Source organism: Dipodomys spectabilis, unplaced genomic scaffold (assembly GCF_019054845.1).
Source record: "Dipodomys spectabilis isolate Male_0828 unplaced genomic scaffold, ASM1905484v1 ptg000370l, whole genome shotgun sequence".
Lineage (NCBI taxonomy): Eukaryota > Metazoa > Chordata > Mammalia > Rodentia > Heteromyidae > Dipodomys > Dipodomys spectabilis.
Window position 1 is genome coordinate 1,036,197 of NW_024871047.1, and position 288,358 is coordinate 1,324,554.

Consider the following 288,358-nt stretch of genomic DNA (forward strand, 5'->3'; position numbering starts at 1 on the left):
CTAAGATATGGAACCAACCCAGATGCCCCTCAGTAGATGAATGGATCAAGAAAATGTGGTATATATACACAATGGAATTCTATGCCTCCATCAAAAAGAATGACATTGCCCCATTTATTAGGAAATGGAAAGACTTGGAAAAATTATATTAAGTGAAGTAAGCCAGGCCCAAAGAAACATAGGCCCCATGGTTTCCTTTATTTGCAATAACTAGTATATGTTTGGGACAAGCAGAAAAGTTCAGATAAGATGATGTTATGTGAAATGAACCCCAAGATAGAGACAGAAGTGGTTTTTTCTTCCTTGCTATTGGTTCTAACTTATTTATAAGGTACCATGCGATTTTTTTTTTTTGCTTTGTATATCCGCCCCCCCCCCATGGTATAACCTCTGTTTTCACTGTATTTGATGTTGGTATACTTTGTGGAGGGGAAGGGAAAATACAAATTGTTTAAATAGGGATACAGATTGACCCATTGCAACAATGAGATGTACAAGACTTTATGTCAAAAAACAAACTTTTACAATTTAGGTAGGGGGGTGGGGGGGGGCGGGGGGCCCAGAGTGTACTTGAGGTGGTGGGAGAGAAGAGATGGTAGGGGAAACACAAAGGAGGAGGCTACAATGCTTGATAAGAAATGTACTCATTACCTTGCTCATGTAACTGTAACCCCTCTGTACAGTATGTTCACAATAGAAAACAATTTAAAAAAAGAAAATTTCCATTAAAGAAGTAAATAGATTAAGATCTATTTCCTAACATGAAAATGTTTTATGACTTCAACTTAAGTATATACCTGACAAGCTTAAAGGTTTTCTTATTTTTCAAAAGTGTTAATATAAATCTCAACACATTATGTCCACATTTTTTTGTGCCAGTATTAGAGCTTTAACTCAGAGCTTGGGCACTATACTTTAGCCTTTTCACTCAAGGCTGGTACTATACCACTTGAACCACAGTTCCACTTCTGGCTTTTTGCTGGTTATTTGGAGATAAGAGTCTCAGGGGGACTTTTCTGCCTGGGCTGGCTTCAAACATCAATCCTCAGATTTCAGTCTCCTGAGTGGCTAGAATTACAAGCATGAGCCACTAGCACCAAGCTCAGAGCCTCAGAGCCTCATTTTTTAAAAAATATTGTCCTTTTCTTCATTGTATCAAGTTCCAAATTCCATTGGAATATCCTTATTATTCAGTATCTTTTTGCTCTCCTCCACAATGTGAGAGTCATTCATTTTCCTCTTCTTTCCTGGGTTTACTTCAAGCCCAGAAGAGGCTTTGCAGACAGGACCAGTGAGTGCTCCCTCCATTCAGTCTCAGGAGATGGAAATAAGTGTTTGAATTACTAGCTTGCTGTTTCTGGAAGAAGCTGAGTTAGAAAATCTTGCTCTTAGATAGGAGAGTTTTGACTAAAGTTCTTTCAACATGGACAGAAATGTTGAGAAATATGTGAGGAAAACAGAGAGAAGCAATCTTCCCCCAAAGACTTCGATAGTTTCATACCAGGTAGACTGCCTCAGAACTGTAGCACATTACAATAACACAGTCACCTTCTATAGCCCTGTGCGTGTGTGTATGTGCATACACATGTGCGTGTGCGTGTGTGTGCACCTGCGAGCCACTAATGGGGCTCAGCATCCAGCCTTCACTCTGCTTTTTCCACTTATGGTTGATGCTGTATCACTTGAGCCTTGCCTCCAGTTCTGGCATTTTGCTGGTTAATTGGAGATAAGATTCTCACAAACTTACATGCCTGGCTGGCTTCAAACTACAATCCTCATATTTCAGCCTCCTGATTAGCTAGGATTACAGGTGTGAGCTATCATTGCCTGATTTGGGTAGTTGTCTTTGTATCTAAAAATATCATGGGGAGATCCAAGTTTTCATTCAGACAGTGTCAGCAATAGTTAATGTCAATAGTTAACGTGGTTTAGGAACAACATTTTTGCACTGAACTATTGTTTGACTTCTAATGGCGGGTGACTAAATTTGTATTGTACAAATTTATACTGTTCTCACCTTGTTTAATACTGGACTTTTCATATGGGGACTTTTGCAAGGAGCTTGCGACCACATATTTTACACTATTTGAATCAGACTTTTGCAAGAGCTTGGATAGAAATAAACTTGTTTGCTATCTGGCTCTTCTTTGTGAGTGTAGTTAAAGAAATAGTCTACATTTAAGGCTGTTCCCATCAGTCTGCTCATTTTTTTTTCTCTCTGATACATTCTCTAGGTGGGAAACATGAGCAGCTAGGGCATGTCTACAATGCAGACAAGATTCCATTAGACTGACGCTTATTTGCTGCCTAACTGCTCTGGGGGAGTGAGAAAGGGATTGGGCTTTTTTCAGCCATTACATTTTCAGGACTCATCCACAAGGTGGAGTACACTCCAAGTTTCTCCAAGTTCTTGGCCCTTGGCACCAAGCACAGTTGAGAACAAGCAGCCTCAACCACCAGGATGGCTTGACCACAGACACTTGATTCCCCAGACTGAGCCCTGTGAAGGTGGGGGACCAGGCGGAAATGTGCACCTGGGAACAGTGCTGTGTCCCAGGCCACTGCTCCACTGCAGCCCAGCAGGGCCCCATAAGCCTATGACACTCTCCACTGCTGCTCCCGGGTCCTTGCCTTCCCTTGCACCCTGCTTGCTCCACCCTCCTGTCTCTTGCCAGTTCCAAGCCAGCGCCTGCTAATGCCATGACCCCGGATGCAGAGGGACTAGTTGTTTTTGCTGCCTCTTCTTCCCAGGGCTCAGATTCAAACTTTTGCCTTTAAAATGGCCCTTGGGGCAACAGATTTGGGCTATGGACAGCCAGACCGATCTCAGCGTGGGTGAGAGTAGAGAGGAGGGAGGGGTCGAGGGATTGCGTCCAGAGCCTGCTGGCTGCTTCCCTTCTGTCCCAGCCCCATAGCTAACATAATTTTTAATCTTCAAGTTTTGTGGGAGTCAAACGAAATAATGCAGCTGAATGACCTGTATAAGTAAGTTTTTAAGGAAATATTAGACTGGGCCTGTGCTATTCTACATCTGGTGATACGGGTTATTTCTCTCAGAGTCACAAATTTGGTGTATTGCCTCCGTATGTGGTAGTGTAGATGATCTAACTTTTTTGTGCTATTTGAGGGCTTGAACTCAGGGCCTGATACACTTGCTTGGCTTTTTCTTCTCAAGGTCGCTTCTCTACCACTTGAGCCTCACCTGCATTTCTGGCCTTTTGGTAGTTAGAGATAAAAGTCTAAAGCACTTTCCCACCCCTCTACCCCCCACTCTCTGGTTTTGAACTGCCAGCCTCAGAGCTCAGCGTGCTGAGTAGCCATTGCCCAGGAGGTTCACTATTTGAGGAGCTTCTCAGTTTATAAATAATGCCTCTCTTTAAAATCAATGCTCCCACAAGCCCCATGTGGATTTCCCTATTCTTGCTAACAAAAGAAGGAAGCTCAGACTGAGGAAGTGACTTGCCTGCTGATTTAAATACAGTGGTCATGGCCAATCTTGAATTCAGTTCTTCTGACATAAGCCTCTGATAGTTACAATGTGAGCCCTATTCAGAGTAAATGTGTGGGTCAGTGGTGGTATGAAGAGGCAGAGATACTGAATTCCTAACTGTGTTTGCTTTCTCACAGCCAGGCTCTTAAGGAGTGAGGGGAAGTGGCCTATTTGGGACAGGGGAATGAGACTAATGGAGGATAGGAGGAGAGAACACCAGGAAAAGGAGCAAGCTGAATCCTCTATGTAGAAATCCTGGTAGAGTGGGACCAGCCATGATGTTTTACTTTCGGGTGGTATGCAAGCCCTCTACAAAGTCATCTTGCTCTACAGCCCCTCCTGTAGGCCACCTCACAGGCAAAGTTTGAAAGTACTTCATTCAGGCTAACGAGATTCAGGGGAACTATGAGACATGATGCGAGTATACTAAGAAGAGTTTGAGAGAGCCAGAAAGTAAGAGGCAGAATATCCCCTCTCCTTACTCCTGCCTAAACACCAATTCATATCTTTCCTCAAAATCTCTTATTTCACTTGAGAATCACAATTATCAGCTAGTTGGGGTTGTTATCCATATTTTTATGGTCTTCTGAGAAAACTTGCTCTTCTGGCATTAATAGATAGCAAAATTGGTTTTTTTTGTAAAGTTACGTCATATCTCCAGGAAGAGGTCCACCCACTGGTTGAGGGTGGTCCTGTTGCAATCCATTACTGTGTTCAGAAAGGAAAGCCGTTAAAGTAGCTGTTCTCCATCCATTCTTTAGATATCATTTGCCTCCTTTTTTCTTTTCCACAATCTGAAGGAGGCATTACTACGAGTGAACCATGCTTTTAGCCCAGTTTTGTGCTGGTTATTTTTGAGATAGGATCTTGCTTCTATGCCTGGGCATGTACCAAGACTGCAATCCGCATATCTTGGGCTTTCCATTGTAGCTGGGATGACAGGTGCTTGACACTATGTTCAGTTTCACTCCATTAAGAAGGAGTCTCACGGACTCATCTGCCAAGATTAGTTTAGAACTGTGATCCTGTCAATCTCAGCCTCAATTATAGATTAGAATGACAGGCATATGCCACTGAACCCAGTTATGTGATGAAAATGGTTCTTGTGAACTTTTCTGGCTTGGCTGGTCTTGAGCCCTTATCTTCCCACTTTGTCTCCCAGGTAACTAGGATTACAGGTTTAAGCCATTGTTGGCTGACCCTTCCCTTCCTTTTTAATGATTTTTAGTGTACAGTAGCTGTGCAAGGAAGGTTTTATTGTGACATGCATCCAATTTATCCTGATCAAACTCCCTTCCTCATCATGCTCCCTTATATATCTCCCTTCTTCTTAAAACAATTTCAGTAAGTTTTCTTGATAAAATACATAAACTATTTTGAGCATATTTATCTTCGTTCACCCCGTTAGTGGGGAGGCCACGACTCCCACTGGTGCCTACACCAATATAGCCTATTTTACTTTTTTTTTTTTTTGTCGGTCATGGGGCTTGAACTCTGGGCCTGGGCACTGTCCCTCAGCTCTTCAGCTCAAGGCGAGCGCTCTACCACTTGAGCTACAGCGCCACTTCCGGTTTTCTGGTGGTTTATTGGCGATAGGAGTGTCACGGTCTCTCCTGCCCGGGCTGGCTTTGAACCGCGATCCTCAGATCTCAGCCTCCTGAGTAGCTAGGATTACAGGCGTGAACCACCAGCGCCCGGCTCTATTTTACTTTTTTATGTGTATTAATTATACTAAAGAATTTCACTATGATATTTCAGACGTACATATATTACATTTAATCAGAATAGACTCTATTGTTTTCTCTTTCCCTGCTCACTTTGACTACCTAGTTGTCAACACCTATCATTGAGATTCCGTATGCCATATGCATACATATTTGCAATCCATTTCAAAATTATCCTCCCTCTCCTTCCCTTCATTCTTTTACATTATCTCATAGTTAAAATCTTATATTTATTTTTTCTTATATATATTTAATATATGCCAATTATATATTACATATTTATGTATACATTATATTATATAATATTTATTTATTATACTCATATATGAATATATACATGCACATGAATCTGTTAAGTCTAGCTTAGATATATGAGTGAAAACATGGTACTTGGCTTTTAGAGCTTGGCATATTGTACTCAATATTCTCCAATATTGTACTCAAATTCTCCAATTTCTTCCCTTTTCCTGAAAATAATGTGTTTTTGTTTTTCTTCATGGCTGTGTAGCATATGTATTCTTATCTTACTTGTCCATTCATCTGTTGATGCAGCACTCTCCTCCTTTTAAGAACATTTAGATGGATGCCAGTGGCTCACATCTATTTTCCTAGCTACTCAGGAGGCTGAGATCTAAGGATTGTGGTTGGAAGCCAGCACAGGTAGAAAAGTCCATGTGACTCATCTGGAAGTGCCATCCTTGAGCAAAACAGTTAAGGAACCATGCTGACTCCATGAGTTTGTGCCTCAATACACACACACACACACACACACACACACACACACACACACACACACGCACATAGTGTATTTTAATCATGTCCATCCCTCAGCACTTTTCAATTTCCCCCTTCCCACTCCCACTAGTCTGCCTGTCAGAAATCTCTTTTTGTACGAAAAGTTGGTGATTCCCTCCCCCAAATAGTAATGAAATCACGTCTGTTGAGTAAACTTTTTATGTCATCTTATAATAAAAGCTGAAAAAAACTTTTGTTTCTATTTATTAAAAAATGCTTTTCTATATGTACCCTTGATAACAGATTTTGAAGAAATCATGTAACATGATAAAGCATTTGAATGGTCCAGTAGATGTAAAAGAAATTCAGTTTAAAGAACATTTGTTTTTACATTAAATATTTATTTGAAATCAAATGATTTTGTACATAAAGCTCAATAATATAAAAAAAGAAATCTATTTTTGTATAGTTTTTCATTTAATTGTTCTCACAATTACATTGTGTCTGTTTTCCTATACCATTATGGTGTTATAAACATTTTAGTGAGTGTATACTGCTCTATCAATATAAGTTCCAATTATTGACTCACCTTATATTTCATTGTTTAGACACAGAAGCTTTTCATTATTTTTTATGCTTGTCCCGGGGCTTGAACTCAGGGCCTGGGTGCTGTCCTTGAGCTTGTTCACTCAAGGCTAACACCCTACCACTTGAGTACCAACTTTACTTCTGGCTTTTTGGTAATTAGGTATAACAGTATCACAGACTTTTCTGTCTGGTCTGGCTTTGAACAATCCAAAGTTCTCAGCCTTCTGAGTAGCTATGCCTGCCTGCCTTATTTTCACATATTGCAAATTGGTTCCAATCATGAATACTTATATCTTCTTTTATTTTAAAGTATTACCTCAGGAAAGTACCCAGAAGTGGGATCATTGGGTGATTATTTTCTTGTTTTCTCTGAGATTATTAAAATATCTTAATTCTGTGTGAAAAGTGTAAAAACACTGAAAATATAAAGGACAAATCTCTAAAATAGAGCTTCTGCAAGGCTTCTGGACTACTCGTTTTATTAAGTTAGTACACGTAACTGAGGAGAGAAGAATGAGAGTTTGGGGCCAGCTTAGGCTACATAATGAGACTGTCTCAAAAAAAAAGAGATATCTTGGAGTTCACTGAAAACTTCCAATATGGGCCAGACAATAGATGATTTTAGGGAAATTTTTAGGTATAATAATGGTATTGTGGTTACATGGGAGATACTTGGTGATTTATTTGGGAGTAAACTATTACAATGTTTGTGTTTTACTTCTAAACAATCCAAACAAAAATTCTCTCTGTGTGTGTGCATACATAGATGCAGTTATTTTTTCCTTGTGCTTGAGAATGAACCCAGAGTTTCACATATATGAATGCTTTATAACTGCACTACACCCCCTAGATAAAGTAAAGATGGTGAATATTAACAATAGATTCTAAGTAGCATGATCATTGAACCACTTCAAATTTATTTTTTATTACACAAATGATAGGTTTCACTATAACGTTTTTTATGTTTAAGATGGATTTTAATCATATTCACACACACCTTGATTACTGTCCCCTCTCCCCTTTCCACTCATATGAAATGTTCTGCTTTTGCACATGGTGGGCAGAATCCACACAGTGTTGTATGTCAGTATAAGTTATGTCTGCCAGTGTTGCAGCTTTTTTAGCCTTCTCTGTTTTTGTCTCTGGAATTCAGGGAATGAAGTCCAGAACAATGGTGAGTGTGAAAAACTTTTTTCAGAAGGGAAGTATCTTGCTCAAAGGCCATTGATATTCCATCTGCCTGTCTTGTATTCCCTGTGAGTCTGTTTTTGTACCTCTGTCTGTCTAGGTAACTCTGAGTCTAGGAATGCTTATATGGTGTTCTCACCAGTTTGTCCCTATTACAATTAGATGTTTTAGAAGGTGACATTTTATTGATCACAACATTCTGACGTTGTTAATTGCTGATCAGGTCTCTTTCAAAAATCCTCTCCCTAAGGTCATGGGAAGGTTATAAAAACTAGAAAGAATTAGAGAGAGGCAGAGTTAAGGTGTTTTGAAACAATGTCTCTTGTATTTGCTTTGGGCTTTGCTAGTCTAAAAGGGCTGTCCAAGGCACCTAGGTCCTAACTAATTTACTCCTTTTTCTGAAATTGTCCACCTTCTACTTTCATGTCTATTTAAATGTTTAAAGTTTTCTTTGTGTTTGGAAATTTAAACAATTAGGAACCACAAATGAGTAAGACAAGGTAAATTAAAAACATGCACATACATACCCCTTTGTTATTAGCCCTACCTCAGAAGCATTTGTGTGTATGTCTGTGTGTGTTTGTGTTTTTTGTGGGTTTTTTTTTTTTTTACAGGGAAAGGAGTTTATTTGCCAGCTGAGGCTGACAGGGTCACCTCCCCCACAGGAGCAGGAAAAATGGCCTTGTATTTGTTTTTCTGTTGACTTCTATGACTGTTTCTCCAGGATATATTTTAAGATGTGGAATTGGTATGTCAGAGATAAACACATTGAAATTTCTGTCACATCCAAATTGCTCTCTACAGAGATTGGAAGCTCTATCAGTTTGGAGTTTTCTTGACAGGACCTGAGAAAAGGGCCTCTTTCCCCATACATTCACTAATACTGGTTCAGTCTTTTCAGTGTGTGTGTGTGTGTGTGTGTGTGTGTGTGTGTGTGTGTGTGTGCATGCGCATGGGTATTGGGGCTTGAACTGGGGCTTCTTTCTCTTGCTTGGCTTATTTTGATTAAGGTTGGCATTCTACCAATTGAGCAACACTTCTGCTTCTGACTTTTTGTTGGTTAATGGGGGATAAGAGTATCAGGGATTTTTCTGCTTAGAATGATGTCCAATCATGTTCCTTAGACTGTTTATCTTTGGGAAGTCTTTTAATGTCTGTCAAAATGACAGTGTTTTTAAATTTATTTACTTTTTTGATGTTATTATAAAGGTGATATACAGAAGGATTACTGTTTCATAAATCAGGTTAATGGTTAATGTCACCCACCCCTTCCTTCACTCTCAATTTTTCCTTCCTGCCCTATCACAAGTTATATAGTTCATTTTCAACATTGTGTTCACTGCTGCATTTGTTCACCCTTTGTCCCTACATTTCTGTGCTCCTTATACCCCCCAAAAAAGTCAGAAAAATGAACAAACAAGACAAAAGGAAAAAAAGAAAACCAACTTTGTTTCCATTTCCTGTAATTCATTTTGATAAATATTATTTTATATGATCAGAGGCACAGAAATGAAGGGTTCCTCAGCTACAAGTATCTTCCTTTGGTCTCACTGTGTGTGAATGCCTAGAGTCCTGTATAATTTATCATGTCCTGGTGTATATTACATCTAGGTTCTTTATATGAGAAAAAAAAAAACACAAAAAAACATGTGCTGTTTGTCTTTCAGAGCTCGGCTTACCTCACTTAATAAGATTTGTTCTAGGTCCACTGCTTCTCTGCAAATGACATATGTTATTCTTTATAATGGCTGTTTAAGTACCTCTTTTTTATCTACTCATCTATTGTAGGGCATCTGGGCTGTTTCCTATTGTGAATAGTGCAGCAGTGAACATGGATGTGCAAGTGTCTTTACAGTATCCTAGCTTGTGATGTTCTAGGTAGATAAGAGTACTATATCTGGATTGTAGGGAAGATGTATGGGTTTTTAAAATTTCTGTCCAGAGTGGTTGTAGTAGTTTACATTCTCACCAACAGTGCAGTAGGGTTACCTTTTCCCCACATCCCTGTCAGCACAAAATGACACTATTGTAAGCAGCAACACCTATAAAACCTACTGTTTTCATGTAAATTCATTTAATTAGTTTATGTTAATGTTGCATATCTTTTATTTTTATTTTTTGACATGAACCTTTTCAGAACTTATGATACATTTTGCCAACATTATTTTTGGGAAGATTTTTCTCATATATTCTTAACTTTGTCATAGGTGAGTGAGTAGGGTAGGTGCTAGGTGAACCATGTCTCAACAATAGTGATAGCACTGATTGCAATTTAAATACTACTGTGTACTTTATTTTATTTATTTATTTTTTGGTCTGGTCGTGGGGCCTGAACTCTGGGCCTGGGCACTGTCCCTCAGCTCTTCAGCTCAAGGCTAGCACTCTATCACTTGAGCCACAGTGCCACTTCAGGCTTTTTTCTTTTTGCTTATGTGGTGCTGAGGAATCGAACTGAGGGCCTCAGGCATGCAGGGCAAGCGCCCTACCACTGAACCACCTTCCCAGCCCCTACTTGTGTACTTTAATATGTACTTTGATTACTAATGGGTTGAAAATATTTTAAAAATCTGTGTATTGATTGACCGTATAATGCTTTCATTTAAGCAATTATAGCTGTAATGTTTTCCATATATGCACATATATGTATCCATAACATGTACATACCTACTTCTTATATACATATTAAGAAGGAAAGTATTTAATAATCACAGTTGAGCCGGGCGCTGGTGGCTCACGCCTGTAATCCTAGCTACTCAGGAGGCTGAGATCTGAGGATCGCGGTTCAAAGCCAGCCCGGGCAGGAGAGACCATGACACTCCTATCTCCAATAAACCACCAGAAAACCGGAAGTGGCGCTGTAGCTCAAGTGGTAGAGCGCTCTCCTTGAGCTGAAGAGCTGAGGGACAGTGCCCAGGCCCAGAGTTCAAGCCCCACGACAGACCAAAAAAAAAAATAATAATCACAGTTGTTCTCAAAGTGAAATGGGCCAGGAGAGTTAGTAAGTTCTTCCATCATTGGAAAGTTTTAAGTAGAGGTAGGGACATAGGAACAGATGAATGTATGTTTTCAAGTGTGTGGTTTTCCAAAGAGTCTGTCTTTAAGTCCCTTTTAATCCTAAGGACTGATGGTATAAGCAAACTGAACCCTAAGCAATTTTAAACTCTTCCATGTCAAATAGTAAGTAATGGTACAAGTAAGAACCAAACTCTAGTCTCTTAATTCCTAGCCCAGGGTGGTTTTCAATATGCATTATCCCATGTTGATGCTACTGCTTCTACTCCTGATCCTCATCCTCTCTTTGGCTCTGATGATCCTCACTCTAGCCAGTGTGAATAATGAGTCTCATGCTTTTCCTTGCAGGCTTATCTTGCGTGGTGGCCAAGCTTCTGAGAGAGTAACAAACAGACAGTTCTCCCTCATGCTGGTCCCATGGCTCAGGATCCTGTCTCAGTTGTGTAACCCATAAGAGATAGGAATTCTGGCCTGGTGGGCCTCCTGCAGATGTGTATGGAGTGCCTTGGGTGCAGATAGCAAGCAGGTGTTGTAGAGGTGTCTAGCTGGGGAGGGGATGCAGCTGGGTTGCTAAAGTTAACATGAATCTAGATTCTAGAGGCAAGGGAATAGAAATAAAAACCAAGCAAGACATTTTGTCAGAAATTACTAGTTGGAGACTTCTTACTCTCTTTCATGTCATTTTCAAATTCAGAAACATCTTTCTTAGCCCAAGATCCTTCCTATTCTTATTCTCCTGCTGCCATCTCCCTCACCACACTCCTTCCTTTCCCTTTGTTCTCCTGCTTTGCCACTTTAGTGACCATTAAAAATTGCCCCTAATCCCTAAATCTACTTTACTATTTGTTTCTTTCTTTACAAATGTAAACAGAGTAGGTTTATTTAGAAGCCTAAGGAAAGAAAGATGAGTTATAAGTGCAGACTCTCTGGAGAGCTGTTTCTCTTCATTTCTAACTGTAACCATGATCCAGTTACTAAATTTTTGCCTTACTTTCTCATGTGTAAAAATAAAGGGTTAATAAAGAAAGAAGGTACCTTGGGTTTCTGTGAGATTAATGAGAATAATCTGTATAAAATGCTTAGCACCACATCTGGCAAATAGTAAGCACTAGGTAACTGCTAGTTGTGATAACAGTAGCTATTATTATTTTTTCTAATTATATTTGAATTTCTCCCCTGAGCCACCCCTGGATTTCCCAGTCATCTTTTCCTAGTCCCCTCCCAGTGCCTGCAGGTTTTTCTCTTGCCACATTCTGTTCATCTTTCCCATTCCCTTTCTGACATTCCTCTCCTTATTCTTGTTCTTTCACTCTGACTTCCTTTTTCCATCTGCAATTTGAAGCTCCTTGGGGAAAACCTGCCCAGCAACAGCTGCAGCTCTGGCAGGAGGTGTAGGCTTGGCTCTGAGTCTGGAAAAGGAAATAAGGAAGGATCCAGCATCTGGATCTGCAACTACACAGTGCACCACTGCTGAACCCACTGTCATTCCTCTCTGATTTCTTCCAAGGGGCCTGCAGAAAGGGGTGGATACAGAATTCGTTCTTCCTGGATGCAGATGTCTCACTACTGTAATCCTAGCTTCTCAAGAGGCTGTAATCTAGGGACTATGGTTCAAAGCCAGGCTAGTGCCCAGTGCCCGTGGATCTTGCCTGTATTCCTAGCTACTCAGGAGGCTGAACTCTGAGGATCACAGTTCAAACCAGCCCTGGCAAGAAAGTTTGTGAAACTCTTATCTCCAATAACCACCTGAAAACTGGAAGTGGCACCGTGGCTCAAGTTGTAGAGTGCTCGCCTTGAGCTGAAGAGCTCAGAGACAGCACCCAGGCCCAGAGTTCAAGCCCCACAACTGACCAAAAAGAAAAAAAATAGCCAGGGGGAGGGAAGGGATAATAGGAGAAAAACAAAGGAGAGGGTAACAATGCTCGACAAGAAATGTACTCATTACCTTACTCATGTAATTGTAACCCCTCTGTACAGTATCTTTACAATAAAATAAAATTTTAAAAAAAGAAGAGAAAAAAAAGCCAGCCTGAGAAAGAAAGTCTATGAGACTTTTATCTTCAGTAGATCAACCAAAGGTCAGAAGTAGAGCTATGGCTCTAGTGATAGATCTCCAGCCTTGAGCAAAAAACCTAAGAAAGCGTATAAGACCCTGAGTTCAAGACCCAATACTGGCATTTTTCTTTTTCACTTCACTGTGCTGGATGAGAACATGAGTTGGTACAACATTATCAATCAAGAAGCTGCTATATTGGATTCCTCATTGCTCTCATTGAATGTCAAAAACTTCCAGGACGCCAATTGGATGCATAGTATGGAGACTACTTTTGCCCTGGGTATAACTAAATGGCCACAAGGAAACTAACCCTAATGAAAGCATAAATGATCCCTGAAACATCCATGCCATTGATCATCTTTGTCCAAGAGACAGGCTAGATGAGGGATTCAAACTAAGAAAATAGATATTCTTAGACTTTGTGCCTTCTTGTGCCGTGCCCTGTGTTCCATAGGATAGAGAGCACTAGAAGAAATTACTGTGAAATGAGGAATGTGTGCAAAGATTCTTCTAGACAGTGTTGAGAGTAAGCTGGGCTAATGCCCTGCAAGTATTTCTTTTGTGTTGTTGTTGCTGGCATAGAACCAAATGCCTTGCACCTGCTAGCCATGTACTCTACCACTAAGCCATACTCCCAGCCCCCCTTTTAGATTGTTTTCCCTCTCCTCTTGCTCCCATATCCCATACTTCAGACAAATATGGGATACTTTTTGTTCCCAAATGCATACTTTGTACTAAACATACTTTGGTAGAGCTGTGCCCTCTACTTGAAAAGTCTCTTGTTACAGATTTGGGTTTACACTGTGCAAATTTTGCCCATGCTCTAAGGTTGCACTCAAAAATTACCTTATCTATGTTATCATTTCTTTTCAGTCAAGTCCTGAGTGAAGTCACCCTTTTCTGGATCCCATGGCACTTTAAGCAGGTCATTTTAATAACAAGTTCCATATATTCCTCTGTATTGTAGTCATGTGTGGCATGGCTTTTGATTTCTGCTAGAGTATATTATTCAAAAATGAGTGCTATGAGCTGGGCGCTGGTGGCTCACGCCTGTAATCCTAGCTACTCAGGACGCTGAGATCTGAGGATCGTGGTTCAAAGCTAGCCCAGGCAGGAAAGTCCGTGAAACTCTTATCTCCAATAAACCACCAGAAAACCAGAAGTGGTGCTGTAGTCAAGTGGTAGAGGGCTCGCCTTGAGCTAAAGAGCTGAGGGACAGCGCCCAGGCCCAGAGTTCAAGCCCCATGACCGACAAAAAAAATAATGAGTACTATGTATTGCCTATCTGTATATCCTCTACATTGTCTAATACATCATAGATATTCCTTGAAGTACTAAACTACCAAATGAGTGGGTGGGTAGGTGAGAGAATAAATGGGAGGGCATTCATTCTTGGATGGGTGAACTTCAGTGGGAGCACCAGCACTTTGCAGTGAGATACAAGTAATAACACCCATGGAACAAATGGAGAACAATCGAAGACAGGCTACAATTAAGCACTAAATTGTGTAGAACAACTTTTAAGTTCAGAGGAGGAGAACATTAATTAGGAACAATCAAAGGACTTGTAGAAGAAGGGAGCACTTGAGCTGGCACTCAAGGACTGAACAGGTTTGCTACTAGGGCATTCTAGGCAGAGGAAGCATAATTGAGTTTAGTGAAATTATCATCAGCATCCTCAGGGATTATTAAACAGGAGGACTCACTGAGGCTGACTCCCATGGCCTGGAAACCTTGAAAAGCATGTGCTTCAAGCAGTTGTCCCTGTATTTTGTTGGGGGTTATATTTACAAGGTGGGAGAAGTACATGTGCTCTATATTCTGGCTGAATCTCTTAGTTCATACCCCACATAATTCCGTTATTGGATAAATAAGACAGTCTCCTGAGCCAAGTTAATTCCTATTTATTGACCACTGAATTGGTACTAAGCACAATTCCAACTACTCAGGAAGTCACAGACACAGGAGAAATTATCTTCTTCCTGCTAAGCTAATATAGTTCAGGGGTAAGCAATATTGCCGAAATGTGTGGGTTATTTAACCTGCAAATGAAAAGCTCAAATGTTTCATGGTAATGTGTGTGTGTGTGTGTGTGTGTGTGTGAGAGAGAGAGAGAGAGAGAGAGAGAGACAGACAGACAGACAGACAGACAGACAGACAGAGACAGAGAGACAGAAACAGAGACAGAGACACAGAAACAGAGACAGAGACACAGAAACAGAGACAGAGACAGAGACAGACAGACAGACAGAGAAATTGTGCATCACAGACATGGTGAGAAAATGATGCTATAGAGACCAGAAGTGGAGTTTATTCCAGCAGAAGAAACAGAATCTGGAAAGTGAACAGGTGTTTTTTAATCAACTTGTTTGTTTAACACCTTGTGAATGTAAAGGCAAATAGAGATGATAGGATAAAGATGTATTTGAGAGAAAGAGAGAGTGGGAGGACAGACAGACTTCAGGCTTTTACAGGAGTTGAGACCAGAGAGAATGAGGGCCAGAACCTTGGCAGTTGCAGTGATGGTAAGGAGAAGACAGATTGATATCTGAAGATGGAAAATAAAGCATGAGAATTTAAAAAGAGGGATAAATCATGTGCTGCTCACACCTGCAATCTTACTTAATCAGGAGGCTGATAACTGAGGACTGCAGTTGGAAACTAGCCTAAGTAGGAAAGTTTGTGAGACTTTTATCTCCAATTAATGAGCCAAAAGACAGAAGTGGAGGTGTAGCTCTAGTGGCAGAGCACCAGCCTTGAGTGAAAAAGCTAAAGGTCAACACCCAGTCCCAGAGAGAAAGAAAGAAAGAAAGAAAGAAGGAAGGAAAGAAAGAAAGAAAGGGGGGAAGCTGGGAAGGGATGGGAAGGGGAAACAAAGGAGGAGGCTACAATGCTTGATAAGAAATGTACTCATTATCTTGCCCATGTAATTGTAACCCCTCTGTACAGTATTTTCACAATAAAAAATAAATAAAAAATTAAAAAAGAAAGAAAGAAAGATGGATAGACTATCAGAGCTTGTAGGAAAATCAGAACCTATAATGCCACAGAAATCAAGGGAAAAGTTGCAAGAAATGGGACCAGGAAAAGGTGTGGTGGGGTATTATTGTTCATTTTTGAGAGAGTATGGTGGAGGGAGGGAGTGGCCGAGACCAGAAAATCCCGTTGGGCCCTCATCCACAAGAAATACTCATGAGTAGAAGTGGCTTGTAGATGGCAGATGAGTTGAAGATCTGGCCATTTCAAGTTGTGGGAAATGTAGTGTAGAGCTAATGTTGTCCAGATAGCCAGTAGTCTGATCTCATCTCTCCATCTTGTCTTTTGTGATTATTTACCAGACATTAATGGGCACCTGTTCTCTAATCTGCCCAAGGTGGACATGTTCAGGGGTGACATGGTTACCTGTCACCTACTTGGTCTGGGCATAGAGACTGACGTACACAGGCTCATGTTCCAAGGCAACACTGCAACTTTGGGGCATGAGGAAAGGGGCAGCCATGGTCTTTCTTCACACATTTTTCATTGCCATCATGTAGCCTGGCATTCCTGGCTGGCAGCTCCCCAGGTTCAGAGGCTTTGTGGAGTAGAGACTGGAGGGTAAAGAGGCCAGAGTGGGAGGCTGCTGAAAAGAAGCAGCATTTTGTGGGTGCTGGGGTGGTTCCCAAAATACTTGTCTTGCTGGGTGCTGATGGCTCATGCCTGTAATCCTAGCTATTAGCTGAGATCTGAGAATCATGGTTTGAAGCCAATACAGGCAAGAAAGTCCTGTGAAACCCCTTATCTCCAACTAATCAACAAAAAGAAAGAAGTGGAGCTGTGGCTTAAGTGGTAGAACACCAGCTTCGAGGAAAAAAAGCTAAGGGACAGTGCTCAGGCCTTGCATTGAAGCTCCAAACCAAAAACACTTGTCTTCTCCTTCTTCAGCTCTGTGTTCTGGTTTTGTGGACTCCCCTCAGAGAGAACAGAGCAAGTAGAAGGTCGAGGAAGTGCTTTTCTGGAAGAAAAGGAGAGAAGTTGAGGTGCTGCCTGTCAGATCACTGGAGGAAGTAGGCATCTGGGGAAAAATGTCAGGCTGCGAGGGAAAAAACCAGGCTGCTGCCTAGAAAGACCACTCCATTCATGGAGTGCACTGGCCTAAGACAGCTCAAACTGGCAAAACAAGCTACATGCTCCAAGTTCCCGCTCACTACAAGTGCTGCTTTTACCCTGCCTATAAAAACTCTGCTGCAACTAAACTCAGTGCAACCTCTCTGATCCTGACCAGGGAGTTCTCCGGGGAGCGTACCCCAATAAACTTCCCTGTCAATCTTTTTATCCCTCTCTGCATGGTTCTTTTCTTACCTAAAACTTTACACTGCCCAGCTTCAGTGCAATTCTTACAAGGAAGAGCATAGACATGGTCACACAGCTTTAATAGGGAGGAAGCTCTGTGTGTGTGTGTATGTGTGTGCGTGTGTGTGCGTGTGTGTGCGCGTGCGTGCACGCATACATGCGTGTGCAGGAACAGTTTCTGATGAGAAATCAAAACCTAGGAGCTCCAGACCAGGAACTTTCATGTTCTTGCTATGTAAGTTTGATGTAACCTTTCCCCCTAATTCTGTAGGTAGATTCCTTGCATTCCATGCCTTCCTCCTCTCTCCCTTAACCCTTCCCTCATCCCCTCCTGGAACTTCCATCCATTCTTTCTTTTTTTTCCCCTTTCACTTTCCAATATTTTTATCCTTTTTCTCTCTTCCTCCCTCCACCCTTTATTTTCTGAAGAAATCTAACTATAATGTTTCTTCAGATTCCCTTCCCAGCATTTAATAATACAGCAGTATTTTTTTCTTTCAATCTTCAGGGTGTATTATTTTTTCAGCCACTAGGTGGCAATAGTCTTTGTAAGAACAATGTCAACTCTGAAGAGTTCCTGCTGAGTTTTAAGTCATGTAAATTCCATTCATATTTGGAATAATCTTAACTTTTTTTCTGTCGGTCATGGGGCTTGAACTCTGGGCCTGGAGCCTCAGCTTTTCAGCTCAAGGCTAGCGCTCTACCACTGGAGCCACAGCACCACTTCTGGCTTTTTCTGGTTATGTGGTGCTGAAGGATCGAACCCAGGGCCTCATTCATGCAAGGCAAGCACTCTACCACTGAGCCCTCTTCCCAGCCTGATAATCTTAACTTTAAAAGCTTAATAGTTTCCTCATGGACCTAAAATACATCATAAAGGTGATCTTCCTAGATACCTCTAGTCTTATTCCTATTTTCTTGGTCAGTAAGAATTGTTAGAAACAAGAAACAAGAGGAATGAGTGTTTTCAGTATTTTCTTGGTCAGTAAGAGTTGTTAGAAACAAGAAACAAGAGGAATGAGTGTTTTCAGTGAGTTAGAAGTGAAGAACCTCTGAGTAAGAGATCATGCTCTCCAGCCTTAGCAGTAAAGTCCAATCCTAAATTTAATTGCTTTTCTTTAAAGCCAGCCAGGCTCCCCAGTTAGCTAGCTTTCACAATGCCCATACTTTAAATGAATGAAATTATTTGAGGGCCATTCTATAGACCAAGGAAGGTAGCTGCAGATGACTTCTAATTCTGCTTCAGCACAGTGATACATGTCTATTGTCCTAGATACTTGAGAGGCTGAGGCAGGAGGATCATGGGAGCCCAGGAGTTTGACCCCAGCCTGCCTAACAGCAAGACCCTGTCTCCAAAATAAGTAATTAAAATCATTCTAGTGGTAGTGTGGAGAGAAAGGGAGGATGAGTTTATAAATAATAAAGAATTGAAAGATTATTCTTGATTAAGTTTCCTGAGTTTTATTAGTAGTAAAAATCTAAACCTTCCCCCTACTACATGCCATTTGTTTTTCTTCTGGTACTAAGGCTTGAAGTCAGAGCTAGTCTTATACAACTTGAGCCACACCTCCACTTCTGGCTTTTCGTTGGTTAATTGGAGATAAGAGTCTCTGGAGCTTTTCTGCTTGAGCTGGCTTCAAACCTTGATCCTCAAATCAAAGCCTCCAGAGTAGCTAGGATTACAGTCATGATCCACTGGAGCCCAGCCTTGTTCCCTTTGCATTTCAGACCTTTAAAATCTTACCTTTTTTTCTTTTCAAAGAAATACCAAGATGTAGAGCATTAGAACTGGTCATATCCTTCTACATGATTTCAATTCACTTCTTTTACTAATGTGTTTAAGGGACAGAGACTTGGAGGGAGAAATGTTGACTCTGTATTTTCTCCTTCTCTTGCCCATCCTCCATCAAATCCTGAGACTCACTCCTAGATCACATTTTTTTTTTTATGTGTGCCAGTACTAGGGCTTGAACTCGGGGCCTGGGCACTGCCCCTGAGCTTTTTCACTTATGGCTAGTGCTTTACCACTTGAGCCACAGATCCCTTTCCTGCTTTTTGGTGGTTAATTGGAGATAAGATTCCCATGGATATTTCTGCCCATGCTAGCTTTGAACCAAAATCCTGGGATCTCAGCCTCTGAAGTAGCTAAGATTACATACACGAGCTGCTGGCACCCAGCTCTAGATGACCTTTTGAATCTGAACTCTCCATTCTGCTTCTGAAACTGTATCTGTGATTAAAGGAGAGAAAGAGAAAGAGAGAGAGAGAAAGAGAGAGAGAGAGAGATCCTGGGGAGTCAGGAATTACTAGGAAATGGTAAATACAGGTATGTTTGTTAGTAACTTGACAGGTAGTTTATAAACATCATTGTGATCAGGTCATGTCTGTAGAGCCAGCTATACAATAGGCTTACATTGGATGATTGCTTGAGCCTGTGAGTTTGATGTCAGCCTGCTCAACATAGAAGACCTATCTAAAAATAGTTAATATGCCTATAGGTCATATGAAGTTCTCATAATGTGTCTATTTCTCTTTCCACTAGTGATCATTGATCTTTCTTTCCCAACTCACAGTGACCCATAACTTTTGAACTGCACATTTAATCAAAATTTTGCTGACATGTTAATTCACTGAAAATATATTTATTAAAAACATAATCTTTGTATTGTTTTTTTGCTTGTTTGACACAGGATCTTACTGTGTGTGCCACTGAGACTGACCTCAAACTTACTATGTAGCCCAGACTGGTTTTGTGAACCTACTGCCTCTCCCTCCTAGATGCTAAGATTACAGCCATACACCACCACACATAGCCTAAGCATAACCTTTGCTTTAGGGAGATAGTGTCAATAAATGCATAAATAAAATATATCACATGATAATATCACATAGTGATACATGTCATTAAGGAAATAAAAGTGTAATGATGAATGGTGGAAGCATTATTTTGAAGAAAGGTGTTAAAATATTCCTCTATGACTGTGACATTTAAGCTAAGAGGAAGCTGTAGGTGCAAATACCCTAAGGTGGTAAGCATGGACTGATCAAGGGTTAGGAAGAAAACCAGTATGATTTGAGTTAAGATATTTAGGCAGAGACCAATTTCATAGATATAGGTCAGAAGTTGGTAAGAGTCATGTATATAAAAGACTTATTGATCATATAGTCAGTAGCTTTCATTTTGTCCTGAGGATGAGTGGAACATTTAAAACAAAGATCCAGTGTGTTTCAGACTCTATTCATTAAAGATCATCCTGAATACTATATGGATGATGATTGAGAAGAAACAGAGAGGAGAGTTGAGAAGCTCCTGCAAGTTTCCAGGTAAGAGCTAATGGTGGCTTACACTAGGGAAGTGGTACTGGAAATGGAAGAATAGGCTTCCTACTATGTTGGCCAGGATAGACATGAATTCCTGAGCTCAAGCAACCTTCCTGCCTCAGACTTTTAAGAAACTGGGACTATAAGCATATACTACCACAACCATCTCTGAAAGGGTAATTGTGAATAAATGTAGGGGGTAATGGAAACAGATGACTTCAGAAGAGATGTGAAAAAGAAAAGAAGAGGGCTGGGAAGGTAGCTCAGTGGTAGAGCGCTTGCCTTCCATGCCTGAGGCCCTGGGTTCGATTCCTCAGCACCACATAAGCAGGGGGGGAAAAAAGCCGGAAGGGGCACTGTGGCTCACAAGTGGTAGAGAGCTAGCCTTGAGCTGAAGAGCTGAGAGACAGCACCCAGGCCAGAGTTCAGGCCCCACGACCGGACCCCCCCCCCAACCAAAAAAAAAAAAAAAGAAAAGTAGAAACTCCTTATGAAGTGTCGATAAAATATTGCAATAGACTAACTTTCAGGACATTTAGATGTAAAGTGCATTAGGAATGGAGAGGCCAAAGACATAGAGTCAGTTCAGGCCAGAATAGTATGGGAGAGCTCTTGGAATGATTGAAATTAAAAATAGAATTACTATATGATCCTGCTATACCACTCATGAGTGCATATCCAAATGAATATAGCTCAGCATACAACTGAGATAATTGCATACCTATATTTAATATCAGCAGTGTTTACCAGGCTACAGAATAAGCCTAGGTACCCAATAACCAATGGTTGTATTTTTTTTAAAGTTTGTATGTGTGTGTATATATACACATATATGTACGTATATACACATGTATATGTGTATATATAAATGTATGTAGGTATATATATGTATATACACTCATGGGAATATATTCATCAATAAAAATGTCCGTTTTTAAGAAAATATATGAAATTAGAGATCATCATGCACATGTTAAGTAAGATAAGCCCAGCTCAATTAGAAAAATACTGCATGCTTTTACTCATAGGTAGAATGTAGACCAAAAAAAATAGTATGGCATGATTTGTAAAAGGGGAATTGTTTGGGTGAGAATGAGGAAGAGAGTGATTGAAAAAGAGAGTAGCAGTTGGTGAACAGAATAAAATTATGTATGTGTGTCTGTCTGTCTATGTGTGTGAAAATAGCATAAAGAGACCCACTAAAGATGTTTCAAAGGAGGAGCTGGTGGAAGGATTTAAGAAAAGCAATATAGACTGCTAACTGATCAAAGTATACATATAAGTAAATGTAAAATGATTTGTGCTAATTAAAAAATACAATCCAGGCACCAGTGGCTCACACCAATAATCCTAGCTACTCAGTAGGCTGAGATCTGAGGATCCCAGTTCAAAGCCAGCCTAGGTAGGAAAGACTATGAGACTCTTATCTCCAATAAACGAGTCAGAAAAAGCCAGAAATGGCACTATGGCTCAAGTGGTAGAGTGCTACCCTTGAGCACAAAAGCTCAGGGACAGGGTCCAGGCCTTGAGTTCAAGCCCTAGGGCCAATACATGCGTGCGTGCATGTGCACGCGAGCGCGCGCGCACACACACACACAAGAGAACATACTGTGTGTTCTCAATAAACCATTGGAGTATTTCAGTCAGAAAGGCCTAAACTAGAATATAATGAATGAATGTATATCTATCCACAAGACACCTTAGAAAAAGCACTTTACAAATATAATTGAAACCTTTCATTATGATGCCATAAGTTTTTACCACAAATGTTGTAATGTATATGAAATGTCTTCCTCACAGGAAACAATTGCTGGGTGAGTATTAATACCTTATATTTTACTAATTAGTTGTGGAGTGCTGCTCTCCTCAATGCTTGTCCTGATATATTTCTCTCATCTACTGTATGTGACTGTTCATGATCCTCATTACTACACGTAATTGTACAACTTTAAATTTTTTAATTCTTCCTTTATAAATCTCTGTAATTGACAACTTTGAAATCTTCTAAGACAGGGGCTTCATATGGTTTATCTGTTTATCCCAAAGCTAAGCAGTGTTTGGAATCAAGTATGTACAACTATTCATTTCTACCACGTTTTGTCTATACTTCTCAATATAGTGCTTGCACAAAGAAAAAGCTCACTCAGCATTTCTCTCCCAATGCTGGAACCCAAATATTTAAGGATCAAGTTTTAGAAAGTTGGTAACTCTTCAAGGTTGAAGTTGTTTGTCTGATGGTTCCATAGAAGGCACTTGTATGTGATTATAAAATACCAGGTTGTCTCATTCATTTTGTTTATGCTACTGAACTTCCACTGTCTTGTGGCAATCAAAATTTGCTCTCTGCAGTATTTCTCAAAACCTATGCTTAACATATTTGCTATTATGATGTTCCTAATTTTCATTACTTACCAGTTGGGACTTTTCCCATGTTCTTCCTCTTGACATTGAGTCTTGTTACTTATTTCTTATTTGGATTTTCTGAGAAACTTCTGCATTTGGTTGTACATAAAAACATAGCCTAGTGAGGCACCAGGCATTTATACCTGTAACCTTAGCTACTCAAGAGGCTGATATCTGAATATCAGAGTTAAAAGCCAACCTGGACAGAAAACTTGAAGAGATTCTTACTTCCAATTAACCAGTTACCATTAACCACTATCTAGTTATCATTAACCAGTAAGGTACAACTGGTAGAGTGACAGCCTTAAGCAAAAAGGTAAAAGAGAATACAAGGTCCTGAGTTCAAGCCACAGTACCAGCACACACAAAAAATAGTCCCTAAATTGACCACCACAATAAAGATACCCTGGTGCAAGAGAAACTTTGGCAAAGTATTAACCTAGGTTGCCAGGTACACCATGGCAGACTTTTTTCAGGAGATCATTTTCAATTGGCTCAATGCACTAAGAGTGTTACAGATCTAAGGCAGACTGAAGGTCAATCAGGTTACTCCTTTGGCCTCACACTTAAGAAAAATATGGACCTGTGGTCTTCTTCAAAGTTTGCAATTTTATATACCATGGTCATAAAATGATCTCATATGAAAAAAGGTTGCCAGGATGCAATAGCAGTTTAAACTTTCAAAAACATATTTTGGCTGGGTGCTGGTGGCTCAGGCCTGTAATCCTAGCTACCCAGGAAGCTGAGATCTGGGGATAGCAGTCCATAGCCATCCTAGGAAAGTCTGAGAAACTCTTATCTCCACTTAACCACTAGAAAACAGGAAGTGGCACTGTGGCTCAAGGTGGTAGAGTGCTACCCTTGAGTGAAAGAACACAGGGACAGCACTCAGGCCCTGGATTCAAGACCCATGACTGAATTTTTTAAAACCATATTGTATACCAAATGCATGTAGAGAGAAAATGCCTCTGGATGAAATACATACAGACATTTTTATTAAAATACAAGACATTAATTTGATTGCATAATCAGATACAATTTAAAGGGGAAGTGGGGGGAGTTTTTTGGTGCATATTTTCAATCTAGGCAAAGAACTATATAAGGTGAAGCTCTGTAGTGTTGGGGATATATTTGAGTTTGTGCTTTATTTGCAAATCTTACGTTTGAGGTTTTTGCTGGAATGGTTTTAGACCAGTAAGATCATAGTCCACAAAGGAAGTGAAATATGAGAGATAGAGAGTAGACTCTTATATGGTGGGATTATTTTGCTGCACTGGGAATTTGAAGGATACTTGTTTTCTTTCCCCTAACCTTCATCTATTGATCAGCCAGGGATTCCTGTTCACATTTTGCTTGGTGTGGCAAGGAACAGGAGGAAAGGATTGCCCTTTTCTTCTGAGGAGGGAACGAGATTTTCTATTTGAAGCAGAAGACAAAGAGTGAAATTCTATTCTTCTCATTGCTTTCTCTTAGCTGTTTACTAAGACAAATGGTTTTGGTTGCTGCATTTCAGAACAACATCCCATTTGGAGGAAGTACTTCACTATAAGGTTGAGAGGGCACCGAGAGATTCATAGACCCTTTTTGCCCAATAGTAGGAAAGGAGGAGTAAGTGAGCGATGAGGGGTTTCATGGTTTACCAGCTCAGAGTCTTAAACTAAGACTTGTATAAATGACAGGGCCAGCCAGCAACAATCTTATGGTTATTGATGTACTCCAATTATTGTTAGAAATCATTTTTCACCCTTCATGAGAGATGCTGTTCTGCATATAAAAACACTATCAATTTCACACATCATTGTTGGTTTCTGATAACAAGTTAGAAACAAAAGGTTGTATACACACACATATGGCTACATAAAGTTATACTCAAAAATGAAAAGGGTAAGTTAAGACAAAAAATTAATAAAATACCAACAAAGAAAAAATAGATAACATATCCACAGTGGGATATGAAAAAGAATATTTGAACAGAATGATGGAATGTTGGTTAGTTCACTATTTATGTACCTGGAGAACATGAAGGTCTTTGAGGAGAAGCCAGAGATTATTCCCCCTAGTATCCTTTATGAAAGAATAATGGGACAGGTTAGTGAGAAGCACACACAGAGCTAATGGGACTGGTCATATGTAAGTGATTTGATAGCTGTTTAGTGGCAAATATTGAGAGTGAACTTGCTTCTGTCTCTGTGTCAGGTTTGGGAGCTCGACTTGGACCAGTTATGTCCCTTTTGAAAGTGTAAGGAACTGAGATTATTGGCCAAAATACTGTTTCTCCCCTTCTTCAGTGTCAATTTAGTAGTGTTACCATGACATAGATATGAAAAGAACTGATTGTTAGGAGGAAAGGGAGTGACATGCAAAAGGATGGCAAAGGAAGGGAGCCAATAGTGAGTTACATAGGCAGAGTGCTGCAGTGGACCACAAGATTATAGTCAGGAGGTGGACTATGGCACTCAAGAGTGGGATCCAGAGGCAGGAGAGCGCTATCTTCCATCTGTTCTTCCTCTTCAAGCTCAGAGGCCAAATTATACTTTACAAGATCCAGTTCAGTCTCCATCAGAAGGGACTCCTTGCTCTTGTTGATACCTTTCAGGCTGGTCAAGGGAAAGAAAAACAAGCTTAACTTAGAACTCATGGTTTTGGAATAGTGTGTCCTTTAGTTGAAGGGGTACCACAGAATGGTGAATATGGAGGAAATGGAGGAAATCTGATTCTTCTTTTGAAAACTCAGTGACTTCATTTAGGGAAACCAGAGTTTAGTGCGTGCATCCATGCATTGTCGTATAGAAACAGATACAGGAACTGTGCTTCTAGATAGGCATTTTCTGATCTTATTGAAGAAAATTAACCAAGATCATTTGCCATAAAGCATATGTATATCTGCTACTACTGCCTCAAGCTCCAGGTGACATTGAGATAGTCATGCCATCTTGATGTGCTTCAGTTTTCTCATAAGTTAGATGAGCAAGAAGGTACATGGTTGGACGGGATAACCTTAGAACTTACTCCAACACGTATTTCTATGCCTTGACACCACTGACATGAATACAAATTTCAACTTGATTTAAGTGGGCTTTTTTGATTTTGGAGAAATCCTTACTCTGTTCTACATCTTCCGTGTCTATATCATAATGGGCTTGCCATGAATTGTTTCAAAAACTTTATTCAGCTCTGAAATTTTAAGATACTATATGAGTCTAGATTTTCCTAAATGGGCAAAGAAATTTCAGAGAGGTCTCATGCTTTTGCATGATGATGATACTCCTATTGTTAGCTAACAAGTGCTGATCATTTACTGTACATCATATATCTATACTGAGTACATTTTCTACATTGTGTTTTGGCTTTTACAGAAGGTATTTATAGATGTTAGCCCCATTATGACTAGTTTGTTTTCTGGGCTTTATTATTATCATTATTATTTCCTTTCTTTCTTATTCCACTTTCTTTGTTGCATGTATTTTGCCGAAATTGGGACTTGAACTCAAGGCCTGGGTGCTGTCCAAAGCCGGTATTGTACCAACTTGAGCCATAATCCTACTTCTGCTTTTTGTTGGTTAATTGTGGAAAAGAGTTTCATGGACTTTCCTTCCTGGAAACTGTAATCCTTGGATCTCATCATTCTGAGTAGCCAAGATCATGAACACCAGAACCTGGCTGCCAAATATTTTTGAATTCCTTCTTTTTCAGTGCCTTTATATTTGACTCAACATCTTTTTTTCATTTTCATTTCATTTTATATGTTGCACTACTTAGTAGGGTTGTTCCTCTTATTTCTTTTAGTTCTTATTCTTAAGTATCTTCTTAGTTAAGATTTACTATTTTTTCCTCTAAATATATTGGAGTTGGAGTGATTATTGTTCTTATTTCTGTATGTACATAGTAGGTATGCCAATCAATTGTTCATTCTTCAATTCAAATAATGCATGAAACTAAAACCTCCAACAAACAATTTGGCCCAATATGTGCAAATATCACATAAGAAACACAAAAACATGAAAAATCAAGACAATATAACTATAAAGAGTTAACACTTCCATAATAATTGTTTCCAATGATGGTAAAGTCAATGACCCCACAGAAAAAGAATTAAAAAGGGAGAGGAGGGAAAGAAAGGGACTACTACAATGTGAAGAATATACAAATACATTATCTCTATACCAAGATCACATGATGAAACTCACTGAAAACATGAATAATCGAGGTTAAAGGAGGAGGGGAGAGTATCACACAGGTAAATCTGATTAATGTAATTGATACAAATGTGAAATATTTTAAAACATCTTTGAGCAATCAACGTACACATAAAAATGAATGACAGAAAACTAAAGTTCCTGCATGAGGGGGTAACTAGTGGGAGGGGGAAATGTAGAGCATGCAATATGGCTAATATGGATGAAATACACACATATATATATATATATATATATATACATATACATATATATATCTATATATATGGAAACAGAAAGAAGAATGAAACCTGTTGGGGTCACTTTAAGAAGGAGATGAAAAAGGAAGGGGAAGAGCAATGGTAGGTGTGAATATGAAGAGGATATGCTGCAAACACATATTTATACAACATTATTAAACCAGCTTGTACAACTAATCAATGTTAAGTTTAAATAGATAATAACGGTACCACTGGTTGCCTGTAATCCTAGCTACTCAAGAGGCTGAGATCTAAGGATCACAATTCAAATCCAATCCAGGCAGGAAAATCTGAGAGACTCATATCTCCAATTAAATATCAAAAAGTGAGAAGTGGAGCTGTGGATAAAGTGGCAAGGTATTAGCCTTGAGCAAAAATGCTGGGGGACAGCACCTAGTCTCCAAGTTCAAGCCCTAGTATTGTCACACACAAAAAAAGTAAAAAAGAAAACTCACTAGTCATGTTGTGATACCAATAAAAAACAACAACAACAACAAAACAAGGATAACAGTGGCTCATGCATATAATCCTAACTACTCAAAAGGCTGAGATCTGAGGATTTTGGTTTGAAGCCAGGATAGTCTTTGAGACTCTTACTCTAATTAATCAACAAAAAGCCAGAAGGAGAAGCCTTGAATAAAAAAAACTCAGGAACAATATCAAGCCCTGAGTTTAAGCCATATGACCAGCATGTACACACAGACACAAACACACATACACAACACACACACACACACACACACACACACACAATGATTCTGGAATAAAACTATATAGCTCAGCTATGAAATTCTATGGTGAAAGCTCATTTAAAAACTAACATATAGTTAAAATAATGAATGACAAAAGGTAAACAAGTCCTATCTGTGTTATAGATACTAGTGGGGTGGAAGAGGAGATCAAATGCAGAAGACGACTATGGATAATATATACTTGACAGAATGGAACAATGAAGTTTGTTGAGACTGATTTGGAAAGAGAAGGGAGACGAGAGACAGGAATGGGGGAATGCATATCATCAAGGTACATTAGATACATTTATGGTCATGTCCAAATAAAATACCATTGTAAGACCAATGCAATAAAAATATGGGAAAACTGGATGCCATTAGCTCATGCCTGTTATCCTAGCTACTCAGGAGGCTGAGATCTGAAGATTATGGGAGAAAAGTCTGTGAGACTCTTATCTCTATAATCACCAGAAAACTGGAAGTAGAGCTACGGGTCAAACTGATAGAGAGCTAGCCTCGAGTAAAAAAGCTTAGGGGGGCTGGGAAAATGGCTCAGTGGTAGAGTGCTTGCCTTGCATGCCTGAGATCCTGAGTTCGATTCCCCAGCACCACATAAGCAAAAAGAAAAAAAGCTGGAAGTGGCGCTGTGGCTCAAGTGGTACAGCACTAGCCTTGAGCTGAAGAGCTGAGGGACAGCGCCCAGGCCCAGAGTTCAGGCCCCATGACTGGACCCCCCCCCTCAAAAAAAAGATTAGGGACAATGCCCAGACCCTGAGTTCAAGCCCCAGAAAAAATTGTGAAAAACAAAAAAGTTATATTTTTATGTCCATGGTTACAGACTACTGTTAAGAAAATAACGAAGTTGCCGGGCACCAGTGGCTCATGCCTGCAATCCTAGCTATTCAGGCGGCTGAGATCTGAGGATCACAGTTCAAAGCCAATCCAGGCAGGAAAGTCCATGAGACTCTCATCTCCAAAAATAAACCACTAGAAAACCAGAAGTGGCGCTGTAGCTCAAGCGGTAGTGTGCTCGCCTTGAGCTGAAGAGCTGAGGGACAGCGCCCAAGCCCAGAGTTCAAGTCCCATGAACGACAAAAACAGAAAAAGAGAAGAAAAATGGAGAAAGTAGCACTGTGGCTCAAGTAGTAAAGTGCTAGCTTTGAGCTGAAGAGCTCAGGGACAGCATCCAGACCAAGTTCAAGTCCCATGACCGACAAAAAAAAAAAAAGAAAAATGGAAAAAATAAGTTCCATTAGATGAGTAGATAAGCAAGTAAGGATTAGGAAAGAAACATATATAAAAGATTACAGGAATTACTATATACCTTTCAATAATATCTCTGAATGGTAGCATTCTTAATTCTCCTATCAAGAGACACAAAGCTGATTGGATTTTTTAAAAAGAAACAAAAACAACATTTTGTTGCATAAGAAATGCAACTCATTGGCAGACATAATCACAGACTTTAAAAGGAAAGGCAAAAAGATATTCCAAGAAAATAGAGTCTAAAAGCAAGCAAGAGTACCTATATGCCTATTTGACAGATCAATCGAAAATTGACCAAAGGGGATAAAGAATATAACATTAAAGATAAGTGAAATAGAAAATCTTGGAAAAAATTATATTAAGCGAAGTAAGCCAGACTTAGAGAAAGACAGGTTGCATATTTTCCCTCATTTGTGGTAGCTAGAATGTGCCCATAAATCTTCAAATAAAACTGGGCAACTGTGTCTCACACCCGTAATCTTAGCTACTCAGGAAGATGAGATCTGAGGATTGCAATACGAAGGCAGCCCAGACAGAAAAGTCCATGAGACTTTTAGTTCCAATGAATTACTCAGAAAAAGCCAGAAGTGGTACTGTGGTTGAAGTGGTAGAACACTAGCCTTGAGCACACAGAGGTTAAAAGACAGTGCCCAGGCCCTGAGTTCCAGTCCCAGGACTGACAAAAAATCTACAAGAAAACATTATATGGTTAAAAAAATACATTGGAACATGATAGATTATACACATCTCTAAACAATCACATACAGTAAGACCAAAGGAGGATTTTCTTAGGAGAGGAACACAAAGGCACAATAGCTATGTGTATCTGATCATATAAAATAATGTTTATTGAAAAGAACTCCAGGGAATGGAAACAAGAGATTTTTTCTTTCTTTCTTTCTTTCTTTTTTGGTTGGTCATGGGGCTTGAACTCTGGGCTGGGCACTGTCCCTGTGCTTTTCACTCAAGGCAAGCATTCTACCACTTGATCCACAGTGCCACTTCTGGTTTTCTAGTGGTTTATTGGAGATAAGAGTCTCACGGACTTTCCTGCCCTGGCTGGCTTTGAACTGTGATCCTCAGATCTCAGCCTCCTGAGTACCTAGGATTACAGGCATGAGCCACCGGAGCCCGGCAAGAGGTTTTTTTCTTAATTGTTGATTCTGTGGAAGTGGTGCTGTGGCTCAAGCGGTAGGGCGCTTGCCTTGAGCTGAAGAGCTGAGGGACAACGCCCAAGCCTAGAGTTCAAGCCCCATGACCGATAAAAAAAAAAGAAAGAAAGAAAGAAAGAAAGAAACAATTGTTGATTCTGTTTTCTTTTCCTTTTGTCTTGTTTGTTCATTTATATGTGTTTGGGAAGGTAAAGGGAGAGCACAAAAATGGTGGGACAAAGAGTGAACAACTGTAGCACTGGTACTCAGTAGACACTGTTGAAAAGGGGAACTATATAACTTGTAGGTGAAAGAAAAACTAGGAGAGAGTGAGAGAAGGGGTATTATTGTTAAAAAGAAATATGCTCTTTATTTGACTTAATTAACTGCAACCTCTCTGCACATCTCCTTTATAATAACAATTTAAAAAAATGTATGAAGCTGGGTGCCAGTGGCTCATGCCTATAATCCTAGCTACTCAGGAGGCAGAGATCTGAGGAACATGGTTCAAAGCCAGCCATGGCAAGAAAGTCCCAGTGAGACTCTTATCTCTAATTAACCACTCAAATCCTGGAAGTGGAGCTATGGCCCAAAGTGGTAAAGCACTAGCCCTAAGCAAGTGACAGTGGGACAGTGCCCAGGCCCTGAATTCAAGCCCCACAACAACAAATGAAAAATAAAAATAAATAAAGGTAAGTGAAACAGGCTACATAAATCAAACACTAATAAACATGTAAGCACAAGTAATAGTGAAACAGTGGGTGACTTTAGTGCCTATTTCCATCAATAAATAATCCCCTTGACAAAAATAAATCAACAAAGAGCTTCAGAATTATATGACACATCAGATCAAATGCACTGACAAGACGCCTACAGAGCATTCCACTCAACAGCCACAGAACACTCTTCTCAGTAGTCCATGCATCTTACCCCCAATAGATCATATTTTGTGATATATAATAAGCCCAAAAAGGCAAAAATTGAAATAACTTCCTGTGGGTTCTCAACTATTGAATAAAAATGAAAGATCAGTGGCAAGAATAACTCCAGAAAAATTCAAAGACATATGCATTCAAATAAAATCCCTTAAATTGTCTTAGTGGATCATCAAAGAAATATGGGTGTGTAATAAAAAAAAATTCCTAGATTAAAAGGAAATACAATTTGCCAGAACTTTGAGGATACAGTAATGTCAGTGACTAAAGAAATTTCATAGCTATAGGAGCCCAGAGATAAACTCACACAGGTAGAACCATCTGATTTTTGACAAATCAAAAACATAAATTTGGAAAAAAGAATCTCTTCAACATATAGTGTTGGGAAATCGGGATGGCACATATAAAAGGCTGACATTAGAACACTGTGTCTCAACTCTGAAAATGTCTAAGTAAAAGATCTTAATAGAAGACATGAACTTTGAAACTACTACAGGAAAACAGAGTGGAAACACTTAAAAATACTGTCATAGGTCACTATTTTCTGAATTGGACCCTAAATGGAAATAAGATTAAGAATGCACAAAGCCAGGCACTGGTGGCTCATGCCTATAATCCTACCTACTCTGGGTGCTGAGATCTGAGGATGGCGGTTCAGAGCCAGCCCGGGCAGGAAAATCTGTGATACTCTTACCTCCAATTAACCACAGAAAACAGGAAGTAGCACTGTGGCTCAAGTGGTAAAGTGCTCACCTTGAACTGAAAAGCTCATGGACAGTGCCCGGGCCCAGAGTTCAAGCCCCATGACCAACCACTTCTCCCCACAAAAAAGAATGCACAAATGGAAATATATCCAGTTAAAATGCTTCTGCACATCAAAGGAATCAAGTTAAAAAAAGCTAGAATTAAAAAAAGTATTATAACATAGGTAATTCCTGATGTACAAGGATTGTGTATTATTTTCTGTATTCTCAGTTTTTAGCACATGAGACAATTATTGGAATGAGGAAGGGATTGGGATAAATAGGTGAGAGTCATTTATTCACAATACCCTTGATTCTAAACTGTTTCCAGTTAATCTCTATCTTTGAACCAGTTTCAAATAAAGTTAGAATGCTTTGAAAAAGTGATGAATTTTGGTAATTGCCTTTTGGGGATTGTCTAGAAAAGTGTCTCTCATATTTCATATCCCATATCCTGACTGGCTCTAGAAAGAAAATGCATATTTTACTGGTACTGTATGTTTAGATCAGATGTGTGCCTTTCTCACTGGACACTGTACTCACGGCAAAGTCATGATCCCATGGGTCCAGGAGTGGATTTCCAGGCACTTCTGGCTATTGACCTCATCCCAATGAGGAGTAGTCACATAGTCTCCTTCACTATCCTGGATAGAAAAAGGATGAAGGAATTAATATACCATTTGGGTCATCAAATCAGGTATCTGAGAAGTTATTTAAGGGTATAGTGATCCAGCCTACTCTGCAAGTAATATACAACTAGCCCAACATTGCATCTGTGCACACAGCCCACCCAGGTGCAGTCTAGACTATTTCATAGCTTCCCTTGAAGGTATGTGGCTCTGAAATTATACCCTGGATAACTGAATATGGGATCAAGTGAAGTATGTAACTTCAGTGTCACTTCTGGGAAACTGCTAGTCCTTCCTCTGTCACTCGTGTCTGTGTTTTAACCACATAACAAGAACAACTCCCTAACCGTGAGGGCATAGTGGAACATGCAATATAGAAGAAAACTTTTCCTGGTAACTTTCTGGAGCTGATTCATTGTCCATTCTGGAATAGCCCTATATCTCTGGATTATAATATGGTAAAAAATAATCTATGCTTCCTGAGTCCTTATCTTTTAGAGGAACTAATAATTGTGATAGATTAGCCTACACTCTAATTAATAGAGCTTACTTATTAGTAAAAAGACAATATGTGGTCTCAGAAACACTTTGGCAATATATAGAGGCTCATATGCACATGTATCCAAACAATAACTGAAGTATGATATATGCAAGAGAAACTTCCAAAGATGTAACTTTATAAACGTTAGTCTAATGTTTAACTCTTTTGCATAAAGTTGACATAAAATTATAGGAAAATATGGGGAGGCAAAAATTAGAACAATCTTCCAGCAAAAAAAAAATTTTTTTTTTTTTTTTGGTTCCGGTCATGGGGCCTGAACTCTGGGCCTGGGCACTGTCCCTCAGCTCTTCAGCTCAAGGCTAGCGCTCTACCACTGGAGCCACAGCGCCACTTCCAGCTTTTTTCTTTTTGCTTATGTGGTGCAGAGGAATCGAACCCAGGGACTCAGGCATGCAAGGCAAGCACTCTACCACTGAGCCACCTTCCCAGCCCTCCAGCAAAAATTTTCAAGTATCCTCTTAGCAATTAAAAATTCCTTAAGTACAAAAGCTATATAATTTGAAACAACAACAAAGCCTGCTGGTCACCCAGACTTTTGTCCCATTTACATTAAAAAAGAAATAGACAATACGATGCTATTGCCCAAGATTTGTTTCCTTAGTATTTTGCTAAAAGAAATCTTGTAGCTGGGCTCCAGTGGCTCATACCTGTAATCTTACCTACTCAGGAGGCTGAGATCTGAGGATCAAAGCCAGCCCGGACAGGAAAGTCAGTGAGACTCTGATCTCCAATAAACCACTAGAAAACTGGAAGTGGTGCTGTGGCTTAAGAGGTAGAGTGCTAGCCTTGAGCTGAAGAGCACAGGGACAGTGCCCAGGCCCAGAGTTCAAGCCCCATGACCGACAACAACAGAGAGAGAGAGAGAGAGAGAGAGAGACAGAAAGAAAGAAAGAAAGGAAGGAAGGAAGGAAGGAAGGAAGGAAGGAAGGAAGGAAGGAAGGAAGGAAGGAAGGAAGGAAGGAAGAAATCTTGTGGCTTTTTTTCTTTTCACTTTTAAATATAACTTGTTAACATAAATGCCATTCCGCCTTGATATCTAACCTTCTCATTTCAGGTTAAGTATATAAAACTAAGTAGAGAAAATCTCTGCTTTGCCTATTTCATTAAACAGCACAGTATCAAATAAAAGTGGTAACTTTTAAAATAGTTTGAAGACTTCTCAAAACACAAGAAGCATGGCCTAAAATCATTCAGGCAGAAGACATAAATAGTACATTGGTTCCATGCTGTAAACACCTTTTACTTTATCCCATCTGTTTTTTGAAAATCTCTATTCTACAAAAAAAAACAACATGTTTATGAAGACATGGCTTTATTTACTGGATTCTAACTTGATGTGATGCTTGATGTGATGCTCAGTACTTTTAGAAACATAAAACATGAAATAGGCAGTTTAATATATGATGTGATGAAAGTGTTCCCTTATACCTGTTAGAATAGAAAAATTCAATCAGATGCTTCAATTCCATCATTAGTATCTTTATACTTTACAATCTTTTTCCTTTTTCTGTCAACCAAATCTACTCAGACAAATGCATATTATTTTTTTCTATATGTGTCTAGTTTATTTTAAAATCTTAAATGTGAGAGAAATTATCTAGATCTCAAAGATCCAAGGTGTTTGTTTTTTTAACATCAGTTAGTTGTAAAATGAAACCCTGTAACATTTCTATTTGTCCCTACAATCCATCTTGAACATTCACCCCTTTCATTCTTCTCTCCCATCTCCCTCCCCTTCCCAAACCAGTCTCATTAGCTTCTTTGTTCTATTTTCATGCATATACATAGGTTATTATAACTATATTCACTCTCTTTCTTCCTCTCCCTTCACCTGCCCCTCCCACTGGTACCCATACCCCAGCCCAGACACATTTCAGCTTTCTAGTATTCTTTTTACTAAACTGCATGTTGATTATGTAAGGGGTTTCATCATGGTGTCTTACAAATACCATGTTTTAATTAGATGGATCATGTAAATCTAATCTTATATGTGTTCATATTTAAGTCTAATATCCACTTATGAGAGAGAGCATTCAGCCTTTGTCATCCTGAGCCTGGCTTGCTTCACTTTATACAACATTTTCCAACTCTATCCTTTTCCCTACAAATGACAAGATTTCATTCTTCTTTATGGCTGAGAAACATTCCATTGTATAAACCATATTTCAGCAGTCCGTTTATCAGTTGTAGGACATCTAGGCTCTTACCATCACTTGGCTATTGTAAATATAGGTGTGTATATGCCTCTATTATATCCTGGCTTACATTCTTTCAGCTAAATGCCCAATAGTGGTAGGTGCTGGATTGTAGCGTACTTCTCTCTTTGAGAACTCCCAAACTGACTTAGATAGTAGTTTCACTGGTTTACTAGTTTAAAGACTCTACCACAAAACTGAGATTTCATACTCTTAACAATGTAGCAAGATATGAAATCAACATGCATAAATCAGTTTCCACTCTATATACCAATAATAAACATGTTGAAAAAGAAATGAGAAAGACAAACCTATTCATAATAGCTTCAAAAGGAGTGGGGTAGCTAGGCACCCAGGACAAGCATTAAAAAAAAATGTCTCTTTTTGTGTCACTCTTGGTATTTTTTAATTTTGTTTTCCAGTTGCGGGGCTTGAACTCAAATACCACTAACCTCAAACACAGCTTCTTTCTGTTCCTTGGATACCTCTACTTCATCAAATGACCAAATTAGTGGTTCCTTCAGGGGATCGATGCTGTTGTGGAGAAAAAGAGTTTAATTTTTTATGCCTTATTATTATTATAAATTTAAACTTTATTCATCAATATTATTTTAAGGAGCAAATCATAGTTATGTAATTTTAGACATTGGTAAGATGACCAACCACAGGTATCTAATATCCATTCCCTCCTAAAAAAAGACCCAAACAAACTTTTTATCTAAGTAAAGGAGAGGGGAGAGAATTAACATAGTAAAAATGGCAATTCTGGCCAAAGCAATATACAAATTCAATCAATCCCCATGAAAATCCCAACAACTTTCTTAAAAGAAATGGAGAAATCAACTCAAAAATTCATATGGAATAATAAAAGATCTAGAATAGCAAAAACTACGCTTAGCAGGAAGAATAGTGCTAAAGGAATATCATTACTGAACTTCAGCTATATTACAAAGCCATAGTAATAAATACAACTTGGCACTGGCACAAGAATAGGCCTGAGGACCAATGGAACAAATAGAAGACCCAGAAATATTCCTACAAACATATAGCCACCTAATATTTGATAAGGGAGATGAAAACGTAGGTTGGAAGAAAGACAGCCTCTTCAACAAATGGTGCTGGCAAAATTGTTTATCTACATGTAGAAAACTGAAGCTCTATACTCATACACCACCTTGCACCAGAATCAACTCTAAATGTATCAAAAGGCTTCAATGTAAAGCCAGATACTATGAAAATATTACAAGAAGGAGTAGGGTAAACCCTAGCCCTTCTAGGCACAGGTTGACAATTTCTAAATAAAGGATCAGAATCAGAACAAATCAAAGCAAGACAGTAAATGGGATTGTATCAAACTGAAGAACTTCTGCGTGGCAGAGGACACAGCTAGAAAGAGAAATAGAAAACCCACATAATGGAAGAAAATCTTTACTAGCTATGCATCAGACAAGGGCCTCATATCTAAAATATACTTAGAGCTGAAAAATTAACCCCCCCCCCAAAAAAAAGATCTCAAAAACTCAGCAATCCAATCGTAAATGGGCTTAAGACTTAAAAAGAGATTTCTCAGAGGAAAAAAAAAGAATGGCCAATAGACACATGAAGAAATATTCAGCATCTCTGGCCATAAAAGAAATGCTAATCAAAACAACATTGAGATTCTACCTCACTCCAGTTAGAATGGCCATTATCAGGAAAACTAACAACAACAAATGCTGGTGGGGATGTGGCCAAAAGGAACCACTATTACACCATTGGTAGGAATGTAAACTTGTTCAACCACTCTGGAAAACAGTATGGAGGTTCCCTGTGATCTAGTAATAACACTCCTGGGCATTTATCCAATGGACCACAAATCAGGCCACACTAAAGCCACCAGCAAAACCATATTCTTTGCAGCACTGTTCACAGGCAAGGTATGGAATCAACCCAGATGTCCTTCTGTGGGAAAATGGATCAAGAAAATGTGGTATATATACACAATGGAATTCTATGTTTCTATCAGAAAGAATGACATTGCCCCATTTGTAAGGAAATAGAACAAAAAAATTATTAAGCCAAGTAAGCCAGAGCCAAAGAAAAATAAGCTGCATGGTTTCCTTTGTTTGTGGTTAACTCGAATGTGCCTATAAATTTACAAGTAACACACTGAATAATCAATATATATGCACCCACACTAAACTATGATAAATTATACAGGACCCTAGACATTCACACACTGAGGCCAAAGAAGTATATTCATAGGAATGGTTGACAAAGACTCATTTGCTATGTGCATATGATCATATAAAATAATATTGTGTGAAATAAATCCCAAGTAAAGGAAATAAGAGACATTGTTTAGTTGCTACTGTTGCTGCTTTTGTTTTCCTTTGTCTTGTTTATTAGTTTGCTTGTATTTTGGAGGGTAAGTGGGGCACAGAAAAGGTAGAACAAGGGTGAACAAATACATCAGTGGTACTCACTAGACACTACATGGAAAATAAACTATACAAGGGGAGACATGGTTCAAAAAGAATTGTACTCATTACTCATTACCTGAGTCATGCAACTGCAACCCTCTGTATATCAACTCTACAATAACAATGGAGAGCATTAGAGTACATCATGCCAGAGACTGTGTAGAGCAGTGAAACTGAGTTTTATCATTTAGAGAATGGAATGAAAGACTTTGCATCTCAGGGTCACAAACAGAAGGGATTTCTCCCTGAAGGAAAAAGGTAAGCAGGACACCTTAGTAGCCTATCACTTCTATAGATTCATGTAGTCCAGTACTTGAACCAGTCTGGTGGCATATCCCCAGGAGCAGTGATTTTGGCCAAGGGGAGAGTTTGCAATTCAGCACCCTGGCCCATGAAGCACCCTGCCTAACTGACATTCTAAGATTCATTTAAATTGTTTTTATTGAAAACTATTGTAAGCTGGGCATGGTGATTCACACCTGTAATCCTAGCTACTCAGGAGCCTGATATCTGAGGATCACAGTTCAAAGCCAGCCCCAGCAGTAAAGTCCTTCCTATTTCCAATTAACTATCTTTAAAAAAAAGAACTGGAAGTAGAGCTGTGGCTCAAGTGGTGGAGCACTAGCCTTGAACATAAAAGTCCAGAGATAGTGCTCAGGCTCTTAGTTCAAACCACAGACCAGCAAAAAGCAAAAATAAAAACAAAAATCCTACTCTATAAAGTTGAAAGAGACAACTCTTCTCGCAGTGTGCAAGAACTTATAGACAAGGTCAACCTAATCATGCATCAAAAACAAAAATACTGAGAAAGAAAGTTTAGTCAAGATGTATTGTACTCATAAACTGCTTTGTTGAATGGTAACTCCTGTGACCAACTAAAGATAATAAAAATATTAAAAATGAAAGACTACAAGACATGTAGAAGAACATGAAACCAACAAATATCTTCATTATGAGGGTTTCAGAAGAAGTGAAACAAAAAACTTGTTTAACAAAAACAGAAAGCTTTACACTTATTCACAGAATTGTGAATCTCAAAAGTCTCCAAACAGGTTGACTCAAGTACTTACTCCCTGAGGCACATATAATAAAATTGTCAAAAATCAAAGGCTGAGAGAGTTTTATTTTATATCATTCTTTCACTTTCTTTTTTATGGGGCTGGGGATTAATCTGAGGGTCTTATGTGCCCATTACTCCTAGCCACTCAAAGAGAAAAGTTTAAATATAGAAACTAAAAAGCTTTAATTGACACACAAGGGAAAATTCATGAAACAATGAGTCAATTCCACAGCAGACACTATACAATCCAGTAGAGCATGCATGATACATTCAAAGTGCTGGAGAACAGAAAATGCCCATCCATTGAAAATTCTACACACAATAAAATTGTCCTTCATGAATGAAGTAATGGTCAAATATAATTAAATAAGTTGTTATGCTAGTCAAATCATTTTTATTGCCATGACAAAATGGCTGACACAAACATTTTAAAAGAGGAAACATTTATTTTAGTTCTAAGTTTCAGAGTCAATGGTTGGCTGGCTCTACTGCCATGGGCTCATGGAAAAGCTCAGCATCAAGGTGGAAAAGTAAAGGTAATTTACAAGAATCTAACAAAGAATCTAAAAACCAGCAGAACATAATAAGCAATAGCATATGCATTTTTGAATGGATTATCATTCTGTTGATGTGGTTTTCCAACGTATCCTTCTTTTCTACCATGCTAGCAAGAATATTTATTATTTATGTGTCTCATTTTCAAGTGGAAGACATTCTGAAAGAGCCAGACTTAATACTTCCTTCTTTCCAGTAAGGGAGAGAAGAAGTGATTATTTAAAGAGAGTCAGGATAGCCTTCTCATATTTCCCCTTTTTGGAACATGTTTTCATGTGAAAGTATATTCTCCCTCTTGGGGATTCCTGTAGTTTGGGGTTAAGTTTAATCCAGGGAAATGTTAACAATTCCACTTGATTACACACATAAGCCCATCTTCTAAACAAATTTATATCAGCAATAGTCTAGATTCATGACATTCATATAGCTCTAACATTTTTCTCAGTAAGATTTTTATTCAGGTGATATCTCTATTGAAATAACTACCAATTTTAGACAAGTATGCCTATCAAGTTTGTCAAATCAACATCCCAAAGCCATGCCACAGAAACTACTGGATCTCACCTGTCTTCCAGAATGATATCATTTTTCAAGGTTGTTTGCACGGGGTCCAGTACAGTAAAGTTAGCAACTGCATCAGTGACGCTGAGGGGTATATAGTCTTTGCCATCCTGCATGATAAACAAAAATGACAATCAATCTCAAAGGAAAACATGAGATTTGTGAGTCTCTTTCTTGCTTCATTTGACTACAAGAAGAATTTCTGTGTTTTATTGGGCAGTTAAAAAAGCTTGCTGTAGTGCCTGGCACTGGTATCTCGTGAATTTAATCCTAGTTACTCAGGAAGCTGAGATCAGAAGATCATGGTTCGAAACCAGACTGGGCAGGAAAGTCCATGAGACTCTAATCTCCAATAAGCTACCAAAAAGCCAAAAGTGGGGTGAGGTCTGCTCAAGTGGTAGAGCGCCATCCTTGAGTGAAAAAGCCAAAGGGAAAAAAAATATAAGGCCTTATATTCAAGCTTCAGTAGTGGCACAAAGAAAAAAATATGTTTGCTCTATTTCTGCACTTACTTCAATCTCTAATAATAATTTGGCTCTGAACCACTTCTTTGTGTTTGAAAGGGTAAATAGTAAGTCTGCTTTAAAAATTATGGCGGATTCATCATCCATTACAAAAAGGATTTTTCCCTTTTACATTTCTATTTCCTCTACCATCTTTCCTCTTAAACAATTCTCCAAAAGATAAATGAATGCAGTATTTAGTTTTCTATTGCTATGACAAAATGCCTGAGATAAGCAACTTAAGGGAAGAAGGATTTATTTCAGTTCATGGTTTCAGTTTTAGTCCATGATCTATTGCCATGTACTTGAGGCAGAGCTGAAACATCAAGATGGGGAGAATTAATAAAACAACATGGTTCACTCCATAGGAAACATGAGGCAGAGAGAGAGGAAAGTGGGAGATATACGATATATCCCTCAAAGGCATGATTCCAGTGACCTCTTTCATCTAATCAGAACCCACATTCTACTAATTCACTCAGTATGAACTCACTGATGGATTAACCTTATTAATAAAGTTAGAACTTTCATGATTCAATCACCACTCCATGACACTATCAGCTGAGAACTAAGCCTTTGACACATGAGCATTTCTGGGGAACAGTTCATGTCCAAACCACAAAAGAGGACAACTCTTTGGAACATAACAGCTCTGACCATGTTGTGGTATATTACCCATGGTTTTCCTGTTATATACTACCCCTTGGGTTGTCTGATTATATAATCCACCTCTGGTAGTATGTAGAAAATATTATCCAAAGTAAAAATTCAAATATGTTCAAAACAAATAATAACAAGCACCACTTACCTTGTGCCAAGTAATAAAAATTAATACTTTACATATTTTATGTAGTATATCCATCATGAATTATGAAATAAGATTCTATTAGTAGCTCCATTTTACAGATGGGCAGGTTGGGGCATAGAGAAAAAACGTAATTAAGTAATTAAGTAAAGTAAGTAAGAAAATTAAGTAATTTGCCAACGTTAACAGAATAAGTGCTAGGTCCCGATCTGACTCAAAAAAATCTATCTTAAGCACTATTTATTGCCATTCTTGACCACTGTCATTTGAAGTCGAGATTTTCCACAAATCTATACTGTGCAACCTGAACTATTTTAAACCTACTTTCCTATACACTCTCTAGTCACAGCCCTAAGTTTAAGAAACATGCCTGTCTTCTATATTGCCTGTTATAACTAAAACGGAAATTGAAGATTTGGTTTGAATTTTATTGCTGAGGTATAAGAGAAAGGTAATTCCAAGACTGGAAATCATTCCAACATCTTCATTGTACATGTTGCCAGGTGAGGAAGCTAAAACCCAAAAGAACTGAAGAAGTGACTTACCCAATGTTCTTTAGGTACCAAACTTTAGTGGATACTCTTGTATCTAATTACTGAAATACTTTCAAAAATTACTCCCTGTCTCCATGAAATGAACTTGTGTATTAGTATTTATTAAGCAATATTAGGAGCTTGTAAGTACATGAATAAACAGACTAATTTACCTTCTAGAAGTAGGTGGCTTTTGTAAATACCCAGATTAGAATATCACAAAACAAAAACACCAGTTCCTTTACTCATTACCTTGCCCACTATTCTTTTTTTTTTTTAACTGTATTTTTTTTGTCTTTTCTTTTCTGGTACTGGGGATCGAACCCAGGACGTTACACTTGCTAGGCAAGCGCTTATGCCTCTGAGCTAAATCCCAGCCCTTGCCCACTATTCTTTAATAACTAGTTGAAGATTTAAAAGTTCCTTCATCAAGTTACTTCATCTCATATTTTCAACAACACAATTTGTTCGGGGATGGCAATGGAATTGTGGTTCAACACTACTTGGTTTGTTTTGAGATACACAGGGCTTAACTCTTGCCATTTTTGATTTAGAAAGAAAAGTAAAGAGTGAATTTGAGAGAAAACTTCATTAGTAGATGAAGGGATTAGTCGCTATGACTTTTTAATGTTTTGCTTGACTACAGATTGATAAATTCTTGTTTTTGAAATCTGAACTTCTTAGATGAATGAAGCCTCTGGGCTGTTATTCTCCTTACAGTATTCCCATTTTGTTTTTTGTTTGTTTTTTTTTTTTTCAAATGTGACTGTTTTATTTTATTTATTTATTTTTTCAGTATTCCCATTTTGTTCTTTACCATTCTGATGTTTCAGGGGATCTCAGATATCCCTGGTAATGAATATAAGTTCCTAGACAAAATGACTTAAAGGTAAGGGTCAGTCATGTCAAATCTATTTCTTCTTTTAAGACCTTTCTTACCTTCAACTAGAGGTATGCCTTCACCTGGACCTGAGCTCCAAAATTTTCCCCATTTATTTTTTCCTTCGTTTTCTGTTTGTATAGATCATTTTATGGCCTGTTTCTGATTCAAGAGAATTATTGTGGGAGCTTTTTTTAATTGACTGAAGTGATCTCTGCCTGTTGGTATTCACAACCTTGTGTAACTAATACCTTCCTCTCAGAGATAAATTAGAATTATACCTCTTATTTAAATTAGGTATTACTGTGTTTCCAAAGTTGGTAACTAACAATGATCGTTGTATCTGCAGAATGTTTTCTCCATTGTGAGTAGCCCTGGAGATCAGGCTTGGTCTTAAGCATGTTGAGTGAATGAGTGGCTGTTGAGCTATATCCAATCCAGTTCTAGTCCTGTGATAAAAAAATTACTCTTCAACCTTGCCACTATCCAGTCCTGCTTAAACATTGTAGACTCAGCAGAAAAAAAATGGGATGTTACAGCCCAACAACTTTCTCCTGGAGGCAGACATCCCAATGCAATAACAAAAGAAATATTTTTTAAAACCAAGGTAATATGACTTTTCCAAAAGCCAATAATTCCACAACAATGGATTCTAATGGTAGGAAAGTCTATGCAATCCCAAAGAAGTACAAAAATGATTATGAGTGACTAATAAAATTTTAAAAAGAACACAAATTAATACCTGATTGAATTAAAGAAGAATAAACAGCTGAATGAAAAAAGAATATAGGATATGAACTTGGAACAAAAGAAATAGCTAGAAATCCTGATGAAATGAGGCTTATCAAATGAACTCTAAGAAATGGAAACAAGAGCTTTTTTTATTTAAAAAATAAAAAGTCAAAATGAAAATTTAGAAAATAAAAGCTCAATGAATCAAATAAAAACCCCAGTGGAAACTTTTCCTGGGAAACTTGATAAAGTAGAAGACAATGTATCAGGGCTTAAGAAGAAAATGGTCAAACTAGCAACATTCAGAAAACAATAAAGAAAATCAAACTAAAAGAGTATAAAGAGAATGTAAAAGACTTATGGTATAGCATTGACTAAATAAATATAGAAATAAACAGAAAAGACAAAAGAGAAGTAGAAGGGAAAGGCAAAAACATATATTAAGCAAAATAAAAGCACATACTTTACTTTTTCACTTCAGGCTGGCACTCTACCACTGGAGCCATATATATACTTCCAGCTTTTCTGATAATTAACTAGAGATATGAGTCAGATTTCTCTGCCTAGGCTGACTTCAAACCTTAATCTTCAAATCTCAACCTCCTGAGTAGCTAGGATTACAGGCATGAGCCACCAACACCCAAACCTCAGTTTAGTTTTATTCCTTGAATGCACTGATGGTTCAGCATATACAAACAGATAAATGTAATATAGCATATAAACAGAACTAAGGACAAGTATCAATATAAGCAAAACTTCCTTTTAAAATACAATATCCTCTCATGATAAATTTTCCAAAGGGACTAAGAATGTAGAGTTCATACCTCAACATAATAAAGGTATATATGACAACCCTATAGTCAATATTATACTGAATGGTGAAAAAGTAGTGAAAATGCTTTCCTTTAAAACCAAGAATGAAATAAGATTGTTCACTTTCACCATTCTTGTTTTTTAATTTTTATTTATTTATTTTTTGCTGGTCCTGGGGCTTGAACTCATGGACTGGCCAGTGTCCCTAAGCTTCATTGCACTCAAGGCTAGTGTTCTACCACTCCAGCCACAGTGCTACTTCTGACATTTTCTGAGTCATTTATTGGAGATAAGAGTTTCATGGACTTTCCTACCCCAGCTGGCTTCAAACTGCGATCCTCAGATCTCAGCCACCTGAGTAGCTAGGATTACAGGTATAAGCCTCTAGTGCCCAGTGTCACCACTCTTATTTAACCTAGTGCATGAATTCTTGGCCAGAGCAATAAAACAAAAGAAAAAAATAAAAGAATACAAATGAGAAAGGAAGAATGCAAACTATCCATGTTTTCAGATTATATGATCCTAAATACTACACTTGAAGACTCTTAGATCTGATAAACATTTTCAGTAAGGTAGAAGGATACACAATAAATAACATACAAAAGTAGTATATTTTCTATACAGTAATATCACATTCATTGAAAATTAAGTCAAATAGACACACATGCACATGCACACACACACACACACATTCCTAGGCAGAAGCATAACCAAATATATTAAAGACCTGTACAATGGAAGTTGTAAAGAACTGAAGAAATATTAGAAGACATTAGTCCAATGTTCATGAACCAGTATAATAAACATTGTTAGAGTGCACATACACTACCAAACTTAATATATAAATTCAATGAAAGCCCATCAAAATTCTAATGACATCTTTCAAAAAATAGAAAAAAGTCCTAAAATTTACATAGAAATACAGATGATCCTAAATAATCAAAGCAATACTGAGCAAAACAGTAACACTAGACTTAGCGCAAACATATTTCTAACTATACTACAGAGGCATAGTAATAAAAAGAATATCATAAAGACAGACAAATGGGATAAAATATAAATTCCAAAATAGCGTAAGTAGGTATTGCTATCTCATTCTTGACAAAATACCAAAATATGCCTTAGAAAAAGTACAGGGAAAATGGAATCTTCACATATAAAGGCTGACAGGAGGTCTCTATTTCAACCTCTACAAAAAAATCAACTCAGAATGGATTAATGACCTCAATTGAAGACCTAAAATTTTGAAAGTAGAGGGAAAATACAGGTCTAGTACTTCAAATATAAACATAGGCAATGGCTTTTTAAAGGACTACAACAGCCCAGGAAATAATAACAAGAATAGATAGATGAGACTGAAATTGAAAAGCTTCTGTATAGCAATAGAAAGAATCAACAGAGTGAAGAGGTCAACAGAATGGAAGAAAATTTGCCAAATAACCCTCTTACTTATTTATATACAGAACATGTAAAGGACTCAAAAATTAAACACCTAAGGAATAAACTAGCCAATACACAAATGTACAAGTTAAGTCAATCTACATTTTTCAAACAATGAAGTACAAATGGCCAATAAGTACATCAAAATATGTTTGCCAGATTTATAAAATGATTTCTTTGTTGCTTTGTATATACCTCCCCTACGGTATAACCTCTGCTTTCACTGTATTTGATATTAGTATAATTTGGGGAGAGGAAGGGAAAAAACAAATTGTTTAAATAGGGATACAGGTGGACCCATTGCAACAATGAGATGTATAAGTCGTTATGTCGAAAAATGAACTTTACAACTTGCGGGGGAGGGAGGATGGGAAGGGATGGGAAGGAGAAACAAAGGAGGAAGCAACAATGCTTGATAAGAGATGTACTCATTACCTTGCTCATGTAATTGTAACCCCTCTGTATGGTATTTTCACAACAAAAAAAATAAATAAATTTAAAAAAATGTTCCCCGGGCACCGGTGGCCCACACCTATAATCCTAGCTACTCAGGAGGCTGAGATCTGAGGATCGCGGTTCAAAGCCAGCCCGGGCAGGAAAGACCCTGAGACTCTTATCTTCAATAAACCACTAGAAAACCAGAAGTGGCGCTGTGGCTCAAGCAGTAGAGCGCTAGCCTTGAACTGAAGAGTGCAGGGACAGGGCCCAAGCCCAGAGTTCAAGCCACAAGACCGACAAAAAAAAAAAGAAAATTAGTCTATAAAAAAAAAAATGTTCAACATCCTTAGTCATGAGAAAAATGAAAATCAGAACTGCATTGAGATTTCACCTAACCCCAGCAACTACAAACGCAAGTAAGAATGTGAGTGTAGGAGAATGAGCTTTATTCACTGATGGTGGAATATAAATCAGTGTATATGTGATGGAAATATTCATCGAGTTTCTTTAAAAAAAAAAAAGAATTCCCATATTAGCCAATTACACCACTTCTGTGTACATATTCAAGATAATCAAAGTCATATTACTATAGATATATAGTATGTCCTTGTTTATTGGGATAATACCTTCAATTATCTATTCTATCAGCTTAGGTGGCCTGCAATGGAGAGGAAGAAATAATGAAATTGCGATACAGACACAATGAAGATTTTACGTAGCCATTAAGAAGAATGAAATTACCATTTAATGAAAAATGGATGGAAATGCAGATCGTGTTAAGAGAAATCAGCCACTCTTATGAAAACTGATATCACATTTTCTTTCATTTTTGTAGCTTAAGGGGAAAAACAAAAACAAAACAAGATTATGAAAATAGAGGAGTCCTCTAAAAAAGTAAAAGGAAAGGAAAAAGGGAAAGATGAGAGAGGGAGTAATGGAGGAGTGACAATAAAATTAATAAGCCAAATGTGCATGGATTATTAGATTAACTATTTTTTGATATATTTGATAAATATACTTAATTTAAAAGCATTTTAAAACATGAGGAAAAGGTTTTTTCCTTTAATAAAAAAATTTAAGTGAAAGACACTCCAGAGGATTTAGGGAACTCTAGGGTAGGAATTTTCCTTTAAAAAGAATGTTTTATACATAAAATTCATGTTGTACACTCTTAATGATGAAGAAAAATAAGTGGAATCTTTTCTAAAAATGTTACTTGTAACTATCACCAAGTGTCTCACCTATTTTCTTCTAGTACTTTCAGATTTTCATGTCTTAAGGTTTTGATACATTTTGAGTATATTTTTCTACAGAGTTGAGAGTCTGGGATCAAGTTTCAGTTTTTTGCATATGTATACCTAGGGTTCTAAATATCGTGTGTTGAAGAGGGCTCTCCTTTCTCCATTGTGTTTTTGTCACCTTTTTCAAAAAGCATGTTTTTTACACATGTGCAGGCTGATTTCTGAGTTCTCTGTTCTATTCCATTTGTCAGTATATTTGTTTTTGTGCCAATATCATGCATATTGTTTACTATGGCTCTGTAGTATGTTTAGAACTCAGTCATGATGCTTCCAGATTTTTTTCTTTTTCTATAGGACTACTTTGGCAATTTAGGCTGTTTTGTGCTACCATGCAAACTTTAGGAGTTTTTTGGCTAGTACTACAAAGAGTGTCTTTGTTTTTTTTGATAGGTATTTCATTCAATTTGTAGCTTGGTAGGATAGTATGAATTTTACTGATCCATGAACATGAAAACTTTTTCAATTTGTTAATGTCTTCTTTGATTTTTTTTTCTGTGTTTTGTAACCTTTTGTTGTTGTTGGTCGTGGCGCCTGAACTCTGGGCCTGGGTGCTGACCCTCAGGTCTTCAGCTCAAGGCTAGTGCTCTACCACTTGAGCCACAGCGCCACTTCCGGCTTTTTCTGCTTATGTGGTGCTGAGGAATAGAACCCAGGGCCTCATGCATGAGAGGCAAGCACTCTACCACTGAGCCACCTTCCTAGCCCTGTGTTTTGTAATTTGCATTGTAGAAGACTATCACTTCCTTAGATGGGCTTATTATTAGGTATCATTTTTGCATATTTTCTTTGGAGATAGTGTCCCTGGTTGGTCTAGAACTCATGAACTCAAACGATCTTCCTACCCCAGCCTGCTGAGTAACTGGATATAACAGTCACGTTCTGCTGTTCCAAGATGTTCAGTAAATATTTTTGTTAAGGTCTCTAATCACATGTATCCTCTAAAAGTGTTATCATTTAATTTTTGTCAGTCATAGGGCTTGAACTCAGGGCCTGTGAACTGTCCATGAGCATTTTTGCTCATAGCTACCTCTCTACCACTCTGAGCCACAGACCCACTTCCAGTTTTCAGGTGGTTAACTGGAGATAAGAATCTCATGAACTTTCCTGCCAGGGATGGCTTAGAACCATAATCCTCAGATGTCAGCCTCCTGAATAGCTAGGATTATAGGCATGAGCCACCAGCACCTAAGTGTTATTTTCTTCTCTGTCCTATTTAACTTATCTAATCATATTAATTTGCTTATCTTACTCTCCCACAGACTAAAATATTAGCTCCCTCAGGTATGAATATAAGCAAGATCCACCTTCGTAATTCTCTAACTGTTTTAGTGTATAACATGAAAAATCACAGTGAAAAAGAGAATGAAGGAAGTAATACATACCTGCTGAACATTGGCTTGAAGGAGATCTCCAAGCCGCTTGACCAGATCAGAGAAGTTAGGCCTCAAAGTGCATTCACTGTGCCAGCAGTCAAGCATAGTCTGGTAGCTATAGGTTGGAAAAATACAAAGCTAGTATACTTCTCACTGGTTCCCTAACTTTTCTTTTTCTTTTCAATATTGATGATTGCATTTAGAACCTTGTGTTGGCTAGGCAAGTGCTCTACCATGTGAGCCATATACCTTGTCCTTTTTGATTTAGTTTATTTCTCAGAGATAGCCTTGTGCTTTTCCCCAAGCCAGCCTGAAACTGCATATTTCTACCTTTACCTCCTATGTAGCTATTCTTTTAGCCCAGACACATCTCTAACCACAATTCCCTCATCTGTACCTCCAGCATAGCTAGGATTATAGGCAAACGTTAGCACATGAATCCTCAAACTTCATATGGATGATACCTCAGGTCACGCTTCACGATGAATCTAAGTTACATTCTCTGTTTGTGGTCTTATAGTCAAGTTTCTGAAAAGTCTTTGTGGTCCATTCCCACTAATTACCAACATCCTCATCATTCACAGTTGCTTCAGCTTCATATTCTTAAATGTAAGTCATACTCAAGCTACTTGTAACCTCAGATGTTCATAAAACCCTGATGCAATGAGACCAAGCAATTAATTCTGTCACCTAACACTTTGAAAGTACAAAAATGGTGTAAACAGTGAAACTGTTGCTTTGGATACTCTTGGGCTTTTGAGGTCTTTCTATGACCTAGAAGCTCACAGAATTTGGTCTACAAATAAATACCATTACACATCCTTGAGGAAATAGCGTCAAATTCCACTCTTTTAAGATACTTTAGTACCAACATTGGAATAAAAGTTGCTATTTTCCTATCGTTTTTTTGTTGTTGTTGGTTATGGGGCTTGAACTCTGGGCTTGGGCATTGTTCCTGCACTCTTCAGCTCTAGGCTATTGCTCTACCACTTGAGCTACAGTGCCACTTTTGGTTTTCTGTTGTTGATTGAAGATAAGAGTCTCAGGGACATTCCTGCCCAGGCTGGCTTTGAACTGTGATCCTCAGATCTCAGCCTCCTCAGTAGCTAGGATTATAGGCATGTGCCACCAGCACTGGGCAATAATTGGTATTTTCTAAAAGTTATGACTAGTAAACCATCAACCAACTTGTAGATGCCAATTCATGTTCAAATTACTATCCAACAAACTAATTGAAAATCTTTTATTTGCACATTTTGGTGTGGTGATGGCACTTCCAATCTCTTTTTAGTACCTCCTCACATCATGCAAATTTATTCATTAAACAAAATCAGAGATTCCAAGAACTTAGCACCAGATTGGCACAATACAGGCTATTTACTCAGTAGCCTGTGACTTAAAAGGCCCTTGACAGTGCCCTGGTTACATGTAATATTTAGAGAAATAGTCTTTGTGAACATACCTATGAAATATTAATCTTCCATTTAGTAGGCTATTTTAAAATTATGATGATATGCTTTAAGGAAGCAAAAGAAATACATTAATGTATTTGTGGTCTACAATCTGTGATGCTTACTTTGTTCCTTTCATCCCAAATTACTTTACTCTGGTAACCCCTGACTTGAAGGAAAACTTACATTTCAGCAGTGGAATACTCAGGTGATCTCATTCTTGTTCCCTGCTTAAGCTGATGGCAGAAGTCCTCATCTATTTGAACTCCTGGATATGGTGAAGCCCCTGACATGCAATAAAAAAACAAATTTACTTCTGTGGGATAAACAACCTATTAAAACCTTATGAATAGTGACCTCCTAAGAGGAATCAGAGGATGAGCAAACAAATCCAATGTTACATAGAGAAAGATGGGGAAACTTTTTTTCTGCTGAGGTCCATTTGGGTATACAAAATTATCAATATAAGTAGGTGGACTGTAGGCAGGCTACAAGAAACATGTGTCTGTCCTACCAGGTAAATAATTTCCCAGGCCCTATATGAGGAACTGCAACTTCACTACTCCTGAATAGGACAAGATTTCCATCCAATTTGCCAGTTCTGGCTGATATCTCACAGTTCAGAACCCTGACCAAAAAAAAAAAAAACCATGTCCAAATTGCATTGATATGGCTGATAAGAAATTTCAGTTACTACTAGTGAGCTTCCATTGCTATAGTCTTTTGTTTAATACAAACATTTCTTTTTTTTTTTTTGGTCCGGTGGTGGGGCTTGAACTCTGGGCCTGGGTGCTGTCCCTCAGCTCTTCAGCTCAAGACGAGCGCTCTACCACTTGAGCTACAGCGCCACTTCCGGTTTTCTGGTGGTTTATTGGAGATAGGAGTCTCACGGTCTTTCCTGCCCGGGCTGGCTTTGAACCGCGATCCTCAGATCTCAGCCTCCTGAGTAGCTAGGATTACAGGCGTGAGCCACCAGCGCCCAACTTAATACAAACATTTCTATTATTCAAGTCTCCAAAGATCCTTGTTTATATAAAGTTTTTATATAAGGCTTTTATCAAACATCAAGTTCCTGTGACTAAGGCCTCAAGAACAACCAGAAAATAGAATTCAAGTCAGTGGTGAGATCTTCCTCCATTTGGGAGAATGTAGTATTGATAACATGGAAACTAAAAGACAAATGAAGCCTAAGAGTGAGTCTGAAATTGAGGAAATAAAATTTTTTTACAAGATGTTTTATAGGTGATTAATGAAAGTACATTATCAAAGTATGAGTATGTTGAACATTTCCTTAAGTTGGGGCATGGATAAGCTAGTATAACAAAAAGTACATGACTCATCTGATTGATTTTATTCAGTAAATCTTGAAACTAAAAACATTTTTCTAGATCTTTGAGATTCAAGATGGTTTCAATAGTGCCAAAGCTTCATTTAAACAAAGATTTGGTTTTCCCATAGAAATAGTGTAAATAATTTATATGCCACCTAAATTTCCAAAGGTATTTCTACTAGCTAACGTTGAAAAATATAAATTATGTTAGAGAGAAAAAAGGCAAATAAAGATAAAATCAGGAGCAACACTAATTACACATCACAGAGACGATCAAATCAAATGAACCTGATGATTTTACCTTTCTAGATTTCTGAAAGTCAGACAAACAGTAGAAACCCATTCAGCTAACTAATTCGAGGTTATAGAATGAGATCTGCATATCCTTGGGATTGTCAGTACTTGAAGCCTGAATAACTCCTATGGAATAAAAATTATTTTCTAAAGCCTGAAAACTGATGTAATTTATATAATACAGGTTCTTTTCAAATTTCCTGAATTCAAAATAATTTTTAGTCATGGGTCTTTCTTCAACCAAGATATGCAGAAGGTGTAATCTTAAGTGTTTTGGTATTAAAAAATTGTAAAGTTCCTTTCCATAGTTACAGTCTTTAAGTAGTGAGATTAGAATAGTATATAAGGTTTCCTGAGTAAACTTGTTGGAATCTGTGAAACCTACGAAGGCAGAATACCCAGTTTCCTATTTGCCCTGTGGAAAAGGTTATGAGTCTCTGCAAGAGGTATAGGTAGCATTATCTTTCATATGTACATTGTCTCAATCCAAAGAGCAATAAGACTTCCTTTGTATAGGAACATACTACATATTCAGGTTAACTGTAGACAGCTGTATGTCTTTGATCTAAATGTTAATCACAGACTTTTCCCCCAAAGATCTATATCCTAGATTATAATGTTGGTTAGGGATAAAAAAAAAAAACTTTAAAAAAATGCCTGGACACCAGTGATTCACGCTTATAATCCTAGCTCTTCAGGAGGTTGAGATCTGAGGGTCATAGGTTTGAAGCCAGCTCAGGCCGAAAAATCTTTAAGACACTTACCTATTAACCTACAAAAAGCCAGAAGTGGAAATGTGGCTCAAATGATAAGTGTCAGCCTTGAAAAAGTTCGGGGATACTACTCAGACCCTGAGTTCAATCCCTAGGAAGACCAGCACAAAAATAGCTTAAAAATCTATTCAGAAGCTAACCACCCTGTACTTTGTTGTGCCTATTGCTTTGTCTCCTAGAGCTCTCTACCCCTTATTTTTCCTATAATCCACACCACACACAAACTTTATTTTATCTTTTTTTTTGGCACACACAAACTTTATTTTATCTTTTTTTTTTTTGGCACTTGTGGGGCTTGAACTCTGGGCCTGGGCGCTGTCCCTGAGCTCTTCAGCTCAAGGTGAGCGCTCTACCACTTGAGCTACAGCGCCACTTCCGGTTTTCTAGTGGTTTATTGGAGATAAGAGTCTCACGGTTTCTCCTGCCCATGCTGGCTTTGAACCGGGATCCTCAGATCTCAGACTCCTGAGTAGCTAGGATTACAGGCGTGAGCCACCGTCGCCTGGCTATTTTATCTTTCAAGGTCTAAATTTTACTTGCTTATTCGTTACAGGGAGTTCCTAGACATCTTTTTTCCCACAGAAGTAGAAATTCATCTCATTTTTCTGTGGTTTTGTTTGTATTTAGTCCAGACTTTCATTATAGGGCTTGTCAACTACAGTTTGGCATGCATTAGGATTAACTAGGTGCTAATCTCTTCTCAAAATACTTGTTAGTCAAGGAGATTAAGGGGAGTGTCATCTAGTAAGTGTCTTCAATGCTAAAGACACCCAACAAATATTTGTAGAATTGGAAATACAATGTGATATACTTCTTACCAATTCCACTTGCACTTACTTCTTCTTTATTCCACTTTAAAAAACAGTAAGTGACATGATTTAAGAGGGTTAAACAAATAGAAACCATGGTTGTGTGTGTGCATGTGCATGTACATGCATGCATGGGCCAGTTCTAGAGCTGGTTTGGGGAAAGTGCATGCTATGTTACTTTGACTTTTTTGTGTGTGCTGGTCCTAGGGCTTGAACTCAGGACCTGAGCTCTGTTCCTTAGCTTTTTTGCTTAATACTGGCACTATACCAGTTGAACCACACCTCCATTTATGGTTTGTTGCAGGTTAATTGGAGCTAAGAGGCTCTCCCACTTTTCTGCCTGGGTTGCTTTTGAAGTTTGATCTTCAGATCTCAGCCTCCTGAGTAGCTAAGATTATGGGTGTGAGCCACAGGCACCAAGCACCTTGACATTTTATGAATCTTTTTGCCATGCATTGTTGTCTATGTATTTAACACATAAGTCATTTTTCCACACTGTATAGGATAATTTCATTGGGAAACACTTTCCCTTGCTAGTGAATAGGAGGGCTCTTGTTGCAAGGATCAAAGTAGTTATGCTTCCAGGTTACTCTTCATGAATTTTTACTAGCAGAGGTCAACTTGGCAGAGTCTACATATTTTTAACAGCCAAAGATGTTTACAAAAAATAGTAAATTGTACAAGCTGCCAGAGTACTCCCCCTGGTTTCTTTCTCTCACTAAGGCTATTGTGACTGAGGTCTTTCTCTTGTGCCATGTCTGGTTGGAAGGTATGCCACTGAAACAGAGGCATTAGGCATAGAGCAGGGTCTGGAATAAAAATATGTACATATAGAAGGAAGGACCATGACTAGAGGGTATAAGGCAAGTTGCCAAGGTTCATGAGTGCCTGCTACTATGTGGGTAATGGTATGTGTGTCAGAACAGTTGAATAGCTAAAATGCAGAATTTTGACACATCCAGATACATAATAGTTTTTGGGCCTAGTGGACCTAGCCTATGGAATATGAGCACACAGAAAGAGAAACCTTGGTTCCAAGACCCATGGTACAGACTGGCCTGTTGTATGAAGCATGAGAAGACACATGGTGCAACCATAAAGCCAGGTTCTGAAATGGACACAAAAAAGATAATGAGTGAAGTAATACAGGCTTGGAGAGATAAAAGTGTTTTCTCTCATATGTGGAAATTAGACCTAAAACATATAAACAAAAAAGAACATGGGCACTGGTGGATCATGCCTGTAATCCTAGCTATTCATGGTTTTGAAGCTAGCCTAGGCAGGCAAATCCATGAGACTCTTACATCCAATAAATTATTCAAAAAGGCTGGAAGTAGAGCTCTGGCTCAAGTGGTAGAAAGGCAGCCTTGAGCAAAAAAAGCTTAGGGGACTATCCAGGCCTTGAGTTCAAGCCCCAGTACCAGGAAAAAAAACAGAGCTACATATATACATCCAAGATCAAACTGACTAAAGGAGAGTGTAGGAGCTTAAGGACAGTACCCAAGCACAGAGTTCAAGCCCCATGACTGGCAAAGAAAAGGTACATTAATTTTTTATTTGTACATTCACTTTGGAAATGAACTATTTCACTATGGTTGTGGTTCAAGTGTTTAGAGAAAGGACCCACAAGTCAGTTATTGAGAGTCCAGGGACTGAGGCAAGGCTACCTGAAGCAGTAGTGGCTTTCATGTTTTAAGCATGGGAGTACACAGTTTTGTCAGAGCCACAATCTTGAACATGGGGATGCACAGAGTGGCCAAGTCCATAGAATCTAAGCTGCATTTGCTGTTGGAAGAGGTGGCACTCCCTGTACCAGAGTGGTATAACAGTGGATTATTCTGAAGCTCTAGCAGCCTCTCCTTTTCTGTGAGAATTGTGCAAAGGTAACTGTTGGTTAGCTTACAATGAAAGATATCATAGTCCTAGCCAGGCATTGGTGGTTCACTCCTGTAATCCTACATACTCTGGAGGCTAAGATCTGGAGGATCTCTTGTTTGAAGCCAGCCTGGGCAAGAAAGTCTACAAGACTCACTCTCCAAAATAACTAGCAAAAAAGCCAGGCTGGAGGCATGGCTCAAATATTAAGGATATCAAGTGGGAGCAAGAAAGCTGAATGAGTACAAGGCTCTGAATTCAAGCAAAAAACGAAACAGAAGGGGGAGTAAGAAGGTGGGGGAAAGGAGAAAAGGAGAAAGGGAGAGGGAAAGGAAGAATGAGAGATTCTTTTTTAGAGCAGGCCACTGAAAACAAGAGTGGTGATTAATGCCTTTTTATTCCTAAACCACTTCTGGATTTCTCAGATATTCTAGTCATCTTATCAAACATTTTGTGAAGTTATTCACCATTGTTTTTGTTGCATTGTGTTTTAATTAGATACTTGATCCATTCCAAGGCTTCTTCCATTCTTGGATAACTATCTCTTTCTTGGGGAATGGGAGAATAAAAGCTCATATCTTTCGATCATCCTGACTTCTGGGGAATTTAAATTAATCCTAAATTTTGGTATCGGTGCTGAGGTAATTATATGTATTGAACCATTTTTGCAGGAGCACATATATGGATATAACAATCTTTCTTACAAGCACATTGGAAGGAACCCTGTCTAAAAAGAGAAATAAACTTAGTGCTTTGGGATAACACTATTTTTGGGTAGTGTTTAGGTTTGAACTTAGGGTCATGCACTTGCTAGGCAAACACTCTACCACTTAAGTCATGTCCCTGCCTCTTTTTGGTTTAGTTTGCAAATAGGATCATGCACTTTTTGCTTGGTTTGACTTTGGGTTGTGATCCCTATGACTCCCCCATCACTGAGATTGCATTTGCCACCATACCTGACATTGTTTAAGATGGAGTCCTACTAACATTTTTTGCCTAGATAGCCTTGAACCACAATCCTATCTCCATCTGCTGTGTAACTATCTAGGATCACAGGCATGAGCCAATGCACTTGGCCAGGATAAAGTTCTTAATTCTGGGATAATTCAAGGACTACAACCACCTCAGTGTCTACATTACTTCAGTGTTCATTCTATGAAGGAAAGGATTCATTTAGGTTTTTTTTTTTTTGGGGGGGGGGGGTCCGGTCATAGGGCCTGAACTCTGGGCCTGGGCACTGTCCCTCAGCTCTTCAGCTCAAGGCTAGCGCTCTACCACTTGAGCCACAGCACCACTTCTGACTTTTTTCTTTTTGCTTATGTGGTGCTGAGGAATCAAACCCAGGGCCTCAGGCATGCAAGGCAAGCGCTCTACCACTGAGCTACCTTCCCAGCCCAATTCATTTAGTTTTTGACCTTTTAAAATAATATTTTGTTATAATTAAGTAGCTGTACAAAGGAATTACCATTTAACAAATCAGTTTATAAGTACAATGCATCTTGATCAATATAACTCCTTCCATCAGTCTCCTTCATCCCTCTCAACCCAACCTGTCCCTTTAATTTTCCTAGTTTCATAGGATATACATGAATATTACAACTGCATTCTCATCTCCTTCCTCTCTTAATTCATCTACACTGCTCCTCTTAACCTTCTTATACCATTCAAGTGCTAATTTCCTCGTATTTATTTTGGCAGACCATGAGTTTGTTTTTCTAAGAAATTACAGCATTTGAATTCTTCCCTGAAAATACCATACTTCAGTTAATTCATGTGTATACACTTGAATACAACACAATGTGTGTTTACTTGTATATTTAAAAATTAGATCTAGCTGCCACATATAAGAGGAAACATGCCTATAGCCATCTAATCTTCGATAAGGGAGCTAAAACAATACAATGGAAGAAAGACAGCCTCTTCAGTAAATGGTGCTGGCAAAATTGGTTAACTACATGTAGGAAACTAAAGCTAGATCCTTATATATCACCCTGCACCAGAATCAACTCCAAATGGATCAAAGACCTTGAACTCAAAGCAGACACTCTAAAAACATTACAGGATGGAATAGGAGAAACCCTAGGTCTCCTTGGCTCAGGCCGAAATTTTCTGAATAGAGACCCGGAAACACAACAAATCAAAGAAAGGTTGGACAAATGGGATTGCATAAAGTTGCAGAGCTTCTGCAGGGCAAATGACATAGCTAGCAAGATCAATAGAAAGCCACGGATTGGGAGAAGATCTTTACTAGCCATACAACGGACAAGGGTCTCATATCTAAAATATACTTGGAACTCAAAAAATTAAACCCCCCAACAACAAATCCTCAAAGAAACAACTGCCCAATAAATAAGTGGGTGAAAGACTTAAAGAGAAACTTCTCTGAAGAAGAAAGAAGGATGGCCAATAGACACATGAAGAAATGTTCAACATCCCTAGCCATAAAAGAAATGCAAATCAAAACAACATTGAGATATCACCTCACTCCAGTTAGAACGGCAAAAATCAAGAACTCTAACAACAACAGATGCTGGAGGGGATGTGGACAGAAAGGAACCTTACTTCATTGTTGGTGGGAATGTAAACTTGTTCAACCACTTTGGAAAGCAGTATGGAGGTTCCTCAAAAGACTTCACATAGAACTCCCCTATGACCCAGCAATCCCACTTTTGGGCATTTACCCAAATGTTTACAAACAAGAACACACTAAAGCTACCAGCACAACTATGTTTATTGCAGCATTATTTACCATAGCTAAGATATGGAACCAACCCAGATGCCCCTCAGTAGATGAATGGATCAAGAAAATGTGGTATATATACACAATGGAATTCTATGCCTCCATCAGAAAGAATGACATTGCCCCATTTGTTAGGAAATGGAAAGGCTTGGAAAAAATTATATTAAGTGAAGTAAGCCAGGCCCAAAGAAACATAGGTCCCATGGTTTCCCTTTTTGCAATATCTAGTATATGTATGAGTCAAGCGGAAAAGGTCAGATAATGTGATGTTAGGAAAACGAACCCTTAAATATGTATTTTAATGTTTTTTTTTTCTTTCATGCATGTGTTTCTAACGCATTTATAAGATTATTTCTTTGTTGCTTTGTATGTCCCTCCCCCACAGTGTAACCCCCGCTTTCACTATATTTGATGTCAGTATAACTTGTGGAGGAGATGGGGACAAACAAGTCGTTTAAGGATTCAGGTGGACCTGTTGCAACAATGAGAAGTACAAAATGTCATGTCAAAAATGAGCTTTACAATGTCGGTGTGGGGGGGGAAGGATTGGGCGGGGGGGAGGGGGGAGGCTTGGAAGGGAGGTGAAGGGTAAACAAAGGAGGAGGCTGCAATGCTTGGTAAGAAATGTATGCATTATCCTGCCCATGTAATTGTAACCCCTCTGTACAGTATGTTCTCAAATAAAATAAAATAAAATTTAAAAAAAAAAAAAAAAAAAAAAAGAGGAAACATGCACCTTTGGTCTGTTTTCCAGGTCCATCCATTTTTTTTACAAATAACATGAATTGGAGGGGCTGGGAAGGTAGCTCAGTGGTAGAGTGCTAGCCTTGCATGCATGAGGCCCTGGGTTTGATTCCCCAGCACCACATAAGAAAAAAGAAAAAAGCCGGAAGTGGTGCTGTGGCTCAAGTGGTAGAGCGCTAGCCTTGAGCTGAAGAGCTGAGGGACAGCACCCAAGCCCAGAGTTCAGGCCCCATGACCGGACCCAAAAAAAAAAACAAATAACATGAATTGGAAAAGAGTGTGGGAAGGGGTGGCATTGTATAAAAAGAAAATGTACTCTTTACCTAATTTATGTAACTATAACCCTTCTGTGCATTTTTACAATAACAAGAAAAAAAGAAAAAATGATGCAATATAATTCTTCCTAATGGATGAATAAAATCCCATCTTTATCTTTTTCTCCACTGAGAACATCTAGGCTGTTTCCATATCTTCAGTATGATAAATAATGCAGAAAAGACACTTAAAGCCCTTGGCTTATATACGGGTTTCATAGGGTATTAGTGCTCCCACTTCTCTGTTTTGTTTCTTGGAGTTCAACTGGGAAGGCACTCAGAAATTGCTGAGGTTCCAGAGAAACCAACAGATGTAGCTCATGTTGGTGGCAGATCTTGGTATCATCCACATGATGATGGTTTTACAAGCATATAAATGCAAAAGTTATGGAGGCTTCCACTGAGGTTTTGAAGGAAAGCCTGGGAAGCAAGGCTGTATATGGCCATCAGAGTCCCTGTATACAACCCAAAGGATAGTGATGTATGAAGGTTTGAGAATGAAGCTGAAACTGCACCAGAAATCCCTAGAAATTGAAAATGATAGAAATCTGGAGATAACTGCTAAAGAAGGTTGCAGGCAATGAGTAGAGTCCAGCCATATGGGCTATGACTGACAATGCTGTATTAGTAAGGTTGCCTAAACCCTTTGAGGGTTACATCATGCTACCATATGCCCCAGATGACAGACATCAGGCTATAGGAATGTTTTCCTTGCTGAGTCACATCATTCTGTGTAATGTCCCTCTTCTTTCCCTTTTATAACAGGATTTACTCAGTGCCATTATATCTTGGAAGTATATAACCTTGTTTGTTTTTTTCTTCTTCTTTTTTTTTTTTGTTAGTCGTGGGGATTGAACACTGGGCCCGGGTGCTATCCCTCAGCTCTTCAGCTCAAGGTGAGCACTCTACCACTTCAGCTACAGCACCACATCCAGTTTTCTGGTGGTTTTTATTGGAGATAAGCGTCTCATGGAGTTTCTTGCCTGGGCTGGCTTTGAACCGTGATCCTCAGATCTCAGCCTCCTGAGTAGCTAGGATTACAGGCATGAGCCAGTGGCACCTGGCATAACCTTGTTTTTTTTTTAGTTTATTGATATTACAAGTTTACTTTGCATCTCAGAGGAAATTCTGGACTTAAATTTATGAGTAATACTAGAACTGTTACGATTACAAGGTAGATTAGATGTATTTTGCATTGTGAGTAGGCCATGAACCTTTTGGGACTGGGGTGCAGTGTTATGGTTTGGTTCTTAACTGTTCCCCAGAAGCTTTACTCAATTGTGCTAAGGAGCTGTCCATTGCTATCACAAAATACCTGAGATGAAAATCAAGTTATAAAAAGTAAAGACTTCTTTTGCTTTATTATTTCAGAAGTTGCTTGGCCCCCATCACTTTGAGTTGCAGCTAGACAGAGCATCATGGCAGGAAAATTGATATTGCAGGAAAGCTTCTCACATCAAGCTGTCAAGAAACAAAGAAAAGCCAGGCACCAGTGGCTCATGCCTGTAATCCTGGCTACTCAGAAGGCTGAGATTTGATGATCGTGGTTCAAAGCCAGCCCAAGCAGGAATGTCTGTGAGATTTATTTCCATAAACCACCAGAAAACCAGAAGTGGCTCTGGGGCTCAAGTGATAGAGCACTCACCTTGAGCTGAAGAGCTGAGGGACAGCGCCCAGGCCCCATGACCAAAAAGAAAAAAAAAAAAAAAAAGAAAAAAGGAAAGAAAAAAAGAAAAAGAAAAGAAAGAAAGAAAGAAACAAAGAGAGGAGAAGGAGCCAAGGTCCTAATATACCCTTCAAGTGCATTTTCCCCCTGACTTCTTTCCTCCAACTAGGCCCCATATTAACATTTCTGCCACACAAAATCCCAACAGTCCTATAGCTGAGAAGATTCATTTACAGGAAAGAACTTTGAATCTAATATATTGATATTTGAGTCCCACATAGCTGTATTTTTTGTATGACCTTGTGTATAATATTTCTCTGATCCACAGTTTGTCCAAAAATAAATAATACCTATATTATCTCACAGGAAGCTGGAATGAATAAGATAGTAATATATCTTTAGTAATTTTCAAATAATAATGCATATCACCTACATTATTATATAGTTACTAAAAGTGCTGTATCTCTTGGAAGGAAATTTCTGTGGAAGTCCAGTGTCTTACAATTAAATGGTAATATGTGATGTAATTATGTTTAATTGATCTGGTTTCTATGCTTCCAACTTTCTCAATTTTTTATGTGTGTGCCAGTCCTGGGGCTTAAACTGAGGGCCTGGATGTTGTCTTTGAGCTTCTTTATGCTCAAGGCCAGTTAGCACTCCACCACTTGAGCCACAGTGCCACTTCTGAATTTTGGGGGGTGGTTAATTGAAGATCAGAGTTTTATGGACTTTCCTGCCTGGGGTAGCTTTGAACTGTGATCTCAGATCTCAACCTTTTGAGTAGTAAGGATTACAGGTGTGAGCAACTAGTGCCTAGCTTATCTCAACTTTTAAAAGTATGATCTTCTCATAGAAGTAACCATGCAAACCTAAGAACTCTAGCAACAAAATATGAGGTGATGACTTTGGACACAGCATGATCAGGGTAATGTTGACATCCCACTACAAGTAAATATGTCAAGAAAAAGTTGGAAGGAAGAAGAGAAGGTGAAATTAAAACATAAGACAGGAGAGGGTAGTCGTGAGAGTAATGACATATTTTAAGAGTTACTGGGTCAGAGAAATATGTAAAGCATTTCATAGACTTTCCTCAAAATGACTAAAACAAATTAATATTCACCTACCCAACAACATTTATTTTATTTATTTAGTGTTACTGAAAGCAGTACAAATTCTGTGGAACCTAGTAAAAAGAAGATGGCATATGGTCAAATTCTAAACTATATACTCTGAAAAGTTACTTAGCCTCTTTTCCATCTCCTTGCCAAGAGCACCCTTCCAAAACAGTTATGTTTGTAAAATGGATTATGTGCCATTGTGCATTTTTCAGCAAAGATACAATATTGAGAGGTCTATTCACAAATTCAAATTTTCTCATACATTGTATCTCATATTGACATTGTCCCAGTGTATCACTTACACATGTTGTTGTTGTTTTGGCATTACTGAAATTTGAACTTGGGGTTTCATTTGTTAGGGAGGCACTTCATCACATGAGCCACATTTCCAATCCTGTGTTGCTTTAGTTACATTTCATGTAGATGCCCATTTTTTGCCTAGGACTGGTTTAACTCCAAGATTCACTTACCTACTGCTTCCTACAGAGCTGTAATCAAAAGCAGGAATCACTGTGCTGGCCTCTATTTTGGCTTTTTATCACATATGACTTAGGTAAAAACTGAATTGTGTCTTTTTCTTTTTTGTGAAAACATCTTTTCTTTACCTATCTCTAAAATCATCTGAGACTAGACTGAGGGCAATTCTGTAGGAGGACCAAAGTAATTTCCTTGGGCAAAAAGAATATCTTTCATCATTTCATAACTTAGTGATCCAAACCTTTGAAACTTCTTTTCTATTCAGTAACACAAAACTAAGAAAATTGTTTCTGAATTAGCTAGATGCATTCAATTTCCCCAAAAGGCATATATGAATAATTTTAAGAAATTAAAAAATCTCCCTTGTACCATAGAAAGTTTTGGATTTAGAGTCATGGAAGGAGGCTCTTGTGTAACGTCTATAGTACTTCAGAGTTTTCTTAAAAGTGTGAGGCCATCTGTAGGCTGTGTGTGTGTGTGTGTGTGTGTATTATATATATAATATATTGTAAAGATACTGTACGGAAGAATTACAGTTATATGAGTAAGGTAATGAGTACATTTCCTATCAAGCATTGTTACCCCCTCCTTTGTTTGGTTGTGTGTTTAATGTTTTTCTTCCATTAACAATGTAAGCCAATACCAGTGGCTCATGCCTATAGTCTTAGCTACATAGGAGGCTGAGATCTGAGGAACATGGTTTGAAGCCAGGCACAGAAGGAAAGTCCATGATACTCTTGTCTCCCAATTAAGCACCAAAATGCCAGAAGTGGAGTTGAGGCTCAAGTGGTAGAGTACTAGCCTTGAATAAAAAAGCTCAGAGGTAGTGCCCAGGCCCTGAGTTCAAGCCCTCCTCACCCTCCAAACAAACAGAATTTTCTACCTAATTCTGTCTATGATCCTTTAAAAATCTGGGACTATGTGCAGTGATGACTGGTTTGCAACAGCAGCTGTGACTGACAGGGGAAAAGGAGTGGTCAGAAACATACTCACTTACCCAGAGAAAATATTTCCCAAAGCAAAACTCCAAAGGACCACACATCACTCTGGGTGGTATAAATCTTGTCAAAAATAGCTTCAGGAGCCATCCACTTAAGTGGGAGTCTTGCCTAGAAAACCAAAAATAGAGAGAACCATGAGAAGAGAGTCCATAACATTGACAAGGCCCAAGATCCTGGAATTGGTGCTATGTATCAGAGAAGCTTGAACTTACATCTCCTTTCCAAACATAATCAGGATCATTGTATATGTCCCTGGCCAAACCAAAGTCACAGATCTTCACAACATTGTTATCAGCTAGAAGGATGTTCCGAGCAGCTAAGTCTCGATGGATGCACTAAAGAAAGGGAAAAAAGATACTTCTGAGTGTTGTGAGGCCCTAGGAGGGTGCAGGTTAACAAATTTTCAGCCAAGGGACAGGCAACATTTAAGTGTGGAAGACAGAAGCAAAGTGTGGAAAAGGAATAGGAGATCAGAAAATGAATGGAAATGTGGAAAAAGTATACAACTCCAGATGAAAACTGTCTTACGTTAATATTTACCAAGATATAGATGATTAATCAATTCTAAAATTTGACTTGGGGGGGAGAGGGTAAAACCTCTACCACACTTGCATGATATCTCCCATTTAGCTACCTCCTATATGCTTTGATCTTGGATCCTGGGTAAATATATTACCTGAAATTTGAACATAAGTGTATCCTCTCATGCTGTATTATATGATTAGTATCCTCGGTTACAAATATATTTTCTTTCATTACACAACTGTAATGATCTCTCAGATGTTTTCTCTGCTTCTACTCTAGCCCCATGGACTATTCACCTGTTTGTTCACCCTGACAATCAAAAGTAAATTCCTAAAGTATCAACCTGAACCTGAGCATGTGGTATTTCTGGCTAACATTAATTCTGTGGCAACTGGAAATCATGAAACTTTGGCATTGTGCTCAGACTTTGCCAACATTTTGTCCACCTGCATCTCCTCCATTCAACTCCAGGAATCCTACACGTCTTAAAATTTGCATGTCTTAGCTGGGCACCAGTGGTTCATGTCTATAATTCTAGCCAATCAGGAGGCTGAGATCTGAGGATCATGGTTCAAAGCCAGCCTGGACAGGAAAGTCTGTGAGACTCTTTTTTTTTTAAGGACATAGACAAGGTGCTTTTTTTTTTTTTGGGGGGGGGGGGGTCCAGTCACGGGACCTGAACTCTGGGCCTGGGCACTGTTCCTCAGCTCTTCAGCTCAAGGCTAGCGCTCTACCACTTGAGTCACAGCACCACTTCCAGGTTTTTTCTTTTTTGCTTATGTGGTGCTGAGGAATCGAACCCAGGGACTCAGGCATGCAAGGCAAGTGCTCTACCACTGAGAAAACTTCCTAGCCCTCTGTGAGACTCTTATCTCCAATTAACTACCAAAAATTATCTGGAAGTGGCACTGGGATTCAAGTGGAAGAAGAGTTCTAACATTGAACAAAAAGCTCAGGGACAGTGCCTAGGCTGTAAGTTTAAGCCCCAGGACCAGCACAAAAATTGTCTTTATTATAATGTTCAAATATAATTTTATCTAAGAAACCTTCATAAATTCTCCAGGATTCCCCTTATATAGTTAGAAAACATTTATTTCATGTATCTGTTATAGGCTATAGCCTCTTGTGCTCAGTGTAATATTTTTCTTATTCACTAGACTCTGAGGAGAAAACTTGAATCTTTCCTATCTGTATCTCTAGTACTTACACAAAGAATATTCTATGCAATCAAGATACATTTGCTGAATGACTTTTCTTTCAATATATACTAATCACCACAACTCAGTAATGGGATTTAAATATTAAAACCATTGATTTGATTTGAGTCTGAAAAGTAAATTCCAACAATAGAAGACATTCAAGGTGAGTAGCTGTCTGTAAGGTAAATGCACATAAAATTTGCAAAGAACAACTAGAAAGGGAAAGAGATGGATAATGGTATAAGATATGGGGTAGGAATGCAGAAAAAAGTACTAGCTATCACAGACATCACTGTGATGGAAATTCACCAGCCTTGCTTTGCTAGTCAGTGGAAGTGAAAGAAGAATATGGATACTCACTTTTCTGGAAGCGAGGAACTCCATGCCCTTGGCTACTTGAAAGCTATAGCAGATCAGATCCTCCAAAGTGAGAGGGCACTTGTAGAGATCATCTGTGTCTAAAGAAGAACAAAGATTGAAGAAGAAAGTCAAGAGTAATGCCTCATAAGCCTGGAGAGCTAAAGACACCTGATTTCCACAAAATCTTGGAGAATAGAGGCAATTTTTTGACAAGAAGCTTTGTTTTTAAGATGTCATGTATGTTTTTAAAGTGATAATTATATACTTATAGGTATCAAGAACATTTACAAGGTTATCTCAAGAAAAAGTTAATAGCTCATACCTTGATTTTTCTGTGGTTACTGTATATTGCTTCCAGAAAGGATACATAGTTTATCAAGATTTCCTTGGCTTTTTGGGGTAGGAAACAGAAGATAGTGCTCATTTTGTTGGGCTTTGACTTAATCTTTCTAAAAATTGTACTATTTGGGTGCTTCATAAAGTCTATTATAATTCAGTTAATTCATTTGTAACTGTTTGCATACCACCCAATATGTTTAATAATAGATTTATGGGCACATTTTATCTGTCACTAAATGAGAAAAACCATGCAAGCTTTGTTTCTCTGAGTCTGGCTTACTTTGCTTAATGTAATTCTTTCCAAGTCTTTCCATTCCCTTATGATTGGTACAATATCATTCATCCTAATGGATGAGTAAAATTCCATTGTGTATTTAAGCCACATTTTCTTAATCCATTTGTCCAGAGGAGTAAAAAATTAAGGGGATAGTGGGGGATAATGCAGTCAAGAATTCATTCCCTATCATCCTCATTAGAGCTATGAGATTCAGGCATCAACCCTGAGGATTTGTCTTGTTTTGCCTGAGGTCTCTGCCTACTTATGTCTTCCAATGCTGCTTCTGATCTTTCCTGGGTGGTTATACTCCTTCCCAGGTGCCAGTGGCTCATGCCTGTAATTAGCTACTGATGAAGCTGAGATTTGAGGATTGTGGTTCAAAGCCAGCCTGGGCAGAAAAAGCCATAAGACTATTATCTCCAATTAACCACTAGAAAACTGGAAGTGGTGCTGTGGCTCAAAGTTGTAGAGTGCTAGCTTTGAGCAAAAAAGCTCAGGGACAGCACCCAGGCCCTGACTTCAAGCCCCATGACTACTCCCCCCAAAAATAATTTATTGTATATACCACAAAATTGAGAAATTCAAGGGAAGGGCTGGGATGAAGGGGGATGAGACTGTTGAAGTAGGTAACCCGGATCAAGATGCATTGTATTCATATTCTGCTTTATTAAATGATACTTTTCTTGTACAACTACTTAAAGATATTTTTTAAATGAATATGGTTTTTGGAAGCCAGAGTTTTACTGTTTTTTTAATGTCCATGATTCATGGTGACAACAGACTTTAAAATATTGCAATAACATGTGTGGCCGGCATTGATCTGTTCCACTCAATGTATCTTTCCCTCCTCTTTTTCTCAATAGATGTAAAGTTCACAGAAAGTACTTCTGAACTTCCTAAGGTGCATGCACTAGGGTAGTTGCATTAAATGCACCAGAGTAGAATATCCATTAAAAAGACACTGAACAAAGTTTTTTACTTTCTTTCACATGAAGAAAACAGAAACGTAGAGAAGATATGTGACTTACCAAATGGAACATAGTAAAACAAGCAATAAAATACAAATGTAATGAATTATCAAGACAGTGGAAGGCCCCTCATGCTTACAAAAAAGTAGATACCATCTATCAAGGACTTTTTGTAACCCAAAGGACTCTGAAATGACATTAGCAGAGCAAGGAGTGCAACCATCCAGGGAAGATCAGAAGCAACATTGGAGGACATAGGTAGGCAGAGACCTCAGGCAAAATAAGACAAATCCTCAGAGTTGATGCCTGAATCTCATAGCTCTAATGAGGATGATGGGGAAAGATTGGAAGAAGTAAGAAGCCTGAGTTCAGTTTCTACTTCTTTTACTAATTACGTGTGTTGAATAAGCAATCACCTTTGACTAGACCAAATACTGATTCCATATATACTGTGTACGTTACTGGATAACAATAACCTTAGGATAGAGCATAAAGTTTTCTGGAGAAATTTAGCAATAAAAAATGCCAGAGAAGTTCTGTAAAATGGAATTGAGTGTAGGGTTCTAGAACATCTGTACTGTCCCCTGCCTCAAACTCTTGAGAAGAAGGGCCCACTTGTACATACCTACTTGGTGGATGGATGTGGCCCCCACAAGGTGGTGGTTACTTCCTTCTTCCTCATCAGATTCACTGTAACTCTTGTCCTCAATGAAACCTGAGCTGGTGGAACTTCCTGTACTAGCCATGCTCTGCAGACGGTACTTAGTCAGCTGTGTAAGATCATTGTCCAAATCATGAATAGTCTTCATCTTTTTTTCCATATTGAGCTGAGACTGGTAATTTAAATAGAGTCTCAAAATTAGAACAGACATTAAAAATCACCTATTCCACCTTACTTTACATTTCCATTAGAGAAACTAAGGCACAAAAAGATATAAGGCAGTAGCTAAACTCTACATAGCTTGAGTCTAAGTGGATAGTAATGAATACCAACCCAAGGCTCTTTTCCCCATGCCTTAATACCAATTAATTCATCTTTAATAGATAAAAGACCTAGAGCTAGCCACTTTGGGGAAGCATTTTGCCCCAGAAGTTAGCAGAACTTCCGAGGCCCAGAATATTCTATGGAATATGTAATCCAATGGATACCAAATTATAATATTCTTGAGCTCTATGCTCAAAAGGACTTTTCCGGAGCACAGATAATAGAATGGAGCCTCATGATGTTTTAGACCTACTACTTCCTTTCCCGTTGCTAAAACTAGTCTATAGGAGGACCTTGTATCTTAAACTAATACATGGCTAGGTAAGTTGAACACTGACTCAGATAACTGAAGACAAATATTTTTTTCTTCATTTATAACCTAATTTCAGATACTTTCCAAGATAAAGCATGTTTTATGTGATGCAATTCTTTTGCAGTACTCTAAGAAGTGGAGTCAATTAATTTTTCCACCAAGGAGTAAGGAGTATAGCACGCAACATGGACATAAAAGGGAAATGGTAAAAGACTTGAGTTCCTGATCATTTCCTAGAAGTAAAAATTATCTAACCTGAAAAACCTCATCCTGGAGCTCAAGGTTAAATCAGATAGCTTGGACTCATGGCTACAGAAGACTAAGGAAATGGTGGAGTCTTGCATTACCTAACCACTCTGGGCTTCAGAGTGTAATTGAGGCCAACACGAAGCAAAGATATTTCATTCAATGATAAACTGCCTGCTTCAGAGCTCACTGTATTAAAATCTCTATTGAATGTATAAATGCACATCCTATAGTCTTTAACCAATATCATCACTCACCACTGCTATCCTATACTGTTTCTATTCTCCCTTTATTCCTAATTACCAATAGAAAATCTACAGAAAGGACTCCAATATTGGAAATGAGTATGGAGTTCTTTTGGGGAACTTACCTTGGAAGCAATAAAATCTCCTCTCTTTCCTCTCAGGAAGTTGGCCAGATTTCCATATTTGCAGAATTCTACTATGATCATCAAAGGACCTACCAAAAAATGTTCATGAACTATGATGCGATGTAGCAAACTCTTTGACTATCCTTGTTTTGGTGACCTTATGATTAGGGATGTCTTACAATATCTTGAAATAGCTCTAGTCATAAATAACTTGACTATAACTAATGTTAAAAAGAATGGTGATTGTCTTTTGAAAAAACAGACTGGTAAAGAAGGAGGAGAAAGGTTAGCAAAAGTAGTTTGAAGACTGTCAAAGTAAGGTCAACGAACCTCCTGAGCTTGACTCTGAAGTATACTGGGATGTGTAACATGGAAGAAACTATAATCAACAGGGAGAAATAAAGAATTCCAGGCCAAGAACTGTAATCTTAAATACTTAGGAGGCTGAGATCTGAGGATATGAGGATCTGAGGATCACAGGTCAACACCATAAGTGGAGCTATGGCTTAAAGTGGTAGAACAATAGCCTTGAGAAAAAGCTCATGTACTGTACTCATGCCCTGAGTTCAAGCCCCAGGACTGACCCCCCCCCCCAAAAAGAGAAGAAGGATTCCTAAGATAAATACAAATGAAAGCAACTCATGGAAATGAACCCAACATTGCAGAAGATACTTTCAAAGAATTCAATACACAATTCAGGAAGATAATTGTAATCATTACAATCATTAGAGCTCAAGAAAGAATAAATCTAATGAGAAGAACAGATAAACAAGTGAGAATTGGGAAAGAATCAAATATTTTCAGCTATGTAATCCAACAACCATCTGAGTAAGAGAGAAAGAGAAGAACAAAGCGTACTAAATAGGCTGGAGGAGAACAATAAAGGTATGAAAATTAGCAAAAAAAAAAAAATCAAAATAATAATCTAAGTGAAAATGGTGTCAACTCTAACTCATACTGGCTGAATGGATTGAAAAACAAAATCCCATTATATGGTGTCTGTAAGAAACACAATTTGCTTGTAAAGACTACATATATTAGGAGTAAAAGAATGGAGAATGGCATTTCAAGAAAATATAATCCAAAAGCAAGCTGATAAAGTAAATCCAATCCAAAATTAGTCAGAAAAGATAAAGAACATCACTACACAATAATGAAAGGAACAAGAAGATATACTGGTTTTAAGTACAGATGCAACAAATAATTGTGCACATAAGTTCATAAAAAACATAACTGAACATAAAGATACATAAATGTCCAGATAACGTGGTAGTGGAAGATTTCAGTATCTCACTATCATCAAGAAATAGATCATTATGACAAAGAGTTAAGGATGAAACTTCAAAGTTAATATGCATCATAAATCAAATGGACTTAACTAATATCTATGTTTTCCATAGACATTAAATACAAAAAGAGAATAACTTGTTTCTTGCCAAACAATAAATAAATCTAGAAATTAGAAACTCAAAATTACAGAAAGTATATAAAATGGGCAAAATGAACATTATGATTTATTTTGATCATTGGGTCACTGAAGAAATCAGAGAAAATTAAAATGTCTTAGAATAAAATATAAATGAGAATATAAATTTCCAAAACTGGTGTGATACAGCAATTCAAAGAGGGAGATTTGTAGCTATGAGCACAAAATAATGACCTAATAATTCATCTTAATGTCTTAGAATATCAAAAAATAAAGGAAAACTAAAATTAATGGAATAGAAGAAGTAATAAAGCTCAGTTTTAAAGTTCATCAACTGGAAATCAAAAGAACAATTCACAAAATCAATAAAATAAAAGAGTTCTTTCAAAACTAAGTAAGGGGGCTGGGAAGGTAGCTCAGTGATAGAATGATTGCCTTGCATGCATGAGGCCCTGGGTTCGATTCCTCAGCACCACATACACAGAAAAAGCTGGAAGTGGCGCTGTGGTTCAAGTGGTAGAGTGCTAACTTTGAGCTGAAGAGCTGCGGGACAGCACCCAGGCCCAAAGTTCAGGCCCCATGACCAACAAGAAAGAAAGAAAGAAAGAAAGAAAGAAAGAAAGAAAGAAAGAAAGAAAGAAGGAAAGAAGGAAAGAAAGAAAGAAAGAAAGAAAGAAAGAAAGAAAGAAAGAAAGAAAGAAAGAAAGAAAGAAAGAAAGGAAGGAAGGAAGGAAGGAAGGAAGGAAGGAAGGAAGGAAGAAAGAAAGGAAGGGAAGAAAGAAAGAAAGAAAGGGAAGGAAGGAAGGAAGGAAAGAAGGAAGGAAGGAAGGAAGGAAGGAAGGAAGGAAAGAAAGAAAGAAAGAGAAAGAAAAGAAGGGAGGGAGGGAGGGAGGGAGGGAGGGAGGGAGGGAAGAAGGGAGGGAGGGACAGAAAGAGGGCGAGGGAGGGAAAGACTTTAAAATAGTTGAATAAAATGATAGTGAAGTGCCATAAAGTAGAAAAAAAAAGAAAGAAAGAAAGTAAAAAAGGTTATTTTGGGCTGGGAAGGTAGCTCAGTGGTAGAGCGCTTGCCTTGCATGCATGAGGCCCTGTGTTCGATTCCTCAGCACCACATAAGCAAAAAGAAAAAAGTCAGAAGTGGTGCTGTGGGTCAAGTGGTAGAGTGCTAGCCTTGAGCTGAAGAGCTGAGGGACAGCGCCCAGACCTAGAGTACAGGCCTCACGACCGGGCCCCCCCCCCCCAAAAAAAAAAGTTAAAAAAAAAAAAAGGAAAAAAGGTTATTTAGAATAGTTGAATAAAAGGATACTGAAGTACTATATATTAGAAAAATGAAAGCCTTTGTTTCAGGTGCAGATAAAGGGTTTAAAACTGTTAATAGACATGGAGTAGAAAATGATTGTAGAATAAATAGGTGAAATCTTCAGGCTACTGAGCTACAGAATCTCCTGCACTGACTAGTTTGCTATATTTTGGAGCCCAAAGTGTATTCTTCACAACTCATGTGCTCAAGTTCTCATAGGGTATTGAGCTGTCAGAAATCATAGATATAAGCCCAATCCCTTTATAATAGTCTTCTTTTGAGTTGGTGGCAAAGAACATAGGCATTGGAAATCTTGTACAGTGAAAGAAAAATTTAAGTTTAAAGAATCTCGGGCTGGGAAGTTGGCTCAGTGGTAGAGCGCTTGCCTTGTATGCCTGAGGCCCTGGGTTCGATTCCTCAGTACCACATAAGCAAAAAGACAAAAAGCCGGAAGTGGCGCTGTGGCTCAAGTGGTAGAGCGCTAGCCTTGAGCTGAAGAGCTGAGGGACAGCACTCAGGCCCAGAGTCCAGGCCCCACGACTGGACCTCCCAAAAAAAATCTCATATGCAGTACAGGAAGGCATATCTACATCAGTATCTACCTTTCTCCTAGAAACATGACCCTTAAGAAGCAGTTCTGGATAGCTATGGAAAAGTTACCTCCAGGCTTAGTGCAAGCACCAAGTAAGTTGACCACATTGAGGTGATGACCAATGTGAATGAGGATCTTCAATTCTGACATCAAAGCTTTGCACTCACTGGATGTTGCACAATCTGCTTGAAATAAGCACAGTCATTTAACAATAGAATTTTTGTCCCTAGGAGAAGTAAGTAAAGCAGAGAAAATCCTGCATACTGGTAAGAAATTCTAGGAGAGAGGTCTAGAATACAATCACTCATTTATTGCTTGTCTTTTCCAAATACTATTATAAATAAATACATAAAGAAAACATTCACATGCACTTATTTACTTATTCTCTAAGCTGTATGTACTTTCAGTAAACCTTCCATGTTCCTGTTTTGAAATGAGCACTCATAGCTATTCCTCCTTGTGATAAACTTTTTCTGTGTTACTAACCTGGAAGAGGTAATCAATAACTTCCCTCAGATTGGTTTAAGAGATAGTTTACATGGATTGAATAGTTTTAGAACATATAAACACTCATTTGCCTGTTCAAGACTGGAAGCATACTACTGCTTTTTGCATCCCTGAACATGAGAATATAGTTGTAATTCTAAGATTATTTTATTTCACTTAATTTCTACTAAGCCCTGTAGAAATTTTGGTAGTTACATCATGCTGTTGACTCATATCGACCTTACAATGAACTACAATTGTGAAAACTTCACTTCTACACTCAGGTTGTACCAAAAAGAATAATAATAAAGGGGCTGTCATGTAAGGTCCCTTGATGATTCACTTCAATTTTCAAGGCTAATGTTTCCATGAACACATAGATTTAAACAGGTTGAAAGTTGGATGTAGTTACATCTTTCTACTACTTCTAATTTGTGTCATTTTTAGTCCAGATTTCCACCTGCCCTGAGAATATCTACAGATATGCCGTCATAGCCTCCCATGGTATAGAAATATTACCTTTAAGCATTTTCACTGCCACTGTTTTACAAGTTGACGCTCTGTCAATGCCAAAGGCACAAGCTTCCATCACTTTACCAAAGGCACCATGACCAAGAATTTTACCTGTGGTGGCAAGAAGTGAAAATTAGCAGTAGTGAAAAGACACCAAAGAGAAGGAGAAATTTGGCTTTGGTAACAGATAACAGAACAGACAAGCATTTATATGGAGATTTTCATACCATCCTGCAGGAAATACCAATGCAATTAAATTTGCATTCTTTCTTTTCGTGGTAAATTTTTTTGGGGGGGGGGTCAGTCATGGATCTTGAACTCTACCAGTTGAGCCACAGTGCCACTTCTGGCCTTTTCTGTTTATATGGTGCTGGGGAATCAAACCCAGGGCCTCATGCATGTGAGGCATATTCTACCACTGAGCCACCTTCCCAGCTCTATAAATGTTTTCTTTTAGCAGTAAATTTTTTCTTCAAAACATTTGTTAATTCTCTACATTATATTATTCAAGACATTATTATATTGTTTACATCATTTTATTTGTCTACTTTACTAAGCTGTAAAGTCAGTAAAGCCTGTCTTCTTTATCACTGTATTCCTAGCATCTACAATAATGTTAGTACATGATTGATGTCTAATAAATAAATGTGGAATAAAAGAATGAAAGGCTATCACATAGCAGCTGTGTAAAGAACTACTTGGGTTGATGAAGGACTCACTTGTTACTAGAACTCTGGATATATTTCTATAACATTCATTGTCAAAGAGACTATTATAAACTAATCTAACATTTTTGAGCATTTTAAAGCTGTAAAAAGATTTCCAAATGTTATTTCACTGGATTCTCACTAAAGTTATATGAATCAATATTAATATCTTCTTTTTATAGATGAGAAAAATAAAACTCAGAAAGCATGTTGCCTATCCTGTTTACCCATCTTGTATATCTAAAAATTCCAATTCTAATGTTATGTGTATAATACATCTCTGCTACCATAATATATTATAGCAGAATTAAGTTACTTTAATGAGCTGATGGAAAGAGTCAGAATCAATTTTTGAAGGATAGTCAAATCTATGAAAACTTAAAATAACAAGGGAACGGGGCTGGGAAGGTGGCTCAGTGGTAGAGCGCTTGCCTTGCATGCTTGAGTCCCTGGGTTCGATTCCTCAGCCTCACATAAGCAAAAAGAAAAAAGCAGGAAGTGGCGCTGTGGCTCAAGTGGTAGAGTGCTAGCCTTGAGCTGAAGAGCTGAGGGACAGCACCCAGGCCCAGAGTTCAGGCCCCACGACCAGACCCAAAAAAAAAAAAAAAATAACAAGGGAACACCTTATTGAAGAATGAAACATTAGCCAGGCATTAGTGGCTCATGCCTATAATCCTAGCTACTCAGGAGGCTGAGATCTGAGGAAAGTCCATGAGACTCTTATCTCCAATAAACGATCAGAAAACCAGAAATTGCGGTGGCTCAAGTAGTAGAGCACTTGCCTTGAGCTGAAGAGTTCAGGGACAGTGTCCAGGCCCAGAGTTCAAGCCCCACGACCACACACACACACACACACACACACACACACACACACACACACACACACACACACACACACGAATGAAACATTGTTCTATGCTAAGAAAATGGCATTCCTATTCTATTTTCTATTGCCACTGTGTGTGAGAGAGAGACAGAGAGAGAGAGATGAGAGAAAGAGAGAGAAAGACAGAGAGGAGAGAGAGAGAAAGAAAGAGAGGGAGAGGGGAGAGAGATAGTACTTGGCTTGAACACAGGGCGGCCTGAGCACTGTCCCTTAGCTTTTTCAATCAAGTCTGACACTGGACCACTCAAGCCACAGCTCCACTTCTGGCTATTTACTGGTTAACTGGAGATAAGAGTCTCATGGATCTGTTTGCTGGGCCGGGTTGAAACTGTGATCCCCAGATCTCAATCTTCTGAGTAGGTACAATTACAGCCAAGAGGTACTAGTGCCTGGTTCAATTGCCATCTTTGTGATCCATCCCACTTTGTCTAAAGCCATCAGCACTACATAAATAACCCAGGTGCATCCTAGATTGCAATTAGTTTATTTCTTCCACAGTAATGTTATAAGTCTATTGAGAAAGGAATGTTGAGGGATATTGGTGCTCACCCAGCTGTAACCGATCTCTCGGAAATTCCCATTTACTGTCATCGTAGGGAAGCCTGTCACATTGTTGGTCAAGAGGCATCTCTTCAGGATCCATTATGATGGAGAGGTAGCCAGTTTTTATTTCTGACACATTAGGCTGCAAAAAATGGGGGAGTGGGGAACATTACTATGTTTTCTTGATTTTCTGATGGGTTATAAGGGCTCTTAAATTTCCTATTTTAAATTTTGGGCTAGCTCAGAAACTCAAAAAGACATTTAAGCAAGTAAAAATAATAAAGAGCACTGTACTACACAAACATAACAACTTAGGATAATAGGCCAATACTCATGTAGAAATATTTAAATTTTAAAAATAAGGACTACTGTTAGTTACAATTACAAATTAGAGAACTTAAGGGCTATGTCCTTCCCCCAAAGCAACTAATAAGGTGGCAGAAATGAGCATCATCAACATTTGAAGAGCACTTGGATCTGTTAAAAATTAAAATAACAAGAGAAGACCTTATTAAAGAAAAAAGCAGCTGCTTTATGGTAAGAGTGTGCCATAACATTTTAAATGTGCATCTCCAACATCTGGTATTAGCAGCATACATAAAGATAGCAACTCCTGGGGGTATGATTCTTAATGTCAAAAGAAACAATACGACATTTACTTTAAAGTTAGGTCCATAGCTTTTAAGCTATCTAGAAGATTCCTCAAGGACCAGTAGTACAAGGAGTTCTCTTTATTTAATCAAACTCAGGGCATAAGCAGAAAATGATTGCATTCACAGGCAAGATTGCTGAAAGCATTTGTAGGTAAAGCTATTGGCCAAAACACTCTGCAAAAAAGTAAACAACTTTGCACAAATACTGAGAAACATTGGAGGGAAAAGGTTTCTAAAAATGAGATACAGATGGGAATAAGAGTTTAAAACACGAGCTGGGGAGGTGGCTCAGTGGTAAAGCGCTTGCCTTGCATGCCTGAGACCCTGGGTTCGATTCCTTAGCACCACATAAGCAAAAAGAAAAAAAAGCCAGAAGTGGCGCTGTGGCTCAAGTGGTAGAGCACTAGCCTTGAGCTGAAGAGCTGAGGGACAGCACCCAGGCCCAGAGTTCAGGCCCCACAACCGGACCCAAAAAAACAAAACAAAACAAAAAAAGAGTTTAAAACACTACTGAGTATACTAGAAAATAAAAAGGTGATAGGCATGCTTTGGGGGTGACAGTATGATAAGAAAAGTCTTTTGTTCTCTGATAGACTTAAAAGCAGGAAGTGAAGGCTAAAGCAGAAATGTTAATAGCATGCCTAAGGATTGAAACATTGACTGCACATAGAACCAATATATAGTAACATTTCTGTATATCAAGAATAATTGTGTGAGGAAAAAAAAAAACAGGAAAACAATCACATTCAAAACAGACTTAGAAAGCCTTAAATACCTGGGAACAAATTTGGTATCGAACAATGAAATAGAATACACAACCTGGAAATAAGCCAGAACCTGCTAATCTTTGAAAAAGGTCCACAAAATCATTGTTGAAGAAAAGATAGCCTCTCAATAATTAGTGCTGGGAGAAGACTGGGGATGTCCACATGTAGAAGACTAAAACAGCTCCCTTTCTCTCACCATGTACTAATAATAATTGAGAGTGGATCAATGATTTTAATATAAGACATGAAGCTTTGAAACTAATACAAGTAAATATATCTTTACTGAAAGATAAAGGAATAGGCACAAGAAAACTTCTTGAATAGAACTGCAATTGCTCAGCAAATAACAGGAAGTATTGTCAAATGGGACTGCATCAAAATGAAAAAGCTATTTTGCAGCCAAGGAAATAGTAACTAGAATAGAGAAACACATTACAGAAGGGAGAAAATCAACAATCCAATCATTAGTTTGGCAAATAAACTCAATTGACAATTCTCAAAAGAAGTTCAAATGGAGAGGGTGAAGGATGGGGAATATGGTCAAAGTATTTTATGTGCATCAATGCAGAGCAATGTAACCTGTTGATGTTGTTTTAAGGGGTGGTGGGCAGAGGGACTTATTGATCAAGGTACATTGTATGTATGAATAGAAATATCACAATTAGTTATAGTACAACTAATATATACTAATAGTTTTTAAAGTAAAATGCATACACTTCATGTATCTGAAAAATAAATCACCATAAAAGTATAACAATAAAGAAAATGAAGAAATTAGAATACTCTCAGATAACAAAACAGTCTGCCACTAGTAGACTTGCCCTACAAAAAAAAATACTAAGGAAAGTCCACACTGAAATTATAGTAGACAGTGACTTAAACCCATACAGTGAAATAGAGGAGAATGATAAAAGGCACTACGTAAGAATATAAATATTATCATATTTTTACATTTTAGGAGCATCAATTAGTTGTACAAAGGAGTTACATTTTGACATGCCCATATGTGCATACAATGTATCTTGATGAGACTTAGTCCATCACTCTCCCACATTCTCCTCTCCTTTTTTCCCAAACGCAATCCAACAAAATTTGTTGTTCTCTTTGCAGACATGCACATGAAGTATTTTGACCACATCTACCTTCTTTATCTTCTGCATTGGCCCCTCAAATCCCTCTATAACCCAAACCTAGGATAGGAGGTATTTACAGGCCTCTCATCTTTTTCTTGTATGCTGTGTCCAAATAGTTTTCACTGCAGTATTTCACACATGCATATATAATATTTTAATCAGATTGACTCTTACTCTCACTTTCCCCACCCCATTACCCCCTATTATTCAACAGCTTTCAGCAAGTCTAATTATGTTGTATTTATTCAAAGTTGCACTATATTTCAGTTTTCAACTTCTAACATCTTTTCCTCTCAACTCTTTAAATCCCTCAAACATCCCCACAATTACAAAGCATGTTATGTGTGTGTGTGTGTTTATTCCTCAATGTATTTAGACATATATTTATCTTTCAGATCTAGCATACACTTATGAGAGACAATATGTGACCTTGTCTTTGAACCTAACTTACTTTGCTTAACATTATTTTCTCCAGTTGCATCTATTTCCCTTCAAATGATATAATTTCATTCTTTTTAAGGCCAAATAATTCTCCACTTTGTTTGTACATGTACCAAATTTTCTTGACCTTTCAGCAGCTCTAAGGCATCTGGGCTGTTTCTATAGACTGGATATAGTGAACAATGCTGCAATAAACATGAGTATCATAAATGCTTCCATTATATCCTGTCTTATATTGCTAGGGATATATGCCCCAGATTGGTATCACTGGGTTGTATGGTAGTTTACTTTTTTTAGTTTTTTAGTTTTATGAGAAACATGTATGCTATTTCCACAGTGGTTCCTCACTTTGGGTTAAACAGAAAAGATCTTAAAAGTCTTCCGGTGTGCTTTTAGAAATATTCCTCTAATAGATAGCCACCATATTTTCCTGTTTTTTCATTCTCTAGTTTCAAGAATCATCTTTGCCGTCAATCTTCTTTGCTCTAGCTCCTCATATAACTACTGAATAAAGACTTGAAGTGGGTTTCCTAAACCCCAGCTGGTATTACTGATGCTATTATCGCTCTGACAACCCTACAGAGTAACAATGCAGCTAGCAGCTTGTATCTGTATTTTAAAAATGAGTCTCATACAATCATCGAATTACTATATATAATCACCAAGTTTCTATACTCATCTATAGGCAGTTTCTCAAAGAACTGGACTAATAATGCTTTATAAGGGACTTGAAGAAACCTTTTAGTCCATTGCTTTTCTTTTTTTTCTTGAATTCTGGTACAAGGTTTACATTTTAATATACTAGTGACAGCTGTTCCACAGATATTATTTTTAAAAAATCACATAATGTTTAGCATTCATCTTGTAAGAAAAATATACAAATCAACAATAAGGTACAAATTTTATGATTTATTAGCAATAACACATTATTATTTGTAGCTAGTCATCCCATTTTGATTAGCTTTTCCACAAATAACACACAAATATATATTAATGGCTCCAATTTCCAGCTTCATCATAATTTTATTTCCAAAGTCATTTAGCTCATTGTCTAGAAATAGGAAGTTCTCAGACTTTGAATATTCAAAATTTATTATTTGTAACTAGAAGCTAGAGAACAGCATGGAAAAAACTCATGTGTATGTTCACTCCACTCTCTGGAATTCATCAACCCATGTAGTAATGGTTTACATCCTGTACCAATTGCTTTGAAAGGTTTGGTATATCAAATGTACCCTAAGATGCAATTTCTTCCTAGAACAGTGAAGAATTTAGTTATAGTCAATGCTTTATAGTGAATTCAAACATATTACATTAGTTGTTGATATGATTTTTAGAAAAATCAATGGTACCCTTAGAATTACTCTGAAAAACACCAAGAAATGGTAACCTCCTTAGAAACAAAACCTCCTTCAGAAACAATTTCTAAATCAACTGAAATGGACTCTTGAAAGCGACTTTAAAATTAAAGCAAAATAACATGCATGCAATCTAGCTACCTAAGAGGCTGAGATTTAAGAATTGTGGTTCAATGCCAGACCAGGCAGGAAAGCCTATGAGGCTCTTATCTCCAATTAACCACCAAAAAGATAAAAGTGGAGTTGTAGCTTAAGTGATAGAGTACTAGCCTTGAGCAAAAATACTCAGCAATAACTCCCAGACCCTGAGTTCAAGCCCCAAGACTGGCAAAAAGCACAACAACAATAAAAAATAACATTTTTAACTTTTTCCATGCTACTCTTCATAAGATCTCTCCCCCCGCCGCCCTCTCTCTCTCTCTCTCTCTCTCTCTCTCTCTCACACACACACACACACACACACACACACACACACACACACACACACGAATATTAAGAGACTTTCATACCTAATTTCTTCTTTCCTATTAAAAAATGCAGTTGTTCATTTCTTCCTGTTCATTATAAACTATAGTTTGGGTAAAATTTTGTAACTACATAGATTATTGTGTGAAGTGGGGGAGGTATTGACAATGAAGAAATGGCTAAGACTTCTATTAGCAGCCTTTTAGCTTCTCTAAATAAATTTTGGAATAATCTGAGGAGAGAATTTATTATTCGAGAAAGACAGCTGGTAAGCAACATAAATAAGTCTCTTGTATATTATCTGGTCATAAATCTATTTTACATTTTTAGAAAAGATTATTTATTTTCAAAAAAGTGTTAACAATTTGTTTTTGCCTGTAACAGACTGAAACTGAAGTTTGGGAAAGTGATAGACAAAGTATATTTTCCCTTTCTCACAAAACTCCAGAGACATGAGAGACAATAGTTCCATCCTGAGGTAGAGGTAATATGTGTAAGAAGAAAGTTCACCTTCCCACTAGACATGAAGATAATGAAGTAAGACAGGAGAAATGCTAGAGATAGATAGATAGGTAGATAGATAGATAGATAGATAGATAGATAGATAGATAGATAGATAGATAGATAGATAGATAGATAGATAGATAGAGAGGCCTATGACTATCATTAGTGATATGTTATAATCAATGGAAGGTTGATTTCATGCCTTCTGATTCCCTTTTCCTGTTTTCAGATCCTCAGTACAACTTTTCCGGTATTTGATGACCTGGTTACCAAAGATGACCTGCATATGTTTTCAAAGTCCAGTGCAGAAGTGGTGACAAGTAAAACATTAAAAAAAAAAAAAAGGTTATTATAGCCGGAAGCTGGTGGCTCATGCCTGTAATCCTAGCTACTCAGGAGGCTGTCCCGGCAGGAAAGTCTGTGAAACTCTTATTTCCAATAAACTACCAGAAAACCAGAAGTGGTGCTGTGGCTCAAGTGGTAGAGCTCTAGCCTTGAGCTGAAGAGCTGAAGCACAGTGACCAGGCCCAGAGTTCAAGCCCCATGACTGAAGATGATTATAGATGTTCTTCCAGGAACAAAGCAGAGATACAAGAATATGTACCTGTCTGTGTCTGTCTGACATGCAGGTTAAGTTACTGTGGGTGTGATTGTTCCCTGAGGAGCCTCAGGAGTAGATGAGAAGGAGTATACAAGAGAACCACAAAAGGCTGAGCTGCTTAAAGAAATTTGGGATGTGCAGTCAAAGGCTCCTTTCAGTGACACACAAGGCACAAGTGAAAGAAACTGGAGAAGTTTTGCAATATTAGTAAGACTTTAAGAAAAATGGATGGAGGTTGATTGTTGTTGACTGCCAAAATTGAATACATGTATATTTAAAGAATGATTCTGTCTGTAAGGGTGTATGTGTGTGTGTGTGTGTGTGTGTGTGTGTGTGTGTGTGTGTGTGTGTGTGTGTGTGTGCGTGCGCGCTCGTGCGTGCGCTTGCGCGTGTGCCCACGTGCACCCATTCACAGTGAAGCAGCTTATCAGAATTAGCTTGGGAAGGGGGAGAAGGGATAAATATGAACCATGGAGAGGGTGAGCTTCCTTAGCATACATTGCATGTGTATATGGACATGTCAAAATGAAAGCCCTTGGACAGCTAATTGATGCTCATTTTTAAAAGTAAAGACAAAATACAGATGCTTTCCACAAACTGGGGAAGACAATATATTTCTAATAAAAAGGCATTCATTCTGCTCTTAGAGAACATCAAATATGACTGAAAGCAATATTATAAGCCAATATGTGTGGACAAAGGGTGAACCAATTCTGCAGTGTTACTCACTAGACATTATGTAGGCCATTGCTTTTCAAACTGAATGCAAAAACAAACATGGAGACTCATAGCCAGTTTTATTAAGCATAAATGGAAGCCAGGCACTGGTGGCTAATACTTGTAATCCTTGCCACTAAAGAGGCTGAGATCTGAGGATTCAGGTTTGAAACCAGTCCAGCCAGGAAACACTGTGAGATTCTTATAACCAAATAATTACCAAAAATCTGGAAGTAGAGCCATGACTCAAAAGGGAAAGCACTAGACTTGAGCAGAAAAAATAAATAAATGGAGGTTGGAGGTATGGCTGAGTTGGTAGAACATTAGCCAATGAGTGAAAGCATCAAGTATGGAATCCCAGTCTCAGATTAGAAAAAAAAACAACAAATAAATGGAATGATAAATAGTAGTATACCACATGTGACTGGAATGAGTAACTTTTTGTTACTATTTTCCTACTTGGATTTTCAATGTGTTTGTGGGTTTTATAAACATTTGGACATAGAAAAAATTTAAATAAGTCAAAACATTTTAATCTGCTTTCATGAAATATTTTCTCAAGAATGCTTTGGGAGACCTTCTCTAGAGCATACCAGATAACCTACATTTTTTCCTAGCTCTTTACAGAATTCTATTTTACCTTGTGGTTTATTAATGTAGATGATATATATCTAACTGTATTGATTTTGAAATTATTATAGCTTGATAGTCTTAAAATATAAATTAAATGTTCCATAATTTCCTGTCTTATTTGAAAACCACAAATATCACTTTAAAAAAGATCTTAGAGCTGGGTGCAGGTACAAATGGAGTTGTGGCTTGAAGGGGTAGAATATTAGCCTTGAAGAAAACAAACCTCGGGGCTGGGAAGGTGGCTCAGTGGTAGAGCGCTTGCCTTGCATGCATGAGGCCCTGGGTTCGATTCCTCAGCACCACATAAGCAAAAAGAAAAAAGCTGGAAGTGGCATTGTGGCTCAAGTGGTAGAGCGCTAGCCTTGAGCTGAAGAGCTGAGGGACAGCGCCCAGGCCCAGGGTTCAGGCCCCATGACCGGACCCAAAAAAAAAAAAAAAAAAGAAAAAAAAAAAAGAAAACAAACCTCAAAGACGGTGCCCAGGCCCTGAGTTCAAGAACAGCACACAGGCCCTGAGTTCAAGAACAGCACAAACAAACATACACACACACACACACACACACACACACACACACACACACACACACACACACACTGTCTCTGTCTGTCTCTCTTCGAATCACTCTTATTTCTCTTCCATTTTTCTATTTCTGTACTCTGCTGTTTTGTTGCTGTTGGTTGTGGGGCCTGAACTCTGGGCCTGGGTGCTGACCCTCAGCTCTTCAGCTCAAGGCTAACGCTCTACCACTTGAGCCACAGCGCCAGTTCTGGCTTTGTCTGTTTATGTATTGCTGAGAAATTGAACCCAGGGCCTCATGCATGCAAGGAAATCACTCCACCACTGAGCCACCTTCCCAGCCCATATACTTTTTATAACACTGATATCATACTTTTATGTCCTGAAAATCTGATTGTGCCACTAAGATTAACTCAGGCAGATTAGGTATTTCCAAATTAGATATGTGATAGCTAGCAAGATCAATAGAAAGCCTACAGATTGGGAGAAGATCTTCACTAGCCATACAATAGATAAGGGTCTCATATCTAAAATAGACTGAGAACTCAAAAAACTAAATCCCCCAACAACAAATCCTCAAAGAACAACTGCCAGATAAATAAGTGGGCTAAAGACTTAAAGAGAAACTTCTCTGAAGAGGAAATTAGAATGGCCAATAGACACAGAAGAAATGCTCAACTTCTCTAGCCATAAAAGAAATGCAAATCAAATAACATTGAGATTACACCTCACCCCAGTTAGAATGGCTATAATCAAGAATTCTAATAATAACAGATGCTGGAGGGGATGTGGACAGAAGGGAACCTTACTGCATTGTTGGTGGGACTATAAACTTGTTCAACCACTTTGGAAAGTAGTATGGAGGTTCCTCAAAAGACTCCACATAGAGCTCCCCTATGACCCAGCAATCCCATTTTTAGGCATGTACTCAAATGTTCACAAACAAGACTACACTAAAGCTACCAGCACAACTATGTTTATTGCAGCATTATTCACCATAGCTAAGATATAGAACCAACCCAGATGCCCCTCCGTGGATCAAGAAAATATGGCATATATATATATATATATACACACACACACATATGTATATACATATATATGACATATATATATATACACATGTATATGAGATGGAGTTCTATGCCTCCATCAGAAAGAATGACATTGCCCCATTTGTTAGGAAATGGAAAGACTTAGAAAAAATTATATTAAGTGAAGTAAGTGAAGTAAGTCAGGCCCAAAGAAATATAGGTCCCATGGTTTCCCTTATTTGCAATAACTAGTATAAGTCTAGAACAAGTAGAAAAGGTCAAAAGCTATGTACATATGACCATATAAGATGATGTTAATGAAATGAACCTCAAGATAGGTTTTTTCTTTCTTGCTATTGTTTTTAATGTCTTTAAAATGTACTATGTGATTTTTTTGTTTTTTGTGTATGATCTTACTCCATAGTATAACCTGTTTTCACTGTATTTGATGTCGGTGCCCTGCACCTTGTATATACATTTTGCTAATTTGGGGAGAGGAAGGGAAATAACAAAATGCTGATAAAGATACAGGTTGATCCATTGTAACAATGAGATGCACAATACACTATGTTGGAAATGAACTTTACAACTTGGAGGGAGAGGAGTTGGGGAGGTGGGAAGGGAAGGGATGGTAGGGGGTAAACAAAGGAGGAGGTAACAATGCTCCATAGGAAATGTACTTATTACCTTACTCATGTAATTGTAACCCCTCTGTACAATATTTTTACAATAAAAACATATAAAAAAGAAACTGTGAAAAAATTAGATATGTGAATATAATCAAAACAAACAACATTACTTTTAATCACAATTAGAAACAGTTCTCAAAATTTTATTGTATCAATGACATTAAGAAATGCTACTATTTAATAAATGTACTATCTTGCCCATGTAATTGTAACCCCTCTGTACAGTATTTTCACAATAAAAAAATAATAAATAAATAAAAAAAAGAAATGCTACTATAGAAAATAGGACAAAAAGAAAGAAAACAAATGCTACTTTGTAGGGTGTAGTGATTTGCATCTATGATCCTGAGTACTTAGGAGACAGAAATCAAGAGGATCTCAGTTTGAGGCTAGTTCAGGCAAAATGTTTAGGAAAACATATCTCAACCAGTAAAGCTGGGTGTTGTGGTACAGGCCTGTCATCTTACATGGGAAACATAAGTAGAAGAGTTACAGTCCAGGCTGATGCAGACGTAAATGGGAGACACTGGAAAAATAATGAAAGCACAAAACCTAAACGTACAGATCAAGTGGTAGAGGGCCTAAGGCCTTGAATTTAGACTCTAGTGTCTCAAAATTAGATATGTCACACTCTATTGGTTTTAGATGACTGTATTCCATCAAAGCAAAGAAGTATATTTCCATGGTTTATAGAAACATACAGACTGAGATTTAAAATGTGTTTGAATTTATTTTAATTATGCAAGGCAATTTTATAGAATAGGAATTTTTAGTTATACCAGATGCTGCCTTTGGTACCCATTAATAAAATATTTTTCTTTATTTTCATTTTTCTTTATATTAGCATATGTTAGACTGTAAAATGATATTAAATTGCAAAATACAATTTTCATTATGATCTTTCTAACATGCATATAAACTGATCTGATAATATACAACTCCTCTATGACTCATATTTATCAACCCTCCCCCATATCACTTTCCCATTGCCATCCAACTCTCTAGTATCCTCCCTCGTACTTTCATGACCTTCAGTTTTTCTCCTAGTTTCTAAAACTGAAAGAAAATATATAAAACTTGTGTTGGTGGGGCTAGCTTATTTCATTCAGTATGATAATCTCTAGTTCAATATATTTTTCAAGAAAATGACAAAAAAAATTGTTGGTTGTGGGGCTTCAACTCATGGTCTGGGTGCTGTCTCTGAGTTCTTTTGTTCAATGCTTGTGCTATACCACTTTGAGCCACAGCATCACTTCCGGTTTTCTGGTGGTCAATAGGATATAAGAGTCTCATAGATTTTCTTGCCCCAGCTGGGTTTGAACTGTGATCCTCAGTTCTCAGCCTCCTAAGTAGTTAGGACTACAGGCATGAACTCACAGTGCCCAGCAATTTTATTTTTTTAAATGGACAATTAAACATCTAGTGTAGCCAGGTGCTGACATTGCAGTTTATTGTTTTGATGTGATGAAATTTCTTGACTTGATCCAATCTCATTTGTCAATTATCCTCTTATTTCCTGAGCTGTTAGAGACCTATTAAGAAATTCTTGTGGCTCAAAATCGTAATCCTCACTACTCAGAAAGCAGAGACTTGAAAATGCAGGTTCAAAGTACAGAAAACATCCCCATACTCTTATCTCAATTCACCACCAAAAAGCCAGAAGTAGAGGTGTGGCTCAAGTGGTAGAGTGCCAGCCTTGAACAAAAAGACAAGTGAGAGTCCAAACCCCTGAGTTCAGGCCCCAGTACAAGTATACACACATACACACAAAAATAAAACCTGTGAGTTTAAGTAGGACATATTGTAATGATATGTTAAACTGTAAGAATGGCATCCCCTTCTGTGTCACTAATAAAAGATTATTTATATGTATTACGTATATGTAAATATATATTATGTGATATATAATTTCCCTGCCTCCTCATCTATAGACCCTTGCTTCTTTTGGAGGATTAATCAGGAAAAAGTATACTTAATCTTCTTTGTAAATTCCTTTATTCAAATGCTTATTTAGTGTTCTACTAGACAGGGAGATTTTTAAGTCTCCTTTCAAGTTTAATACCTATTTTGTCAAATGATCCATATATATTTGGAAAAAGGGAAATAAAAAGAGAACATAGAGTGAAGGATGTGAGGTGTGAGGAGGAAACTTAATCCTGACTTGGTTGATGCTTGGATGAGATTCCGCCTTGTCCTGAGATATTGATTAAAGGATGCTAGCTACCAGACAGTTTATACTTTTCTTCCTAGACTTGCCTGTGTTACAAAAATATTACCACTAGGTGGCAGAATAATCAAAGAAAAAGGACTGGTGAGCAACCCAAACAAGTAACCTGTTTTCATTTGTGATGGAGGAATACATTTTTTACTTTGTACCAATCCCTACGACCCCAAATAAAAGAAGTTCCTCTCCTAGATCTGTATCTTGAAGTGTTTCACCTATATTGTCCTGTAGATTTAAAATCTTAATTATTATATTAAAGGCTTTGATCCATATTTACTGATTGTTTTACAAGATAGGAGATGGAGACCTAATTTTAATCTTCTATAGGTGGCTATCCAGTTTGTCCAGAAACAGTTGGTTAAAAGACTTTTTTCTAGTACATGTTTTTGGCAACTTTGTGAAGAATAAGATGGAAGTACCTACTTGAGCTTATATCTTGGTTTTTTGTTTTTGTTTTTGGCGTTTTTTTTTTTTTTATTGCTTTTTTTGTTGTTGTTTTTTTGGTTGGTCGTGGGGCTTTGAACTCTGGGCCTGAATGCTGTACCTCAGCCCTTCAACTCAAGGCTAGTGATCTACCACTTGAGCTACAGCACCACTGCTTATATCTTGTTTTGTATTCTATTAATATATTTGTCTGGTTTTTGTGCCAATACCATTTTCTTTTATTGCTATGTACTATTGTGATAACTCCATAATGGCTTATTTTGCTCAGGACTGCTTTGATTAACAGGGTCTTTTGTGTTTCTATATAAGTTTTAGGATTTAGGTTTTCTATTTGTATGAAGAATGTCAACTGAATTTTCCTCGAATTTATATTACATTTGCTTAATGCCTCTGATAGTATGGTCATTTCAACATTATTTGTTCTGTCCATATATTTACATTATATGTAAATGTATATGTAAATATAATGCTTCATCATCATCTCCTATAATTTCTTTCTTCAATGTTTTAGTGTTTGTTATAAATGAGCATTTAAGTTTATGCCAAAACACTTTTTGAAGGTATTATGAGTAGCATTTCTTTCTTTTTTCCTTTTTTTTTTTAAATCAGTTGTGGGGCTTGAACTCTGGGCTTGGGTGCTATTCCTGTGCTCTTCAGCTCAAGGCAAGTGCTCTACCGCTTGAGCCACAGCACCACTTCTGGTTTTCTGGTGGTTAATTGGAGATAAGAGTCTCACGGACTTTTCTGCCCGAGCTGGCTTTGAACCGTGATCCTCAGATCTCAGCCTCCTCAGTAGCTAGGATTACAAGCGTGAGCTACTGGCGCCTGGCTAGGATTTCTTTCTTGACTTCTAATTCAAGTTCACTGCCAGTGTATAGAAAAGCATGATTTTGTATCATGCTGCTGTGCTGAAATTTTTTTTTATCAGATCTAAAAGTTTTCTAGTAGACTCTTCATGGTCTTTTAAATACAAGATCATGTCATCTGACACCAGAGATTCTTTGATTATTTATTTTCCTATTTGTCTTCCTTTTATTAATATCTATTACCTTATGGCTATGGCTACAAATTCAAGCACAATATTAAATAACAATGGTGATGGTGGATAGATATCTCATATCTGCTTTTAGATGAAATGCCCTGAGATTTTCCCTATTCAAAATAATGCTGGCTATAGATTTGTCATGCATAGCCTTTATTGTGTTGAGGTATAGTCCTTCCTGAAATAGACCAGCCATAAAAGGGAAACCTGACTCCTAAGGGGCCCCCATCCTAAGCCCATGTACAGACCCCACCTGTAAACTAGGAACTACATTTCTTTTCCTCTTCGAGTTGGTTAGAGATCAAGTGGAGTGTTTGAAAATTGGGTGAATCTTTGGCTATAAGGCTATATACTCTGCCCAGAAGTGCGAAACTATATATCAACTCTAGCACTACCTCAACATACCTGGTCATAAAATTTTAATTAAAAAAAAAATAAGCCAGGCACTAGTGGCTCAAGTCTGTACTCCTAACTACTCAGGAGGCTGAGATCTGAGGATTGTGGTTCAAAGCCAGCATGGGACAGGAAAGTCTATGAGACTCTTATCTCCAGTTAACCACCAGAAAACCAGAAGTAGAGCTATGGCTCAAAGTGGTAGAGGACTAGCCTTGAGTGAAATGGCTCAGGGACAATGCCAGGCTCTGAGTTCAAGCCCCACAAGTGACCGTCAGACCAATCAATCAATCAATCAATCAATCAATAAGCACTTGTAAACAAGAACAAAATCATATAATTTTCAGGAAAAAGAATGGAGCTGGAGGTATTTTAAGTGAAAAAAAAAAAAACACTTATAAGACATATACTGGCCAGGAGCTGGGTGGCTCACACCTGTAATCCTAGCTACTCAGGAGGCTGAGATCTGAAGATCACAGTTCAAAGCCAGCCCAGGCAGGAAAGTCCGAGAGACTCTTATCTCTACTCAGAAATCCGGAAGTGGTGCTGTGGCTCAAGTGGAAGAGTACTTGCCTTGAGCTGAAGGGCTGAGAGATAGCACCTAGGCCCAGAGTTCAAGCCCCACGACCAACCAAAAAAAAAAAAAAAAAGCATATACTTCGTGTTTTCTTACAGGTTAAGAATCTACACCTACAGAAAAAATAAATAAAAGCAAAACACTGGTAGCATATGCCTGTAATCCTAGCTACTTAGGAAGCTGAGGTCTGAGGATCACAATTCCAAACAAGCTGAAGCAGGAAATTCCCTGAGTTTTATCTCCAATTTGCAGCAAAAAAAGCCAAAAGTGGAACTGTGGCTCAAGTGGCAGAGCACTAACCTTGAGCAGAAAAAAAACTAAAGGACAGTTCAAGCCCCAGGTTCAAGCCCCAGTACCAGCAAGAAGGAAGGAAGGAAGGAAAGAAGGAAGAAAGGAAGGAAGGAAGGAAGGAAGGAAGGAAGGAAGGAAGGAAGGAAGGAAGGAAGGAAGGAAGGAAGGAAGGAAGGAGAAAGGAAGAAAGGAATGAAGGAAAGAAGGAAGGAAAGAAAGAAAAAGAAAAAAGGAAAGAAAGAAAGGAAAGAAGGAAGGAAGGAAGGAAGGAAAGAAGGAAGGAAGAAAGGAAGGAAGGAAGGAGAAAAGAAAGAAAGAGAAAAGAGACAGAAGGATGAAAAGCTATAAATGGCCAATAAATATAAAAATAACAAAAGTTGGGGGTTTTTTTTGCCAGTTCTGGGGCTTGAACTCAGGGCCTGGGCACTGCCTCTGAGCTTCTTTTGCTCAAGGTGAGCATTCTACCACTTCAGGCACAATACCACTTCTTGCTTTTTCTATTTATGTGATACTGAGGAATCAAACTCAGAGCTTCATGCATACTAGGCAAGCACTCTACCACTAAGCCACATTCCCAGCCCCATCAAAAAATACCTTTAAAACAAAAAACTGTGTTAGTATTTGGGAACAGAACCAGTGGGAGATAGTAAAGAGAAATTAGAGTGAGAGTGCAATGTGTACATGTATGAGCAGGTGATAATGAAGACAGGCACAAGTGGCTCATGCCTGTAATTCTAGCTATTGATGAAGCTGAGAACTGGAGATCCCAATCAAAGCCAGCCCAGGCAGAAAAGTCCATGAAACTCATCTCCAAATAACCAACAAAAGGCCAAGAGTGGTAGTGTGCCCCACCCCCAGTGTTAGAGTACTAGCTTTGAGAGAAGAAGCCAAATGAAGAACCTGAGGTCCTGATTTCAAGCCACAGTACAGGTGCTTGCACACGCATGCATGCATGCACCACGTGCATCATAATGAAACTAATTTAAAGACTGAGTCAAATGGAAGAGAACCTGCTTAGCAGTGCAAGGTCTTCTATGCAACTTCCAGTCCCAATATAAAAAAAAAAAACTCATTAAAAAAATACCAGAAAAGAAGATGAAGGCTTCATGGTGGGAGGGGGATATGAAAAAGTAATAGGAGTAAATATGATCAAAGTATATTGCATTCATGTATGTAATATCACAATGAAACACTTCAAATATTGTATAATTTACCATGTTCTAAAAATGTTTTAAGAAAGCATGAGCCAGGAGCTAGTGATTCACATCTGTAATCTTAGCTAGCTACTCAGGAGACTGAGATCTGAGGATTGCAATTTGATGCCAGCCCAGGCAAGAAAGTCCATGAGACTCTTATCTCCAATAAACTACCAAAAAGCTGGTAGTGGAGCTGTGGCTAAACTGGTAGCTTTAAGCAAAAAAAGCTGGGATAGCACCTAGATCCTAAGTTCAAGCCCCAAGATGGAACAAAAAAGGGGGAAAAAAGAAAAGAAAAAAGAAAATCAGCATGGGAACATAGGTACTCAAAGAGCTTTAGCTTTGACAACTGTATGTTAATCCATGTTTATGAAAACATTACAATAAGTATTAGCATTGATATCATGTGGTAAGTATAAATCTTAAACACCAACCTAACTGTATGTTATAATTCATCAAGAATGATTACAGACAGAATTAAATAAAAATTAAGGATGGAATCTGAGCAGATACCTGTGTTCTTACATTAGTTACTGATTTTTTGATGGTACACAGTGAAAACTTCAGCATGTTAGAATCCCAAGTGTAAATGCACATACACTATTTGCATATACCCTCTGCTGCCTAGATAAGAACTGACTGTTCTGAGACAAAATTTACACCAACTTCTCTATTTAGATTATCTAAACCATACATGAGCAAGCCCTAAGGTCTCAATACCTTCTTTTCTTACCTTTTGAAGTTTGCGAATGATCAAAGTTAGAAGAAGCCAGAAAAGTGTAGCTGTGAGTCCAGTACAAACAAGAATGATGACTTCAATATTGGATTTCTCTTCAGAAACTGTGGACAGGTTAAAAACAGAACTTACTAAGGAAAAAAAATCATCAAATTCTGTATATGATATTTTTATGAAGTGTAAGTTTTTCCTTATGAGACATAGATTATTGTACTGGGTGACTCAAAACAATGGGCTGAAGGCTTATATTGCATATGTATATGTACATATATTTCCAACATATGGGCAAGAAAACAAAAGTGAAATATTTATACTTTTCTCTGCTTATTAGCTGGTTAAGACAATGATAGTATAGTGGTGGCTAGGGCCTGACACTATCTAAATTCAAATCCTGGCTCTTTCCTCATCAGTTGGGGGATTTGGGCAAGTTACCTATCATTTCCCCAAAGCTCATTTTTCCCACATTAAAAATATTGGAGTTAGGACATGGAGCTGTGGCTGAAGTAGTAGAGTGCTCGCCTTGAGTTGAAGAGCTGAGGGAAAGCACCCACGCCCAGAGTTCAAGTCCCACAACCGACCAAAAAAACGGATGCATTGAAGGTCTGAAGATTTAGTTCAGTGCTAGAGTGCTTGCCTAGAATATTCAAAGCCCTTCACTTGATTCCCATCACTGCAACTTCTTAAAAAAAAATGGGGCCAGGTGCCAATGGCTTATGCCTCTAATCCTAGCTACTCAGGAAGATGAGATCTGAGCATCATAGTTCAAAGTCAATATACATATTAAAATGTATGAAACTCTTTTCTCCAATTAATCGCCAAAAAGCCAGAAACAGAGCTGTGGCTCAAAGGGTAGAGCACCAAGCTTGAGCAGAAAAGCCACAGACAACACTCAGGCCTGGAGTTCAAGCCCCAGTACAAGCACAACAAAAATGGGAACAATACCACTTAGCTATCAGACATGTTAAACAAGTGCTAAATGAGAAATGATTAATACTTATCTAGCAGATAACATATTTAAACTAGTTGCATTGCTATTAGTTTTCTGTTTCTTATTATGTAAACCTTACAGACCATCTTAAAGCAATGGGGGACAATATGGTTAATCCAGATAACAGGGTTTGTCTGCTGTGCCCCATATAGCTAGATGAAAAAGTGACTCTTGGAATATCAAGACTCATACTCTGAGTGGTAGCTTTGAATAGAGTGTAGCCTATAACAAATAAACATTTTAAATATATTTTAATTGTAAAGATACTGTAAAGATGGGTTATAGTTACACGAGTAAGGCAATAAGTCCATTTCCTATGGAGCATTGTTACCTCCTCCTTTGTTTTTCCCCTACCATCCCTTTCTTCCCCACCTCCCAACTCCTCCCTACCCCGGCCAAAGTTGTAAAGCTCATTTTCAACATAGTGTCTTGTACATCTCGTTGTTACAATGGGTCAACCTGTATCCTTATTTCAGCATTTTGTTATTTCCCTTATTGTAGCACAAAAAGTTGGAAGACAACAAAAATTTACCATAACCTTCAGCAAGTATTTTATTTTTTGTGTCTCATGTATATTACAAATGTACTCATAGGTATAACATTCTATGTTTATATTTCCAAGCACTACTCAATATTTTTCAACAAGCCAAAAGGAACTATTCTCATTTGATAAATCATAACTTGTAAGGCATTACTATATCTACCTTCGCTTGTATCACCTTTGAGAGATAGACAAGGCAGTTGGTATTATTTTCATTTCACAAATGAGAAAAGTAAAAACCAGAAAGGCTGAACAAACTTGTATACAATGACAACAAATGAAAGTTTAAGGTTCTAAAATCACTTTCCAAACCTTATCATTCCACATACCCTCTTAATTAAAGTAGATATACAGAATACTTTTGTGTATGCTCATTTCCTCTGTTCCATACTGTTCCTCCACCTCCAAATTCCTTTTATAAAAATCCAATCAAATTGTAGTACTGATTACCAATGTAGCCAAGATGTTCCAACTTACCCTCCACAGTGATAAAAGCTGCTGTGCTCACTTCTCCCAACTCATTGGTTGCTTTGCACAAGTATAGGCCCCCATCATCTTTTTTGGCTCTCTCAATAATTAGAGTGTTGTTCTTAAAGAATATTCCTGTGTTAATTAACAATGCTGTAGTTATTATATGAGATATTTGTGCTGGAATCCAGCCTAGCAATGGTTTCCAAGTCAAGGTAATCTGAAGTAGCTATAAAAAACTAAAAGCCTCTTGATAAGTCCTTAGAATCACACAAAATTTCAGACTCACCTACAGCAGGAAGAACAGGAACTCCATTTTTGAACCAGTGGATCTGGGGGCATGGCACTCCATCCACCTTGCAATTTAGTAAAATCTTCCCACTAGTATTGACTTCAATATTGGTGAGATTCTCAATAATGAATGGGGCAACTCTTTCTGTAGAAACCAGGATAAAAAGGCTGATAATGAGGCAGGGTACCACAAATATGATATTTGATGTCTGTTGTACTCTTCATATTGAACTAGACATGTGTATGGAAAAGAATTACCATGTGCAAAAGAAGGGAAGATGGGTGAGAAAAAAATCCTTGAGCTATCTCAAGTTAGAAAAGTGAGTTTTTTTAAAACTTTTTATATCAGGATTAATTATATCTCCAAATTTTTCTATAACTTATATACCAAGAGTCAAAATTCATAAAAAAATATTTTCCTTGGAATGTGTCTAAAAGACATCAGGAAACAATGGGTAACGAACCTACACTATAAAGAATAAAAAAGCAATGGTCGCTGGGCACTGGTGGCTCATGCCTGTAATACTGGGTATACTAGAGACTGAGATCTGAGGATTGTGGTTCAAAGCCAGCCTGGGCAGGGAAGTCTAAGAGACTCATTTCCAATATACTACTAGAAAACTAGATGTGGAGATGTGGCTCAAGCAGTAGAGCACTCACCTTGAGCTGAAGAGCTTAGAGACAGCACCCAGGCCCAGAATTCAAGCCCCATGACCGACAAAAAAAGAAAAGAAAAAAGAAAAAAAGAAAAAAATTTCCAATTTTACCTCTAATTACGAGCTGGGTATTGCGCTGCATCATTTTGGTTATGTTCATCTGTGTCCAAGCCTTGCACTTGTACTGTCCCTTATCCTGTTGTGTCACATTTTTAATCACCAGAGTTGATAAAACGGAATAGTTAGTTCTGAAACTTTCAGTGTCTGTAACAGGAATCTTCTCTCCAGAGGGGCTGAACCAAGCAAGCTGATTATATATATATTTAGCTGCCTTGCACTTGAGCCGAGCATCATAGCCTTCAATTGTAGACACTAAAGGTTCTGCTTCCACGAAATCAGCCACATCTGTGAAAGTAAAGAAATATTAGGAAGATAACCAAGCAAGAGAATATGCTATGTAAGAACATTTTCCCTTCCCTGACATTTTGAGCGTGTGTGTGTGTGTGTGTGTGTGTGTGTGTGTGTGTGTGTGTGTGTGTACATGTATGCACACGCCAGTACAGGAGTTTGAATTCAAGGCCTTAGCTGTTTCTCTCAAGGCTGAAGTTCTACTGCTGGAGCCACTGCTCCACTTTCTGCTGGTTAATTGAAGATAAAAAGTCTCATAGACTTTCCTGCCGAGGCTGGCTTCAAACCTCAATCCTCAGATATCAGAGTCCTAAGTAGCTAGGACCACAGGCATGAGCCACCAGTGCCCTGTTCTCTTTTCTTTCTTGAAAGCTAAGTTGTTGAAAGAAAACATACACCCTCAAAGATAAATAAAGTAGCAGATACCAAACCACCCCAAGTTTTCATTGTCACATTTTTAGTTGCATTTTTAAACTGATGCACAAAATTATAAAACTGTACGCACAGATAAGGTAGATTTGATTTTATATATATATATATATATATATATATATATAGTGTTCAAACCAGGTTAAATCTATCAGATTTAGCTATCATCTCATCAGGTATCAAATCTATCTAGCCAGGTTTATCTATCATCTCACCATGTATCATTCTTAATGGGAAAAATGTGCAAAATTCTTTATCCTAGCTTTTTTAAATGTATGAGTTTATCACCATTATGTGTTGTCACCCTACTATGAACAATCATACCAGAACTTCTCATTAATGACTGTAACTTATGGCAAACTGATTAAACTCTCCCAATTCCAGCCTTCCTCTAGTCTCTTCTTAGCCTCTCTTTGTGAATGTTGCCTAAAATATTTTTTCTAAATATTTGTATTATCTTTAAGTAGTAGTTGCACAGAAAAGGTGCCATTCAACAAAGTAATTAATAAATAACAATGCACCTTGATCAATGTTAACTTTTTTCATCATTCTCCATCCCTTCCTATCCCACCCCTTCCCTTTAGTTTTAATGTTGGATTTGAGGACTGCAACACCCCATCCTCTCTTCATTTGTCTACTCCCTTTCCCCTTTCCTAAAATTTCTTCTATTTCTGTGTCCTGGAGAATTCCTGCCATGTTTTGTCCCAGAAGTTTCACTACTCCAGGTCTTATAAGATTTTCATCCTATTTGTGTTTATTTTTGTATCCTGTGTTTATTTTTGTAACTTGTGAGAAATAAGGGTCTAATTTCTTTCTTGTTAGTGTACAAACATACTTCACTGCGATACTTTCATTCAATGTACTTTAATCAAAGATTTTAGATTCTAAGAGAGAGAGAGAGAAAGAGAGATCATGGAGAACTGATATTTTCATGCCTAGCTTATTTCATTTAAAAATAAGTCTCCAGGTCCATCCATGTTTTCACAAATGACATGATTTTATCCTAAATAGTGGTCCATTCTTTATTATTACATTCTCCTTGTGCATTTATCATCGTTGTGAATTATGCTGTAATGAATGTGGTAGTGCAGATATCTATTCAAAATACCAATTTCATTCTCTTTGTATACACACCAAGAGTGAGATTGTTGAATCACACAGTAGTTATAGTTTTAATTTTTGAGGAATTTACATACTATTTTGCAAACTTCATGTACTAATTTCCATTAAAAAAAAAGTATGTAAAGATACCTTTTCTGTTCCACATCCCTTTTAGTACTTTGGAGTTTTTTTAATGTTTGTTTTATTTTGTATTTTGATATTAGTCATTCTTACTAGAGTGACATATTATCTCATTTTGGGTTTAATTTCCACTGCTTCTTCATATATCAGTGGATCAGTTGCATGTTCTCATTTTAGACACATAAAGGTAGGTCTAATTTTCATTTTTAAATCAGATTATTTGGTTTTGCTATTGAGGTTTTCTTTTAGTTCCTTTTTTTAGTTTAGTAATTTTTAATGCCATAAATATTTACCCATAACCAGATATACAGTTTCTGGAGATTCTTTTCTTTGCTGAAAAGAACTCCATAGTTTGATACGTTTACTTTTTTTGTTTCCTGAAATTTGGGTTCTTACCTAAAATATCCTTGCTTATTCCAGTGTCTTGAAACATTTCTGCAATGTTTTCTTCCAGAAGTTTCATTAATCCAGATCTTACACTTAAGACTTTAAACTACTTTGAGTTGATTTTTGTAATTTGTTGAGAAATTAGGGTCTAATTTCTTTTTTACTAATATATAATGTATACTGATATTTCCATATATGCATAAAATGTACTCAGATCATATTCATATTTTCTATCACAATTTATATTGCTCTCTTGCTTCCCTTTTTCGTTATCACGTTCTGAGTTTTAATTTAATTTAATTTAATTTTTATTTACTTTTTTTGCCAGTCCTGGGGCTTGAACTCAGGGCCTGGGCACTGTCTTGGGCTTCTTTTGCTCAAGGCTAGCACTCTACCACTTGAGCCAAGGTGCCACTTCTGGCTTTTTCTATTTATGTGGTACTGAGGAATTGAACCCAAGGCTTCAAGTATGCTAGGCAAGAAATCTACCACTAGGACATATTCACAGCCCCTGAGTTTTAATTTTAAAACTTATACATAAAATCATAAAAATTGTATATACTGATAGGGTATCATTAGGCATTATAATGTATCTATTTCCTCAGTGTCTCTTTTGGGTGAGTACTCTGCTATTGTTATGAGCTTTTTTCATGACTTGTTCCTAACCAATCTTGCTATTAATGTGCTAAAATATTACTAATTTTATATGTTGAGGAAGATATCCTTAGAAAATCACAAATGAACAAGAAGAAATTACAACAAATGTTACAGAAATTTAAAAATACTGTTAGGAGCAATTAAAGGTTGGAAAAGTTAGTAGAAATGGATAACTTGTAAGATATTTATATATATGTATATATATGTATGTATGTATGTTTAACCCAAACTTCCACAAAGATAAAGAAAATGTGAACAGACTAGTAGCAATTAGTGACATGGAGCCCTTAATAAAAAGTCTGCCAACAAACAGAAATCTAGGACCAGATTATAATATTTTTTTGCCGGTCATGGAGCTTAAACTCTGGGTTTGGATGCTGTATCTCAGCTCTTCAGCTCAAGCCAAGTGCTTTACCACTTGAGCCACAGCGCCACTTCTGGTTTTCTGGTGGTTTATTGGAGATTAGAGTCTCACAGACTTTCCTGCCTGGCCTGGCTTTGAACTGTCGTCCTCAGATCGCAGCCTCCTGAGTAGCTAGGATTACAGGCATAAGCCACCAGTGCCCGGCTCAGATTATAATTTTTTTTTAAAGATTTTCATTAACATTCCAGACAAAGAGATTAGTCGATGTGATTACCCTTTTTCATTCATGAAGTTGTGCTTGCTTATCTTAAATCACATGTATAATAAACCTAATTGCGATCATCATTATAACATCATTAACTAGTGGCAAGAAGTACTAGGCCTTTTGTTCTAGTGACCAACATTCCTTCCACCCTGTTTGAATAGTTAAGAACTGATGATTCAGGTTCTTAATTTGATCTCATTTCTCCTTTTAGGTTTTATTCTTTGTTGACATTTCTCTCAGTTTTGTTAGCCCAAATGAATAAAGTAGGAAGAGGGTACACAGAGTAAATATGTACTGCCTGCCCACTGAGCCAACTAGTGGGCAACAGAGGATATATACATTCTTCCAATCTGTATAGATTACAAAATGGATCAGAGAGCTGAAATGACTTGTTCAAGGTCATATAATGACAAGGAAAAAAAGAAGAAGAAGCAAGGTTTAAAACAAAATAGACTACCAGGTGCTGGTGGCTGATGCCTACAAACCTAGCTAATGCGGAGGATGAGATCTAACCATCGCAGTTCAAAGTCAGCTGCGTAGGATAGTCAATGAGACTCTTATTAACTACCAAAAAGCTGGAAATGCAGCCGTGGCTCAAGAGACAGAGTGCTAGGCTTGAGCATAAAAACTAATGGCTCAAGTGGTAGAGTAGCAGCCTTGAGTGAAAAAGCCAAGTGAAAGACCTTGAATTCAAGCCCTAGTCCCAGCACACACACACACACACACACACACACACACACACACACACACACACACACACACACACACACACAAATAAACCCAGAATGTTTGTGTATTTGTAAATACATTTAAAAACAAGCCCCAGTCCTGGGGCTTGAACTCTGGGCCTAGGCACTTCCCTGAGCTTCTTTTTGCTCAAGGCAAGTACTCTACTTGAGCCACAGCACCACTTCTGGCTTTTTTGAGTAGTTTATTGGAGATAAGAGTTTCATGGACTTACCTGCCCAAACTGACTCAGATCTCAGCCTCCTGAGTAGCTAGGAATACAGGCTTGAACCACTAGTGCTCAGCTTATTTGTAAATATGTATGGATTGATACTAGTGTTTGGAAATGAAGTTATTTTTTGTTTCTTTGTTTTACCAGCCTTGAATGAAAAAGCTAAGAGACAGTGCCTAGTCATTAAATGGCTAATAGTGATTTAATGTACTGTCTCTATCAGGGTATTTTTATTTCAGCAGGATTTTGCCTTAACCTTAAACAATGAACTCTCAGTGATAGATTTGTAGGCATGCCTCCTAGCTTATATTTGAGCATGTCACTAAACAAAATTACATGCCAAACTATATAATAGTTACATGCCAAACTATATAATAGAAGACTTGCTTTAACTATGTTATCTTAACAATTTTAGAGTTTACCTGAAACAAAGAACTGCATGCTTCTCTCATCAATGCCAACCTTGTTTATAGCAATGCAGTAATAAACACCAGAAATGCTGCTGCCCAGTATGGTCAATGTGCTCCGGATCTAAATAAAGGAAAGACATGCATTAATCAAGGTTAAAAGATGTGATAGTCATTAGTGCCATTCTCCAAATATTTTGGATTGTTTTCCCTCCAATTACATGGTACAATTTCCCTTCTTCACACTAACATGGTTGGATGGGAGCATAGGACTTATTCTGGCTAGTGACTTGAAAGTAGAAGTAGGTCATTTCTAATCTGGAGAATTTAACAATATGGTACAACCCTTGGTAGAGCTTGCCCTCTGACATAATAATTATGTATGTTTGAGATGATTGGTAATGTCTCAACTGGTGTCTGTAAGTGGCTACATTTTAAAAGGCCTCCTGCTGATGTGCAATGACACTGAAGCCTAAATTTTATATATATATAAACATTTGTGGCTTTAAACCATGTTTTGTAGATGTTTGCTACCACAGCATTATCTAGGCTATCCTTACAGATAATATTGGACAAGATATTAAATGACTTGTATTTATTTATATGCTAATTAACCTAACAAATATTTTAGTCAAGATCAGCTTTCAACTGAAATTATTCAATTTCAACAGTAAACCAAAATTGCATACCATGATGAATCAACAATTTTCCAAGTTAGCATAAGTATCAAAATAATCATAGCTGTCATCTAGAATTAGTCACAATGTGCCGGAAAAGATAGCATTTGTATATGCTATTTATTTTTATTTCATCTAAGTTATCCAATAACTTTGAAGGGTGGAAACTACTAATAACACCTATTTTACTAAAGAGGAAACTGAAAGGAAAATATACAGAAATAATTAAAGGGGCTGGGAATATGGCTTAGTGGTAGAGTGCTTAACTAGCATGCATGAAGCCCTGGGTTTTATTCTTCAGTACCACATAAACAGAAAAGGCTGGAAGTGGTGCTGTGGCTCGTGGTAGAGTGCTAGCCTTGAGCACAGAGAGGTTCAGGGACAGTGTCCAGGCCTGAGTTCAAGGTCCGGGACTGGCAAAAAAAGAAAAAAGAAAAAGAAAAAAATAATAAAATAAGAAATAATTTAAGTAAGGTTCAAATCTATAGCTGTCCTTTGACTAGAGAGTCAGTGTGTTTTATCACTGCATATATTTTTTTATCCATCTACATTTTACTATCTGGAAAGTTTGGTATAAAAGAAATGTATATTCTTGTACAGAAATAAAACAAATAAAAATCCTCAAAATGAATTAAAGACTCTAAGATAGACTATGAAACTGCTACTAGGAAAAAGCTGAAGTCAGGTGCTAATGGCTCACACCTGTAATCCTAGCTACTCAGAAGACTGAGATCTGAGGTTTGTGGCTCTAAGCCAGCCAAGGCAAAAAAAATCCATAAGACTCAACTCTAATCAAGCACCAAAAAAGCCAAAAATAGAGCTGTGGTTCAACTGGTAGAGCACTAAACTTGAACAAAAAAATTCAGGGACAATGCCTAGACACTGTTTCACCCCAGGACCATCACAAAAACATCAGCAGAAATACAAGACAGAGTCATAATAAACGACTTTTGAGGAGAACTCTGGTAACTCAGGAAAGTCCTTTGCAATGCATTGCATTGGCAAGCACAGTTTTAGATGTCAGAAAAATGTACTCAGGATCAAAATTCGGAAATAGGGCAATGTAAAAACAAAAAAAAATAAATCATGTCACTAGAGACAACAACCTCCTTTAACTTTTCAGTTTCTTTTCCTCTAGACTTTCTCTCCATTTATTAAACAATGTTTTCAGAAAACAATTTCTTATATATAGGTTTCATATTCCAAATTTCCATTTAAGCATAAGCATTTCCCATGCCATTAAACATTTGGCAAAGCACACAATATCAGCATAATATTCTACTATATTTGCAGTCTTTAATTTACTTATTTATTAGCCTATAATGCAAACACCTATATTCAATAACAATATGTTGAATTTCAAACAGAAAAGGAATTTACAAATGAGATTAACCTAAATTTCCTTCTGCAAAGTAAAGGAAATGATTACCAGAGTGATAAGATAGGCTACAAAATGGGAGAGAAATCTTTGCCAGCTATTCCTGTGAAAGTGAAGTGAGTAATAATAGCAAGTATATAAAGAACTCAAATAGGAGAGAAATAATCTAATAGTAGATGGGCAAAGTAATTGAATACACAGTTAAAATAAGTATATGGACAATAAACTAATGAAAACTTTTCAATATTCTTAGCCATGATAAAATGGAAATAAAAACTATGTTGAGCCCAGGCTGGTGGCTCATGCCTGTAATCCTAGCTACTTAGGAGACTGAGATCTGAGGATCACAGTTCAAAGCTAGCCCGAGCAGGAAAGTCCATGAGATTCTTATCTCCAATAAACCACTAGAAAACCGGAAGTGACACTGTAGAGCACTTAACTTGAACTGAAGAGCTGAGGGACAGCACTCAAGCCCAGAGTTCAAGCCCCACAACTGACAAAAAAAAAACTATATTGAATCTGAATGGCAATTATTACCAAAGGAAGCAGGAGTTCCAACAAAGGAGAGTCTAAGACCAAATGGATTCAATTCGGGATCAAACCAGATCATTACTCCTTAAACCTTTCCATGAAATAGAAAGAGAAGACATGCTTTGCAAACTCATTTCATAAAGCCATTATTATTCTAATATCATAATAGTATAAGGACATAGGACGAGAGAGCGAGAGAGCGAGAGCGAGAGAGAGAGAGAGAGAGAGAGAGAGAGAGAGAGAGAGAGACTGATGTTCCATCTCACCCCAATTAGAATGGCTACTATGAAGAAATCAAATATCAACAAATGCTAGAGAATATACATTGGGAAGTGGATGGGGGGGGGAAGCCTTATACACTGTTGGTTGGCATGTAAATTAGTGTAGTCACTGTGGAAATGTACATAAATTCTTTAATAAAAAACAAAACTACAATATAATCCAACTTTACCTATCCTGAACATATATTCTGAAGGAATGTAGGTCAACATACAATAGAGATGCCTGAACATCCATATTTATGGCAATATCATTCATAATAGCTACATGAGGGAATCAGCTCATAGGTGGTTGAATACATAAAGAAGAATTATATTATTTGAAGGACAATGGATAGAGCTGGAAATCATCATGTTAAGTAATATAAGCCACATTGAGAAAAACAAATATGGTGTGTTCTCTCTCATATGTAGACTCTAGGTCTGAGAAATAAATGGATGACATGAGTGTACCAGTGGGAAGAGGAGGTCAAAATGAACAAAAGCAGTTTCTATACATTTATGAAAATAGAGAAATGAAACACACTAAAATTATTTTAAAAAGGAGGATGGGGAAAAGAAGCATAATAAAGGTTATAAATTCTTTCATTGATTAACTTTGTTGTTATTATAGAGGTTATATACAGAAGGATTACAATTACATGAGTCAGGTAATGAGTACATTTCCTTTCACACAGTGTCCTCTGTTCCCTTATTCTCTCCCAGTCCCTCCCTCCTGTCTCCACCCAGGAATTATACAGTTCACTTTCATCAATGTCCAGTGAGCTCCACTGCTGCACTTTTTTACCCTTTTTCCCTTGAGTTCTGTACCCTCTCCCAACCCTTCTGAAGATACACATTTTTGTACACCATACATAAAGAAGACAGAATCATCAAAAACTAAAAACATAGAAAAAGAAAATAGAGCTCTCTTGTTTCCATATTGTAGAGCTTATTTCAATATGTATATTACTTTATAAAAATATGAAGAGGCACTTAGGCATTGCACCTTTGTGCATGTTAAGTGAGGTAAGCCAAGCCTAGAGAGACAAATGGTGAATATTTTCTGTATTTGGAAATTAGATCTAAAATATACTAGAAAGAGAATGAATTTTGATCCAAGTACAATATATGCATGAATGGAAATATCACAGTGAAATACCTTTGTACAATTAATATACAATAAGAAAAAAAGAAAAATCTCAACCTATCACTTCACCTCAAGGAACTACAATATTACAACAAACCATACACAAAATTAGTAGAGAAAGAAATTGAGCAAGAAAGAGAGCGAGGAAGGAAGAAGGGAAGGAAAAAAGAAAAGAAAGAAGGCACGAAGAAAGGAAGAAGAGAAAACTCCGAGTGGAAATAATAAACTATAAACTAAAGAATAATAAAGGATCAGTTAAACAAAAATTTGATTCTTCCAAAACATAAATAAAACAGAGAAATCCTTAGGTAAACTAAGAGAAAGAGAAGACTCAAAATATAAGAACTGAAAAGGGAGACATCACAACTGACACCATAGATATACAAAATATAATTAAAAATTTAAATATATTTTAAAATGTGATACAGTAGAAGTAATGGAAAATTTCTATACCCCCCACATGCTCATCTTACATGACTGAATCATAAAGAACTACAAACCTTGTATAGACCATCAGGAAGCATCAAGATTAAAGCAAGGGATACAGGTGGACCCATTGCAACAATGAGCTGTACAAGTCGTTATGTCGAAAACAAACTTTACAACTTTGGTGGTGGGGGTGGGGAGGATTAGGTGGGGGGATGGGGTGGGGATGGGAGGGGGAAACAAAGGAGGAGGCTACAATGCTTGATAAGAAATGTACTCATTATCTTGCCCATGTAATTGTAACCCCTCTGTACAGTATTTTCACAATTAAAAAAAAAGATTAAAGCAAGCACTGGTGGCTCACACAAGTAATCCTAATCATTCACAAAACTTGGATCTAGAGGATCATAGTTTAAATCTAGCCAAGCAAAAGAAGTACCACCCCCCAAACTCCATCTTTACAATAGCCAGCAAAACAGCTAGCGTGGAGACATGGCTCAAATGGTAGAGCTCTAATCAAGCAATCAAACCAAATGAGCATAAGATGTTGAGTACAAACAACTCTGTCAAGATTAAATCAGTAATAATTAGCCTCCCATCAAAAGAAAACTCACTACTAAATTCAACTAAATATTTAAGAAAGAATTGATGCCAACTCTAAGGCAAAAAAAAAAAGAAAGAATTTCTTGGAAACAAATGAGGCCAGTATCACACTAATATTAAACCCAGATAAGAAACTAACTGGGGCTGGGAAGGTGGCTCAGTGGTAGAGCACTTGCCTTGCATGCTCGAGGCTCTGGGTTCGATTCCTCAGCACCACATAAGATAAAAGCCGGAAGTGGCACTGTGGCTCAAGTGGTAGAGCGCTAGCCTTGAGCTGAAGAGCTGAGGGACAGCGCCCAGGCCCAGAGTTCAAAAAATGTAAATGAAAGACCAGTAGTTTTGAGGAACATACATGCAAATATTTTCAATAAGAATAAACCTAAAGGGGCTGGGAAGGTGGCTCAGTGGTAGGATGCATGAGGCCCATATAAGCAGAAAACGCAGGAGGTGGCGCTGTGGCTCAAGTGGTACAATGCTAGCCTTGAGCTGAAATGCTCAGGGACAACGCCCAGGCACAGAGTTCAGGCCCCACAACCGACAAAAATAAGTAAGTAAATAAATAAATAAATAAACCTAAAACTATAGTGCATTTAAAATTCATTAAGGGCTGGGAATGTGGCTTAGTGGTAGAGTGATAGCCTCAAGCAAAACAAACTTAGGGATAGTGCCCAGGCTCTGAGTTCAAGCCCCAGAACTGGCAAAAAAAATCATCAAATGGGGGACTGGGAAGGTGGCTCAGTGGTAGAGCGCTTGCCTTGCATGCCTGAGGCCCTGGGTTCCATTCCTCAGCACCACATAAGCAAAAAGAAAAAAGCTGGAAGTGGCGCTGTGGCTCAAGTGGTAGAGCGCTAGCCTTGAGCTGAAAAGCTGAGGGACAGCGCCCAGGCCCAGAGTTTCAGGCCCCATGACCGGACCCCTCAAAAAAAATAATCAAATAGGATCTCAAGATGCAATAAATGCAAATCAATAAACAGGAAATGCATAATAATCGTATAAAGAATTAAACCATGATTGTTTCAACAGATTCAGAATAAGCACTTAATAAATTTCAATATCTCTTCATGATGAAAATGCTGAACTAAGTGGTCATGCAATAAACATACATTAGCAAAATAAATGCCATTTAAATTAAGATGATAGATAATATTATACTGAAAGTGGAAACGCTTTCTGGTTAACATACAGAACAAGAAAAGACATCCATTTTTACTACTTGTATTCAACAACATCTACTTGCTGTACACATCTTGTCATTGTCTTTGTTACAGGTCTTACAGCATCTATACCAAAGCTGTATGTAATGTGTTTATTGCTGCACAGAATTCTAAAGGCCCTTCATCAATCCTTTTGCTTCAAATCGACTTTCAAATGATTCCACTCCCCGGCCCAAAAATTCCAGAATTTAAGATAAGTAGATTCTTTCGTTGGAATATTATTAAAAGCATTGATGGGGAACAGGCTCACAGGACAAATAAGGCCCACACAATAATTTGGTATATAACAGATATGTGTGCTTCTCATTGGCTATCTGATATTGATAATTTTGTATAGCCCTTGAATGTTGTTATAAATAATTCAAATGGAACTTGGCAGAAGAAAGGCCCTTCATCCTTGATTTAAAGCCTAATTCAGCTATTTTCAAGACCTTGGGGGCAATGATGATATTGATATAAGGATTTGTTTTTTTGTTTTTGTTTTTGTTTTTTTTTTGGTCAGTCGCGGGGCTTGAACTCTGGGCCTGGGTGCTGTCCCTCAGCTCTTCAGCTCAAGGCGAGTGCTCTACCACTTGAGCTACAGCACCACTTCCGGTTTTCTGGTGGTTTATTGGAGATAGGAGTCTCACGGTCTCTCCTGCCCTGGCTGGCTTTGAACCGCAATCCTCAGATCTCAGCCTCCTGAGTAGGATTACAGGCGTGAGCCACCAGCGCCCGGATAAGGATTTGTTTTTTAAGGGAAACTAAACTCTGGGTGTGCTGGTGTTCCCATCATCCCAGTACTTCGCAGCAGAACCAAAAGGATTCTGAATTTGTAGCTAGTCTCTGTTATAAAACAAGTTTGAAGCCAGTGGGAACTACACAGTGAGACTGTGTCTAAAAGGAGAGCAATAAAGCTTGTGTTTTATAATCAATACTATTTTCTCATCAATCCCTAGAAAGTAGGCATCCCTGGAATGTGTTATCAGTGTGAGGAGAACAGGCCAGATTTACTGAGCTTTGTGACTTCTAACCCTCAGCAATCTACCTTAGTCTTTTCTCCATGTTTCAATACCATTTCTTCAATAGAAAGAATCCTGTTGCCTGTAGTGAGGTCACTTTTCTGTGTCTTGTTGGAAAGCTGCATACGTTTGCCCCGTTGCATACACCTGGGAAATAAAGTGATTACATTTACAGTCTTTCCACCAGAAATAATAGATGGTACATTGAGCATTGCAGAGAGCACATACTTCTAATCTAGGACATATTGTCATCAGAGAATCCCAAACAAGAAGTCTCTTCTTTAAACCCATTTAAACCTCATCTAAGCAAAAGTCAAATAAGTCATTTGGTTGTTGTTATAATTAGAATATGTCCCCCCAAATTCCTTTGTTGGAATCTTAACCACCACCAATACAAGTTTAGAAAGGTAGTACACTTTAAAGTCTTGTTAAGTCATGCTCTCCTGAAGGAATGAATATCATTATCATAGGAATGGGTTGCTGATAAACAGGAAAGTAGGCTCTCATTGTGTGCCAATGGCATTCTTCTGGAATAGTCAGACTCAAAAATCAATTATCATAGGGGAAACACAAAGGAGGAGGTAACAATGCATGATAGGAAATGTACTCATTACCTTGCTCATGTAACTGTAACCCCTCTGTACAGTATTTTTACAATAAAAACGTATTAAAAATTAATTATCAAATGAATTTCTTCTCTTTGTAAATTATGTATTCTCAAGCATTTTCATTTTAGCAATCCAAAACAAAGCTAGAAATATGCATGTTTTAGATCTTATTATCAGGGAATATTTCTGTGGTAATAAAAACTAATGAGCAGAGCCCTGAAATAAATAAATAAAAGCAGAAATATTTCTGTAAGAAGACAATTTCAGGTCAAGTTAAGAATCTTTTTTTCTTTCTTTTAAAAAAAATTGTTGTATAGGTGATGTACAGAGAGGTTACAGTTACCTAAGTAAGGTAGTGAATACATTTCTCTTTGAACAGTGTTACCCCTTCCCAAATTTTCTCCCATTCCTCCCTCCATACTCCCCTTCCCCCCAAGTTGTAATGTTCATTTCCAACATAGTGTCTAGTGAGTATCACTCAATAGTGGTTCACCTTTTGTCCTATTTCTGTGATTCCCCTTTCTTTCCTCAAATCAGATAAACTTATATACAAGACAAAATGGGGGATGGGGGTGGGAAGAAGTACAAACACTAAAAAAAAACCTTGTTTCCATTTCTTGGAGTTCATTTCAAAAGGCATCATTTTATATAACCATATACACATAACTGTTGAGCTATTGTGATCCTCTGCTAAGAGTATCCTAGACATATTTTAGTTGTTACAAATGAAGGAAACCATGAAGCCTATGTTTCTTTGGGTCTGGTTTCCTTTGCTTAATATAATTTTTTCCAAATCTTTCCATTTCCTTACAAATGGGGGCAATGCCATTCTTTTTGATGGAAGCATAGAATTCCATTGTGTATATATACCATATTTGCTTGATTCATTCATCCACTGAGGGACATCTGGGTTGATTCCATATCTTAGCTATGGTAAATAATACGGCAATGAACATGGTTGTGTTGGTAGCTTTAGTGTGGCCTTGTTTGTGGTTATTTGGGTAAATGCCCAGGAGTGGGATTGCTGGATCATAGGGAGCTCTATGTTTAGTCTTTTGAGGAACCACCATACTTCTTTCTAGAGTGGTTGAGTGAGTGTAGTAGCATTGCCTTTTGAACACATTCCCAACATCATCTGTTATTATTACTTTTCTTGATAATGGCCATTCTAATTGGGGTGAGGTGGCATCTCAATGTTGTTTTGATTTGCATTTCTTTTATGGCCAGAGATGTTGAATATTTCTTCATGTGTATATTGGCCATTCTTATTTCTTCTTCAGAGAAGTCTCTCTTTAAATCTTTAGCTCACTTATTGATGGAGTTGTTGTTTCTTTGAGGATTTATTTTGGGAGGGGTTAATTTTTTTGAGCTATAAGTATATTTTAGTTATGATGCGCTTGTCTGTTGTATAGCTAGTGAACACTGTCTCCCAATCTGTGGGCTTTCTATTTATCTTGCTAGCTATGTTCTTTGCTGTATAGAAACCCTGCAGTTTAATACAATTCCTTTATCCAACTTTTCTTTGAGTTGTTGTGTTTCTGGATCTTTATTGAAAAAATTTCGATCTGTGCCAAGGAGCCCTAGTATTTCACTATCCCTTCCTGTAATATTTTAAAGGTATCTGTTCTTACATTGAGGTCTTTGATCAATTTGGAATTTATTCTGGTTCAGGGTGATATATAAGGATCTAACTTCAGTTTTCTACACATGCTTAGCCAATTCTGCCCACACCATTTGTTGAAGAGATTGTCTTTCTTCCATCCTGTGTTTTTGGCTCCCTTATCAAAGATTAGGTGGCCATAGATCTGTGGGTTCATTCCTGGGTCTTCAATTCTATTCCATTGGTCCTCAGGTCTGTTCATGTGCCAGAATCAAGCTGTTTTTATAACTATGACTTTATAATGTAGAGTTTGAAGTTTGGTATTGATATTCCTCCAGCACTCTTCTTCCTGCTAAGTATTGTTTTTGCTATTGGGGGTTCTTCTATTATTTCATATGAAGTTTTTGGATTTTGATGGGTATTGCATTGAATTTGTAGATTGCTTTTAGCAGTATTGGCATTTTCATGATGTTAATTCTCCCAATCTAGGAGCATGGGAGGTTTTGAAAAGGTCCTAAGCAGAGATGTTAGAAGAACGAAGAGATCCATGCAACTGATGGCCATTGACCTTAAGATCAGTGTTTTTCTTATTTAGAACAGACCCTTGTATCTAGATGATATATAGTCTGTGATTCTCCTTTACTGTTACCTCTTCCCAATTAAATTTTTCCTTTCTGAATCTTAAGCAAAGACAAACATGTCTAGAGGTCTGGGCACTGTTGATTAGCTAAAATCTGTTTGAAGAGAGATTCTAGATGAAATGATAGGAATAAGAAACTTAGTAAACTTGGGATTCATATCCAAGCACTGTTGGCTTTATGCCTTCTGAAAATTACTTTAATTTCTGAACATGTTTCCTCATTAAAAATGGAACTAGTATTAGATTACTCAGGTGTTTTTTCATAAAAATAAATAAGACTTTAATTTTACATGAATGAGCCTGACAGAAACTGGTATTGCTCTTGAAATACAGTAACTATCTACTAAGAAACTGTGTAACTAGGGCTGGGAAGGTGGCTCAGTGGTAGAGCGCTTGCCTTGCATGCATGAGGCCCTGGTTTCCATTCCTCAGAACCACATAAGTAAAAAGAAAAAAGCCAGAAGTGGCACTGTGGCTCAAGTGGTAGAGTGCTAGCCTTGAGCTGAATTGCTGAGGGACAGTGTCCAGGCCCAGAGTTCAGGCCCCATGACCAGACCCCCCACACACAAAAAAAAATGAAAAGAAAAAACAAACTGTGTAACTATGTACTAAGAAACTATTTCTTTAGTGAAATTTTTGGTAGGAGAGTCATTTTGTAGGAAATGTCTCCAGCACATAGAAAGGTATAAAAACAATGCAATTGGCATCATTTTAGCTGAATTACCAAATGCCAGTGAAGAAAAGAAATAGGACAAAGCCAAAAGTAAGTGGACAGAACCACTGTTACAACATCCAGGATGCCTTTTCTAATGCCTAAGGAGAGGAGATAAGGATGTGTCCATTCCTAAAGGATCCATCTGTTATGTATCCCGTGGACAACTGAATGGAGTTGGCGTCTCTGGAAGTCAGCTAGGCAGCAGTGGGAGACAACACTAAATTCCCCTACTACCTGAAAATTAGAGCTTGCTCTAACGGCTGAATTTCCTAAATTTCTCCCTGAATGGGCAAGCATTTCCTAGGAATCCCCCATTCAGAGTTCAATAGCCCTAGGTGATTCTTGCTAATCCATGGCTATCTGCTCAGAACTCTCTTTCAGCACAGTATAGCAATCAGTGAGTTAACCAAGTTAACTTCCTGGAAAGTAAATACATCAACCTTTAGACAATAACTGAAACCTAAATAGGTTATCCACACCATTCCAAAGTTACTAGAAGGCATAAAATTTCTCTACAGGCTGGCCTGTAGAGAGAATTTTGTGACAGGTAGTAAGTAAACAGTGAAATTCTATCAAACTCTACTCTGGAATTTAGGCAATTTATTTAGCCTAGCTGAATTTCCTTATTCCTTTCTCTGATTTTTATAGTAGACACTTTCATCTACTTGTTTTAAAGATGACGGTGGCATTCAATTTAAAATAGACCAAGAATCTAATATGCTTCAGGCATGCATGGTACTGGAACTTTAAAAAACAGAGTTCAAATGAGCTAACACTCAGGAAAACATTGACATATCTCCATTGACTCTACGTTTTATGACCATCATTTTTCCCCTTAGTTTCTAGATCTCTATTTGTTACTGGGGAAGAGGTATCCCTCTGTTCCATCCTATGCAAGGATCACTGAAAGGTAAAAGGAGTTACTCTGATCTAAAGATGCTATTCTCTTATAGATTTGATAAACATGGTTACTATTCTAATCAGACATATCATGAAAGCAATTTTTTAACCAATGAGACATGTCCACATTTCAAGCCCATTACTGAAACTTTTCTGTACAATGACATACTTGGAAATTTTCCTTGTTCTATTCTACTCCAAATTAAATCCTATTAAAGTCTATTCCCCAAATTAAATTATATTCTTCTCCAACCTAAACCTAAATTTCCCTGGCCCAATAATCATAACAACTATTATTTCTTGGTGATAACAATTCTTAGAATTATCCTAAGAAGTGAGTTTGGAAGTAAGGAAACAGCAAAGTTGGGGGTATAGAAGTTTGTGGAGCCTCTTATCTTCCTGGGCCCCATTCAAAGACTAACTGCAGAGCCTGTCAGATGACAGACAGTCTTCTGATAAGATCTTGGACTTGCTGGTTCCTCACATAAGTCTGCAAATGAAGGAAATCTGCATCATGACAAGTTACTAAGCCTGCAAATAACTTACAACTCATCCACCTGGCTGCAGGGTTCCCAGGCCCATAAGAAGGAAGGTGTAGGAAGACCACTTGCAGTACAATGAAGAATTTTCTCACTGCCCAGGAACACTGGCTGAATGTTCTTTAAATCTGTCTCCTTCTCATAGATTTTAGGTTTTTCTAGAAAAGAGGGGATTAACATTGTAGAGATTAACATCCTACATAAAGGAAAATAAAGGAAAGGTATCATAGATTTAAAATAAACTTTTTGTAAAATTTTGCATCCATTTATAAACATGTGCTGTTCCAAGACTCCTATGAACTCTCTTCTGTCTTCACCCTAGAAATTGCCAAGGAATTTCCCATTCACCTATGATATCTCCATGACCTACCAATGTAATGGGTTTGGATCTGAAATGACCCACAAAAAACGACATGTTGAATGCTTAGTTTAGTCACCAATGAAGCAATGTTCAGAACCAAGGTTTGGGAAATGTGACTGGTTCATGAAGGCTTTGATCTCATCAAAGGATAATTAATTAACAGGTTTGTAATTTGTTGAGCCATTAGGAAGTAATGGAAGCAGGTGGTAGAAATCTGATTAAATGTAAGTATTTTGAGACTGTGTCCTTGGAGGCTTATCCAAATCCTCTGACAGAGGATCGGACACATCCATCCCAGGGAACCATGGAGAGGCAGGCAGGCACAGGAGAAAGATTATTATAAGGTTTATTCGAGGAGCCATATTTCCCCCAAGAGGGAGCACATGGCCTCTGTCATCATCCAGGTAGCAGCAGGGTCTGGGGGATAGGAAGTGAGGTGGATCGCAGTTCAGGTGGGTCTGGGCAGAGAGAGGGAGGGGCCAGCTGTATGCAGGGAACTCCAGGAATGGGAGGGAGCCCAAGTCTGGGTGGAGCTGAGGACCAAAGGTGAGCACAATACTAACACTCTGCCCTACCCATTTCTACTCCAATGATTTGGGATGTTGTCTGTTGTTGTTGTTGATGTTGTTGTTGTATGTATGTTTCTGTGGCTGTGTATGTATGCTTTAACTCATGGCCTGGGCACTGTCACTGAGCTTTTGTGCTCAAGGCTAACACTCTACCACTTGAGCCACAGCTCCACTTCCAGCTTTTTTTTTAGTTAATTAGAGATAAGAGTCTCATGTACTTTTCTGTTGGGTCTGGCTTTGAACTGTGATCCTCAGATCTCAACCTGCTCAGTAGCTAGGATTACAGATGTGAGCCCCTGGCACCCAGAAAAAAATTTTTTTATCCCAGTCACAGTCTCCTCCTATGATCTATTACCTCACTACAGAACAAGGAAAAAATGGAGTTAGCTGCCCATGGACTGTTAACCAATGTCCTTTGTCATTTTAAGTTGTTTGTCTCAGGTGTTTTGTCACAGTAATGAAAAGCTGAGTAACACTAGCAACTAATAGATACCTGACTCAGCAGGGAGAATCTAATAGTAGTACCTGTACTGAGACAGAATAACTTAAGGAAAATGAGGCCAGATGAAGGCAACTCAGAAATATGGTATTTAGAAAAACAGAAGTGCTATCTTTGCTTCAAAGAGAGTCAATAGGATGTATTCCTTCCTGAGGGATGCGTTTCTCAAACAAGAATTAACATTTGTCTGACAGAATGTATGCATTCCTGGGAAAAATGCTTCCTCAAAATTTAAGCAACCTCCTTCCCAAAATGCAGATAGAAGGTCTCCTTCCTTATATCAAGGATAAAGATCTGCTTTATGATGGGAAGAATTATTACCTGGAAGAAATGTCCCTCAACATCCAGAAATAGAGCAAAAGTAAAACATCTGTCTTTGCATAACTTCGAAGCCAGACCCCCTGCCTTTAAATATCTCTAACAGCCAAAGAGCTGTGAGCTGTGTGTGTATCTCCCCCCCATGTACCCTCCTGCGCGTGAGAACACCACATTATGTTGGAATGTGCCTCTGTCTGCTTGCCTGCTGTGTTCTTACTCAATAATCTCACCAAATTTTCTTACCATCCTGACTTGTCCAGAAATTCTTATTCTGTGATCAAAGTCAAGGGCCCTAAGTGAAGAGTTCCTACATTTAAAGGGAAACTGCAGCCGGGCGCTGGTGGCTCACGCCTGTAATCCTAGCTACTCAAGAGGCTGAGATCTGAGGATCGCGGTTCAAAGCCAGCCCGGGGCAGGAGAGACCGTGACACTCCTATCTCCAATAAACCACCAGAAAACCGGAAGTGGCGCTGTAGCTCAAGTGTTAGAGCGCTCGCCTTGAGCTGAAGAGCTGAGGGACAGCGCCCAGGCCCAGAGTTCAAGCCCCACGACCGACAAAAAAAAAAAAAAAAAAAAAGGGGGAACTGCACTAACCCTCACCTGCATTCTATAACATAAATACACGCTGGGCAACTAGGAATGGCACCAAATGGCTTTGTGGGACCAAACTGTGCCTGGCACTGGGTTGGATAGGATGCTGTTCTATAGATTTTCCCTGGATGCAGGCAGATGGGTCCCAACTTTAACAAAGCTGGCAAATTTACCACAACATATAGGTGGACTAGGTCTGTTTTCCACTGGTGTGATCACCTGGCCTCTGTCCTCATTCCATCTATGAGCCTGGGGGATGTTTACGGCATATAGAATCCTTTAACAAACACATCCAGCAAGTCTTCAATGATACTGCCAAAAGAATCTCTCTTTGTTAAATTCAGAGGTGAAAACGATGAGACAAGTTTTAGACATCCTTACTGCAGCTCCAGGAGGAACCTGAACAATTATAAAAGCTGAGTGTTGTATGTATATTTCAGACAACTCAAAAAAATGTCTCCTCAGACCTTCAGGACAGTCAAGGATCCTAAGTGAAGAGTTCCTACAATTAAAAGGAAACCTCACTAACCCTCACCTGCCTGCATCTAGTGATAGTACTATGGTCTGACTTAACTAGTCAACATATGTGCTTGTTGTAAAATATATATATATATATATATATATATATATATTTTATCGGTTGTGGGGCTTGAACTCTGGGCCTGGGCACTGTCCCTTAGTGATTCAGCTCAAAGCTAGAGCTCTACTACTTGAGCCACAGCGCCACTTCCAACTTTTTCTGCTTATGTGGTACTAAGGAATCAAACCCAGGGCCTCATTCATGCAAGGTAAGCACTCTACCACTGAGCCACCTCCTCAGCCTGTTGTGAAATATATTTAATACCACTTCAAGTTACAGTCCAGTAAGTGCAACAGAACTCTTTGAGGCCAAATGAATTCCAAAGTTCTAAATGACAAGACCTATGGATTTCAAAATATTCTTTTAGACTGCAATTTTAATAAAAGCAAGGCTGAAAATCAAATTCACTACTCTAACCTGGGCACAAATTCATTTCTCAACTTATATGTTGAACTTAATTACAAGAAGACATTGTATTTTCTATTTTCAACAACAACATTTATTGTTTGGATGTGCACTTAAGAAAACCAACAAGAGAGAAGATGTGAAACCACAGTTACTTAGCACTTCCTGCATTACCACAAGTCTAAAGTAAAACTTCAGATGCGTGGCTGCAAGGAGTGGTAGCTGGCATGGAAAGACAAATAAAGGTACAGTAAACAGACATTTAGAAACTGGTGAAAATCCAGATATATTAAACCCTATGTTTATGCTTATATTTTGTATTTATTTTACTATCATTAAGTATTGTACAAAGAGGTTTCAATTCAAAACTTTAGATTTATAAAGCAAACAAAAGAATAACACATAACACTAAGAAAAAACATTAAGGAAGGTAGAGAATCTCAAGGGGATTGCAAGCAAAAGAGAAAAGGAAGCCTTCTATGGAATATCCTATGGTACACAAGCTGAGAGTTCTAGCTTGGTATCAGCCTGATACCAGTAATCCTAGTTACTCAGAAGGCTGAAATCTGAGGATCTTGGATCCAAGACAGCTGGGGCAAGAATATCCATGAGGCTCTTATCTCCAATTAACCACTAAAAGAATAGAAGTGGAAGTGTGGCTTGAGTGGTAGAGCACTAGCCTTGAGTGAAAAGGCTGAGACAGAATTCAGGCCCCAAAATCATGCCCCAGTACTGGCATAAAAAGAGACTAGAGCTCTGCATCTTGTACAACAAGCAAAAACACCAGAAGGAGACCCTGCACATCTTAACTCATAGCACCCATGGAGGAATAACAACTAAGGAGAGATCTTAAAGACAAAGTCTCACCTGGGGAGGGCAGAAATTCCTGCATTTCTGTAACCCAAACCCCAAAAAGCTTAACCTTCCCTCATTGCAAAACAAGTGACTACACTGATAATCAATGTGGACACAGAAACTAGGTAATGTAGACTCAGATTCATAAACACAGAAATAGTTTCCAGAATCAAGAGACAACCCATGGAATAGGAGGAAATTTTTGCCCACTATTCAGTGGATAAAGGATTAATATCCAGATTCTAGTAAGAGTTCAAAAAAAAAATCAGCCAACCTCCAGTGGCTCACCCTTGTATTCGTAGTTATTCAGGAGGCTGAGATCTGAGGATTACAGTTTGAAACCAACCTAAGCAGAAGAGTCTTCTTATCTCCAATCAACAACCAAAAAAGCCAGAAGTGGAACTGTGGCTCAAGTGGCAGGGTGCCTGCCTTGAGCAAAGGAACTCAGAGAAAGCTCTCAGACTGATAGAGTTCAAGCCCCAGGATGAAGATCACAAAAACAAGAACAGAAACAAAAACCACTCTTTAACATTTAGTTTCTGCCTTTCAAGTTCACATAAATAGGTATTGTTTTATGTTCTCAAGATAGAACTATCCTAGAACAAAAGGTATCCAAGGTTATATGTTATATACTATTATAACCACCATAATGCCTCTTCTTGGGGGAAGAGAAAGACTAGGTTTGGAAACTTCTGAATTAGAAGTAGGGCAAATCTCTCTCTCTCTCTCTCTCTCTCTCTCTCTCTCTCTCTGTCAGTCGTGGGTCTTGAACTCTGGGCCTGGGCACTGTCCTTCAGCTCTTCAGCTCAAGGCAAGTGCTCTACCACTTGAGCCACAGTGCCACTTTCAGTTTTCTAGTGGTTTATTGGACATAAATGTCTCACAGACTTTCTTGCCTAGCTGGCTTTGAACCGCACTCCTCAGATCTTAGCCTCCTGATTAGCTAGGACTACAGGCATGAGCCACCAGTGCCCAGCTGGGCAAATATCTCTCTGAGGATACCTCTCCTCACTCTATCACCTTCCACTTGGTTAACTTACCAATTTATCAGCCCTGAATTGTCATTAGGGCAGTGCAAGTATGGACTGATAGAGATCCTTTAATAGGTAGTTTGGCCTTGGGAAGGCTACTGAGTATACTTCAGGAAATGTCATGACAACCAGCTGATCAGAATTTTTTGTATGGTACTCAAATTTGAACTCAGGGTTATGTACTTGCTAGCCAGATGCTGTGCCACTTAGCCACACTCATGACCCCAGAAAATATTTTAATGTTAGAAGGCTTTTCAAGAGGAATCTGACTCTGAGGAGTACCAAAACAGAAGAATATGAGACAATCTTCTCTGAAGACTCCTCAAGAAGAATATCCCTAACTTTCTAGGAGGGAGTAATGCTAATCCTGTCTCCTCCCTTTCTCCTTACTTCTGTTTTCCCATAAAATAGGGACACATATCCCAGATATGACTCCCAAGTGATTACAAAGAAATCTAAAGCCATGAAGTAGCCTGGTTGTTCCTGTGATAAGTAGGGCAGTCAGAGAAACAGATACAGGCCCTTCTTCATAGAGCTGCAAATTGTGCAATTACTTTGCTTCTTCAATTGTGTATGTGGAGTTAACTAATAGTGGATGCTGCAGCTATTGAGAAAAGCACATTTTCCCTTCAATCCTACCAATTCATCTCCAACAGTGCAAGCCTCTGATATCATAGGAAAGCACAAAACTAACCCAAATGTGCTCCTTTCTGGTTCATATCTTCTCATGAGACACTGAAATGAAAAAAATGGTCACAGTTCTATCCAGGCTTAATACTTTCATAATTGTAACGCCCCCTCATTCATCACCTTTACTCTGTGTGTGTGTGTGTGTGTGTGTGTGTGTGTGTGTGTGTGTGTGTGTGTGTGTGTGTATAAAAACACTGAAGAAAGTGTCCATCAAAAGAACTACAGAAAAGAAGCATAAAGAAGTTTAGGACTTTGTCTCTTAACTACACTTTTGCAATTATAAATTTGGTACATACTTATAATTGTCCCCATATTTCTTCTCTCCATACTACTAACAGGGAAAATGACCGGCCATTCAAAGACTGTTTCCCATCCATAGCAATAAGCATCAGCCATGTGATTAAATTTGGGGATATGTAAAACTTCCATGTCACAAATGATAAAATGTAGACCTTCCTTCCTCATTTGGTGGTAAATTGCTGAGACGGTATGTATGAGAACAATTGTAAAGCAACAAAAAGCCCTGGCTCCTTCACTTTAGATTGTTTACATGAAGGTAGTTATGTGAGCAAGAAGTAAACTTCTCTCATTTAAATCATTATAATTTGGAATCTATAAAACAGTGCCTTATCTATAATTTAACTAAAACAAAAATCACTTAAGTTTGGCTGTTTTACAGCATTTTATATGAGATCTTGAAGAAGTTATTTTCTTACTTCCTGCTTCAGTTTTCTCATCTTTGAAATGAGCAGTATGGGGAGGTAGAATATTATTCAGCCATAAAGAATGAAATATCATTTACAGATAAATGCCTATAATTTGATGTTATCACTTAGTTCTTTTTATTAATCTAAATTAATTATATTTACATAATATACATAAAATATCTTTTGATAAATTTAGTCCTCTAATGGCTCCTTCTTTCCTTCCTTCCTTCCTTCCTTCCATTTTTTTTTGTGCTGGTACTGGAGCTTGAACTCAAGGCCTGGCATGGTCCTTGAGCTTTTTTTTTTTTGGGTCCGGTCGCGGGGCCTGAACTCTGGGCCTGGGCGCTGTCCCTCAGCTCTTCAGCTCAAGGCTAGCACTCTACCACTTGATCCACAGCGCCACTTCTGGCTTTTTTCTTATGTGGTGCTGAGGAATTGAACCCAGGGCCTCGAGCATGCAAGGCAAGTGCTCTACCACTGAGCCACCTTCCTAGCCTGGTCCTTGAGCTTTTGTGCTCAAGTATAGTGCTCTACCACTTTGAGCCACAACACCATTTCTGGCAGCTAGGGATTACAGGTATGAGCTACTGACACCTGGCCAATGGCTCTCTTAACCACACTCTTATGCATAAACAGTTTTAGTGCATCTCATGATGTTATTTTCATAAGTATGTATAATGTACCTCAATTATATTCACCACTTCTCTCTATCCTTTGCCAATCTTTAATCTTAATGGTTCACCCCAAAGAACCATCTTTTATAATTCCTCCTTTTTTTTTTTTTTTTTGGTTCCAGTCGTGGGGCCTGACCTCTGAGCCTGGGCGCTGTCCCTCAGCTCTTTAGCTCAAGGCTAGTGCTCTACCACTTGAGTCACAGCGCCACTTCCGGCTTTTTTCTTTTTGCTTATGTGGTGCTGAGGAATGGAACCCAGGGCCTCATGCATGCAAGGCAAGCACTCTACCACTGAGCCACCTTCCCAGCCCCCTCCTTTTAAAGTTACACCATATGATTTTTTTTTTCGGGATTTGACACATGAACGAAAACATGTTTATATGAGCTTGGCTGCATTACTTTCAAGGGAAACTACCAAAAATGACTCCAAATGAACAATGGACAACAGTGTGATCCTCTCCTTCAAGTCCCATTCAATGTAAAAAAATAGGGGGGAGGGGCACTCAGAAGGAGTTTAGGTTTTCCACACCTCACATTACATTTTTTTTTCAAAAAGATGAGACCAATTATATCTCTATCATGTAAAGAGATGTATAATTAACTCATCAGAATTCTAAGTGCTTTCAGCATAAAAGGTTAGGCAGCAAATTCTAGGTAACCAAAATGTGCTTCCAAAAGTCCCACTTCACCAGGTACCAATGTCTCATGCCTGTCTGTAATCCTAGCTACTCAAGAGGCTGAAATACGAGGACCATAGTTTGAAGCCAGTATAGGCAGGAAAGACTGTGAGATTCTTATTTCCAGTTAACCACAAAAAAAGCTGCAATTGAAAGTGTGGCTCAAATGGTAGAGTTGCCAGCCTTAAGCAAAAAAGCTATGGAATAGTACCCAGGTTCTGAGTTCAAGCCCCAGTACTGGCACAAAGGAAAAAAAAAATTCCTATTTTTCTATGGCTAAGATAACTCCTATCAGATTCCTGCTTTAAATCCCTTTTCTAATAATGTCAAGAAAGGAACCCAGAGCTGTTGTACAGATTTCAAATCCTCCAGACTCACCATTAACAATTAGTTGTATGGTAAGATTTTTATACAGGCCATGTTTGGTGTTGCTCAGAGCAAAAGTGTAGTTCCCAGCATGTCCCACGTTCACTTCCAGGATTGTGAATCTGTATTGAAGAGGGTCATATTGGAAGGTATGGTTTTCTGGGAGTGGCTTTCCATCTTTGAACCTATGAGGTATAGGGGAGGAATGATTAATATATGATGCTGTCTGCTGAGACATCTAACCTTTTACCCAGAGAACATTTTACTTATGCTTCCTCATGATCAACAAACTGAAGCAAAGCAGTGGAATCTTTTACATGAAATTGCCTGGCAGAAGCCCCTTAGTACAGTCACATTGAAAGCAAACTGTTCTGTCTCTCTTCTTTTCCTTAATGTTCAAAACTTTTGGAAAATATCTCTTTTTCTTTTTCCCTCTTCCATTCACACTTTCTCTCCTTCCTTCTCTCCATCCCTTCCTCCTTCCTTTCCTTTCTCCCCCTCCTCCCCCTTCTACTTCCTTACTTTCCATCCATTCTTTTACCCTATAAAATCGGATTTTTCTTCATGCCATTCTTTTGAAATTTCCTCTTCTCTGTTTACCAATAATACTTTAATTATCAAACTACTAACCTTCTCTTAGCATTCATGACGATCAGATCTAGGGTATTTGACCTCAGACACCAATTCCTCCTCTCTTAGCTTCTGGAAACTGTTCTAAGCATTATTTCTCTTTTCACTGACTTTTTGTTTCCCTTTTAGTCTCCTTTAAGTTTTTTTTAATCAAACACTTAAAAAACATGGCAGACATATAGGATACAAAAAGAGGGAGATTTGGACATGTACTTACATGCAGTGCTAAGATGTACTTTTATCAATTAATAGTAGTGCATAACAAATGTGTGTAACTATGAATGTCCAAACACATAAATGTTACTCTGGATCTTGCCTTTGAACTCTGACCTCTTTGCTTCAGTATATTCAGTTACTCCCACATGATGACTCCCAAGGTCACAGTTCCAGCACCTCATTCTAGACCCTATTTCCAAATGTTCATGAACATCTCTGAGTGAGCTCTTCTTGGAGTTCTTTTCTCATTCCTCCCACAGCTTTTTTCATCCCAATGAAGCCAGGATTGTTAACAGAATGATCACGCTTACACTTTACCAAATTTCAAGTGATAAAATACCTCAGATCATTGGGAATAATTCCTACATCTAACTGGATCCTAAATCCTGAGAATGTTATGTCTGTAATGTTTCCCCAGCCCATTCTTTATTATATTCCCATTACTTCCAGCTTGTTCATGCCACAGTAGGTCTCTAAAAAGCTATTATCATAAATTTCAACAACAGCAGCATTTCTTCCAGTCTTTCTCTGTTACCATTCTACACACATAAGACCACATTCATCCTTCTAAAGCTCACTTCAAATCAATTATTCCACACTATATAACCTTTTAGGTAAAGGAAATACTGGCTTTTGAACTTGAAGCCTCAAGCTTGCAACCACCTGAACCATGCCTCCACCCTTGTTGTTTTAGTTTTTTTTTTAACAGAATCTTGAGTTTCTGCTCCAGCTGACTTAGAACTCAATCCTCCTATTGATACTTTCTGAATAGCTAGAATGACAGGCACATGCTACCACATTCAGGTTTTTAATGGTTCATATGAGACCTTGTGCACTTTTTCCCTGGGTGGCCTTAGAACTACAATCTTTGTAATCTCTGCTTCCTTGAATAGGTAGGATTACACTGTGCCCAGCTCTCCAGAACTTTTGATAGTGTTCCATTCCCTATTAAAATAAGCAATAGTGACAAATGAAATAATATTATTTTATTTAATCCTCAGGAAAATTTGCAGGTCAAGAAACTGGGTTTAAGCAACATTCTGGGTAACTTACAGAATCAAATTAAAATACATGGCTATCTATTTAAAAATGTTGTAACTTCTTACCCTAGTGTTCAAGGACCTCTACTGGTCTGGGGAAGACCATCTTTAAGAGTCCTTCAAAATATGATTGATAAAGCCTATCTTTAATGACCTTAGCTATCTATCAAGATTTATTATCTATTCTCTTTTCTGATAGGAAAACTCATTTTCCCCAGGAATGATGAAGGAAAGAAAGATAATATAATGAAAGAAACCTTGAGAAAGCAGAAAAAAAGAACTAATTTCTGAGAGTACAGGCACCCTGAGGGTAGAATTAGGATTATTTGTGAGCATCCATGCCCAAGACAGGGTCTCTGCTGTAAGGGTATGAATAAAGAGTAAATTGTAAAGGTGAAAGTTAACAGACTCAGGAACAGTGAATCCCAGGAAAGGAGGCTCACTTACCAGGTGACATTGGGCTGAGGAAAAGCATCCACCCTTACTCCTATTTTAAACATTCTTTGTCCAGCTGTGACTTCATAAATGCGGCTTCTCTTGTAGCTCACATTGAGGAATGGTTTCTCTGAAATCACAGCAGGAATGTCAGAGCAAGAAAATAAAACTGAATACTAATTTTGGCCTAAGTAAAGAGTCATGTGTCATTTTTGCCAATTTTCTGTGTGCTTTAGGACAAGTCACTTCACATCTCTAGGCTTCATTTTTATCATATATAATATGAAGGATATTGCGATGGACCAGCTCGGCCGGAGCACTGGAACTGATGGGACAGGGATCTCGGGATAGGTGAGCAACGAGTGGGCGAAGTGACAAACAGACACAGACTCAAAAGAGTTGCAGCTGAGTGTATCTTTATTGAGGAGAATTAACATTTTTATACAGTGTGTGATTGTGACATAGATTCTTTGTTTATTTAAGCATGTAATCAATTTTTAAGAAAAGTAAAGCATTGGTGGATTACATGAAAATTGATGACTATCCCACCAACTGCTTAAGCTAAGTGGTGCGAAACAAGTCTAGCATATAGTTTAATAGAATGTGTCATCTATTCAGCCTTTTTATGTTTAATAATTAACAAACCTAAGACAGGGCTGTACTTATATTGTACTCTTTTTATTTTTTTTCATATATTTTCAAGTCCCTTTAAAACCATCCTAAAATCCACTTCTAGGTTAAGTCAGCCATTCTCCGTTTTTTATCATTTTAATCCCAATATTTGTTCACATAAATTTCTAATTGTTATTTTAAACTATCTTGTTGTTGTTTTAATAATAAACACCATAATGGTCTAGATCTACCTAATCTTTGTATAAAATTTAATGAGTTCCAAAATACCCTTTTTCCTTTTACATTAATCCATCTATTTTCATCTTTATATGCTCCTGTATAAGACAATAGTTCATTGGTCGGTTCAAGAAATGTGATGTCACTAACTTTATATTTTGTGGGAAACCACCATCTATTCCCTATAACGTAAGCTTGAGTAAACTTAATCATAACTGTTGGGGGAATCTTTCTTTTCCTTTTATTATCAGGGGTCCCTTTTTCTAGAACTCTCTGAGCTTCTGGGATAACTCCTTCTAGCTTAGTTTAATTCATTAACTCTGCCTGTTGTAACATATCTAGAAATTTTAAGTTTCTATATTTACTATGAGTGAGCCGCAAAACTGCTTGTGAAGTTGTAGGAGTTTCTGGAGGCAGCGTCAAATCAGATGATATATTGATTGGGGCACTGCCCACATTTAATCTTTGGTCCTAGTCTTTATTATTCAGAGAAGCTGTCTCTATTGGACTAGAAAGAAGCAACATGCTCTGTTCGCGGATCAATAGAAAAATAACCAAAACAAGAATAAAGGCAACGAATATACAGCCAAGAAGAATATAGTAAGAATAAAGGTAGAGGCTATAAAGGTGCAGCCAAGTGTGTGGGAAGCCTTGAACCAACACCCCCTTCCTGCAGGCATGCTTCCTTGAAGCTCTTTGTCTAACACGATCTCTCACGCAGACTCCGCAGGAGGTGATGTGGCAGGATATCCCTTGCTTATTTATTTATTTATTTTTTGGTCATTTGTGGGTCTTGAACTCTGGTCCTGGGCGCTGTCCTTGAGCTCTTCAGCTCAAGGCTAGTGGTCTACCACTTGCGCCACAGCACCACTTCTGGTTTTCTGGTGATTAATTGGAGATAAGAGTCTAATGGACTTTCTTGCCTGGGCTGGCCTTGAACCGAGATCCTCAGATCTCAGCCTCCTGAGTAGCTAGGATTACAGGCGTGAGCCAACAGTGACCAGCTTCCCTTGCTTATTTTGCCGATATTAGTGTTACTACAAACTGAATACTGGAGAGAATTAGGTATACTTCAGTTTAACCTAATTATCTTGCATTCATGTTGTTCTTTTTTGTGTGTCAGTCCTGAGGCTTGAACTCAAGTATACTTCAGTTTAACCTAATTATCTTGTATTCATGTTGTTCTTTTGTGTGTGTATGTGTGTGTCAGTCCTGAGGCTTGAACTCAGGGACTAGGCACTGTTCCTGATCTTCTTTTGCTCAAAGCTAGTGATCTACTACTTGGACCACAGCTCCACTCCTGGCTTTTTAATAGTTTATTGGAGATAAGAGTCTCACAGACTTTCCTGGCCAACTTGGTTTTGAACCACAATTCTTAGAACTCAGCAGCTTGAGTGGCTAGGAATACAACATCCGGAAAGTTGTTCTTTTCTTGTAAAGACACACACACACACACACACACACACACACACACACACACACACACACACGTCTTATACTCAAATACAAACAATAATATCCATATTTATCTTAGCACACTTTTAGAGGTAGACAGTATTCTGGGGAATACATATACAAATACAAAAACTCATTTCAAGTATGCATAAAAGCCCTAGCCTATTGAGCCTGAGAGATGAAACTCAATGGTCCAGTATGTATTTAGCATTCACAAAGCCTTGGCTTCAAGTCTCAGCAGCCATGTATTTCCAAATCCCAAGGAGTAAAATTTTAATTGACAAAAGCTATTGTTAGTCAGGCGCTGGTGGCTCATGCCTGTAATCCTAGTTACTCAGGAGGCTGATATCTGAGAATCACAGTTCAAATCCAGCCTGGTCAGGAAAGTCTGTGAGACTTTTATCTCCAATTAACCACAAAAAAAAAAAATCCCCAAAACAAAAAAAAACAAAAAACGGAAATGGTGTTGTGGCTCAAAGTAGTAGAGGGCTAGCCTTGAGCAACAGAGCTCAGGGATAGATCCCAGGCCCTGAGTTCAAGCCCCATGACCGACCTCCCCACACACATCAAAAGCTATTGTTTTTCCATGTTAACTTTTCAGAAAAGGTGGCACTATTTGCATATTAGGCATGCCAATTCTTTGCTGCACAATATTGTCTTACATTTTACAAGATGTTTATAATCCTTTATCTCATTAATACCAGTCATTTTCACAAAGTAAAAAATATACCCCTCATATATTCCCAATGCATTCAACTACTGTCCAGTTGAGAATCACCCATTTAAACTATTCAAAATGATTGTATTCCTTGCCAGGTGATTATTTAAACTGGGCAAGAATTATATTTCTGATAAATAAAACATGAGGAGAAGTTCACTAAGGGACTTCTGGGAAAAGTTGCCCAATGTTTAAAAATGAACAAAAAAGTCACAAGAATTCCAGTTTTCCCTTTCTTGAGACACTATCAATGTCATATAGAATGTCATAGAACTTTGGCAACATGCTGAGCACTTTGAAGATACTGACAAAATGGAGTAAAATAATGAGAAGAATTTAGCTTTCAGAGGAAACGGGTGATCCACTAAGTCAATGAACTCTGGAGCTGCTCATCTCGACTATTATGTATGGTATGTGTTTTGACCGTTTAAGCTATATTTAATCAGGTAGCTTTCAGCTAAAGCCAGCTCAAATGATACTGAAGAGATGTGGAATCAGGAGGCTGAGAAAACTAAAAAATGTTAGTTCATAAACTCAGCTGGAGAGCATTTAACTGAACTGAAGGTAGTAAAAAAAAAATTTTATAAAGAATAAAACCAATCCTAGCTACTCAGGAGGCTGAGATCTGAGGATTGCATTTCAAAGCCATCCTGGTCAGGAAAACCAGTGGGACTCTTATCTCCAATTAACCACCAAAAATGCTGGAAGTAGAGATGTGCTGCCAGTGGCTGAGTGGTAGCCTTAAGCACAAAAGTTCAGGGACAGCACCCAGGCCCTAAAAAAGCAAAAGAAAAAAAAAAAAAAAAGAAAAAAGAATCCTGGATCCTGGCACCAGTGGCCCATGCCTGTAATCCTAGCTTCTCAGAAGTCTGAGATCTGAGGATCATGATTTGAAGTCAGCAAACTCAGCTACAACCAACCAGAAAAAAACTTGGAAGTGGAGATGTGGCTCAAGTGGAATAGTGCCAGCCTTGAGAGTGAAAAAGCCAAGTAAGAATGCAAGGCCCTGAGTTCAGACGCCAGTACCCACACAAAAAAAGAATAAACCCAGAATGTTTGTATATTTGTAATATTTATGTATGGATTAATATTAGTATTTTTTAACTTTTATTGTAAAGGTGGTGTACAGAGAAGTTAGTTACATAAGTCAGGTATTTAGTACACTTCTTTTTGAACAATGTTACCACCCTCTCCCTCATTTTCTTCCAGTCTTTTCCCTCCCAACCTCCCTCTCCCCTGATATTAGCATTTGTAAATGAAGTGTTTTTTGTTTCTTTGTTGGGGTGCTGAAGCTTGAACCAAAAGCTTTGTAAATGCTGAACACATGGTATATAATTCAGATAAACCTCTAGGCTTAATAGGTGAGCACTTTCATACATACTTAAACTGAGTTTTTGCATTCATGTATATATTCATCAATATAGTCTATATAATTGTGCCAAGAAGAATTATGGCTATTATTGTGTACCTTGGAGGATGTATGTATGGGTGATATACAAATATCTTTATAAGAAAAGACTTACATGAAAACAAAGTAATTTAGTTAAATTAATTATACTTAGTTCTCTCTACTATACTCTCATTACAAAGGGGCACCCTCCATCATCATATTATACATGATAAAAATGAAGCTTAGAGAGGTAAAGAGACTTGTCCAAAAAGCACACAGAAATTGGCAAAGAAGTCTCAGAACTCTTCATTATTTATTTAGGCCAAAATACTTATGAGTTGCATCACCTTAATTCTCTGAATTATATACCTCTAGTTAGCCAAAAAAGAAAGGTATGAGAGCTATATCACAATGTTTCCCAGTATGCAATCCATATGTCAAGTTAAAAGGGCAAATAGGCTTTAAATCCTGAAACATTGGGAACCAAGTGGTAGATAGCTTAACACTGGGAGATAAATGTAGGAGTACCTGAATGATTCACTATGAAAAGGGGAGAAAAGTAAACAACTCAGGTAAACAATTCACAAGATGACTCAAAAAAAGAGTGAAGAATAAGAAATTACATACTGTATATAGTGATGGTGATGTTGGCTTGTAGGGCAGTGTTGTTGTCTTCTCTGCATACGTACAAACCCTTGTCTTCCATGGTTACATTCCATATGGTCAAATTACTATAGCTTTTGTACACAGTGGAACCTTGGTACAAGTTCCTTTTAACTTCGCAACACCTGGGGGTTTTCTTAGACTGAGGGGGTAAGATGAGAGAATAGAAATTCAATGAGATCATTGACAAGTTACACATGATTAACATATCTCAAGGCTCAAAAGAGAAGCCCAAAAGTCAACTGGAGTGGGTGGTATTGAGACAGAGGAAGGGAAAAATGATGGAAGGGATAACACTGATTAAGATGTATTGTACTTATAAATTGACATGTTGAGGGCTGGGAAGGTGGCTCAGTGGTAGAGCACTTGCCTTGCATGCTCAAGGCCCTGGGTTCAATTCCTCAGCACCACATAAGCAAAAAGAAAAAAGCCGGAAGTGGCGCTGTGGCTCAAGTGGTAGAGCGCTCGCCTTGAGCTGAAGAGCTGAGGGACAGCGCCCAGGCCCAGAGATCAGGCTCCATGACCGGACCCCCCCCCCAATAAATAAATAAATAAATTGGCATGTTGAAATAAAATCTTTTTGTGTAACTAATTGAAGATAATTTTTAAATGAAACAAAAAATAGTTCTTTAAAAAGCCCAACAAATATGAAGCCCAACAAATAAATATGAAGAAGTGAACTTATGCCTGCATTTTTAATAAACCACGTATGTAACAAATGAATCACAATATGACACGCTTCCTGAAAAGCAGCTGTAATTTTTAGTATTGTTGACCTGCTAGCACTTAGGCTGGTTCTTGACCTAGACTAAGCACAGAGTGGAAAGGCAGGGAGCAAGGATATGGACAGACTTTGTAAAAACTAGAGCAAAGACAGTGTCCTTACATCTTTCCGGTTAAATACCCAATCCAGTTTGATCCGTCCATTGTATGTGGTTTCTGCAACACACTGCAGGAAAAGGGTGTCTCCTAACAGAAGTCTCTGGTGGTTGTATTTGATAGAGATATTTTCTCTCTTGATTTCTGGAAAAGAGCAGATGCCATGAGGGAACGTGCAAATAAAACAAATGACAAAAAATCTTAATCATAGAATATACTTTTATGTGACATATCTTTTAACTGTGACATCTTTTATGTGACATCTTTTATGTGACATCTTTTAACTGTGAGGTGATTTCTGATAGGCGTTTACAAATATTGAAAAGACCTTCAGGTTCGTTCTTTTCTTTTCCTTCCTTCTTTTCTTCCTACCTGCTTTTCTTTCTTTCTTCCTACCTGTTTTCCTTTCTTTCTTCCTACCTGTTTTCCTTTCTTTCTTTCCTCTCTCCCCCTCCCTCTCTCCCTCCCTCCTTCCCTCTCTCTTTCTCTTTCTTTTTTTTCTTTCTGTCTTTCTATTTGTGTTTATTCATTTTTGTGTAGATCCTAGGGTTTAAATCCAGGGCCTGGACGCTGTTCCTAAGCTTTTTGCTCAAATCTAACACTCCACCACTTAAGCCACATTTCCACTTTCAACTTTTTAATGTTTAATTGGAGATAAAAATATCAAGGAAGCTGGGCAACCATGGCTTACACATGTAATCCTAGCTACTCAGGAGGCTGAGATCTGAGATCATGGACTGAAGCCAGACTAGGCAGGAAAATCTGTGAGACTTTTATCTCCAATTAAATCACAGAAAAAGCTGGAAGTGACACTGTGGCTCAAGAAGTAGCATGCTAGCCTTGAGCAAAAGGAGCTCAGGAACAGTGCCGAGGCCCAGAGTTCAAGCCTTAGGACAGGCAAAAAGAAAAAAAAGAAAAAGAAAAAAAGTCTCAAGGAGTTTCTGCCGAAGCTGGCTTCAAACCATAATCCTCAGATCTCAGCCTCCTGAGGAGCTAGGATTACAGTGGTGAGCATCTACCTATCTATCTATCTATCTATCTATCTATCTATCTATCTATCTATCTATCTATCTATCTATCCATACATACACACACATACATACATTTAAAAATCTTTAGATACTCCTAGGAACTACTTACTGGATTTGAAGATTGTCCTGTTACTGTTGATGAGGAAGACAACTCAAGTAAGTTCTCAAAAATAAGCATTAAATTATAAGTATTATTTACTTTTTCACAAGATGTTCCATCTACTTTTTCACAAGCCTATCAGAAAGCATTTCTAGATGTAAAAATATACCTGGATTTAGAGAAAGAGCTTAAAACATAAAATAAGACTGCAACACAGTGTGACAGATTTTCTTTTGTCAGTTTTAAAGTGGATTAGGAGGCAACTCCCAGAAATTCAGAAACAAGAGTGATACCTGTGATTTATCAGACCTGTTATTACTCCAGAATGCTTTCTTTCCAGATAATGATTGAGAAGTTAATTTTAAAATAGTACTGGGTACCACAACAGTAAAAGAACTTCACATTTATCTGGGGTCTTGTTTATCTTTTTTTATCTTTTTATTAATGAAATGTTCTAGATGTCTCTAATTTTGTTCAGATGAGGACAGAAGTTAGAAAAACTGTTACTGCTATTGCTGCATAGCATACTGCTATTATTGGGGGGGGGGGTGTATGCATGGATGTATGTCTGTAATTTGAACTTTTGGAAACATTAGATGTGCCATCAACTTGGAAAAAGTATCCCAATTACCATATTGAGTTGGCATTGTACAGAAATTAACAACCAGCCTGGCGCCGGTGGCTCACGCCTGTAATCCCAGTTACTCAGGAGGCTGAGATCTGAGGATCACAGGTGAAAGCCAGCCTGGGCAGGAAAGTCCATGAGACTCTTATCTCCAACAAACTATTCAGAAAACTGGAAGTGGTGCTGTGGCTCAAGTGGTAGAGTGCTAGCCTTGAGCTGAAAGAGCTCACAGACAGTACCCAGGCCCAGAGTTCAAGCCACAGGACTGACAAAAAAAAAAAAATACAGCCATATTGGTCTAGAAATGTTAATTTTTTCCATTTGTACAAGAACAAACACACTGCATTAAATATATAAGGTATTATCTACATGGGTTTGATTACATAAAATAAAGTATTATTCAAATAATGAAAAAAGATCTGGGTTCCATTGCCATCTTTCATGGAGTGATCTCAAATAAGTCTCCCCATTTCTAAATATCAGAAAACATCACAGAATGCAAGAGATTAAATCAGGTCATCCTGACTATCCATTTGAGCTCTGTTGTTTTAATGCCATAAAAGCAGAGTAACTAGTTTCAGGCTATTTAGAGTGAAGGATTTTCCTACTAGTAGTCAATGTGTAATGCTTCCTAAATTTCTCTTTATGACTCGGGTTCATATATGTCTGTGTTTTTGTGTGTACGTATCTTATTCCTCTAAATCTTGTTTTTTCTCTTTTAATTTTTCTTTCATTTATTCACCTTTTTTTCTGTGTATGTGGTACTGAGGAATTGAACCCAATGCTTCATGCATGTTAGACAAGCATTCTACCACTAAGCCACATTCCCAGCCCCTGTATATTTTCTTCTTAAAAAATTTTCTGACTTTCCTTTTTAAGTTTCTCTATGATCTCTTCTGGAGACCAAAAGTTTGACAACCTTTTCGTAAGATTTATTACCCTTTTCCAAAACCACTTCTTCACTCTTGCTGAGATTTTAAGACTCTGGAAAAAATATAGAAAGACCTCAGCTTGATACTTTGATGCAGATGTTGTAAGTGGTCACACTTTTGGATTCAGTTGTCAGATCTGTTTTCAAAAGAGTATTTTGTTTGGACAAGGTTTGACATGGATGGCTGTCATAATACAACCTTCAGAATTGGCTGCCACAGGACCTAGGGAAAGAAGTGGTCTCTTGGGTTGCTTGCTCTGGCTTTTATTTTCGTTCATTTCATCATCTTTCTCAGTCTTCTTGACATCAGAAGGAGAATGAGAAGAGTCCCAAATGAATAGTCCCACCCCAAGCTGCCTCAGCTCACAACTGGGCCACAACTTATTCTACCTCAAGAGGCCCCACAGAAGCAGAAAAGCCTGGAGTACTTCTTGAGAATTCTCAATTCCTTTCCCCTTTTTGTTACAGAAAATATAGGTGCAAACCAGGAGATCCTATGGTTTGTAAAACACTAATAAGATCTTAAAGGATACCAAGAGTCACAGCAGTAAGTAGAAAAGGTCATCTCTCCAGATCTTGAGGGTTTTTAGTAAGAAAGATCCTATAATCACTAGGAAATCTGGTCTCCAGTTTAAGATCCACTCCATTGGAAGATTTTTCTCCTACTGATCTAAAAAAGCATCATGCTTTTCTGTGACTCTACCACATTTCTCTATTCTCTGAGAGCAAGGAATCTTCCCTAAGTGAATGACATTATTACAAGGGCAACAGTAACATAAAACTTCAAGAAATATATTACTTAGCCTAAATGTACAGCATTATATCATAGTCCCGCAGGGATAACCCCATAAAGTAGGAATATTTATTGCTAAACCTCTCACTGGTAAAGACAAACACAAATTTAAGTTGAAAGGATGGGGACAGATTTTCCAAGCAAATGTATCCTGAAAGCAAATTGGAATAGCTATACATGTGTAAGACAAAGAAGACTTCAAGCCAAAACTAGTCAAAAGAGACAAAGGAGGTAACTATACATTGACAAAGGGAACAGTACATCAGGAAGACATTATGATTGTAAACACACATGCACCAAACATCAGTATACTCAATTTTATAAAACAAACACTAATGAAAATAAAACCTGAGACTCCAACACAATAATAGTGGGTAACATTAATATCCGACTCTCACTAATAGGTTACCCAGACCAAAAGTCCAGAAGGAAAATTCAAAATTAAATAACACTATATGTCAAATGCATGTAACAGACATCTATGGAATACAACTGCCAAATAATATTATACCCAGAAACCTATGTTTCTTGAAAAACGATCACACTGTAGACATAAAATCTTATTAAATGGAAGTCTTATAGTTTGTCACATAACAATGAAACAAAACTGGAAATCAACAGAAAAAGAAATTACAAAAAAATATTCAAACAGGGGCTGGGAAGGTGGCTCAGTGGTAGAGTGTTTGCCTTGCATGCATGAGGCCCTGGATTCAATTCCTCAGCACCACATAAGCAGAAAAAACTGGAAGTGGCACTGTGGCTCAAGTGGTAGAGCTGAAGAGCTGAGGGACAGCACCCAGGTCCAGAGTTCAAGAACCACAACCACACCACCATCACCACCAATAACAACAATATATATACATATATATTCTAACATATGGAGACAAAACAACTCACTTTTGGATGATTATTTGACCATTGACGAAAAGGGAAGATTTTTTAAATTCTTATAATTAGCTGGGCACTGGTAGCTCATACCTGTTGTATTAGCCACTCAGGATGCTAAAATCTGAGGATAACAGTTCAAAGCCAGCTTGGGCAAGAAAATCTGTAAGACTCTTATCTCCAATTAACCACCATAAGGATTGAAGTGGAGAGCCATGTTTGAGTATGGCTCAAGTGGTAGCACACCAGCCTTAAGTTAAAGGACAGTGCTCAGGCCCTGAATTTAACCCCCACCAAAGAATATTTTCCTATAATAAAAGGAAAATGAAAATACAACTTAGTAAAATCTTTGGGATATAACAATACCAGTGCTAAGAGGAAAATTTTTAAGGGCTTATGTTAAAAAGCAGAGATATCAAATGAATGCCTGAATGACATGTTTCAAGGTTTTAAAAAGCAAGAACAAGCCAAATTCTGAAAGAGTAAATGGGGAAAATAATAAAGCTCTGTACATAATTTAATGAAATAGAGACTAAAAGAACAACACAAAGAATCAATGAAGCAAAAAGTTGGTTCTTTGAAATAGGAAACAAGGTTAGAAGCCCTTAGCCAAACTAACAAAAAAGAAAAGATGCAAATTCAAAAATATAGTGATGAGCCTTTTTCCTCGTTGGACCTGTGGAAGCAAGATGGGTCACCAGCAGCTCTACTGGAGTCACTCCCGAAAATTCGGCCAGGGATCTCGCTCTTGCCGCGTGTGCTCTAATCGCCACGGTCTGATCCGGAAGTACGGGCTCAACATGTGCCGGCAGTGTTTCCGCCAGTATGCGAAGGACATCGGCTTCATTAAGTTGGACTAAGTGAATGGACTATCCAAGACGTCAAGCCCAATGAAAGATCATATTTGTACACAAAATAAAAATTCAAGAAGCCTTCAACTTAAAAAAAATATATAGTGATGAAAAAGGAGATACCAGTAAAATTCAGAAGATAATTAGAGAAAACTTCATAAACTTTAATAAACAGGAAAATCTAGAAGAATGGACACATTTTTGATACATTGACCAACCAATTTGAACCCAGATCTATAATAAATGACAAAAATTACATCAGTAATAAGGTATGTATCCTCCTTCTCCTCTTAAAAAAAAACAGGACTAGGTGGGTTAACTGCTGAATTTTTCCATACTTTTAGAGAACAAAGACTAATGGTCCCCCAAATATTTCATAAGACAGAAAGGGAAACAATACTATAAAATTGATTCTAAGAAGCCAGTGGTACTCTGATAACAAAACTGGATTCTAAGACAAAAATACCCTTCAGACCAATTTCTTTGATGAAATAGACAAAAAATTATCAGTGAAATACTTGCAAAACAATTGAACAATACATTAAAAAAAAAAAAAGATCATTCAGGGCTGGGATTGTGGCTCAGTGGTAGAGTGTTTGCATAGTATGAATGAAGCCATGGGTTCAATTCCTCAGAAAAAGCCAGAAGTGGCCCTGTGCCTCAAGTGTTGGAGTGCTAGCCTTGAGCGAAAGAAGCGCAGGGACGGAGCCCAGGCCCTGAGTTCAAGCCTCAGGACTAGAAAAAAATTATACAGTTCCCCTTTTCCGTGTCTTTGGTCTTGGTGGCAGAGGTGAGATGATGAAGGGAACATCATCCTCTAGAAAGCGTCACAATAAGACGTACACGTTGTGCTGCCTCTGTGGTTCTAAGGCCTACCATCTTCAGAAGTTGATGTGTGGCAAATGCAAGAGAAAGTATAACTGGAGTGTCAAGACCAAGAGATGAAATACTACTGGAGCAAGTAGGATGAGGCACCTAAGAATTGTCTATCACAGATTCAGGCATGGATTCCATGAAGGAACAACACCTAAACCCAAGAGAGTACCTGTTGGAGCATCCAGTTCATCTTGAGAATTTAAAAGATTAGCCATACAATAAATGTTCTGGTTTAAAAAAAAATTATACAGCCGGATGCTGGTGGCTCGACCTGTAATCCTAGCTACTCAGGAGGCTGAGATCTGAAGATCTGCCAGCCCAGGCAGAAAACTCCATGTGAGACTCTTATCTCCAACTAACCTTAACTCAAAAAACCAGAAGTGGCACTATGGCTTCAGTGGTAATGCTCCTTGAGTACAAAGAGGCCTCAGGGACAGCACCCAGGCCCTGAGTTCAAGCCCCACAATGAACCAAAAAAAAATCATACATACTGGTCAAGCTGACTTTTGTTGTTATTGTTCTTGTTGTTGCTGCTGTTTTGGTCAGTCGTGGGACTTGCGTCCTTGAGCAATTTTTGCTCCAGGCTAGGACTCTACTACTTTGAGCCAGTACACCACTTGTGGTTTTCTGGTGGTTAATTGGAAATAAGAGTCTCATGGACTTTCCTGCCTGGGCTGGCTTTGATCTGCAATTCTCAGATCTCAGCCTCCTATGTAACTAGGAATTACAGGTATCAGCCACGGTCACCCAGTGGTCAAGCTGGTTTTATTCCAAACTTACAAATGTGGTTCAGCATAAGCTAATCAATTAACATAACATAGCACATGTGGACAAAAATCTTACGAACATCTCAATAGATGCAGAAAAGACTTAACAAAAAGACTTTGACGACATTCAACAACATGATGAAAATGAAAACCCTAAAGAAACATGGAATAGAAGTAATATGCCTCAACATAATAAAGACCACACAAACGACCTACAACCAACATTATCATAAATGAGGAAAATACTGAATCAATTTCCTATAAAATCATGAATGAGACAATGGTGTCCACTTTCCACTCTTAACTCTTGTTTTGTATTTCCCCCCCAAGTCTCCCCATTCACAGTAAAGACCAGGCAGAGGGCCTGGGCAGAGATCTACTCTTACTCTTTATCATGCATAAATTCCTAACTAGGGAAAGAATACAAGACAAAGAAATAAAAGGGATAAAGATAGGAAATGAAGTCAAATTAACCTGTCAAAAAAAACACTTTCAGGAAAATAACAGTTCATAATAAATGCGTGAAAAATGTTTAGCATCTTACCCATAAAGGAAATGAAGTTAAAATTCCACTGAGACTGTATTTAACCCCAATTAGAATGGCAGTAATCATCAACAACAAAAACAGCAAATGTTGGCAAGAATTTGGGAAAAGAGATCATTATACACTTTTGGTGGGAATATAAGTTAGTGTACCCACTATGGAAATCAGTATAGATGCTCTTCAAAGAACTAAACATAGATAAGATAGATAAGAACTAAACAAAGATAAGATCATCTAATACCATTCTTAACCATACATCTGAAAAACTTAAGTTAGAATATAATAGACATATGTACACATTCATGATTATATTCATAGCAACACTGTTTAAAATAGCCAAACTATGGATCCAGTCTGGGTCCCCATCAACTAATGAATGATTAAAGAAAATGTGACATATGTACACGCACACGGCATGGAGTATTAATCAGGCATAAAGAATGAAATTATGTTGTTTGAAGGGAAAATAGATGGAAATGAAAATCATCATATTAAGTGAAACAAGTCAGACTGTGAAAGGCAAGTATTGCAATATTCTCTCTCCTATGCACCATATACACACACACACAAAAGGAATTCCATGAGTGTAAAATATGGGAACTTTTGGGGAGTGGGAAGAAGCAACAACAAGAATGGGGAAGGTGAAAAGAAAAGGTAATCAGAGTTGAATATGATCAAAGTTCTTTAGATACATGTATGATAATAGAATAATAAAACTTGTTTTAAATGGTTTTAGCAGGAGAGAATAGGGATAAGAGTAATAGAGGGGTGAATTTGATCAAAGTACATTATATACATGTACAGAAATATACAAATCCCTCTCTATAATTCAGATATACTAATAAAAACAAAAAAGCAATCATATAAAGAATGCATTGAGACAGCAAGCTTTATTCTATTCTTTTCATATTATAATAAGAGTTCTGAATCACTAATTATTAAGCACTGTGAAAGGGGATGTAGCTACAGTAAGACTTATTCCAAAGAAAAGGGATTCCACAAAGCAGTGAGATCCTATTTTGTAATCTAAAAGCATGAATTACATACCCAAACGCTGTGGAAGATAGAGCGATTTGTGAATCTTCCCATTGACTTCTGCAATACACTGAATTATGCTACTATAGAAGTGATAAGATGGTCGAGTTACAGTGAAGCCTTTCCTAGGATCCCAGTTCTGGCCTGCATAGGTGAAGGTGGCTGGGTGAAACTGTGGAACAAGGAAAGGAAGAAACAGAAATCCATAAATATAAAAGGTTCATCAGTCCTCAATGTGATGCATATGCCATTTTCCCTGAAACTACAGAAGCTACAAAAGGAATGATCTAGCCTTCTATTTTCCTGCCCAGGTTTCCTGAAGACTGAGCCTCTGCTGGTTAATGGAGCTTTTGTTTTCCACTTACAAAATGAACAGAGTTATGTGCAAAACAGATAGTCAACAAACAAGAACCAGACTAATAGGCCAGCATCAGTGGCTCACGCCTGTAATCCTAGCTACTCAGGAGGCTGAGATCTGAGGATCATGGTTCAAAGCCAGCTTAGGCAGGAAAGTCCACGAGATTCTTATTTCCAATAAACCACTCAGAAAACCAGAAGTGGCACTGTGGCTCAAACGGTAGTGCACTTGCCTTGAGCTGAAGGGCTGAGGGATAGCGCCCAGGCCCAGAGTTCAAGTGCCACGACCGAAAAAAAAAAAAAAAGAAAGAAATATACTCAATACCTTGCTCATGTAATTGTAACCACTCTGTACAGTATTTACGCAATAAAAAACTTATTTAAAAAAAGAAACTAACCAGCTTGCATGAAGTACATGCCTAACTGATACTTTAATTCATTCAGTTAAGTATATGAATAATATTTAACCAAACGTCTGCTCTGAACTAAACAATATGCAGAGCATTAAGGAGCCAGCTTCAAACAGCACAGATTGGGTGCCTTCTTTCATTTAATGTACTGTGTGTGTGTGTGTGTGTGTGTGTGTGTGTATGTGAGAGAGAGAGAGAGATACGGGAGCTTGAATTCAGGGTTGGGTGCTGTCCCTTAGCTGTCCCTTAACTTTTCATTCATGGCTACCACTGCTGAGCCATATTTCTACTTCTGATTTATTTGGTGATTAATTGGAGATAAGAGTCTCATGGGTGGCTCAGTGTTAGAGCACTTGCCTTGCATGCCTGAGGCCCTGGGTTCGATTCCTCAGCACCACATAAGCAAAAAGAAAAAAGCCGGAAGTGACGCTGTGGCTCAAGAGGTAGAGTGCTAGCCTTGAGCTGAAGAGCTGAGGGACAGTGCCCAGGCCCAGAGTTCAGGCCTCACGACCGGAGGCCCCCCCCCCCAAAAAAAAAGAGTCTCATGGACTTGGCTACATGGGCTAGCTTCGAACCAGATCCTTAGATCTCAGCCTTTGAGTAGCTAGGATTACAGCATTAGCCAACAGCAACCAACAGCTAGTATATTTTTTAACAAACAGAATACCAAATTATATCCCTTATAAATAATAAACACAACTTTTTTCAATAACATTGGAAAGTAAAGAAGAAAATAAGCTGGGGAGAGGGTTTACACCTTAATCTTATCTATTCAAGAGTCTGAGATCTGAGGATCACTGCATGGACAGGAAAGCCCCTAACACTCATTTCTAGTTAACCACCAAAAAGCTGGAAGCAGAGCTCTGGCTCAAATGGTAGAGTGCTAGTCTTGAGCACAAAAACTCGGAAACAGTGCCATGCCCTGAATTCAAGCCCTAGGACTGGCACAAAAACAAGAAACAAAACAAGAAAATAATGATGACCTATACATCTTAGAAATAACTACTTGGAACAAAAATGAAGCATATTTATGTCTAATCTTTTTTGCTTTGTATGTATGAAGTGGCCTGTAGTTTCCATTAATTATATTATTAGCATGTTTTGTTTTGTTTTTTGTTGGTTGTGGGGCTTGAACTCTGGGCCTAGCGCCATTCCTTAGCTCTTCAGCTCACAGGGAGCACTCTACCACTTGAGCCACAGTGTCACTTCATGTTTTCTGAGGGGTTTATTGGAGATAAAGTCTCAGGGATTTTCCTTCCCAGGCTGGCTTTGAACTATGATCCTCAGATTTCAGCCTCCAGAGTAGCTAGGACTACAGGCATGAGCCACCAGAGCCCGGCTAGAATGTTTTTATATCACTAAAATTTTCATAAATATAAATTTTATGAGAACACAAAAAACAAAGGAGGATGGGTCATAACTGAGGTTTCTAGAAGCTTTTTGATATAAAAGATTGTTTAAGAAAAAGGAAATCAGCCAGGCACTAGTGGCTCATGCCTATAATCAATCCTAGCTATTCAGGAGGCTGAGATCTGAGGACTGCAATTCAAAGCTAGCCCTGGCAGGAAAGTTCATGAGACTCTCATCTCCAATTAACCACAAAAAAGCCAGAAGTGGAGGTGTGGCTCAAGTGGTAGAGCACTAGCCTTGAGCAAAAAAAGTTCAGGGCCAGTGCCCAAGCCCAGAACCAGTACATTTTTCTTAAACAGAAAGGAAATCATTTAGCCTAAGAAAAAAGAATCCTTTGGGCAGAATGTGGTATGTGATTTTGTTAGTCTACTGAATTTAATCAAAAGTTGGTGACTTCTTACCAAAAAAATCTCTTATGCAGGTATTTGGATGATTATTTGTCCAAGATAGTAAATAGGAATTTTTGTGTCACATAAGAAATTAAAGTCTACTCCAGCTCTGAGATTTCATGTTTCTCTAACCATTTAGTTTTATTGCCCAGAATAGTGTCTCTATTTCTTATTAGTGTTTACTTCTTTCTACTAAACCTATGTTGCTAATAGTTTCCCCACTCCATAAACATGAATTTCATAGGGATTAGTGTAAAAATGAACATTAGAGACAAGTGCTGGTGGCTCATACCTGTTATTCTAGCTACTCAGGCTGCTAAGATCTGAGGATCACAGTTCAAAGCCAGTGCAGGCAAGAAAATCCATGAAAATCTTATCCTTAATTAACTAGCAAAAAGCCAGAATTGGGGCTGTGGTTCAAGTGGTAGAATGCTACCCATGAGCCATAAAGCTAAGAGACAGCACCCAGGCCCTGAGTTCAAGTCCCAGTACTGACACAAAAACAAAAAAAGTGTTTAGCTATAAATTGTGGGTTTGATGTTTGGAGAAAATGTCTCTGTAAATATAATTAATTTAAGCATCCTGGGATGAAATCTTGGAATAGGATGGATTCTAAATACAATAACACATGTTCTTATAATAGGCAGAAGAGAAGTCAGACATAGATATAGAAGATTATATAAATATAAAGAGATATTAAAGTTATACAACCACAAGATAAGAAAATCCAGTAACCACCAGAACCTACAAAAGATAAAGAGTTCTTATCTTTTGTCTAGAGCCTTCAAGGAACACGGACTTGCTGATACTTTGATTTTAGACTTCCTCAGTACAGATTGTGAGAAAAATTTCTGTAGCCTTAAGCCATCTAATTTGTGACTGCCAAACTAGCAAATTTATACTACATCTTATAAATGGCTGAGTAATTCTTGGTATAGATTAGATTTGTTAAATATATTGGATTGAATCAAATTGCACTGAATTTTTTTCTCAGTTCACTTGAAATTATCTTTACTCAGTTACTATTGGGTAAAACCACCTTTGGATAATCTCTTGGTTTATGTGTGTGCATGTGTGTGCGTGTGTGTGTGTGTGTGTGTGTGTGTGTGTGTGTGTGTGTGTGTGTGAGAGAGAGAGAGAGAGAGAGAGAGAGAGAGAGAGAGGAGAGGAGAGGAGAGGAGAGAGAGAGCTGGTCCTGGGGCTTGAACTCAGGGTCTGGGTGCTGTCCCTGAGACTTTTTGCTTGAAGGATAGCACTTTACTATTCAAGTCGCAGCTCTACTTTCTGCTTTTTGGTGGTTAATTGGAAATAAAGAGTCTCATAAACTTTCCTGCCCGGGCTGATGAAAAATCATAATCCTCAGATTTTGGCCTCTTGAATAGCTAAGATTGCAGGCCTGAGGAACCAGCACCATGTTCTTGATTTACTTTTAATCAAAACTCATTTCTGCTGTAGCTGTACTTCAGGGGAAAGTATTCCACCTGCTGAATATCACTGAGACCCAGCAATGCCATTGTAAAAGCAAGGAAATCCTTACATGAGTTGTATATGGTTGAACAGAAAGTATGAAAAACAGAGCCAATACATCAGACTCCAGCTCTAACAATTGTAATTACAGTAGCACCTTTATGACTACCACCTATTGCATTTTTCAAAGCATAATTCAAACTCAGTCTTTTTAGCTAATTAACTGATCACTAATTATTAACTACTTTGTACTCCAGGATTCCACATTCTCACTTCAGAATCCCTCTCAGTGGGATTACATTAATGAATAAATGATGGACCAATTTAATAGTAGTCAAGTTTCAGGCTGGAAGTATTGTCCAAGTGTTTAGAGTATGGTCTTTAACCAACAGCTTCCTAAGGGGCAGTATCATGTTAAGTGGGCTTTTTTTCCTCTCAAAATTCTATGGTAGGGATGGGAAAGTGGCTCAGTGGTAGAGCGCTTGCCTTGCATGCCAGAGGCCCTGGGTTCGATTCCTCAGCACCACATAAGCAAAAAGAAAAAAGCCGGAAGTGGCACTGTGGCTGAAGTGGTAGAGCACTAGCCTTCAGCTGAAGAGCTGAGGGACAGTGCCCAGGTCCAGAGTTCAGGCCCGACGACTGACCACCCCCCCCAAAAAAAAAGAACAAAAGAATCAAAATTCTATGGTATCATAAGAAGTTATCTTGAATTGTAGGAAATGTTGGCCAGTTAATTTTTTTAGTGGAAAATGATAGGTGCTCTCTTGAAACCCCTTTAGATATTTCTAGATACTTGGAGGTTGCTTACTTTGAATAAATCTTAGGTGAGATGGTACCTAATGCTTTAGAAAAACAAGTCCTGGCTATACCTCTACTCTCATAACTAGGTTCATTCTTTGGAACTAAATTGGCTGCCTAGTAAGATCTAATTTTAGAAAAGGATGTTTGAAATTGGCCAGGTCAGTCCTTTCCTAATCTCATGTTTCCTTTTGGCAAAGGACAGAGACATAGTGGCTCCAAGTCTTGCTAAATATTAGCTTGTGGAGGGAAAAAGGAGGCTCAATGGGTGGGCCAGGTCATTCTCCCTGTATATTAGGTGGAGGAAGGATGAGGTAGCCAGACAAACACATAACTACTAGAAGAAACTGCATCCTTCCCACTCCACCTTTCCTGGCATACCACTGCCTTGGTTCTCAAGAATCAAGTTCCAAAGACATGAGGCACCGTCATTTTCTTTTAAGAATTGGCTGATATGGGAGGCTGAGAACAGGAGGAGAGTGATTCCAGACCACTAGTTCAGGCAGAAAATATGAATAAACTTCTCAACCCACAGATGAATGTAGTAACAAAAAATGATAGTTCTGCTTATCCCAAGGTACATTGGAGGCTGAGATTGAGATGATTCTGATTACAGACAGATCAGACCAGAAAAAAGTCCAGGTGATTCTGTATCCAAGGAAGAGGAGCTGTATACAGTAGTACACACCTGTAATACTAGCAATAATAGGAAGTCTACAAATAGGTGGATCATATCTCAGGGGCATATCATGGTGGAAAGTAATACTCTATTCCAAAAATAATTACTGAAAACTATGTCTGGTTATATAGTTCAGCTCTACTCATCTTTTTTGGGGTGTATGCTGGTCCTGGGGTTTGAACTCAGGGCCTGGATGCTTTCTTTGAGCTTTTTCTGCCCAAGGCTAGTGCTCTACCACTTGAACCACAGCTCTGCCTCAGGCTTTTTGGTAGTTAATTGGAGAAGAGTCTCAAAGATTCTCCTGCCCAGGCTGGCTTTGAACCACTGTAACTGTAGATGCTAAGGGCTTCCAGAGATGAAGGAAATCTTTCAAGTATGTTTTTCTCCATTAACAGCCAAGATTTATTTGACTAATCAAGTTAGATGTATAGATTACTTCTTTTTCTCTTGTACTTCTATTGGATACCTCCCGAAACTTTATAATATTTTTTGTACCAGTACTGGGCTTGCTGGCAGGTTAGAGATAAGAATCTTGGGTTTATCAATCTGGGCTGTCTTCAAACCTTGATCCTAAAATCTATGCCTGATGAGTAGCTAGGATTATAAGTATAAATCACTGGCCCCTGGATTCACCATTTTCTTGTTTAAGGAAAATATTTGTTGAAGAAAAACAAGTACTCTGGTTCAAGAGCTCTGGACATTGACAAACCTTTACATAAAATCCATATAAGACTTTACAAAAGATGTGGAGTCAGCTGAATTCAGGGGAGTTTTTCTAGAAAATGGTGCTGGCTTGTGGGAGACTCTAGAATGACCCATAATATAGAGTAAGGTCAAAAAGATGACCACTAAGTCATCTATTTCCTTTTCTTCTACTTGATGCAACCCTTTTATAAAAACACTTTCAAAGGAGTATACATATACCTGAAACTATTACCAGACATGGCACTGAAACATTCTTTCCTGCTATCTTTATATTTTATATACTAGATAGTGACAGTCCTCTTTCTAAGACTTTAACATTGAAACTTACCAGATGAAGCTTAACATCAATGTCAGGAGAAGTGACACGACATGGTACAAGCACCTCTTGGGTTTCAGTAAGCACAGTGATCACCTTTGGTATGTCATCATAGGTCTCTACAAAGGTCTGGCTGTCATCTATGGGAGTAAGAAAGGAAGCTAGGTTTACAGTTATTACCAGGATAAAAATTCATCATTTTATGCATACCAGCACCTTTAAAATCATTCTATCAATTTTTCATTTTCTTTAAGATAAAATGAATACTCAGAGAAGAAAAAGGATACAGCATGGGAGATGGCCAAAATCTAAACCCATGTTTCATAACTCCTAGGGAAGGCTATTCCCAGAAGAACCAGAAAAGACATCTTTGCATAAAAATCTGTACAAACAATGAAGGTCATTTGATTGATATTAGTTTTAATCCATTGAGCCACCACATGTAACAAGTTAAATCTCTCTTTCATATCATGGTACTTTGGGAATGTGTCCAATCTAGTATCTAAAATGTCTTTCTTTCTATGTAATGTGTTCTTTTTGGGGGGGTCCGGTCATGGGGCCTGAACTCTGGGTCTGGGCGCTGTCCCTCAGCTCTTCAGCTCAAGGCTACCACTATACTACTTGAGCCACAGCCTCACTTCCAGCTTTTTCTGCTTGTGTGGTGCTGAGGAATCGAACCCAGGGCCTTAAGCATGCAAGGCAAGCGCTCTACCACTGAGCCACCTTCCCAGGCCCCCATGTAATGTGTTTTAAAATCATACAGGTTCTCTAAGGTTAATGATTGTATCACAATCACTTATGATAATGCTGTGATTAACAGACTAGATATATGATCTTTGTATGGCAAGGATAATTACTTAATTATTATTGTATCTCCCATACATGCCCAAATCATATTTTTACTGCCATTTAATAAATAAAAATGTATTTGAATAAACATGAATATATACAAATTGAACACTTTACCTTCCCACAATAAATGTATATGGGTACATGTACTATTACCACTTCTCATACAGTCAATAAGGAGAATATCAATCTGAGAAAAAGGTTCACTTTTCGAAAAAAGACCCAGAACACGCTATTTTCCTATAATCTCACTTTTCCTTCTTAGACTGGATCCAGAATTAGTTTGAGCTTTATCATTTCTCAGGGTTGCCTAAGACAACTTAAAAATTCCTTTATGTCATCTATAATTTATTTTCTACTCTAATATATGTTCATACTTCAATTCTCCACTTTTCTTTACATAAGCTTTCTCCCTCAGCAATATCTAGCTCCTTCCTATAGCTTCAACTGGAGAACATATTTATGGCTCTATTTCTACCTCCTCATTTCTCTCAAACTCCATCCATTTTTCTATCTGTGGTCAGGAGCTATCTCTTGGAATGGACTACAACCATTTGACCTTCAATAGTCTAATTTAAACATAGTATATTCCCTCCTTAAGCCTCCTCCAAAACTCTCACATCTGAGACTAACTTTGCTTCCCTCATAAGATGGCAAAGAACAGCTAACAGTAATACTGCTTCTGGTCTTTTTCCCAGTTTGGTCTAGAAAATGGTTTTACCCATAAAACAAATTACAGATCTGAAAGAGATTTTCAGTATTGAAAAATAAGAATGCATATGGGAAAGCTACAAAAAAGTTCCTCCTCCTTCAAGAGGTACAGAAAAGAGCTAGAACAGTGAATAAGAGACAAAATAGTGCAGAAAGTAGTATATGATAACTAGTGAGATAGAGTAATAAAACCACTAAGTTGTGTTTCAGGAGAACTGGGTTCAAAAGATTCATAATAATAGAAACTGAATAAATATGGATTTGACAAACTGCAAAACTCCTATCATGTGACAAGATACATTAGGCAAAAAACATTTATCATCTTCATTATCACTTATAAAATTCAGGATTACAGACACTATTATAATAAATAATAAATTATATTATAATTAATTAAATAAAATGAAATAAAATTATAATACAGACTATTATAATAAATTATTAAAGATACTACTATAATAAATTTAAAATGTTTAAATATGTAATTGTTAACTAGATTTACATGCTCAGGGCACAAGACATGAATATATATATACATATATATATATACATGTATTCATGTACATATGCACTGTGTATAGTAAAATGAATTAACAAGTCATATACGATATGCTGTACATTATATCCCCAGAATTTGTGTGACATACAAGTTAAACTTTGTACCATTTGACTAACAATTTATAGCTGAAGAAATTGAGTCTTAGAGATTTTACTTAGGTATACGAATCAGTTAGAAAAACAGACTTGTGGAGTTTTTTTTGTTGTTGTTGTTGGTCCTGAGGCTTGAACTCTGGGCCTGGGCGCTGTCCCTCAGCTCTGCAGCTCAAGGTGAGCACTCTACCGCTTAAGCCACAGCACCACTTCTGGTTTTCTAGTGGTTTTATTGGAAATAAGAGTCTCACGGACTTTCCTGCCTGGACTGGCTTTGAATCGTGATCCTCAGAACTCAGCCTCCTGAGTAGCTAGGATTACAGGCCTGAGCCACTAGTGCCCAGTGACTTGTGGAGTTTCTGATAATGAGTTCCACTCATTTCGGGATTTTCATGGAATTTCTCATTTCAGCCTAGCAAGTCCATATTCAAGAATTTTAAAAGATCTTTTAAAAAGCTAAAGAAGCAAATGATTCAAGTGAATCTTAGTCCTCTATCTGATCAGATCAAGTATAGAAACTTTAACAACCACAAGGGGATAGTATCTAATGCTCTACAAAACCAGGCAAAAATTGACCCATAATGTGTCCATTCAGCATTGTACATGAACAGTCATTTTTTTTGGTTGAGTCCTTGGGCCTGAGTGCTGTCCCTGAGCTCTTTTCCCTCAAGGTTAGCACTTTATACTTTGAGCAACAGCTTCACTTCCAATTTTCTGATGATTAATTGTAGAAAAGAGTCTCATGGACTTTCCTGCCAGGGCTATCTTTGAACCGTGATCCTCAATTCTCAGCCTCCTGAGTAGCTAGGATTTATAAGTGTGAGCCACCAGTACCTGGCTGGACCAGCCATTTTTTAAGTCCCAGGATCTGGAGTTTGGGGTTTCACTTGTTCCTGATGTAATATTGACTGCTTGTGACCTTGGACAAGTCTTTTTCCTCCCTGAGCTTCATGTTCTTCTACTTGTGCTTTGAAATATTCTGATTCTGCTAGTCCTGATACCTGATGATTCTTGGAGTCATAAGCTCTTCATATGACACTAAGCCAGTTCATCTTCAGCCAGGACAATTCATGCTCACATGCAAAAACCTACCCTTGATTTGCTCAAACACTGAGAAGATACCAGCAAGTGATGTGCTTAGCTTCTGTGAGTCTCCATTCTTCTCTAATCTGGGGGCTAGGGCTAGTGCAGGGCTATTGAAGGAGTGCATTCCTATTCTGGGTAAACAGAGGCTTGTCCTATTGCAAGGCTATTTTGCTCTTGCCAAGTTCTTGATGGACAGGAAAGTGTGAGACAGAGGTTTATAATGACTTGAGGCCTTGGGACAGAGGTCAAGCCTACAAAGGAAAAGGTGTGGAGGTAAGTATACAACGTGTGTCCTATTTCCAAGATCTTTATCAGAAAGCAGAGTTAAAAGACATTCAAAGTAGAGGGGGGGGCTGTTTGGGGTGAAATCTATTTTTATCTTTGTGATATGAACCTAGATTTTGGTTATCTAGGTTGTCTTGTACTAGGAAGGAGAACACAGGAAAAAGCTAGGGAGAACTATATACCAAAGCTAAGGGGGAAAAAATGCAGTCTAAACTCAGGGATGATGTCATTGATCCCTCATTACCTAAATTTTTTTTTTTACAGCTTGCTCTAGGTGCAGCTTGGCTGCACTTTAGAAATTATCCATCAGAAGACCTGGGCAATTCAGGAGATATCTCTTGGATCACCTTGAAACTCCCCCAGGGACTTAACATTCTTGGAAAATATTTTCAACTAGTGCTTGAGCTGGATATACAAAGAATAGGTGTTATTTTATTGCTGTAATATTGTATGATACTGTAACATACCTAAAGATTTTAATCTCATAGTAATTCCTCTACTGCTTCCTCTCTGCTTGTCCCATCCTATGCAAAAAGGTTGTTCTTTCAGGAATTTTTGCTAAAAGATAATGCAACTAGAAAATATATTCACTAAAACCTTTAGCTCTGTCCTTTAAAGGGAGCTTTTGTTTCAGATCCTAAAATTGCACCATTTAGTATGGTAGCTATTAGTCATATGTAACTAATTAAGCATTTGAAACATCGCTAGTATGAATTGAGATTTGCTGTAAATGTAAAATAATTGTAGACAAAAAGAATATATATTATTTCATTAATATGTTTACATTGGCTACATGTTGTACTCATATATTGGATGTAACGTTAATAAAATTAATTGTACCTGTTTATTTTTATTTTTAAATAAAGCTCGCTTATGGCCAAAATGAAAGATCTACTGTATACCAAAATTTATAAAAGAGTGATGTAAGAAACTAAAGATATAAAAAAAAGAAAGTTGTCCTATATTCATGGATTGGAAGAAATAATATTGTTAGTATCCAAGCCAGGCATTGGTGGTTCACGCCTATAATCCTAGTTATTCAGGAGTCTAAGATCTGAGGATTGGGGTTTGAAGCTATTCTGGCAAGAAAGTCTATGAGACGCTTATCTCCAATTAACCACCAAAAAAAGCCAGAAGTGGTGCTATGGCTCAAAGTGGTAGAAGCAATGAGGTCCTGATTTCAAGCCTTAGGACAGATACCAAAAAAAAATGTCCATATTACAAAGCAATGTAAAATTCATTGTTTTGAATCACTGGATTAAATGTAATGCTTATCAAAATTTTAATACCATTTTACTAAAACTAAAAAAAGTTATAAAATGTGTATGAAACTAGAAAAAATAGTTGAGGGGCAAAAGTAATCTTAAGATAAAAAAACAAAGTTGGAGACATCAGACTTTCTGATTTCAAAGTATATGCAGACATATAGTAAAAACAGTATGGTAGTGGCATAAAACACACATGTAACCAGTGAAGTGAAACAGAGGGCAGAATGCACCCAAACTTACATTGTTAACTACGTTTCCAAAAGGGCACTAAACGTACAATAGGAAAAGTATCATTGTTTCAGTAAGTACTGTTGGGACAAATGGATATTTCACATGTAAAAGAATGAACCTATGGGCTGGGAAAGTGGCTCAGTGGTAGAGTGCTTGCCTTGCATGCATGAGGCCCTGAGTTCGATTCCTCAGTACCACATAAGCAAAAAGAAAAAAAGCTGTAAGTGGTGCTGTGGCTCAAGTGGTAGAGAGCTAGCCTTGAGCTGAAGAGCTGAGGGGCAGCGCCCAGGCCCAGAGTTCAAGCCCCACGACCAGACTCCCTCCTCCAAAAAAAAAAAGAAAAGAAAAAAATATTTGCAGCTGGGTGCTGGTGCCTCACACCTGTAATCCTAGCTACTCAGGAGGCTGAGATCTGAGGATCGTGTTTCAAAGCCAGCCCGGGCAGGAAAATCCATGAGACTCTTATGTTGAATAAACTGGAAGTGGCTCTGTGGCTCAAGTGGTAGAGCACTCACCTTGAGCTGAAGAGCGCAGGGACAGTACCCAAGCCCAGAGTTCAAGCTCCACTATCGACCAAAAAAAGAAAGAAAAGAAAAATATCTACTACAAATTTATCTGATAGGATGTTAATATCCAAAATATATAAGAAACTCAGAAAATTCAGTAACAATAACAACAAACCAATTTAAGATTTGCAAAGACCTGAACAAACATTTCTTAAAAGAATAAATACATAAGAATAAATGGCCAAAAAAGAATAAATGGCCAATAAACATACAAAAAGGTGCATTTCAGGAAAATGCAAATAAAAACCACAATGGGACATCAACTCACACCAGTGGAATGGATTTTTAAAAAAGGAAAAGAGAAATTGTAACCCCTCTGTACAGTATGTTCACAAAAAATAAAAATAAAAAAAAGAAGTGAAAAAAAAGGAAAAGAGAAAATAGAATGAACTATTATATAATCCAGTTGAACCACTCCAAGGTGTATACCCAAAGGCATCAAAATCAGCTTATGTTTACTGCAATCTCATGTTTACTCAGCATTATTTACAAATAGCCAAGTTATAGAATCAACCTAAGTATCCATCAACAATTGAATGGATAAAATAGTGCTTGTGGCTCATGCCTGTCATCTTAGCTACTCAAGGGGCCAAGACATGAAAATCACAGTTCAAGACTAGCAGAAGCAGAAAAATGGGAGACTATCTCTAATTAACTAGCCAAAAGCCAGGCTGAAGCCATTGAATCAAGTGTAGAGCTATGAGCAAGGAAGATAAACAAGCTCCAGGCTCCCCAGAATTCAAACAGTACTGGAAAACAAAAAGAGGAGGAAAAGGAGACACAATTATCCATAAAAATAAGGAAGTCATATTTTTTTTAAAACAAGTAGAACTAGAAATCATCATTTTAAGTAAAATAAACCAAACTCACAAAGACAAATATTATACATTCTGTCTCATATGCAGACTCTTTTTTTAGTCTGTTGGTTGTGGGGCTTGAACTTAGGATCTGGATGCTGTCCCTGAGCTCTTTTGCTCAAAGCTAGTGCTCTACCACTTTGAGCCACAGCACCACTTCCAGTTTTGTGGTGGTTAATTGGAGATGAGAGTTTTCACTGTATTTGATGTCGGTGCCTTGCATCTTACATTTTTCTAATTTGGGAAGGGGAAGGGAAATAACAAAATGCTGAAATAAGGATACAGGTTGACCCATTATAACAATGAGATGTACAAGACACTATGTTGAAAACGAACCTTATGACTTGGGAGGGGGGAGGAGTTGTGGAGGTGGGGAGGAAGGGATGGTAGGGGAAAAACAAAGGAGGAGGTTCAGTAGGAAATGTACTCATTACCCTCTGTACAGTATTTTTACAATAAAAAACATTTTAAAAAAGTCTTATAGACATTCCTGCTCAGGGTGGCTTTGAACCCAATCTTCAGATCTCAGCCTCCAGAGTAGGTAGGCTTACAGGCATGAGCCACTGGCACGCAGCTTCATAGGCAGATTTTATATTTTAAAAAAATACACGAGGTGAGCTATTTGAGAAGGGAAAGGAACCAGTAAAGAGGAATGAAGGTCTTGGGAGAAGGTAATGGGAGCCAGGCGCCAGTGGCTAGCTATAATCCTAGCTACTCAGGAGGCTGAGATCTGAGGATCGCGGTTCAAAGCCAGCTCAGGCAGGAAAGGCTGTAAAACTCTATCTCCAATAAACCACTATAAAACCGGAAGTGGCTCTGTGGCTCAAGAGGTAGAGTACTCGCCTTGAACTGAAGAGCACAGGGACAGCACCCAAGCCCAGAGTTCAAGCCTGGTGAGCAACAACAACAACAACAAAAAGGTCATCATTACTCTGTAATAGAACTGGATAAGACTCAACATCAACAAAAAGAAAATAACAGCCTATATCCTTGAGGAACATAAATGCAAAAATTCTCAACAAAATATTACCAAAACAAACCCACACTACATTCAAAAATACTATTCAATATAATAGAGTTAGATTCATCTCAGAGATGCAATTATAGTTTAACAAAAGCAAATAAACAATATGATACACCACAGAAAGTTACATTTCAAAGGACAGAAACAATATAATCATCTCAATGGATATGTAAGTCTCTTGGTACAGTTTCAAGATAAAAAGGTGAACAAATTAGGTATAATATATAATAAAGGCTGAATAGTATGCAAACTGCAAAAAAAGAAAAAGTTGGGTGATTCCTGTTTCATATCTTTGAATACTTTGTCAATTTTATTCTACATATTTCTAGAAATTCTGGTTCAGAAAATTAGGCAAGAGTAATAACAGACATACTAATTTACTAATTGGGGGGGTAAAGAGTCCAACTGCCACTACAGATGACATGATCTTTTCTAGAGAAAACTCCAAAAACTCGACAAAAAAACCCAACTACTAGAAGTAATACATAAATTCAGCCAAATTTCCAGACATGTAATCATCATATAAGAATCAGTATATGTCTATATTAGTATATATTGTTACATTTTAATAATAAATTATATTAAATAGAAAACAAGAAAACAATCCTATTCATAAGTTATAAAAACTTAAATAAGTAGAAACTTAATCAAAATGGTAAAAAAAAAAAAAAAATACAACAAAAATTTAAAAGCAGCCAGGCGCCGGTGGCTCACGCCTGTAATCCTAGCTAATCAGGAGGCTGAGATCTGAGGATTGAGGTTCAAAGCCTGCCCAGGCAGGAAAGTCCATGAGACTCTTATCTCCAATAAACCACTCAAAAAACTGAAGTGGTGCTGTGGCTCAAGCGCTAGAGTGCTCACCTTGAGCTAAAGAGCACAGGGACAGTGCCCAAGTCCAGAGTTCAAGCCCCACGACCAACCAAAAAAAAAAAAAAATTAAAAAGCATTGATGAAAGAAATTGAAGAGACATAAAAATTAGTAAAATATCACATGATTATGGATTGGAAAAATCAATATTCTTAAAATTTCCCTACTACCCAAAGGAATCTACACAGTTAATGAAATCCTTATAGAAATACTAATGACATTCTTCACAAAACTTTCTAGAATTAGATATATTAAGAGATTTGTACACAGTCACTCAGAGAAAAAACAGTGGAGGTAGGACTAGAAGACAGATTTACTAGCTAGGGTTATTTCCATTTTAATCTTAATTTCTCTTACACTTGCTTAATCTATGTCTCTTAAAGCTCAAAAGGTCTGTAAGCTAAAATTTGGATCTTTTGCTGATCCATGCTTACTGATTTATGGAGATTTGTGCAGCCAGTTATAAGGAAGTAAGAACATGGCTCAGAGAGAGAACTAATGTCTGGGGAATTATTAAAAAAAATGTCCCTAAGAGGCACAAAGAGGAAAGTAGAATACAAAAAGAACAATAATCCAAGGCCCCAAATGATGGTCCCAAGGCATCAAGGTTCTGGAAGGAAGACCTGAATGTTAAGAGAACTTCCTTATCAGCTAGAGGTGGAGCAAGATCAAGAAAAACTCACCAATGGTTCCACAAGTCCCTTCCCAGCCCCTCCTTCACACATACCACTGGCAACTGCTCAAATGTCCATGGAAGGACTGATTAAGGGATAAGGACCCTCAAATCTCCTAGAAGAAAGCAACTTGAGGAAAACAAGGCTATATTCTATACTGCCAGTTTGTTTCTGGGCAATAAGAGGGGGAAGAAAATGTACCAAGTAAAGTGGAGATCTTTTCCTATCTGTTCAATAGAGAGTTTGGGCTGAAAGGATCTTCCAGCCCCAGAAGAGTTTAACAGCTTATGTACTTTGCAATACTTGATACACTAATGCTAGATTGCCTTGATTCAAATCCTGATACAACTACTTCAAAGCACTGTGACTTGAAATAGGTTACTTGAATTCTCTATGCCTGAGATTTGCCATTCATAAAGTATATTAACAGTGCTAAAAGATTGTGAAGACTAAATGAAGTAAAAATAACTGAAGTATTTAGAAGTGGGGCAAATGTCAGCACAGTAGTCCACATGAACAAAACCATGGAAGCAGAATGCCTGGATTTGAATCCTGTTAAGTAAGGAGATCAGGTCTGGCTGGCCCCATCTTGGTCACATGGGTCTGGCATCTTATCTTCATGGTGGAGTAAGGTGAAGCCCCCACCTCCCAGGTGATAGGCATGCCTGAATCCCTGGAGGCAAGGGCCAGCACTTTGCTGATAGGTTACTAAACCTGTCAGTGTAGTGCCTGGGACTCCAGGTTCCTGTGACCCTACCCCCTGACCTGACCCTATTTAGTCCCGGCCAGCTCAGGCACCATTAGCCATGCCACTTGTCTCCATGTTTGTGTCCTGTCTCCTGTTTCCTGGCTCTTCTCCTATCACTGCAGCTTTCCATTGGAGCTGAATTGGTTTGTTAATAGTGTTTTTGTCCTTTCCTCTCTGGCCTTCATGGCTCAATTTCCTAACTGTTGAGTGTATTTGCTGGCTTGCTGGTCTTTGAGACAGGAGTCCACCATGTAGTTGCCGGCCTTTTAATAAAGACTCCTGATTTGACCTCTCAGAAAGTGGCTTCTTTGTATCTCACTATTAAATTCACCTTACAACACCTGCCCCTGTCACCTGACAAGTGTGTAATCTTAGGTAAATTATTTAACCTCTGTATGCCTATTTTCTCATTTAAAAATGAATGATATTAGCACATACTTCAAAAGGCTTTAATCAGAAGTAAATGTGTTAGTATTTATAAAGAACTTGGCAAAGTAGGGTGACAATGTTGAAGGTGGTGACACTGATCATGATGCATTGTATTCATAAACTGTTTTGTTAAATGGCACTCCTTTGTACAACTACTTAAAAGATTATTAAAATCATTTTTATAAATGAACTTGGTATATACTGCCTGACACATAATAAGAAGGAGATACATATTTGTTATCATTATTAAAAGAAACTGGGACCTAACTCATATTTTTGTCTATTTTTCCCCCAGGGAAAACTTCCCCTCTACAAAACATGAGACTGTAAAGGCACAAATGGACATTATTAACAGAAGTCAAACAACATAAAATGAGCTAGGCACCAGTGGCTCACACCTGACTCAGGAAGCTGAAATCTGAGGATCATGATTCAAAGCCAGCCAGGGCAGGAAAGTCTGTGAATCCATGAGACTTTTATCACCAATTAACCACCCCAAAACTGGAAGTGATGCCATGGCTCAGTGTTAGATTGCTAGCCTTGAGCAAAAAGTCTCAGGGACAGATCCCAGGCCCATGACCAACACACACATACACAGACACACAGACAAAGACACACAGACACAGACACACACAGACACACACACACACACACACAGAATAAAATGTGGTTCTTCTTTATTGTCCTTTACGGTCTCCTTTATTTACCATATAAAACATTCCAACTTCTTCCAAGGTATTATTATATCTATAATATATATATATTTAAATATGCATATAATATATATTTCTATTTAAATACATGGCACAGTATCATACATAAGTACATTATTATATAACACATATATATACAACATATATAGATATCCATATATCATTATACATTATATAGGATGTGTTATACATAACATTAATATGTAGTATATATAATATATGCATTATTGTGCATAAAATAATATATAGGACTTCCAGGAAAATGCTGTATCTTTCAGTCCTAAGGTAACAAGTACACACTCACCTTTGACATACACATAGACACTGGCCTTGCCATTAGGATCCTTGGTGTCAGCAACATCCTTGTAGCTACATGTGAAGTAGCCAGTGTCCCCAGCTTCTGTGCGGAAGATGGTGAGCTGGTTGCAAGTGAAAAGGGGGTTATCAGAGCAGGGATGCTCCAAGATGCGGGCTCGATCAGTTGCAGGTCCAGTACGCCATCTCCAGGTCATGGCAGCCAATCCTCTGAAAAAAATACAAAAGAAATCATGCTAAGCCAGGTCTGGTTGTACTCTCACTTTTTAATCTGGAGCACTATAATAGATAGCTTGAAAGAATTGATCATTAGGATTAGAATGTTCATCTATGGGCTTGAGAAACATCTGAAGCATAGGTAAGCTCCAAAGACAAGAGTGGGGTCTTTTTCTCTCCCCTCTACTGCAAGTCCTCTTCACCTTACTCTTCACCTCCAGGCCAGCTCTTTCCATCAATAGATAGGATTTAGAATTTGGGACAATAAACTCCTAAAAGTATAAAGAAATACTGAATTACATGGTTTCTGAGGTATTTCCTCATTTTGTTTGCACTTGAGAAGTGAGAATACTAAGACACAAGAAGTAAAGAGCCTTGCCTGGGGCTGGGAAGGTGGCTCAGTGGTAGCGCACTTGCCTTGCATGCATGAGGCCCTGAGTTCGATTCCTCAGCACCACATAAGCAAAAAGAAAAAAGCCAGAAGTGGCACTGTGGCTCAAGTGGTAGAGCACTAGCCTTGAGCTGAAGAGCTGACGGACAGCACCTAGGCCCAGAGTTCAAGCCCCATGACTGACAAAAAAAGAAAAGAAAAAGAAATGCTCCAGTGGAACCCAATCTGATCTATGATAATCCTCACCCAGGAATAGCACACATGGTTTGCCTTGTGCTCAGAAACGGAAATAAATAAGCAGACAGCATTTTAGCTTAGGAATATATAAAAGGTTTCCTTTAAAGGGTCATACAGGGCTGGGAATGTGGCTTAGTGGTAGAGTGCTTGCCTAGCATGCACAAAGCCCTGGGTTCTATTCCTCAATACCACATAAACAGAAAAAGCTGGAAGTGGTGCTGTGGTTCAAGTGGTAATTCGCTAGCTTTGAGCAAAAGAAGCTCAGGGACAGTGCCCAATCCCTGAGTTCAAGCCCTACAACTGACAAAAAAAGGGTCATACAAATATTTTTGGCTTTACTACAAATTGTATCCTATTTTTTTTACAACTAGCTTATAAGACCTACAAAAATTAGCTGCATTACTTATAAAACTGCTGGGCCTAGAATCAATCAATTCAAGCCCTCATCTGATACTTCGATTTCTACCACAGAATCCTCACTGAATTTGGGAAATTCATACAACTCCTTTTTCCCTTAAAGTCATCTCATATCACCAATGAAATCTTGGACAATATTTGCTTCAATGTAAGGAATTATTTAATATTAATAACTTTATTTTTCCATTGTTTAGGCAAGAAATCTGTGGAAACATGCTTTACCAAAGAGACTCAACTCCAATAAACTACTCAAAAAAACTGAAAGTGGCACTGTGCCTCAACTTGTACAGTGCTGGCTTTGAGCAAAAAAAGCTCAGGGACAGCACCCAGGCTGAGTTCAAGCCACAGGACCCACTAAAAAAAGTTATTTTGGGGGCTAGGAAGGTGGCTCAGTGGTAGAGTGCTTGCCTTGCATGCATGAGGCCCTGGGTTCGATTCCTCAGCACCACATAAGCAAAAAGAAAAAAGCCAGAAGTGGCACTGTGGCTCAAGTGGTAGAGCGCTAGCCTTGAGCTGAAGAGCTGAGGGACAGTGCCCAGACCCAGAGTTCAGGCCCCACGACCGGACCCCAAAAAAAAAAAATTGTTTTGATTTAGTCAATCAACCTATGTAAAATAAGAATTTTACAAAGAACCAAGAATGGTATAATGTAAGTACCCCAAAATGATAGCTACTTGTGATCGTCATCATTATCAATGATGGGGATCATCCTTTCATCCTTGAATCTTATTATTCATACTATACTTCAATCTATCATTAAATCTTGTGGGTCCTACCAAAGCACATATTATCTCCTTTATTGTTGGCATTTTTGTCAGAGTTCCCTTCATCTCTCATCCTGAATCACCATAGTAGTCTGCTGACTTGCTCAAAAAAATCTCTCTTCACTCTTGTAGCTGCCAGAGTCTTTGAAAGGATGTTTCAGGTCAAATATTCTCCTATTATAATTCTTCCAATGACTTCCCATGATATTCTGGATAAATGTAAAATCTTCACCACAGTCTACACAATCCTACTAACTCTTCAGCTTAATCTCCTATCTTTCTTCTTGTCAATTATTTTATTCCAGCCATGTCATCATTCTTTCTGTTCCTAGATCGTATCCAAACCTTACTCATAGTCTTTGCATTTTTTCTATTCCTTTTCTCCAGAATGCTCGCCTTCCAGAAACCCATTTGGCTCCATCATTCATTCCCATTACCTCTCTGTACACAGGACACTTCTACTCTGAACAAGCATTTTGAAGACTTTCTCTTCATTCTCCATTACCATACTCTGCTACTTTCTTCACTGCACTTACCATCTTCTAATATACCATACATACAACTTTCCTATTCATTACATTTATTATCTGTCTCTCCAACTACAATGTCAGATCCTAAATAAACACTGTAGAATGAATTCACAAAGCACAATGTGTTATAGCCCAAACCATGGGATTGATGTGGGTCTAAAATATACCAAGCATATGAAATTCTTTGAAAGATAAATAATACAAGTTCTTTCTTGTGTGTTTGTGTGATGGTATTGGGGTTTGAACTCAGGGCCTGGGCATTGTCCTTTAGCTTATTTACTGAAGACTGGCACTTTACCACTTGAGCCGCACATCTACTTCCAGGTTTGTTTTTTTTAATATTTTTTTTAGTGTAAAGATACTGTACAGAGGGGTTACAGTTACATGAGCAAGGTAATAAGTCCCATTTCCTATTGAGCATTATTACCCTCTCCTTTGTTTCTCCCCTACCATCACATCCCTCCCCACCTCCCCAACTCCTCCCTCCCCACCACAAAGTTGTAAAGTTCTTTTTCAACATAGTGTCTTGTACATCATTTTATTGCTGGCTAATTCAAGATAAGAGTCTCAGCCGGACACCGGTGAGACTCTTATCTTCAATAAACCACTAGAGAACTGGAAGTGGCGCTGTGGCTCAAGTGGTACAGTGCTCGCTTTGAGCTGAAGAGCACAGGGACAGTGCCCAGGCCCAGAGTTCAAGCCCCATGACCGACAAAAAAAAAAAATGAGTCTCACATGGACTTTCCTGCCTGGAATGGCTTTGAACCTCAATCCTCAACTTTCTCAGTAGCTAGGTGTGAGCCACAGGCAGGTGTCTGGCTTTGATAATAATTTCTAAGACTTTGATGAGGTCATTTCTTTTTCATAAACATTCTTCATTCCAAATATAACTTGAAATTTCTACTTCTGAGTTCTTGCCTTCAGCAACTGTTTTCAAGGTGGCTATATCTCTTATTCAACTGTGAAGTGATTTCCTGAAAGCAGAGATTACATCTTACCCAGTATGCATGCATGGGCTTTCCTACCATCAACCAAAATATTTTTCTCCTACAGCAGACACACATTAAATTAATAATTTATTTTAAGGGAAATCAGGAAAACAACTCCATTTGCAATGGCCTCAAAAAAATAAATTATCTAAGAATAAACTTTGCCAAACAAGCAAAAGATCTTTATAGCAAAAACTATAAAAATTTGAAGAAATCAAAAAAAATTTTGAAGAAATCAAAGATGACATCAGGGAATAGAAAGACCTTCCATGTTCATGGATAGGTGGAATTAACATTATAAAAATTGCCATACTGCCAAAAATTATCTACAAATTTAATACAATCTTCAACAAAATCCCAATGGTGTTCTTTATGGAGATAAACAATCCAAAATTCATATGGAACAACAAAAGACCTAGAATAGTCAAAGCAATTTTAGTAAAAAAAAAGAAAATGCTTGTAGTATCACAATCCCAGACCTCAAGCCTTACTACAGAGCTATAATAATAAAAACAGCTTGGTATTGACACAAAAATAGACCTGGAGATGAATGGAACAGACTAGAAGACCCAGAAATAAAACCATATACTTACAGTTCTCTGGTATTTGATAAAAGAGCCAAAGATATACAGTAGAAAAAATAGCCTCTTCAATAATTGGTGTTGGAAAAACTGGGCATCCATAAAGAGAAATCTAAAAGAGGATTTCTGCTACCATGCACAAGTATTGACTCAAAGTGGATCAAAGACCTCAATGTCAGATATAATAAATTAGGCCAGGCGCCGGTGGCTCACGCCTGTAATCCTTACTACTCAGGAGGCTGAGATCTGAGGATCTCGGTTCAAAGCCAGCCTGGGCAAGAAAGTCTGTGAGACATTTATGTCCAATAAACCACTGGAAAACCAGAAGTGGCGCTGTGGCTCAAATGGTAGAGTGCTCACCTTGAGCTGAAGAGCTGAGGGACGTGCCCAAGCCCTGAGTTCAAGCCCCACGACCGACAAAAAAAGATAATAATAAATTATACAGGTCTATAGGCATTCACGCACAGTGAGACCAAAGGAGGATACTCTTAGGAGAGGAACAGAAAGGCACAATGCCTATGTTCATCTGATCACTGAAAATAATACTTATCCAAATGAACTCCAGGAAATGGAAACAAGAGACTTTTTTTCTTTTTGCTGTTTTTGTTCTCTTTTCTTTTTGTTCTGTTTGTTTATATGTGTTTGGGAGTGTAAGGGGAGGCACAGAAATATAATAACAGGTGAACAAATGTAGCAATGCTATTCACTGGACACTATGTTGAAAATTAACTATACAACTTATAGGTGGGGAATGGGAGGGAAAAACTGGGAGAGAACAAGGGTAAGAGTGACATTATACAAAAAGAAGTGTACTCTTAAGCCTGGTGCTGTTGATTTACACCTGTAATCCTACCTACTCAGAAGGCTGAGATCTGAGGATTACAGTTCCAAGCCAGCCTGGGCAAGAAAGTCAGTGAGACTCTTATCTCCAATAAACTACTCAGAAAAAAAAGCTGGAAGTAGAGCTGTGGCTCAAGTGGTAGTGTGCTAGCCTTCAGCACAGAAAGGCTCAGGGGCAGTGCCCAGGCTGAGTTCAAGCTCCAGGACCAGCAAAAAAGAAAAGGAGGAGGAAGAAGAGGAGGAGGAGGAGAAGGGAAAAAAGAAATGTACTCTTTACCTGACATATAATATCTGTTACATCTCTGCACATCACCATAACAATTACAATAAAAAAAATTTTTTTTTTTTTGGTCCGGTCGTGGGGCCTGAACTCTGGGCCTGGGCGCTGTCCCTCAGCTCTTCAGCTCAAGGCTAGCACTCTACCACTTGAGCCACAGTGCCACTTCCGGCTTTTTTTTTTCTTTTTGCTTATGTGGGGCTGAGGAATCGAACCCAGGGCCTCGAGCATGCAAGGCAAGCGCTCTACCACTGAGCCACCTTCCCAGCCCCTACAATAAAAATTTTTAAGTAAATAAAAATAATTTGTTTTAACACTAAGAGAAGAAATTATAATTTGCCTGTATTCATAGGCTATTTTCCACATAACAAATAAATGAGGAAATGTATATATGAACAAATAAGGAAAAAAAGGCATATGTGATCAGTTAAGTATGATAGGTAATGGGTATTCAAAAATTCTTTTTAGAATGATAGCACAAGCCTAAAATCCTGGTACTTGGGAAGCTGAGGCAGGATGATCACAAGTTTTCAAGCTAGCCTTGGGTACATAAGAAGACTACATAATAGTAGTCATTAGTAAAAGAAAACAGTTATGCTACAGAACAAGTCTGAATTTTTTTTTAATTGGATATGTCACCTTACGAGTACAATACATCATTATTTCTTTTCTGGTGAACACAATACATCATTATTAATGTCACCCCTCCTATCTTTCTCCTCCATCTCTCCCAAACCCAGCTATCCCTTCAAGTTACCTGGTTCCATTTTCATATATGTACATTGAATATTATGACTGTATTTGACCATCCTGCCTCTCTCCATTTGTCTGCCCCTCCCCCTTAAGCCCCACTTCTGGCAAAACATGTTCCTTCTTTCTGGCACTTTTAAAACTGTAACTCAGTTGTTCAGAAAACTTGCACCATTGGAATCCTCCTTTGTATATAATACTGTAATTTCTTTGTACGTATATGAAATGATCCTGTATGTATTTTTTTTGTCAGTCATAGGTATTGAACTCTGGGCCTGGGCACGGTCCCTCAGCTCTTCAGCTCAAGGCTAGTGCTCTGTCACTTGAGCCACAGAATCACTTCTGGTTTTCTAATGGTTTATTGGAGATAAGAGTCTCATGGACTTTCCTGCCTGGGCTGGCTTTGAACCATGATCCTCAGATCTCAGCCTCTTGAGTAGCTAGGATTACAGATGTGAGTGAGCCACAGGTGCCCAGCTCTTGTGTTTATAATTTTGATCTAACTTCAGAATATGAGCCTGAATTACTTCACTTAGCATAATTTTGTTCAAGTTCATCCATTTCCTTGCAAATAACATGTTATTCTTACATTTTTGAGCATCTGGGCTGTTTACATAATTAGAATATGACAAATATTAAAGGTATGTACTGTATATGAATGTTCAATTATCTTTTCTATATCCTGAAGTGTAATCTTCTGGACAGCTGAATTTCTAATGACTTCATATAAATGCCATACAGGCCCCCATACCTACTTTCTTTTTTTTTTTTTTTGTCGGTCATGGGACTTGAACTCTGGGCCTGGGCGCTGTCCCTCAGCTCTTCAGCTCAAGGCGAGCGCTCTACCACTTGAGCTACAGCGCCACTTCCGGTTTTCTGGTGGTTTATTGGAGATAGGAGTCTCACGGTCTCTCCTGCCCGGGCTGGCTTTGAACCGAGATCCTCAGATCTCAGCCTCCTGAGTAGCTAGGATTACAGGCGTGAGCCACCAGCGCCCGGCTCCCATACCTACTTTCTAAGCTTTACTCCTGAAATAATCAAACCCTGTATCTAAAAGTCAGTTACTTTGAGCTTTCTATTCCATGTATCCCAACCTAATCCTTACTGATATACTGCCACACAGTCTATTTTAAGAAGTAGTGAGAATCTGTTCTTTTTCAGTTTGATAAAAATCCAATATGTATTCATTAAGCACCTACACCTGTATGTAGCACAAAATTTGAATACTCTTGTTTTTATTAGTATATTATTAACAGTGCAAGAGAGTTTGATCATAATTCCACAAATTACAATACACACAATATATACACTGTCTTTTATTTATTTATTTATTTATTTTTGTCAGTCATGGATCTTGAACTCTGGGCCTGGGCACTGTCCCTGAGCACTTTAGCTCAAGGCTAGTGCTCTACCACTTGAGCCAGAGTGCCACTTCTGGCTCTTTCTGCTTATGTGGTACTGAGGAATTGAACCCAGGACTTCATGCATGTGAAGCTAGCACTCTACCACTGAGCCACCTTCCCAGCCCACCACTGTGTCTTTTTAAACAAGTGTACCCTCTCTATTATATGTCCTTAACCTCTATCAGTCTCCATGATGGGTTTCATTATGCTCTTAGAATGTGTGTGATTAACTTCAATCCTCTTCACTCCTGACCTATATCTTCCTCTTTCCTCATACTCCAACTGATCCCCACACTTTAATAATTCTTCCTGTTTCTCCCTCCATTTTCTATGCACTGTCCTAACTCCCCTTTGCATTCCCTCTGACCTTAAGTACAGGATCTCCTCCAGATTATGATCCTAACATTCTCCCTTACTCTTGTCATCTGGGTTTGTTTAAGGTCCCATCTAATTTTTGTGACTGATTCCTATATCTGACTCTAGCCTACATAATCTCTCATACAACCACAGCTACTGTTATAATGTGAAATTCTAATTGATTATTTCTAGCTGAATTTTCTTCTTTCTTCTAGATCTACCATTTTCTACTAATTCATCAAGAGAAAGAGTACAAATGGAAAGAGATAGAAAACCCTTTAAAAGTTCTTTAAAGATTTCAAAAATGCCAGGTGCCTGTGACTCATACCTGTAATCCACACTACTCAAGAGACTGAGATCTAAGGATCACTGTGCTAAGCAAGCTGGGGCAGGAAAGTCCAAGAGACTCATCTCCAATTAACTACCAAAATGCCAGAAGCGGAGCTGTGGCTCAAATGGTAGAGTGCTAGCCTTGAATACAAAAGCTCAGGCATGGTACCCAGGTCCTGAATTCAAGTATGAGGACTGGCACGCCCGTGTGTACACACATAGACACACACACACACACACACAAGATTTCTGAAAATGTGGACTTGTTCTTTTAGCTATGCACATGCACATATACAGGAAAAGTAACAATGTAGACATTAAAGAAATAAGTACTATTCAAAAGAGAGTTCCATTAAATGCAACTTTGACCAGATTAAGACTACAGTATCACACATTTTGCAACATTATTAAAAACAAATAATTAACGGCAACTTTCTCTTCAAGAATACTGGTGAAGACATTGGGTATATTAAATATTATATGACTCAAACTAACTTCCTCAGATGCCTGAAAGAAAATGATGAGAAAAAGATGAGAGTTTAAAAGAAAAGTACTTACAAAATTACTTGCTCTACCCCAAGAAGTATACCTGAACCTCCAGAATCTATTTTGTACAATTGGAAAAGAAATTAAATATTGTATGGTATGAACAAAAAAAATCAACATTTTGAACTTCCTACTATGAGTCTTTTAACCAGGATGTGATGATTGGCCTTGACACTATTACCTGCAGGTAATGTCAAATGTTCCGCCAGCTTGGATCACCACTTGATCTCCCAAAATGCTCAGTTTTGGTTCCATCAGGGTTGCTTTTTTGGCAAGACCTAAACCAAAATAAAATTCCTTGCTATTAGGATTTATTGAAATTTTTTTCAGATCTATACAAATCCCATTCCACATATACAAACTGATGAGTATGTGAAACCAACTACTCAATCTTGTATAATACCAAATAATTCAAAGCCACCATATTGATTTAGATTAGAGTATATATGTTCTAAACATATATGTTTTCTGATACATAGTAGTAAAATAGCAACAGGGAAGGATTTCTTTGTCAATTACTAGATTTTGAACTCAGAGCCTCACACTTTGTTGTACTAGCTCTCTACCACTTGAACCACACGCCTAGCCTTGTATTTTTCGTTTTTTTTTTATTATAAAAATACTGTACACAGGGGTTACAGTTACATGTATAAGGTAATGAGTACATTTCCTATCAAGCATTGTTACCTCCACCTTTGTTTTTCCCCTACCATCCCTTCCCTCCCCACCTTCCCAACTCCTCCCTACCCCCCACCAAGTTGTAAAGTTCATTTTCAACGTAGTGTTTTGTACATTTCATTGTTACAATGGTTCAACCTATATCCTTATTTCAGCATTTTGTTATTTCCCTTCCCCTCCCCAAATTAGAAAAATGTATAAACAAGATGCAGGGCACCAACATCAAATACAGTGAAAACAGGGGTTATACCGTGGGGAAAGAATATACAAGAGAAACAAAAAAATCATATAGTACATTTTAAATATGTTAAAAACAATAGCAAGAAAGAAAAAAAACACTTGTGTCCCTATCTTGGGGTTCATTTCACTTAACATCATCTTATATGGTCATATGTACATAGCTTTTGACCTTTTCTATTTGTCCTAGGCTTGCTTACACTAGCTATTGTAAATAAGGGAAAGCATGGGACCTAAGTTTCTCCCTTTCCTAACTAATAGGGCGATGCCATTCTTTCTGATGCAGGCATAGAATTCCACATTTCTTGATCCATTCATCTACTGAGGGGCATCTGGGTTGGTTCCATATCTTAGCTATGGTAAATAATGCTGCAATAAACATGGTTGTGCTGGTAGTGTTAGTATAGCCTTGTTTGTGATCGTTTGGGTAAATGCCCAAAAGTGGGATTGCTGGGTCATAGGGGAGCTCTATGTGGAGTCTTTTGAGTAACCTCCATACTGCTTTCCAAAGTGGTTGAACAAGGTTACACTCCCACCAACAATGCAGTAGGGTTCCCTTCTGTCCACATCCCCTCCAGCATCTGTTGTTACTACAGTTCTTGATTATAGCCATTCTAACTGGGGTGAGTTGGAATCTCAATGTTGTTTTGATTTGCATTTCTTTTATGGCTAGAGAGGTTGAGCATTTCTTCATGTGTGTATTGGCCATCCTTTCCTCTTCAGAGAAGTTTCTCTTTAAGTCTTTAGCCCACTTATTTATCCCACAGTTGTTTCTTTGAGGATTTATTATTAGGGGATTTAATTTTTTGAGTTCCAGGTATATTTTAGATATGAGACCCTTGTCCGTTGTATGGTTAGTGAAGATCTTCTCCCGATCCATAGGCTTTCTATTGATCTTGCTAGCTGTACCCTTTGCCATGCAGAAGCTCTGCAGTTTCATGAAATCCCATTTGTCCAACCTTTCTTTTGATTTGTTTCTGGGTCTTTATTAAGAAATTTTCAGGGGCCGGGCGCTGGTGGCTCACGCCTGTAATCCTAGCTACTCAGGAGGCTGAGATCTGAGGATCGTGGTTCAAAGCCAGCCCGGGCAGGAGAGACCGTGAGACTCCTATCTCCAATAAACCACCAGAAAACCGGAAGTGGCGCTGTAGCTCAAGTGGTAGAGCGCTCGCCTTGAGCTGAAGAGCTGAGGGACAGCGCCCAGGCCCAGAGTTCAAGCCCCCACGACCGACAAAAAAAAAAAAAAAAAAGAAATTTTCAGGGGCTGGGAAGGTGGCTCAGTGGTAGAGCTTATGCCTTGCATGCCAGAGGCCCTGGGTTCGATTCCTCAGCACCACTTAAGCAAAAAGAAAAAAAAGCCGGAAGTGGTGCTGTGGCTCAAGTGGTAGAATGCTAGCCTTGAGCTGAAGAGCTGAGGGACAGCGCCCAGGCCCAGAGTTCAGGCCCCATGACCAGACCCCCCCCCCAAAAAAAAAGAAAAGAAAAGAAAATTTCAGCCTGTGCCAAGGAGCCCTAAGAGTTTCTCCTATTCCTTCCTGTCATGTTTTCAGGGTGTCTATTTTGACTTCGAGGTCTTTGATCCATTGGAGTTGATTCTGGTGCAGGGTGATATATAAGGATCTGGCTTTAGTTTTCTATAGGTATTTAACCAATTTTGCCAGCACCATTTACTGAAGAGGCTGTCCTTCTTCCACTCTACTTTTTTTAGCTCCTTTACCAAAGATTAGGAGGCTATAGGCCTGTGGGTTCATTTCTGTGTTTTCAGTTCTATTCCATTGGTCCTGAGGTCTGTTCTTGTGCCAGTACTAAGCTGTTTTGATTACAATTAGCCTTGTATTTTGATGGGAGTTTTTTGAGATTGATTCCACCTAGGAAAATGCTTGAGCTCTAATCTGCTTACTTTAGGCTTCTTGCCATTGCTGAGATCATAGGCACACACTAGTACATTCAGCTTCCCTTCATGGAGATGGAGTTTCTCAGAACCTTCTGTCTAGGCAAGCCTGGAATTGCCATCCTTCTGAAACTCCCAATTTCACCTTCCCACATAGTTTGGAACAACAGGTGCATAAAAATTTGAGAAGTGGTGTTAGCCCATTTAGCTCCCTTCCTGTAGCTTAGCATGTTCCTTCCCCTCTCCACAGCTTAGCATGCTCCCTTCCTAGGCAACACTAGGCCCATTTAGAAAAGGAAGTAAACAACCAGACTCCACTCCCCTCTTCCCCCCCCCCCCCACCCTCCGCTTTGTGATGGCACTCCTCTGGGGCAGCTACCACCATATAAAGCAGCAAGAGCCCCTTAGAGTGACCTTTGGGTCTGGGCAGCTGCAGTGCCCCTTATCTACCACTTGGGCAGCAGCCATAAATCCTAGTCTTCCATGATGAAACCCCTGGCCCTCACATCCACACCGGGGTCTCTGTCTCCTAGCCCCTTCTAGCTCCTCCTAGCCTCAGTAGGTTATGTAGGTCACCTCAGACAATAGCCGGCACTTCTCCCTCCTCTCTTGTGAGAAGGGGTCTTGCCAGTCCCTTTATTGGCAATAAACCTTTTCTTTTTTCTTTGTACCTAGATGTCTGGTTGGTTTTCTGGCAAAGTCTAATATACTCTAACAAGGGGTCTCATGACCTTTTTCTCCTGGGCTGGCCTTGAACTACAATCTTTCTCATCTTAGTCTTCCAAGCAGCTAGGATTATAGGCATGAACCACTGGTGCCCAGCTGGAAGCCTTTTATATATTGAAAATCAAAGTCTCCAAGGTGTGGCTCAAGTGGTAGAGGGCCAATCTTGAGGCAAAAAGCTAAGGGGCAATGTTTAGGCCAATCTCGAGCCTTAGTACCAGTGCACAATAAAAAGTCTCCAAAATAAAATAAAAAGCAAACTATAAAATAGTATGTCTGCTATATAATAATCTGTGCATTTATATATACATATATATATATATATAATATTGAGGAACAGATTAGGGATTAGGACATAAGACTGCATAGTTTGCTATTATTTTTCAGTACTGTCCATAAGCACGAGAAAAGTCTAGTTACCTGTCTCATTAATATTGATCTTGGATGTTCCACTTGATTTAACAGCAGTTAAAAGAGGTTTCAATGTGCGATCTCAAACACTTACTATTTCTGCTTAATCCCTTCCTCTCCTGCTGTTATTATGAATATATTGAAATGGTGATGCTGGGTCTAACTGGAGCCAGCTTGACCCGTGGTGGGCAGGAAATTGGGTTTAACTGGAGTCATCTTGTCTTCATGGTGGAGGAAGGGGAAGTCCCACCTTCCAGGTGATAGGCATGCCTGAATTCTTAGATGCAGGGGCAGGGACTTGGATGTCAGTCCTGTGCCTTGAACTTGGGAAATTCTTTTGAGTTTTCTGTGGCCCTGTCCCCTGACTTGACCCTATTTTAGCACCTGGCCTTTGTATATTCTTAATAGAAGTCTTTTTTTTGTTGTATATGATTCTGGGATTCTGGTGTTGGACTTTTGACATGTTTGTTCCAATATATTTATATGTGCTTTCAATTACTTACCATTTGAATAAATTGTCTATTCAAAATAAGTAAACAGCCGGGTGCCAGTTGCTCATGGCTATAATCCTAGCTACTCAGGAGGCTGAGATCTGAGGATCATGATTCAAAACCAGCCCAGATAGGAAAGTCTGTGAGACTTATCTCCAATTAATCACCAGAAAACTGGAACTGAAAGTGGTAAAGCACTAGCCTTAAGGGAAAAAGCTCAGGGACAGCGCCCAGGCCCCAAATTCAATCCCCACAATCAACAAACAAACAAAAAGTAAAGATAATTTAAGTAAATATCCCAAGAAAAAAAATGTGGTTTTCTCTCACTTGTTTCCAGTGAAAAGAAACAAATTTTTTTGCATATTTACTAAATATGCTTATCTATATCTTCACAGTTTTTCCCAGTTCAGGGTTGTTGCTTTCATGCAAAGGGTTAAAAAGGAGCTAAAACTGAATCCTATTGGTTTAAGAATTATTTCATATTATATTTCATAGCAATATTGCCTAGAATGTTTTTACTTTTTGTACATATTTTAAGATATGGCATGATAATTCAAGATGTAATTATCTAATCAGAGTAATTAACATTTCTATCTCCTTAAGCATGTTTGAAGCTTCAAACTCTTCTTTATTGCAGTTCCAATGAGAATTAACTGAGAATTAACTTTTCTCCAGTAACACACTACAAAGCCATAATTACAGGTCTATTTTTATTCTTCCTCATGGAAGGATGTCATGTTTCTAGGAACATTTCCACTTACAGATTGAGACCTCTTGCATGTAGGAAACTATGCTTATTCTCCTATATACTTGTTATGCTAGAGCACCTAGCAGAGGGTGCTCATGACTGGCTCACGTATTAGGCTGTGCAACATCAAGAAAGCACAGAGGCTATAGACAGGGTCCTTGCCCTTAGTCTACTGATTATCAACAGAGAAATGTACTGAATTTGTTAAAAGTGCTGGAAACAGTGTAAAAACCAGGTCTAGGAGCCTAAAGAGGGACTGATAAATTTCACAGATGGTCACTGATTAAGTAACTAAAGAGTTGCAATAGTCTATGACATGTAGTATAGAAGTTAAGAAAATAAACTTTGAAGGCAGATTACTTAGATTCATGGCTCAGTTCTATTATTTATTAACTCTGCCACAATTGTCTTGCCTACATAATAGGAGTAAACCAGAAGTTAATACAAAAAAACTTCAGAATTAATAAATAAAATGTATTATTTGATTTCCATTCCCTTATGGCCAGAGATATTGAATATTTTTTCATGTGTTTATTAGCTGTTTTTACTTCTTTTTCTGTATTGGCTCCTTTGCCCATCTAGTAACTGGGTTATTGATTCATTAGGGGTTTAGTTGTGTGAGTTCTTTGTATATTCTTGGTACTAGATGCATAGCTGGCAAAGATAGTCTCCCATTCCATATATTTTGTTTTTGGCTTAGTAACTATGTCCTTTGTTGTGAAGAAACTTTTTAGCCTGATGCAATCTCATTTGTCAATTCTCTCTCCTATTTGCTGAGCCCCCAGAACTCTTTTCAGTAAACTCCTGCCTATACTTTCCCTAGTCCTTCCTGTTGTAATTTCAATGTTTCAGATAACATGAAGGGAAGGGTGAAGTTGGAAGAAATGGGAGGAATGATGGAAAGAGTGGCATGGGTCAAGATGTGTTATACTCATAAATTGACTACTTAAAGATTTTTAGTAATTATTATTTGCCATTAAGACTTATTTTCCTAACATGACAGTATTTTCTGCCTTTGGTACCTATCATTTCCACCATTAGCATCACCTCTCAGAGCTAAGGGCTGGAAATACATCATGTGAAGCTGGGCACTGGGAGCTCATGCCTGTAACCCTACCTACTCAGGAGGTCAAAAGCTGAGAATCTTTATTCAAAACCAGCCCAGGCAGGAGAGTCTAAGAAGTTCTCAGCAAAAAAAAAATAATAATAAGTAGAGAAGGGAGGTCTCACGAAATTTTCTTCTTGGGCTTCCCTTATATTAAAAATGTCCTGCTCTCCAGTTTCCAAGTAGTTAAGATTATAGGCACAAACTACAGAAGCCCAGAAGGCAGTGTTTTATATATTAAAAATCAAAGTCTCCAAGGTGTAGCTCAAGTTGTAGAATGCCAGCTGCGAACAAAGAAGCTACACCCAGGCCTTGAGTTCAAGCCCCAGGATCAGAACAACAAAAAAAAAATCATATAATTTTTGGCTCTGGTGTAGTTAATTATTTCTGTGTCATAATAACCTTATTGAACAATCTACTTTAGCGAAAGAAGAAAAAGAGCATGAAGTTGAGTTAGAGCCCTAGTATTGACACAAAAAATACATAGATAATAGATACATTTGGTATTAGGTGATCACTCCTTCTCCCAATTCTGTGTTGTACAAAATAATAAAAATGTACCTGATGTTTTTTGTTGTTTTTTTTTTTTGTCGGTCGTGGGGCTTGAACTCTGGGCCTGGGCACTGTCCCTCAGCTCTTCAGCTCAAGGCGAGCGCTCTACCACTTGAGCTACAGCGCCACTTCCGGTTTTCTGGCGGCTTATTGGAGATAGGAGTCTCACGGTCTTTCTTGCCCGGGCTGGCTTTGAACCGCGATCCTCAGATCTCAGCCTCCTGAGTAGCTAGGATTACAGGCGTGAGCCACCAGCGCCCGGCTGTACCTGATGTTTATACGTTCAATCAACACACTATGAAATCATAATGGTCTTATAGTGTGAACTCACAGAAACAAAGAATATTCTGGAGTATGAGTACCATACTGGTCCTTTTCATTTTATGTCTGCATACTTGAGATTGTTGAGAAACTATACAAGGATGAACAACTAACGGAAAATGTGTGGAAAGAAATCAAATCGGGGAAGGCAAAAGACATTTTATGTATATTTCCTGGATAAAAACAACTTTAGGAAAAGTCAATAGCTAGAAATCAGTAGCTTGAAAAAGAAGAATTTTGACACGAATTCCAAGGTTAGTCCCTTGTCAGCTAGAAGTTTAAGAAGAGAAAATCATTTTCTGGAGTTGACACTCAAGCAAGTTCCTTTCAAGGATCTGACAAGTTATACACCCAAACCTGCCAGAGATGAGACAAATTCAGTTTTACTCCTTCAAGCTACTATTTGTCAAGAAGAAATCCTAGGCTTCAACTGCCAATTCATCAGCAGTTAAGAAAGTATGAGCTAGAAGTGGAGCTGTGGCTCAAAGTGGTTGAGCACTAGCCTTGAGTGAAAGAACTTAGGGATAGTGCCCAGGCTCTGAGTTCAAGTTCCACGACCAACAAAAAAGTTAGCTTGTCTCAAGTATTTTTAAAAATAAAATAAAACAAAGCCAGGTGCTGCTGGCTCGTGCTTGTAATCCTAGCTACTCGGGAGGCTGAGATATAAGGATTGTGGTTCAAAGCCAGCCAGGGCAGAAAAGTCCATGAGACTCTTGTCTCCAATTAACCACCAGAAAACTGGAAGTAGCACTGTGTCTGAAAGTAGTAGGGTACTAGCCTTTAGTGAAAAAGCTCAGGGACCGCATCTAGGCCCTGAATTCAAGACCCACTACCAACAAAAAATAAAATAAAATAAAAATATGTGTCTTTGTAAAGTTACTTAGAAAAATGTCTTTCTTGCCAGGCTCCACTGGCTCACCCCTGTAATCCTGTCAACTCAGGAGGTTGAGAATTGAAGATCACAGTTTAAAACCAGCCTGGACAGGAAAGTCCAAAAGACTATCTTCTATTAACCAGCAAAAAGCCAGAAGTAGAGGTGTGGCTCAAGTTGTAGAGTACCTGCCTTGAGCAAAAAAAGTTAATAGACAGTGCCTATATGAGTTCAAGCACAGTACTAGCACAAAAAAAAAGAAAAGAAAAAGAAAAAAGGGGGCTGAGAAGATGGCTCAGTGGTAGAGTGCTTGCCTTGCATGCATGAGGCCCTCAGTACCACATAAGCAGGGGAAAAAGCCGGAAGTGGCGCTGTGGCTCAAGTGATAGAGCACTAGCCTTGAGCTGAAGAGCTGAGGGGCAGTGCCCAGGCCCAGAGTTCAGGCCCCACAACTGACCAAAAAAAAAAGAAGAAGAAAAAGAAAGAAAAGAGAGGAGATCCTTTTTCTTGTTAATCACACCTCAAACTCTGGCAGATTCTTTTTGCTTGAATATTAGCTTAAAAGCATTCTTGAAGGTGTGATTGCAGGAAAGAAAGAATAGTGTACAGAAAGGGGGAGGAGGTTATCTTAACAATAACATTCCAAAATCTGGGAAAGAGTGAGGGAAGGGGTGAAATTGTCAAAAAAGAAATGTATTCAATACCTGACTTGTGTAACTGTAACCCTTCTGTACATAGCCTTTATAATAACAATTTAAAAATCTGAAAAAAAGAACAATAGCATTCCAGAGACATACAAAAGCACTATCCTTTCCTTCACACTCTCACAGGTTATCTATTTAGCTCTTTTGCTTCCCTTTCTTTTCCAATACTTCAAAAAGGCATGTGTCTGAAGAAATGATCAACCTCCCTAGCCATAAAAGAAATGCAAATCAAAACAACATTGAGATACCACCTCACTCCAGTTAGAATGGCTAAAATCAAGAACTCTAATAACAACAGATGCTGGAGGAGTTGTGGACAGAAAGGAACCTTACTGCATTGTTGGTGGGAGTGTAAACTTGTTCAATCACTTTGGAAAGTAGTATGGAGGTTCCTCAAAAGACTACACATAGAGCTCCCCTATGACCAAGCAATTCCACTTTTGGGCATTTACCCAAATGATCATAAACAAGACCATACTAAAGCTACCAGCACAGCTAAGATATGGAACCAACTCAGAAGCCCCTCAGTAGGTGAATGGATCAAGAAAATGTGGTATATATACACAATGGAATTCTATGCCTCCATCAGAAAGAATGACATTGCCCCATTTGTTAGGAAATGGAAAGACTTGGAAAAAATTATATTAAGTGAAGTAAGCCAGGCCCAAAGAAACATAGGTCCCATGGTTTCCCTTATTTGCAATATCTAGTATATGTCTGAGTCAAGCAGAAAAGGTCAGATAAGTGATGTTAGGGAAATGAACCCTAAGATATGTATTCAAATGTTTTTTTTCTTTCATGCAATTGTTTCTAACACATTTATAAGATGATTTCTTTGTTGTTTTGTATGTCCCTCCCCCACAGTATAACCCGTGCTTTCACTGTATTTGATATCGGTATAATTTGTGGAAGGGAAGGGAAAAAACAAATCGTTTAAATAGGGATACAGGTGGACCCATTGCAACAATGAGATGTACAAGTCGTTATGTCGAAAACAAACTTTACAACTTTGGTGCGGGGCAGGGCGGGGGGGAGGGGAGGACTGGGGGGGGAGGCTGGGAAGGGATGGGAAGGGGAAACAAAGGAGGCTACAATGCTTGATAAGAAATGTACTCATTACCTTGCCCATGTAATTGTAACCCCTCTGTATAGTATTTTCACAATAAAAAAAGAGGCATGTGTCATCTAAGATCAAACTATATAAGCAAGGCAATATTATAACTTCTAAAGCATGTAGATAGCTGTGAATGCCTCTTCTCCTTTCTTAAGGCAATGATCACAAAAGACAACATACTATTCTGCATTGATTTCTATAGGGCAGGATTCCTTTTCAGAGATTTCCATAAGTAAATGAAAATTCCATCAGGCAGTAATCAATCTAAAAGTTTTGTCTTTTAGAATAGAATGTTTTTTGACTGACAGTGTGATCTCAGCTACATCTTGTCCTATGAACCTTACCTTACATAAGGAGGGAAACTGGATCAGCTAGGTTTTATGGTTTCTAAGGGGAAAAAATTCATGCTGACATACCATAGTGTTAAAAATTCACCAAATGGAGACTATGAGCCCATCCAGCCAAACTTGAGTCTACACTTAAAGGTCAAATTGTCAAGGTTCCCTGAGAAAAGTAGTGCCCTGAAAGGAAGGGAGTCCCACTTGACAAGACAGCTGGAACTACAAAACAATCACAGCTGACCTGGAAGTTTGAAGAGTTCAAGGCCAGTCCTCCAGAGCACTGACCTTTTCTCTTGATAGTACATTACTAAGCCCTGTTGTCTCCACTGACAAGGATCACTTGTTTTTTCCTGAGATAGTATTCAGAGAAATGCACAGGAAATATAGAGACAGTTATGGGACTGGAGTTCTGCCTGGAACAGCCTGATAAATGGTGAAGGTAACTGGAGAGAGGAGGAAGAATGATTAGAGAGGAAGTAAGAAATAGTTTGTATGATTTACATGAAGGATTTGAAATCAAAAACAGCCCAAGACCTGGGAACATTTGAAGTCAGCCATAAACTGAGACAGACTTAAAGATTCGTCACTTGAACAATATGGGAAAAAAGGAGGTGGAGCTTAAGGAGTCCAAAGCAGTAATAAGCCTCCTCTGGTTTGAGTGGTAGGGGTAAGGCAAAGATTGAGATAGACCATCAAACTGAACCTTTGCTAACAGTAATTGTTTTGACTATGAATTAATAAGTCCAAGGGAAAAGCTTTATTTTCTTTGGTGTCAGGAAATCAAACTCTCATGCATCCAGGAGACTAGTAATCAGTAACTTGTCCTAAGTGATCCTTCCTTGATATTCACTGTCTAACATAGTCATGAAGTTTCTATTTAGGTATCTGGATATCCACAATAAATACTGCATGCCTTTGTTTCCCTTACAGCAAGAAGTAGAGGGGTATGGCCAAATTCTAACCAGTGAAATACAAAGATACTGTTTTAATTGTGTCTGGTTATAATTTGTGTGTGTGTGTGCACATGCAAGTGTGCACATGCAAGAGTGCACGCGTGTGCTCTCGAACTGGGTCTCAAACTCAGTGCCTCCTGCTCTCACCTGGCTTTCTCACTCAAGACTGATTCTCTATCATGTGAATCACAGATCCACTTCTGGCTTTTTCCTAATTAATTGGAAATAAGACTCTTGGATTTGTTTGCTCAGGCTGATTCAGAATGATGATTCTCAGATCCTAGCCCCTGAGTTAGCTAGGATTATGAGCGCGAGCCACCCATGCCAAGCTGCTTGTTGACTTAAAGGAAAGGAAGTTACTATCCCATTGCCTTGTTTCCCTCTTTCCTAAATATATATGTGGTTGTGCACTATGTGAATAAGGGCAGTTCTCTAGAGATCATAGAAGGAAAAGAGGAAAGGAGCTTAGGAGAATAGCTCTGGATTGCTAGTTTCCAGAAATTTTTGTTACTCTCTTTTTTGTTGTTGTTGGTTGTGGGGCTTGAACTCTGGGCCTGGACACTGTCCCTCAGCTCTTCAGCTCAAGTTGAGTACTCTACCATTTGAGCTATAGCACCACTTCGAGTTTTCTAGTGGTTTATTGGAGATAGGAGTCTCAAGGTCTTTCCTGCCCGAGCTGGCTTTGAACCGAGATCCTCAGATCTCAGCCTCCTGAGTAGCTAGGATTACAGGTGTGAGCCACCGGCGCCCAGCTTGTTATTCTCTTTTTTTAACCCCTTATTATATAAGATGATTTGTTACATCAAAGCTGTTACCCTAGTACATTTTCTTTACTAACTAATCATTTAACTACAAGTAACTCATTAACTCCTGAAAACTTCATCTTAATTAGAAAATATTGTTAAGTCAAAAACATATTTAAACTGGGTACTGGTAGCTCACACCTATAATCTTAGCTATTCGGGAGGCTGAGACCTGAGAATTGGAGTGTGAAGTCAACCTGGACAAAAAAGCCCATGAGACTTTTATCCCCAATGAACCTCCAAAACGGTCGAAGTGGAGCTATGGCTCAAGTGGGAGAGTGCCAGCCTTGAGTTTTGAAAAAGCCAAGCAAAAGTAGGATGTCCTCAGTTCAAGCCCTAGTATTGGCATATACACAATAAAATGCATTCAATGCACATAACCTAATTATCACAGCTTATACTTTCTTGAGTATCAGCTACTTACCCTTAGGATCATATGGATGATCCAGAATTGTGCCTTGCTATCACTGCCCAGCATTGTGAGAGGGTATCATAATTTATTTTGCTACAGTAGGAAAAGATGAAAAAACAAAATCTGAAGTATGGATTTTGCCGAATTCATTTCACTTTTGTGCCATTGTAAAGTTGAAAACAACCAAAAGCCAAATCATAGTGAATCAGGGATCATCTTCACAGACTTCTATATAAACCTCTAAATCTTGACTTGTGCTTGAAAAAAATCTTCTGGATCAAGCCCTCCTGTTGACACAACTTTGTGTGTGTGTGTGTGTGTGTGTGTGTGTGTGTGTGTGTGTGTGTATGTTTGTTGATATGTAGGTTTGAACTCAGGACCTTGTACTCTCGCTTAGCTTTGTCACTCAAGACTGGCATTCTACTACTTGAATTATACCTACACTTTGCTGGTTAATTGGAGATAAGTGTTTCTCAGGCTTGTCTGCCCAAGTTATCTTTGAACTTTGATCCTCAGATCTCAGTCTCCTGAATAGCTAGGATTACAAATACGAGCCACCAGTGCCCAGCTTAACACAACTTTTTTTGTTTATTTTTTGTTGGTTGTGGGGCTTGATCTCAGGACCTGGGTGCTGTCCCGGGGCTCTTTTGCTCAAAGCTAGTACTCTACCACTTTCAGCCACAGTGACACTTCCAGTTTTCTGGTGGTTAATTGGAGACAAGTGTCTCATGGACTTTTCTGCCCAGGTTGGCTTTAAACCGTGACCCTCAGATCTCAGCCTCCTGAATAGCTAGAATTACAGTCGTGGGTCACCAGCACCAGGCTTAACACAGCTTTTAACTGCTAAAGAAGGTATTTATTTTTGAACTACAATTTGCCAGTCATATGTTACTCGCTTGCTTTTAGTCTATCAGTACACTTAATGCTTACAGGATCACCCAGAACAATTGAACAAACCCAAAGGCAGAGGATACTACGCATTTCACAGCTAACTCAGACATCCAGCACTTAAGAGATGATTCATGTTTCCATTACCTGCTTTAAAATTTCCAGTAAGAGAACATTATATTTTTACCATAATCCTTATTGTAGTCTCTTAAGGAGTTGAGAGAAACTAAATTAGAATTGTCCACTGGGACGTGTTGTTGTCAGGGCTTTAGTCCCCTGTGATTTAACTTGGCAAGGACATCCTGACATGGACAATGGGAGCATATGATCAAGGATGCCAAAAATGCCTCTTGAAGTCACCTTTATCTCATCAAGGTTAATCAATTGTCAACCAGTTAAGCAGAAGCACAAAGATGATAATGAACTTTTAAAAAAGTAATATTTTCGCTGTTGGTGTGATTAAAAATCTTAGACTAATCCAAATGCTAGTGGCTCATGCTTATAATCCTAGCTACTCAAGAGACTGAGACCTGAGAATTTTGATCCAAAGTCAGACTAGGCATGGAAGTCCATTAGACTTTATCTCCAATTAACCAGTAAAATGTCAAAAGGAGAAGTGGTGGCTCAAGTGACAGAGTGACAGCCTTAAGTGAAAACGCTAAGGGACAGTACCCAGGCTCAGAGTTCAAGCCCCAGGCCCAGAGTTCAAGCTCCATTACTATCTCCCCACTTTCCATACACACACATACAAAATTCCTAGACTACAAGAAGTGTCTACAAAGACATGCTGCTTCTGTCAAAGGTTATAGTTCTGGAGCAGAGGCTTGTCAAATGTCAGTCCAAGGATCCCTCAAAAAAGTCTGGTTTGACATTACCAATTGACACTATGAATGAGTGATTTACTTTTGAAAGTAATGAGTTGTACACATATGTGAAAAAAAATCAAAAGTTTTGCGTGGATTCTCTGGTAAGACATATTATCCAGCATAACAGTGTTTGGTTATCACTTAATCCACTTCAGTAAGAACAGAAATTCTCCGAAGCCAAATCTGTGTTGACAATCCTGCAGATAAACTGACTGACTAAACCATCATGATTGTAGAGTGATAAGACATTGCAGATGGACAGCAAAATTATCTTGGGATATCTTTATAATCATTTATAATCAACCTCAATATTTTTGAGTTAACATCCTCATGACTACTAGGCAAAACTTTTGGAATGGATTGATAAATTTACTAGACCTCTGGCTTCCACCAACTTTAAGGCTAAGAGAGTTGTAAGGTATCTGAAACCTACAAAACAGATTTTCCCCTGGTCTGCTGTAGCTTGCCTACCTGATGCTCCGAGCTGTGCTTCATAAATACAACTAGTTGGGACTCAATTTTGTTCTGTGACTATAAATGTTCATGTAACCTTTTCCACAGGGCAGTGCACTATTCAAACCTTTAAGACAAAATAACATTAACGCCTCTCAAACTATTCCATGAAAAATTAAGTGAAGAACACTTCAAACTCATCCTTTGATCCACACTAATACTAAAACCAAATTACAGACACAAAAAGAACTGTAGGACCATTATCTTTAATGAACATAGGGTGGTTCCCTAAATTTATAAGCATGGATAGTTTTTAGAATGTTGAGTTATGGAGCTTTTATTCCTAGGCTATTATCATGAAAAGTGACTGGATTTTGTCAAAAGTTTTTTTCTATACCTAGTAAAAGGATTCTGTGCTTCTTGCCTTGCTTCTGTTTAAGTGCTGTTTTATGCTTATGGATTGATATGCTTATAGACTAAGTCATCTTTGCCTTCCTAGAATGAAACCAATTTGCTCATGATGTATGATTTTCACAATTTGTTATTTAATGCTGTTTGCAATATCTCATTGAGGTTTTCTGCATCTACGTTCATCAAGGTTATTAGTCTATTTGCAAGTTAAAAATTCTTTTCATCAGCCAAGTGCTAGTGGCTCACCCCTGTAATCCTAGTTCCTCAGGAGGCTGAGATCAGATGATTGCATTTCCAAGCCAGCCTAAGTAGGAAAGTCTGTGAGACTATCTCCAATTAATCACCAAAAAGCTGGAAGTAGAACTATGACTCAAGAGGTAGAACACTAGCCTCAAGCAAAACAGCTAAGAGACAATGCCCAAGTCCTGTTTTCAGGTCTCGGGATGGCAAAAAAAATTATTTCCCTCAATATCAAAAAACAACCATGGGGGCTGGGAAGGTGGCTCAGTGGTAGAGTGCTTGCCTTGCATGCATGAGGCCTTGGGTTCAATTCCTCAGCACCACATAAACAGAAAAAGCCAGAAGTGGCACTACGGCTCAAGGGGTAGAGTCCTAGCCGTGAGCTGAAGAGCTGAGGGACAGTGCCCAAGCCCAGAGTTTAGGCCCCATGACCGGCAAAAAAAAAAAAACAACCATGGCAGTGATGTCATGGTGCCCTCTTTATTTGAATGACTAACTCCTAATTTGACTTTTTGGGGTATGACAGTACTAGAGGCTTGAACTCAGAGTCTCTCACTCCCATTTGGCTTTTTGTCTCAAGGCTGGTGCTCTACTACTTGAGCCACACTTCCACTTCTAATTTTTCAGGAGATAATTGGAGATAAGAGTCCCATGCACTTTCTTTCCCAGGCTGCATTTGAACATTGTTACTCAGATTTGAATCTCTTGAATACTTAGTAATATAGGTATGAGCCACTGGCACTGAAAGAGTTCCTTCTAGGAAGGACTGAACTAAACAATCAACATAAACGAATTATCTACTTCAAGTTTGTCTTAAGTCACTGCACTGATGAAAGCAAGCACCGCTGTATTTGTTTTTTTTTTCTATTTTAGAAAATAATTACAAGATAAAAAGATGCAAAGAGAAAGAGAAGTCCTATGTACTTCATATTCAATGTCTCCCAATGTATACAACTTACTTAACTGCAGAACAATATCTAAAATATGAAACTGACATTTGTACATAATCATCACTTCAATGAAAGCACAGAACTGTATTATTGCCACAAATGCATACTCATATCCATTGGCCTTTCCTCTTCACCCTTACTATCTCAAACTACTGACAATTACTAATCTGTTCTTTATCTCTATTTTCCTGTCACTTGGAGAATATTTTGAAAAAAAAATAGAAACCTGTAGGTCTTAACTTTTAGGAATGAGATGTTTTTCACTCAGAGTAATTATCTGGTGATTAATGCAAACTGTTACGTGTATCAACAGTTAGCTTCTAGCCGAATGAGGGGGTACACAATTACTCAGGATGTGCATATTAGGAGGATTGAAGTTTGAAGCCAACCCAGGCAAAAATTCAGTAAAACCCACCTCAACAAAGATTTGGATTTAGTGGTATGTACCTGCAATCATAGCTATGTAGTAGGGAGGAGTACTACAGCCCCAGGTTGTCCTAGAAAAGAGCATAAGATCTTATCTAAAAAAATTAACCAAAGACTGACACTGGTGGCCATGTCTGTAATTTTAGCTACTCTGGAGGCTGAGATCTGAGCATCAAGGTTCAAAGCCAGCCTGAGCAGAAATGCCGTTGAGACTCTTATCTCCAATAAACTACTAAAACACTGGAGGTGGAGCTATGGCCCAAGTGGCAGAGAACCAGCCTTGAGCAAGAAGTAGCTCACGGACAGTGTCCAGGCCCTCAGTTTTAATTCAAGGACAAGCATTCAAAAAATTAACCAAACAAAGAGGAGCTACTAAAAGCATGGTTCAAATGGTAAAGCATCTGCCAAAGGCCCTGAGTTCAAACCTCAGAACTGCCAAAGAAAAATGGTAGGTTTCTCTTCTCTAGCTGATTCATATTCTATGGTATAGATCTATTACAGTTTGTTCAACATTTGGGCTGTATCTATTTATGTTATTATTAATAAAGCTTCTGTGAACATGTATAAAGGTTTCCGAGTGAGCATAAGTTTTCATTTTTCTAGGATAAATACCCAAGAGTACAAGTGTTGAGTAAGAAGGTAATTATATTTTTTAATTTTCTAAGAAACAGCCAAACTTGTTTCAGAATATGAGAATATTTGGCTATTATCAAGCCAATATCAGAGTATCATGTACTCATCAAAAGATTTTCTCTATATCCTCACTAACATTCAGGATTTTTTTTTTTTTATTGTGAAAATACTGTACGGAGGGGTTACAATTACATGGGCAAGATAATGAGTACATTTCTTATCAAGCATTGTAGCCTCCTCCTTTGTTTCCCCTTCCTATCCGCCCCCTGCCCCCCCCCACCCAATCCTCCCCGCCCCCTCATTCAGGAATTTCATTATTTTGTATTTTAATTATTCTTATAAGTACGTAAAGATAGCCCATCATAGTCTTAGCAGCCAGTTCCCTAGCCACTACGAATGTTAAACAGCATTTTATGTACTAATTGTTCCTCTTGAGTGAAATATCCCTAGCATATCTGTTCTTAATGAAATTATTTATTTATTCCTTTGAGTGACTATGATCTCCATTAATGACTTTTAGAATAAGGAAACTGTATTCAGTTTAGGTTTCTTTCATTCATTGCATATTTTAGCAACAAAAGGTAAGCACCCTATGCAGTTTGTACCTTGCTTGAATGGTGTGTCATTTTTAATTTTTTATTATGATTCATTGCCATGTGATTGTATATATTTATAAGCTACAATGTGATGCTTCAATATGTATATACTTGTGTCATTATCAAATTATGTATCTCAAAACTTTTGCAGAGCAAGATCATCTTTCTCAAGTTGGTGTCTGAAATTTTCTTGTTCTTTGATTTTAACAATGATAGCTTGTGGGGCTAGGAAGGTGGCTCAGTGGTGGAATGCTTGCCTCGCATTCATGAGGCCCTGAGTTCGATTCCTCAGCACCACATGAGCAGAAAAAGCCAGAAGTGGCCCTGTGGCTCAAGTGGTAGAGTGCTAGCCTTGAGCTGAAGAGCTGAGGGACAGTGCCCAGGCCCAGAGTTCAGGCCCATGACCGACAAAAAAAATAATAATGATGATAGCTTGCATCATGACAAGCCCTTACATTAGGACAACTCTTGACACCTAAGTACATTCCTGTCAACTGTCATTTGATCCTCTCAATGAACTCCAGAAGTTATAGCTGCTCAATTTCTTATAGCTGTAAAAAACTGAAGGCAAGAGTAAAGTAACAGTTAAAAATGAGGAAAGAAATCATTAAACACTGAAAAGATGCTGTCTTGTACTGACTGATAGTTCCAGAACCTTACTAAACCGCATGGTCAAGATCTTAGATTGAAATTGTTTGCTATGATCTAAGAAAAGAGCCCAGTTCCCTGTGTTATCCACCTTTCTGCACAGTCTGCACATACAGCCCCACTGCCTCTCAATCTTTCCAGCTCCCCAACCCACCACTGGGATTATACTCAAAGACACCAAAGGAACTAAAGAATCATGTTTGAAATTGAAAATAAGAATTTTTAGTTCTGAAATAATCACCCAGAAGTTTCCAAGAATCTACAGCTCAGCAAAACCCTAGAGAGGATCAACCTAAAGCCTGTGGTGCCTGTGTGATGAGTCACTACCTGCTTTTCTTCATCTCCAGTGACTCAGAGTGAATAATTATAAAATAATACCAGTAATTATGATAAGCTAGGTTATGTAAGGAAATAAGAAAATACCTTTTGTAGACAAATATGTGGATGGGTTTGTGAAGTTTTTTTTTTTTTTTTTTAAAGAATAATGACTCTTGGGGTGGGAAGGTGGCTCAGTGGTAGAATGCTTGCCTTGCATACATGAGACCCTGGGTTCGATTCCTCAGCACCACATAAGCAAAAGAAAAAAAGCCGGAAGTGGTGCTGGGATTCAAGTGGTAGAGTGCTAGCCTTGAGCTGAAGAGCTAAGGGACAGCACCCAGGCTCAGAGTTCAGGCCCCATGACCGACCAAAAAAAAAAAAAAAGAAGAATGACTCTTTGCCAAGCCCCAGTGGCTCATGCCTATAATCCTAGTTACTTAGTAGGGTTGAGATCTGAGGATCACCATTCAAAACCAACACAGGGAGAAAAGTTTATAAGAGTCTTATCTCCAATTAAGCAGGAGGTGTGGCTCAAATGGTAGAGTGTTAGTTGTGAGCAAAAAAACTTAAAGAGGAGTAAAGGAAAGGGTAACACTGTAAAAAAAAAAAAAGACATGTAAACAGGGTGCCGGTGGCCCCAGTGGCTCATGCCTATAATCCTAGCTACTCAGGAGGCTGAGATCTGAGGATCACAGTTCAAAGCCAGTGTGGGCAGGAAAGTCCATGAGACTTTTATCTCCAATAAACCATTAGAAAACCGAAAGTGGTGCTGTGGCTCAAGTGGTAGAGCACTCGCCTTGAGCTGAAAGGCTGAGGGACAGCACCCAGCCCCAGAGTTCAAGCTCCACAACTGACCAAAAAAAAAGAAATGTACTCATTATATTGACATATGTAACTGTAACCTTTATGTATATCACCTTTATAATCAAAATTAAATTTTTTTTAAATAAAAAGCTAAGGGAGGGGCTGGGAAGGTGGCTCAGTGGTAGAGTGCTTGCCTTACATGCATGAGGTCCAGGGTTCAATATCTTAGCACCATATAAGCAGAAAAAGCTGGAAGTGGTGCTAGGGCACAAGTGGTAGAGCCCTAGCTTTGAGCTGAAGAGCTGAGGGACAGCACCCAGGCCCAGAGTTCAGGCCCCATGACCAACCAAAAAAAAAAAATGTATCTCTTTCTTGTCGTTTCATTACTTATTTGACTAGCACTTTAAGGAATTCAGAATATAGCCAGACTGGAGATGCGGCTCAAAGAGTAAAGGGCTAGCTATCTATAAACAAGAAAGCCTTAAGACTAGTTGGTTATAACCATGAAAGCTCAGTTCTCAGTAATAGCATACACACACAAACATATACACACACATAGAATTCATAATATAATCACTGCTATTTACATGAGAATGTAAATGAGACATCTGTATTTTAACAGTAGAAAGATCAAACAACTCAGTTCAATTTGTTCTCTTTATCCTGCTTGTCACTAATAATTGAAGCTGTGGCTCAAGTGGTAGAGTGACAGCCTAGAGCAAAAAAACAAAACAAGCAAGGGGGTGAGGCCCTGAGTTCAAGCCTAGGTATGGCACCAAAAAGAAAAAAAAAGTATTTTTAAAAATAGCTGAAGCTGGTTGCCTGTGGCTCACATCTGTATTCCCAGGAGATCTGAGGATCTCAGTTCAAAGCCAGCTGGGGCAAAGAAAGTCCATGAGACTCTTTTTTTTTTGGGGGGGGGGGGGTCCGGTCATGGGGCCTGAACTCTGGGCCTGGGCGCTGTCCCTCAGCTCTTCAGCTCAAGGCTAGTGCTCTACCACTTGAGCCACAGTGCCACTTCCGGCTTTTTTCTTTTTGCTTATGTGGTGCTGAGGAATCAAACCCAGGGCCTCATACATGCCAGGCAAGTGCTCTACCACTGAGCCACCTCCATGAGACTCTTATCTCCAATAAATCACTCAGAAAATGGGAAGTGGTTCTGTGGCTCAAATGGTAGAGTCAGCTGAAGAGCTGATGGACAGTGTCCAGCCCCAGAGTTCAAACTCCATCACTGACAATAATAATAATAATAATAATAATAATTGAGCCAGGTGCTGGTGGCTCAGACCCATAATCTTAACTACTCAGGAGGCTGTGATCTGAGGATCAAGGTTTGAAGCCAGCCAGGGCAGAAAAGTCTATAATACTCTTATCTCCGATTAACCAGTGATAAAAACCAAAAGTAAGCTGTGGCTCAAATGATAGGGCACTATCCTTTAGTAAAAATGCTCCCTGAGTGCCTGGACCAGCAAAAAAAAATTTAAGATAAAATAAAATTAGACAACTAAATGAGACCTGCAGACATGCAGAACATGGGGTTCATGAAAGCTCAGACTAATGAGGACATTGTTTAAAATATCCCTTCTTTCACTACCTCTGAGATGAAATGGGGAACAATTCACCTCTTCCCGGAAAAGAGGCTTTGGAATGGAACCCATAGTCTTCTCTATATTTTTGTGTTCTCTATAATATCAGACTCATTCTTCTATTACAAAATTCTTGGCAAAAGTAAACAAACAACACACTTGGAAAACTATCTATTTCTATCTGCAATTCAAATTTCCCTGACTAGATACTCCAGCAATTCAAATTTCCCTGACTAGATACTCCATTATAAGATCTGTGGAGTTAAGACCATGTATGATAATACTCCATTGCTTATAAAGCAAAGTAAATTGTATATAACTAATACTTAGAAGATATGTTTATTAATTATGTGTACAGAAACAAATTGTATCAATCTACATCTATAATGACTTCACTTTTATATATACATAATTTTAAAATAAAATATGTGGTGATTATTTGCTGAACTAACCTTTATCTGGTAGCAAGAATTAGAAATCTAGGGTCTTTTAGTTGTAGCTCTGCCTGTAACCATGTGATACTGAAAAAGTAATCACATCACATCATCTTCATCCAAATTTCCCTGTATGTTATAATGACTCCCTACATTTAAATAGAAATTTGTTGAGGGTAGACATTCTTCACTCAGTTTATTGCTTCAAATACTAACCTCCTCTCAAAACATTCCAGAAGCAGTTAGAAATATCATTTTACTATCCTAGCATTTTTTAAAGGTATCTTTAAGTAGTTATACAAAAGGGGTTTCAACATGTCCATTTATGAGTACAATGCTTACTGACCAATGCTCACCCCTTCCATTATTCTCCATGTCTCCCAACCCCCCCCACCCCCTAAAGTCACCTAGTTCCATTTTCATATATGTACATTGAATATTATGACTGCATTTGCCCACCCTTCCTCTCTCTATTCATTTGCTACCCCTCTGACCTTCCCTATTCTGACAAAATTTTGTTTCAGCTTCCTGCTATTCATATGTAAACTGTAACTTAATTGTTCAAAGGAATTACACCATGGGAATCCCCTGTGTATACCATACTTCATTCAATTTGATTGTGTATATATGCATATGACCCTGTATATGTTTTCATATGTTTATAATTTATATCTAACATCCACATATGAAATACATGAACACTTTGTCTCTTTGAGCCTGACAACTTTTTCTCAGTCCATCATCCATTACTCTGCAAATGACACAAGAATACTCCTCCTCATGGATAATACAATTCCACTCTCTGTATCTATGTACCTCTGTGTGTATCTACATAAACATATGTAGACACACACATATATGTTACATTATCTTGATCCATTGAGGGGTATCTCAGCTGTTTCCATTAACTTGTCTATGGTAAACTGTACAACAATGAACATTCACATACAAGGCTCTTTATCATATCCTAACTTGTAATTTTTTAGATAAATTCCAAGAGTGGTCTCACTGAGTATCATAGGGTAGTTGTATTTTTTTTTAAAGAATCTCCAACCTTCCTTTCATAGTAGTTGCACTGATTTACATTCCCACCAAGACTGTAAAAAGGGTTCCCTTTCCCCTACATCAACATTTGCTGTTGTTAGTATTCTTTAGTGTATACCAGTACTGGAGCTTGAACTCAGAGCCTGGGCACTGTGCCTCGGCTTTTAATTCTCAGGACTAGCACTCTACCACTTTAGCCACAGCTCTACTTTTACCTTTATAGGAAGTGAACTGGAGACAAAAGTCTAATAGACTTTTCCTGCCACAGCTGGCTTCAAACCAGATCCTCAGATCTCAGCTTCCTGAGTAGCTAGGATTAAAGACCTGAGCCATTTGGCACCTTGCTTGTTTGTATTCTTTTTTTTTGGGGGGGGGGGGGGGAAGGGGGTTAGTTGTGGGGCTTGAACTCAGGGCCTGGGCCCTGTCCCTGAGTTCTTTTTGCTCAAAGCTAGCACTTTTGAGCCACAGTTTCACTTTCAGTTTTCTGATGGTTAATTAGAGGTAAGAGTCTCACAGGGACTTTTCTGCAGGGGCTGGCTTTGAACCATGATCCTGAGATCTCAGCCTCCTGAGTAGCTAGGAATACTGGTGTGAGCCACCAGTACCCAGCTTTTGTTTGTATTCTTGATGATGGCCATTCTTAATGAAGTGAAACAGAATCTCAATGCCATTTTTATTTATATTTCCTTTATGGCTAGAGATGTTGAACATTTCTTCATGTGTCTATTGGTCATTTTTTTTCCTGAGAAATCTTTTTAGTTGCTTTGCTGATTTATTAATCAAATTGTTAATTCTGTTTCAATGAAATAACAATCAAAATCCCACTTCATTGTGATATAGAAAACAATCCAAAAATTCATATGGAACCACAAAAGACCTTAAGTAGCCAAAGCAATCCTGGGCAAAAGAAAGCAATGCTAGAGATATCAAAATTCCAGACTTAAACTTCACTACAGAGCTATAGTAACAAAAATAGCTTGTACTGACACGTAAACAGACCTGAAGACCAATAGAATAGAGAAGAAGACCTAAAAAAAAGTTCATATCTGTGACTATCTGATATTTGACAAGGGAAGACAAAAATATATGTTAGAAGAAAGACATCCTCTTTAACAAATGGTGTTGTGGAAACTAGACATCAATATACAGAACACTGAAACTGGACCCTTGTCTGTCACCTTGCACTAATATCAACTCAAAATGGATCAAAGATTTCAATGTAAGGTCTGAGCCTTACAGGAATGACTAGGAGAAACATTAGAATTTATTGGCATAGATATGAACTTCCTGAATAGAATTGCAGGAGATCAGCAAATAGAGACAACTGACAAATGGGACTGCATCAAGCTAAAAAGTTTCTGTAGCCAGGCACCAGCGAGCCATGCCTGTAATCCTAGCTACTCAGGAGGCTAAGATCTGAGGATCCTGGTTTGAAGCCAGCCTGGGCAGGAAAGTCCATGAGACTCTTACCTCCAATAAACTCCGCAGATAAAGCCAAAAGTGGTGCAATGGCTCAAGTGAAAGAGTATTAGCCTTGAGCACAAAGAAGCTCAGGGACAGTGCCCAGGCCAAGAGTTCAAGCCTCAGGACCAGCAAAAACAATAATAAATAAATAGTTTCTGTGCAAGGAAAAACATATTTACATATTTACTAAAAAGACAGTCTATAGAATAAGAGGTCTTTGCCATCTATACATCTGACAAGGGCCTAGTATCCAGAATATATAAGGAACTCAAAAAACTAAGCCTCCAAAGAATCAATAACCCAATTAATAATAAATGGGCAAAGGAGTTAATTAGACTTCTCAAGTGGCTTAGCAAATTTCATTAATAATCTACTATTAAAGACATTATGAATTGGCTGAGAAAAAACTTAATAGATATGTGTCTTCTTGTATAATCTAATAAATGTACTTCCTTTTGTGTGTGTGCATGTGTGTGCTGGTTCCAGGGCTTGAACTCAGGGCCTGGGCTTCCTATTGCTCAAGGTTAGCACTTAAGCCGCAGCTCCACTTCCAGCTTTTTTGGTAGTTTATTGGAAACGAGTCTCACAGAATTTCTATATGGGCTGGCTTTGAACCGTCCTCCTCAGAGCTCAGCCTCTTGAGTAGCTAGGATTACAGGCGTGAGCCACTGGCACCCACCTGTGAATGTATTTTTATAACACCATAATTCTCTGATTCTAAAAATGATAGTTACATACTCCTACCTATAGAGGATTAATTACTATAGGAATTGTTCTTCCATTTGAAACAGATACGAGATAATAAGAAAACTAGACATAAGAAATGAAACTAGTTCTAAAGACATTAGGATAATAAACAATAATCCCTAAGAAAAGAAATGGATGATATGAGCACCTAGAATGCAAAGTACCTAGAATATACAAAATAAAGTGGAAGGATTTATACTCTTTTTTTTATTTATTTTTTTTCTTTTTGGGTCCGGTCGTGGGGCCTGAACTCTGGGCCTGGGTGCTGTCCCTCAGCTCTTCAGCTCAAGGCTAGCACTCTACCACTTGAGCCACAGTGCCACTTCCGGCTTTTTTCTTTTTGCTTATGTGGTGCTAAGGAATCGAACCCAGGGCCTCAGGCATGCAAGGCAAGCACTCTACCACTGAGCCACCTTCCCAGCCCCAGGATTTATACTCTTGATTTTAAAAGTTACTAGGACAAGGCAATCTAATATTGTAAAACAATGGAACTGATAACATTCCAGAATGTGGTAAATTGATTTTCAATAGTGATACCAAGAAGATCCATTAGGGAACAGTCATTTTAAAAACTGTGATGAAATTAATTATCTATAGAAGAAACATGGGTATCAATCCTTATTTTCAACCATACTCTTAGTAAGAAAAAAGTATGAAACATCATTGAAAATAATATATAGATATATAGACATAGGTATGTAGAAGTTTCTTTTTTGTGTCTGTTCTGGGGCTTGAACTCTGGGCCTGGGTGCTGTCCCTGAGCTCTTCAGCTCCAGGCAAACACTCTACCACTTGAGCCACAGTGCTACTTCCTGTTTTCTGGTGGGTAATTGGAGATAAGAGTATCACAGACTTTCCTGGCCGGGCTGGCTTTGAACAGCGATCCTCAGATCTCAGCCTCCTGAGTAGCTACAATTACAGGCGTGAGCCACCAGCGCCCGACTTATAGAGGTTTCTTATACATATAAATTTCTAATGTATAAATTATATATATATTTCACTATATATATGAAGTTCTAGCCATATTGTAGCCATACTATAGAAATTTAGCTTACAACTTAATAAGATAACCAACATAAAATTAAGCTATACAATCAAATAAGCAATAATGAATGACAATTACATACATAAAGTTACTAAACATCAAAGAAATTCAAATTGAAACTACACTGAAGTACCATTACAAAGCCACTAGAATTTAAAAATTACAAATGCTGACAAGTGTGAGCAAGGATACGGGAACAACTGGCATTTTCATTCAGTTGTTCCTTGCAGTATAAAATGCTACCATATGATGCAGAAATCCATCACTGGGTAGTGTAAGGTCCGCTGGGATGGCAAGCAGACTTGGCCCTCCTCGCAGCCAAGTCTCCGCCCAGTACCTGCATTATCTAGGCAACTGGCACACCTGGAAGAGGTCACATCTGCATACACTGAGGTCACATCAGGATTCAATGTGACAACACCTTTCTCCCACCTGGTCCCACCTCCCTTTACCTGGCCACACCTTCCTATGTCCCTAACCTAGATAAGGCATGGCTGGGGATCAGACACCCTCTTTGGCCAGCTGCGTGGAGTGCCAACCTGGCCAGGTGCCAGCCAGAATAAACCTATGCCTTACCTGAATACCACATGCATAGTGTTGTTCTTACTTGGTAGCCTTTTTAAAAACCTTACAGGTATATATCTAAAGGGAACTAAATCAGTTTGTTGGAAAGACTCCTGCATGCCCATGATTATTGCAGCTGTACTTATTATAGCTGAGAAATGGAAACAACTAATTGTTCACCAGATGATGAATGAAGAAAATATGGCAAATATAACACAGAACTATTCAGTCATTTAAAAAATTAAATCTTATTATTTGTGATAGCAGAAACAGGAACAGATATTGCTGTATTAAATGAAACAAGCCAGGTACAAACAGGCAAGTATTGCAGTATCTCACTCATGAGAAATCTAGGTGGGCAAGAGCACTGGTGGTTCACACCTGTAAATCCTAGCTACTCAGGTGTCTAATATCTGAAGATCATGATTCAATGCCAGCCCATGCAGGAAAGTCCCATGAACCTCTTACATCCAATTAACCACCAAAAAGTTGGAAGTAGAGCTGTGGCTCACGTAGTAGAGTGCTAGCCTTGAGCAAAATAACTCAGGGACAGCACCCAGACCCTGAGTTTAAGCCTACAACCAAGATAGAAAGAAAGAAAAAAATCTAAAGGAGCAAGGGAAGAAGAAAGACTGACCAGTGGACATTAAATTGCAGCCAGGAGTAAAAATTTTTCATATGGGGCTGGGAAGGTGGCTCAGTGGTAGAGCGCTTGCCTTGCATGCATGAGGCCCTGGGTTCGATTCCTCAGCACCACATAAGCAAAAAAGAAAAACACCAGAAGTGGCGCTATGGCTCAAGTGATAGAGCGCTAGCCTTGAGCTGAAGAGCTGAGGGACAGCGCCCAGGCCCAGAGTTCAGGCACCATCACCGGACCCAAAAAAAATTTTTTTTTCATGTGTTATTGCATGATACAGTGACTATAGTTAACAATAATGTTCAATATATTGCAAAAAGCTGGAACCAGGCGTTGGTGGCTCATGCCTTTAATCCTAGCTACTCAGGAGGCTGAGATCTGAGGATTGCAGTTCAAAGCCAGCCTGGGCAAGAAAAGCCGTGAAACTCTTATCTCCAATAAACTAACAGAAAACCAGAAGTGGTGCTGTGGCTCAAGTGGTAGAGCACTAGCCTTGAGCTGAAGAGCTGGGGGACAGTGCCCAGGCCCTGAGTTCAAGCCCCATGACTGACAAAAAAAAAAAGTTAGAAACTGAGTGCCCGTGGTTTGTGCCTGTAATTCTAGCTACTCTGGAGACAGAGATCTGAGGATACTGGTTCAGAACTAGCCCAGGCAAGAAAGTCCATGAGACTCTTATATCAAATTAACCAGCAAAAATCCAAAAGTGAAGGTGTGACTCAAGTGGTAAAGTTCCAGGCTTGAGAAAGTGTATGAAGATGTTAAGAAAGAGTGTAAGGCCCTGAGTTCAAATCCCAGTACCAACCACTTAAAAGAGTACTTCAAAGATGATCTCTATTCATTTCTCATATTTTAGAGATAATGAGACTGAGGCTCACCAGGAGAAATGGATGTATGTTACTCAAGTGAATCCATGGCAAAGCTATGACTAGAATCCTGTCATCTATTGCCCCAAACAGTGCTATTATATCATCAAAACAGCCTGGATGAAAAGTAGAAATAACTTTTTGTTAAGGCAATCAACAAAGGACACTAGAGCTGAGGATGAGGAAAAAAGAATGAAAGATATTCCTAGTCATCTATCCTGAACAACAGGAACCAATATACAAGGACACATGCACCTCCATGTTCATTGCAGCACTGTTCACAATAGCTAGGATATGGAAACAACCCAGATGTCCCACCACAGATGAATGGATCCAAAAATTGTGGTATCTATATACAATGGAATATTATCAACCATTAGAAAGGATAAAATAATGGAATTTGCAGGGAAATGGAACTAGAAGAAATCATGTTGAGTGAGAGCCATGAGCAAAGATACAAACGGCACATGGTCTCCCTGATAAATGGATTTTAAATCCAAAATGTAAGGTAATACGACAAAGTTAACAAGACTTGAGAAACAAAGGACCTCTTCTCATCTGATCGAATCACTACTAAATAACCCCATGCTGCTGATCATGTGTATGGTATATATGTGCACACCGGAGGGAAACCAGGAGGAGGCCACAGAACTAGAAGGAATCAGGGAAAAACATACAACAGTGGGACCCATCAGTTGCACTGGACGTTGATCAAAACGAACTAAGCAACTTAATGGCAGCGATGGGAGGGAGGGAATGAGTGGGAAAGAGGAAACAGCTGACACTATGCAAAAGGAAAGGAATGTACATATCACCCGATGTGGAAGAAATAACTGTATTGCAAAGCTCATAGAACTCATAAATGTTATAGATCATGATAGACAATTTGCCCCATGAAAGTTAGAATGTGTTTGTGACTTTAACTAAGCATCACTATTTCACAATACTGTGAAATTTATGTAATCACTTAATCACAATAAAGAATTTGCAAAAAAAAAAAAAAAGAATGAAAGACAATTATGTAGGTAATTGTAGGTCACAGTACCTTGACCCCTTTTTCCAACAATTGCGGACCATAGGCAAACATCCCAGTTTACTTCCTTGTCAATGTCTTTCCCACAGTTACGAAAGAAAACAGGAAGATCTAAGGAAACCTATCTGGAGAAGCAAAGCTAAAGCCGGTAGAATCTGAAAATAGACTTAACATCCATAGATTTCCTCTTCATCCGGACATGGCAGCCAGGCTAGGGCCAATTTTGAACCTGCCTGTGGTCTGTGTAAGCCCTGAAATTGGAAAGAGCCAAGGGAATAACAAAGGACCACAAATTTGCCTCTCTAAGATAAGAATCTTCTCCATCCTGCTCATGATTCCCTCTGACCCCCTGTAGCAGCCTCCAAACCATAGCTTTGAAAGTCTCATTCACCTGAAAAAGGCTTCATTAGGGTAGGGGGAATAGGACCCAGTTCAGTTTCAAATCTAATCTCACTTTATTAAAAGACAGTTGCAATGTGCCCATGAAAACCAAGAGCTGAGATTGAAAACATAAGTTATAGATCTAATTGGCTTTCATTCGCATTATGACTCTACTACTTAACGCTGCCGGTTTACTGAGACAGAACTGTGAGATCCAGGCCAGACTGGGCTACATAGTAAAGTCAATGCCAGTCTAAGCTACCATAGTGAGACTCTGTCTCAATAAATCAGGGACTGGTGGTGCTACTCAGTGGTAGAGGAAGGGTAGATTTTTTCTTCTTGTTGTTGTTTTATTTTGTTTTTAGCTTGCACATGGTCCTGGGTTTGATCCTCAGCACCACAAAAAATAAAACTTGAATAAAGTACCCAGCTTCTGGTATTTTGTTAGAGCAATGTAAAATGGACAGATATAGATATGTTTTTAGATTATGGTGACATCTCAAAGAAATTAAAATGGAACCAAGTAACTTGAGGGAATGGGTGGAGTTGGGAAGGATGGAGGAGAAAGATGGAAGAGGTGACTGATCAAGATACACTGAACTCATAAACTGAGATGTTGAATTGAAAACCCCTTGTACCGGGGCACTGGTGGCTCACACCTATAATCCTAGCTATTCAAGAAGTTGAGATCTGAGAATTACAGTTCAAAGCTAGTCTGGGCAGGAAAGTCCTAGTTCAAAGTGGTAAGAGCACTAACCTTCAGCAAAAAAGCTCAGGGACAGTGCCCAAGCCCTGAGTTCAAGCTCCACATCAGACAAAAAAATAAATAAATAAAAATAAAATAATCCAGGAACCAGTGGCTCAAGCCTATAATCCCAGCAATTCAGGAGGCTGACATCTGAGGATAGAGGTTCAAAGTCAGCGTGGGCAGGAAATTCTATGAGATTCTTTTCTTTTCTTTTCTTTTCTTTTTTTGTCGGTCATGGGGCCTGAACTCTGGGCCTTGGCACTGTCCCTCAACTCTTCAGCTGAAGGCTAGCACTCTACCATTTGAGCCACAGTGCCACTTCTGGATTTTTCTGCTTATGTGGTGCTGAGGAATTGAACCAAGGGTTTCATGCATGCAAGGCAAGCATTCTACCACTGAGCTACCTTCCCAGCCCCTCTATGAGATTCTTACCTACAATTAACCACTAAAGAACAGGAAGTGGAGTTGTGGCTCAAGTGGCAGAACACTAACCTTGAGCCAAAAACCATAAGGACAGTGCTGCTGGGTTCAAATTCCAGGACCAGCACATACACACACACACACACACACACACACAAAATGAAAATTAAAGCTGCCTATTTGGGCCAAGTCTCTTAGCCCTCTTACGTTGTCTCAGTTTTCTGATTTGTAATAAGGAATATTCCCTTCCACTGAATTGTTATAAGGGATTAAGACAGGAATTAATTATAGATACTGTGCCCATACTCAAAATGCAAATTTCATTCCTTATTCAGATCTCTAGAATGATATTATAGATGAAGGTCAGTAATTAGTTCTAGCCTGGCCCACAGTAGGGGTTTATATTTTAGGTTAGTTAGTAGGTGGTAGCCATAAGAAGACAAGATCCAAATTGAATTTGAGAAGAAGTTGCCAATAGTGCTTTCCTTCAATGGCACAAACTATCTCCTAAGCTACTGATGTAAATGCAGAAACTGGGCAACCAAATGGCCAGAAGGTAATGGAGAGGTAAGAATAGATAGACTAAATTTTAAATGTCCTTCAGTGTCTCTTGCATCTAGCCAGAAGAGTCTGTGGCTCCACAAGACTGATATAAAATCTCACCAGATAATCTTATAAATGCGTTAGAAACACATGCAAGAAAGAAAAAAACATTAAAATACATATCTAAGGGTTCATTTTCCTGACATCACATCTCTTTGTTGCTTTGTATGTCCCTCCCCCACAGTATAACCCCTGCTTTCACTATATTTGATGTCAGTATAACTTGTGGAGGAGATAGGGAAAAACCAGTTGTTTAAGGATACAGGTGGACCTGTTGCAACAATGGGAAGTACAAGTTGTCATGTCCAAAACGAGCTTTACAACGTCGGTGCGGGGGGGGGGGGGGGGGGGGGGGGGGAAGGAGGGGGAAGGAGAAGGATTGGGATTGTGGGGGAGTGGGGAGGCTGGGAAGGGATATGAAGGGTAAACAAAGGAGGAGGCTGCAATGCTTGGTAAGAAATGTACGCATTATCCTGCCCATGTAATTGTAACCCCTCTGTACAGTGTGTTCACAAATAAAATAAAATTAAATTTAAAAATAAAATAAAATAAAATAAAATCTCACCAGAAAGGGGATCCACATAAGAATGAGGAAATACTGTCTCCACTAGGAGAGGAATTGTCTGGTAGCCAGACAAGTCTAACAATAGAGGACAGAGAGGTTTTTTTGTAGTTGTGTTGTAGTTTTCTGTGGTTGTTTTTTCTCCATTTCTCTTTTCTACTAATCTTTCAAAACATATAGCTAGAAACCAACACATTTTCAGTTTGGAGCTGAAGGAAGCACACAGCAGTACTAGAAGCTGGGGCATAAATACCTGCTGGGAATTCTTTAAAACAAAAATAAAAAGAAATATTCATTTTACCAGATGGATGTCAACTGTACTAAGCATCAGAAGTGTGATCCTAACCAGATTTCCAGAGAAGCTATTAAGTTGCTGTGCAACCTGAGTCATGTCTGTCTCTTCCTCTCTCTAATCTTGTAGTTTCCTAACCATAACACAAAGATTTGAGACTGGAAGTCTTCAAAATGGAGAGATAATAAAATTTTATCATCCAAAATGAGGCACTATTAGCAATCATACTGTGATAATGGAAGAAATGTGAAAGTCTGAGGAAAATATGATACATGGTGACTCTTATGGGTCACCTTGCACTGATATGTCTGCATGATCCATTGGTGGAACAAGGAATCCAAATTGTTTAATCCCAATATTCCAGAACAAAGTCTTGGCTCCTAAATAGTTACAAGAACCTGATGGCACCAAGCAAACAGGTTGAAACCTTCCTGTTTGAAGGGGCTACACTTTTAAATGCAGTACATTAGACACTCAGAAAAGGAGAAGGCAGACATAATAGCATAAGGTTCCTCCTTAGATACTCTGACTTCCCTGAGAATGATGTGTGAAAGTTGCAGACTTGGAGAAATGAGAAAATCCTTGAGATCATATAATCCAGTGGTTTTACTTATTCTCTTTTTCAATTGGGCCTGGAGATGATCATTTCAGATTAATCTTCTACTCAAAATTTTATATACAAAATAAAAACAAACCTCATATGGCTAAAAAAAATCAAAGGGAATGGAAGTATAGACAAACAATTCTAATTCACTTGGCCTTTATCATATCCCCTTCTCTGAAATTCTTGAGTTGTGCACCACACAGTTCAACATTCACACCTAATAACAAAAACACTAGGATCAAGCTGGGGACCAGTGGCTCAAGCCCATAATCCTTACTGAGATTTAAGGATCCCAATTCAGATCCAGGCAGGGAGGAAGACTCTTATCTCCAATTAAACACCAAGAAGCCAGAAGAGGAGGCTCAAGTGTGTAGAATGCCAGCCTTGAGCAAAAAGCTCAAACAAGAGCCCAAGGTCCTGAGTTCAAGCTCCATTAACAGTAAAATACAACTACAAAAAGAAACACTAGACTCAATTTGAGAAGTTGGGTTTTTATCTAAGAGTTGTGGAGTGTTGCTGTATGCCTTACACTGGCTGCACAGAGAGGCAGAGGGTCAGGAGGAGAGCTAGTAGAAATTAAGGGAATATGTATAAAGTTGGTGGAAAACCCTAAAAAGGAAACCTGGGGCCACCAGAAACAAGTGAGACACAATAGACCTTGTGAATACCCATAACATTTCAGTCACTAAGTTCCTGCCCCCACTCTGTCTTTCCTGAAGAGACTTAATGTCCTTTCCTTTCATATCCTTGACAGAAAGACAGGAAGCTCAAGAATTTAGCTTCAGTAGAATCCTGAGATTACAGCTTCTTTTTTTCCCCCTTACGGTAAGAAGCTCATTCGGTTCACCAGAAGAAACTTAGTTTTTGCAAAAAGTTTCTTATTACAGACTTGGTCTGAATCACTATAAATCCAATGGTTCAGCCTACCACTATAAAAACATAACATCTACTTTTGAAAATCAGCTAATTTCTATTGTTAGGTCATTTGAGTTCACAGAGGGTCAGGTACCTGCGGATATATATCCCTTGTAGGTAAAAGTATTCCTTCCAAAAATCATTTCGAACTAGTCCCTGATAGTTTCCCTTTCAATTTCTATTCTGCCCATAATCTTTTATAAACTCCAATCCTTTGTATATGTAGTATATGTAGCAAGTGATACTTCTTAGAATAACAGAAATTTTTTGTACCAGTCCTGGGCCTTGAAATTATGGGCCTGGCCACTGTCCTTGAACGTCTTTTGCTCAAGGGTAATGCTCTACCCCTTGAGCCATACTTCCACCTCAAGCTTTTTGCTAGGTAATTGGAGATAACAGTCTCATGGACTTCCCTACCTGGTCTGGCTTTGAACCTCAGCCTCCTGAGTAACTAATAGAGGCTTGAGCCACTAGTGCCCTGCTTAAAATCACAGAATTCTTTTTTTTTGTCAGTCGTGGGGCTTGAACTCTGGGCCTGGGCACTGTCCCTGCACTCTTCAGGTCAAGGCGAGCGTTCTACCGCTTGAGCCACAGCGCTACTTCTGGTTTTCTAGTCGTTTATTGGAGTTAAGAGTCTCACATACTTTCCTGCCCGGGTTGGCTTTGAACCGCGATCCTCAGATCTCAGCCTCCTGAGTAGCTAGGATTACAGATGCCCAGCTAAAATCACAGAATTCTTGACTAATAAATATGACATCTGTTTGAGATCCTATGGATCTTCTCCTAGATCTGTTTCTTCTATTGCTTCCATGAATACTCCAACCCATCTTTCTTTTTGTTTTTTCCTTATGCCACTACTCAGTGCCTCCCTCTTACCCTCAGACTTCTTTCTCAAGGCAGAAGCTCTACCATTACAGCCACACCCCCAGTCTCACCCAATTACTTTTAGAGAGGCTGACATTTTTACCAGGAATAAAGAATACTTTTTTGTTTTTCTTCTGGTTGAAGCCTCTTGGCCCTTAAATTTAGGTGATTTCTGGTTGAAGCCTCTTGCCCCTTAAATTTAGGTGAGCCATAGATAGAATTATGCCAAGAGAATGACAGCCAAGCCTCAGTGGCTCATGCCTGTAATCCTAGCTACTGAACTCTAAGGATACTCACAGTTTGATGCCAGCCCAGTCAGAAAAGCCCATTAGACTCTAATCTCCAATGAATCAGCAAAAAACCCTGAAATGGTAGTCTGGCTCAAGAGGCAAAGAAAAAACTAAGTGAAAAAAACTAAGCGGGAGTGAAAAGCCCTGCGCTCAAGCCCCAGTACCAGCAGGCACGTGCACATGCATGCAGGGGCACACACACACGCGCGCGTGCGCGCGCGCGCGCGGGCTCACACACATATTTTCAAACAGTCTCAAAATATATTCTGAATCTTGTTTTGTAAGATTGAAGGATCTGAGCTACTTTAATCTATAATAGTAAGAAACCTTTCAATATCCTCAGGACTATTCATTGTGAAATTTGTACTTAGGGCTGAAAACTCCCATTTGCCCCCAAGCCAGTCCATTTTGTTTGGAGCAGCAGAAAAGATTCTTTTACATGAAAAGCCTCCATACCCCACACTCAGCAGGCTTGGGTACAACTTTCACACCCCTTTCACATACTTCCTAGAGCCTTTTGTTCTAGCAAAATGGACTCAGTTCTTCAGTTCTTTACGTGACAAAGTTTCAAGGACTTTCTCCACCCAGTTTAATCTCTTCTGAAAACACCTTAGTCTTTCACCAAAGCTAATGTGAGGCTCAAAGTCAGACCGTGGTACAACAGATGGAGTCTGGCCAGGGGAACCAGAGAACTAAAGCCTTTGTTGGCATTAGATACTTACTATTCAGTTAAGATAAACTAAATCAAAATAGGTTTTGATTTATCTGCCTATAAAATCAATACAATAGAGTACAATAGTGGGCTGGGAAGGTGGCTCAGTGGTAGAGCGCTTGCCTTGCATGCTCGAGGCCCTGGGTTTGATTCCTTAGCACCACATAAGCAAAAAGAAAAAAGCCAGAAGTGGTGCTGTGGCTCAAGTGGTAGAGGGCTAGCCTTGAGTTGAAGAGCTGAGGGACAGCGCCCAGGCCCAGAGTTCAGGCCCCACGACCGGACCCAAAAACAACAACAACAAATATGTGTGTGTGTGTGTGTGTGTGTGTGTGTGTGTGTGTGTGTGTGTGTGTGTGTGTGTGTGTGTGTGTGTGTGTATGGCTATTTTGGTTCTCAAAAGGTTTATTTCCACATTTCTACTGTTTTTAGAGAGGGTGCACACAAACTTAAAATGTTATTAAAATTAATTTTGCCCTTTGTATCCTAATTACATAGTTGTATTTCCCTTCTACTTTCATGTGAATATTTTCCCATTATAGCATTATACCATTTTCATATGCAAGAATAAAAATATTTAGTCAGGGGATGTGGCTTAGTGGTAGAGTGCTTGCATGAAGCCCGGGGTTCGATTCCTCAGTACCACATAAACTGAAAAGACTGGAAGTGGTGCTGTGGCTCAAGTGGGAGAGTGCTAGCCTTGAGCAAAAGAAGCTCAGGGACAGTGCCCAGGCCCTGAGTTCAAGCCCCAGGACTGGCAAAAAAATTTTTTTTAGTTGGGCAGTGGAATCCAAGCTACTCAGGAGGCTGCATGCAATCTGAGGGTTAAGGTTCAAAGGCAGACCCAGCAAGAGTTAGAGAGACTATCCCCAATTAAGCACCAAAAAAGCCAGAAGTGGAGCTGTGGCTCAAGTGTCACAGCGCTAGCCTTGAACAAAATAGCTCAGGGGTAATGCGGGGGCCTTGTTTGCAAACTCTAGGAGCAGCGCATGCTCGCTCACACACATGCTCTCTCTCAAACACACACACACAAAAATATTGAAGAAAATTATTTTTCTTTTGTACCAATACTGAGCCTTGAACTCAAGGCCTTATACTCTTTATCTTTTCTTTTCTTTTCTTTTTTTTTGATGTGGGCTTGAACTACAGGCCTGGCTTCCTTAGCTTTTTCCCTACTCAAAGCAGGTGTTCTACTACTTGAGTCATGACTCTGCTTCCCACTTTTTGCTGGTTAATTGGAGATAAGAGTCTCCTGGGTTTGTCTGCCCAAGAGGATTTGAAGAGGGACTCTCAGATCTTAGTCTCCTGAGTAGCTAGGATTAGAGGTGCCACTTGAGCCATAGCTTCACTGAAAATATTTAAAAGAATAAGGCAAAAACCAAGCTTTCTGTCCTCTTTTAAAATTGACCTGCAGGCTTAGCCATCCTAAAATCCTATAGTTTACCTTCTTATCAACACTTCTGACACCATTCTAATCATTTATAAATCCTGTTAAATCTAATCTCCAAATTTTTCTCTAGCTCTAACCAGGGACAGGAAAACAGACTAGACTCAAGGCCTTGGGAAAGTAGCCCCAGTATTCTATATCTATAGCATTCCCCTTCGTATTTACTCCAGAAATCTTATTGCAAAAAGCAATTGAGACAAAGAGTGAAAATGAATTATACAACTTAAGGGTGGGAATGGGAAGGAAAAACTGGGAGAGAGCAAGGGAAGGGGTGATAGTGTCCAAAAGAAATGTACTCTTGGGCTGGGAAGTTGGCTCAGTGGTAGAGTTCTTGCTTTGCATGCATGAGGCCCTGGGTTCAATTCCTCAGCACCACATAAGTAGAAAAAAAGCCAGAAGTGGCGCTGTGGCTCAAGTGGTAGGGCACTAGCCTTGAACTGAAGAGCTGGGGGACAGCATCCAAGCCCAGAGTTCAGGACCCACAAACAAACAAAACCCCTCTGTACATTACCTTTATAATAACAATGTTTTTTAAAACAATTGAGCTATTCTGACAAGTTCTCTTTTCAGCTCTAATGAGTATGGATTCTTCTTCTAAAAGCTTCCACAACTGCCATTGCTGGATATATGACATTTCTAGCAACTTTTCAGTAGCTCTGAAGTTGTATCCAAATGTTTTCTCAGTTTCCAGAGAAGTCATTCTCCCAGAGTAGAGATTTACATTTCCAGTAGAAAAAATGTTCTCTTTCCGTATTGAATTCATTGTAAATTCAATTTCCTTCCTGTGACTGGTTCATTTGTGATCTGTTCTCCTTGACAAAGAAGGTACAAGCCAAATAAAAGGATCCATCTTTATTTTACAAATTCAAAGCCAAGGCTAGAAGAGAAGTACCCAAGTGTGTTTCTAGTATAGATAAGAAGAAAAATCAATTGCTTAGGTAGCTACTACTATTTGCATTCCGCTACAGACACCAAGACAATTTTGTAGAATAGATATGACTGAGAGCTGATGGCTCATATCTGTAATTCTAGCTACTCAGAAGGCTAAGTCATAAGGATCGTAGTTCAAAGATTGCCTGGGTGGAAAAGTCTGTGAGACTCTTATCTCCAATTAACCAACAAAAAGCCACAAGTGGAACTAAAGTTCAAGAGGTACAGTGTCAGCCTTGAGTGATAAAGCCAAGGGAGAATGAGACACCAGAGTTTGAGCCTCAGTACCAGCACACACAATAAAATATTTTATCATTTCCCATCTTGTTAGAATGTATTATCTGGATTTTTAGAGGTTCAATTTGGTATTGAAAAACTGTTTTAAGAACAGTCAAGAACAACACTAGATTCTGACCCTTGTTTTAATGCTCAGATTAAACAATGAGTGAAAGAAAGCATAGAAACCATATCAGAAATATGGCTGCTTATCCTTTAGTTAATACTAACGGATAAGCTATCCAGGTTTTCCCATTGTGTCCACTGGCCACTGACTAGTTTACTCTGTTGTAGGAAGTGGCTATAAACTTTTGGATGGAAAGTTTGGATTGAGATTCTTTTGAATTCCTTCGGGTCTGAAAAACTATAAAGGCAGCAGAGTATGCCACCGCCAACGTTCAACAAAGACAGGAACAGATAAGAGTATGACAACCTTATTGATATCTTTAAGCAGTTGGCTTTAAAAGTTGAGTATCTTTAAGGGTCTCCACATGGTTAAGGCAGGTACTTACTTACTATCTGAACTGCAGACACCTATCACTAGAACACTTCACTTTCCTCTCCTTTACAAGGGAATAAAACAATGGCTGATCCAAAGGATGTCCCGTGTTTAATTGGCACTTTCTTTTTCTTTCATTGTGGAGGGGGAATAACTTTAAACATATTGGACTTAGCAGTTATAGAGCATTTGAAACGCACATTTGAAACAACTGCATTCCAAAAAGTAACCAAATTGAATCGCCATAATTCTGTCATTTTTCCCTTTCTTTAACCTATTTTCTAAGAGTCAGAGACTGCACATGTCTTTTTACTTTAACTGCTCAGTTTAAAATTACAGACAACTTTACAGATTTCATTTGTGCTCTGCCTATAGGTTTTATGGAGGTATGGTCCGACAACAGAGAAACAACTCTCTAGGTAGTCTTGGGAAAAAAACGAAAACCTCAGAAGGCGATGTTTTAGACTTTTTGTAAAAAGTGTGAATTCCCCAGGAAGAAAATAAGCCGACAACTACCAAATATTGCACATTAAATCTCCCCAGTACAAGCTTGGCCACCCTCCGGAGAGGGCACACAACTGATCACTCGGGGAGCTTTCTCTTTCCTCTCACTACTAATCCTATGAACTTCCAGCCATAATTGTATGCAGAACTGGTTCGGAGATCTGCCTGGAAGGCTAGTGAATAATCCTTACCATCTTTCCCCCGCCTAAGACTGACCTCTTTGGGGTAAGCCATATAGCTTGGAGTGACAGAACAGCATATGGAGCACAAGCAGCCATGGGGTGCGACATCACGTACCTGGAGTCTCAAGCAGGGCGAACAAGAGGCAGAAGACCAAGACAGACGGGACACCACGCCACAGAGCAAGCATCCTAGGTCGCTGAGGGCAGCAGAGTGCTAGAGCTCCATAGTTCATCGTCTCAGTCCTTGGTCAGATGAAAAGGCAGGGTATAGGGATAGAGTTACTCTCACCTTTCACCTCTGAACTCTAGCACCTACTTACCCAAGACCCAGCAACCCCCTCCTGGGGCCCAAAGATACCCAGCTATTCTGGGGGGGGGGGATCATAGGTGAGGAAGGTTAGCCCAGGACTCTTGGCTGACTACCCCTCCCTCCTCCCAGGCTCCCAGTTCCCTAACCTTTGGCGGCAGGTGAGCTGTTAGGGTTTCTGAGGCGCCTATACTCCAAACCCTCGATACTACAGGTGTAGCTCAGCTTCTCTGAGGCGCTCCAAACTTTCTGCAGAAGGCAGCCAAAATTAGAGAGGAAGTTGGGACAGCCTGGAGCAAGGCGGGGAAGGAGAGGGCGCGTGTGGGGAGCCTGGAGGAAGGCAGGCGCCCCCGCAAAGCCGGAGACCAGTGCAGCCAGCCAGTCTGAGAGCTGCAGTGCTCTAGGGAGCTAGTGTGTGATGGAGCCGCGTTTCCCTTTCCTCCTCCGCATAGCCCACCAGCCCCCTCCCCCCAGTCTGATTTCCCCTTGGCTAAGACCTTGGGTAGGATCCAGGAGGAGTGAGGGGACTTCTTTCTGGAAAGAGAGGAAACCCACGTCAGCACAGGCACACCCCAAGGAGGAGAGGCCAGGACTCCTATTCAGCCTTCCAGAGGCAGGAAGATTAAAGCTGCTGGGGAGCTGTTATGGAGATGCAGATTTTTAGAGAAGTTGTAAGTAATTGATACTGGGACTAGTGCTGAGTGGAGAACTCAAATTACAAAGGAGAAAACTTAAGCCCGTAAAGGCTGCTTGCCTTTGCCTAGGTAACATTTGGGCAGAGTGAATGTTTTCAGACATTCTTATCTCTCTACACCCCTCTACTCAGTGATGATAGGGGCTTTAGCGTTCTGTGATGAGCACGTTAACCTTTTAGGGAAGGAGAGAGCTAACCCCAAACTGATACTTTATTTTAATTTCCCTGCTGCCTACTACACTCCCAGGAAATATAGAAAAAAAAATACAAGGAGCTTCAAGCTCCCATCTCCACTCACACCTCTGCCTCTACCCACACCTAGACTTGCAGGACTCTGGCTGCCCCTTTTTCCTTCCCCACAGGCTTCTAGCCAAGAGAAACTAAAGCAGAGAAAGTAAATAATGGATGCCACATCACACAGGTAGGAAGTAGGGAAGCCCAAAAGTATAATCAAGTTTGATTCCAGAGTTCAGGTCCAAAACACTTAGAATGTACATGTTAAAACACTCTTTTTTTTTGTCAGTTTAGGGCTTGAACTCTGGGCCTAGGCGCTGTCCCTCAGCTCTTCAGTTCAAGGCAAGCACTCTACCACTTGAGCCACAGCGCCACTTCCAGTTTTCTGATGGTTTATTGGAGATAAAAGTCTCATGGACCTTCCTGCCCAGGCTGGCTTTGAACCAAGATCCTTAGATCTCAGCCTCCTGAGTAGCTGTTAGGATTACAGGCATAAGCCACTTGCCCAGGATGGTTTTTAACCATGATCCTCAAATCGCACCCTCCTGAGTAGCAAGTATTACAGGCATAAGTCATGGTTCTCCAGTTGTAAAAACACTTCACTATAGAAAGAAATATAAAACTGTAATACTATTTATAGCTATTCAGAAGGCTGAGATCAAAGTCACAGGCAGATACATCCATGAGACACTTACCTCCAGCTAACAAGCAAGAGACAGAGATGTGGCAAAAGTGGATATGTTGTTCAACTGGTAGAGCAACAGCTTTGAGCAGAAAAACCAAGCAAGAAGGCAAGGCTCTGAGTTTGAGCTCCAGTACCCATACAAAATAAGAATAATCATAAAATCCACACATTTTCAGAAATGTACCCAATGTAACTACTTTGTACAGATGGAGAAACACAAGTATGATTAAGGGAAATAAGATGTACAAGTTGACTCAGTGATCACTCTCAAACCTAGAACCTATGTGAAATCAAACTGAACAGATATGAGCCTAATGTGTACCTGAACCTTGACCCATCTACATTAGGTTTCCTGTCATTGATGGAATCACATGACTCACATCGTGTCCAGCTTTACTCTGCAGAGCAATCTATGGAAACTTTTCTTCCTATACTGACTTGCTACCACAATCCTCCCAACCAATTAGCTTGAGATGGCAGGAGCACTTGACTAGTGCCCAATGGTAGGTTGAGGAGTTTTGGAGACTCTTTTGCCATGCTGGCCTCAAACTGAGATCCTCTAGTTCACAGGTTTCCAATGAGCGAGGGATACTGGCAAAGCCTCCAGAACCTATTGAAGTTTAGACTTTTGTTTTTTTTTTTGTTTTTTTTTGCTTATGTGGTGCTGAGGAATCGAACCCAGGGCCTCAGGCATGCAAGGCAAGCGCTCTACCACTGAGCCACCTTCCCAGCCCAAGTTTAGACTTTTGTTAAGGCAGTAGGGGTGCAATTGAAATCTTTTAGGTTCTCAGTGATCAAATGGAAGTAGTTGTGACATACAAAAACAACAACAACAAGAACCAAAAACAGAAGAAAAACAAAAACACTCAGATCCTAGAGAAACTAAAGGTTAGTCCAGGGTCTGTCCCATTTTCACATGCTTCAGTTCCTATCTTTGGCTCTCAGAGAGGAAACAGTTGTACAATAATCAATCCAGTATGGGGCTGGGAAGGTGCCTCAGTGGTAGAGTGCTTGTCTTGCATGCATGAGGCCCTGGGTTCAATTCCTCAGCACCACATAAGCAGAAAAAGTCAGAAGCGGTGCTGTGGCTCAAGTGGTAGAGCGCTAGCCTTGAGCTGAAGAGCTGAGGGACAGCTCTCAGGCCCAGAGTTCAGGCCCCATGACTGATAAAAAAAATCAATCCAGCAGAAAGCATTTTATGAATCTCCATTTTGATGGTCACACATTTTGGAAGTCATGAGCAAAGGGTTTATGTAAAACTGGCTAGATTCACCAGAAGGAAAATTTAACTTACTAATTGACACATACAAACTTGAGCTGGGAAGCAGAAGTTGAGTTGAATGAAGAACTTGAGACATCCAGACATTGGTGGCTTATACCTGTAATCCTAGCTACTCAGGAGTCTGAGATCTGAGGATCATGGTTCAAAGACAGCCTGGGCAAGAAAGTCCATGAGACTCTTATCTCCAATAAACCATTAGAAAACCAGAAGTGGCACTTGGTTCAAGTGGTAGAGTCCTAGCCTTGAGCTGAAGAGCTGAGAGATAGCGCCCAAGCCCAGAGTTTAAGTCCCACCACCGACAAAAACAAAACAAAACAAAAACTTGAGATAGCTCATTAGTTTTATTATGGTCTCAAACTGAAGAGAACCAAATGGTGAAGTGGAATCCACAGGTACTCTCTTCCTCTCTGGGATGAGGTGTGATAGTGTGATAATCCAGGACAGGCAAAATTAACTGTCTAACCATTTTTGTCCTCTCAGCTTCCAAGATGCCTGTCTTACTTGTGAAATGATAAGCAAATCAAATCAAATTATTAATCATACAAAGTAAGATTCATTTGGAAATCCAGGTATTGGTGACTCATATCTGTAATTCTAGCCACTCAGGAGGCTGAGAGCTAAGGATTACAGTTTGAAACAAGCCCAGACAGGAAAGTCCATGAGATTCATCTCCAATTAATCACCAAAAAAAAGGCTGACGTGGAGCAAAAGTGAAGCTGAAGCTCTCAACTGGTAGAGCACCAGCCTTGAGTAAAAAACCTAAGGGATAACAGGTCCTAGTTCTAGCCCCAGTATTGGTATGCACACACTGCACACATACACACACACACACACACACACACACACACACAATTTAGAATGCTGTTTAATAGGTTATATTCTACCAGAGATAAATAAATGTCTTGATGGTACACATCTGTGGGATTATATCTGTAATCCCAGCACACGGAAGTCTAAGGCTGAAAGACTATGAGTTAAAGGCAAACTTCAGCTACATACTAAGATCCAGACTACTCTGGGCTATATATCAAGATACTATCTCAAAAAATTAATTAGTTATATTTAATTTTTAAAACTAAAGGAGTTAGGTGCTGGTGACTCATGCTTGAGCTCCTAGTTGCTCAGAAGGCTGAGATCTGAGTATAGCAAGTCGACTAGCCAGAGCAGAAAAAGGCTATGAAAATTTTATGTCCAACAGACTACTCAGAAAAGCCAGAATTGGCACTGTGGCACAAGTGTCTGTAGAGCACTACCCTTGAGCAAAAAGAAGCTCAGGGAAAGTGCCTGGACCCTGAGTTAAATTCCCAGGACTGGTGAAAAAAAATTCAAACACGAAAAAAGCTCTTAAAATAAAAATAAGCAGAAATGGCCTGAGAATGAATGGCAGTCTATGACTGACCAAACTAAAATCTTCAAGGAGATACAAATAGCTATCCCAGGGTTAACAAGAAATTTGTCCATAACTCTAAGAAATACATTGGTCTGTGAATATATTTCTCTCTTTGGTGGGAGAAAGCACCACCAGAAGAGAAAGCAGTTCAAGATGATGCTCAAAACAAGGAATGTGGGCTGGGAAGGTGGCTCAGTAGTAGAGTGCTTGCCTTGCATGCAAGGCCATGGGTTCGATTTCTTAGTATCACATAAGCAGAAAAAAGCCGGAAGTGGCACTGTGGCTCAAGTGGTAGAGTGTTAGTCTTGAGCTGAAGAACTGAGGGACAGCACTCAGGTCCAGAGTTCAGGCCCCGAAAACACACACACACACACACACACACACACACACACACACACACACACACACACACACACACACACACACACGGAAAGTTCAGAAGGTCAGTGTCACAGAGGTAACTAATCCTATTTATTTATCTATTTGTTTGTTTGTTTATGTCAGTACTAGAGCTTGAATTAAGGGCTCTCCCTTAACTTTCTCCCTTAAGGCTAACGCTCTACCACTTGAGACACAATTCCTCCTTCCAGCTTTTTACTGGCCAATTATAAATAAGTCTCATGGACTTTTCTGCCTAGGTTGGCTTCAAACCAGAATCCTCAGTTCTCAAACTCCTGAGTAGCTTGGATTACTGGCGTGAGCCACCTCCATCCAGCCACTAATCCCATTTATGAGGTTTTAGTCCAATTGTCTCCTTAAAAGTCCCATTCTTACTACTGTCCTCTTGTGTGTTAGGATTTCAACATTTGAATATTGAGAATATTGAGCAGGGCACAAACATTCAAACCATATCATCTGTAGCCAACCTATGTCCTGAAGTAAAAACAACATCACAGAGATGGAAATGTCCACGCATATTAAGGACAGTTCAGGAATTGTGAAATAAACAGGTAGTTCTCAGCTTTAAATACATATTAGAACCATGTGGAACATTTTGAAAACATATTGAAATGCAAATTCCACCAATTTCTTGAGTATTCCTAAGTGGGACTAGGGCATTTCTTTTTCTTAAAAACTCAGCCAACTTGGCACCAGTGACACAGGAAATATGGCTAGAGATTTAGCTGTAGAACCTAGTTAACAGAACTGGAAGACCCTCTTTCTCCTAGGGCCAGGGTTCTTGGGGGTCACCATTTCACTCCTAGTACAGTATTTCTTGCAAGGATCTAAATTCCTAGGGCAGCCATTAAAGTTTTCTCCTTTTCTTGTTCATTCTTCAATCTTGAAAGACCTAGTTGCCATCTATCAGTGGTTTGGCTGTATGGTGGCTCAGTGGTAGAGGGCTTGCCATGCATGCATGGGGCCCTGGGTTCGATTCCTCAGCACCACATAAGCAAAAAGAAAAAAGCCGGAAGTGGCGCTGTGGCTCAAGTGGTAGAGTGCTAGCCTTAAACTGAAGAGCTGAGGGACAGCGCCCAGGCCCAGAGTTCAGGCCCCACGACCTGACCCCCTCCCTCCCCCCCAAAAAAAAAGAGCACAAGAAACATGCAACTTTTTAAAAAAGAGATCACATGCATGTTCCTGAAATACTATGGGTAGACTACAATTTGGAGGAAAAGCCAGTAAATATCAAATACCCTGACAAACAAATATTTTATTCTGGAGTCATTGCTGATCAATCTACTTTGCTCTTTGGTCCCTGGTGGAAAGAAATAGGCATGCTCCCATGATCAGGTTGATCTCATGTAGGAAGGAAAGAAAAAGGTCCTTTTTCTCAAATTTCAGCAATAAAAGGTTAAGAAAAAGTGATAATTAATCAATATTTAAAGTTAAAATGATAGCTAGCAACATAAAACGGAAGTTGTATTCATATAAAATTTTGACTTGTCATATTTACTTAAAAGCAATTTGTTTGTAAGTTTAGTTTTGTCAAAAGATTACAGCTACTCAGAAGGTAGCAAGGATTGAGGTTTTAGGCCAGCCTAGGCAAAAAAAAAATAAAACATAAGGGGGAGGAGGGGAGGGGAGAGGAGAGAAGAGAGGAGCTGGGGAGGTAGGGAAGGAGAAGGAGAAAAATAAAGGAGGGTGTAACAATGCTCAATAGGAAATGGACTCATTACCTTGCTCATGTAACTGTAACCCCTCTGTACAGTATCTTTACAATAAAAAATATATATTAAGAAAAAAAGCATAAAACCTTACCTCCAAAATAAGTAAAGCAAAATGGAAGCACAAGGTCCTGAGATGAAGCCATAGTACATAAAAAAAAAGAGTATTGTGTTATATGACCACTTTAGGAGAAAACACAGTAGTGTGTACACACACACACACACATACACACACACACATATTTCATGCTTAAAGCTTATTTCCCCTGCTTAAAGCTTATTTCCCCTCCATGGGGCTGGGAAGGTAGCTCAGTGGTAGAGTGCTTGCCTTGCATGCATGAAGCCCTGGGTTCGATTCCTCAGCACCACATAAGCAAAAAGCAAAAAGCCAGAAGTGGCGCTGTGGTTCAAGTGGTAGAGCACTAGCCTTGAGCTGAAGAGCTGAGGGACAGCGCCCAGGCCCAGAGTTCAGGCCCCACACCAGACCCCCCCCCCCAAAAAAAAGCTTATTTCCCCTCCAAAATATTGGTCTATTTTGCTGGGTACTGATGGCTTATGCCTATAATCCTAGCTACTGAGGAGGCTGAGATTTGAAAAACATGGTTTGAAGCCAGCCTGGCAGGAAAGCTGGTGAATTTTCTATCTCCAATAAACTACCAAAAATCTGGAAAGGGAGCTCTGGCTCAAGTGGTAGAGTACTAGCCTTGAGCAGAAGCAGCTCAGGGATAGCACACAGACCCTAAGTTCAAGCCCCAGGACCAGTACAAAAATTAGCCTATATTAGATGTAAATATACTTTAAGTATTTATTTCCAAATATTATTATTTATCTAAAATAGTGCTCAAACTTATTAGAAGTTCATATATCTCTTGATGGTCTATTGGAGTATTTTATATACAAAGGTTATGAACTAGAGACTCAAGTATACTATCTTTCCAAGAACTCCAAACTCATATGTAGCAAATAACTTGTTTAAATATGACTAAGATGTTTTACCACTATCATATACACTTGAAAATATTTACTATAATCTATATTTGCTTCACTTTTGAAGTTACTTTTAGATTAACCATAAAATTTAAGACATTAGAAAAGTATACTCAATATCTTGTCTTTTCTTTGTCAATGCAAAACCTCAAAACTCACCGTACTTGAGACACAGAAATATGTCAATATAAATTTACTAAGTCTGTACATAAACAGTGAAAGCCAATTATGATAAACTGAAATAAGATAAGACCATTTGGTTATATGACTAAAACTTAAAAGAATGTAAACTTTATACATTTTTTCCCCCTGGTACTGCCTGGCTTTTCCACTCAAGGCTATACTCTACCATTTAAACTCTACTACTGGCTATTTTTTTTGTCCATTGTGGGGCCTGGGCACTGTCCCTCAGCTCTTCAGCTCAAGGCGAGCACTGTACTACTTGAGCCACAGAGCCACTTCTGGTTTTCTGAGTGGTTTATTGGAGATAAGAGTCTCATGGACTTTCCTGTCTGAGCTGGCTTTGAACCTCGATCCTCAGATCACGGCCTCCTGAGTAGGTAGGATTATAGGTGTGAGCCCCCTGCACTGGCTCACTACTGGCTTTTTGCTGGTTAATTGGAGATAAATGTCTGCCTGGGCTGGCTTCAAACTGAAATCACTAGATCTCAGTCTCCTGAGTAGACAGTTACAGGAGTCAGCCAACAGTGCTTTGCTTCTCCTAAGATAATTTGTGGTTAATGTTTCTGTTCAAGTTGTCTTGGCTACAATGCAGGCACAGAAGAATTAGCTCAGACCATTTGGGATTCATATAAAAAGTCCTGGGCACTTGTGATTCATGCCTAGAATCCTAGGTACTCAGGGGGCTGAGAGCTGAGGATGTTGGTTCAAAGCCAACTGGGGCAGGAAAGTCTGTGAGACTCTTATCTCCAATAAACTACTCAGGGGGCTGGGAAGGTGGCTCAGTGGTAGAGCGCTTGCCTTACATGCATGAGGCCCTGGGTTCGATTCCTCCACCAATTCCTCAGCACCACATAAGCAAAAAGAAAAAAAGCCGGAAGTGGCGCTGTGGCTCAAGTGGTAGAGCGCTAGCCTTGAGCTGAAGAGCTGAGGGACAGCGCCAAGTCCCAGAGTTCAGGATCCATGATCGGACCCAAAAAAAAAATTTTTTTTAAAAAGCTTCAGTGGCCCTGTGGCTTAAGTGGTACAGTGCTAGCCTTGAGCAAAAGAAGCTCAGAATCAATGCCTAGAATTCAAGCCCCAGGACCATCACACAATAAACAAACAAGTAAATGGAAATTTTTTAAAATGACCACCAGGTACTGCTATATCAAGCACTTTAGGGACAATATCAAGGCCTTGAGTTTAAGCCCCATTTCTGGCATGTACATACACTCACGCATGCATGTGTGCACATGCACACACACACACACAATTTAGGAAAAATGAAAGATCAAATAAAGACACAAAAAGCAAAATATATCTGTCATAAAACCAAAGACAAATACATATAATACATATGTATGTATATATAAATTTTGTTTTGTTTTGTTTTTGGGTCCAGTCATGGGGCCTGAACTCTGGCCTGAGCACTGTCGCTCAGCTCTTCAGCTCAAGGCTAGCACTCTACCACTTGAGCCACAGCGCCACTTCCAGCTTTTTTATTTTTTGCTTATGTGGTGCTGAGGAATCAAACCCAGGGCCTCATGCATGCAAGGCAAGCACTCTACCACTTAGCCATCTTCCCAGCCCCTGTATATATAAATTTAAGCATGAAGAACTAAAAAGTATATTTACTATAAACCAACCAAACCTGAGCTAAAACAAGTAAAAAAGTGGTTGCACATATTTCAGCCAATTACTTCTAGGAAAACAATTGCACTAAATCATAGTATATTTTCAGTTATATATTTCATACACTATGAGAATAGTAATGAACACTTCTCAAGACAGCTCCATAACAAAATTTGCATTCTTTCTTCTCATGCAAACTTCAGCACATATTTCCAAATACATATGATTGTCTAAGTCTTAATAGCTTCACAAACACAAAATATTTTTCTTCCTAGGCTTAGTTTATCTCATTCAGTGTGATGATCTGCAGTTCCATCCATTTTCATGCAAATTACATAATTTCATTATAGCTGAATACTTCCTTTAATTTTTTTATATTTATACTATTTCCTTTCCTTTCTCTGTGTGTGTGTGTATGTGTGTGTGCGTGGGCGCGCACGTGCCCGCACACATGCACGCACTCACGTGCATGCGCACATGCACACACCAGTAGTGAGGCTTGAACTCAGGGCCTGGGACCCTGAGCTTTTCTACTTAAAGTTAGTGCTCTACCACTTAAGATCCACTTTACTTCTGATTTTATGGTAATTAATTGGAGATAAGCGTCTCATGGACTTTTCTGCCCAGTCTGGCTTTGAAAGATCCTCAGATCTTAGCTTCCTGAGTGTCTAGGATTACAGGTGTGAGCTACCAGCACCTGGCTTTGCTTAGCTTTTTAGCTCAGGGCTGGCATTCTACATGCTGTGCCACATTTCCACTCCAGCTTTTTCTTTGCTGGTTAATTGAAGATGAGAATGTCTCAAATTTGTCTGCCCAGGTTGGCTTCTAACCTGGATCCTCATAGCTGAGTCTCCAGGTAGCTAGAATTACAGCTTCTGCTGTAATCCGAGGAGCCACTGCTCCTGGCTTTCTATTTCCTTTTGTTTTAAATTAGTCGTTGCTCTAATACATTGATTCATAATCCATTAAATGGATGTAAAATATGCACTTTGCAAAAACACTTCATTTAATATTATCAATAAAACAATGTTAAAGATGTGATTCCATCTCCACTGAATACAAAGGGCTTTAATTATGCTAAATTGAAGTTTCATTTTGCTGAAAATTTGAAAGATGATCATATTTTGTGCATCAGAAAATTCTTTACAAACTTAATGGAAAGGCACACAGGCACAGGCATCGAAATATATAACTGAAGTTGGGCGCCAGTGGCTCACACCTGTAATCCTAGCTACTCAGGAGGCTGAGATCGGAGGATCGCCGTTCAAAGCTAGCCCAGGTAAGAAATTCTGCGAGGGGCTGGGAAGGTGGCTCAGTGGTAGAGTGCTTGCGTTGTATGCATGAGGCCCTGGGTTCAATTGCTCAGCACCACATAAGCAGAAAAAGCTGGAAGTGGCACTGTGGCTCAAGTGGTAGAGTGCTAGCCTTGAGCTGAAGTGCTGAGGGACAGCGCCCAGGCCCAGAGTTCAGGCACCATGACTGCCCCCCCCCAAAAAAAAGAAAGAAAGTCTGCGAGACTCTTATCTCCAATTAACCACCAGAAATCTGGAAGTGGTGCTGTGGCTCAAGTGGTAGAGTGCTAGCCATGAGCTGAAGAGCTCAGGGAAAGAACCCGGGCCCAGAGTTCAAGCCCCACGACTGACAAAAAAAAAAAAAAAGAAATATATAACTGAGAAAAATAGCAGCAAGCATTGCGTTCCTACAATAAAGGCAGTGATAAGCAATTAATTGAAAAACATAAGCGTGGGGCTGGGAATGTGGCTCAAGTGGTAGAGTGCTAGCCTTGCATGCATGAGGCCCTGGGTTCAATTCCTCAGCACCACATAAGCAGAAAAAGCCAGAAGTGGCGCTGTGGCTCAAGTGGTAGAGTGCTAGCCTTGAGCTGAAGAGCTGAGGGACAGCGCCCAGGCCCAGCATTCAGGCCCCACGACCAACAGAAAAAAAAAATGTCTCCAGAAAAAGAATTAGGCATATAGGTAGCAAAGTAGCATTTTGCTACTACAGAGATTGACTTGTCTTCTTGGTTAGGCATTTGGTAAATTAGACCTTTGTGCTTAATCCAGAAACCTTAGAAATGTCAAAGATCAGTTGAAGATGGACACTAACCCCACCCCGTCTACATATTACATCAGTTATTTTCCCTAACTGGTGTCCCCTTTTAGGGTTCACATTGCTGACATTTAGATGAATGTTTGTTTTTTTTTCAATGTAGTATAATGAGTGAAATATGATCATCTCTTACAACTTTTATATTTTAATCTTTCTATAACAAAATTTAAATGAGAACAGTGTGATTGCTATACAAATATTTCTTCAGGATAATCCTACAGATCATTGTCCCATCCAGCCATATTGCTACCCTAAGATTGTTTTAATATATAACTTCCAGTCAACTGTGCTGGGGAATCCAGTAATAGCGAAGAGAATGAGTCAGGAGGATCATCAACTTGGGCTACCCTGGGCACCAGTGGCTCATACCTGTAATCCTATTTACTTAAGATGCTGAGATCCAATGATCAAAGTTGTAGCCAGCCCAGGGAAGAAAGTCCATGAGACATTTATCTCCAATTAACCAGCAAAAAGCCTGAAGTAGATTTGGCTCAGTGGTAGAGGGCTAACCTTGAGCAAAAAAGCTAAGGGAGAGTACTCCGGCCCTACGTTCATGCCCTAGTACTGCACAAAATATATGCTAATACCCTACAGTTCAAGAAACATATGTAACTGTTTTATATCCATTGACATAGATTGCTGCAAAGTTTTCTCTATGACTTTTTCAGGATTCATGTGTATCTTACACAACCATAGGACTTCTAAAATCCTTAAGCTATGGAAGACTTTTTTTTTTGTCGGTGCTGGGGCTTGAATTCAGGGCATGGATGTTGTTCCTGAGCTATTTTGCTCAAGGCTAAAGCTCTACCACTTGAGCCACAGCTTCACTTTTGGCTTTTGGTGATTAATTGAAGTTAAGATATTTCAGATTTTCCTGCCTGGGCTGGCTTTGAACCAAGATCCTCAGATGTCAGCCTCCTGAGTAACTAGGATTACAGGTGTGAGCCACCAGTGCCAGCTTCATAGAAAGCTTTTGTACCTTGTGAGGATTGATTTCTCAATCTACTCCTTGAGGTGTATTTGTATATCATCCAGATGATTTTCCTAAATCTATAACTCCAAGGTTACCATGACTTTGTCTACCTAAGGACACATTCACAGTGGGTGGACAGGATAACAAAGAGAGTTCTGAGTCACTATGGCATGACAAATGGTGGGGCATTGTCAATAACCTTGGGGGAGTACTCTGAAGGTGAATTCCTGTCCTTCCAAGTGAATGTAAATTGGTCCTGAGACTCAGAGGTGAAAAGAACACTAAAGAAGACATTAGCAAGACCTAAAGCAGCACGTTAAGATCCCATTACCTGAATCAATTGTTCAATCAGGGGATAATTTTGGTTAAAGTGGTATGGATAAAAGGTACTACTTTAGTTCTTTATAATCTATGTTCTCTATGAGCCATCTGAACTCAGGGCCTGGGTTCCATCTCTGAGCTTTTTTTTTTTTTTAATTTAATTTTATTTTATTTGTGAACATACTGTACAGAGGGGTTACAATTACATGGGCAGGATAATGTGTACATTTCTTGCCAAGCATTGCAGCCTCCTCCTTTGTTTACCCTTCACATCCCTTCCCAGCCTCCCCCCTCCCCCCCAATCCCAATCCTTCCCCTCCTCCCCCTCTCCCGCACCAACGTTGTAAAGCTCGTTTTGGACATGACAACTTGTACTTCTCATTGTTGCAACAGGTCCACCTGTATCCTTAAACGACTTGTTTTTCCCCATCTCCTCCACAAGTTATACTGACATCAAATATAGTGGAAGCAGGGGTTATACTGTCGGGGAGGGACATACAAAGCAACAAATCTGAGCTTTTTTTTGTTCAAGGCTAGTACTCTACTACTTAAGCCACAACCCTACTTCTGGCTTTTGTGTGGTTAATTAGAAATAGGTGTCTCATGGACTTTCTTGCTTGGGCTGGCTTTGAACTGCTGTCCTCAGCTCTCAATCTCCTGAGTAGCTAGGATTACAGGCATGAGCCACCAATAGCCCACTCATTTGGCTTCTTTAATACTCATTCCTATCCACATATCATTGATTTTACTATTTGTATTCACTGATGTCATTCTCTAACTGTGATGTATGGGATATAGTCCACAAACACACTTGCCATGACTAGCTCTACATTCATGACAGGATGAAATAAAAATTATCTGCCCGCATATGGCTAAAACTATAAGGTTCTTGTAAGGTCCACTCCTGGATGGCTAGCAGACTCCACCCTCCTCTCAGCAAAGTCTCCACCCAGTACCTGTGTTACCTAGGCAACTGGGACACCTGGAAGAGGTCACATCTGCATCCGCTGAGGTCACATCTGAATTTGATGTGGCCACACCTTTCTCCGCCCATACCCTAGATAAGGCCTAGCGCAGGCCCAGACTCTCTCTCTGTGTTCTATTCTAGCTCTCTCTCTGTTCGTTTCTAGCTCTCTGCTCTCTCTGTTCTTTTCTAGCTCTCCCTCTGTTCTATTCTAGCTCCCTCTCTGTTCTATTCTAGCTCTCTCTATTCTTTTCTTGCTCTCTCTGCTCTTTTCAAGCTCTTTTTTCTCTCTTTCCTCTCTTTCCTCTCTCTTTCCCAGCCACATGGAGTGCCAACCTTGCCTGGTCCAGCAGGTTTACTGAATAAACCTATCCCTTACCTGAATACCACGTGTGTGCTGGTGCTGTTCTTACTCGGCTACCTCTTTTTAAAAACCTAACAGTTCTACTATTAAGATGGTGTGTGAAATCAGCTGCCGGTGGCTTATTCCTATAAATCTAGCTAATCAGGAGACCGAGATCCAGATGATGGTGGTTCAAAGCCAGATCAGGAAGAAAAGTCTATAAGACTTGATCACTTAAACAACAAAAAGTAGAGCTGGAGGAATGGGATAAGAAGATGACCCATCTATCCGAGAAATGGCCCATTTTAACTCTATTTTTTCTCTGTATCATTACTTTATTGCATATTTTGCATATTTCAATGAATATAATAAATACTCTCTTAAAAAAGTAAGGCACTGAAAAGTTTTTATGCAAGTTCCATTATTACTCATAATATTCCATATAATTCTGAAATTCTATTTCTAATAAAAACATTTTCTTTTTTTTGGGGGGGGGGGGTCCGGTCGTGGGACCTGAACTCTGGGCCTGGGCACTGTTCCTCAGCTCTTCAGCTCAAGGTTAGCGCTCTACCACTTGAGCCACAGCACCACTTCCGGCTTTTTTCTTTTTGCTTATGTGGTGCTGAGGAATCGAACCCAGGGCCTCAGGCATGCAAGGCAAGCACTCTACCACTGAGCCACCTTCCCAGCCCTAAAAACATTTTCAATTACAGAACTAAAGATGTCTAGAAAAAGACATGATACATTTTTTGCTTGCACATAGAATATCTGAATCATTATTACATTTTACCTCATGACACAGTCAGCAAACCCAAGATTTGTATCGTATCACTGAAGCTACTGTGACAGTGCAATAGAACTAATCAGTTTAAACATATATGTACAGTCACGTTATAGTATTAATTATATAAAATCTACAGAAGGAAGAATAACTAATCTAACTGCATCTGTGCCCTGTTTTGTCCCAGGTAAGGGGTTTGGCATATTTAGTCTTTCTTCCCATTCTGTACTGATATTCACAAGGCATGGTTAAATGATGCTGAAGACTATGGAGCAATACTGCTCAAAAATCACTTGAATCAGTTGGGCGTCATTGGTCATGCCTCCTAGCTACTCAGGAGACTGAGATCTGAGGATCTTGGTTCAAAGCCAGCCTGCGCAGGAAGGTTCATGAGGCTCTTATCTCCAATAAACCATCAGAAAACCTGAAGTGGCACTGTGGCTCATGTGGTAGAGCACTAGCCTTGAGCTGAAGAGCTGAGGGACCGCGCCCAAGCCCAGAGTTCAAGCCCCATCAGTGACAAAAACAAACAAATATCTGAATCCAGCCATATTGATCCGTGTCATAGCAGCTGGATATGTTTGTCAACCTCTAGAAGAACTGGAATTTAGATGGATACTGCAAGACGTGCAGCCCTGAATGAAGTCATCGAACGCAATCAGCCCTTGTCCTTCTCTGTCAAACTTTCAGATGAGGGGCTGGGAAGGTGGCTCAGTGGTAGAGTGCTTGCCTAGCATGTATGATGCCCTGGGTTTGATTCCTCAGTACCACATAAAGAGAAAAAACTGGAAGTGGCACTGTGGCTCAAGTGGTAGAGTGCTAGCCTTGAGCAAAAGAAGCTCAGGGACAGTGTCCAGGCCTAAAGTCAAAGACCCAGAACTGGCAAAAAAAAAACAAAAACAAAAGTGCTTGGTTGAGCTCGTTGTCTCTGTCATAGGTACGGAAGACATTCTGCCAGTCTGTGATATACTTCCAGACACCAGTGAACTCATTGAAGTTCATTCCAGCTTTGTCCTCCCTGTCAAACATAGAAATTATTGACCTGACAGTCACTGAATTAAACAGGGTCCATGTACCATTGGAGAGTGCTCGTTGTTCCATATCACTCCACTCTCTTTTATTTTGTCAGTAATGGGGCCTGAACTCTGGGCCTGGGCGCTGTCCCTCAGCTCTTCAGCTCAAGGCTAGCACTCTACCACTTGAGCCACCTTCCCAGCCCCTCCATTCCTATCTTTATCAACCCACGGGAAGACGTTCTACATGAAGCTCTGGTCCAGCAGTTCCGCACCCGTACCAGGGTTGGGGCTGGCCCCAGGGCCCAGGCGATAGGAGTAGGCAGCCACGTTCTGAAGTACCACAGGTGACACGGTCAAGCTCTGACTGCTCTATTTTGTTTTTATAAATACATATCTCTAAGCCTAACTCAGGAAAATGAATGAAAATAGACAAAATATTATCCTTATTTATTTGTATTGAATTGAAACCGATAAAATCTTAAAAGAAAATTGTAAGGTAGTCTTAGGTCATCAGCACACTGCTACTTAATTAAGCTTTTCTTTTGTCAATTTATTGTACCTTATTAGTATGGACTTGAGTGCTTCTCCAATTTCATAAATATGTAAGACGTACTTTATGTTAGTCTCTATATTAGCAACAGAGGTTTAAAAAAGATAATTAATAAACAACCCCATTCTTCAGAAGGGTCAGAAACACTAGAGATAGTTCTTGAAGTTGTGTACTAGCCAACTCTATGGGGAGCCACTCACATAGGGGTATGTTGCCAAATTTGAATATACAGTTTAGATAATCATGCATGCTGATCATAGTCATGTATATTGAGTATAAGGCATGAAGAAAGGTGCAGCAGAGGTTGAGGTTGAAGGATTGGGCAGAAACCAGATATTTGAAGGTAACTTGAGTTTTTCTATTTTCATTATGATTTAATTTTTCTTATGAAATATCTACAAAATCCCAAAATATCTATTGAAGTAAGCACAAGTAAATCAGCCAAAAAATGTGTTCATCGTTTAAATAATGGGCTGGGAATGTGGCTTAGTGGTAGAATGCTTATCTAGCATGCATGAAGTCCTGGGTTTGCTTACTAGTACCACATAAATAGAAAAAGCCAAAAGTGGCGGGGTGGCTCAAGTGGAATAGTGCTAGTTTTGGCAAAAGAAGCTCAGTACCCAGGCCCTCAGTTCAAGCTCCAGGACTGGAATAAATAAATAAATAAATAAAATATCTTCACCTGGGTGCTAGTGGCTCACGGTCTGTAATCCTAGATATTTGGAAGGCTAAGATCTGAGAATTGTGGTTCAAAGCCAGCCAGGACAGGAAAGTCCATGAGACTCTGATCTCCAATTAACCACCAGAAAACTGGAAGTGGTAGATCCCTAGCCTAGAGCAAAAAGTGCTCAGGGACAGTGCCCAGACCCTGAGTTCAAGCCCCACCACTGACAAAAATAAAAATCCAATTTTTGACTCTTAGTACTTCACTAATGAATATTTGATGGCATAAAGATTGAAGAGAATTATTTTGTTTTGTTTCAGCATTAGGACTTGAGTTCAAGTCCCTATGATCTTTCTTACTTGGGTTTTCGGCTCAAGGCTGGTACTCTACCACGAGAGCCACATCTTCACTTCTGGCTTTTTGCTAGTTAATTGAACATAAGAATCTCACCAACTTTCTGCCCAGGATGGCTTTGAACCATAATCTTCACACCTGAGCCTTTTGAGTAGCTAGGATAACAGGTGTGAGTTACTGGCCCTGGGCTCAAAACGCTTCTCATTCGGGGAGTGGAAATCAATGTCCATATTTTATAAAAATACCATTCAAGGAAAAAGTCTCATTTCTTGACTGGCTCTTACTTTTGTCACCTTATCATCATAACATAAAAGTTCCACAGCCCTACTAGGTCTCTTCTTCCCTTCCCCTCCGCCTCCCTTCCCTTGTCTCTCCCTCTTTTCTTCCCTCTCTCCTTAGCTTCCTCTTCTTCTTCCCTCCAGCTTTCCCTTCCCCTTCCCCTCTCTTTTCTTTCTTTATTTTTGTTGGTCGTGGAGCTTGAACTCTGGGCCTGGGTGCTGTCCCTCAGCTCTTCAGCTCAAGGGTAGAACTCCACCACTTGAGCCACAGCGCCACTTCCGGCTTTCTCTGTTTATGTGGCACTGAGGGATCCAACCCAGGGCCTCATGCATGCCATTCAAGCACTCTACCACTGAGCCACATTCCCAGCTCCCTTTGTTTTATTTTCAATTTAAATTTTATTGTAAAGGTGATGTACCAAGGAATTACAGTTACGAAAGTCAGGTAATGAGGGTCTGGGAAGGTGGCTCAGTGGTAGAGCGCTTGCCTTGCATGCCTGAGGCCCTGGGTTCGATTCCTCAGCACCATATAAGCAAAAAAGAAAAAAAGCCAGAAGTGGCCCTGTAGCTCAAGTGGTAGAGTGCTATCCCTGAGCTGAAGAGCTGAGAGACAGTGCCCAGGCCCAGAGTTCAGGCCCCATGACCGGACCCCCCCCAAAAAAAGTCAGGTAATGAGTAAGTACATTTCATATATATATAATTGTAAAAAAACTGTACAGAGGGGTTACAGTTACATGAGTAGGGTAATAAGTACATTTCTTTTTTTTGGGGGGGGAGGGTCCGGTTGTAGGGCCTGAACTCTGGACCTGGGCGCTGTCCCTCAGCTCTTCAGCTCAAGGCTAGCACTCTACCACTTGAGCTACAGCACCACTTCCGGCTTTTTTTCTTTTTTGCTTATATGGTGCTGAGGAATCGAACCCAGGGCTTCATGGAAGACAAGCGCTCTACCACTGAGCCACCTTCCCAGCCCCATAAGTACAGTTCTTAACAAGCATTATTACCTCCTCCTTTGTTTTCCCCCTACCATCCCTTCCCTCCCCACCTCCCCAACTCCTCCCCTGCCTGAAATTGCAAAGTTTGTTTTCAACATAGTGTCTTGTACATCTCATTGTTACAATGGGTCAAACTGTATCCTTATTTCAGCATTTTGTTACTTCCCTTCCCCTCCCCAAATTAGAAAAATGTATACATAAGATGCAGGACACCAAAATCAAATACAGTGAAAACGGGTTATACATGGGGGAAGAATATATAAAAGAAACAAAAAAATCACATAGTACATTAAAAACAATAGCAAGAAAGAAAAAAACCACTTGTGTGGTTCATTTTGCTTAACATCATCTTATCTGGTCATATGTACATAGCTTTTGACCTTTTCTGCTTGTCCTAGACATGTACTAGTTACTGCAAATAAGGGAAACCATGGGACCTATGTTTCTTTGGGCCTGGCTTACTTCACTTAACATAATTTATTCCAAGTCTTTCCATTTCCTAACAAATGGGGCAGTGTCATTCTTTCTGATGTAGGCATAAATTCCATCGTGTATGCATATATGTATATATAGATAGATAGATAGATACACATACACACACATTTTCTTGATCCATTCATCTACTGAGGGGCGTCTGGGTTGGTTCCATATCTTAGCTATTGTAAATAATGCTGCAATAAACATAGTTGTGCTGGTAGCTTTAGTATGGTCTTGTTTGTGATCATTTGGGTAAATACCCAGAAGTGGGATTGCTGGGTCATAGGGGAGCTCTATGTGGAGTCTTTTGAGGACGCTCCATACTGCTTTCCAAAGAGGTTGAACAAGTTTACACTCCCACCAAATTCTTCAATGAAATAGAAGAAGCAATCCAAAAATTCATATGGAACAATACAAGATCCTGAATAGCAAAAATGATCCTTAACCGAAAGAAATGTGCTGGAGGAATATCAATACCAAATTTTAAACTCTACTACAAAGCCATAGTAATCAAAACAGCTTGGTACTGGCACAAGAACAGACCTGAGGACCAATGGAATAGAACTAAAGACCTAGAAATGAACCCATAGGCCTATAGCCACCTAATCTTTGACAAGGGAACTGAAAAAATAGAATGAGTACATTTCTTTTTAACCAGAGTTACCACCTCCTTTGTTTTTTCCCATTTTTTCCACCTTCCCCTCTCTTTTCCCCTTCCTTCTTTTTTCTTTCCCCTTCTTCTCCCCTCCCCCTCCTCCTCTCCCCTTTCACTCTCCACCTCTCTCTTCCTTCCCTTCCTCCTCCATTCTCCTTCTCCCTATCCCTTTTCCTCTCTTTTCCCACTCCTCTTTTCTCTCTTTCCCCCTCCCCCTTCCCCCTCTTACCCTTTCCCCTTTTCTTCCCCCTCTTCTCCACCACCTCTACCTTTCCCCTTCCTCTTCCCCTTCCTCCTCTTCCCCCTTTTCCCTCCTTCCTTTCCCTTCCCTCCCTGTCCCTCCTCCTCCCTCTTCCTCTCCTTCTCCCTCTCCCTCTTCATCTCCCCCTCCTCTTCACCAGGTTACCTTCTCCCCCTCCCACTTCTTGTTCAGATAGGGGTCCCTAGGGCTCTGGCAAGAAGATCAACATTATCGGAAAAGTATTAACACTCTACTGGGCATGACAGAAAATAACTTGGGCAAGAAAAACACTAGAATAAGCTAGGAATGGTGGCTCATACCTGTACTCTAAGCTACTCAGGTTGAGATCTTAGAATCCTGGATCCAAGCCAGTTCTGCAAGACTCTTATCTGCAATTAACCAGTAAAAAGCCAGAAGTGGAGGTGTGTTTCAAGTGGTAGAACACCAGTCTTGAACAGAAAAAAGAAAACAAGCAACAGTACAAGGCTCTGAGTTCAATCCCCAGAACCACCAAAAAATAAAAAATAAAAAAAGAAAGGAAAGGAAAAATGTTAGGACCTAGTGAAAATGTGGCAATGAACCTTGACACGTGTCAACCTATCTAACTGTTTCAATTTTATATTCTACATATGTTATCTGAAAGCCTGTAATCTAAGAAGGTTGGCTACTACTTGACACTTTGTTTATTTAATTCATTTTTTTTGTCAGTTGTAGGTCTTGAACTCTGGGCCTGGGCATTGTCCCTCAGTTCTTCATCTCAAGGCTAGCACTCTACCGCTTGAACCACAGCGCCACTTCCAGTCTTCTGCTGGTTTATTGGAGATAAGAGTCTCTCAGACTTTCCTGTAGGGGCTGGCTTTGAACCATGATCTTCAGATCTCAGCCTCCCAAGTAGCTAGGATTATAGGCGTGAGCCACCGATGCCCAGCTTAATTCATTATTTTTGAGCAGTTAATGTGTGCAAAGTATTGTTCAGTGCACAGGGTATTCAAGCAATCAAGCAAACATACTGTCATGAATGGACAAAGAGTAGAGAATCTTATTTTGGCCATTGGTCAGAGATATCTGCAAGTTCTTGTTAATTGCAACAGTATTCAAAATGACCAAGTTGTGGAATCAGTTGTAATCAAATGTTTTTTCCATCAGCAGATTAATAAATAAAGAAAATTAGATACTACTATAGTGTATTCACACTTTAGAGTATTTAGCAGATTACTGCCCTGGGTCTTAGACTATCTATCTACAAATGCAATAATTTCTTCTTTTTTGCCAATACTGGGGCTTGAACTCAGGAGCTTGTGGTCTCACTTGTCTTTCTAGCTCAAGGCTGGCAGTATACAACTTGGTTCACACCTCCACTTCTGGTGTTTTGGTGCTTATTTGGAGGTAATAGTCTCCTCCAGACTACTAGGGTCCTCAGATTTTAGCCTTCTGAGTAGCTTGGTTTACATGCATGAGCCACCAGTGCCTGGATTAATGCATTACTTTCAAAGAAGAAGGTAAAGCTTCCCAGTTTGTTAAAGTTGAATGCAGAATTTCTCCTTATGTATGATCCTTTGCAACTCTGGCTGTTAGCAACAGGACTATCCCATCATGCCATGAAAGATTGTTCTTTTCTAAATATGGCAGTGGAGCTAGGTGCTGATGGCTCATGCCTGTAATCCTAGCTACTAAGGAGGCTGAGATCTGAGGATTGAGGTTCAAAACCAGCCACAGCAGGAAAGTCCATGAGATTCTTATCTACAATTAACCACCAAAATTGGAAATGGCACTGTGGCTCAAAGTGGTAGAATGCTAGCCTTGAGCAAAAGAACTCATGGACAGGGCCCAGGCCTAGAGTTTAAGCCCCACAACAATCCATCCATCCATCAATCAATCAAAATCAATAAGACAATGGTATAAACATATGATATGAATAAAGTAGAGAAGCTATCTTTTCCCCATGCGCATGAATAGAAGTACTTCTAGAAATTGAATGTATCTTAGTGTTATTTATCTTTTTTAACCTAGAGGGGGAAAGGATTAAGACAGGAAGTATAGTGTTTATTCCACATCTGCTTTTGTGTTTTGGGATTGTGTTTAACCCTAGTTTGGCTAGTTCCTTTTGTTCTAATCATCTTTGTGCTATCCTGAAACAAACACAAAATAAAATAATTAATTTTCTTTTTAAAGGGCTTTAGAAATCTAGAAACAGGAAGTCATTACACATCAAGCCAATGACAAGCACAGATGGAGGGCCCAGACATCCTGTGTGCTTGGCTTAAAAATAAAGCTCATAAAACAAATAAACTTGGTGTCTGGTCAGAAGTATGACTCAAAATAGATAGGAGCTAGGTTATCTGGAAACTTGGAAAGTCACATCAACCAGAGACTAGGATGAAGCAAACTAGCCCCTTCCACCCTCCATGATGGCCTCTGGGCTAAACTATTCTTGAAACAAATATAGAAAAAAACCAAACTTTCAGTACTGACAGCAACAATAACAAAAGAAGAACACATTTGCATATACATAGAATCAGGCTCATACTTATTTAGCAAACATCAAAGTACCTATCACTCATACCTGGGTGTATTTTCTGATTGGTGTATGCCAGGGCTTTACTGGTTACAGTATTCATGTATTGTATTTTATTATTTTTCGTATTCCTGATGATCTGGCTTTTGGGGACTCTCTAATTAGGGAGAGATGATCAATCCTACAGTTCTAGGATTGATAAAAAGAAAATAGTCTTAGAAAGCAATTCTTAGCACAAGACTAGCCTCAGAGCATGCCTTTCATATTACACAAACCAATTGACCCCAAGCTCATGTCCTCTATTTGCTCTCTGCCCCTCCCTCCCCCCTCCTCCCCCCCCCCATTCTAAACTCCCAAGATATTCTCATGCCCTAAATTACTCCAGAGCCAAGTACTGCACAACTAGGGATAATCCCTACAGCCTGCTGATATTATTCACGCTCTCCAAACTTACTCTGTTTGCTTACCTTGTCCAATCTCTCACATAAAAATCACAATAAGGGGCTGGGAAGGTGACTCAGTGGTAGAGTGCTTGCCTTGCATGCATGAGGTCCTGGGTTCAATTCCTTAGCACCATATAAGCAGAAAAAGGCTGGAAGTGGCTCTGTGGCTCAAGTGGTAGAGTGTTCGCCTTGAGCTGAATTGCTCAGGGACAGAGCTCAGGCCCAGAGTTCAGGCCCCACTACTGACAAAAAAAAAATCACAATAAGGTTGCTACCAATGCTTCCTTCTCATTTCTGCCTTCTGAGCCACCTTAGAACAGCCCTGTGGTTCTGCATGGGATAACATGGCATGATGTGCCTCCTAGTCTTGGAAACTCTCAGCTTCAAAATATACCTTTACACCCCTTTGTACAGGATTTTTACAATAAAAAACATATAAAAATATGCCTTTACTACTCATTTTCTCTTTATTCATCTCCTGAAATCATAAAAGGCCAGTATTCACTCACACGAAGTAGTTGTCCAATTTTTTTTTAACTGACCCTGGAGCTTGAACTCTGGGTCTTCGCACTGTCCCTGAGCTTTTTGTGCTCAAGGCTAGTGCTCTACCACTTGAGTCACAACTCCACTTCTGGCTTTTTGTGGTTAATTGGAGATAAGAGTTCTGGACTTTTTGGACCTGGCTGGCTTGGAAAATCTCCATCCTCATATGTTAACCTCCTGAGTAGCTAGGATTGAAGGCTTGATTCAACCGTGCCCAACATGTCCCATCTGTTTTTTTTTGGGGGGGGGGGTTCAGTCGTGGGGCCTGAACTCTGGGCCTGGGCGCTGTCCCTCAGCTCTTTAGCTCAAGGCTAGCGCTCTACCACTTGAGCCACAGCGCCACTTCTGGCTTTTTTTTTTTCTTTTTGCTTATGTGGTGCTGAGGAATCGAACCCAGGGCTTCAGGCATGCAAGGCAAGCGCTCTACCACTGAGCCACCTTCCCAGCCCTCCAATCTGTTTTTAAAGAATTAAATCTTCCTGTAGTTACAAGGAGGGAAGTTGCCCCTACCAACTCCAACTAACAGTTATCTTCCTGCGCTAGAATAACTTATTATTAATCCTTTTGTCTCAAATCCTTTATCTGTTCTTATTCCTTCCTGTGTCCTTTTGAGAAGAGACAAGATAGGAAGGGAAAAGGATTTAAAATAACATAATTTTTATGTTTGTTTATTGTGTTTGTTATTATTTTAGACTATGAGATGCAACTTAGACTCAAATTCTTTATGTAATCCCTGACTGGCCTGTAACTCATTTATTTTGTTTATCTTTTTTTTTTCTGGTTATGGGGCCTGGACTCTGCGAGTGGTTGCTATCCCTTAGCTATTCAGCTCAAGGTTACCACTTGAGCCACAGTGCCCTTCAGGCTTTTTCTGCTTCTGTGGTACTGAGGAATTGAACCCAAGGCCTCATGCATGCAAGGCAAGCACTTTACCACTGAGTCACCTTCCCAGCCCCTATTTTGCTTTTCTTTTAAGTATCCAGTTTGACCTCTTTAAACTCCCACCAGGATGTCATTCTGGCATATGAGAGTAGAGAATTTGGTCTGTTTTATTCATAGATCCTGACCTATGCCACATCTTCAATAAATATTTTCCTTTTTCTTTTTTCTCTCTTTCTTTTTTTGGTGCCAGTCCTGGGGCTTGAGTTTAGGGTCTGGGTGCTCTTCCTGAACTTTTGTGCTCAAGGCTAGCGTTCTACCACTTGACCCACAGTTCCACTTCTAGCTTTTTTGTGTTTAATTGATAAGAGACTCTTGGACTTCCTTGCTTGGGCTGACTTTGAACTGTAGTTATCAGATCTCAGCCTATTGAGTAGCTAGGATTCCAGGCACGAGTTATTAGTGCCTGGCTCTTTGTATGAGTTTTGGTATTAGATAAATCTAGTTTTGATTAGTCAAATGATACTGGAAAAGATATATAACCACTGTGGGCCTTCATTTTCTCAGCTGGGAAATGAGAACAAAAAGATATTCCCTGATTACTTCTGAGAAAGCCATGGAGCTCAGAGGGTAAAAGGGATATGAATGCCTTTTGGCTAAGATGATAAGATCCACTGCGCCTTCTGCTGGTGGTTTTTGGTTTAAGATGTTCCCCCAAAGAAGGTTAGGTTAGCAAAAATAGTAAATGGGAGAAATAGCAAGTAATTGGCATTTTTGCCTGCTCATATGTTCAACTACTGTGGGAAGTGAGAAACAGATTTATCTCTGGATACACTGAAGTAATTAGTTCACAATACCATGACCTTTTGAAAGGGCAATTTGATTTTTCAGAGGCTGCAGATAACATGACTCATAGGATTCTGTTCACATGGCCTCTCTCCTGTCCCTATTTCCCAGTGCATGGCAATTGGGCCAGCTTTTCTAGGTTTGCTTGGTTTCCCTAGTAACTTGAAGCATTCGATAATTTCCTCCAATATACCTGATGATAAAAAAAAAAGGAAAAAAAAACAAGCATTCCACTACACCTCTGGGATTTGGATATGGTCATTAGGTTCCTCCTCAGGGTCTCTTCATCTTGGAAATGAGCTGACAGCTTGTCAAATTTCCTAGGCACTGAAAAAAGTGATTCATATGAAAGGGCTCATGTAATCCTAACAGCAATCGAATTGCCCAGATGAGGAAAGCTGAAACACAAAAGTAATACACAAGGGGCTGGGAAGGCGGCTCAGTGGTAGAGTGCTTGCTTTGCATTCATGAGGCCCTGGATTTGATTTCTCAGCACCACATAAACAGAAAAAGCCGGAAATGGCACTGTGGCTCTAGCGGTAGAGCACTAGCCTTGAGCTTAATAGATGAAACACAGTCCCAGGCCCAGAGTTCAGGCCCCATGACCGGCAAAAAAAAAAAAAAAGGTAATACACAAAATTAATAACGGTTAGGATCAGGCTGTGTGTGTGTGTGTGTGTGTGTGTGTGTGTGCGCGCGCGCGCGTGTGTTGAATCATTATCCTCTACTGCTTTTCCTGAAGGTTGGGGTCCTATATGGAAGGTAGGTGAATAACTTCAGCTCTCCATTTCCACAAATATCAACCCTTATTTTCCAAAGCCTCTCTAAAGTCCTTAGAACTCAATTCCTTTTCCTCTAGGAAATTGCCACCAGTATGCCCTTCTTACTTCTGTGGTCTTTTTTGCTCCCTATACTGCCAATAAACAGACTTAATCTCTTTTTTGTGTACTGATCCTGGGGCTTGAACTCAGTGCCTGGGTGCTGTCCCTGAGCCTCTTTTGCTCAACATTAGCATTTTACCACTTGAGCCACAGCACCACTTGAGGCTTTTTCTGAGTAGTTTATTGGCAATGAGTGTCACAGACTTTGTTGCTTGAGCTGGCTTCAAACTATGATCTTCAAATCTCAGCCTCTTGTGTAGTTGGGATTACAGGTGAGAGCCACCAGCACCTGGCAGGATCAATCTTTCTAAGCATCCCTTCCTCGCTGTCCTCAGGCACCAACTTCAAACTTCTACTCCCCAGTTTTAATCACCATAGAGGACACTAAGCTGGCACAGATGCTCATCACTAGCAACATCCACTGGCAGTTACAAGGCCTCATGAGGTACTCAGAAGCCCTTGCTCTATTGTTTACATAGAAACACAAAGGCCTGAAGTTTTGGAGGAAAGAGAAGATGCAAAGTATAGAAAAAGAAGTCAATAGTTCATTTAATCTTTGTAACATCCTGTGCATTAATTTTTTTGTCAGCCATGGAGCCTGAACTCTGGGCCTGGGCGCTGTCCCTCAGCTCTTCAGCTCAAGGCTAGCACTCTACCACTTGAGCCACAGCACCACTTCCTGCTTTTTCTGCTTATGTGGTGCTAAGGAATCAAACCCAGGGCCTCATGCATACAAGGTAAGCACTTTACCACTGAGTCGCCTTCCCAGCCCCTAAAAATTATTTTATCTGACTGAAACTCCAACACTTGATAGGTAGAAGCAGAAGAATCTTGAGTTTAAGATAACTTGGATTATATAGTGAGACCCTGACTCAGAATAAAAAGAATGAAACATAAAGTGAATTAAAAAGTGAAATAAAGTTAATTTAGCTTTCAATTTACATTAACATTAAATTTATGAAAGATATTTTAACATTTCAAGGAAAATAATAAAAAAGAAAGAATGGAAGGAAGGAAGGAAGGAAGGAAGGAAGGAAGGAAGGAAGGAAGGAAGGTAGGAAGGAAGAAAAGCGAAAAGAAAAGACTAGATTGACATAAATGAGCCAAAGTCACCCAATAGCATGATCTGCATGATCTGGAGCCTTTTTTTTTTTTGTCGGTGGTGGGGCCTGAACTTGGCCTGGGCCCTGTCCATCAGCTCTTCAGCTCAAGGCTAGCACTCTACCACTTGAGCCACAGCGCCACTTTCAGCTTTTTCTGCTTATGTGATGCTGAGGAATCAAATCCAGGGCCTCATGCATGCAAAGCAAGCGCTGTACCACTGAGACACCTTCCCAGACCACTGGAGTCTATCTTTTTTTGGGGGGGGTCTGGTCGTGGGGCCTGAACTCTGGGCCTGGATGCTGTCCCTCAGCTCTTCAGTTCAAGGCTAACGCTCTACCACTTGAGCCACAGTGCCACTTCCGGCTTTTTTCTTTTTGCTTATGTGGTGCTGAGGAATCGAACCCAGGGCCTCAGGCATGCAAGACAAGCGCTCTACCACTGAGCCACCTTCCCAGCCCCTGGAGTCTATCTTTAAAAATCAATTTTCTCTTGTCAGATTAATGTTCTTCCTTGATTCAATATCCATTCATCTTGTTATTTTTATATTACTACTACTTTTGTTCTAAAAATACGATAGCATCATCATTAGCTAAATTCATCTTATTTGCTTATATTTGGATTATCTATCTTTAATGACAGAGTATATCTACCATACCTGGAATTTGGTATGGAATTCTCCCATAAATATAAACTAAAATAAAAGCAAAAATAAATGTAAAGACCTCCAGGATCTCCCAGATACGTAAAAAAAGAAAAAAGGAAAAAAAAAAAAAAAAGAAAACAAAACAAAAAGGAAAAAAAGCACTAGACTGGGATTGAGATTTAGGATTGATCTTGAATTCTCAAAATTTTTGAATTTTTTTAGCTCCTACATCTTAGTCTAGTCTCTATTCTCTTTGGAAATTGTAATATTAGTTATTATACTTATCACACAACTAATGTGAGGAATAAAATTTCAAAAGAAGGATAATAATAACAAAAGTTCAGTATAAGGGAGGGAGGAATCAACTGGATTGGAAGAAATCTGGCAAAATACAGTAAAACTAAATACCTTAAAATCTCCATGACTTAGCACTTTCCTAGGAACAAAACCTAGAGAAACTATTTTCCATAATGTACATACATAATATTCCTACCTTTGTTCCTGTCCAGAAAATAAAGAAAACATAATCAACGCAAATATTTGTAAATAGGAGGAGGATTATATATTATTTATTTGTTTGTTTATCAGTCATGGGGCTTGAACTTAGGGCCCGTCCCTGAGCTTTTTTGCTCAAGGTTAGTGTTCTACCACTTTGAACCACAGTGCCACTTCTGGTTTTCTGTGGTTAATTGAAAATAAAAGTCTTAGGGACATTCCTGCCTGGGCTGGCTTTGAACCTTGATCCTCAGATCTCAGACTCCAGGGTAGCTAGGATTACAGGCATAACCCACCAGCAGCTGGCTTTGTAAGTAACATTTTAATACAATGAAATATTATATAGTAGCAAAACAACTGGAATATCACTGCATTCATTAGCAAAGGGAAAGCACATTAACACAAGTTTGAGTAAGAAACCAGCTGTCAAACAATAACTATTTTCCGTATTTCTGAATCTATATGAAAATAATTTTGAATTTTCTAGCAATGACAGGAGGTGAAATAAAACATGCAGTAATGTTTAAAGTTTTCTTCTCTGGAGGTTAAGAAACTTCATAATTAAATGAAACTACAGATCAAATGTACTTAACAGACATCTATAGACATACTCCACCCAACAGCTGCAGAATACATATTCTTCTCAACAATCCAAGGACTTTTTGCAAACTGTATCATATCTTAGGACAGAAAGTTTTAACAAATACAAGAAAATTAAAATCATTTCCTGTATTTTATCATAGCACAATGGAATAAAAAAAAGTAAATAAATGGGAAATCACAACATTCCTAGAGTCAAATGAAAATGAAAATACAACCTACCAAAACCCACGGGACACAAAAAACAAACAGCAAACAAACAACACTAAGAGAAGTTTTTAGCTATGAGTGCTGTCATCTAGGTTTTAAGAACATCAAACAGGTAAGGCCAGAGAAGAAACTTCCCAAGATGTATTGTAGCTATAGTTAAAACACTAAATACACAAGACAAAGAAAGATATTGAAAATTCCAGAAAAGTGATTAATAACATAAAGATAAGCCCATTAGAATGAAAGCAGATTTCTCAATACAATACAAATTAAATGTAAGGAGGGCATGAAATGACATAGCAAAGCCCTAAAAGCTATTTTATTTTATTTTTTGCCCATCCTAGGGCTTGAACTCTGGGCCTGGGCGCTGTCCCTCAGCTATTCAGCTCAAGGCTAGCGCTCTACCACTTGAGCCACAGTGCCACTTCTGGCTTTTTTCTTTTTGCTTACGTGGTGCTGAGGAATCAAACCCAGGGCCTCAGGCATGCAAGGCAAGCGCTCTACCACTGAGCCACCTTCCCAGACCCAGGTTGAATTTTTATTTTTTATTTTTATTTTTTTTTGGGTCCGGTCGTGGGGCCTGAACTCTGGGCCTGGGCGCTGTCCCTCAGTTCTTCAACTCAAGGCTAGCGCTCTTCCACTTGAGCCACAGCGCCACTTCCGGCTTTTTTCTTTTTGCTTATATGGTGCTGGGGAATGGAACCCAGGGCCTCAGGCATGCAAGGCAAGCGCTCTACCACTGAGCCACCTTCCCAGCCCCCCAAGTTGAATTTTTAAAAAGAGACCTAATCATTTGTTGCCTACAAAAAATGTATCTCACTGACAAATACAAACATAGGCTTACAGTGGGAGAATTGAAAATTATTTTCTAAGCAAACACCCCCCCAAAGTGTGCAGTAATGACAGCACTTATTATTGGCAAAATAGGCTTGAAAGTAAAATTAGTCAGGAAAGACAAACGTCACTTCATATTAATAAAGTGAACAACCAATCAAGAGAAGGTAAGGATTGTTAACATAAATGCACCAAATGTTGCCTAACCCAATTTCATTAAACAAATATTTCAGTACTTGCAAACTACAGTAATAGTGAGAAATTTCAGTACTCCACTTTAAAAAATAGATCATCCAGCAAAATAATCAATAAAAAAAAAAACCTCGGAATTAATTGACAGTATAGATAGAAAGGACTTAACAAACATCTATAGACTATTTCTTTTTTTTTTTTTTTTTTTGTCAGTTGTGGGGCTTGAACTCTGTGCCTGGGCAGTGCCCCTCATCTCTTCAGCTCAAGGCTAGTGCTCTACCACTTGAGCCACAGTTCCACTTCTGGCTTTTTCTGCTTATGTGGTGCTGAGGAATTAAACCCAGGGCCTCATGCATGTTAGGCAAGCACTCTACCACTGAGCTACCTTCTCAGCCTCTATAGACTATTTCATCCAACATCTGTATCGTACATAATCTTCTCAGCAGCCTGTGGAGCAAAAAAGATATTGTGTTAGTACATAAACCAAGTCTTAAACATTGTAAGAAAATCAACCTATTTAATACTATCAGATCACAATGGAACAAAACTAGAAAGCAGTGGCCAGAGACTACAGAAAATGTCCAAAAACATGGAGACTGAACAGTATATTGGGGAATGAATAGTGGGTCAGTGGAAAAATAAGGGGAGAGAGAATCAGAAATTTTTTAGAATATAATGAAAATGAAAATACAACTTAGAACCTTTGGAAGTTTGGGATACAGGAAAGGCAATTTTTAAATATTCAATTAGTTGTACAAGGGGATTATTTTAACATGCCTATTTATGTATGCAACACATTTGATGAGAGTCACCCCTTCCATCATTTGCCCCCTCTTATCCAATCACATCGTTTCCTCGGGCTGAGAAGGTGGCTCAGTGGTAGAGCGCTTACCTTGCATGCCTGAGTTCCTGGGTTCGATTCCTCAGCACCACATAAGCAAAAAGAAAAAAGCCGGAAGTGGCGCTGTGGCTCAAGTGGTAGAGCGCTAGCCTTGAGCTGAAGAGCTGAGGGACAGTGCTCAGGCCCAGAGTTCAGGCCCCACGACTGGTCCCAAAAACAAAAAACAAAAAAACAAACTGTCCAATCACATCGGTTCCTTGTTACATTTCCGTGTATGTATTTTGAGTGAAAAATGCAAACCAAAAGTCAGAAAGAAATAATGAAAAGGGCAAAAATTTGAGCCTAAATGAAATTCAAATAATCAATGAAAGAATTTTTTTGCTCAATTATTTTTAGTTGGTTAATTGGAGATAAAAGTCATAGACTTTTCTGCTTGGGCTGACTTGGTACAGACCTCTACCTCCTGATGAGCTAGGCTTATAGGTATGATCCACCAGGGCTCTGTATAGTTATTTGAAAAGATAATAAGATATTCCCTTACCTCACAGATGAATTCTTAACCCTCAGCACCTCAGAATATTAATGCATCTGGAGATAGGGCCTTTGAAAAGGTAATGAAGGTTAAATAAGGTCAGATGACTGAGAACTAATACATATGACTAGTTGGAAATAGGACCATTGTCAAGATGATTATATTAAAATGAGGTTATTAGGTCTGGCTCTAATTTATTCTCTCTGATTGGAATCTTTATAAGAAGCTGAAATTCAGACATACAAAGAGACTTCATGGCTGCATGAATATAAATGAAAGACTCTGTAAGAATACAGTGAGAGTTGGTTGCCAGTGGCTCACACCTATAATCCTAGCTACAGAGGAAACTCATATTTAAGGACTGAGGTTGAAGTGAGCCCAGGCAGACAACTTCAATTAAAAAATTTTAAATTATTATTATAAATGTGATGTATAGATGGTTACATAAGTCAAGTAATGAGTACATTTCTTTTTGGACAATGTCACCCCTTCCCTCACTCTCACCATTTTTTCCCTCCTGTCCCTACCCACAAGTCATATAGTTCATTTTTAACATAGTACTAGTGAGTACCACTGCTGCATTTGTTCACCCTTTGCCCATCCATTTCAAGAGACTCAGGTCCAATTAACTAACAAAAAACTGGAAGTAGTGTGACTCAAGCGGTAGAATACCAACTTTCAGCGAAAAAAGCTAATCAAAAATGTGACACTTAGAGTTTAAGATTCAGTACCAACACACACACACACACACACACACACACACACACACACACACACACACACACACACACACAAAGAGTACTTTCAAGTAAGGGAGAAAGACTTTGTAAGAGAAAACAATATCAATATCTTTATCTTGCACATCTAGCCTCTAAAACTGTAAAGCAAATCTTTGTTGTTTAAATGTGATTTTTTTCCCCTTTTGTGTTACTAGTAAGTAGTTGTACAAAGGGGTTAAAATTCCATGTCAGGTTATAAGTACAGGCACTTTTTTGTCTGTCGTGGGGCTTGAACCCTGGGCCTGGGCGCTGTTCCTCAGCTCTTCAGGTCTAGGCTAGCCCTACTTATGTGCTGCTGAGAAATCGAACCTAGGGCCTAATGCATGCAAGGCAGGCACTCTACCACTAAGCCACATTCCCAGACCAAGGCATGTTTTTAAAAAGTTTTTCTTTTTTACTTTATTGTTATTATAGAGGTGATATACAAAGGGATTACAATTATATGACTTTGGTAATGAGTATATTTCCTTTCATACAATGTCTTTCCTTCCCTCCCTCCCTCCTTCCCATCTCTACCCACAAGAGTACAATATATTTTTATCGTCACCCCTTCCATCTTTCTCCCCCATTTTCCCCTTCTCATCTTTATCCTCAAGTTACATAGCTCATTTTTTTGCATAATGTACACTGAATATAATGACTACTTTTGCTCTCCCTTCATCTGTCCATTTTTGTGCCCCTCATTTCCCTCTCCAAAACCATGTTTCCACTTCCTGGTATTCATTTTGATAAACAGTATATTAGTTATTAAGAGGCATTATACCTTTGGATCCCCCACCCATCACACTGTGCTTTAGTTAGTGTGTGCATAGAGCCCTGTATACATATACAGTATAATAGGGTTCCTTTTTCCATATCCCTGACAGCGTTTGTTCTTTGAATTTTCCAGGCTGGCCAATCTTACTGGGATAAGATGGAATCTCAGTGTTGCATTGATTTGCATTTTGTTTTTATAGCCAGGGATGTTGAGCATTTATGTGATTATTTTCTTTTTTTTTTTTTGTCTGTCGTGGGGCTTGAACTCTGGGCCTGGGCGCTGTCCCTCAGCTCTTCAGCTCAAGGCGAGCGCTCTACCACTTGAGCTACAGCGCCACTTCCGATTTTCTGGTGGTTTATTGGAGATAGGAGTCTCACGGTCTCTCCTGCCCGGGCTGGCTTTGAACCGCGATCCTCAGATCTCAGCTTCCTGAACATCTAGGATTACAGGCGTGAGCCACCAGCACCCGGCGTGATTATTTTCTTATGACAGACCTAGTAGAGGTTTTCTGTTTTCAGTTCATTATTATTACTCTGACTTCATCATTATACTCTTAACTTGCTTGCTTATGCTTATTTTGCACTTATTGAGCTCCCTTGCCGTAGCTTCCTGAGCTTTGGTCTTACATTATTGAGATGTTTTATGTTCTAATGTAAGCATTTTTTTTTTGGGTCCAGTCGTGGGGCCTGAACTCTGGGCCTGGGCGCTGTCCCTCAGCTCTTCAGCTCAAGGCTAGTGCTCTACCACTTGAGCCACAGCGCCACTTCCGGCTTTTTGCTTTTTGCTTATGTGGTGCTGAGGAATCGAACCCAGGGCCTCATACATGCAAGGCAAGTGCTCTATCACTGAGCCACCTTCCCAGCCCCTAAGATAAGTATTCATGGATAAAATTTCTCTTTTGTCTCTACTTTTACCTGTACCTCAAATATTTTGCTAAGATGTGTTCAATTTTTATTCAGTTCTGTGTATTTTTATGATTATATTTGTATTTTAACTGACAGAAAATGTGTCAATTCGAAGCATACAAAATTGTTTTTTGAAATATGTATGCATTGTCAGGAGTGGGTAACAATGCTTGATAGGAAATGTACTCATTACTTTACTCATGTAACTGTAACCACTCTGTACAGTATCCTTATAATAAAAATATTAAAAAAGAAACGTGTATGCATTGTGAAATGGTTAAATTTGGCTAATTTTACTTCACATACTTTTGATACTTTTTTTTTTTTTGGTTGGCCGTGGGGCTTGAACTCTGGGCCTGGGCGCTGTCCCTCAGCATTTCAGCTCAAGGCGAGCGCTCTACCACTTGAGCTACAGCACCACTTCCGATTTTCTGGTGGTTTATTGGAGATAGGAGTCTCACGGTTTCTCCTGCCTGGGCTGGCTTTGAACCGCGATCCTCAGATCTCAGCCTCCTGAGTAGCTAGGATTACAGGCATGAGCCACCAGCGCCCGGCTTTTGATTCTTTTTTATGTAATGAGAACATTTAAACTCTAGTTTTAGAAATTTTCAAACATATAATTTGTTACGAACTGTAGATGCTATGTTATACATTAGATTTATTGAGCTTATTCCTGCCATCTAACTGGAATTTTGACCAAAAATTCACTACCACCCATCCCCTGGCCACTGGTAATTATTATTCTACTCACTAGAGTACAACTTTTTAGGTTCCATCTATTAGTGAGATCATGTATTTGTCTTTCTGTTCCTGGCTTATTTCACTTGACACAGTGTCCTCCATGTTCACTGATATCACAAGTGAAAGGAATGTCTTCATTTTTAGAGGAGAAAATGATGGATTAAAAGCAAGCAACACTCTCCAGCTTTTCTATGACACTGAAGCAAGGCATTCAGAAAACAGATTCTCAGTGAAGTTTTGAAGTCACACACCAGAACTGAACTGCTGCATAGAGAAAAAACTATGGGTGTGCTCCAACATGAGCCTCTGACTAACTGGTAACTAGTTGGGAATGAGAAAAACCATACTGCAAGTAAAAAATCCAGAACCAAGTGTAAGTAGGTGCCCTTAGAACCATCCAACCACTAGCCTTAGGTGCGTCCCATTGGAAATCAGGACAACCAGAATGATGCTGGAATCTTGTGAGGGAAAAACCAAGAGCTCCACTGTGGAAAGACACTATGCCATCCCAACACCTTCTCTGAGTTGAGTGGAGGACAACTTGGAAATTGACACATCAGTGACACAAGGATTGTGTAGGTACACTGGAAAGCAACCCTGGAATTGACATCTGGGGAATAGGGAAGTCACCCCAGGTCCAGTGGAAGAAAACCTGGAGTCTATGCCATGAGCTGGCTTCAAATGGTGATCCTTAGATTTCAGCCTTCATGGTGGTTATGACTGTTGTCTTTTCTTGCTTGCTTGCTCTCTCCTTTGCAGTTATTATTGTGCCTATTCTTTCCTAACTATTCTGTGAGTAAGGCATACTTCCCTGTAAGCACGTTTCAGAGATTATTGGCATGTGGATCAAAGAACTGATTCAGGAAGACTTGCTGAGAGCAGAAAAAGGTCCTGGCTAGGCAAAGGGCAAAGGCCCCCTTCCATAGAGGTTCTTCATTCCTCACTATGGCCTTGAGTGTGCAGGCCCCCAGACATCACACCAACATGTCCTTGTGCAGATGAGCACACAGGGCTCTGGGCATGTGAACAATGGACTAATTATGTGAGCCTCTGATTGAGTATGGAGACTGATAAAGCCCATGGACTGTTCCATTTTTTTTGGGGGGGGGGTCTGGTCGTAGGGCCTGAACTCTGGGCCTGGGCGCTGTCCCTCAGCTTTTTAGCTCAAGGCTAGCACTCTACCACTTGAGCCACAGCGCCACTTCCGGCTTTTTTCTTTTTGCTTATGTGGTGCTGAGGAATCGAACCCAGGGCCTCAGGCATGCAAGGCAAGCGCTCTACCACTAAGCCACCTTCCCAGCCCCTGTTCCATATTCTTGAGAGTCACATAGTTTTCTCCTAGAGACAATTTATTAACTCCTGAACAGCACACCCCTAGGTGGGATTCTCCCCTCTTGTCTAACAGGAGCTCTGTATAACTTTGTCTTCAATAAATCTTTGCCATTTTATTTCTCCCTCTGTGTCTGTGCACTCATTCTTTGAGACCATAGAGACAAAGGATCTGATCCAGGCGTTGAACATTTTTATTATCATTGGTGTGGATGTGAACAGTTACATCCAAGAGACTAGGAGCCTAGATGGAACATAGAGGAAAGGTTTTCATATGCATACATTATTCTCAAGCAGGTGTGTTTTTTGCTTCTGTCACTTTCTATAGACATTAAATCACAGATTCTTAAGTTTTTGTTTTAATTGTGAAAATACTGTATAGAGGGGTTACAATTACATGGGCAAGATAATGAGTACATTTCTTATCAAGCATTGTAGCTTCCTCCTTTGTTTCCCCTTCCCATCCCTTCCCATCCTACCCCCTCCACCCTCAGATTCTTAAGTTTTCTAATGGAAATTGGAACCATTGACTTTTCCGGGGAGTTTCAGGCCTTTTACTCACCCAGCCTCACATTGGTCTCTGTTATTCTGAAGCTTCCAACTTCCTGGACAGAGCAGCTACTGCTTTCTTTGGTTTTCCAACCTGAAGACAGCTAATAGAATATTCAGCTGCTGAATCTTGTGGCTAACACCTGTAATCTTAGCTACTCAGGAGACTGAAATCTGAGGATTGTGGTTCGAAGTCAGTTTGGGCAGGAAGATCCATGAGACTCTTAACTCCAATTAATCACCAAAAAGCCAGAGGTGGAGCTGTTGCTCAAGTGAGTGCCAGAGTTGAGCAAAAAAAGTGCTTGAGGACAGTGCCCAGGTGCTAAGTTCCATCACCAGAACCAGTACAAAAAATAAATTTTATAACTCCTTTTTATAATTCAGGTAATATAGAGATAGATAGATGATATATATATATATAGAGAGAGAGAGAGACAGAGACAGAGACAGAGACAGAGACAGAGACAGAGAGAGATACACTTCTGGTTCTGTTGTTCTAAAGTGTCTTGATGAATACAAATTTTGGAATCAGTTTTGCTTTCAGAGAAACAGAAATTCAAGGATGATCCAGGCGCTTGTGGCTCATGCTACTCAGGATGCTGAGATCTGAGGATCACGGTTCAAAGCCAGCCCGGGCAGGAAAGTCTGTGAAACTTATCTCTAATAAACCACCAGAAAATCAGAAGTGGTTCTGTGGCTGAAATGGTACAGTGCTAGCCTTGAGCTAAAGAGCTGAGGGATAGCACCCAGGCCCAGAGTTCAAGCCCCACAACTGAGCCAAAAAAAAAAAAAATTCAAGGATGAATTTTCTTAATTAATTTTGTGGTTTGTGGAATTGGCTCTCTAATTTTATAAAACTTAAAATTGCTAAGGACTCCCCTTCTGATAATAGAATTGATTATCCATGGCAGAAAACGTCTAATGAAATAACCAAAGTAAATACATTTGATACTCCTAATTCCCCACATGTTGAAGGCAAGGAATTTAATGATACAATGCTTTTGAAAACAAATAAAACGTAATGATGTTGGCTGGTTGTTCCTAGCACCAGTGGATGAAGTAATAAATAAAAAGAATGAGCTCAAGTCTTCAAATTTCTAGCCTCAGATGTACATAAATAGCCCAAAGCCTTCTAAGTGTGCCATGGAGAATATTCTGGTTTATCAGAAACCAAACACAAGTAATCATGCAACTGACTGAATTATAATATAAATTCAGCTTTCAGCCTAGACAGGTGTCTATGTTTAAAGTGAAGTTTTTGATTAGGAAAGAATATGATCTTTTAAAATGAGATGGCAATGTGGGGGAGGACCTGGGTGAGGCGGGGAACCTTGAATTCCAAATTCACATTTTTTGCTAGAAGATGTGGCATTCTCAATGGCAGTATTTCTCACTCCCTATGCAATAAGCCAGCTCTGTCTGAAGGAACTAAGTCTGCATTGCCTGAAGAATTGTTAATTGACTTCTCTGAGGCAATTTCTAAGCAATATAATGCTGATTCTCCTTAGGACTCAGCCCTACTGCTCAAGGTTAGTGTTCTTCCACTTGAATCACATGAGACTCTTGTCTCCAATTAACCAGCAGAAAGCCAGGAGTGGAGATGTGGCTCAAGTGGTAGAACATCAGCTTTGAGTAAAAAAACTAAGGGAGAGTACTGAGGCCCCGAGTTAAAGTCTCAGTATTGGAACAAAATGAAGTTATTATACTTGTTATTTATGTTTTAACCTTCCCATTTAGGAATGAATTGTTTATTTCCTATGATTATAGCACTAAACATTTCTTAAAATATAATTTTATTATTAATTTTTTGCTTATGTGGTACCGAAGAATTGAACCCAGGGCCTCATGCAAGCACTCTACCACTAAGCCACATTCCTAGCCTCAGCATTAGAACTTTTGGCTCTTCTATAGATACTTGCTATTAAATATGGACTTTTTATCTACAGATGTCTGAATATTTTATCTTTCAAATGTTTTCATACATTAGAGAGAATTTTTTTTCAGTTTGTAGAACTGCTTTTGACATTGCTTCAAAGACATTCCTGGTGTTTTTGTATTGCTGCGGTTTTTGTTTGTCTGGGAGATTATCTCTGCTTTGTTTCTAAAAGAATTGCTGGATAAGTTTCATGAAAGTATCATGAATATTTAAGCTTAAAATAATCTGATTCTAATATATCTGTTTCCACATGTTATTTCAAATAGCTATATTCCTACTTAACCAGAATTTCTAACCATGCCATTCAAACATTAAATGTCTTTGTTCATATTTTCTAATATTATGTTCAATTTATGAGAGTAAAATATAAAAATCTGTATTATAATTTTGTATTTGTCAAATTATTTTTAAAGTTAATTTTGAAATTGAAAAAGTATCTAATTTTTAAAAATTTACATATAAAATTGTATGTGTTTCTGGAGTACCACATGATATTTGGAGACATGTATATATTCTGTAATATTAAACCAAGGTAAGTATAAGTATCTTTTCAAACATTTATCACTTCTTTGTCAGAACAACATTAAAAATATTTCCAGCATTTTGAAATAATTCGTTGTCATTATCTGTTGTCACCTTGCTGTAGCATAGAACATCAGAACTTAATCTTTCTAGCCAACGGTAACAATGCCTGTTGATCATTTTTTTGAGTGCTGTACTGGGGCTTGAACTCAGGGCCTTACACACTTGCCTGGCTTTTTCACTCCAAGCTGGCACTTTTTCACTTAAGCCATACCTGTTTTTTTTGTTGTTGTTGTTGTTGGTTAATTGAAGAGCCACAGGCTTTTCTGCCTGGGCTGGTTTCAAATTGTGATCCTCAGATATCAATGTCTTGAGTAGCTAAGATTACAGGTATGAGCCATCAGTGACCGCTCATTGATCAACTGTTTCCTATTCCTCCCTTTACTCAACTTTCCCCAGCCTCTGTTAAGCACCATTCTATTTCCAACTTCTATGAGGTCAAATGTTTATATTCCTCATCAGAATGAAACCCTGAAGTACTAGCTTATTTCATTTATTATAAGGCTGCTCCAGTTCTATCTATTGTAGTTAGAAGTGTCAGGATTTCATGCATTTTAGGTGTACATGTGACACATTTTCTTTATCCATTTACCAATTGATGAACACATTTTTTTTTCCATTTCTCAAGCTGTAGTGAACACTGGAGTACAGATATTTCCTCAACATAATAATTTGGTTTCCTTGGGTATGTACCCAGTTGTGGCATTGTTCCAACATGTCATAATTCTGTTTTTAACCTTTTGAGAAATCTCAATGCTACTTTCCATAACAACTCTACTAATTTTTGTTCCTATTAGTGTATAAATGTTCCTTTTCCCCACATCCCCATCAACATTTGTTGTCTTTTGTTTTTTTCATATGAGGTCTTCTGACTACAATGAGATAATTTTTCAGCTTTTTTTTTTTTTTTGGTCCTGGTGCCTGAACTCAGGGCCTGGGTGCTGTCCCTGAGCTCTTTTGCTCAAGGCTAGTACTCTATCACTTTGAAGGACAGCTCCACTTCTGGTTTTCTGGTGGTTAATTGGTTAATTCTGGTAGTTACTTGACCATGCTGATCTCAGCCTCCTGAGTAGCTAAGACTACAGGCATGAACCACCAGTGCCTGGGTTTTTCAGCATTTTTGTATGCTTTCTTTTGTAAAATATCTAAGCTTATTAATCATTTTTACTCAGATTTTAATTTATTTATTCTTTGATATTTCGTTGTACATGTTCCTTATAAATTCTAGATATTAATTCATTGTTACATGTATAATATTTTTTTTTTTTGGTCGGTCATGGGGCTTGAACTCTGGGCTTGGGCACTGTCCCTCAGCTCTTCAGCTCAAGGCGAGCGCTCTATTGCTTGAGCCACAGCACCACTTCCAGTTTTCTAGTGGTTTATTGGAGATAAGAGTCTCACGGACTTTCCTGCCCGGGCTGGCTTTGAACCAAGATCCTCATATCGCAGCCTCCTGAGTAGCTAGGATTACAGGCGTGAGCCACCCGTGCCCGGCGTTACATGCATAGTTTTTATTTTTATTTTTTTTTTGGGGGGGGTCCGGTCGTGGGGCCTGAACTCTGGTCCTGGGCGCTGTCCCTCAGCTCTTCAGCTCAAGGCTAGCACTCTACCACTTGAGCCACAGCGCCACTTCTGGCTTTTTCTGCTTATGTGGTGCTGAGGAATCGAACCCAGGGCCTCATGCATGCAAAGCAAGCGCTCTACCATTGAGCCACCTTCCCAGTCCTTACATGCATAGTTTTTAAATACTTTTTCCATTCTTAAAATTGTCTATTTTCTCTCAGTTATTTCTTTCTGTATGCAGAAGCTTTTTAACTTGACCCATTTTTCTATTTTTTTTTTTTTTATTTCTTAGGACCTTTAGCATGGGGATTTGCTTCTAGACTCTCCATTCTGTTTTATTGGTCTATGTATGTGTTCTAATGACAATGTCATGTTTGTTTTCATTATTTTGGTTTTATAGTCAGGTAACATAATACCTCCTGCTTTGTTCTTGTTCCTTGCTTTGGGTATTCATGCTTTTCTGTGGTTCCAAAGAAGTTTCACAAGTTTTTTTTTATGTAGTTCTATAGAAATTGGCATTGGTATTCTCATTCAAATTACATTGGATCTGTAGATGGCTTTGTACAATATGAGCACTTTAACAATATTTTTTTTTTTTTTTTTTTTGTTGGTCATGGGGCTTGAACTCTGGGCCTGGGCGCTGTCCCTCAGCTCTTCAGCTCAAGGCGAGCGCTCTACCACTTGAGCTACAGCGCCACTTCCGATTTTCTGGTGGTTTATTGGAGATAGGAGTCTCATGGTCTCTCCTGCCTGGGCTGGCTTTGAACCGCGATCCTCAGATCTCAGCCTCCTGAGTAGCTAGGATTACAGGCGTGAGCCACCAGTGCCCGGCCAATATTGTTTTTCTAATCCATGAACATGTAATGTCTTCCCACTTTTATACCCTCTTCAATTATATTGGTCAGTGTATTAGGTTTTTGTTTTTGTTTTTATTAAAGTTCTGGGACTTCAACTCAGTGTCTGGGCACTGTCCATGAACTTCTTTTACTACCACTCGAGCCACAGTACCACTTCTAGCCTTTTCTGTTTATGTGGTACTGAGGAATTGAACCTACAGCTTCATGCACAGTAGGCAATCACTCCACCACTAAGACACTGAGCCCCTGTGTTCTAAGTTTTAATTGCAGAAATTTTTCATATTTTGTTAAATTTTTTCCTAATCTTTTCCTCCCTTCCTTTCTTTCCTTTTTTTTTTCTTTTATATGTGTGCCAGTATGAAGCTTGGCTTAGCTTTTTCAGCTCGTGTTGTACCACTTGAGTCACATCTTCACTTTTTTTGCCAATTAATTGGAGGTAAGAGTCTCACAGATTTTTCTCTCTGGGCTGACTTTGAACTGTGGTCCTCAGATCTCAGCCTCTTGAGTAGTTAAGATTACAGGCATGAGGCATCAGTGCTTATCTTCCTATTCTTTTTTTCTACTGGAAATAGAATCATTTTCTTGACTTATTTTACAGAGAATTCAATATTGCTGCACAGTAACACTACTCATTTTTTTTTTTTAAACCAGGGCTGAGAACCGAACCCACGGCCTTGCGCGCGCCAGGCGGGCGCCCTTCCGCTGGGCTAAACCCCCAGCCCCTCACACTACTCATTTTTTATATTGACTTTTTTTACTGAAGCTTTGCAAGACTACTTCTGTGAATTTTCAGTGGGGTTTTTGGAATATTCTCTCTCTCTCTCTCTCTCTCTCTCTATCATCTATATTCTATATACTTGTGGAGCAGGTCACCCACAAGTTGCTCTTTATTTCTTAATTCTGAGTATTTTGGGATTTTTGTTGTTGTTGTTGGCTTTTGCTGGGCCTGAGCACTGTCCCTGACCTTCTTTTGCTCAAGGCTAGCACTCTACCACTTGAGTCACAGTGTCACTTCTGGCTTTGGCTTTTTCTGTGTATGTGGTACTGAGGAATTGAACCCAGAGCTTCATGCACACAATGCAAGCACTCTACCACTAAGCCATATTCCCAGCCCTGACTGTTTTAATTAGTTCTTCCCATATTTTGTTGAATAAAAGTAGTGGAATTGGCTATCATCTTGTTCTAGATCTTACAGAAAAAGCTTTAAACTTTACCACACTAAGTGGTTAAGTGAGGTAGAGTTGTACTGAGTACAGACTTGAAATTGGTATTTTTTAAGAACATACTTTATGATTCTAATATATAAGCAGGATTGATGGTTACAGGAATTTATCAGGGGATTTGTGCATGTGTGTAGTGGGTGGATAGGGAGATGAGCTCATCACAGAATGTACATGAGGAAAAATAGAGATTTTCATATTTGTAATGAGTCATTTCCCACCTCTCTCTGCATTTACTGAGGGAGTCTAAATATAGCTAGAGCAGTGCTCAAATTAGTATGTACATCAAGATCATTCCAGCATCTTGTTAAAAGTCAGGTTCTGTATTTGATTTTGGTACTCTGTGTCTTGTATATACATTTATCTGGATGGGGGGAGGGAAGGGAAACAACAAAATGGTGAGACAAAAGACAAAGGGCAAACGAATACATCAGTAATACAAGACAGTATGTTGGAAATTAACCTTACAACTTGCGGGGGGGGGGGGGGGAGGAACTGGGGGAAGGGAAAGTGGAAGAATAATGAGGGAGGAGGTAACAACGTTCAACAAAAAATGTACTCATTACCTTATGTATGTAACTGTAACCCCTTTGTAAATAACCTTGACAATAAAATTAAATTTAAAAAGTCAGGTACTGATTTTAAGCTGGGATTCTGCATTTTTATCACCTCACTCCATATGATAAAGATGCTACTGTCTACCCTTTCATTAACAAGATACAAGGATATAGGATACCTTTCTTCAAGGCTCTAACTCTTGAGTTTTGGAGACTTCTGAACTAAATGACATACCCAAATAGAGCCCCTCAAAAGCTACAATATGGAAGGTTTTGCAAGTAGCCGTTCATAAAGCACTGACACAGCTTCTAAATAAATATCTGTCACTATTGTACATAACTCTTGTACAAGGCCCCTACTGGAATTTGAGGGAGAACTGGGCTTTGTAGGGCAGATTGTTTCAACCATGCTCCAGGTAAGTCTCACCTTATGGCATTGGGTTGCTTGTGTTTCAACCTTTTCTTTTCCCCCTATCCATCTCACTCCATTATCTTTGAATAATTCCTCCAATTTAATGGATTCTTCATTGTCCCATTTAGGTGTTTCCAGCATTTGTCATTTCAACAGGATTTGTAATGGATACGCAACACACACACACACACACACACACACACACACACACACACACACACACACACACACACACACACGAAAATCCAGACATATGTTGCAGGAAAAAGGTCAACTTCCTTTCTTTCACAAAATTCAGTCCAGGATCTTTAATTATAGACCTTGCCAGGAAAGTTAGCACTTACCAAGTGACCCAAATTGATTGTCCTGTTTCATTTTCCCTCCAAGGCATGTTTCTTTCAAGTCCTACTGTTATTATCAGAACTGAACTCAAGAGAGCACTCTCTGAGAATGTGTGCTGTGCCCCAAATACAGAAGAAATCCTTTTCCTTGGTTTCTCTCAGCAGTAACATAATAATGCTAACAGTTTTATCAGTCTTGTTATGTGTCACGCACTAGGAACTGCATGAAGTATTTTGTTAAATCTTCATAGTTATTCTGGAAGGCTCCTATTGTTACTCTCATATTTATGAAAAGTATGTGTGTGTGTGTGTGTGTGTGTGTGTGTGTGTGTGTGTCACTTGAGACACAACACTAGTTATGATTTTTGGTTGGTTAATTGGAGATAAGAATACCATTGACTTTTCTGCTTGTGCTGACTTTGAACTGTGGTCCTCAGATTTCAGCCTCTTCAGTAGCTAGGATTACAGATGTGACCCAACAGGACCTTGTAAAACAATATTTACATTTATCAAAATGAAGTATACTTTCATAGGAATTCATTTTTTGGAATGCAAATCAATTTATTTTAATATCTTTAAACGGTTGTACAGGAAGGTTTCAATTCAGCATGTCAGTTTGTGAGTACAATGCATTTTGATCAATATCATCTCTTTCATGGTTCTCCCCCAACCCTCCCATCTCCACCCATCTCCCCAATTTACCTAGCTCCATTTTTACACATATTCATTGAATATAATGACTCCACTCTCTTACCCTTTCTCTCTTCATTCATCTAACTCTACTTCCCTTAACCTCACTCCCCAACACCCCAAGTTCCAGCTTCCTGGCATTCATTTTTTAGATTGTAAGTTCATCATCCTAAGGAGTTACACCATTGTAGTCTTCCATGCATACACTGTACTTTAGTTAATACATGTGTACATGTGTATATGATGTGCATATGTTTACATACATTTATAATTTAGATCTAATTTCCACCTATGAGAAAAAGCATGTGTCCTTTATCTCTCTGACTTACCTCACCTATTTTTTCCAGTTCAATTCATTTCCCTGAAAATGAAGTAATATCAATCTTCCTGATGGCTGAGTTAAATTCCATTGTGTGTGTGTGTGTGTGTGTGTGTGTGTGTGTGTGTGTATGTGTATACACTTCTTTGACCCATTCACCTGTTGGAAGGCATCTGGGCTGTGGAAGCAAGTCTCTCTCTCTCTCTCTCTTTTTGTCGGTTGTGAGGCCTGAACTCTGGGCCTGGGCACTGTCCCACAACTCTTCAGCTCAAGGCTAGCGCTCTATCACTTGAGCCACAGTGCCACTTCCGGCTTTTTCTGCCTATGTGGTGCTGAGGAATCGAATCCAAGGCCTCAGGCATGCAAGGCAAGCACTCTACCACTGAGCCACCTTCCCAGCCCAAGTCTCTTTTTTTCATAGTGACAGCATGTATGTTTGAATAATCTTATGAAAAACAGGCCTTCAGATCGCCTTACCTTTTTTTTGGGGGAGGGGCACTTAAGGCAGGCTCTGGTGATTTTCTTTTCTTTTTTGGGGGGGGGGCGGTGGTCCGGTAGTGGGGTCTGAGCTCTGGGCCTGGACGCTGTCCCTCAGCTCTTCAGCTCAAGGCTAGCACACTACCACTTGAGCCACAGCGCCACTTCCGGCTTTTTTTTTCCTGCTTATGTGGTGCTGAGGAATGGAACCCAGGGCCTCGAGCATGCAAGGCAAGCGCTCTACCACTGAGCCACCTTCCTAGCCCATGGCTCTGGTGATTTTCAAAAACACAATTTTTTCTGGATATTTGACTTTATTTATGGTGAATAATCAGAATTTTTCAGGTATACATTTTGTCGTGTTTTGCAATGAGATAGTAATTTTTATATTAAAAATACTTTTTGTGCCAGTATTTGGACTTGAATTCAGGACCTAGTGCTCCTGCTTAGGTTTTTCTGTTCAAGGTCAGCCCTCTTAACAGTTGAGCCACACCTCCATTTCCAGCCTTTTGCTAATTAATTGGGATGTGTCTGCCTGAGCTGGTTTTGAATCATGCACAGGTCTCAGTCTATAGAATAGATAAAATGACAGGTGTGAGTCATCAGTACCTAGTTTAAATTCTTGTTGTTGTTTTTTGCTTATTTTTTTTCTTGAAGAAATTTGCAACTAAATGAAATAAGAAAAAAATATCTCATGATATATTGCTGCTGGATTGATATTAAGTTGCCAATATTCTTTACCTTTAAAAAACACTATAAGACCTTGCAATGGTTTTTTATTTAATCTGGCTTAAGTAGAAAAGTCCTAACATATATAGGAAAGAAAATGCACTTCACCACTTGTTTTCCAAATAGAAAACTAAACTTATGCAGCCCCCTCCCAACTCTACATTTTTCCAGTGGATAAATTTAATGTTAGGGGGCCATGAACCCTGTTGATAGTGAAGTTGAGAGGACTGTTGGCAAGAAGGGTGAAAACCATACAGAGGGAAAGGGAAGCTGTTATTTAACAAAAAAAAACCAATGATCATTTATGCATGTTGTGGGGTAGGGACAGGCAGTGGTCCAGAGGTTTCTCATTGAGGTAAAATTGGAGAGCTATGTTGAATTCTTCAAAAACACAGGCGCAGAAAGGTGATGTGTTAAGCTCTCTCTCTGTGTGTCTTTCTCTCTCACGCTCTTTCTCTTTTGGCAGTCATGGGCATGAACTCTGGGCCTGGGCACAGTCCCTGAGCTCTTCAACTCAAGGCTAGTACTCTACCACTTGAGCCACAGTGCCACTTCCAGTTTTCTGGTGGTTAATTGGAAATAAGAGTCTCACAGACTTTCCTGTCTGGGCTGGCTTTGAACCTCAATCCTCAGATCTCAGACTCCTTAGCAGCTAGTATTACAGGTGTGAGCCACCGGCACCTGGCTATCTCTTCTCTCTCTCTCTCTGTGTTTTTTTTTTGTTGTTGTTGTGGGGCTTCAACTCTGGGACTGGGCGCTATCTCTGAGCTCTTCAGCTCAAGGCCAACACTCTATCACTTGAGCCACAGAGCCACTTCCAGCTTTTTCTGCTTATGTGGTGCTGAGGAATTGAACCCAGGGCCTCATGCATGTGAGGCAAGCACTCTACCACTGAGCCACCTTCCCAACCCCTGGCGATCTCTTCTCTTAAAGATTATTGAAAAACAATTCATGTAACATAAACTTCAACCTTTTAAAGTATCATTCAATGGTTTTTAGTACATTTACAGAATTGAGTAACCACTCAATCAACTTTAGAAAATTTTCATTATTCAAAAAAAAAATCCAATTTCTTTGTTGTTTTGTATGTTCCTCCCCCACAGTATAACCCCTGCTTTCACTGTATTTGATGTTGGTATAATTTGTGGAGGGGAAGGGGAAAAGCAAATCATTTAAAATGAACTTTACAACTTTGGTGGGGGGGGAGGGGGGGAGGGGAGGAATATGTAGTGGGGAGGATTGGGTGGGGGGGCGTGGGGGGGAGGATGGGGAAGGATGGGAAGGGGAAACAAAGGAGGAGGCTACAATGACTGATAAGAAATGTACTCATTATCTTGCTCATGTAATTGTAACCCCTCTATACAGTATTTTCACAATAAAAAAAAGCAAAAAAAATCCAGTACTCATTAGCAGTCATTTTATTCTTATGTCCAAGATTACCACTAATTTCTCTCTCTCTCTCTTTCTCTCTCGACCTGGGTCTTGGGTTTGGTTTCTGTCCCTGAACATTTTTGCTCAAACTAGTGCTGAACCATTTGAATCACAGCTCTATGTCTGGCTTTTTATCCCTGGTGCTTAATTCATGATAAGAGCCCCTCTGACTTTCCTGCTTGGGTTGTCTTCAAACCTTGATCCTCAGATTTCAGCCTCCTGAGTAGCTACGATTACAGGCGTGAGCCTCCAGCATCTGGCCCATTTATTTACTTTTTATCTATAACTTGCTATTCTAGACATTTCATATGAACGAATCATACAAAAACCTGGGCTGGGCACCAGCATTTCATGCCTGTAATCCTACCTACTCAAGAGGCTGAGATCTGAGGATCACATTTCAAAGCCAGCCTCGGCAGAAAAGTCAGTGAGACTTATCTTCAACTAACCAGCACAAAGCCAGAAGTGGTGGTGTGGCTCAAGTGGTAGAGCACCAGTTATGAGTAAAAACAGCTGAAGGACAGCTTCCCGGCCGTGAGTCAAGCCCTAGTACTGGTGTGTACACACACACACACACACACACACACATACACACACAGACGTACACAGGCCTCCTGGGCTTGTCTTCTTTAATATTTTCAAGGTTCATCCATGTTACAGTGTGTATATTTCAATCATTACTTCATTCTTTTTTTCTGGATGAATAATATTCAATTGTTTAGATACACCATTTATTTATCCATTCCTTAGTTCATGTTTTTACTTTGGAACATTTATGAAGAATGTTTCTGTGAATATTTATGTACATGATTTTTTAGGTGAACATATTTTTATTTCCTTTTGACATATTCTAGGAATGGCAACCCTTTGTCTAACTTTTTGATTAACTGTTAAACTCATTGCATTTACCGTGTATCAGGTGTTGTGCTAAATGTTTTGTTTTGTGTGTGTGTGTGTGTGTGTGTGTGTGTGTGTGTGTGTGTGTGTGTGTGTGTGTGTACCAGTAGTGGGGCTTGAACTCAGAGCCTCTTGCTGTCCTTACTTGGTTCTTTCCTGGGGCTTGAACATTATCCCTGAACTTAAGCCACACTTCTGGCCTTTTTGAGTAATTTATTGGAGATCAGAATCTCAGGGACTTTCCTGCCTGGGCTAGCTTCAAACCATGATTCTCAGATCTCAGCCTCCTGTGTAGTTAGAATTATATGCGTGAACCACAGCACCTGGCAAGATTTGTTTTTCATCCTAGAATATAACTTTAAATAATGCCAACACCAATTTAAGAGCAAGTACAGATGTTTTCCAACTGCAGGGCATATGGATACAAAAATCCTTACCAAATGTATATATACTTAGTGTCCAGCAGCCTCCCTATACACATTGCATGGAACAGATGGTATTCCTCATTTACTCAGGCCACAGTAATAGCCATACAGGAGGGGATCTCATGATCTGCAGATCAACCAGTGCTGCAGTTTTCACAGAAACATTTGACATTCACCTTCAGTGACATTTGCATAAAGGGAGATATAAATAAAACCCTCCATCATTTACATTGAAGTCTAAGAAGACATGATTTGCATCGCAGATGTAGTGGTGAAAGTGAGGGAGCTATGCATGGTTCTCATTTTAATCACAATCTACTGTAATGAATAATTTGATGGGGAGAGGTCACACACAAAGCTAAAAAAAGATATATTTGTGCTGTCATATCCATGAAGTCAAGTTTACTGCAAAAACATCTATATTTGGGGGTGAGTCAAGGGGAGGGCCAGGGAAATAGAGAAAGAGTGGATGAATACAGTCATAATATTCAGTGTACATAAGTGAACATGGAACTAGGTAACTTGAGGGGACAGGTGGGATTGGGAGGGATGGGGGAGAAGAATGGAAGGAATGATATTGGTCAAGATGAATTGTACTCATAAAACGACATGTTGAATTGGAACCTCTGTTCAATGATGCAACAATAATTTTTTATACATATTTTATTGTAAAAATAGTGTACAGAGGGGTTACAGTTACAGGAGTAGGGTAATGAGTACATTTCCTATCAAGCATTGTTACCCCCTCCTTTGTTTTTTCCCTACCATCCCTTCTTTCCCCACCTCCCCAAGTCCTCCCTCCCCCCTAAAATTGTAAAGTTTGTTTTTCAATATAGTGTCTTGTACATCTCATTGTTATAATGGGTCAACCTGTATCCTTATTTAAGCATTTTGTAATATCCCTTCCCCTCCCAAACTTATAAAAATGTATATACAAGATTCAGAAATGGAAAGACTTGGAAAAAATTATACTAAGTGAAGTAACCAGGTCCAAAGAAACATACGTCCCATGGTTTCCCTTATTTGCAACAACTAGTATATGTCTAAGACAAGCAGAAGAGGTCAAAAGCTATGTACATATGACCATATAAGATGATGTTAAGCAAAATGAACCCCAAGACAGGGCAACAATAATTTTAGAATTAGAATATTAAAAAAATATATACAGCTGGGAATGTAGCTTAATGGTAGAGTGCTTGCCTAGTATGAAGCCATGGGTTCAATTCCTCAGTACACATAAACAGAAAAAGCTGGAAGTGGTGCTGTGGCTCAAGTGGTAGAGTGTTAGCCTTGAGCAAAAGAAGCTCAAGGACAGTGCCCAGGCCCTGAGTTCAAGCCCCAGAATTGGCAATAAATAAAAATAAAAAATCTATAAACATTTCAAAAGTGAAACATAAGCTGGCTCCAGTGGCTCATGCTTGTAATTCTAGTTATCAGGAGGCTGAGATCTGAGGATAGGCCAGGGCCAGCGCTGGGTGGGAAGTTCATGAGATTCTAATCTCCAATTAATGGGAAAAAAAGTAGAAAGTAGAGCTGTGGCTCTAATGGTAGAGCTCTAGCCTTGAGCAATAAAGCTCAGGGACATTACTCAGGCCCTGAGTTCAAGTTCCAAGTCTGGCACACACACACGCACACACACACACACACACACACACACACACACACAGAGTGACACATACCAACTTTAATTTTGTTTTTGCAGAACTGAAGATTGAAGCCAGAACCTCATAATTGTTAAGCAAACACTCTGCTATTTGAACCACACACCCAACCTATACTGCAACTGTTTGGGCTGCAAAAGTTTCTAATGTGGCAGCAGCAGACAGTTGTAGGAAAAATATACTTTTACAAAGGTAGTGGGGCACTGCAGCTCAAGTCTGTAATCCTAGTTGCTTGGGTGGTAGACATCAAATTATGGCAGTTTGACGCCAGCTCAGCACAAAGTTAATGAGGTCTTCCTCACATCCAATAAGCTGGGATATGATGGTTTGTATCTGCAATCCCAGTTAGGAAGATAATATAGGTAGGAGGAACTGTTGGCTAAAGCTGACCCAGGACAAGAATGTGAGACTCTATCCAAAAAATAACCAAAGAAAAAAGGGCTGGGGCATAGCTTAAGTAGTAGAGAGTCTGCAGACATTGATTTTAAACCCCAATACTGACAAAAAAAATACATAGCTCAAAATCATCTAAAGAGATAAACTTTAAGTGGTTTTTCTTTTTTTTGTCCGTTATGGGGCTTGAACTCTGGGCCTGGGTGCTCCCTTAGCTCTTCAGCTCAAGGGTAGCGCTCTACCACTTGAGCCACAGCACCACCTCCAGTTTCCTGGTGGTTTATTGGAGATGAGTCTCACAGACTTTGCTGCCCAGGCTGGCTTTGAACTGTGATTCTCAGATCTCAGCTTCCTGAGTAGCTAGGATTACAAGCATGAGCCCGGCAACTATAAACATTTCTTAAAAATATATCTTAAGACAAAATACTGGTCCAAACACAGTTTTTCAAAGTTCATCTATCTAAACCTAAATGCAGCTTAAACACAGGATAAGCAAAGCCTATGACTCAGAGTCCTTCACTGTGATTGCAACCAGGATACAAAAAGTTCACTGTGATTACACACACCCACACCCACACCCACACCCCCCCACAGCAGTTCAAAGCTGTGAGTTGTCATAAAATTAAGAAAGAGAAGCAATCTGGATCGATATAGGATCAACAAAAAGCTGATTAGAGCTGGCTGTGGCCTGCAGTTGGTGAGAATCCTTTCACAGGACCCAATACTCTTGTATTGTCTCTGTGGGTCACAGTTCATCTGATGAAGTATCTGGGCCTTGCACCCCAGCTTAGTCTTGTCCTCTGCCTCCTCTTGGGTCTGCATCAGAATACCTAGTGGTCCAGTTCAGCCACATTGGCCTGGGAGGCGGGGCCAAAAGTCGGCCTGGCTGGGCCTTAAAGAAGACCTGTTAGGTGCCACTCTTTGACAGGCCATTGGAGGAACTGGCCGCGACTATCAGCTATTCCACAAAGCTTTTTGGCTGAGGGTGTGGGTGTTTCCGATCCAGTGACATTTAAACGGTACCCCTGTTTACCTGAAGATTGTTCATCTCCCCAAAGGCTGCTCTGAGGGTTCCTCGGCTCCTCTAACTGAGCTGATTGGAAACTGAAAAAGCTGAACCTTTGTGAGTGGCCATCTGTCAGTTCAGAATCAGAGATTCCACCCCCCCTTCCCTCTTGAGTCTCTCCTTTCTCCAGGTGGCACAGCCTCTCCATGGACACCAGGCAGTACCGGTGCCCGCCCCGGATTCTAGGGGCTACTTGGTGCCACATGCCCTGACGGCTCATCTCCTTCCTTCCGGATCAGCTAGAACCCGGTTGGCAGTGAGGAATGAGCAACAGAGGTTTGGCTCCACCACCAGGTGGCAGAGCTTGACCAGGGACATGTTCAGAAACGACCACTGCTACAGGCTATAGGAAGGGACCTTACCAAAGCCCTGCATGCGTTCCTTCCTCCTGGTTACCTCTACTCCCGCGACTGAACAAACATCTTGGGTCACGCCTTTCAGCCTGGTCTGAAGCGTTGCCCGACATCCCCTCACCGGATTGCCATAGCGTCGCGGTTTAGCCAAGCCCTGGACCTTTAACCCTACGCATATATATGTTCGGTGATCCTGACCTGGTCGCTCTCAGGTCTCCACTGTGGGAATCTCTGAAAACCGAACTGTGAGGTCTGATAGGGAAAGAGAATTGGAACGCCATTCTCTAACAAGATTCCCAGAATGCTGGTGGTTGCCCTGGAAAGATGAAACAGTTCCTGGCTTAACAGAGGTTCAGATTTCTACCTGAAGCATGAGTTGGTCAGGCCCCAAGCTGTTTGGGAGCCTGAGGGTAGACAAAAGCTTATGCAAATTTTAAGCTGTTTACTGCTTACCTCCCCTTTCTAAAATAAGGAAGCCATTTATCACTTTTATACAAATTTAGGTCACGTATTGGTGTTTGTGACTTCAAAGATATTGGTACCTTTCTTTCTGTATGTACTCCCCTGTAGTAAACTCCATAAAAGCCTTGTTGATGGGACCTGGAGCATCTGAACCTGGAAGAAGGCTTCAGGTCCCCTGATACTGCAAACCTCAATTCCATAATCCAGTTTCCATTATTCCTTTATCCCTGGTCACAGAGGGCATAGCCATTTTGTAGCAGCTGTATGGGTTTGCCCCACCCTCCTTCTTTTGCTCATACTGGGACTTGAACTTAGGGCTTTGCGCTCTCCCTTGCTTTTTTTTCTGAGGCCTAGTGCTCTACCACTTGATACATAACTCCACTTCTAGCTTTTTGGTGGCTAATTTAAGAAGTCAACCCTATGCTGGTTGGCTTCAAACCTGTATCAAATCTCAGCCTCCTGAGTAGCTAGGGTTATAGGTGTGAGCCACAGGTGCTAGCTGTTTTTGACCTTTCATTTACACAAATGCCCCAATTTGAGTCCAACCTCTGCCATGTGACTTTAGGCAATTTAGTTAAGTCACTATTTGCCTACATGTTTAAAATGGTGACAATGCAGGAACTTTCTTTATAGAACTTCTGTAAGTACTAAATTAATACATTTAAATTATTTAGAATAGGGCTTGCATATATACTAAGTGGTCAAATAATGTTAAGGAAGTAGAAATGTTTTAATTTTTTTTTTTTTGTCGGTTGTGGGGCTTGAATTCTGGGCTTGGGTGCTGTCCCTTAGCTCTTTGGCTCAAAGCGAGCACTCTACCACTTGAGCCACAGACCCACTTCCGATTTTCTTTTTTTTTTTTTGGTCCGGTCGTGGGGCCTGAACTCTGGGCCTGGGCGCTGTCCCTCAGCTCTTCAGCTCAAGGCTAGCGCTCTACCACTTGAGCCACAGGGCCACTTCCAGCTTTTGTTATTTTTGCTTATGTGGTGCTGGGGAATCGAACCCAGGGCCTCAGGCATGCAAGGCAAGCGCTCTACCACTGAGCCACCTTCCCAGCCCCCACTTCGGATTTTCTGAGTGGTTTATTATAGATAAGAGTCTCACGGAATTTTCTTGCCTGGGCTGGCTTTGAACCATGATCCTCAGATCTCAGTCTTCTCAGTAGCTAGGATTACAGTCGTGAGTCACCAGTACTGGGCTGTTTTAATTTTTTGAGTATGCATTTCTGAGCACAGTTTCCTGATATATTTGTTGTCAATTGTAGTAGACAGCTGTTGATCCACATTTAATTGGTGAAAAAAGCTTCACTTCCTGTTTATTATTTTTTTCATTTATCTGTATTTATTTTATGCTAAATTTATTCCTTTGCCATAGGTTTCTGTTTCTTCAGCTTCTTCTGGGATACCCTTTCCTTCTGTGCAACCTCGTCTTCTGGTTTAGGAACAATTTGTTCCTTCTCTATAAGGATCACCTCAATGTGGCAGGGGGAGCTCATGGATGGGTTATAAGTTCGGCGGCGCATCTTAGGTGCTTTGTTCACCTGGATGTGTTCAATGACCAGGGAGTCTACATCTAAACCCTTCAGTTCTGCACTACTCTCTGCATTCTTAAGCATGTGCAGCAGAAACTCAGCACTCTTTTTGGGCCACTGACCCTGTGTCCAGCCCCACTGTTTGGCCTGGGCACACCTACCAACTCCACCATTGTAAGGCCGGAATGGCACACATTGCTTCTTTAATGTAACATCTTTCAGATACGTGGTAGCTTTTTGGATATGCATTCCCTCAATGGCCTGGGCTGTTTCTCTGGTGTTCTTAAAGAAAACACAAAGATTTGAACCTCTTGACTTGCATGATTCTGTGGGGTTTTCTGGGTCTAGAGAGTAGCCAACCATTTTTTTCACTGGTTACCTCAGGCCACTTATAGGAAGTGTTTATTATTTTAGGTAATAGACTTTTTTGTTTTGTTTTGTTTTGTTGGTCATGGGGCTTGAGTGTGGGCCCAGATGCTGTCCCTCAGCTCTTCAACTCAAAGCTAGAGCTCTACCACTTGAGCCACAGTGCCACTTCCAGTTTTCTGGTGGTTTATTGGAGATAAGTGTTTCACGGCTTTTCTTGCCCAGGCTGGTTTTGAACCGCAATCCTCAGATCTCAGCCTCCTGAGTAGCTAGGATTACAGGCGTGAGCCACCTGTACCCGGCTTAGGTAACAGAGTTTTAACCTATTCTATAGTCTATATGAATGATCTTGTGTACTTCACTCTGATCATTGGCAGTCCAGATGGAGTGTCAAGGTTGGAGTACAGGCAGAAATGTCTTCCATGTTCTCTGATACTGTAAAGATGGACTTGACTCTATTTCCCCTTGAAGCTGGATAGACTAGGTCAAAATGAGGTATGGTCAGCTTACAGCAAACACAGGAGATATTCCTTCATATACTTCCCTTAAGATTAAGGGAACAGTCATTTTAGGGGAAATGAAGCCTGGATAAACTAGTTTACAGCAAATAAAGGGCAAATAAAGGAGACATTCCTTCATCTGCTTCCCTTATGATTAAAGGGAATAAAGTCATTTAGGGGAAAATGAAAGAACACTTGTTTGACAGGATGTATGCCTTCTTGAGAAAAGTGCTTCCCCAAATTTAAGTAACCTCCTACTCCAAATGTAGATAGCAGAGCACCTCCTTTTCCCAAGGATAAGGATTTGTTTTATGGCAGGATGCATTTTTACCTGGAAACTCAGAAAGTAACATCACGTGTGATGAGAAAAGACACAGCATTGAAGCCAGGCCCCCTGCCTTACCATATAAATACCCCAACAGCCAAGGAGCTGTGTGTGTCTCCCTCGATGTCTGTGTCTCTCTCTTTCTCCCTGTGAGAACACCCACAGTCTGTTAGTGTGCCCTGCCCTTCTTCTGGTCAGTTTGTCTGCTTTTTGTCTGTCTGTTTGCATGCTTACTTACTCAATAAAGATCCACCAAGTTTCCTTACCATTGTGACTTGTCCAGAAATTCTTATTCTGCCATGGATCCTAAGTGAAAAGTTCCTATCTTTAAAGGGAAACTTCACTAACCCTCGCCTGCATCTGGTGACACCCTGAATGAGTATATAAAGGGATAGGAGCAAACAGGAAGTGACAGGGGTAAATTCTAGAGGGAAGGGAAATGACTGCTACTTTCTGTTTGTCAGAGAGAAGTTTCTAGGTCCCCATAGAATAATATTTTTCCGCTTTATTAACTTCTACAGCCTATCAGGTAAATGGAATGACCTCTATTTCTTATAATGCCCTGGCAGATACCAGTTATAATGCAGGCTCCTTTAATCCTTCAGAACTGAGAGTAATGGAGAACAAAAAAGACACTCCTCCCTCAGCCATGATAAACTTCTGGGCTCAGTGAGAACATAGGACAGAGTAAAATATCTAAGATGCCCTCAGGCTTTTATCTGTCATTCTATGTTTCCTTCCAGGACACAAGGAGCAGGACAAGATTTTGGCAGCCTTCAACTCATACCCTTTTATTTTACAGAAGATGGAACTATAATCTTGGAAAAGCTCCATTCCTTCTCTGAATTTCTTATATAATGATTTAGTGTAATCACAGTAACAACTGCCCATCTTGAAGTATAACTGTTGCAATTACTTCACATTTAAATGGGTTTATGACCATTAACATTTCCGAGAGTCAGAAGTTCTTTTGACCTGGGGAAGCCTAAAACCAATCTAATGTGGCTAAATCAAATTGGACTTTCTTCCAGATGGTTGTTGACATACCTGTAGTTAGTTGAGTCATTAAGGATTCAGTTCCTTCCCATCTTTCCCTCCTACTATCATTGGTATGCAATTTTTTTTTTTTGGGGTCCGGTCATGGGGCCTGAATTCTGGGCCTGGGCGCTGTCCCTCAGCTCTTCAGCTCAAGGCTAGTGCCCTACTACTTGAGCCACGGCACCACTTCCGGCTTTTTTCTTTTTGCTTATGTGGTACTGAGGAATCGAACCCAGGGCCTCAGGCATACAAGGCAAGCGCTCTACCACTGAGCCAACTTCCCAGCCCTTATTTTTCTATTTGTTAATTTTATGGTTATAAGATGATTGCTTTGGCTCTAGACATTACATCTGGCATTCAAAGCAGAAAGAAGAAAAAGAGTTATTGGTACTAGCTTTGTTTCTCCTCCTTATTTGAAGGAAAGGATTTCTCATAAATCAGTCCTCTCTAGCAAACCTCTCTTTACATTTACCTGTGATTTATCTCTTATAGCAGTAAAGTCTGGAAAAATGAGTATTTAACTGAGCACATTGTTGACTAAAGCAAACTTGGTATTTAAGTTGTAGATACGAATTGAGAAATAGGGTTTCTCAACCAAGTACCATTAAGATCCTCATTTTGCAGATAAAGATACTAAGGCATAGAGTAGTTAAGTAGCTTAATGACTACATTGTCAACAAACAAGTAGAGGGGGCTGGGAAGGTGGCTCAGTGGTAGAGCGCTTGCCTTGCATGCCTGAGGCCCTGGGTTCGATTCCTCAGCACCACATAAGCAAAAAGAAAAAAGCCGGAAATGGCGCTGTGGCTCAAGTGGTAGAGCGCTAGCCTTGAGCTGAGGGACAGTGCCCAGGCCCAGAGTTCAGGCCCCACGACCGGACCCAAAAAGAAACAAAACAAAACAAAAAAACAAGTAGAGGTGAGATTTGAACCTAGGCAGTCTGGCTCAACACTAGTACTTCTTCAACGTTATTTGTAACAACCTACAGTAAGAGGAAAAGACATGTATAACGAACACTTCTCAGAATATACAGTGAGCACTCATTCATGTGTTTTAGCTGAATCTTCTCAAGGACACACCCTCTGACATGAGGGGAATCAGGAAGCAAAACATAGAAGAGGAAAAAATAAACAGAATTAAGGACACTCAATTAGGGTATGTTATTTTATTTTATTTTGTGCCAATACTGGGACTAGAAATCAGGGCCTGGGTGCTATCCTTCAGCTTTTTCACTCAAGTCTGCTACTCTATCACTTGAACTACATCTCTGCTTCCAGCTTTTTTTCTGTTTAAGAGTCTCACAGTCTTTCCTGCCTGGGTTGGTTTCAAACTGAGATCCTCCGATCTCAGCCTTCTCCAGATTACAGGTGTGAACCACCACATAGAGGTATGTTGTTAAACCACTACAGAGGGTAACTGGAGTTTTATCCCCGAGGAGGAAAGGTCTGGAAGAAAATTCCACACTTTCAAATTATCACAATGAAGGGGCAAGATTGCCAAGTTATGCATACCTTTCAGTCATTGGTTAAAAGCTATCATTTCTCAGTTACTATATTCTGGACAAAATGGATTTCAGGATCCTAAGGGAGGATCTATAACAAACATGCAGGCATTGGATTTTGGAAGTCATGTTGGTGTGCACAGATGTATGGTGAACACTTCTGCTACATGATACCTTGTATCGTCAACAATATCATCTTCAATTCCTATTTATTCAACATTTGCTAGCTGCCCAGTCTAGTTCCATGGTGCTGCAGGAAAGTGTCATCAGATGCAGCTAGTGTGAGATTAAAGAACCTCAGAAGCAGCAAGTCTGAGTGTTAAACCCAATTCACGCATTAACTTTGTGACTCTGACCCTCCTAGCCATCCTGAAGGTTTATCATGAGAAGTCTAGCATATTCCCAACTACCTGTAAATTCTAGTTTATGTATGTATGTATGCATGTACGTATTATATGTTATGTGTTTTTGTGGAGTTTCCTGGGGCTTGAACTCAGCTTAGGGCATGGGTGCTGTCCCTGAACTTTTGTGTATGTGTATGCTCAAGGCTAGCACTCTATCACTTGAGCCACCGCTCCACTTTTTTTGAGATAAGAGTCTCATGGACTTTCCTGCCCAGACTGGCTTTGAACCGAGATACTCAGATCTCAGCTTCCCGTTTAGCTAGGATTATAGGTGTTAGTCACTGAAGCCTAGATCTTTAAAAATTTTTTTATTATGTTTAAGTAGTTGTACATGTCAGTTTATGAGTACAATACCTCTTGATCAAGGTCACCTCTTTCATTATTCTTTACTAGCTAGTATGATTAATAATAGAAAGGGTCAGGGCTGATGGCTCACACACATAATACTAGCTACTCGGAAGGCTGAGATCTAATGACTGCTGTTCAGAGGCAACCCAGGCAGACACATCTGTGCGATTCTTATTTCCTAAACAGCAAACAGCTGGTTAAGCTCTGGTTAAGTGGTAGAGCATTAGCCTTTAGCTTTTTAGCAAGAGTGTGAGGCCCTGAGTTTAAGTCTCAGTATCAGCACAAAACATTAAGAAAATGGTATAAGTTGATCCTGCTGTCTAATCTACACCATAGGGCTATATAAGCCTATATGTATGTCCTGGAAACAGGTGTGTTCTACCTTAGTCAATGCTGAAGATAAATAAAAAAACATGAAATCGAATTCAGTGAGCAGGAGGCTGGGCATTTAGAAGTGTTTTGGCTGAGACAGTATTTGTGTGTGATTTTGAAGCTCCCATTCCCTACCCCAAGAATACATATCCACAGAGGAATTTTATCACATCATTGGCACCAAGCATGTGAGAGCAGCATCTGATTTACTCTCTTCTATATTTTAGAGCCTGCAAGTGTTAGGTATGTGCATGTTGTTGATCTAATGAAATAGCTGAGGGAAACTACTTACAAAGAAAATGAGTTTTTAGCCTACGGTGTTAGAGGCTAAAAGGTCAAACAGGTTTCCGACAAAAGCTTTCCCTTAGCTGTGTCATCTCATGGCAGACAGCAGTGGTAGGGGACACATTTGGGAGCTAGTGATTACATCTGGACATCAGAAGCCAGAGAGGCGGTGCAGGCTTACTCCAACTTTTTTTTGGGGGGAGGGACAATACTAGGGCTTTATGACAATACTTGGATTTGTCTGCCTGGGTTGGTTTTTGAATGTGAATCCTCAAATCTCAGCCTCCTGAGTAGTTAATAACCCGTGCCTGGTTACACAACTGTTTTAATATATTCTTGGCCAGGCTGAATGATTATCCTTCAGGTGGCAGGGCTTGAGAGGGATACTGGGGCTTACAAGTCACGTCTTGGGTAAACAAGACCTAGTTCATCAGCAGATAATTCTTGGTCAGAAAGACGTCTCTGGGAGACGAGGACAAGCAAGTCAATATGAATAAGGTAATATGTCATGAACCCTAAGCCATATGGGCCAAACTGTATGGTGGTGTTTTCAGTGACTGAAATATGGAATGAAGTGAACCAAAGACCACATCAGAGACTTGGGCTCTTGTATTTATTCTTGGTAATAGTGGCAAAGGATCTGTGGCTGCAGTTATCTTTTGGAGTCCTAGATTAGAAAACCTAAGATAGGGATATCAAGGAGCATAGAGAATGGCATCCATTTCTTGCTTGTATCACCTTATTCCATATCCATACTCTCCTCATCCCAGCAAGATCAAATAGTGCTTAGGTCAGTTTCTGTGAAGGTATTTCTTAGTTGAGGAAAATTCATAAGTCCTGTAGCCTTGGACTTTGGGTCATTATCATGCAGAGTTACTAAACAAATGGCTGTTATAAGCACTAAATAAGATACCATAAGTGGTAACTTCATTACCAATATGAAGAATTATTTTTAGACAATCTGTAAACTTCCTCCATAACACCTGGCAGAAGCTTGCCCAGGAGATCAAAAAGAGCTGGGTTTTCCTGGAGGCTGTGATGAGTCTCTTTCCTCCAATCTAGCTCTGGCTAAATGGCACACCACAAGGACACCTCCCCACTGCTGAGCCCACCAGAAGACCCTGAGGGAAGTAAAAAGAAGCTTTTATTCTCATACAATGGCTGTGGTATGGTCAAAGGTCCTGTGGGCCTCCTCTGATTGGTGTTACCCTTTCCAACACCTTTGAGATTGATACAAGTCCACTGTCCATCTATCCTTATTCAAGGTGAGAAACACAGCAGTCAAAGAAGATAAAGTAGAAATTCAGTAATTAAGAGAGGAAATTGGCACTCACATAAGTGAATAAAACTAAAGGCAAAAGGGGGTATATAATCTAAGAAAATAAGTTTATAAATAATAATGACTGGCTGTGTGTGTGTGTGTGCGTGCGTGTGTGTGTGTGTGTGTGTGTGTGTGTGTGTGTGTGTGTGTGTGTGTGTGTGTTGGTACTGGGGCTTGAATTCAGGCCCTGGTACCATCCCTTAGCTTTTTTGCTCGAGGCTGATGCTCTACTCTTTAAGCCACAGATCCACTTTCTGCTTTTTGGTGGTTAACTGGAGATAAGAGTCTCCAAGCCAGGTGCTGGTGGTTCATGCCTATAATCCTAGCTACTCAGGAGGCTGCAATCTGAGGATCAGGGTTTGAAGCTAGTCCTGGCAGGAAAGTCCATGAGCCTCTTATCTCCAATTTAGCACCAGAAAACCAGAAGTGGAGCTGTGGGGTAGAATGTGAGCCTTGAGCAGAAAAGCTCAGGGCAGCACCCAGGCCCTGAGTCTAAGCTACATGAAAAAAAAAGTCTCCCAGACTTTCCCACATGGGCTGGCTTTGAACCACTATCCTCATCTCTCAGACTCATCTCTCAGCTAAGATTACAGGTGCAAGCCCCTGGCACCCAGATTAAAGTCACTAGGTATTATAATAAAATGTGAATTTAATGCAGTTGGACATATTGTGGCTTTCAAAAATAATTGTTTGGATGACATGTTTGACTTCAGGTACAATAGGGAAAGCTACCTGCAACCTAGAGTGTAAGATCCCAACCATTTATTTCCCTGCCTTCTAAACCAGTGGAAGTTATTCAGGGAAGATTGGGACCTGATGATGGCCTTCTTCTCTGCAAGGGGTAATTGCAATTTGTTCCTGGAAGCTGGGGAGGCTGGTAATTGGCAAAACACAGGAAGGACTGCTGTGAGCTGACTCATGCTGATATTGACAGGGAGAGATAGATGGCAGACCCCAAGGAAAAGTGGGGAGGATGAGAGAGAGAGAGAGAGAGAGAGAGAGAGAGAGAAGGAAAGGTTAGTGAAGGAGAGGAAGGCTTAATTATCATCTCTAAGTCCTTGTGTGTGAAAGTGTCTTGACAGTTCATACTTTATTTGGAACAATTATCTGGACCCTTTCAATAAATAACTGTTTTACTGGGTTCAGTATTCAGTTAGTTGCTCTGGAGAAAGAACAGAGTGATTACTGGTCCTTGACAAGGCAGCATAAGACCCCACACCGAAGCAGATAAAATCCGAAAGCTTTAGGAAGAAACTTGGAGTGGGGGATTCCTAAGTGCCTTTGATTGGGTTCAAAGGGCAGTTTTGAAGCTCTCAGGAATACCCAGTGCAGGTTTAGATTTGCCACCTGAAAGGAAACAATGTCAGGAATGGGTCTTTAAGCTATGTCAAAGTGCCAGATAATCTGAAAGATAGTCCTACCGATGAAGACACTTGAAGTATTCATGGTAATAAGTTCAAGGTCTGTTCTTGTGCTCTACTTTTCCAAAAAGGATATAACAGGTCAGGGAAATCCATGGAATGCTTGGAAATGAAACAGCAAGGTCAAGATGGTTGGCGTGAGCTGCCTCACATCACTTATATTCCCTTTATTTGCAATTGGTAACACACACATACACACACACACACAAAGGGCCTGAACGTGTCTTTTTACTTCTTTTATTGAACTCCATAAATATTTTCATAAGGCTTTGTGTCATTACAACATCTTTTTTTGTTGTTAAACATTTTTAAACACACAACTTTGACAGTTGTTTGACAGGGTCAAACAGTCAGATAGTAGAAACAAAAGAATAAACTGGCAAATGCAGAGCAGCAAGGGGTAATCAAAATCACTGTTGCCCATCTATCCACCCCAGCCCACCCCACCCCCAAAGCACTAAAATATCACTATTTGGCTTCATACTAGAATTGTTAGAACGCTCTTGTTGCTGTCCTTAAGCGATCCATTAAAAATACACACAGATAGAGAGGATGAGAGAAGAGAAAAGAATTTTATTTCTGCATTAGGACTTCCCCACAGCAAGACTCATAGAACAAACTAGCAAAGCCTTTTGAAGAGCAAATCCAGGCCTCATCGAGTTGAGGAAAGGGGAGCTCAGGGCCATGCAGAAACCGAGGAGAATTATAGAGTTCTTGGGGGTAGCATTGCTGTGGGGACACAATAGGTTTAGATATTGAGCCCAGGTAATTATTGGGCTCCCATTTGGGCTAATAGCCTCTGGTTTGCTTTGAGCCATAGGTAGAGGGGACATTACAATTAATTTAAAGTTAATTTCTGGTGTTTTCACAAATTACTGGCATCTGTTAAGGCCAGTGGGTGGAGAAGGGTGGGAGATGAGAGGTGATATCCCTGATCCTGGAGCTCTGAATACAGGCCCCAGAGAGGGGAATGGGATGAGAGGGCCTGGCCAAGAGATGCTAAAGGTCCAGTGACTTGTTAAAGCAACCTCTCTTGGTATGCCCACAATCCTTGGAGAAGCAAGTCAAGGATAAGCCAAGCCCAATGAGGAGGAGAGGGAAGTAGGAAGAGGTACACTAAAGGGAAGCCTGCATAGCAACAGAAATACTGTTTCCCAAGGAGGGTACTTTAGCCTGGATGCTGGGCAGCAAGTTCCTTGCCACAAAGACATAAGTATGTCTTGTGCTGAGCAGTGGTAGCCAGTCCCGAGCTCTGGTCCTCTGCTCAGCTCAGGCTCAGCTTTGCCTTAATAACTGTACAAATCTGACTTGGCAATAGTAGAATGGAAGCTTTAATAACTTTGAATTCAATTCCCACAGGGGAAAGCTTTCCCAGTCTCTGCCAAGAGGCATAAAGCAGTACCTAAGCCCCTATGCAGCCACAGCTGCTGCTTGGTAAGCTGAAAAAGTCTTCTCCCATGAGGTCCAGGACAGACTGACAGAATCTCTAGATTCCTAGCTACAGTGGCTTTCCCTATCAGGGGCCCCTTCTCCATTCTATCTTATCATTGCAGTTCATGGTCTGCCTATGCAGAGGGCCATGATGTTGGGAGGAGGAAAAGGTACCCCTGTACCCATAGGGATCTTGCTTCTTTATGGGAAAAGTTAGTTCTAGCCAAGTGGAAAACCTGCTAAAAATGATCTGATAGCATTTCTGCCTCAGACACTTTGCCCAGAGGAAAAACTGGCCCTGGGACCCTCATTTTGCTTCCAATGTCAGACACTGATAAGGATGTTAGGAACAAGGCCTTTGAGTGCCAAAACTATCATAAATGTGCCAACACCCACAATCCTCAGGGCCACAGGGGCAGTTCAAAAAAGGAAGACAAAGGAAAGAGGATAGAAGGAACCAGGGAAGATTGTCCATGCAACCTGCTAACAATAGGGGAAGCCTCACAAAATTGGGGTGGTAGAAACTGCAGGAACATTATCTTGGATCAAGACTGTCTCTTTCCATGCCAGTCCCTGTTTATTTCTCCGGTAAGATGTTACTATCAGCCTTGGAATGTGTCCAGGTTAATAATTTGAAGGCAGCTGATGATCTTGGTCAGGTAGGTTGTGTCTTAAAACCCACCACAGACTCCTATCAATGCTGCCTTAAAAATCTGCAAATGAGAACAGGGATGACCAGAACACTGAAATAACTGCTGTAGAGAGCCCCAATTTATACCTACTTGATACTGAGAGGGAGTGGAGTGGAGCTAAATCCCTCCTCCAGGAGGCAGAGTTTCAAATCACGTTGTTTCCAGTTAAAATCATCTTTTGGGCTAGGGAAGAGATAAGCCTAAAAGGAGAGTCATAACAAGAGGGAGCCTGAAAAAGAGAATAACTGGATCCAACTAGCCCCCAAGATGCAAAACTGCAATGACTCAGCGGTACTGCAACATAAGAATCACCAGTGTCAGAAGAAATAGGCCAAAAGAAGACTAGTCCCTGAACAGAAGTCTTCTGTAGCATCACGTACAATGACACTCCCTGTCTTCTGTTTGGTTTTATACCTTTCCATTACATCTAAAACACAGTGAAAGCAGTAAAAATACCAAGCAGTTATGTTACAGGGCACAACAGAGCATGTCCAGACTGGCACAACTGTGGACAGAGGATGTTGGGAAAAGGCTGTTTGGGACCACTGCAGAGCTACAGGAACATTCGCAGATGGTTGGATGAGGAAGAGGAGATGGGGGTCCTCCTCTTCTTCATGAAAAGTGAAAGAGGGAGGAAGGAAATCCCAAACCCACCACATCAAATTAAATTAAAAAGAAATCATCATCATCAGTATCATCAGGAATGAAAAAAACAATATAAATACATCTATGATAATAATGACAAGTCAATGAATCACTCACAGAGGAGCAAAGAGATTATCTTAACAAGGAAAGGAACAAATAGAAATGTCAATTTCTGAAAGAAAGGGGGAGGGAATCAGGGAATTAACTGAAAATCATTTAAGAAGAGATCACATACTTGGAAGTTATTGGTACCTCTTCCTACCAACTACAGGTTTCACTTCCCAAAAACAACAGAAAACGTTTTTGGTCCTTCTCTGTGTATGTATGCATGTGTGTGTGTGCATATGTGCGTGTGTGTGAGCCTGTATGTGTGTCCATGTGTGTGTATGTGTGTGTGAGCATTCATGCCCACACACGCACACACACACACACAAGTGTATACTCAAGGGTCTATGTGTGTGTGTGTATATATATAGTCATATATACACACACACATATATAATATATAAATTTTCAACAGTGCTTCTCCGAAAAAAGGTCCATCTATAAATATAATTTTATTTACTTTATTTTAAAATTATCTGCCTCCCTGTAGTTATTATTTTTTGAAGGGGGTTAACCTGCTGAAGTTTTGCCAAAATGGTGACTGGCTTCGCTTAGGTTCGTTGAACTCAAAGACTTGCGACTGAGCGATGCCATCTGGGACCAGGTACTGGCCTTGGTTCAATGGGTCCTGCGGTGGTGGGTAGGAAGGAGGAACTGAGCGGGCAGAGTTGACACCTAGAGTAGACAGAAAATCAAAGGAATACAGCATAAGGAACAAAATATTTCTTTTTTTGTGTGCAAGTACTAGAGCTGGAACTCAGGGCCTGAGTACTATCCCTTAGCTTTTTCACTCAAGAATAGAGTGCTACCACTTGAGCAACACCTTGATTTCTGACTTTTTGATGGTTAATTGGGGATAAAAGTCCCACAGACTTTCTTGTCTGGGCTGGCTTTGAACCTCAGTCCTCAGATGTCAGTCTCCTAAGTAGCTAGGATTATAGGCATGAGCCACTGGTGATTGGCTTAACAGCTAGTTTTGAAAGATGGTAAATATCAGAAATAGGAAGACACTAGACATCAGGAGACAATATGGAGATACTAAGGAGGGAGTTCCACTTTAAAATTTTCTTCATTTTGTGGTTCAAACATTTTAGATGTCCTTTGCTTAACTAACCCTAGATCCTAAAGGGTTTTTGTCTATTCTCTTCTATGAGTCCTATAGCTTTACATCTAACTCAATGACAAGTCTTATTTAATTTTGGACATGCTGCGAATATAAGTGAGGTTTTCTTTGCCTGTAGAAGCCCAATTGTTTCAGCATCATTTATTGAAAAGCCTCCCCTTTCTCCACTGAATTAATTTTGTGCTTTTGACAAAAATCAGTTATACATATCTGTGTAGGCTTATTCCTTTGTTCTCTTCCACTGATATGTCTATCCCTGTGCCAAAATTACACTGCCCTGGTTATTGCTATATTAATGAATGTTGAAATTGGGTAAATTGATTACTCCCACTTTATTCTCCTTTCTCTAAATTGTTTTAGTTATTCTAGGGTATTAATTTGATTTTTGGCTGGCCCTACAGCTCCTGGAGATGAGGCTGTGCTCAAAGCTATGGTGAATTCAATGTTGATAAACTCAATTGAATTGAATGGGAATTACCACTGAACTCCAAGATATATATATATATATATATATATATATATATATATATATATATATGTTCTTAAAACCAAAGCTGTGAGAAAGGCAATAGTGTAGTGAAAAAGGCCTTTCTTAGCTTAGTTCTTCTCTGCTATTCTTCTAGCCAGTCTTATGCTCCCTGAGAGACATGCTTGATAATATTCCATTGTGTTACAGATGTTCTTAGAAGGGGACATTAGAATAATTACCCATTTAATAACATCTGTGCTCTATCATTTTTTTTTTTGGGTCCAGTCATGAGGCCTGAACTCTGGGCCTGGGCACTGTCCCTCAGCTCTTCAGCTCAAGGCTAGCGCTCTACCACTTGAGCCACAGCGCCACTTCTGGCTTTTTTCTTTTTGCTTATGTGGTCCTGAGGAATCAAACCCAGGGCCTCAGGCATGCAAGGCAAGCGCTCTACCACTGAGCCACCATCCCAGCTCCAGTGTGCTCTATCATTTTTTTTTTGTCAACACCTTTGAAAATCCTTTATTAGAAGGCTGTTTGAAATGACAACTTCCACATTGCTCTATCATTTTTAAGGAGAGTTAAAGAAGCTATTTCTCATGGGTATCAGAGAGAAATATTCCATGTACTTCCTATGTATATTTTGTAACTATTCAGTTACAAAGTTGGCAATTATTTTCACATGTGAAAGCATGTTGTGTTTTGACAACATATAACCCATCACAACTTTAGACCAGGGAATCTTGAAGACCAGAAAAAGAAAGATGAGAGGAAATTAATAGGAACTCAGGGAAGCTTAAAATTAGAGGGTTTAAAGAGTGCTTTTAAAATAAGAAAGCTGTTCAGGGAACCAAGTTTAGATACTGGGAAACAAAAGAAGGTCTGGAAGGGGAGCCTAGCAAGGAAGGAAGGCTTGGTATGAGTTAGTAGGACTACCTCCTGGTTGGTAGCTTTGTTGTTATTCCTTTGTTTGGAGTGTTCTCACTGAAAAGACCAACCATTCCCATATTGTTAGAGGGAAGCTGGCAGGGCTAAAAGATTATCATGTTACCAAAAGATTATCATGTTACCATGGAAGCCAGTAGGATAGAGACAGTAGAGAAAATCTGAGTGAGAGAATGTCAGGAGATGGCATCCTTCAGAGGGTATAGGGAGGCTGCTAGCATATTATCTTATTTGCTACCTGAAGACTATAGGTGGCTGGGGCTCTCTCTCTCTCTCTCTCTCTCTCTCTCTCTCTCTCTCTCTGTGCACGTGAGGGAGATGGAGAGAGAGAGAGAGAGAGAGAGAGAGAGAGAGAGAGAGAGAGAGGGAAGGAGAGTCCCATGGACTTTCCTTACCAGGCTGGCTTTGAACCGTGATCCTTAGATATCAGTCTCTTGAGTAGCTAGGATTACAGGCATGTGCTACCAACACCTGTCTGGCTGTAGCTTTATTGCTCACATGTCTATCTTAAAGGGGTATTCCCTTACACATATACTTACAACATTAACTCTAGATTATTGCCTCTAGAGCTATCTCTTACATTTTAACCTCCAAAAAGATGATGGTTAGTGGCTTTAATTCCCTTCCTAAGGGGAATCACATTTTCATGATGATGCATGATCTGATGAGGACTTTTAAAGAGCATGAAGTAATTGAAAGAAAGGCAGGCCTAATCAGAAGTGTCCAGCTAGGTATGTCGTTTAATTAGGAATTGGCTATTCACAGGCACTCACCCTCTTCAATCAAAGTGAGATTCATTGGAAATAATTAAGGGTTACTTTATGTGGCTATTAGAATTTCAGGCAACTTGAATCTGATCATTTTGTATGGTGACTCATTCAGAACCAGAGAGCCTACTGAGAAAGCAGAAGGAAGGGTACAGGGAAAGTGAGTTCTCATTAAGATTCCCAACCCCTGGGGATAGTGACGATAGTTGTCAGTAATAGAAACAGCTGTCAGTAATTGGTGAATCAGTAAAGTGAGCGTTTCTTTCCCAGAGACCTCAACAGAAACTTGATATGGAAGGCAGAAAGCAGGGAACTCAGAGTCAAGATGATTCAATTTTGAATCATTTCACCCAGAAGACCCTCAGTTTCTCTATCTGGAAATAAGGGTAGCCAGGTCCATCTTTTCAGGGTTACCATAAAGATGACCTTATATAAAGATGTTCATATTGAATAGATATTCTAATAAGCAAAAGGGATCACCTTCTTTGTGATCAGCTGAATTTTTTATTTTTGTTCTGGTCCATGAAAAAGCTTTATTTCACATTTAAATTGATTCTCTATATATTCTCTTTAAGTACTCCAGTTTGTGGTATAGAGGAAGACAGAGACTATGTGAATCTTCTATCTTGGTTCAGTTTGAGGATCTCCATTCTGATTGGGAATTTCTGACTTGGCCCCAGGCCAATGCAAGAAAGCAGAACACATATATTTATACTTATTAAGTAAATCCTACACATAATTGCCAATATGTTTTTTAAAACTTTATCATTTTTTTTGTCCCAGTTCTGGGGCTTGAAATTAGAGCCTGCGCACTGTCCCTTAACTTTTTTTTTTTGGTTGGTCAGGGGCTCGAACTCAGGGCCTGGGTGATATCCCTGAGCTCTTTAGCTCAAGACAAGCACTCTACCACTTGAGCCACAGCTCCACTTCTGGCTTTTTCCTGGTTATTTGGAGATGAGTACCATGAATCTTCCTGCCCAGGCTGGCTTTAAATTGCAGTCCTCAGATCTCAGCCTTTTGAGGAGCTAGAATTACAGGTGTGAGCTACCAACACCAGGTGGAGCAAACTTTCATGTTGAAGTAAAGCAAAGGAGAACAAAACATGTAGGTAATGACTGATCTTTGGATATTACTCTATCATTTTCTCCTGAATGTCAAGCCTTTAGGACCATTTGAAACCTATTTTCAGCAACACCTGAGGATTTGGAAACCACCCTAGCACTCCAAGTACATCTCAGTATGGAAAGGGGTTCCTCATACACAGAGTAAGTAGGGGTGAAGGAAAGAATACCTTTTTGTTTGGGGACTTTTCTCACAGTCATGGCAGCCTGCCTCTTCTGGTTTTCAGAAATCTCAAAGCCTAAAAAAAACAACAACAACAAGAATTTCTTATGAGAAACATATCTTTCTTGAATGTATAAATCATTATAACTTTTCTGGAGCAGCAACAGTAAAATTTCATCAAAGTTTTGAAACACAGAAATGTCTTTGGTCCAGTAATTCCTTTCTAGGAAATGCACTAAGGAGATTTATTAAAAACTCAGATAATGACTTACATTTTCTCTGGATATAAATCCACTCAGTAGGGTGAACGCTGGATCATAAGGCAGTTCTATTTTTAGTTTTTGAGGAAGACTTCATATTGCTTTATATAATGGCAGTATGTAAGAGTTCTCTTTCTATTTTTGATCATTCATCAGTTTTCTTTTTGATAACAGTTATTCAAATTGGAGTGAAGGAACAGCTTTTAGTGATTTTGATTTGTACTTCCCTGATAATTGATTTTTCTTTTGCATTTATTTATAGGCTTCTTTTTACTGGGTATCACATTTACTAGGCAGGTACTAAACAACTAATTTTTTCATATAAACAACAGAACAAGATGATAAGGATATATTAAAATATTTACAAAGATCTTGTATGTTAATATGTGATTTTTTAAAACTTTTTACTACAGTTAAAATGATTTACAGATTTCTTATAGTAAAGATGATTTACTGTTTTAATCATACTAGAAAAAAAAACTCCTTGAAAAAAAAGACAAACTTGTCAGAAAATAATTTATGGAAGTTTTTCTGTTAGAGTTGGATTTTTTTAAGTCACAGGTTATTAGGGAATTTTAGGGGAGACATGGTGCTGGAGGCAGAGGGAATAGGGAAGATCTTCTAATTGTATTAGATGGTGTACACTAAGACCATTCCTTTACTAGCTCTAACAGTCTAAAGAGACCCTACTGATACTTCCCACTGGGAGAATAATGTAGCAACATCTCTCTATCATTCCACAATATGTCTCAATGTTCATCTACTAAAAGCAATTTGACTCTAATAAAAGTCTAAAAGTGACTTCAATGTGTAATCTATCCAAGATCTGAGGAGACTGGATTTATTGGTCTTTCTGGTCATCCATATTTGCCTCCTGGACATGTTAATTTCCAACAGGGAAGGATAAAAGAATCTGTTTGCAACAGGATACAAAGGGAGGGTCCATTTTCCTAGAGGCAGTTGCTATGAAATTGACCATACCAGCATTTTAAGGTACAATTCATCCCATAAGGAATGGGGGAAAAATAGAAACTGTATCTTCTTAGGGAATCATAAAAGGTAACTGCTTGATATTTTTATGACAGAAACAACACCAGGAACAAGATTCCAGATAGAACTTATAAGTTAAAAGCTATATCTAAATGGCATCTAAATACCATAATCTGTATTGGTGGGAGTGGTGAGGGTGAGGGGAAAGGGGCAAACAGATGGGGAGAGGAAGGATGGGCAAATGCAGTCATAATATTCAATGTATATATATGAAAATGAAACTAGGTAAATGAAGGTATGGGTAGGGTTGGGAGAGATCAGGGAGAGTAATGAAAGGGTGACATTGATCAAGATGCATTGTACTCACAAACTGACATGTTGGATTTAAACTTATTTGTACAATTACTTAAAGACAATAAAATAATTTAAAAAGAAGCATGAAAAACATTTTTCTTAGCTGTGTCTCTAAGCAAAAGGGGAACAATCTGTTTCAAACCATAATGGATGTTTTATTGTGAATCTAAATCATACAAATGGTCATGGTTTTAGACTGTTGCATTTTGCATAATTTACTTTAAAATAGATCCATATGGAACATGATACAGATGTGAAAAATCATTTTAATTTATCATCTAGGGGCATTTATTTAATATCTGAAATACATCCTGCGGAGTGATTTGTTAACAAATTAAAAACTCTCTAAGCCTTTGTGCTAGAGGCTAAAACTTATCAACATTTCAGCCATCTTCATGGAGAAGACTTTATTAGTCTAACATACATCAGTCATATCTTTTGGCAAAATGTTATTCAAGAATCTAGGCGCCGGTGGCTTACACATGAGGAGGCTGAGATCTGAGAATCATGGTTTGAAGCCAGCCTTGGAAGGAAAGTCTGTAAGACTCTTATCTCCAATTAGTCACAGAAAAAGCTGGAAGTGGCACTGTGGCTCAAGTGGTAGAGTGCTACCCTTGAGCAAAAGGAGTTCAGGGTCAGTACCCAGGCCCAGAGTTAAAGCTCCAGGACCAGCAAAAACAGTAATTCAAAATGTATATCAGCCAGAAATATTTCTACATACACTTTGTCCTTCAAAATAACCTAGTGTAAGATTCTAGTGAGTTCTATGATCTATTCCCTTTAGAAGGATGCTTGAAGTTTGTGATTTAAAACAGGTCCTTTACCTTAGTCCTCTTCAAGTCTGTGTTGTCAGACTCTGACTAGAAGGTTAGCTGAGAGCCAAGTGCTGGTGTATCACACTTTTAATCCTAGCTACGCAGGAGGTTGAGATCTGAGGATCATGTTTCAAAGCCAGCTCAGGCAATAAAGTCCTTGAGGCTCTTATCTCCAATTAACCACCAAAAAACCAAAAGTGGAGGTGTGATTCAAGTGGTAGAGAATCATCCTTGAGCAAAAATGCTAAGCCAGAGCACAAGGTTCAAGTCTCAGTAATTGCAATATATATATATATATATATATATATGCATATGTTATATACACACACACACACATATATTATGTAATAGAACAATGGTGACATAAAAGAAAGTTAGCTGAGGGCTAGGGAACATAGCTCAGTAATAGAGAACTTCTCTAGAACTCACAAAGAGGAAAGTTATCTGAATTTTGTTAGCATAATTCTACTAAATTTGTTCTGATCAACCATTTCACAGAGGGAATTGCCATGTATCTAAAGAAAGAGCTGAGACTTCATGGAGATTTTAGAAGTTATGCTTGTTTACATGTTTGTTTGCTAATAAATATATACTTTGGAAAATTAAGTCTGAAGAGGATTTTCTTTGCTACATTCTTATTTGGTAATGAGATTTTAGAGGAGTCCAATCTATAATTTACACCTCTCCTATTAAAAAAATACACACAAAAGAAACACCTAATAGTAAGAAACCACCATACTGGTTTAGGTCAATTTGCAAAAGAAATCTTCTTTCTGAATGTAGGAATATGACAATTACAATCCATTGTCCTTTTCATAATTATCTTTACCCTCTCAGGTCACTTACCAATTTTTTCATCTTCCTGTACCATTTTCCTCTCTTCTCTGAAAGCCCTGAGCCAACGTATTTTCTCTTCCAGCTTCTTGGCAAAGAACAGATGTACCTCTTCTGTTTCCTTGTTGTGAAGCTTGAAAGCATTCTTCATGCTGACATTAAAGTCATCATCTCTGCCATCTTCAATGTCAACCACCTCATACTTATCCATGTCAATGCGGCCTTTGTAGTATAGGATGTCTCTCCGGATTAAGTCCTTGGTGTGAAGGAAGAGAAGGTTTCTTACTAGAGTTACAAGCAGAGTGGGTATCGGGACAGGTGTTACTGTTTTGGAATACAAATGGCAACTGCCATAGCCTAAAATTTGGCAGATTAGATTAGCAGTCTGACTTTGAGAAATTGGTTAGATAGATGACCTAGAGATATCTCACATCTAAGACTGTCTCAGATTTCAGCATTAAACCTTCAGTGTGTTTGCAAGACTGCTGATAGGATTCAGGAAGTAGTACATTGCAAAAGGACTAATAAATAGCATGGGTGCTTTTTTTTTTTTTGCCAAATCAGGAGCATAAAATGAGCTCATTGGCTTTCTGCAACTTGCTGAGATATTCTACCAGGTCAGTAAGACCAAGAAATCAGAAGATTTCAGGACTGAGTGGTAAGACTGGCTGAGTAGCAGCACATTGCTGGGTGGATTACCTGAGTCTAATAACTTAACACTTGGGACTTTAGAAAAGACAGTCTGGCAGTAAAAAGCAGGACAAAAGTAAATCAAGAGCTAAGCACTGGTGGCTCATGCCTGTAATCCTAACTTCTCAGGAGGCTAAGATATGAAGATCACAGTTCAAACCAGCCTATGCAGAAAAGTCTGTAGGACTCTTACCTCCAATTAACTGACAAAAAGCTAGAAGTGGAGGTGTGGCTCAAGTGGTAAAGTGCCAGCCTTCAGCAAAAAAGCTAAGGGATAGTACTTAGGCCCTGAGATCAAGTCCCAGCACTGGCATAATAAAAAAGTGAATAAGAAAGGTTCATATATTAACATAGACTGATTTCCAAAATCTTTTTATATGAAAAGCAAAATTTTAGGTATATGCAAACAGTATGCTGCTTAGTTGTTATTGCTGTTTTGCTTATGTACCCAGAATTGGGTTAATCCTAATTCTAGTTGATGAAAAACTCACTGTGAGTCCGTACACAGTGCTTTTATTATTTTTATTCCTTATTTATACCTTTAATGATGTAATTAATACTGGTAAAGTCTCCATCCAATGTAAAAGCAATACTGTAACCCCAAGGTACCCTCCATCTCAAATCTCATGTTCACCATTCAGATAGTTTTTTTTTCTGTATAGTTTATCTCCTTTGTATTGGTTCCTTTTAAAAACATACAAAACAATACTACAATACTATATACTGTTTAGACACATGTATAACAAGTTCAAAATGATAAATACATGACACTGATATACAGCAAATTCAAGAGAGTACAAAGCAGGAAATTGGGAAGAGGTAAGGAAATCAGAAGGCAGTGAAGAAAAAGAAGGGAAAAATGAGAGTGAAGGAAAATAGACTTCATTTGTAATAGATTAGTTCTTAAACTGGATAGTAAATACATGAATGCTCATTGCATCTTTTTGAATGTTATGTTTTCCTAAGTAACAAAGGTAAGCAGAGGGATGGAGGCAGTGGTATATGGGTCTACCGAACGTCAAGATATGATAAATCTTTTCCAGCTGACCTTTTTAGTCCCTATTCTTTATCCTCTACTGCTGGGATATGTGATATGGCTAAGGAATGCCCCTGTGAGACCTGTTCTGACAGATGTCCTCTATTAGTAGCCAGGGCCCTTCTGGTCAACTCCTCCTACTTTGCTTGTATCTTAGGCTTTCAGTCAACCTAGTAGAAACACTTGTTATATTCTATTAACATAATACAGAATGATGAAACCATTTCTATGACTAGACCTGGTAGCTCATATTTGTAGTCCCAGCTACTCAAGCAGACAGAGATCAGGAGAATCACAGTTTGAGGCCAGCCCAGGCAAAAAGTTAGAAATACCCTCATCTCTACAAATAAGCTAGGCAATGGTATCCTGTGGCTATCATCCCAGCTATGGGGAGTATAAGCATGAAAGTCACAATATGAAGCTGGCCCCAGGGAAAAATGCAAGGCTCTGCCTGAAAAAATAACTAAACACAAAGGGCTGGCATATGTGTGGTTCAAGTTATAGGGTGCCTGATTAGAAAATATCAAGCCCTGAATTCAAACTTAAGTATTGTCACAAAAAATCCTCCCAAACCACGCCCTACCAAATTCCCATTGTACGGAATGATCTAAGAATGATGTCTTCTTCTTAGTTTTGGGATACCTATGAAGGCATCTCATTTGGCCATTCACATTCCTAATCCTAACTCTGCAAGATACTGCATTGAAGAAGGCTGTTTTTGAAAGATTCTCAATATAGCTCTATTGATCTCAAAGCTCCATACTGAGAAACGTAAGTGTTGGATTTCTTTACAAACAAATCATTTCATTGTTCTTTTTCCTAATGTAATATTTGTGCATATAAATAAACTAAGATGAGTGATCCCTTGGATATCTCTGACATCAAGCTCAGATCCCTTCGCTACCTCTAGCATCAAGCTATAGGATGGAGTGACTTGCATGCACTGACTTCCAAAGTCTCAGAAGTACTCTTATGTGATAAATGTTCAAAATGTGAAACTAGTTTGGTATAAAAGGAGGGAAAGCTGAGAAAATGGATGGGTGTAAGTTTTTGTGTGTTGTTACTGTGGCTTAAACTCAGTGCTTGGGTGATATCACTTACCTTAGCTTTTATTTTTTTTGCCAGTCCTGGGGTTTGAACTTAGGGCCTAGGCACTGTGCCTGAGCTTCTTGTTTTTGCTCAAGGCTAGCACTCTACCACTTGAATCACAGTGCCATTTCTGTTTTTTTTTTTTCTGTTTAAGTGGTACTAAGGAATCAAACCCAAGGCTTCATTTCATGGATGCTAGGCAAGCACTCTACCACTAAGCCATATTCCCAGTCCCCTTACCTTAGCTTTTTTGCTCAAGATGAGCACGCTGCCACTTGAGCCATGACTCTAATTTTGGCTTTTTAGTGGATAATGGGAGATAAGAATCTCATGAACATTCTTGCCTGGGTTGGATTCAAACTACAAGCCTCAGATTTCAGCCTCCTGAAGAGCTAGTTTTATAAGTGGCCACTGATACCTGGCTGTAATCTCTCTTGATCTCACAAAGGCTTGAATTCTGACTTATAAATGGTAATACAATACATGCAAACCTGGAAAAACAGATCTGGATAATACAGCTCTTGGTGGGTACCTACCTGGCTAAAAATATTAGTAGCCTCAACCTCCATGTTCCTAACTTCTGTTTATAATCTTTCTTCCTCACATTAACAAATTGGTGTCTCATGATTATTGTCTGCCCTCAATATTTTATTAGTTTCCAAAAATAGAAAATATATACATAATCTTGGAGTTACGTTAATGACATCAATTGGCACTCCTCTTATTTATTTAGATGTGTAAAGATGACAAGGAACTAGAGATAATTTTTGCTTCTGAGGCAGGGGAAAAGGGATAGAGTGATGTGTTATTAAAAGTCTTCTTTTTGTAGCTCCCTAGAGGGTTGAATGTGAGTTTAAAGTATCAGATTAGTCATAGCCAAGTGTAGAGATGTAATAGGAATGATGTACTGCTCAGAAAGTCCAGTCAAAAAGGACATCTCAGGTCAGTGAAACAACATGGAGGGAGAGAAAGAGCATAAGGAAAAGTGCAAAGACTAAATTTTTTAGCTGCTTATTTACTAGCTGTATTGTCTCAAAAAAGCTACTTTACCTAACTCTCTCAGATTCAATTACCCACGAAATAAAGAGAATTTTCTTCATTATGTCAAAGCTCTCTGTGTGTGTGTGTGTGTGCTAATACTGGGGCTTGAACTCAGGGCCTGAGCTTTGTTGCTCAAAATCTGGTACTCTACCACTTGGAAATTTTATGTACTCTTGATGTATAAGGGCGTTATTTGCCAACTCACTCTCTGCAAACCACAGATCTACTTGGGCCCACAACAATTGTATCCCAACCGAATCTCCTATTTCCATCTTTGTAGTCTTTATGGTCAAATTATCGGATTATAACTCTAGTTCAAGCTTTTGAGGCTCTCCTTCTCTACATCCTACACTAACTATAAAGACTTTGACACATGACACATTTGATACTTAGTCATCATGCCTCTAGCAGCTTTTAGTTTCATCTACCTACTTACTTAGCCTGTGCCCCACACTCCGCCTTCCTTGATCTTGTGTCACTCAGAAATTATCCAGAGACAGGAAGTTGAGAAAGCCTCAGATAAATCTTGGGGTTTTAGCACAGTAAGGAAATAAAGTCCTCCTGACGCCTGCTTGCCTAGTCTTGTTGGGACCAGGCTGCCCACATGTTATTGGTGTCCTGAGTGCTTTCCACAGGGACATGGTAAGTATATTTCCAAAACAGATGCTACTTAGATCATTATAGCTTCCCTGTCTAATTAAATTTGTCACTCCTTTTTTCCTTTCTGCTTATATATGCTAGGATATACTTATGGGGCTAGTGCTTCTCCAGAAGAGTCTTGACAATCTGAAGATCGATAAACAGTCCTAGCTTGTGTCTCCATCAAGGAGTTTTTCCTTAGCTGTGACATTACAGAATTTAAACAGCTTCCAATTATTTCAATTTGATCTCACTAGGTACTCTTGTGTTTTAGTAAGACACTACAGGAAATTTGTCCACATGAAAGCAGCTGCAATATGGAGAATATAATTGTTCAGGACTGCCTCATTCATTTATCACTAAGGTCCTTCTTCTCACCTTAAAGGGGATTCTGGTTTCTATTCGCTAGCTTAGGCTACTCCAGTTTTCCCTCCAGATCCTGGAGAAGGCACATGAGACTAGGACAAGGTTTATCTTGGTCACTACTCTATTCTAGCATCTAGACAGTATGCTTCATAGTCAAAATAATAACATCAAAGGACACTTAAATAACACATACCATGTACTATCTGAAGTGCTTTGTATTTATTAATTTAAAGCTAACAACAATCCCGTGAGATAAGTACTCTTATGATGACATTGAGTACTGTAACTATACAAGTGAACCATTAAGGAACTGAACCAGGAATAAAAGCTACTCAGAGCTTGTCTTCAAGCTCAAGGTATCTGACTCCAAAATCTGTGCTTTCATTTAACCACTATGCTAAATACTAAGTCCTAAAAAAATTTGCTGAATTCAAGCTGGGCGCCAGTACCTGTAATCCTAGCTACTCAGGAGGCTGAGATATGAGGATCACAGTTCAAAGCCAGCCCGGGCAGGAAAGTTCTTGAGACTCATCTTCAATAAACCACTAGAAAACCAGAAGTGATACTGTGGCTCAAGCGGTAGAGCACTCGCCTTGAGCTGGAGAGCTGAGGGACAGCGCCCAAGCCCCATGACCGACAAAAACAAATGCTGAATTCATGGTAAAACTGCACATAGTGTATCAATAGCTAACATTTACTATGTGTTATGGATCAGGTATTTATACCTATATTGCCTTATTAAATTCTTTTTTTTAATTAATAAGTTTTCTATGGTGAAAATACACAGAGGAGTTACAATTACATGAGCAAGGAAATGAGTACATTTCTTATCAAGCATTGTTGCCTCCTCCTTTGTTTCCCCTTACCATCCTTGCCCTCCCCTCCTCTCCCCCACCACCCCCTCCCCGCTGCCAAAGTTGTAAAGTTCGTTTTTCAACATACCGTCTTGTACATCTCATTGGTGCAATGGGTCCACCTGTATCCCTATTTAAACAATTTGTTTTTTCCCTTCCCCTCCCCAAATTATACCAATATCAAATACAGTGAAAGCAGAGGTTATACCATTGGGGAGGGACATACAAAGCAACAAAGAAATCATCTTATAAATATGTTAGAAACAATAGCAAGAAAAAAATTTCAGTCTTTATCTTGGGGTTCATTTTGCCTAACATCAACTTATCTGACCATTTCTGCTTGTCTCAGACATATACTAGTTATTGCAAATAAGGGAAACTATGGGACCTATGTTTCTTTGGGCCTGGCTTACTTCACTTAATATAATTTTTTCCAAGTCTTTCCATTTCCTAACAAATGGAGCAATGTCATTCTTTCTGATGGAGGCACAGAATTCCACTGTGCATATATACCACATTTTCTTGATCCATTCATCTACTGAAGGGCATCTGGGTTGGTTCCACATCTTAGCTATGGTAAATAATGGTGCAATAAACATAGTTGTGCTGGTAGCTTTAGTATGGTCTTGTTTGTGATCATTTGGGTAAATGCCCAAAAGTGGAATTGCTGGGTCATAGGGGAGCTCTATGTGGAGGCTTTTGAGGAACCTCCAAACTACTTTCCAAAGTGGTTGAACAAGTTTACACTCCCTCCAACAATGCAGTAGGGTTCCCTTCGGTCTACGTCCCCTCCAGCATCTGTTGTTATTAGAATTCTTGATTGTAGCCATTCTAACTGGGGTGAGGTGCCATAGTAATCAAAACAGCTTGGTACTGGCATAAGAACAGACCTCAGGACCAATGGAATAGAATTGAAAACCCAGAAATGAACCCACAGACCTATAGCCATCTAATCTTCAATAAGGGAGCTAAAAAATAGAATGGAAGAAAGACAGCCTCTTCAGTAAATGGTGCTACCAAAATTGGTTAATCACTTGTAGAAAACTAAAACTAGATCCTTATATATCACCCTGCACCAGAATCAACTCCAAAAGGATCAAAGACCTCAGAGTCAAAGCAGACATCCTGAAAACATTACAGGACAGAATAGGAGAAACCCTAGGTCTCCTTGGCAAAGGCTGAAATTTTCTTAAAAGAGACTCAGAAACACAACAAATCAAAGAAATGGGATTGCATGCAATTGCAGAGCTTCTGCATGGCAAAGGACATAGCTAGCAAGATCAGTAGAAAGCCCACGGATTGGGAGAAGATCTTCACTAGCCATACAACAGACAAGGGTCTCATATCTAAAATATACCTGGAACTCAAAAAATTAAATCCCCCAACAACAAATCCTCAAAGAAACAACTGCCCGATAAATAAGTGGGCTAAAGACTTACAGAGAAACTTCTCTGAAGAGGAAAGAAGGATGGCCAATAGACACATGAAGAAATGCTCAACCTCCCTAGCCATAAAAGAAATGTAAATCAAAACAACATTGTCTTATTAAATTCTTACAACCTCCCTTCCAGTATGATTCCCATCTGAAGAAAAAAATTGTTCCAAATGAAGAGACTTCCTTGAATACAAGTCATCTGTACTATATTGTTTCTTGAGGAGTTAGGATATAGGTGGACAATGGAGCATGTCCAGACAGGCATAGCTGAGAGAAAGGATACAGAGAAAAGCTGTTTGGGCAACTATATGCCTGTAGGAACATTAGTAGAGAATTCTTCTTCTGCAGTCAATAGTGGAAAGGGAAAGGGGCTGGGAAAGGGGAAGAGGAGAAATGCTCCCAAAGCATCAAAAGTTCAAAACAATTATATCAGGGAAAAACAGTAAAATGTTTGTAAAACTTCATAAGATAATGAGACACAAAGAAGCAGAAGCTGCCAGTACATATAAATTTGAAGAGAACAAAAAGCCTTGTCTAGATTTCTCAAAATAAAAGTAACAAGGAAAGAGAAGGCAAAGCCAAAGTTAAAGAGGCTATCATAATTAGAACCCAGTGTGTACTATGACTGCCATTGAAAAACTATGTAGATATATACACATACACACAGATACAGACACAGACAGACAGACAGACAGACAGACAGACAGACACACACACACACACAGACACAGACACACAGACACACAGACACACACACACACACACACACACACACACACACACACACACACACACACACACACACACACACACATGGTGGGAAGGGTTCTGATTGGCTTAAGTCAATCCTGACTACCAATGTACAAAATGGGCAAGTTTTAACATATCTTACTTGAGAATTAAAACAATCATAACAGGTGGATGGGAACTTAGTGGCTGGGCCATATAATTTTAGGTAGAGTTCAGATAACAGTATGTCTTTCTTACTTTTTTTTTTTAAGTACTAGGACTGGGACTTGAGCTCATGGCCTAGGTACTGTTCCTTAGCTTTTTTACTCTACCACTTCAGCCACAGCTCCATTTCTGGCTTGTTGGTGCTTAATTGGAGATAAGGGTTTCATGGAATTTGCTGCCAGGAATGATCACAGCCTCCTGAATAGCTAGGATTACAGGTGTGAACCATCAGTGCTGGGTATGCACTATATTTCAGTGATTCTTTGCCATCTCAGGCAGTAATTATCTACTTCAGATTTGGGTACACTTAGTGATGGAGACTTCAATAACTTATAAGGTTGTCTATTTCTTTGTTTAAAGTGGGGTAAGATGAAGTTTAATGAGTACCTACTAGCAATCAGTTAGTCTAACAGGCATTTTATATACACTGATTTCATTTATTCTTCATAATAACTGTCAAATAATTATTTCCCTCACTTTACAAATAAAATAATTGAGGCACAGAACATGAAAGGTCACTTGCTTAACATAATATAGTGAGTGCTGGAACTAGGATTTGAGCACAGGATTATCTGATCAGAAAATGTATTCTTTATCAGTCAATATTTCATGAGCATTTTTTGTTTGTGGCCTAGCCTCAAACCATGATGTTCCTAATCTTAGCCCCTTAGCTAGGATGACAGGCATGAAACATTATGCTTAGCTGTCTTGAGAATTTTTTGGGGGGGGGTCTGGTCGTGGGGCCTGAACTCTGGGTCTGGGCGCTGTCCCTCAGCTCTTCAGCTCAAGGCTAGCACTCTACCACTTGAGCCACAGCACCACTTCCGGCTTTTTTCTTTTTGCTTATGTGGTACTGAGGAATCGAACCCAGGGCCTCAGGCATACAAGGCAAGTGCTCTACCACTGAGCCACCTTCCCAGCCCCTGTCTTGAGAATTTTTAAAATGAAGTTTGATTCATTCTAGGATGAATGATGCTATTTTTATCACTTCATAATTCCATCTTGGTCTTCTGCTGATTTTTGTTTCCTAACTTAATCCCACTGTGCATCTTGTTTTTTTCTCTTTATTCTAGACTTTGCCTTACTATTTTGTATTCTTGCTACTTTTCCTATTATCTCTTATATCTACAGCTTTTCAGAGCCGTTTTACTTAAAGTAACTATGGCTTTTGCTGACAGAAGTCAGCAGTCAAACTCAACTGTCTTGAGTAGGATACGTAACATAAATAAACTGTGCTCTTAATTTGACTACTTTTTCTAAACATGAACATAACAGAATGGCAAGAATGGGTATATGCCTGTTGGTGATCTGGTTGATATATTGAGAACTTCTTCAATTGCCAAATTTACCTTCAAAATTTCTGTTTCCTGATTGTATAGAAGTTTTTTGGGGGAGGGGTATGAAAAAGAGGTCTAGTGTTTGAGTCTCAGACTCACACACATTCTCTCTCAGGGTTAACTCCAGACTGGGATGGTTATTGTCCTCATTAACTAGCTGGCTATTTATTCCAGAGCTTTTACCTCTAAACACTGGAGCAGTCAGAATCTGAGCTCAATTTCTTCCCTCAATCTATCATCAAAGGAAAACATGTCAGGTTTAATGCAAAATAGCCTATATACAAATACCCACAGAAAAGGGAATTAAAACAGATATATGGTTCATGTTCCAGCTCAGAAAATATAACAATGTTTAACTTTGTGTATTATGCCTTGTTACCCTTCTTCAGAGGGTGAGACAGATGACAAAGGGATCAAACAACAGAAAAGAAGTGAATGAAAAGTAAAAGTGTGAATTTGAATTCATTCTAAGTACTTATGGGTTTCTCCCCCCCTTTACTATTTCTGATTCAAAATTCTTGCTGTCTAGTTTCTGAATAAGGTGTGTTTTGAACTTCCTATCCCAAGGAAGGAGGGCACACAGTATCCCATCAGGAAGTCTCAGGAGAGATTGTGCCTATGTTACCCCCTTCTTACCATGGAAAAGTGCCCCAAACCAGTATTCAAAAAATTACTCAGGGATCAGTGACAAGTACAAGTTATTTCCCCACATGCATTAAAAGGAAGGCACAGTGAATAGAGCATGGTTGATAGTTGCAGGAAATTGTTGCACATTGTATAGGAAATAAAGACATGAGGAGAAAATCTTGTACCATAAAGGTACCTACCAGTCTGGGCAAAATAGGCCCATTGTTGGTTCCCAAGGCAACGAGGGGCCAGATGGCCAGTCATGAGAGTGAAAATGAGAGAAAGTGCTCAGAGAAGCTACTATTTACTAACTGGGACATAAATATTATAATAGTGTTAACAACTGGTACAAAATAACTGGCTATCAGGTTTGCTTGTAAGGTAGTGAGAAAGAGCATCTCAAGAGTCATGAATACAAAGGCAAAAAAATGATAGTAAAACAAGATGTGCCAACTTCACAGTTTAATTGCTCATTGCCTGTGATAAACATGCTGTACCAGTGTTCCTTCCTGGTATAGAACTGCTACCAAATTCCTGTCTGTTTTCACCCTAGCAGCTTTTGTCAAATTCTTTAGGAGCCTCAGGATGGTGAAGGAAGGGCCTGGTGCCCTCTGAAGTATCAACCTCCATTGGGGAAGAAGAGGGAAGGATTACCTTTTTTTTTTTTTTTGGTTGGTCGTGGGGCTTGAACTCTGGGCCTGGATGCTGTCCCTCAGCTCTTTAGCTCAATACTAGCACTCTACCACTTGAACCACAGTGCCACTTTGGCTTTTTCTGTTTATGTGGTGCTAAGCAATCGAACCCAGGGCCTCATGTATGCAAGGCAAGTATTCTACCACTGAGCCACCTTCCCAGCCCAGGATTACCTTCTTGCAGAGGACCATCTGGTGGTCAAACAGGAAGAAAACTCGTTGTTGGTTGCGGCCATAGGGCTGGTAGATCCAAGCCATCTCTCCAGTGTAGATCAGTTCCGAGCTCCTGTCTAGGATGTCATCACCCTGGGAAGGACACATTATGGTAAGAGGCAGCCAAGCAGGAGGGATGGTTCCATTGCTTACACAGAGGGACCCAAGGCTGAGCACAGACTGGGGTGGAGGACGATGGAATAACTCCTAGGAATTCTCTAAAGGCTTTACAGTTTAAAAAGCTGGAATGACCTATATTATTATTCATTCTGAAGCCAAATAAATTCTACCACTCAGAAGTGTTACAGCTTACATGTGTGCTCTCTATTCCCTTTTCTCCTCCTTCCTTCTTTTCCCATCCCCCCTCTCTTCCTACTATTCTTTCTCCTCCTCCTCTTCCTCCATCCTGCATCTCTTTCTCTGCTCCAAATTCTCAACCTCTTGTCTCTCAGTTTCTTTCCAATACTTGATGACTAAGCCTGAGCATATAATTCCTGCTTCCAGGATGAGAAGAGCACCAGGGAGAATGAGGGAAAAAAGATGATGAAAAAGGAGAGAAAAAAAATCTATTCACTCTTTATAATTGTTTTCTCTCCACTCCCCCCCTCCCCAGTTGATTAAAAATTATTGATTAAGCCAGGTACTGGTGACTCATACCTATAATCCTAGTTACTTAGGAGGCTGAGATTTGATCTTAGTTTAAAGCCAGCCAGGAAAACTCCAAGAGACTCTTATCTCCAATTAACCAGCAAAAATCCAGAAGTGGAGGTATGGCTCAAGTGGTAGAGCACTAGCCTTGAGCAAATACTACAAGTAAGAGCAAAAGGCCCAATTCCAGCTAAAAGCTATTATTCATTAAACAGAAAATTTCGTGCCACATGCTTCCTTTTTCTCATATCCAGAGAGCTCTTAACTGTATCTCAGTGGATATGATAAAGGCAGGTGTGCTCAGAGACCACGGGAACACAGGGCAAACCAAAACAAAGCCAGGGGCAGGAGTGAGTGTTCAAGGACCCATCAATAGTTCAGAATGAAAAAAATGTCTTTCCTGAGTACTTATATGAGTCAGATATGCTGGATGTTC

General features: G+C 39.2%; 4 protein-coding genes and 2 pseudogenes across 14 annotated transcripts in view; 2 read left to right on the plus strand and 4 right to left on the minus strand.

The window, feature by feature from the left end:
• Positions 1 to 23,822: 23,822 nt before the first annotated feature.
• On the minus strand, positions 23,823 to 203,762 carry LOC122096363 (vascular endothelial growth factor receptor kdr-like). Of its 3 annotated transcripts, none has more exons than XM_042666894.1 (31): positions 203,450 to 203,762; positions 203,109 to 203,236; positions 163,944 to 164,040; positions 155,124 to 155,344; positions 143,872 to 143,999; positions 137,341 to 137,500; positions 128,898 to 129,034; positions 127,976 to 128,153; positions 122,949 to 123,066; positions 120,628 to 120,800; positions 112,301 to 112,451; positions 107,318 to 107,438; positions 100,070 to 100,178; positions 95,049 to 95,342; positions 94,280 to 94,426; positions 94,000 to 94,125; positions 91,991 to 92,097; positions 75,586 to 75,721; positions 73,450 to 73,554; positions 72,513 to 72,626; positions 69,127 to 69,215; positions 67,838 to 68,045; positions 65,629 to 65,726; positions 63,757 to 63,879; positions 63,541 to 63,652; positions 50,590 to 50,689; positions 48,962 to 49,067; positions 40,138 to 40,244; positions 35,949 to 36,030; positions 32,654 to 32,754; positions 23,823 to 25,446 (listed from the first exon to the last, which is right to left on the minus strand). In XM_042666894.1, the coding sequence occupies exons 2-31, from the start codon at positions 203,224 to 203,226 to the stop codon at positions 25,245 to 25,247; spliced, it is 4,068 nt and encodes a 1,355-aa protein (XP_042522828.1). In that variant the 5' UTR covers positions 203,227 to 203,236; positions 203,450 to 203,762; the 3' UTR covers positions 23,823 to 25,244. The 3 variants fall into 3 exon arrangements, with proteins under 3 accessions (XP_042522828.1, XP_042522826.1, XP_042522827.1); XM_042666892.1 differs by having other exon boundaries at positions 203,109 to 203,242; XM_042666893.1 differs by having other exon boundaries at positions 203,109 to 203,243; positions 203,424 to 203,762.
• LOC122096366 (40S ribosomal protein S29-like) lies at positions 117,217 to 157,314 on the plus strand. 4 transcript variants are annotated; one of them, XM_042666897.1, is made up of 4 exons: positions 117,217 to 117,223; positions 133,914 to 134,115; positions 149,424 to 149,430; positions 157,301 to 157,314. In XM_042666897.1, the coding sequence occupies exon 2, from the start codon at positions 133,945 to 133,947 to the stop codon at positions 134,113 to 134,115; it is 171 nt and encodes a 56-aa protein (XP_042522831.1). In that variant the 5' UTR covers positions 117,217 to 117,223; positions 133,914 to 133,944; the 3' UTR covers positions 149,424 to 149,430; positions 157,301 to 157,314. The 4 variants fall into 4 exon arrangements, with proteins under 4 accessions (XP_042522831.1, XP_042522832.1, XP_042522830.1 ...); XM_042666898.1 differs by lacking the exon at positions 117,217 to 117,223 and adding an exon at positions 121,204 to 121,209; XM_042666896.1 differs by lacking the exon at positions 117,217 to 117,223 and adding an exon at positions 121,986 to 121,991.
• Positions 134,902 to 135,217, plus strand: LOC122096365 (annotated as a pseudogene).
• LOC122096388 lies at positions 203,445 to 220,779 on the minus strand (annotated as a pseudogene).
• A 36,759-nt stretch (positions 220,780 to 257,538) lies between these two features.
• On the minus strand, positions 257,539 to 258,075 carry LOC122096378 (60S ribosomal protein L17-like). The gene has a single exon (XM_042666919.1). The coding sequence runs from the start codon at positions 258,073 to 258,075 to the stop codon at positions 257,539 to 257,541; it is 537 nt and encodes a 178-aa protein (XP_042522853.1).
• Positions 258,076 to 268,823: 10,748 nt separating this feature from the next.
• Positions 268,824 to 288,358, minus strand: part of Arhgef9 (Cdc42 guanine nucleotide exchange factor 9) — a 288,284-nt gene continuing 268,749 nt past the window's right edge. For all 6 annotated transcript variants that reach the window (XM_042666913.1, XM_042666918.1, XM_042666915.1 and 3 more), the window contains 4 exons: positions 287,236 to 287,367; positions 276,314 to 276,557; positions 273,056 to 273,124; positions 268,824 to 269,138 (listed from right to left, as the gene is read on the minus strand). In XM_042666913.1, coding sequence (XP_042522847.1) covers positions 268,957 to 269,138; positions 273,056 to 273,124; positions 276,314 to 276,557; positions 287,236 to 287,367 — 627 coding nt within the window. In that variant the 3' untranslated portion in view covers positions 268,824 to 268,956. The remainder of the gene's footprint in view (positions 269,139 to 273,055; positions 273,125 to 276,313; positions 276,558 to 287,235; positions 287,368 to 288,358) is intronic.

Coding starts and splice junctions, on each gene's coding strand:
- LOC122096363 (XM_042666894.1), bottom strand. CDS start 203,226: ATGAACTATGGAGCTCTAGCACTCTGCTGCCCTCAGCGACCTAGGATG. Junction 107,439..112,300: donor TGCAGCCAGGTGGATGAGTT/GTAAGTTATTTG, acceptor TTTATTTCCCAG/GTGTATGCAACGGGGCAAAC. Junction 63,653..63,756: donor ATTATGTTTGGAAAGGAGAT/GTAAGTTCAAGC, acceptor TTGGTTTTCTAG/GCAAGACTCCCACTTAAGTG.
- LOC122096378 (XM_042666919.1), bottom strand. CDS start 258,075: ATGGTTGGCTACTCTCTAGACCCAGAAAACCCCACAGAATCATGCAAG.
- LOC122096366 (XM_042666897.1), top strand. CDS start 133,945: ATGGGTCACCAGCAGCTCTACTGGAGTCACTCCCGAAAATTCGGCCAG.